The sequence below is a fragment of the Corythoichthys intestinalis genome, chromosome 4 (genome assembly GCF_030265065.1).
Source record: "Corythoichthys intestinalis isolate RoL2023-P3 chromosome 4, ASM3026506v1, whole genome shotgun sequence".
Taxonomy (NCBI): domain Eukaryota; kingdom Metazoa; phylum Chordata; class Actinopteri; order Syngnathiformes; family Syngnathidae; genus Corythoichthys; species Corythoichthys intestinalis.
Window position 1 is genome coordinate 58,969,453 of NC_080398.1, and position 206,341 is coordinate 59,175,793.

The 206,341-nt window shown below is 40.2% G+C and overlaps 2 protein-coding genes across 2 annotated transcripts; one reads left to right on the top strand and one right to left on the bottom strand.

Annotated features, from left to right (window-relative positions):
* Positions 1–14,319: 14,319 nt before the first annotated feature.
* Positions 14,320–83,475, bottom strand: LOC130914578 (glycerol-3-phosphate dehydrogenase 1-like protein). The gene is made up of 8 exons (XM_057833899.1): positions 82,931–83,475; positions 72,800–72,977; positions 72,562–72,702; positions 54,962–55,100; positions 50,550–50,662; positions 28,436–28,672; positions 28,245–28,351; positions 14,320–21,384 (listed from the first exon to the last, which is right to left on the bottom strand). Exons 1-8 carry the CDS (start codon positions 82,972–82,974, stop codon positions 21,288–21,290), a joined length of 1,056 nt encoding a protein of 351 aa, XP_057689882.1. The 5' UTR covers positions 82,975–83,475; the 3' UTR covers positions 14,320–21,287.
* Positions 83,476–83,664: 189 nt separating this feature from the next.
* On the top strand, positions 83,665–205,914 carry LOC130914576 (oxysterol-binding protein-related protein 11-like). Its single transcript, XM_057833898.1, has 12 exons — positions 83,665–84,265; positions 94,627–94,805; positions 99,520–99,599; positions 132,826–132,918; positions 152,266–152,509; positions 161,163–161,257; positions 173,302–173,463; positions 193,052–193,574; positions 196,303–196,489; positions 200,118–200,300; positions 201,203–201,356; positions 205,153–205,914. Exons 1-12 carry the CDS (start codon positions 84,072–84,074, stop codon positions 205,195–205,197), a joined length of 2,139 nt encoding a protein of 712 aa, XP_057689881.1. The 5' UTR covers positions 83,665–84,071; the 3' UTR covers positions 205,198–205,914.
* Positions 205,915–206,341: the final 427 nt, after the last annotated feature.

Consider the following 206,341-nt stretch of genomic DNA (forward strand, 5'->3'; position numbering starts at 1 on the left):
CCCCTTGGTATGGGCTGTTCGGTCCCTGTATGACCGGTGCCAGGGTTTGGTCCGCATTGCCGGCAGTAAGTTGAATTTGTTCCCAGTGAGGGTTGGACTTGACCAAGGTTGTCCTTTGTTACCGATTCTGTTCTTAATTTTTATGGACAGAATTTCTAGGTGCAGCCGAAGCGTTGAGGGGGTCCGGTTTGGTGGCGTTAGCATTGCATCTCTGCTTTTTGCAGATGATGTGGTGCTGTTTGTTTCATCAAGCCATGACCTTCAACTCTCACTGGAACGGTTCACAGCTGAGTGTGAAGCGGTCGGGATGAAGATCAGCACCTCCAAATCTAAGACCATGGTCCTTAGTCAGAAAAGGGTGGCGTGTCCTCTCTGGGTCTGTGATGAAATAATGCCCCAAGTGGAGGAGTTCAAGTATCTTGGGCTGTTGTTCACAGGCATGAAAATCTCTCACCTTTCGGCGAAATTCGCCGTTTTGAAGTCAAAAAGGATGACCTACGTGAATCGTGTAGATCCGAGGAGAAAATTTTTTAAGGGGGGGGGGTCGTTTGTAGGCATGTGCCAGTTACCTTCACGGATTACCATGCTATGAAAACGTCGCGGTTACAAAACCACTAAAATTTTCCGTCATACAGTAGTACGTATTCGTTATTTTTCATGTGTCGAAAATGCAGCCAGAATTAGCTTGGCGCGGCAGCGCTTACCCCTTCCCCTGTTTGATGCTGCGTGTGTCAGTGACGCTATTCCAGCAAACCCAAAAACAAGCACTCCAAACGCAAGGCGTAAATTCTTCAATTTATTGATCTCTCAAATCGTGGTAACTGAAATATACCAAATGAATACATTTAAAACGTTGTACACTCGTATTTTTCCACATGTGAGTAGCTTCAACAGTTTAGCTTCATGAAAAAGTTCGTCAGAAACAAAACACACATTTTCCTTTCAAATTCAATACACAAAGTTACTAAAAACTTACAAAGACGAATGATAGGCAAGGCTTAGCTAGGACAGCAACTTCATTGAGGTTAATCACAGCCGCTGAGAGAGAAACAAGTTTGTATGCGGGGAGGAAAAAAAAAAAAAAAAAAAAAGAGCGTCAAAGATCGCTAATTGCGACAGATGATCTTGTACTAAGCACAAATTCACATTCGCTGGAGGAGGTAAAGTATCACTCCCAATTGTTTTTAGATGAATGCATTTGCCAGCATATTGAATTTAGTGAGTAATGGTTTCCGTTTTCATATTTTGTGGTATGACAAAGTTACTGCCGTTCGTTGCAGCTTGCGTTGAACACTGCCGGAGCGTCCGGTGAAAAAATAGCTCCCGTTAAGGTAGCGTCAAGCTTGTGTATTTAACGGTAATATAAAAGCAGTGTTGTCAATAACGCGGTATCGTAATGCGTAACTAATCTGATTACTTTCTTTCAGTAAAGAACAATCTAACGCGTTCATTTTTCTAAATCAGTAATCTGAGTAAAATTACTTTCCTTCAGTTTCAGTTTATTCGCACATCATCAAATACAGTACATAATCATACGCTAGCAGTTCACATGTTAAGATGGGCAAATAGGACACTCCAAAGAAGCTATTCAAAGCTTTTAGCCTTGATGCCTGTGCGTTACTATTTTGTTATTGCCCCATAATGTGTGTAGAATGAAGAATACTGTAGTCATGGGAGTGACATCACATGTCACATTTTTTAATCGGGGATGGAACAAAAAGGGTCACGTGTATTACCATGATGCGTGAGCGCTGGGAGTTTGCCGCCAAAACAACATAGGCTTGCTACCTCGCCAGGATGCAATGAAATAGGCAGGAGATATACTACAAACGGCTGCATTTGCACACTGGAAACACAGCCATTACTTCACATTTTTGTCCAGTAAAGATAACAAAAATATCTCCGTGCGCTGCAAACTTTGCGCTGGCTCAAAAAGACTGTCCACCGCTATAAGCATCCAATTCAAGCACCACAACAGGTAACACGACAGCCAGGACTTTTTGATACTGCTCGTGCTCAATCCTCGGTTCAAGCTCAGTTGTTGTTGAGGGTTTTGAAAGCTTAGGTTTAAAGAAATTCTAAATATCCATCTTGCCTCCTCAGCTGTAGTTTTGGCTAAGCAATGCAAACGGCTGTCTCTAAGGTTCTATAGTCACATGATCTGTTCGAAAAATAATTTGGACCCATTATGAAATACTTTGAATGATTCCTGTTCATTTTATTCATTTGTGTTGTTTGTTTTATTGCTCTAAAACTTTTATAGACAACATTTTAAGGGCCATATTCAATGGTCTTTATTTTAAAGGGGAAGTTCAGAATTTTTTACATTAGGCTTAATCTTTGAGTTAGCCGGGGTTTAATTAGTCGTTGGAAATGATTTGAACAAATTCTGTGCAGTTTGACAGTTATTTGTTAGTTTCAGGGCTCTGGAGTGGCTAAGCTAGCGCGAGTCAATGGTGGTTGAAATCAACTCCTTCAACTAATTAAACCCCCGTTAACTCGAATATTAAGCCTTATGTGAAAAATTTAAATGGTCAAATTCGCCACATGTAGGACGTTTTGCCGACGGCGGACATTTTGGCAGAACGCCGGAACATATTTCCTCCACACCTTTCTCACCTTTTTAACCCCTGACCCATTTTCATGCCTGTGTTCACGACTGAGGGTAGGAGGGAGCAGGAGATGGACAGGCGGATCGGTGCAGCATCTGAGCCAAAAGGATAAGCTCTCCATTTTACCAGTCGATTTACGTTCCTACCCTCACCTATGCTCACGAGTTGTGGGCCGTGACCAAAAGAACAAGATCCCGGATACAAGCGGCCGAAATGAGTTTCCTCCGCAGGGTGGCTGGGCTCTCCCGTAGAGATGAGGTGAGAAGCTCGGTCATCTGGGATGGACTGTGTGTCGAGCCGCTACTCCCTGTTGAGAGGAGATAGTTGAGGTGGTTCAGGCATCTGATACGGATGTCTCCTGGACGCCTCCCTGGAGTGGTGTTCCGGGTATGTTCCACCGGCGGGGGACCCCGGGGACGACCCAGGACACGCTCGAGAGAGTTTGTTTGTCGACTGGCCTGGGAACACCTTGGGTTCCCGCCGGAGGACCTGGTAAGTGGCTGGGAGAGGGAAGTTTGGGCTTCTCTGCTAAAGCTGCTTCCCCCGCGACCCGAACTCAGATTAAGCAGTAGGTAATGGATGGATGGATGGATTGAAAATACATCTTTGTCAGTAGACATCACTGTCAAAGTACAACTTTGACAATATTTTCCTTAGCCAATTTAAAGTGCATTATGAGTAAAATATTTTGATTGAGACTGGTGTCAAAAGTAATACATCTCTTGCTATGAATTAACCCGAAACAAAAATACAGTGCATCTAACGCATTTTGTGTCACGACGGGGCACACACGGCTGAACTCAAATGCACGAGAAGAGAGGATTGCAATGTCCAAAAAGTATTTAATTCACAAAAGGAAATGTAAACACAGGCTTTAAAGTTCAACACAAAACAGGCAATGGCAAAAACTTATCTTGAATGATGGTGGTGACGTGATGGCCTACTGATCTCCAAAACATTGAAAACGCACTGGCAAAGGGCAACAACCAAGAGGAGTATTTAAGGAGTACAGCTAATGGGGAACAGGTGTCGGCACTCAGGTGATTAGGGGAGGAAGACAAAGCTGACTTAAGTGAACACAAAGTAACCTACCAAAATAAAACAGGATATGGAAAGACTAAATCAATGCCGCTGACGGTGGCTTGTAACAGTACCCCCCCACTAGGTCCGGCTCCTGACTGACCATGCCGAGAAGAGGCAGCATGATCAAAATCCTTGATGAGGGTCTTGTCCACGATGTAGCTGGCCGGTACCCACGATCTCTCCTCAGGCCCATATCCCTCCCGGTCCACCAAGAACTGACGGCCCCTGCCGCGGTTGCAGGCAGCCAAGAGCTTTCTGACGGTGTAGACCGGACCGCCGTTCACCATCCTCGGCGGTGGAGGGGGTGCGACAGGCGGCACCAAGGAGCTATGACACACGGGCTTGAGTCGGCTAACGTGGAAAGTTGGGTGAACGCGGAGAGACCTGAGCAGGCGAAGGCGGACAGAGACAGGGTTAATGACCTTTGAAATGGGGAAGGGTCCCACAAACCTCGGCGCAAGCTTTTTCGAATCTACTCGCAAAGGTAGATCCTTGGTGGAGAGCCATACACGCTGCCCTGGTTTGTATCCCGGCGCCAGACGCCGCCTATGATCCGTTGCAGCCTTCATGCGGGCGACCCCCCGCATCAAGACCTTGGAAGCAGCCGCCCACACCCGCCGGCATCTCCTGACCATGGCATGCGCAGATGGCACCCGCACCTACCTCTCGCAGCTGGGGAACGTGGGAGGCTGGAAACCCAGGACGCAGTGGAAAGGGGAAAGACCAGTGGCAGCTGTAGGCAGAGAATTGTGGGCGTACTCCACCCACAACAAGTGCTCACTCCAGGAGGTGGGGTTCTGTGACACCAGGCAGCGGAGGCCGGTTTCCAGGTCCTGGTTGATACGTTCTGTCTGACCGTTCGACTCCGGGTGGTAGCCAGATGTTAGGCTGACCGAGGCCCCCAGGAGGGAACAGAACTCCTTCCAGAACTTGGATGTGAACTGGGGGCCTCTGTCCGAGACGATGTCTGTTGGTTGTTAAAACTAACAACATTATTATATAGTAAAGCAAAATACAATACCTTATGAAGTTGTTAGACAACTTAATACTTATGTACTCGACGGCGGTCAGAGCTCAGCGTTTTGTTGTCTTTCCGTGAAGGAGGACACGTATGCGGGGCTCAAGGCGCACCTTCTCAGCCTCTTGGAACCGTTGTGCGCATTAGCGACTAAAGACGCCCGAGGTTTTGCGAGAACCCTACCGCCCCGGTTCCTCGCAGTCATGCTTCCGTTTCAGTGCGCGGCAGTCACAGCTCGCGGCGCTTCCCGACGCCGACATTCCTGTCTCGCCTCCAGCGCCACTCTTGCTCGCCTCGGCTCTGGCGCTTCTCGACGACGATGCCGCCGCAGTTTCTAGCAACGCTGCTGCATCAATTCCGGGCCTTCATGACAACGCCGCCATGCCCGTTTCCGGCCTAATCGACGACACGTCTGTTTCTGGCCTGCTCGACGATGTGGCGTCTGCTCTAGGTCTTCCTGACGACTTCAATCCTGTGCCTGCACCTCTGTCCTCCACCGATGTTGCCCTTTCATCAGTGCTGCTGGACACCGCCGCGCCCATTTCTGTCCTTCTTGAAGCCGACTTGCCCGTCCCTGGCCTTCTCGTCGAGACCCCGTCTGTTCCTGGCCTTCCAGACGGCGCCCCGTCAGTTCCTGGCCTTCTCAAGGGAGCCCCGTCAGTTCCTGGCCTTCTCAAGGGTGCCCTGTCCATTCCTGGCCTTCTTGATGGTGCCCTGTCCGTTCCTGGCCTTCTCGACAGCGTCCCATTCGTTCCTGGCTTTCCCTTTGACGCCGCGTCCATTCTTTGTCTTCCTGACTACGTTGATCCTGTGCTTGCATCTCCGGCCTCCACCAATGTCGCTCCTCTGCTGGACGCCACTGCGCCCGTCCCTGGCCTTCTCGATGGCACCCCGTCCGGTCCTGGCCTTCTCGACGGCGCTTTGTCCATTCCTGGCCTTCTCGACGGCGCCCCGTCCGTTCCTGGCCTTCTCGACGGCGCCCCGCCCGTTCCTGGCCGTCTCGACGGCGTCCCGTCCGTTCTTGGCTTTCCCGTCGACGCCGCGTACGGTCTTGGTCTTCCTGACTACGTTGATCCTGTGCCTGCGTCTCTGGCCTCTGCTGATGTCGCCTCAGGGCCAGTGCCTGCTCCTCTGCCAGCGTCTGCGAACGCCACCAACGACATCTCTCTTGTTTCTTCGTTTCCAGATGACGATGACATCACTTGGACTCCGGTTTCTGCGCTTCCCTCGTTCCTGTTTCGTTTGGTCGACATGGTTCGTTCCTCCAGTCGCCCTCGTCCCCGGACTCAACTGGGTGGCACTGCATGTCGCGTTTCTCGACATCATCTCCAGCCACAGCTGGGCAACGTATGCAGCCTCTGTGGTCGCCCGCTTCTCGGGCCATGCCTGAGCGGTGCTGTACGACATGCTTCTCGTCCTGGGCGTCCGCCCTGCTCGGTCGTCCAATGCCTGGCATCGAGGACGTCATCCTGAAAATCCCGTTCGGTCATCCAGTGCCTGGCACCCCGGACATCGTCCCGGACGTCTTCCACATAGCGGCGGGGCCCCGGTGTCCGATCGTTCCGGTCAGTCGGGTTATGCCTGGCGTCCTGTGTGGGTGAATTTTTTTTGGGGGGGGGGCTGTGTAGTGACCCTACATCCTCCGTACATAATTCACCCATGGAACTAATGCGTATCAATATAATATATATATATATATATTTTTTTTTTTTTAGTAGATCTATAATTGTTGATAGGTTGACAGCAGGTCAGAGCCGGTTGTAGGCAGGCATGTATGAGGGGTCAGCCAGAAATGTGTAGGCAGGCATCATATGTTTACATCATGCTCCAGCATTTCATTTCTCTTTGTGAGCTGCAGCAAGCTGGAGTGGAAAACAAGTGAGATGGCTTACTAAAAACCGTTGTGATTTAACGAAACAAAGTAGTGCAGAACTACGGTCTAGGGTAAGGACTGACTTAACGTAGGGGTCTGTCAAACACCAGTCAACTCATTTGTCTTCACTCTGTCACGTCAAGTGGACATGGACTTATTTCTGTGCTTGTTGTGACTGAGAAAACACAGGTGCTTCTTCAAAGTCTTCAAGCTTCGTGGCTGCACTGAAACCTGACATTACATTGTCTGGCATGTGGCAACGTCTAGGCCAGTGGTTCTTAACCTTGCTAAAGGTAACGAACCCACTAGTTTCACATGTGGATTCACCGAACCCTTCAGAATTAGGTAATAAAGCAATTTTTGTCAAATGCAAAACTGATATATCTAAGTTAGCAAGCTAAAAATATAGCAAATTCCCCTTCAAAATTCTTCTAATTTTGAAAGCATGTTTTATAAACAGGTCATAATTTGAGACCACGCTTCCCATTCCATTTTACAAAGTGTGGGTCAACCTTCCACTGAGCAAACCGGTTCCTCCTCCTATCAGATGGAGGACTAGCAGTTAAAAGAAATGGATTATGGGGTTGGTGGTGCGTCCCCTCCTGCCATCCCTGAAGGCCGCGGGGATCCGGGGGGGGGGGGGGGGGGGTTGGGGGGACGATGGCTCCTGTTCTGGGCTGCGGGAGGAGGGATGGGCTGCGCTTGTCCCCCCGCCCCCCCTCCCCGGGCTGGCTGGGTGGGGGCTGTGGTCCTGGGTTGGCGCCCGTGCGGCTTCTCCGCCCGTCTGCGTGGCTGTCACGGGCCCGGTGGGGCTCGCTTGCTGCTGGATGTGGTAGGGCATGCTCGGGTTGGGGGTCCTGGTGCCGGGATTGGCGATGGGGCGGTGTAGGGTTGGTCGCCTACGGGCTTACATTCATAAGAGATTCACACGATTACTGGGTTCTAGATCACAGAACGGATTTGTGTACACTCTACCCCTTTCAATCACTTAGCTTATAGACACCCCCACCTCGGTCCCCCTCTTTCACTGGCCAATAGGCCCCCACTTGGTGTAAACCGGAAATACATCTCGCTGATGATGGCACCAGCATATTAGTAATTAGTCTAGATGTTCAATGTATTTCTTGTTGTTGTTTGTGTATGTTTTTCTTTCTTCTCTTGTGTTTTTTTTCTTCTGTCCCCACATAATCCCTTCCTGTTCGCTGCTTTGTCATAATAAAAAGGTATTTTGAATGATCACAATGGAAGTATGTCAGACTCTCAATGTGAAACATTAAAACTGTTCAGACTATCCGGGCACTTAGACTTCCATTCTCTGTGTCAAACAGCTGAACAGGACAGGTAAAAAAAAAAAAAAAAAAAAGGTTCTCCTCAGACACATCCTGCCATGTTAGCTGCACAACAACTGCACGCCGCTCTCTATTTACGTCGTCGCCGTGTAGTAAAGCATTATTTTACGCCATCGTGTTGACCATGTGGCAGCTACGCGCTCCTCTGACGTCGGCCAGTTTGTCCGGCGGTACTCTCCAGCTGCTTCCCCGGCGAGCTTTCCTGCCCATAGCAGGGGAACGAGCTGTAACTTGCTTGCCGCCGGACGGGTTGCCGATCGGCAAAGACAATCGACAACCCCGCCGCTGTGTGACATGATCCTAGGTAGTTTTGAGTGATTTTTTTGTTTCGAAAGCCAACAATAGACTTTGAAACATCATTCGGTTGGGGTTAGCATGTCGGCTAGCTGTCATGCCTCTTGGTTTATTTACATTCTCCGAAGCCAGGGCAGGGAAATGAAAAAAGCCGAACTAACTACGGTGGCATGAAATATCGTTCGGGAGGTGCGACAGTAAAGGTGAAGTCGACAGTTTTGACCATTATGGAGTCATTTTGCCATGTCTTACTGAATAAATGCATTTTTATTATTTAAAAAAAAAAAAAGAAATGGATTAAACCTTTAAATTGGGAGAAAACCAGTGCAAAACCTGGTCTAAAAAGCCAGTTTGCCTGGATTTAATCAGCGTACGAAAATAGGCCTCAGTGTTCCTATACCGTCGCTGAACCCCCTTAGACTTACTCAACGAGTCCCTGCGGTTCAATCGAACCCAGGTTAAGAACCACTGGTCTAGACTCATTTACATACTAACAGTTATTGGATGTTTACTGGGGGCTGTGCACGCTTTGCGCGTGCGCTGTCCATGTGAATATACCAAGGGCGTAGGTTTGCATAGGGACGGTAGGGACATAACCAACTTTTCAGGATGCTTAAATTGTCCCCACCAACTTTTACACAACCTTATTTGCATAATATAATGACTTCAGTTATATAGGAAATTTAAATTGTCTTCCCGTGTTGTAAGGATAGATTTAACCCTACCATTATTAAGTGAATTACAGTACTTTCAATATGTTCAGACTTACATTGACCCCTCTTCACTTGCTGATGTGCTCGTCCATTTTTTTCCCCCTCAAACACAAGTCTGATTGGCTGATGACTTGACCCCACCCTACATTCACACACGTGTTCACAGCCGGTGTTCTGTCAAATTTTTCACCCTGATACTATTTTGCTCCCAAAGCTTTTGTGGTGTTCAATAAGCACACATTTGCATTCAGTTGGACTCTCAAAGGTGCTAAATAAACAAGAGATTATTAGATTATTTTTAGCCAGCGATGCAAAGTAAAGGCTGAGTTATACTTCTGCGTCAGACCTGTGCCGTGCAGCAGCTGTAGTAGTAGCAAGTAACTACCAATTTCACCAATGAGATGTCGCAAAAATAATCAAGACTCAATTATACCAATCAGACGCAAGCTTGCCGTTCTAGCTTCACGCCAGCCTGCTCCATCATGTGGTGTCTTTAGCACCCTATAAAAATGAAGTATTTGATATTGAGCGCTACTCTCAACATTACTCGAAAGTGCAGATTTCAACCTCTATCCCAGTTTTTATTTGGCACTGATTGACCAAGGAAAACCGGATATATGCTCCTTTTAATTTCTAATTAGTAATTATAAAGGAACGCTTCACTATTCAAACTAGGAACTATTTTCTCCACTAGAGGGCACTCATGCTCTTTGGATGAATAATGCCTCATTTATGTTCTTTTTCTCTCATTGGAGTTCATTTTTTTGGTTTGTGTATTTCTTTGGCTTAATGTGGTTATGATTAGATGTTTCAAATGATCAGCACTTATTCTGGAAGTTTTCAAAATGTTTCTTTAGTAGTTTTTGAAAACAAAGGTTTGAATCGAACGGTGTAAAAACCAATACATATGCACTGCGAAACCCCACCTTCTTAAAACAGAGAAAAAAAAGTTAAATTCCCTTGTTTTCAGTGTAAATCTACAAGAAATAAGTAAAAGTACCTGCTAATGCTTCAGGTAAATTTTACTCACTTAGATTCCTTGAAATAAGAAAAATACCTAGCTGAAAACAAGATTAACATACTTATTATAAGCAAAACGTTTGTATAGTTAATGTTAAAAAAAAAAAAAAAAAAAAAAAACTTGTCAGAAATGTTCTTAATTCAAGAAGAGATCGTTTAAAACATTATTTGAAAGCATTTTTTTTTTCATGATTTAGGTGGAAAATGGCCAACTTGTAGTTCAGTATTCGTTCTTATGGCCTTAATAAAAACAAATACTGTAGTAATATTTACTTAAAATAAGTGGAAGAATATGACACATTAATCTGTTAACCAGCATTTAACACAAGATGGAGAAAATTATTCAACTAAATTTAAGAAAAAATATCAGATAAACACGTTATAAATTTGCAGTGCGGAAGTTAAGTAAATTTGTATTGATTTATTTGGCATTAATAATTTATCCTATCAATTAATTTGGTTGACATTGGTGAGAAGTGTAGCCCTGACCGCCGTTCACCCAATCTGCTTGGTCTTAATGTCCCGTCTCAAGCAAAAAGTGTACATTGAGGTTATGCTGTTATTTCGTCCCTACCAATATTGAGACCAAACCTACGCCCTTGGAACACACACACAGCTGAGGGAAAGAGATGAGAGAACTGATACTACAAACTGTTTGCAGGCTTTCTTGTGTACCGTCTTCAGAAGAGGCTTCCTCCTGGGGTGACAGCCATGCACACCAATTTGATGTAGAGTGCGGCATATGGTCTGGGCACTAACAGGCTGACCCAGCACCTCTTCAATCTCTGCAGCAATGCTGATAGCACTCCTGTAACGAGTCACATGACATTTTGGAGGGAAAACTACAGCAGTACTCAATTTGGACATTTAGGGATGTACATTTTTTCATAGGAGTGTACTCACTTTTGTTGCCAGGGGTTTAGATATTAATGGCTATATCTTGAGGGGAAAATAAATTAACTCTATTATATAAGATGCACACAGACTACTTTTCATTTTGTCAAAGTGTCATTTTGTCAGTGTTGTCCCATGAAAAGATATACTTAAATATCTGCAGAAATGCGAGGGCTGTAGTCACTTTTGTGATACACTGTATATTGTCTTCGTGTCCCCTTTTCGTTGGATTTTTTCCCACCACTGCAGATTAATCTGTCAATTTGTAATGTATTAATTTTGTGAGTATATTAAACATATGCTTTCACAACTTCTAAAATTATTTGAAGGGGCAGGACATTGATTTGAGGGACCACTGCCCCTCTCTTGCCCCTGCATAGAGCCGGCGCCAATGCTATTTGATCGATAAACCTGGCACCGACAATCTCATTTACTGTATCTGAATGTGCCTAGTTGTACCTAGTCATGCGTGCAGCCCTCCATTTATTGGAAAAACCGTGAAGGAGTTGCCAATGTGCGCGACTAGGTACCTCACTCTTCATATTATCATGTATACACAACTGCCCCCGATTTTCCTTTATATTATAAATAATCTGAAAAAATATTTAATAAAAAATTCAGACATCAGAAAATAGGAATTGTCAAATATAAAGTTTTAAAAGTGAAAAAGAATAGCACCTTTCATATAAATTTTCCACTGAAATGACTCAAAGAAACAAAGTACCGTAGACACTTTATTTGCCTTTGTTGGCCCATAAAATGATACCACCAGAGGGTTTATAATGTATTTATTTTTGTTCAAATCAACATTATATTCGAAGACACTAGTATTGTCACTAAAGTGACGAGAAAAAAACAAGTTTTACCGTTTTATGATTTACTCTACAGCATGTTTTATCCACGCCCAGAGAAATGACGGAAACAGAGAAAACATTTCTGTAATAAAGGCAAAAGCTGAATCAAGTAAAAGGAGATCCATGATTGTTTCTGTGTCATAGCTCTGATAAATTGACAGTATATACAGTGGGGAGAACAAGTATTTGATACACTCACAATGGGAAAACCCATTGGCGGTGTATCAAATACTTGTTCTCCCCACTGTATTGACAGTATTGTTTTCTGTTGTATGCAATTTTACAAGAGGCAACATTGAAATGCAGATTTCCTGAGTAGCAGTAGAATTATACAAATCATTATGAAACACAAATTGTACAAATGATTTCATCCTAAATAATACAAAAAAATTGTTATATAATCCGTAAAAACTGGTTTTGGCAGTGTTTAAACAGCTTGTATTTTTCTAGTGGTACTGACTCATAATTCAGTCAAGCAAGCTTTAAATGTCATGTGAAAGTTTGGAAAGCCTTCTTACAAAACAGCGTCATAATCAGCTCATCATTCAATGATCCTACAGGTAGTCCCCAGGTTACGAACGAGTTCCGTTCCAACGGTGGCGACGTAACGTAATTTCCGCGTGATTCAGAATTAGCCCTTTAAGTACCACTAAATCTCACAATAACTACCCAAAAAGTCCAACAGTATTGTATTTTGTTTAATGATGGAGGATACTTTGCCCTGTGGTGGCAGCGTTGGGTCTGGCTGGACTGTCGCCTTGTATGACTGAGACGCAGACTCAAACATCTATGGATAAAGGATAGCTGCGCTCTGGTTTGCTGTAAGTTGCTTCAGCTAATGTATGTTTGTGTATGCATTAGAATTGAGTTTAGAGCTACAGTTTGCGGAGTTACCGTATGTGTGAGCGATTTGCTATGACAATTGTAACTACGTTAGCATTCATAGCATTTAAGCTAGCAGACTTCTGTTCGGCAAATTAGGCTAATTTAATGTACTAAATTTACATACTGATCAGACTACATGGACGTTTGAACAACAATTGTTTAGTGTTCTACAGTGCTGGCCAAAAGTATTGGCACCCCCTACAATTCTGTCTGATAATGTTCAATTTCTCCTAGAAAATGATTGCAATTACAAATGCTTTGGTAGTAATATCTTCATTCATTTTGCTTGCAATGAAAAAACACAAAAGAGAATGGGGGGGGGGGGGGGGGGGGGGGAAATAATCATTGTCATTTTACACAAAATTCTAAAAATGGGCCAGACAAAAGTATTGGCACCCTAAGCCTAATACTTGGTAGCACAACCTTAAGACAAAGTAACTGCGAACAACCACTTCCGGTATCCATCAATGAGTTTCTTACAATGCTCTGCTGGAATTTTAGACTATTCTTCTTTGGCCAACTGCTCCAGGTCTCTGAGATCTGAAGGGTGCCTTCTCCAAACAGCCATTTCCAGATCTCTCCACAAGTGTTCTATGTGATTCAGGTCTGGACTCATTGCTGGTCACTTTACAAGTTTCCAGTGGTTTCTCGCAAACCATTTTCTAGTGCTTTTTGAAGTGTGTTTTGGGTCATTGTCCTGCTGGAAGACCCATGACCTCTGACGGAGACCCAGCTTCCTCACACTGGGCCCTACATTATGTTGCAAAATTTGTTGGAAGTCTTCAGACTTCATAATGCCATGCACACAGTCAAGTCATCTAGTGCCAAAGGGAGCTAAGCAACCACAAAAAAATCAGAGAACCTCCGCCATGTTTGACTGTGGGGACCGTGCTCTTTTCATTGAAGGCCTCGTCTTTCTCCTGTAAACTCTATGTTGATGCCTTTTCCCAACAAACTACTTTTGTCTCATCTGACAAGAGAAGTGTCTTCCAAAACGTTTTTTGGCTTTCTCAGGTATTTTTGGCAAACTCCAGCCTAGGTTTTTTTTTTAATGTGTCTGGGTCAGAAGTGGGGTCTTCCTGGGTATCCGACCATAGAGTCCCTTTTCATTCAGATGCCGACGGACGGATAGTACGGGTTGACACTGTTGTACCCTCAGACTGCAGGACTGCTTGAACTTGTTTAGATGTTAGTCGAGGTTCTTTATCCACCATCCGCTGAATCTTTTGTTGAAATCTCTCGTCAATTTTTCTTTTCCGTCCACATCTACGGAGGTTAGCCACAGTGCCGTGGGCTTTACACTTATTGATGACAATGCGCACGGTAGACACAGGAACATTCAGGTCTTTGTAGATGGACTTGTAGCCTTAAGATTGCCCATGCTTCCTCACAATTTTGCTTCTCAAGTCCTCAGACAGTTTGCTCTTCTTTCTTTTCTCCATGCTCAATGTGGTACACACAAGGACAGAGGTTGGTTTAACTTTAATCCATTTTAACTGGCTGCAAGCGTGATTTAGAAATCGCCACCACCTATTATGTGCCACAGGTAGGTAACAAGTGCTGCTAATTACACCAATTAGAGAAGCATCACATGATTTTTCAAAGAGTGCTAATACTTTTGTCTGGCCCATTTTTGGAGTTTCGTGTAAAATGATGATGATTTCATTTTTCCCCCCATTCTCTTTTGTGTTTTTTCATTGCAAGCTAAATGTATGAAGATATTACTACCAAAGCATTTGTAATTGCTATCATTTTCTAGGCGAAATTGAGCATGACAGAACTGCAGGGGGGGCCAATACTTTTGGCCAGCAGTGTATTGTTAAAATGCGTGTTGTTTTGAACAAACATTAAGTGTGTTACAGCTTTACAAATTGTCAAAAGTGAAGGAAGTAAAAAGTTTCAAAATCATTTGCCTTTTTCATGGTCTATCAAGATCAACAACTTCATGTATAGTAAGGACATAACACATCATATTAATAAAGTAAAAAATAAGATACTGTGAGTTACAATACGGTACTGTTTACGCAACAAAAACAAAAAACAAAAACCTACAACTGGAGACCAAATGACAGACGAAACTGCGGCGTCGTAAAGTCAAAATCACGTAAGTCGAGTACGTCATAACCCAGAGACTGCCTGTACTTTATTTTTCTTCTTTTAAACGGCTTTCATTCTGGGAATTGAACTGGAAGTGATATGTGAAAAAACAAAGAATTTTTTAGTTCTTGAGGAAAAAAAAAAGGTTAAGTGGATGCTCACAGAAATTCAAAAGCAAATAAACCTAATGCACAACACTGAACGCTGTTTGTGTGTTATGTTATTACTAATATCCCTTATTAAAACATACAAACAATAATGTATTAAAATGTGTAAAAAAAGTTTTTTTTTTAACATAAAAAAAGAAAATGTCTTACAAAAACAAAATACAATTGTTGCAGGCATAATTTTGTGATCTGTTAGTCAAGTTTAGCTATTGTCATTACACCTTCATGTATACATAAATTTCTTAATTTCTTTCCTTCATTGTAAAATTCCCATAGCCTGGGCAGTACACTAGAATACAGTTGTATGCAAAATTCTGGGTGCCCCTGATCATTTTTAAGATTTTACTTTGTAAATCACTGATTGTTTGGAATAGACATGAGCTGGTTACCGGTTTCAAGGTTACCGTGGTATGAAAACGTCAAGGTTTCAAAATCGCAAAAATTTTCCGTCATACCATCCCTAAGGTGTTAGCTATTTTTATGCCCCCAAAAATGCATGGAGAAATCCTTTGCTTGCAGCTGCAAGGCTCCACCCACCCCCACCGGTTGTTGCTCAGTGTCAGTGAGTTAGCTGTGCTACACGATGGCTGGAGGAGGTGAAACTCCTGAACTTTTTCCTCCATCGAAGAAAAAGAAATCGCTGGTATGGGAAGACTTCGGCTACAGAAAAGTTACAGAAGGCCGCGGCTTAGAGGAGGAGGGCAGACCGACATGTAAAACATGTTTGGGAATTGGCTGTCGTGGAGGCAATACCTCCAATATGATTTTGCATTTATACAAAATTAAAGGTTAGTAAACACTGTCATAAACGTTTCCCTCCAGCCATGAGCGTTAACTCCAGCGTGTGTTTAGTGTGTCTAGCAGTGGTAAAACGTGGTGTATTTTTCTCTCTGTCAACTGTCTGTGTTGAGAAAGAGTGTGTGTTGATGTAAACATAATATGAGTCATATGCTTTTTATGGAAAATAATTCAATTATTTTTGCTCTGACGGTAATAATGTTGAGCTGTGGCTATGTGTTTACGCTTACCAAAAGAACTGCATTTATTTTCATTTTATTTAGAATATTTGTTACTTTTTAAATTTATTTTAACTTCACATTATACAGTAATTATGTTCCAATTTCCTAATACGTTCTGAAAAATAAAAATCCTGTTCAATGGAAGTTTTTTATTTATTTATTTATTTTTTAAGCCGAATATCTCAAAAGTAACACATTCAAGAGCTTTAATTACAATACCATGATATTTTGGCTTGAGGTTATCATACCGTCAGAAAATCATACTGGCACATGCCTAGTTTGAAACATAAATTTCAATTAAATATTTCATACAGCAGATGAACACAGTAATATTTGAGAAGTAAAATTTACTAGTTACGAGGATAAACAGAAAGTGCATAATATTAATTTAAACCAAAATAGGCCAATGCATAAATTTGGGCACCGTTGTGTTTTTATTGATAAGAAAATTTTTAGTTCTAATTTTTGGAACTCAGAATTTGTTTGATAAACTGACTAATGTTGACCTACACTGCAAAAACACACCTCCTTAAAACTTGTTAAATTCCCGTTTTCAGTGTAAATCTACTCAAAATAAATGAAATTATCTGCCAGTGCTCCAGTAAAGCTTCAAGTAAATTTTACTCAGTTGAAATAAGAAAGATAGCTAGCTGAAAATAAGCTTAACAGTTCTAATATACACTTTTAGTGCAACTTTAAACACATCGTCAGTATTGCCACGGACTTATTTCAACCAATAAATTAGAATATTTAATCTTAAAAAAAAAAAAAAAAGCTTTAAAATGTCAGAATTGTTCTTAATTCAAGAATAGATATTGTCAAAACATTATTTGAAAGCATTTTTTTCTTTATTTATGGTCTTAATAAGGACAAATAGTAGTATTTACCAGTGATGGCAAACTGAAGCATCATGAAGCAATGAGGCTTTCCATCAAACTGGTTTGCTCCTGGGCTGAAGCATCATGAGGCTTCATTTGTTCTATTGCGCCATCATGTGGAAAATAAAGGTCATGACAGGCAGAGTGATTAAAATGATACCATGGATTTGACGGGGTCAAAAGGGCAGGGAGTTGTGATGTGAATGAATGTGCGTGTGTTACTTGAAAGTAGAGCCTAGATCGGGCCTAAAAAATCCAGCCCGACCCGGCCCGCGTGTATTAAAGCCCGAGCCCGAGCAATTAACTTAACTTGCATGGCCGAGCTGGTAAAAAAAGCCGAAATTTTATTTGTTTATTTATGAGGACCCAGAAGGAGAGACATACGGGGATGCAATGCATCAGTCAGACCTGGACAGAGCACTGCTTGGAAAATGGTTGTGTTTTGTGTGATCACATTTGTGACGACGCCTATGTGCATAATGATAACAAATTAAAGCCTGTCTTTTGTAACAAATTCTCCCAGTTAAACAAGACTGTAAAATGCATATTCAATAAACATTTATATCTTTTATATTTGTGTGTCTGTTCTATCAGGTGGATAGTTCATGCTTCATTTCCTTGGCAAAATGCAGCAACAGACATTAATTTTAATTTCTTTGAGTTGGCAAAAAACCCCCGCAATTTTTCATTATGTTTAAATAGTCTACATACTTTTTTGATCATTATAAATGCATGTACACAACGAAATAACGCTGGATAGGTTTGGTAAATATATTTCTGTGTGGAATATTGTGCTCTCATGGACGCACCTCTCTGACAAGGAGAGAACAGCAGCATATACAAAAATAAACTAAAGTACTTTTATATGACATTATTTTAATGACTCGGATCAGAACACACAAAAGAACAACCTGCCTTAAGGAACATTTTAAGGAACACCACGAACTTCACGATGTCCACCTTTGCACGAAGAGGTGCGGCCCTTGAAACAAATGATAATAAAGATGTTTGACTAATATCATATCCGTATCGAAATTTGAAAAGGAAAGGATGCAGAGTTGCAGACTCGCTGAGAGCCCCAGAGCGTTCGTGTGCGCAAACAATGCACTGGCTCTCCTGCGGCTCATGACAGCGCCCTTTCTCTGTTTTATACAATTAATTTATTTTATAACACGTATTCCTTAGTTTAAAATCCATATACAATAAATATACAGTATATTTATTTTTAAAAAGTTAGCGAGAGAAGTCCGGCCCGACACGACCCGAACGTAAATGATTGACATTTTGGGCCCGACCCGAGCTCAAGATCTAGGCTCGACTTGGAAGAATGATTGCTTTATTTTAGACATTGACATACAGTATAAACAAGGAACAAGACACACCTTTCATTCATTTTTATAGAGGAAAACTAGCATTTCCAAAGTTTTTGGCTGTAAACGGTTTCTTTTTTTTAGATAGGATTTCTTTTGAAAATAGTCTTTCGCAAGGGATGGATGAGGCCGGGGTACAATGCCTCAACATAGATGAAGTGTTCTCTTGGTAACCAAAGTTCTTTAGAACAAAGTTTACACTTCACCTTTTGAAAAATCAGCAAGTAGAAGAAAGACATTAAAACGAGGGATACACTGTTTTGTCCCAATAATTTACAATATATATTCACACTGCAGTGTTTCCCACAAATGAACGAGACTGTGGCGGCCCGCCACAGTCTCGTTTGGGCCCGCCACAGTCTCGTTTGCCCCCCGCCGAAAAAAAAAGAAGATAATAATCAGATGCGTCAGTCAGCCGATTACACAGCTGTAGCCCACTCCACTCTACTACCCGCGAGAGCGCGCGCGGGTAGTAGAGTAGCTTTTTAGAGTAGTATTTTATTTATTTATTTATTTATTTATTTAAGAGACGCAAGGGGAACGAGTAGGAAGAATGGGAGAACGAGCGAGATAGCGAGAGATAGCGGTCGCATGTCTTAGCAGCACGCTGTTATTTTGTTATTGTTTTTCTGTATTATTGTTACCACAATCAAGTGGGTAAGCAAATACAGACTTCTCTCCTTCTTCCCCATATCCGGGGCATTACAATAGTTTGGATCGGACTTTTCGGCGAAAGTGAGCGGTGGACGGCCGTCTTGGACGGAAAGCAAACTTTGATTGAACTTGCGCGGAGAGGCGGGGCCCAAAATAAAGCCTTGCTCTATTTTCAGAGCGTTGGTCACAGTAAAATATTTATTAGTTCAAGCAGAGTAAAATGATACATATTCACGGTACAAGAACGTCGTTTCCGTGTTCATCGATTGGTAAGAAAAGGCTGTTTGTACGAGTGACGTGTGGGCGCTCCTGTCAGGGGGGACATTTCGCGTGGAGTGGCTATTTTTCGGCACAACACCGGCGCGCCAACTTCAGACAATTACGGCTGACGAAACTTTGATAAATGCCCCCCCCCGCCCCCAATTTCGCGAGCTCTGGGACACTCGAAAAATGACTCTCATACCTCTCCTTGCTAAGTTAATGGTACCTCGATGTGCGTTTGTGTGGAAATTTAGTTCACGAACAACGGGGAAAAAACTATTCACCTTCTCACCGAATCAAGTAAAACTCGGCTTTACACGGTTATTAGAATTCCCCCAGTCCTGTAAATGGGTCAGTTGACAGAAGGACTGTTATTGTTGTGGTAATGTAGTACTTACGAGGGTCAAATAAAAAGGAAAAAGGAGGACGACGACGGCGGTCTGAAACCCGCGGCTCTCGGGCCGCATGCGGCTCTTTAACGCTGCTTTTTTTTTTTTTATGGAAAAAGATGGGGGAGGGAAATATATTTTTTGTTTTAATAGGATTTCTAGAAGGACAAACATGACACAAACATTCTTTCACTTCATTAATATTGTAATGAAGTTAAACTTGTAGTGGCATCGTACAACAGAGTAGTCACGTGGTGGGCTATAGGATCCACTGCAGGGAAAATAAACATTTAATCATGAAGGCTAATTATGTATTTCTAGCCAACTTAGTCATTTTTATAATAGGCTAATATAGCTAGTATTGATAATTATAAGGCTTGTACAAGGCTTTGAATTTTTTGCTGCTTCAGACATAAGTTTTCTTTTTTTGGGGGGGGGGGGGGGGGGGGTCAAATATGGCTCTTTCAACAGTTTGGGTTGCCAACCCTGAGTCACTACGAGATGTAAGTCGTACTATTGCTACGAGAAAAAAAGTCGCATTATTACATAGGGTAACGTAGCTGTAATCAGCTACGCATTTTACATACATGTACTGCAGCTGAGAGCTATAACATTAGCCTAGCTAATGAAATATTTCAAATATATCTTTGTTATGGTTCTTCTTGGGGGGAAAAAATAATGAAGAAAAAAAAAAAAAAAAATTCGCCGTGCCACGACATGGTGAGGCTGTCCAACTCCGATGCAGCCCACCACCACAGTTTCAAAAAATCCTATGGGAAACACTGCACTGGTTATTATAATTTGAACCTTTTTATAAATGATCCCAGACAGGGGACGTTCTCTTCTTTTTCGTTCTGGACGGTGCGTCCATTGCAAAACGAATCCGATTGAATGAGGTTTGAAGATGTGAGTTGGGTGTGTCAGTGTCACCTGTCAGCTCATTGTCGTCTCGGTGCGCCAGTTTATTTCGAATCACCCGCGAAACCATGTGTTGGCGATGACGTAGGAAGCCCGTCTTGTGAGGCTTCAGACGTAGCAATGTGCCTTCCGAGGCTTCGGGCGTGGCCACAAGCGTGATCAACACATGCTTCGATGCGCGCTTTGCAGATTTTTTTTCTGGTTTACTCGGCATCGGCTCCTCGGAACAGTAGGGCACATCACTAGTATTTACTAAAAGTAAGTGGAATAATCCGACACATTAATCTGTTAACTAGTCTTCAACACTCAAAGCAAGATGGAGAAAATTCTTGTACTAGATTTAAGAAAAATAAACCTATTTAGACGTTAAGAAATTTGCAGTGCATGCTCGCTAGCCATCAAACCTGACTGAGCTGGAGATGTTTTGTAAAGAAGAATGGTCAAAAATAACATCAAACCGAATCCAGACCTTCATTGTAAAATGGAGCAAGTGTTACAGGCTTTTATTTCTGCAAAAGAAGGCTCTACTAAATATTGATCATGTTTATCTGTAGGGAAACCTAAATTCATGCACCGGCCTATTTTTGTTTAAATGATCATTACACACTTCCTGTTTTTCCTATAAAGTTCATTTCACTTCTCAAATATTACTGTGTTCGCCTGCTATATATGTTCAACTGAAATTTTTGCTCATCCAAACAATCAGTGATTTACAAAGGTAAATTATAAAAACTATCGGGGGGCCCAAACCTTTGTATACCATTGTATATGATTCTTGATCAATGAATAAAGTCAATCAATAGTGGAAATTTAGACCAAACTGATTCATGATACTTCCCTTACAACCCAGCAGACGTAGGTCTTTGGTTTCATCATAGATTGGGAAACAAAAACAAAAAAAGATGAGCATGAAAATGTGTTGACTTGTCTGTTGGGTCGTCACATGTGCTCTGGGTGGCTCTGCAGACAAGAAATCATATCCTGGACTGGCTTTCCCTCAAAGCAAATGTGATAGACAGCTGAGAAAAGAGGAAACCTGGAGAGACAATAGGGTTGCATTGGATATCTGAAGGGATTGAAAAAAAAAAAAAAAAAAACAGCAATGGTACATAATATTGTAAATGTTTATTTACGTATATACAACTTCTAGCAAAAAGTATGGAATCACCAGTCTCGGACGAGCACACACTCAAACATTTTATTATGTATAACAAACTCGGATAAAAAGCTTGAAAAAAATAATTAGTTCAAAAGTGCAACTATTTAGCGTTCAGAAACACAAAAAGAAATGAATAAAAACATTGTGGTGGTCAGCAGTGTTGTTAATAACGGCGTTACACTATAACGGCGTTACTAGCGGCGTTATTTTTTTCAGTAGTGGGTAATCTAATTAATTACTTTTCTCATCTTGGCAACGCCGTTACCGTTACTGAGGACGGAAAGGCATGCGTTACTATGCGTTACTATATTGGTCGAAAAGTCTGAGGGAGACGGACTCACCGAGACGACAGAGCAGACCAGGAGCGGGGAGGAGGCAAGAAAGTTGTGACGCCGAGCAAACGCGATGCTAGGTAGCTCCAATAATACATGTTGTAGCCGATAACAGGAACCTACACCGGACAAACTACGCCCGCATGTTATGGTAGATATGGTAGACATGGTAGATATCCCATGTACTGTATATAGATATAACTAGATGCTAAATGACAGCCGCCATCTTAAAGCAGTAGGCTTTTTAGGACGGCTCTGTGGTAGAGAACCTTCCTCGCGAACCTAAGTAACTTTTTATCTAAAATACTTCTAAATCGGCAAAATCTTGACTTGAATCTATCTTTAAATGATGAAACAGTTTTAAAACTTTCATATGTCGAAAGTAGAGAGAAGGGAACTAATGCAATAATGAGAGCAGTTTTAACAACTTTTAACAGTTGATTCAGGGTAAAGGGTAAATTAGGGTAAAGAATTGGGCTCGGGCCAATTGTACCAAAAACCTCCACAAAAAACTTCACATAGTGTGGCCAATGTTTTTTTTTTTTTTTTTTTTTTTTTTTTGAGGAAAAAAAAAAAAAGTAATTATCACCAATTACTTTGCCAAGTAACTGATTACTCTTACATTCAGGTAATTGAATTAGTAACGCAATTACTTTTTGGGAGAAGTAATTTGTAACTATAATTAATTACTTTTTTTCAGTAAGATTAACAACACTGGTGGTCAGTAAATGTTACTTTTATAGAGCAGGTGCAGGGAAATAAATATAGAATCACTCTGTTCTGAGGAAAATATATGGAATCATGAGAAACAAACAAAGAAATAACAATCAAAACACATCTCTAGTATTTAGTTGCACCACTTCTGGCTTTTATGACATCTTGCTGTCTCTGAGGCATGGACCTGATGAGTATTCTTCATCAATTTGGTGCCAACTCTCTTTGATTGCAGATTTTATACAATTTCCACCACAGGTTTTCAATAGGGTTGAGATCTGGGCTATTTGCAGGCCATGACATTGACTGGAGTCTTTCTCCAAGGCATGATGCATTGTCATCCTGGAAAAGGATTTCATTATCCCCAAACATATTTTCAATTGAAGGGATAAGCTGTCAAAAATTTCAATGTAAACTTGTGCATTTATAACCATAGCCATCTCCCAAGTGCCTTTGCCTGGCATGCAGCCCCAGATCATCAAGGACTAAGGGAATTTTTGTTTTCTTCAGGCAGTCATCTTTTTAAATCTCACTGGAACGACACCAAACAAAAGTTCCAGTATCATCACTTTGTCCAATGCAGATTCTTGACTCATCACTGAAAATAACCTTCATCCAGTCATTCACAGTCCATGATTACCTCTCCTTACCCCATGGCAGTCTTGTTCTTTTCTGTTTAAGTGTCAATGTTGGTTTACTTTTAGCTTTCCTTTATGAAAATCCCATTTCCTTATAAGAGCATTTTTCACAGTTGACACATACCTTGACTACAGCTTCCTCCCATTTCTTCTTCATTTGTCTTGTTGTAAGTCTTCTGTTTTCAAGACATATAGCCTTTAGTTGTTTGTCATTACGTTTGGACGTCTTCCTCAGTCTACCAGTACGCTTAACTTTAACAACCTTGCCATGCTGTTTGTACTTGGTCCAGATTTTTGATACAGCTGACTGTGAACAGCCCACATCTTTGGCAACCATACGTGTACCATACCTTCTTCAAGAAGTTTGATAATCCTCTCCTTGGTCTCAAGAGACATCTCTCTTGCTGGAGCCATGATTCTTGTGAGTCCACTTGGTCCAGCAGCCCTCCAAGGTGTGATAAATGCATTGTTTTTAACAGCTGACTAACGAGCAGATCTAATCTGAGGCCGGGGCCCAATTAATGAAAGGAAATTGACTAGGTGTGTCTGTATTTTCTACTCAAAATGGAGTGATTCCATGTTTTTTCTTCAGAATGCAGGGATTCTATAATTATTCCCCTGCACTTGCTCTATAAAAGTAACATTTACTGACCATCACAATGTTTTTTATTCATTTATTTTAGTGTTTCTGAATGCTAAAGAGTTGCACTTTTGAACTAATTCACTATTTTTACAAGCTTTTTATCTTGAGTTTGTTCTACATAATAAAATGTCTGAGTGAGTGCTCATCCGAGACTGGTGATTCCATACTTTTTGCTAGGGGTTGTACTATACCAAAAAGTAAAAACCCATCTGATTACTGGTATTTAAGCCATCAAATTTGATTAATCAAATTGACCTTTCGCAAAATTTCTGCCTCCCTTAGTTACGCTTGATAAGCCGACAAGCTACGTGACTCCCACGGCACAAGCCATTTCAGGCAGACGTATGCCAGATTTATTTCGTGAGTAATACCAGTACATCATCCTCCAGACTGAGGCAAAATGCTTTACAGTATGCAGCAGAGGGTTATATTAAAAATATTTTAAAAATTGTAGCCAGTAAGGCTGAAACAACTAATCGATTAAATTGAACAATAAATTAGTTGCCAACAAATTTGATAATAGATTTTTGTCGGTAGCTATGACCAGCCCCGTTTGGGTCCTTGTTTGTGTGTAATGTGAGACTGCATGCGCGCACCACTGATTGGCGCGTGGGAGAGAGTTTTCACTGCTACACTCAGGTTGGGTTGCTGAATCAATAATATTACGTTGTGTTTAGAGTTAGATTGACTTTTGTGTTGTTAGATCCAGTGTGCTTTCATCAGAGGTGAGTAAATGAAGCTAATTGTATTGTTTGTATTCTTTGTTAATGAGACATTACTACTTAGCATGGAGCGCTAAGCTAGTTAGCGATTACCCCCAAGAACGGTCAGAGACGTAAGACAGCCAGAGAATACAATATATAAGAAAGACGGGGCATAAGGTGGTAAGGGATACATTGTTGAAACTAGAGAATGTCATTGTCAGTGGCGTAAGGCAATGCACACAAGAAAAAGGCGTCGATAAAAAAAGCTACATCTGGATCAGGTCGGCTGTTTTTTTTCTTTTTCAGCCATCAACACTCAAGCCATCTCTTTAACTGAACATTTGTATGTTCCACATCTTTACCAGAGAATATGGCACCAGGGACATCATTTTCGGACACAATTGCTAGGTTTAGCTCAGCAAACATCTCGTTCGTACACTATTTACATGCATCTAGCATGAGGGACAAATGCGAGTTTGACCCCCCCCAGCAACAGTTGCTAACGTCATGAATATTAATGAGCAAAGGTGTCACGGCGACACGGTTGCATGACAGCTACGAAAACATCAGAGGTCAATTTCTGGTTGCGTTTGCACTGCGAATGTCTGCGGCAATCAGACAGAGGAAATCACGAGGGCTCTCACGAGAAAGCACAAATTTAGGCACAACACTATGTACTGTACGTCCCAATGTACGTCAGACACGAGAATAAACAATGGGTAATAAGTGCAACATTTGTTTTTTGCTTTTTTATCACGACACAAACGATAAAATATAAATCATTTACCAAGTTTGTCTTTTTTCTGCATGAGGACATTACAAGCTCAATAAAAACGTAAATAAATATTTTATATGTTCATGATAATAAAAAATATGGAAAACAAAATAGCTTTACAGAACATTTCACCTCGCAGTGAACATGATAAGTGATCCACGTTGACAAAAGTGCTTTATTTTGAAAGGAAATTGGTAGTTTTATTTTGTATCAGTGCTAAATGTCCTTTCCAGCACAGTGGTATTGTTGTAACTCCATGCGGTCCGGCAACGTCGTCATGAAAAAATAGTCGTCTGCGTCAAGCTTCCGATTACCAGCGGCACGCCATAGACGATTCCGCTTAAGGTGGAAATTGTCATATTGATTAGTATGCTTGCTAATACCAACGACATCATGAATGCTGCCAATCTCGTCGCAGCCGCAAGCGGTGTGAACTTGGGCTACTAGCTAACTTTATTAACGTTAAAATGCCTATGACAGCAAAAAGCATGTTCATTTCATATTTCATGCGGTATTTTATGCTCCTGAATGAAATGGACCGTTTGGATGTGTGTGGAAGCGAGCAATTTATATATTCAATTTTTTGAATCCCGACCATTAAAATGAGTGACTTCCTGGATTGAGGAGGAATGCGAATGTGACGTCACCCGGGTCAGCATCTCACAATACAGCACTGCTTTATAGTATGCAAATCGACTGCGGATTCAGCTGATTTTGCGGCTTAATTCGTTTATTTTTCACACCAGCCAAATGTGCAGCAGGGTTTTGTTGCTGGACCAGGAAGAGGCGTGTGAGCCTTTTTGGGTTTCTAAAAGTAAGCTACGTGTTTTATATTATGTCAATACTGGGATAATGATACACGTTTTAATAAGGAGGTGGCTTGCATTTTGTGGCTGACAATGCTCCTTGTCCACCGAGAAGGCCACTCGGCCGACGACCGGCGGCTTGTCACACACACCCCTCGGTCCTCTTCGCGTGCCCGCCGGGAGAGAGCTATACTCAGCTTATGCTCGTGCGGTTCTCCATATTGTCCAAACTTCCAGCTCCTTCTGCCCTCTTTGTGTGCCCGGCAATAGACCACTATCTTCGGGTTGGGCTGGGGCAGCTACGCGCTCCTCCGACATCTGTCGGTTTGTCCAGCAGTCCTTCTCCAGCTGCTTCCCCGGCAAACGAGCCCTCCTGCGCGCAGCAGGGGAACAACGAGCTGTAACTTGCTCGTTGCCGGGAGGGTTGCCGATCGGCGAAGACAATCGACAACCCCGCCGCCGTGTGATATGACCCAGGGTAGTTTTGTGTGATTTTTTGCTTTGATAGGCTGGAATAAGACTTGGGAACACCGCTTGATTCGGGTTAGCATGTCAGCTAGCTGTCACGGCTCCTGGTTTGTTTACGCTCTCCAAAACCGGGGCAGGGAAATGACAAAAGCTGGACTTACTCCAGTGGCATAAAATATCTTTCAGGAGGTGCAAGAAGTCGACAGTTTTGAACATTATGGATTAATTTTGCCATGTCGTACTGAATAGATGCATTTTTAATATTTCATTCTCCATTTAGCACAAGACTGTTATTTGTCATGACCATACCATTTATTTAGCAATTGGGAAAAAATACTCAGATAAAAAAGAATATCGTGTAAAATATTGGAGTAGAGAGATCGAAACAACGACGTTTTGCTGCTCTCTTCGTCGCATTTTCCTCATTCCGAATAATTCCCCCTCAATAGGCTGAATTCTAAATCAGATGAAATCGTGACCCTGCCGACGTCATCCTCCAGCTGGGGACGCTAGAGCACTATAATGACAGGCGGGGCTAAACAGCAGATTAAAGTTATTTGCTGTCATCTGCGCTTTGCCAAATTGCTGTATAGTTGAATCATCTCAAAATATGATTCTAACTCAGATGATGATGCTATTTAAGATTTTTTAATGCTGTCACAGGCACATTAACCTTATTAGCTAACATTATAGCTAGATAGATCTTCGGCCTGCATTTTTAAGTTGCAAGTGGTAGCATTTTGCCTCGATTATAATAATGGCCTACTCTCTGTAAAGTTCATTACCATGGATATCCCACTCCACTGCATACTGCAACCCTCTCTGTCTACTTCTAGATGAAATTCATTTCAAAAAACAAACAGAAAACATGTCAGTTTTTTTTAAAAAAAAAGGTCTCTTGTCAACAGTGGTAGTGCAAATACAGAAATTTGAACTCCCGTCGTCATCCATAAATTGTTCGTTCAATCAATCACTGTCACTGAGAGAATTTGAAAGAGTTTCACCAGAGGGGCGGGACTTTGCGATAGGTCCACTGGCGATCTCAAAACCAGCAAATCAATCACATAACGGGGCATCCAGGAGTTTGTCAAATAATGCTTATTTAACAACACTCTCCAGGAAATATCTGATTGCTTTGTAACTGTTAAGGAATGGTTCTTGTATCAAAATAATGTTTTAGTATGTTGTTAAGGGTTAAACGATTACTGTATTTATTGAAAGTTGTCAAATTCACGTTAGAATTACTTGTTTGTTAATATTGGACACAGTAATTGTTTTTTGGTTACCACTAGTCTCGCGAGATTTGCGTGGCGTGAGTTTCAGCGAGACCTGCTCTCGCCCAGAAACAAAGGACTTTCATTAAGCCACACGCAGCAGCAGAGAGTTGACCAGCTGCATAGAAATAAACAGGTGCTAGCTGCACAAGCTTTGTATGCACACGAGTTCACGTTCACTCGCCCAGGACCTCCAAAGTGGCAGGCGGCCACGAGTTTTCACGGCATTTGAAGGCATTAGGCAATGGACAAAGTCAATAAAGTGCCCGTCTTTTGAGAAACCGTGCCCTGCGATGTCATTTTGGAAGGCCGTTTAGGAGGCAGAGTTTGTGAAAGGTCTATTAAATACAGGTAGTTGACACAGAAAAAGGATGCAGACTGACTTGTCCACCAGGTTCTTCTGCTTGAGTATGCGGTAAACCTCAGCTGAGGTAGCAGGACCCTGAAGCTTCTGACCATTCAACATCTCTTTCTCCAGCTCCTCAATGCTCTTAGGATTTGCGGTCAGTGCGGGAGAAACAGATTCCAGTCATTCATTGTTTTCATTCCAACAGTTATACAGTATCTAATGTACCTTCCCTGTGGTGGCAAAGGCCTCCGCTACACGTCGATTTCGGCCGCCGTAGCAGGTCGTGATAAGGTCAGCTACACCGCAGCTCTCCAAGAAGGTTGCTGTGGAAACATTGTCATCCTTCGAGAAGAGTTTGGCAAAGGCTATCATTTCCATCAGGCCCAGACGAATCACAGCCGCCTTTGTGTTGTCACCACAACGCAGCCCGTCGCAGAAACCTGCACCTACTGCCACAATGTTCTGATGTAGACAATAAGCAAAGAGTTCCTGATTAGTTCACGGTACCATGACACTGAGGAACAATTTGACAAAAAATCTGTCAGTTAGATTTGTATTCTGATTTAAATTGGCACGCTGATACGCAAATTGCAGCAAAAGTCTTTTACAAATATGTTGAATATCCAACTTGAACACAACTAGCAAAATTCTTCGTAAAAACTACGTGTGTGACAATTTGAGCTGTCTCGACAAGTCGAAGTAATCAATGATGTAAATGCGTCGACGAGCACAACATCCCGTTGACGGTTAATGAAGGGTTAAAAAAATATACATGTGGAAAGTTGAATGTCGGACATTTGGTATTCAAGCGGGGAATGTGGCATAAGCAAAAAAATAATAATAATAATAAAAAAACTGTTGTGTCCTGTCTCTTCAATGCCAAGCTTGCCTGCACGTCAGCCGTGAGTGAACACCTAAAGAGCCGTCACCCAGTTGTAATTTTGGAAGACGACAGGAGACAACTGATAAGATAATTATTAAATGATTATTAAATATTTGCTTTTACCAAATGAAGGCTCACAATAAAGTATTGATTGCTATAATAGTATGTTCCATGATGATTGCAGTAAAGAGATATTTTAGTGATTGATAACTATAGACATGTTTAGTTCTTGATAAAACTGCTTTGTCATTCTGTCCAGTTTAAGCCGGCCCAGGTTCCCCAGGTCGACTTCAAGGACAAGCCACGGACATTGAGCTCTAAACTGTCTGGGACATTTAAGAAATCATATTGTTGCAATTTATTACTTGCCCAATGCTATTGCTTCATGAAATGTATTTGATGTGATAGTTATTGAGATGTTTATTATATAATTACTCTAATCAATAGCTGCCTGCAATGAAGTAATGCTTTGCTTATTGTGCTTACAAAGAAGGAATGTTTTTCTTGAAGAAGCCTTGAAGACTCTTGCCTTCCCAAGGGCAAGAGGCAACAACAAGACAGTTTTTACTTTGCTGCAATGTGCTGACACACATGTATTAATCCCACCTTCATGCATACACATAGCCAATCAAATTCATTGAGGTGTCGCCCGCTTTGCTCCCCATCCTTTTAAGGTTGGCACCTTGGTGCTAGGGCCATCCCAGATAAAAGAAAGGTGAAGAAGTTTTTTTTTTAGAATGATAGAGGAAGCTGTATTTTGTAGTCCATTGCATAGATTCGTCCTTCTCCCTTCAAGCTTTTCAACTAAATTGAGTGCCTTCTCTCCTTATTTTGGGTAATATTATAAATGTCTACCTAAGTATTCATTTTTGAACTTGACAATAACAAGCTAGCAGATCGTAAGTCCATCTAACTAACTAAAGACATGTTTTATTGAAGTTGCTAAGCCTGTCAAGATATGCAATGAGTCCATTTATAGCACGGTAAATAAAAATGAGGGCGGTAATTTTCACGGCCGTGTTTTATCGCCGTGTGTGTGCATACATTAGTGCGTGCGTGTTGATGGCATATGAGACTCCAGTTCCTTTCACAGATGTTTATTGGTCATCAACACGCCGTAGAATTAAACTTCAGACATACAAAATAAGGAAACACATATATATTAAACACTGTAAAGGTTAGCATTATTACATTGAGGGTAATAGGGAAAAAAAGACAACCTACTTTAGCCTGCTATAAAACATTGGCGGTCTTCTCAAAGTGCTTTTTTGTGGAGTGTAAAGCTTACGGTTTGTGGATTAGCGAACGTTCGTCTGGTGAACATTTCAAAATAAAAGCACGTCATGTTCGTCATATAAATAACAATTTCTGGAGTTAATCGCGCATACTTCAGAATTCAGATGCTACAAATAGCTTTAAAATTACAGCCTTTCTGACAAATCTGATTGGCAATGAATAATTCATAGGTTTGCATAGGGACGGTAGGGACATAACAATACCAACTTTTCAGGATGCTCAAATTGCCCCCACCTAGTTATAAGCAACCTTATTTGTATTTAGGGCTGTCATACGATTAAAATTTTTAATCGAGTTAATCACAGCTTAAAATTAATTAATAGTAATTATTCGCAATTCATCCACCTCTAAAATATGCCATATTTTTCTTTAAATTATTGTTGGAATGGAAAGATAAGACACAAGACGGACGTAAACAATCAACATACTGTACATAAGTACTACTTTTCTTTATTATAACAATAAATCCACAAGATGGCATTAACATTATTAACATTCTTTCTGTTTAAGGGATCCACGGATAGAAAGACTTGTAGTTCCTAAAAGATCAATTTGAGTACAAGTTACAGTAATTTTATATTAAAACTAGGGCTGTCAAACGATTAAAATTTTTAATCGAGTTAATTACAGCTTAAAAATTAATTAATCGTAATTCAAACCATCTATAAAATATGCCATATTTTTCTGTAAATTATATATATATTCTGTAAAATAAATTGTTGGAATGGAAAGATAAGACACAAGATGGATATATATATTCAACATACGGTACATAAGGACTGTAGTGGGCATTTTACTCTACTGTCATTTAAATCTGTCTATGCCAGTGACGTGCGGTCAGGGGAGGCAGGTGAGGCAGAGCCTCACCTGTCATCATGACAAAAAAATAATTATAGCATCAAATTTATATTAATATTTGTCCATTGCTCTTTATGTATGACTCATTTCAAACATTTTTTATAGTCAAAATCGCTGAATTTGCCCATTTCCTGTTCAAATAACGAAATGAAACGAGAGGTGCGGCAGCAACGAGTAAAGCCTCACCTCTGATTGCGCAATCCATAACAAACTGGGTTGATACATGGAATTGGAGCGGGCTGGTTGCCGTACATCTGCATGTCGCCATTATAATGTTTCCAGATACGTTTATTTGACCTGATTTTCCACAGTCTGGCTAATGTCTTTAACCCTTAAAGTTTAATTTTTGTTAGCGACATATTTAGTTTTGCTGATGGGAAATAAAACAGCAGTGAAAAGGCACAGCTTGCGGCAGATAGTACTCTGCCGCACTGAAAGGGGGCGTACGTGAAACTTGGCTTTCCGTCAAAAGTGGACGCGATTAACAACACCGGAGCTAAAAGGTTTGCTTCAAACTACGGGACAGAAGATAACTCGCGCTTTTCAAACGGACTGGTACACCCGAAAAGACTGGCTATGTGGCTGTCCTTCGAAAAAATCGGCTTTGCTGCTTTCCCTGCCTTTTTTTCTCAACTTGTGCCAATGTCTGGACTAACACGAGATATTGTGACATTAAAAAACTACCACGAAGCCTCAGCAAACACAAGAGCTCGAACACTCACATTCAAAGCCTGATTGCTTTAAAAACTTTTGGAAGCTCAAGGATCGATTTGGCTTTGACGAACAGCGGAAGCTCAACGGTAGCATCCAGAATGCTAAGGTAAAGAGTTTGAAATACCTCATTAATGCAACCTGCATCCTAGCTAAACAGGAGTTAACATTTCGTGGTAACGATGAGCGTGTAAGCTCTTCTAAATGTGGCATATATGTAGAACAATTACATGGTTTTGCTAAGAAAGATGAAAGGTTAGCTAGACATTTGGACACATCCACTGTGTGTTCTGGCTTGTCAAATAGAACACAGCGATCTAATTGAAGCAAGCCTCTCCATTGAGGTGGAGAGATTTTTTTAAGGTAAAGGAAAATAAGGAGGACTTTTACAAAAAGGGCGTAGGTTTGCATAGGGACGGTAGGGACATAACACTACCAACTTTTCAGGATGCTAAAATTGTCCCCACCAACGTTTAAGCAACTTTACCTTTTTTGCATGATATAATTTTCAGTTATATAGAGAATTTAGATCTTTCAATAGTTCCATATGTTGTAAGGATAGAATTGACCATACCATTATTAAGTAAATTATTTTCATTATGTTTATGCTAATAAAAACCAGACATTTATTCAGGAAGTTTTCAAAATGTTTCTTTAGTATTTTTTGAAAACAAAGGTTTGAATCGAACAGTGTATCATCTGAACCAATGCACATAAAAGTTATTATCAGTAGATAAGGATTTATTTTGCATTGATCATTTTGCCTATTAATTAACTAGGTTCATATACATGAGAAATGTGGCCCTTTGCCCCCTTCATCCAATCTGTTTGGTCTTATTAATGTCCCGTCCCCAGCAAAAAGTGTACCTACATGCAGGTTATGCTGTTATATCGTCACTACGAATGTTGAGACCAAACCTATGCTCTTCCAAAGTAACGGCGGTTTTTGTGGTGAAGGATAGGTGCAAGACTACAAACAGTTTTCATTTCAATCTTATAAAAAAAATTTTTTTAAAAAGAGCTTAGACTAAGAAAAATACAATAGAATATTTAAAAACTAAATTTTGGCCTTAAATAAAATATTCTTTGTTTTTCTTTTCACACTTTTTGTTTAGCAATCTGTAATAAATTGATTAAAGTATCAGAATTACAAGTTTTAAAAACAACTGAATATTTCACTAAATGTCAGAATTGAATTCTGTGGTTTTGTACACCACTCTTTACTCTCATTTATGTTGCATGAATTATCGCAAATGCATGTTATTTTCTTACTTTTACGTATCGATAATATGTACCGTGTGTGCGTGTTTTGTGAAGAATGCTGACGAGATATGAAATAACCAGTAGCCAATTGAATAAGCTACCCTTTTTGGTTTATATATTTGGAAATCTGACACTAAAGGAATCAGTGCCTCACCAACCATGAACCTCACCGCACGTCACTGGTCTATGCTGTCCTCACTCCGAAGCGTCTACTTTTTCCAAAGCTAGACAGCTAGTGAACGACGCCTTAATAATTAGACTTCTTCCTTTTTCATCTGATTTATTAATAAAATGGCCTCAAACCATTGTCCTCTTTAGACCGTCGTAAAACTACAAAATAAAAGTACACAAGCATTGCATTAGCAACAACGTTAGCTTAGCACGCTATACAGGTTCACTAAACATAAACAAAAAGCGTCTCATACAAAAAATATAACATTTCGCTTACTTACATAATATGTACATTCTTTACAACAACCATACTTACGGACAAATCTTGTCCAAGGATCATATAAGCACAACATTATCAGCCCGAGATGTCGTGCAGCCATAATTAACTGGCAAGAAAACAATAAACCATGTCGCAAAGCGACCACAAGAGTTCCCTGTTGGACAGCACAAAAAGCCTTGCTGTAAAACTTACCAAAAGGCAGAATACTGTCTGAGCGGGACATGTGCGTTAATTGCGTCAAATATTTTAACGTGATTAATTTAAAAAATTAATTACCGCGCGTTAACGCGATAATTTTGACAGCCCTAATTAAAACCCATTTTAATATTTTCGTTTTAATAAAATTTGTAAAATTTTCAATCAAAAAATAAACTAATATTTCGCCATTGTTGACGTCACCGAGCAGGACGTCACATGGGCTCACTGCCGTTCTTCCACAGTGTCTTTAACTACGTAAGGTAGTGAATGAAATACACCACAAGGTGTCAATGGTGAGTTTTAAATTTATTAAGAGATCTAGCAAAGGCAAGGTCTGAGTAAGTTTTATGTGTATTTTGCATACCTATTTTGATTGGGAATGCCAGTTCTCTTTGCATTGAGCGCTTTTCTTTTTGTGATTTTTTTTTTGAGAGATAGGAATATTATTTCTGTTGTGCTTTCACTAAATGATACAGTAGCGACTTAACTGTTCCGCCCAAATGCATGATGGGAAGTTGGGCAACCATGACTGTCAGTTGTGGCTGCAAATGGTATACAGTATGTTTTGCGTTGTGTTCAATTAAGCCTGTGAAGAGAAAGAGCGTCTCCTGTCATTCTTCCCCACGTCATTCACCACAATACTTACAGTGCCTTGCAAAAGTATTCGGCCCCCTTGAATCTTGCAACCTTTTGCCACATTTCAGGCTTCAAACATAAAGGTATGAAATTTAATTTTTTTGTCAAGAATCAACAACAAGTGGGACACAATCGTGAAGTGGAACAACATTTATTGGCTAATTTAAACTTTTTTAACAAATAAAAAACTGAAAAGTGGGGCGTGCAATATTATTCGGCCCCTTTACTTTCAGTGCAGCAAACTCACTCCAGAAGTTCAGTGAGGATCTCTGAATGATCCAATGTTGTCCTAAATGACCGATGATAATAAATAGAATCCACCTGTGTGTAATCAAGTCTCCGTATAAATGCACCTGCTCTGTGATAGTCTCAGGGTTCTGTTTAAAGTGCAGAGAGCATTATGAAAACCAAGGAACACACCAGACAGGTCCGAGATACTGTTGTGGAGAAGTTTAAAGCCGGATTTGGCTACAAAAAGATTTCCAAAGCTTTAAACATCTCAAGGAGCACTGTGCAAGCCAGAATATTGAAATGGAAGGCGCATCAGACCACTGCAAATCTACCAAGACCCGGCCGTCCTTCCAAACTTTCTTAAACAAGGAGAAAACTGATCAGAGATGCAGCCAAGAGGCCCATGATCACTCTGGATGAACTGCAGAGATCTACAGCTGAGGTGGGAGAGTCTGTCCATAGGACAACAATCAGTCGTACGCTGCACAAATCTGGCCTTTATGGAAGAGTGGCAAGAAGAAAGCCATTTCTCAAAGATATCCATAAAAAGTCTTGTTTAAAGTTTGCCACAAGCCACCTGGGAGACACACCAAACATGTGGAAGAAGGTGCTCTGGTCAGATGAAACCAAAATTTGACTTTTTGGCCACAATGCAAAACGATATGTTTGGCGTAAAAGCAACACAGCTCATCACCCTGAACACACCATCCCCACTGTCAAACATGGTGGTGACAGCATCATGGTTTGGGCCTGCTTTTCTTCAGCAGGGACAGGGAAGATGGTTAAAATTGACGGGAAGATGGATGCAGCCAAATACAGGAACATTCTGGAAGAAAACCTGTTGGTATCTGCACAAGACCTGAGACTGGGTCGGAGATTTATCTTCCAACAGGACAATGATCCAAAACATAAAGCCAAATCTACAATGGAATGGTTCAAAAATAAACGTATCCAGGTGTTAGAATGGCCAAGTCAAAGTCCAGACCTGAATCCAATCGAGAATCTGTGGAAAGAGCTGAAGACTGCTGTTCACAAACACTCTCCATCCAACCTCACTGAGCTCAAGCTGTTTTGCAAGGAAGAATGGGCAAGAATGTCAGTCTCTCGATGTGCAAAACTGATAGAAACATACCCCAAGCGACTTGCAGCTGTAATTGGAGCAAAAGGTGGCGCTACAAAGTATTAACGCAAGGGGGCCGAATAATATTGCACACCCCACTTTTCAGTTTTTTATTTGTTAAAAAAGTTTAAATTATCCAATAAATTTTGTTCCACTTCACGATTGTGTCCTACTTGTTGTTGATTCTTGACAAAAAATTAAAATTTTATATCTTTATGTTTGAAGCCTGAAATGTGGCGAAAGGTTGCAAGGTTCAAGGGGGCCGAATACTTTTGCAAGGCACTGTATATTTGTTGTGAAAGAGTTGTCAAAGCTTAAGCCAATAAAAGGCACGGTCCAATGAACGCCGGTGTCCACTCGCATTTCTCTGCCTTTTCGCTCTCAATGTGCTAAAACGGTGTCATTGTAAACTGTTTGAGGCAACGCATGATGGGGTCATTCCGTGCATGCGTTAATTGCATCAAATATTTTAACGTGATTAATTTTTTAAATTAATTACCGCCCGTTAATGCGATAAATTTGACAGCACTATTATAAAATAAGTTCAGTTTGTAGGTATTTTAGTTTGTTTTCCTTTATGTCCAGGCTTACATTTACCCCCTTTTTCACTTGCTGAATGTGCCGGTCCGTTTTTTTGTTTGTTTGTTTTTTTGCCTCAAACGCACGCTTGATTAGCTGATGACGTTGTCTGTTAAGGTTATGACATTTTTTCAGTTATATTTAATTTATTAATTTAGACAATGTTGAGTCATCGAAAGACAAATGTTTTTTTTTCTTTGCATTCCTGGACAGTTAAGAGATTATTAACAAGTTTGTATTTATTGTGTATGTTAATATAATTTATGTTCAACTATTGCAATTTAAATTTGCTTATAAAATCCGCTTATAAAATCCAGACATTTATTCTGAAAGTTCTCAAAAATGTTCCTTTACTAGTTTTTGAAAACAAAGGAGTATTCTGAATCTGTTCACATTCCATTGTTTTGCACTAGTTAATGCTATCAGCATTTGACCTCATTGTTTATTTGCGATTCATTATTGTTATTTACAATTTTATTTGTACTTTAATACAGAATTTAAGTGTTCCAAAATGTTTTGTGAATGAATAAGCAACAACAAAAATTTCATTGCTAAAAATCATTGCTAAACAACAACAAAAATTATTAGATTAGTCGACTACTCGTAAAAATAGTCGGCTGACTAATCGGGAGAAAATTTGTCGTTTGGGACAGCCCTAGTGACAATACATCAAAAAGATGATATATTGCGATACTTTGTAGCACCCAAAGTTACTGATATGCTCCCACCAAGAATCGATATATCGTTTTAAAAAGATGTCACTTTAAAAAAAAAACAGAACCAACATGTTGCCACCAAAATCGGAAAAAAGTGTCTCTGTTGACTCGCTAGCTGCCACTGACGGCACTTGATGTCCAATCCATTTTGGTCAAATGGATTGGTCAATGGCACGAAAACAGCACATTCACAGCAAATCTTCCTGGTTTGAGGGGAATTTATGGGTCACTTCATGTTAATTTCCGGGCATTTACAGGTCACTTCCTGTTCATTTTGAGCCACTTCCTATTCGTTCGGGGACATTCTCAGGTCACTTCCTCTTCTGTAACCCAAAATCAACCAGAAGTGATCTGTAAATGCCCCAAAGTCCACAGGAGATGACCCAGAAATGCCCCAAAATCAACAGGAAGAGACCAAAAATCAGTATTTTGGATATTGTAGAATGAGTTCCTGACCCATGTATCGATAACTGTTGTATCGTCATGTCGTGAGATAATCGTTATTGTGAGCCTTGTATCGCAAATCGCTTAATATTGTGATGTACTCAGAGATTATATGTGGCATTTTAGCGCCTCTCAGCGGGTGGTGCTATGAACTGCATGTCATTTCTGATTGACAACATTAAATCATTTTTTTGTAGCTTTTTTTAAATTTTTTTTCCTTTTTTAGTATTGTTGTACAATGGTATGAAAAAGTATCTGAACCTTTTTGGAATTTCTCACATTTCTGCATAAAATCACCATCAAATGTGAGCTGATGTTTGTCAAAATCACACAGATGAAAAAAATCTGTCTGCTTTAACTAAAACCACCCAAACATTTAGAGGTTTTCATATCTTAATGAGGATAGTATGACAATGCATGGCATGACCTAAAGACAGTGATTCATGTCAGACATCCTTAGAATCTGACTGAACTACAGCAGTTTTGTAGAGAAGAATGGGCCAAGATTAGTCCTGATCGATGTGCCAGACTGATCTGCAGCTGCAGGAAGCGTCTAGTCGAAGTTATTGCTGCCAAAGGGGGGCAAGAAAATTTAAATGTGATGGTTCACTTACTTATTTGTCCCCCTTCTGTCATTGTTTGCATACTATCCTCATTAAAATATGAAAACCTATAAATGTTTGGGTGGTTTTAGTTAAAGCAGACACTATTTTTATCTGTGTGATTTTGACAAAGATCAGATCACATTTGATGGACATTTTATGCAGAAATGTAAGAAATTCCAAAAGGTTGAGATACTCTTTCAAACCACTGTACATCGGCAAATTGGAGGTCCTGCACTCCCGTGTGCACAGTTTTCCCCACACATAATTCGTGTAAACGCAGAATTAAAATAACGTCAAAATGCCACTTTTGTGTAATTGCGTAAGATCGTTAGTGTGTAAACGTGGCCTGAAACGAGAGGTTGTCATTTAGCCTCCTTTTTATTGAATTGGGCCGGTTTTTCTGTGTGAATGTGCTGGAAACTGTCTTTCCAATGTGAAAACCCTGCTCAGATACTGCCCTTAGTAAAGATGTTGAACTCAATCTGAGATCTGATATCCTTTAATCTTTTCCACAGTAATATGTAGGAGCTGGTTGCTGCTGAAAAGTATGCATGATGCTTCATAGGTTTGTCTTCCAGCATTTTGGCAAGCGTAAATGAATTATTTTTAAATGGAAGCGGTGATGCAATGCATCGCCCAGTGTCAGATTGGAAAGGGTCCAGATTTTAGATATAGATAATGGATGGACAAAGAGTGGGAAACACTAAGGCGGTTGGCGCATTTTTCATCTTTCACACGGATTCAGAGCCATTAGTCAGCATATACAGTGCCATGAAAAAGAATATGCCCGCTTCTCAAATTCAGATTTCTATGCAGTTTCTCCCTTTTAATATTTAAGCTCATCCAACAAATGGTGATTTTATTTATTAAGGATAAGTATATTGCCACCACAGCTAAATCCTGAATTAACTGTAGAAAATCACATTTTAGGGAAAGCTGTGGTTCATTTTCAGTGGCTAGACCTAAGCCAAATTAAGTCCAGACCTATTCAATCAAGGAATCACTTAAATAGAATCTGTCTCAGAAATTGAAGCTTATATACAGTGGGGCAAATAAGTATTTAGTCAACCACTAATTGTGCAAGTTCTCCCACTTGAAAATATTAGAGGCCTGTAATTATCAACATGGGTAAACCTCAACCATGAGAGACAGAATGGAGAAAAAAAACAGAAACTCACATTGTTTGATTTTTAAAGAATTTATTTGCAAATCATGGTGGAAAATAAGTATTTGGTCAATACCAAAAGCTCATCTCAAATTCTCAATACTTATGTACATACATACTTGTGTATGTTATGTACCCTTTGTTGGCAATAACGGAGGCCAAACGTTTTCTGTAACTCTTCACAAGCTTTCCACACACTGTTGCTGGTATTTTGGCATATTCCTCCATGCAGATCTCCTCTAGAGCAGTGATGTGTTGGGGCTGTCGTTGGGCAACACTGACTTTCAACTCCCTCCACAGATTTTCTATGGGGTTGAGATCTGGAGACAGGCTAGGCCACTCCAGGACCTTGAAATACTTCTTACGAAGCCACTCCTTTGTTGCCCTGGCTGTGTGTTTGGGATCATTGTCATGCTGAAAGACCCAGCCACGTTTCATCTTCAATGCCCTTGCTGATGGAACGAGATTTTCACTCAAAATCTCACGATACATGGCCCCATTCATTCTTTCCTTTACACAGATCAGTCATCCTGGTCACTTTGCAGAAAAACAGCCCCAAAGTATGATGTTTCCACCCCCATGCTTCACAGTGGGTATGGTGTTCTTCGGATGCAATTCAGTATTCTTTCTCCTCCAAACACGAGAACCTGTGTTTCTACCAAAAAGTTGTATTTTGGTTTCATCTTACCATAATACATTCTCTCAGTCCTCTTCTGGATCATCCAAATGCTCTCTAGCGAACCACAGACGGGCCATGACGTGTACTTTCTTCAGCAGGGGGACACGTCTGGCAGTGTAGGATTTGAGTCACAGGCAGCGCATTGTGTTACTGATAGTAGCCTTTGTTACTGTGGTGCCAGCTTTCTGTAGGTCATTCACTAGGTCCCTCAGTGTGGTTCTGGGATTTTTAATCACCGTTCTTGTTATCATTTTCACGCCACGGGGTGAGATCTTGCATGGAGCCCCAGATCGAGGGAGATTATCAGTGATCTTGTATGTCTTCCATTTTCTAATAATGGCTCCCACAGTTAATTTCTTTACACCAAGCGTTTTACCTATTGCAGATTCAGTCTTCCCAGCCTGGTGCAGGTCTACAATTTTGTCTCTGATGTCCTTCGACAGCTCTTTGGTTTTGGCCATAGTGGAGTTTCGAGTGTGACTGACTGAGGTTGTGGAAAGGTGTCTTTTGTACCGATAATGAGCTAAAACAGGTGCCATTAATACAGGTAACGAGTGGAGCCTCGTTAGACCTCGTTAGAATAAGTTAGACCTCTTTGACAGCCAGAAATCTTGCTTGTTTGTAGGTGACCAAAAACTTATTTTCCACTCTAATTTGGAAATAAATTCTTTAAAAATCAAACAATGGGATTTTCTGTTTTTTTTTCCACATTCTGTCTCTCATGGTTGAGGTTTACCCATGTTGACAATTACAGGCCTATCTAATCTTTTCAAGTAGGAGAACTTGCACAATTGGTGATTGACTAAATACTTATTTGCCCCACTGTACTTCATGACCTGGATGACGTGCAATGATTGATGGAACAATGAATTCTGCTTTTTTCCAGTCAAAGGAGAATGCTTAGCCATCAGTTTGCGACCTAAAACTGAAGCGCACTTAGGTTCAGCAGGAGGTACTATTCAAAACACACCAGCAGGTCAACTTCTGAACAGCTTTTAAAATTAAGGTTTCGGAACTCACTTGAGAAAAAAATCCAGATCTAATAACACTGTCAGTGTGGGTAATAAGGGCGCAAAGAGTAAACGACGTTAAAGGACAGTGGTTTGGCCCACAAAAGGCTGTAAGTTGTTTCAGCTGACATATGTTTGTGTATGCATTTGTAATAACTTTAAAGCTAGTTTGTGGAGTTATGTATGAGCAATTTGCTATGAGAATTGTAAATATGCTAGCATTCGTACCAGTGTTGATTTTGGCAGGCATTTTAATATTCGTCTTCGTCTTTTGGACGAAAATACTTATTATTCTTAGTCATATTTTAGTCATTTCAAAATGTATTCGTCTTAGTCTAGTTTTAGTCAACGAAAACTCAAATTTCGTCAAGTTTTAGTTGAAAATTCTCAAAAATGTTTCCGTCTATAAACTTCAGAAGTTTTAGTCCATGAATAAATAAATACATAAATAAAAGGTTTCCAACAATTTCGAATGAACACGACATACAGGCACATAACTGTAGAGTCTACAAGGAGATCACCATTTTAATGATGATAATACACACTCAGCAAGAAAACAGCACATTATTTGCAATTAATTAAACTAATTAATTTTTTAGACACCGAGTGACCGCGCAAAATGCTAATGCTCACACTGCAAGTTAGTTCAGTGTGCGATGATCACTCAGCACAGACCTTTAAAGGCTAAAGCAACATGGCATATCTAGCCACGACAAGAAAAAACAAAACTCACCAAGCAGCACCTGACACATATGTTTCACAAATGGAGCCTGGAATGGGCACAGGCCTACTCACCGCACAGCCCCCCGCCCCTCGCAGCACGTCACATGAGGGAAACGACCAAAGAGTGCAAAATGCGCGCTAACTAATACAACAAGAAAATATCCCACATTGTGAATTTATGACGCAAACAATGGTGAATTTTCATCTCGTTCTCATGTCGTCAGACGACAACCGGCATCCATCTCGTTATGTTTTAGTCTCCCAAGACACATTTTCAGCGCGTCGTCGTGACGTCATCGTCATGAAAAAATTGTTCGTTGACGAAATATTTGTTATAGTCATCGCTGACGAAAACAACACTGATTCGTAGCAATTAAGCTAGCAGACTTTTGTTATGCAATTTAGGCTGATTTAATCTACTAAATACAGTGGGGAGAACAAGTATTTGATACACTGCTGATTTTGCTGGTTTTCCCACTTGAAAAGCATGTAGAGGTCTGTAATTTGTATCAAAAGTTCTCTTCAACCATGAGGGACGGAATCTAATACAAAAAAACTCACGGTGTATGATTTTTAAATAATAAATTTAAATTTAATTGCATGAAATAAGTATTTGATACATCAGCAGGGGTGAAAGTGGATAGAAATTCTTGCCAGAACGGGGGGGTGGGATGGGGTGGGGGACCCTCCTAAAACCACCGAAATGCTAAAACTGCTTTTGGCACAGTTACAAATATAACACACAATAAAACAACAGGTTTCACAGTGGTTTGCACGTTCCCCTCACAGTTCTGAGATCAACAAGTGTTCAATCACGGGCTCCAACCTTCCAGTGTGGATTTTGCATGCTCTAACCACGCCTGCGTTGGTTTTTCCTGGTGTGCGTGAAAGCAGGGCTAAACTAAACAGGAAACAGGGCAAGCTGGAAATAGCTAAATTAAACTGAAAACAGAACGGAATTATACGTTTGGTTCGGGCCAGGGTTCTCGCTAACTTTTTAAAATAAATATATATATATATATATGTATACTAAAACGATGTATGAATGTTAACTAAGGAATACTTGTTATCAAATAAATAATTTGGAAAAAAAGAGAAGGCGCTGTATGGTCATTGCAGAGCCAGAGCGTGCCATGCGCCCTCTTTTTAATATCCACCTCTGCAAGACGGCAAAACCGCATCTCTTTATTTATATTTAGCCAATTTTTCCAGCGTTATTTCGTTGTGTAAATGTATTTATAATGATCATAAAAATATGTAGACTATTTCAACATTAAGAAAAGTTGTGTTTTTTCTCTGCCAACTGAGAATTCGTTACAAAAGACAGGCGTTTATGCATAGGCATTGTCACCAAATGTGATCACACAAAATGCAACCAGTCCGTTTTCCAAGCAGCAAGCAGTGCTTTGTCCATGTCTGACTGGCGCATCCCTTCCCTCTCCTTCTCCTCCTGAGTCCTCACAAATAATACATAGAATTTTGAGGTTTTTATCGGGCTCGGCCCCACAAATAAAATATTACATTTTTTTTTTTCCCGGTCTCAGGCCTACAAATAAAACAGAACATTTTGTGTTTTTTTTCGGGCTCGGGCCTGCAAATCCGGTTAATTGAATGGGCTGGGCCGGGTCGGGCTACAATACCCGCGGACCCGGGTCGGGTCGGGCTGGATTTTTCAGCCCCGATCTTACCTCTTGATGACCTTAAATTGGTTGCAGTTACATGTCGGGAACGCTCCCTCCTGAACAAAACACGACACGATTTGACCAACATTGTGACAACCAATGCTGACCAAAAATGACGTAATGTCCAGGTTATAAAATTGCGCCAGCAGCCCTCCACGCACAGAGAGCGCCAGTAGGCAACATTGGACAAGTCCGTGAAAGCGTCTAACCTGCTTCATTCTCGAGACATCTTTTCATGTGAGAGCAATGACGAGAGTAGATCCCGCGTCACCTGATACGGGAATTTCCCTGGATATATGTGTGAAAAGGGCTACAGGCAACGCGACTTGTCAGATCCAGATGTTGGGAAGAACTATGTAGAATAAACGAATAATAAAAATCAGTGAAAACGGACGACGTTAAACAAGCTCTTTATTAGGCTTGTTGTTAACACTTGTGGATGTAAATCTAACGTTAGTAGATTGTTCTTATTAGGCTCGAGCGTTTACGTCACAGCAGCACGGGATCATGCGAGATTTGCGACAACGCAGCCATTTCGGAAGCACGTCTGCATCACGGGACATTTAAACTTAACGGCAAATACAATTCAACTACGAGTGCCAAAGATGGAAAAAAGTAAGGAAAACTTGCCAGTTCGATACAGAGACAAACTTGTTACCACGGCGAAGGACAGATATGTGAGCAATTTTAAGGATGTGAACAATGTTGACCCTTACGAGCAAGCCGAACACAAATGGAATAAAGATGTCGACAAGCTTCCACCACTACGCGAAATGGACATCATGCTGTATTTAGTGTTTGGTGTAAGTTACTACACTCATCAGCAATTCCGAAACTACAAATCGCTACAAAGCTACGAACAGTTTTGCTGCGGATGGGTGCAGGATCTGCACATTATGACCATAGCAAACGGCAACACCATCTTTCTAGCAAAGGTAGGCAATGTGTGTTTACATTAGTCTGTGACCACGGATGTACAAATTTTTTGTTGCAGAAAATGTTGCCTGTGTACAAATTCTTTGCCACTCTCTCACGTCAAAATATTACAGCTTTTTCATTTAGCAACGACAGGAATTATGTCTTATGAAAACAATGCACATGTATGCATGCTAGTTGTTTAGCTGTAGCTATAGCTAACAACAGGCCGACTTAGGGCATAAAGTTACCGAAATTTGCGTAAACAAACTAAATTAACTTACTGGAGTGGAAGTGCATAGAGCAAACTCTGTGTGTAACTGGAGAATCAAACGTTATGCCCTTCCTTCTGATCGAGGCCACCCATGCCATTCTTCGACGTTTGGTAAGTTCAGATATGACCTTTCCCTCGCCTTTTCTCCAAGTAGGGATCCGGAAGAAACTCAATGGTGTTCCGTCGAGCTGTACATTCTCCTTTCTATTCGATCGGTTGTTGCAATTCTTTACCGCACAATAATTTCCAACCATTTTTAAAGAGCGACCTGTGTTGAAATGCCTCACTGTTTATGTTTTCCGCTTCCAAAATGGCGATAGCGGCGGAAACCTCGCGAGTGCCACGTCATATGCTCGAGCCTAATTGGTGATGTGTGTGTGGCAGCGTGGCAGTTTTTTTTTTTAAATGGGTTTTGACAGTTGCCGTCATATTTTCGGGATCAAAGCACCGTATGCCGTATTGGCATTCCGCCATCGTATTTCATGGCGGAACGCCGAGCCGGTGCGTTCCGGCTCACTTTCACCCCTGTACATCACAAATATCGAACTTAATATTTGGTACAGAAACCTTTGTTTGCTATTACAGATACCAAACGTTTCCTGTAGTCCTTGACAAGGTTTGCACACACTGCAGCAGGGATTTTGGCCCACTCCTCCATGCAGATCTTTTCCAGAGCCTTCAGGTTTCGGGGCTGCTGCCGGGCAACACGGACTTTCAGCTACCTCCATAGATTTTCTATCGGGTTCAGATCTGGTGACTGGCTAGGCCACTCCAGGACCTTAAGATGCTTCTTACAGAGCCACTCTTTAGTTGCCTTGGCTGTGTGCTTTGGTTCGTTGTCATGCTGGAAGACCCAGCCACAACTCATCTTCAGGGCTCTCACTGAAGGAAGGAGGTTGTCAGCCAAGATCTGGCGATACATAGCCCCATCCATCCTCCCCTCAATACGGTGCAGTCGTCCTGTACCCTTGGCAGAGAAGCAGCCCCAAAATATGATGTTTCCTCCTCCATGTTTCACGGTTGGGATGGTGTTCTTGGGGTTGTACTCATCCTTCTCTTTCCTCCAAACACGACGAGCCAAGTTTAGACCAAAAAGTTCAATTTTGGTCTCATCCGACCATATGACCTTCTCCCATTGCTCCTCTGGATCATCCAGATGGTCAGTGGCAAACTTCAGACATGTCTGGACATGCACTGGCTTCAGCAGCGTGACCTTGCGTGCGCTGTAGGATTTTAATCCATGACGGCGTAATGTGTTTCTGATGGTTTTCTTAGAGACTGTGGTTCCAGCTTTCTTAAGGTCATTGACCAGGTCCTGCCGTGTAGTTCTGGGCTGATCCCTCACTTTCCTCATGATCAGTGATGCCCCATGAGGTGAGATCTCGCATGGAGCCCCAGAACGAGGCAGATTGACCGTCAACTTGAACTTCTTCCATTTTCTAATAATCACCCCAACACTTGTTACCTTCTCACCAAGCTGCTTGCTTATTTTCCTGTAGCCCATCCCAGCCTTGTGCAGGTCTATTATTTTATCCCTGATGTCTTTACACAGCTCTTTGGTCTTGGCCATTGTGGAGAGGTTGGAGTTTGTTTGTTTGAGCATGTGAACAGGTGTCTTTTATACAGGTAACAAGTTCAAACAGGTGCAGTTACCTCCGGTAATGAGTGGAGAACAGGAGGGGTTCTTAAAAAAGAACTAAGTGCCGAAATATTTACTAGTTGGTAATGTATCAAATACTTATTTCATGCAGTTAAATACAAATGTATTGTTTAAAAATTATACAATGTGATTTTCTGGATTTTTGTATTAGATTCCGTCCCTGACAGTTGAAGAGAACTTATGATACAAATTACAGATCTCTACATGGCTTGCAAGTGGGAAAACCAGCAAAATCGGCAGTGTATCAAATACTTGTTCTCCCACTGTACCTAACATATTGATCAGACGAGATGGACGTTTGAACACCAATTGTTTTTTGTCAAGTGTTTTATTGTTAAAATGTGTGTCGTTTTGAACATAAGTCTCCATATGCGTGTTACAGCTCTACAAACTGTCAAAAGTGAAGGAAGTAAAAAGCTTTAAAAAAGCACAATTTCCTCGTTTGCTAACCGGCAACGTAAAGTCAAAATCACGTAAGTCGAGTACGTTGTAACCCGGGGACTACCTGTAATGACTAATCTACTTACCTTATTTTCCGCACTATAAGGCGCACCTAAGAGGCTTCCATTTTCTCAAAAGCTGACAGTGCACCAAATAATCAGATGCGACTTATATATGCATCAATATTGGTTAATCATGACATGACATTCCCTTTAGCGTAGCTTCATCTAGTGGATGCATAAAGCTACTACAACTACAACAACAACAGGGTGACCAAAAACAACTTTTTAACAATCCAATAAAACCAAGATTGATAGAAGAAAAATATTTTACCCATAGTAATTGGAACCTTAAAACATGCCATTTAAAAAAAACTATGGAATTTTAATTTAAAAATGTTTGTCCTTTTAATGGCGTCCTCATGCATGAATCCATTCTTTAAATCTGAAGTATAAATCCTACCTCTAAGATTTGACTTTCGGGAAAAAAAGTACACTCGTTGTATTTTTTAAAAGCTGGTGGTGTCAGTTGTACTTTTTTTTATTTTTTCGCATTGTTTGCAAATGCTCTATACCAGTGTTTTTCAACCAGTGTGCCGCGGCACAGTAGTGTGCCGTGAGAGATCGTCAGGTGTGCCGCGAGAAATTATCCTATATCGCTGTTTTTTTTTTTTTAATTCGACGGGCCGAGTTGCAGTAGGAAGGAATGATTAGATATAAAGTTGCAGTCATGCCTAGATGAGCAGAGTATTGCTCGTGTCGCATTCAATAACTACTCGGATTTCTAGCCATCAGCAACCTTGTTGTCCGCGACAATGTGGACCGCAGCACGTCTACTGTACATCATTTGATTAGACTCGTCAAGAGTCAATATACACGAAATTGTCCTTTCCATTTTACCCATATGTGACGACCGTCAATCCTCCCCGTGTTTTATTCCAACACATTGTCGAGGACAGCAAAATGGCTGACGGGTAGAAATCCGAGCAGTTCTTGAACGCGACATGAGCAGCTATCCTAAACTAAGCTTGAGACCGATAAACCGATACGACTGGATATCCAGTTTTACAGGTGAGAGATACAACTGTATCGATAGTAAAGTTAACATTCAACAGTAATTAGCCATTAAATATTCAAAGAACCGATAGTAGAGTTTTGCGAGAGAGAGAGAATTTGGCTATCGCGAGCACAAGAACCGGCTACTAGTGCCTAGTACAATGAATTGCTTAATATGATAATAACTTTGCTTTTACTTCACATGCTGCGCTTGTGTCAAACACCACACAGCGCACTTAGAGTGTGACCACACGCATGATATAATATGGACAAGCACCACTCACAGTTGCGGTAGCCTCAACTTCCCATCATGCATTTCGGTAGTAGTCGTCGTCAGTACCCGATCGTCACGGGCGTGTCATGACAACGCGAGAGCTAACAAAACCACTGTAACGCACGCTCCGTAGCGTTTTCTTCACAGCCCAAAACGAAACTAGTATTGGCAACGAAGCAACATGGTAAAACAATGGACATTCTGAGGATCAATGCCAGCGACGTGCAGCGATTGATTTTCAACGCACCAGGAAAACAAGAGTCGCACTTTGAAGTGATGAAGGCAGCCAGATCTGTATGGGACAGAGCTAGTGTGAAGCAGTACAGAGATCGTGAGTTTTTAACCCTGAAAAATAACCCACTACAATGGTGGAAAGGGCGGCATATTGTTTCCACGAAACTATTTAAACATGAACATGCGGATCAGTTGATCTTCCTCAAGAATAATCTGCCCTTCAAAAAAGATGGACAGTGATGAGGAATAAAAAATGTGGAAGCACAGGCAGAAGTATGGAGGCAGATTTGTGTCTTTATTATTCAATCAAAAAAAAGTTGCTTCGATCAAAATATATATTTTCAATCGAAGAAAAAGTCACTTCAAACAAAAAAAAAATGTGTTTGAATGCAAAAATAAATTTGTAACTCAAAAAAAATTATTTGAAAACTATTTTTCTTTGAATTTTTTTTATTTAAGTCAATTTTTTTTAATTGAAACAATATTTTTGATTGAAGTCATGTAATTTTGCGTTTGGACCACATTTTGGCTAGGACATATGTGTCTTTATTATTCAATCAAAAAATAAGTTGCTTCAAACAAACAAACAAAAAAAAAAAATCAAAAGAAAAATCACTTCTATCAAAAAAAAAAAATTAAAAATTCAATCGTAGAAAAAAAGGTTTGAATATGAAAAAATATTTGAGACTCAGAAACTCGCATTTGATCACTTTATTTTTCATTCAAACTGTTTTCTTTGATCCTTTTTGTGTTTGAGCCATATTAGGGGTAGGACATTTGTGTCTAAATCATTCAATCGCAATAAAAGTTGCTTTAATCAAAAAACAATTTTTACGACTTTTTATTTGATTAAAGCAACTTTTTTTGGGATTGAATAATATAGACAAAAATTTACCTCCATACATAAGTGAATGACTTTGCTGTGTATAAGGTTAAAGTAATAATTTTTGGCCTGCCTGTTTAAAATGCCATGTTTTTATTCCCCCAATTATACCAGTGGTAAAGGATAATTTATTATTTATTTATGATGATAACACTAGCAGGTCTTTTTTTCTAGAGCTACTGCATATAATTAATATTTTTTGTTAGTAAGATGTTTACGTTGAAAGTTTGCACTTAAATTACTTACCTCTTGTGTTCAAAACACCAGGAAATACAGTAATGGAATTACTGCACTTTAATGTTGTCTGTCACTGTAGTTTTATTTTATTATCAATCCCATCCAACAAAAATGACGGTCATTTAGTAAGTTTTTTTTTTCTCATAAAAAAATAAAACATAAAACATACATTGGTATGAAATTTTGTTGTTTAATTTTGCTATTAGAAATGTGGTCTTTTTATATGTTTAAAATACTGTACGAACACACACAACAAATGTTTACTATAGTATCATTGTCACTCTGTATCGAACCAAATTGTTCTTAAACTATCGAATCGCTCGGCCTTAAAAATCTATCGTTTTTTAATCGAATCGTAACCTGTGTATCTAGATACATATCGAATCGGCTTCATGCCAGAGATTTCCCCAACCCTATCCTAAACGACATCTCCAAACGAAACACGTGTCACTTCAAAACTACTTGATGGACTATTTTGTTCGCCTTTGTGAAAACACAGGGAAACAGGCAACTTTTTTGAGAAAACTACACAGGTAAATGAGAAAGTCCTCAAAGCCAGTAACCCTGTGTTGCTAAATAAAAAAAGTCCCACACTGTGGCAGAGACCTTAATAATACCTGCCTGCAAAGCTATTGTCAGCAAGATGCTTGGCCCTGATGCGGTCAAAGACATTGCTAAAGTCTCCCTGTCTGATAATTCTGAGCTTTTGAAGCCTAACTGCAATAAAAAAATAATAACAGTGAGAGACTGAGAGCTGTTGACAATGATTCCTGCTAGGATATCGGCTTTGTGTTCATCTAAACAGGCTCCAGTTTCACACTGAGTAAGTATAAATATTGAGAAATTATTTTAAAATTAAATATATTGTACAGAAAGTAATTTTGGAACATTTTTGGTTTGTGGTGTGCCGCGAGATTTTTTTGATATGTTGATGACCAATAAACATCAGTGAAAGAAACCGGAGTTTCATATGCAATCAACGGGCAAAGTTTTAACACGCACGAGAAAATTACGGAATTTGTTTTAATTTACCGTATCGGAATTATTGACTTACCGCATATGGCAACAGGCTTATGTATAACTGGACCTCAAACACTGCAACAATGTTGTGTTTACCTTCAGAGCTCCACACAGCTCCACAGTATCTGCATCATCCACCACTGTGATCCGAAAGTTTGGAGTCTGTAAGAGCTCCTTGAATAGTAGGCCATTCTCCAGAACTTTACTGCCTGTAGATATATAGCATAAACAAACCATAAATTCAACCGTCTTGGAAAAATATGCAAATTAACAAGGAAATGATCCCATTAAAACTAACAAGTGAAATAATTTCAAAGATTATATCCAATCTCTACTGATTACTAGTATATGTTTGGGTGCGATTTGAATTTCGAAATATCACGGTAGTGTTGTAAGGAATACGTCACCGCGTCGATGCAGATGTACATAAATTGTTCCTTTCTGTTGAAGGAGATGGTACCGTTTCTCGTAGGCACCGTCTAACTGTTTGCATTACTCTAACACACTTAATATACTCAATCAGGGAATAGTATTGTTTCTCGTATTTACTGTAGGACTGTTTGCATGACTCTAACACACCTAATATAAAATAAATAGCACTTCCATCGTTTAATGAAAAGAAGCAGAATACAGGGCATAAAAGATACAAAACGCCATCTTATCACAGAAGCCCAACGTGTGCGGCATGAGCACGATTGACGGACCAACTCTCGCAATCAGTTCTCCTGGGCACTTCAGGACAAAGAGCAGGGCGTTCTGTCCTAAAACAAGTAGCATCAGAGAACGCCCAATATCCAACTGATGACAGAACTGACAAGACTCCAAGAGCCCCCTTTGACGCTGAGGTGGCAGAATCCACATCGTCGTTGCCCGGACAACAGTAACTCCTGAATCCTCCTGTCCAATCCACAGAAAAACAATAATCCCAAACACACCCTTCTTCTTCCTTCTTCACACCCTTCTTCCTGCCCACTGCCCGCTCCGCGAGAGCTTTCAAAAGACAGAACATTTAGATAACAACTGTTGCTTCTCGGGGACATTTCGATGTATCCGTTGTTTTGCTGACCCTGGATGCAGTATTGCCTCTCCGTCGTCTGTTTTGCCTTGTTTTTTGATCAATGTCGACGAATAAATTGTCAACCTGTTTTCAGTGACCCTTCTTTAAACCATTCAAAATGGAGTCAATACAAAGGGTTAACACCGGAGTGGACGCGCGGGGTTTGTCCCTTCCGGCCGACTTGCTGGAGCTGCGCCAGCGGAACGCCTTCTTTGTTCGGCTGTCGCTGTTCCGGCGGCCTGGCAAGGAGGTTGAATTCCTTCAAATGAGTATTTAGTGGGGATGTACCAAAAATGTTCATCTTATGATTGTTCTCCAGTGACCGCTGAATCAGTGCAGGATTGCTAACCACGAAGCCGCATGCAAAGCTTGCAAGATGTTTCCGCGCAAGAACAATAGGGTGAAATGTCCAGATATTCTTCCTGGTGCCCCTTTAAAGCATGTGCATTGCTCGTAAGGTGTAAAGTTCTTCTGCTTAAATATCAAGGACAAAGTAAGAATTTGTATATGCTAGCTACTGATAGCAGTTTACTGTCACCTAATCTGCAGCTTACATTCTAACCCAACTGTTTACATACAGTAGTGGTGATATCCCTGATCACATCATATTCAGAAGATCGGAATCGGGTCTTAAAGATCAGGTTTTTAATGTTTTTTTTTTTAAATCGATCTATATTTGGAATTGTTAACTCATTGGCTGCCATTGACGGCGATAAGCGTAAAATCTATTTTGACTGGGAGAGCTAGCAGCAATCGTTCGAAAGCTGATTGGATATTTGCTGTCAGCCCTCCCAGTCAAAATTGATTGGACGTCCATCGCTGCCAATGGCAGTGAAATATGATCCCTCAATGGCAGCTTTGCCAGTTGAAATGGAGTTCATATCATTTAGAGCTGAAACGATTACTCAAATAATTCGAGTAACTTGATTTTAAAAATTTGATCAAGGCATTTTCTCCGCTTCGAGGAATCGTTTAATTTTGCCAGCTTTAAGCATGACATTTTGCCCGGATTACTTTTAATGCAGCACAATGCGTCACGTGCATACAGGAGGAAGAGAGAGGCGGCGGATATATTTGATTTCAACCACGCGTGAATATAGAGGTAACGACGAAGAAGCTGACGAAAGCGAAGAGAAAGGCACCAAGAAAAAGCTGAAAATGTCAAAAGTGTGGGAGCATTTCAAGCTGGAGACCAAGGCAAACACTGTTTCATACAGTGGGGCAAATAAGTATTTAGTCAACCACTAATTGTGCAAGTTCTCCCACTTGAAAATATTAGAGAGGCCTGTAACTGTCAACATGGGTAAATCTCAACCATGAGAGACAGAATGTGAAAAAAAAAACAGAAAATCACATTGGAAAATAAGTATTTGGTCAATACAAAAAGTTCATCTCAATACTATGTTATGTACCCTTTGTTGGCAATAACAGAGGCCAAACGTTTTCTGTAACTCTTCACAAACTTTTCACACACTGTCCTGGTATTTTGGCCCATTCCTCCATGCAGATCTCCTCTAGATGTTTTGGGGCTGTCTTTGGGCAACACGGACTTTCAACTCCCTCCACAGATTTTCTATGGAGTTGAGATCTGGAGACTGGCAAAACCACTCCAGGACCTTGAAATGCTTCTTACGAAGCCACTCCTTTGTTGCCCTGGCTGTGTATTTGGGATCATTGTCATGCTGAAAGACCCAGCCAGGTCTCATCTTCAATGCCCTTGTTGATGGAAGGAGATTTTCACTCAAAATCTCTCGATACATGGCCCCATTCATTCTTTCCTTTACACATCAGTCGTCCTGGTCCCTTTGCACAAAAACAGCCCCAAAGCATGATGTTTCCACCCACATGCTTCACAGTGGGTAGGTTGTTCTTCGGATGCAATTCAGTATTCTTTCTCCTCCAAACACGAGAACATGTGTTCCAAACAGTTCTATTTTGGTTCCATCTGACCATAACACATTGTCCCAGTCCTCTTCTGGATCATCCAAATGCTCTCTAGCGAGCCGCAGACGGGCCTGGACGTGTACTGGCTTCAGCAGGTGGACATGTCTGGCAGTGCAGGATTTGAGTCCCTGGCGGCGTATTGTGTTACTGATAGTAACCGTTGTTACTGTGGTCACAGCTCTCTGTAGGTCATTCACTAGGTCCCCCCGTGTTGTTCTGGGATTTTTGCTCACCGCTCTTGCTATCATTTTGACGCCACGGGGTGAGATCTTGCATGGAGCCCCAGATCGAGGCAGATTATCAGTGGTCTTGTATGTCTTCCATTTTCTAATAATTGCTCCTACAGTTGATTTCTTTGCACCAAGTGTTTTACCTACTGCAGATTCAGTCTTCCAAGCCTGGTGCAGGTCTACAATTTTGTCTCTGGTGTCCTTCGACAGCTCTTTGGTCTTGGCCATAGTGGAGTTTGGAGTGTGACTGACTGAAGTTGTGGACAGGTGTCTTTTATACCGATAATGAGTTAAAACAGGTGACATTAATACAGGTAACCAGTGGAGCCTCGTTAGATCTCGTTAGATCTCGTTAGAAGGAGTTAGACCTCTTTAACAGCCAGAAATCTTTTTTGTTTGTAGGTGGCCAAATACTGATTTTCCACTATAATTTGGAAATAAATTCTTTAAAAATCAAACAATGTGATTTTCTGTTTTTTTTCCACATTCTGTCTCTCATGGTTAAGGTTTGCCCATGTTGACAATTACAGGCCTCTCTAATCTTGTCAAGTAGGAGAACTTGCACAATTGGTGGCTGACTAAATACTTATTTGCCCCACTGTATATTCACTATAAGACAACGTTTGCATAACACTACCTCCGACCGGCCCCGGCTACCCGCAGCCCCGGCGACGTTTCCGCAACCCTGGCAGGACCCTGCGACCGATGACTGCCCCCGGAACCCGGGCCGGGCGCCACCACGCAACCCCACCCGCCTAGCCCCTGCGCAACCCGCCCTACTAGCCCCCGCTCCACCGAAGGCACCATGTTTACTCCAAGAGGAGGAGTGATACTCGGGACAAGGTCAATTTAAGTTAACGTAGCGCTAATAAGATTAAAGTTACTGTACCTTGCTAACGTAACGTTAGCCCTGCGGAGGGCTAGGTTTCTATGAATTATGACTACTGTCGATGTGTGGCTAACAGTGCATTTCAAACAGAGCACCGAATATCAGACAACTTACTGTTAATTGCTGCTGTGACATGATCACCCGCCACAGGAGTGTTTACTTCAAGTTCCGACTGAAAATGACTAGCATGTTAACCATTTGCGGTTTCAGTTTTTTTCAGAGCATTTTCTTGTCCTATCGATTTTCAGACCTTGCTGCAATACTGTAGTTGAATTTTCTTTGGAGTAGATTTTAGCTTGATCTGTTCAGATCACTTTCCTTCTATGAATAACAGGAGATTATGAAATGCTTTTTCATTTCCAATATAGATCACATTTGTTTTACTTACCAATGGTGGTTTCACAGAACTTCTCAGCTGCCACTTCATTGGCAATGTTTGCACCCATAAGAACGCTAACATCAATGCCCATCTTCTCTCGAATGATGTCAGAGATCAGCTTGAGGCCCTCAGGACCTTCATCTATCCCCTGAGAGAAGAGTACAGAGGTAGTGCCGTATCATATGTTAATGTATTTTTTCTTTTTGAAAGAAAAAAAACAAAAAAAAACTTGTACAGTGGGTGCTATGTGAGCCCAAGTGATGTTGTGTGCTAATGTTACACAGCACCTATTACAAATGCTGACACACTATAAATCTGTCTCCCCTAAATGACTGACTTTTCCCACATTTTCTAGTCTATTATTATTATTTTAATTCATTACTTCCTGCGTTTATTTTCCCAAGCTTGCAAACTGACACACATTCGCGCAAACACACCTTGTTTGGCTAAGTGTTGCTTTGGCTTTCATCTCAGTTATCAGTGCTTCAGTGAAAATGTAGATAACAGCTCAAACAAAAAATTATCGATCATAATGTAGGCAGCCTGTCACGTTGGAAAGTAATGATTTTTTTTTTTTGGGGGGGTGCAGTCGATTCATTTGCGTGTTTGAAACAATACAATCTGATGAATGGCTGTTCATAACCTAAATTAGATATTATGGAATGAATTAAATGTCCAGTGTTTCATCATTTCTTTTGAATTTTAGGGTGAATGCTGCTGCCCGACTCAAAAAACATCAGGCCTTACCATTTCAAAAATCCAGGAGAGCCACGACAGCACTCTTGTATTAATATTTAGAAAAATGATACAGTGCCTTGCAAAAGTATTCGGCCCCCTTGAATCTTGCAACCTTTCGCCACATTTCAGGCTTCAAACATAAAGATATGAAATTTAATTTTTTTGTCAAGAATCAACAACAAGTGGGACACAATCGTGAAGTGGAACAACATTTATTGGATAATTTAAACTTTTTTAACAAATAAAAAACTGAAAAGTGGGGCGTGCAATATTATTCGGCCCCTTTACTTTCAGTGCAGCAAACTCACTCCAGAAGTTCAGTGAGGATCTCTGAATGATCCAATGCTGTCCTAAATGACCGATGATGATAAATAGAATCCACCTGTGTGTAATCAAGTCTCCGTATAAATGCACCTGCTCTGTGATAGTCTCAGGGTTCTGTTTAAAGTGCAGAGAGCATTATGAAAACCAAGGAACACACCAGGCAAGTCCGAGATACTGTTGTGGAGAAGTTTAAAGCCGGATTTGGATACAAAAAGATTTCCCAAGCTTTAAACATCTCAAGGAGCACTGTGCAAGCCATCATATTGAAATGGAAGGAGCATCAGACCACTGCAAATCTACCAAGACCCGGCCGTCCTTCCAAACTTTCTTCTCAAACAAGGAGAAAACTGATCAGAGATGCAGCCAAGAGGCCCATGATCACTCTGGATGAACTGCAGAGATCTACAGCTGAGGTGGGAGAGTCTGTCCATAGGACAACAATCAATCGTTCACTGCACAAATCTGGCCTTTATGGAAGAGTGGCAAGAAGAAAGCCATTTCTCAAAGATATCCATAAAAAGTCTCGTTTAAAGTTTGCCACAAGCCACCTGGGAGACACACCAAACATGTGGAAGAAGGTGCTCTGGTCAGATGAAACCAAAATTGAACTTTTTGGCCACAATGCAAAACGATATGTTTGGCGTAAAAGCAACACAGCTCATCACCCTGAACACACCATCCCCACTGTCAAACATGGTGGTGGCAGCATCATGGTTTGGGCCTGCTTTTCTTCAGCAGGGACAGGGAAGATTGTTAAAATTGACGGGAAGATGGATGCAGCCAAATACAGGAACATTCTGGAAGAAAACCTGTTGGTATCTGCACAAGACCTGAGACTGGGACGGAGATTTAATTTCCAACAGGACAATGATCCAAAACATAAAGCCAAATCTACAATGGAATGGTTCAAAAATAAACGTATCCAGGTGTTAGAATGGCCAAGTCAAAGTCCAGACCTGAATCCAATCGAGAATCTGTGGAAAGAGCTGAAGACTGCTGTTCAAAAACACTCTCCATCCAACCTCACTGAGCTCGAGCTGTTTTGCAAGGAAGAATGGGCAAGAATGTCAGTCTCTCAATGTGCAAAACTGATAGAAACATACCCCAAGCGACTTGCAGCTGTAATTGGAGCAAAAGGTGGCGCTACAAAGTATTAACGCAAGGGGGCCGAATAATATTGCACGCCCCACTTTTCAGTTTTTTATTTGTTAAAAAAGTTTAAATTTTCCAATAAATTTTGTTCCACTTCACGATTGTGTCCCACTTGTTGTTGATTCTTGACAAAAAATTAAAATTTTATATCTTTATGTTTGAAGCCTGAAATGTGGCGAAAGGTTGCAAGGTTCAAGGGGGCCGAATACTTTTGCAAGGCACTGTATATGCTAAATCCGAAACAACACAAAAGCCAAGACACACACACACTCAAGCTATCCTCAGGCATGAAAATGGGTCAGGGGTTAAAAAGGTGAGAAGGGTGTGGAGGAAATATGTTCCAGTACACTGTACACCCCAACAAAATATTGAGCTCTGTCGACCCACACTGTGTTTCAGCAGGGCCGTGCAGAGACCGGTGGAGGGGCGGGTGTTCTTAAAACTATTATTTCATTATTATCCATACTTAACAACTCTAGCACCTAATGATTAATAAAGCAATGACATAAAAATCTTATAGAAAAACATTGTAATTGTGTTTATAATTGTATTTAATACCCGACTATCCTTGCAAACTTGTTCTTACCAGGTCTGCTATTCCCCCAGCTGATGAGGTATCCACTGCCTTTAGCAGCCTCATCTAACTCATTTTTTCATCCCTTAATCTCCCTTCCCGACGACGCATGTCTATGTAATGAAATATAAATATTTTAAAAAACAGACTCCCCGGTGGCTTTTAGTTTTAAAGCTTTCTTAATTTCTTTCTTTCTCAATAACGATTTGTGTTTGTATTATTCAATCAAAAAACAAAGTTACTTCTATCAAAAACAAAGTTGCTTCAATCAAAATACAGTATATACTTTTAATCCCCAAAAAGTCACTTCAATTAAAAAAAAATGTTTTTGATTGTAAAAATAAATTTGAGACAAAAAAAACATTTGAAAACTATTTTTCTTGTTTGAAACAAATTTTTCCATTGAAGTAATGTTGTTTTGCATTTGGGCCACATTTTGGCTAGGACATTTGTGTCTTTATTATTCAATCAAAGAAGTTGCTTCAAACAAAAAAATATATATAAAAAGAAAAACTTTGCACATGTGTCAATCACCGTTTACCAAAGCCTGAGAGGGTTTGAGTAGACTCACTATGAAGCATTTAATAAAGCCAAGCATTTTCTTACTACTTTATTCTTGTTTAAAAATAATTCGGTGGGGCAGTAACATGTTTAAAACTTATCATAATTCTTACATTTTGAAGTGCTTGAAAACCATTCATAAATGATACTTTGGTGAAAAAAGTGAAAAAACATGTCTTATATATATATGTTTCTTTTTTCCAATCTGAATAAATGCATTGAACACGCACAAAAAAAAATGGGGGGGGGGGGGGCGCTACTTCGCGGTTTTCACTTATTGCGGCGGGTTCTGGTCCCCATTAACCGCAAAAAACGAGGGATCCCTGTATTTCTGAAAAGCTTTAAGAAGCAGGACTCATTCCCACCACTCGTCGGGCCGGTGTTGTGCCGACACCGGCCGTCAGCTCAAATCCAAGCCAAAAATAACGCGTCTCCGGCGGACGACGGGAGCGATGTGAGGCGCCCCCTCCATCCGAGAGCATGCCGCTTAATTTGACTCAACAGTGTGTTTCTTCGTTTGTATTACCGCTAAATACACACGCTTGACGCCAATTTAACGGGAGCTATTTTTTTTCATTGGAGATTTAGCTAGCTCTGGCAGTGTTCAACGCAAGCTGCAACGAATGGCAGTAACTTTTTTATATCGCAAAATGTGAAAACGATTGAAACCATTACTCACCAACTTCAATCTGCTGGCAAATACAGGCAAGTGGGTCTGCCCCGGTGTGGATAAGGCCTGCTTTTTGTTTTCGCAGCTTTGCAATGCAACGAAAGGCTCTCTGAGCACTCCATGTACAGTAAGGAGTGCGCGCGTTTGGAATAATGGAACGCAGCTTGGGCCGATGATTGGTTCTCGTCAGCGAAGCATCTAGAACAGCGGTCTCAAACCGACTCCACAAAGGGCCGCAGTGGGTCCTGGTTTTTGTTCCAGCAGATCCAGCACAAACAGTTCAACCAATGAGGTTTCTACTAACATAAGCAGCACCTGATTGCAATCAACTGATTACACTTGTAAGAAACCAGATTGGTGAAAAGGTATTTGTCTCGTTTGGTTGGAATGAAATCCAGTACCCCCTGCGGCCCTTTGAGGACCGGTTTGAGACCACTGATCTAGAAGGATTTGCTGACTGTGCTCTTAAGTGCTCAGTTTACGTACTAAGTTAATCACAAGATGATAATAATAATAATAATAATTAAATAAAACCTCCCGACCCCCCCCCCCCCTCCCAAAAAGAATTTCTCCTCGGATCTACGCAATTCATGTAGGTCGCCCTTTTTGGCCTCAAAACGGCGAATTTCACCGAAAGGTGAGAGATTTTCATGCCTGTATCCTAAATAGTGCACTCAAATTTTTTCAAGTTTTACGAGCTGATCCTTAATTAATGTCCCTAAAAATATGTTGTTTCATGTGTATAATGTATCCTCTGGTGCGTGAGATGAGGTAAAAATGACGCCATATTTTTAGACATGAAAAAACTGAGCAACATTTGGACATCGCTGCAGCTTTCTCGCATAGAGCTCATTTAGTTTCTTTCTCTTCCACTCACCAGTGAAAAAGCCGTACACTGTAAAACATAACCTTTCTAAATCCACCCACAAGGTCTATTCATTCCTCCCCAAAACACCTCTTAGAACACTATTGAGTACCGAATTGCATGTAAACTATGAGGCCAACCAACTATCTAGCATATTGTTCTCCTTTTCTTCTCCATCAGACATTTTTATCATAAATATGTAAATAGTGAGGGCACCTACTACAAAGGACGAGGTAGGATACGACCATCAATGTGTGTTTTGAATAAGATGCCCAATTGAAAAAAAAAAAAAGAATGCTAAATTTCTATCAAAGCAGGAAAACACATTGTGTACAGTACACATTAAATAGTTGATAGTTCATTTTACTTTTGCTCAACTAACCAATCATACTGACTCTCTTTGCATATTTAAAGGAGCAATATCAGGGTTTCCCTTACACATTAGAGATTGTGGCGCACCGCCACACCAAAATAAAAGCCGCCACGCCTTGCAAATGAGATTTTTTTTTTTTAAGGCTGTTTCAAACTTGCGGCAGCCGAGTGTGAAGGGTTCAGCGGCAACCTATTCATTGTGTATTGTAATGTCCATAACTATGCGCGACCCCCTTAAGAGAGGATCGGACTGGGGAGCTGTGACGCAGGGAGAAGCGAGTACGAGGAATTGGGGAGAACGGGGAGATAGTGAGATATGTCGCATGTCGCGGCAGCCCGCTCTTATTTTGTGATTGTTTTTTTTTTTTTTATCATTGTTACCAAAATAAAGTAAAGGCGAAACTGAGCGGTGGACAGCCGTCTTGGACGGAAGGCCAAATTTGAATGAATTTGCTCCCAGAGGCGGGGCCCAAAATAGAGCCGTGCTCTATTTTCAGAGCGGCGCCGCGCTAACATCAACAACGAGGGGCAGGCGTACTTATATCTGTGCTATCAGGCTGTTTTGGCAGACGGATATACGCAATCATGACTGATGAAACTTTCATAAATGCACTTTTTTTTTTTTAAGTTTTGCGAGCTCTGGGACACTTGAAAAATGACTGCCATATCTCTCCTTCCTATGTTAATGGTACCTCGATGTGAGTTTGTGTGGAAATGTAGTTCACGAACAACAACAAAAAACTATTCACCTTCTCACCGAAACTAGTAAAACTCAGTACACGGCTGTTAGAATTTCCCCCCTACTCCTTATAATGGGTCACGTGTGCTTAAGCCAAAAATATGTGTACTTCCGTGTACTTACATATACTTGTACTCCAACCGCATGTACTTGTACCACAAGTGCCTGTACTAGTACTACGCATTTGCATATGGCAGAAAACACAGACAGGACTGAAAAAACAGATTCTGCTCTTGCACTCCTCTTTAAAAGAAACTGCTGTATTTTAAGCCAAAAGAACTGTTGTATTTGATAGAACAATATGTCTGTATGCTGCCATAGCACATTCAAGTCGCATTAAGCCCCCGAACTATTTTTAATTTGTCTGTTTTACCCTGGGAACCCCCGTTTACAGACGTCGCGCAACCGCTTTTTGTTTCAACTCAGCCATAAAACGAAGGTAATTAATTATATTTATTTTTCATTAATTAATTAATCATTTTTAGCTTAAAGTCATTAATTGATGTCTAATATTTTGTTAAAAAAACTTTAAAAATCATTCGCTGAAAAAAATGGTGTCTGTAAAAGTCACAGATATCTACTGTACCTCATAACTATCGCTTAATTGTATTTTTTTTTTTTTGTTACTGTCCCATTTACTCTGATATGTTGGTGATAAATAATCAATTCAAACAAAGAAAAATTGAAAAAAACATTTTAAAGGGTAAATATATGAAAAAGAAATTCTCGACCACTCCTTGATGTCTGCGATTTCTGCATCGCGACCCTTGTTATATTACCATGTTTCACCCATAAAATCCCCCCAAAATCCAGTTGTGGCCAGTCACAGCTGTGGCTTGACACTTGATACATGCTACATGGAGTTTTTGGATCGAAACAAGGTAAGTACGCGATAATATCTCGTTAAAGTCATGGCGTCTTTAATTCTGCTCCCGCGTGCTCTCACCTCCGGATATTGTTTTGCTGTTTATTTATTTTTTTCTTAAATTCCCTCCTGTGCTTAATTTTTCTGCCCCCAGAAAATTGAGATTTCAAGCTTTCCAATGATGTATCACACATGCATATCGGACAATTTTGAAAGTTAGCCAAATTGGGGTCTCAGAGCGGAACTTCAAGTCACCTGAGTGTCTTCCACCATATACGAGGGGCATTCAAAAAGTAATGCACTCAAGGGCATTGCTCGTACAGGATTTTACCAGTCTTGTTTATATTTGGCACAAACATGATAGGACACACCTTTTTGCGATTGTTATACGTGTTTTTCTTATTTTCAGATTTTTAAAGCTTAAACTAGCTTCCAAAATGCCTGCCTCTATTGAAGCTCGTCAGAACAAAGAGCTGTAATCGAATTCCTTGTTGCAGAGCGAGAAACCCCTCTGAGGATTCACAACCGGCTGGAAAATGTCAACAAGGATGATACCATAGACTACAGTACTGTAAAAAGATGGGTACAGCGATTTAAAAACTACTGAAGACCATGAAGGAGATCAATGGAATGGCGTCACCCAAATTCACCAAGGACCAAAAAGTTCAAGGCCCAAAAGTCAGTAGGCAAAATTATGGCCGTTTTTGGGGATTCTCAAGGTGCAATCCTTGCGGTTTTTTTGCCGAAGGGGGAAACCATTAACTCTGAGGTATACATTGAGACTCTTAGGAATCTCAAAGCAAGAATTTGACGTGTTCTGCCCAACGTGGTCATGGCAAATGTGCTCCTCCAGTATGACAATGCACGTCCTCACACAAGCATCAGGACCATGGACGTCATCACTTAATTTGGATGGACTGTGATACCACATCCGCCATATTCTCCTGATTTGGCACAGTCAGACTACCACCTCTTTGGTCCAATGAAAGAAGGACTCCAGGGCAACCGATATGGCAATGACGATGAAGTGAAAACTGCTGTCAAGATTTGGCTTAGAGATCAATCTGCTGAGTTCTACAACACTGGTATACATGCCCTCGTTCATAGGTGGACTGTAGCTCTTGAGAGAGGTGGAGACTATGTGAAGGAGTAAAAATGTAATCTTCACACTTGTACCTTTCTTTTGATGTATAATACATGTTGCTATTATAATTTGTACATTATAAAGTTGGGTGCTTTACTTTTTGAATACCGCTCGTACTTGTATTACAAGTACTTGCGTGTATTTGTACTACAAGTACGTGTTTTTGCATGTGCTTGAGCCATAAATATGTGTGCTTCCGAGTATTTACTTGTACTCCTAGCGCCTGTACTTGTGCCAAAACCGCATGTACTAGTACTACGCATTTGCATATACTTATATTACATGTACATGAATTTCGTGTACTTGTACTATGAGTGTAAGTACTTGCTAGTACTTGTACTACAATTATAAGTACCTGCATATACTTGTACTACAAGTAGATTACTTGTGTGTACAACCGACCAGCACAGGAAAGCTACGGATGCAATTTCTCCAGAATTTTTTTTTACTTTCTGATTGAAATGCATCATTGGTGTATAATAACACAGCTCGATTCTCCATTCCAAAGCACTAATCTACAGCCCAAATGGGAAGGGAAGTTGTATGCTTCAATATTTTCATCCTGGTTGCAGTAACATTTTTGGTCACCATTCTTACCAATTGCTAAAATGTGGCCCTACAAATGGTAAAAAAAAGAAACCGAACAGCCTGTCCACATCTTGTGTGACTGCATCAGGATTTGTCCGCCAGTGTATGAAATTAGCACTCTCTTTGAAATGTGCAATCTCTCACATCTTGCAACACTCCAGGTGTGTGAGTGTGCGTGTGTGTGTGTGTGTGTGTGGGGGGGGGGGGGGGGTGATGCAGCAATGTTTGAGAAAAGCAAATTGCCACTGTCATAGCGAAATCTGAGCTCTGCGCAATTTAGCATTAAGGAGAAATTCATCTAATTAGAGTATAAATTACCAGAATCTGTCTGGATGTCTGGCTTAATCGGCAACCATAATGAATGGTCATCAATTTTGAAAGATGGGTCAAATTCCTTGAAATCAGGCGGCACTCTGGAATTGCCTTTTTGGAAAACGATTGGCACAGAAACAGTTTGTCTGAATTTGCAAAGATATGACAGCTTGCCAAGGAAAATCAACAAAGTTCTCAATCAACCAAATTCCAAGTCCTCTTTACACGGATTTTTTTTCCCACTTTTGGGCAGACATAAACAAGCAGTTCGCAAAATGTGAGTATTTATTTAGCTTAGGCTCTTTTTCAAAACTGTGACGGATTCATTTTTCTTTTTTTAATCAAGGTTTCTACAGGTATCAGCAAATGTCCTTTAATGCTTTTTAATGCTACTTTAAACTGATTGTCTAGTGGTGCAAACCCACCCTTGAAAAATGGAACCGTCCCGTATTCAGAAACAAGACTACTCGTCCTGTATTGAGCTTTCATGGGACGCGCTTCCTCTCATATTACCATGAAACTCGAATATAGTGTCTTATTGGTAGAATGAACAAATAGTGGTATGGTGCTTTACAACTACATGCAGGGAAACACATTCCAGCACCTCTTCTGCTTTTTGACCAATGAGCTGACAGAAGAATGACAATACGAAATCTCATTGGTCGAGGTACTGTCGCTTCACAACATAAGAGTGTGAGAGATAAGAGATTTGAGTGAAGCGAGAGTAAAAAGCAAGTTCAAAATGATAATAATTAGTGCTGTAATAATAAATCGATTACCTCGAGTAATTTGATTGGAAAAAAGCCGCAAATCAAATTTTGCTGCTTCGAGGATTCGTTTACCGTAATTTTCGGACTATATTGCGCACCTGACTATAAGCTCCCACCCACTAAATTTGACACAGAAAACGCATTTGCTCATAGATGAACCGTACTGGACAATAAGCCGCAGATGTCCTGACTGTATTATGGGATATTTACACCAAGAGATATTGACCGATAATACTTTCTTTGAGAGCAGCATCAAAGACTATCATCGTTATGACATGAGCATTAATGAATGATTATGACATGTCATTTTGTGTCATCTGGCAAATTATTTCACTTTTGAATGGATGTAAAAGATCCAAGCTGGACATAAATAAGGTAAGTGACATAATTGGCCGGATGACACTTAATGACATCTTTCATAATCATTCACTAATGCCCAGTGTGTCATGCCATAATTATGACACTATTATGACGCTGCTTTCAAATAAAGTGTTACCCATTAACCCAAATAAATCAACAAATAAGCCACACTGGACTATAAGCCGCAGGATCTAAAATGAGGGGAAAAAGTAGCGGCTTATAGTCTGAAAAGTACGGTAATTAGAGCGGCATTGCAATGGTTTGTTTTGCAAGTGTTTGCATTTAGTTTTATTGATTTGGGTAGATATATTGCCCTCTAGTGGCACAACTCATCTGACATGGCTGAATCCAGCTGCTCCCTGTTAAAACCCTCTTAGGTCTTTGTTTGAGCTAATATGTTTGTTTATGCATTTGTTGAAGTTGTTGAAGTATATTTAGCAGTAGTATGTGGGAATATGTGTTCAAAAGATTTGTTAAGAGCTTTGTTGAGAAAAAAAAAACATTTTATAGCATTTAAGCTGGCGGACTTTTGCAATGCAAGTTAGTTGTTCTTTTTGGTATTTAGAACTGCATTTTTTTTCTCTTTAAATATTGTTTGAGGCTAAGCGCAGGTATTTTTTTTTAAAATAAAAAATACATTTATTGCTCTTGTTAAATGAAAGTGCAATTCTACATCGTTTGAAGAAATTCTATTTTGTATTCGCATTTAATGCTCTTTTGAAAGTGCAATCTCGGCAAGTCAAAATAAATGGTATGTCAAGCATAAACACGTTTTCCTTTGTTTTACATCTCCTAAAATGTATTCTGCAACACAATGTTTGTAATCCAATAACTTGATAATTCAAACTAACCAATCAATATATTAATCAACTACCTAAATAATCGAATAAATAATTTGTTTTCTTGTTCTCCTGTTCTTATTTTCACTAAATGTACAGTGACTTATTTCACACCAATAGAATTGTTATTGATTAATAGTGTATTTTCTTTTTCTCCACTAGAGGGCACGCTTGCTCTTTGGATGGGTAATGTTTCTTTTTTTCTAGTTTCACTTAGATGCTTTTTTTTGTAAATTTTTTGGGCCAAATATGGTCATGTAATATGTTATAATCCAGTATAATAATAACAGATCATAGAGATTATGTTGTGCTGAAAAAATATATACCATTAAAAAAAATAATAAAATAAAAAATCACACTCTACGCAGTTACTCACAAAGTTACTCATTACTTGAGTATTCTTTTCACCGGATATTTTTTTACTTGTACTTGAGTACATTTTTTGGATGACTACTTTTCGTTGAGTAAGACTGTTATGAAGTATCGCTACTTTTACTTGAGTAAAATTTTTCGCTACTCTACCCACCTCTGTGCTCTACCAATGAGGTGTCTAGGGATGGGAATTGATAGGATTTTTACGATTCCGATTCCATTATCGATATTGCTTAACGATTCGATTCTTTATCGATTCTCTTATCGATTCTAATTTGGGGAAAAAGAAGAACAAACGTTTTGACTGGCATCGAGTTTGTTTAATCAGAAGTCACAACCTTACAAACTCACAACAAGGTCAAAAGAGGCCCAAAGCCTCAATATTAACTGTGGCAATAAGTGGCAAATGCACAAGAATGTGTAACATTTTACTGAAACATTTTTCTAATAGAAATAAAAAATATTGGTATATCTTGGCATATAGGTCGTTGGTCTGCCGTTAGCAATATGTGTTAAACTTGCAGGGGTCCCCAAACTTTTTCCAGTGAGGGCCGCATAACTTTTCCCTTCTCTGATGAGGGGCCGGGGTCAGTTTGTAACAGAAAAAGTGTGACGATTGCAGGAGTGCCTAAATGTAAAAAAATATTGTTTTTCAGAAAGCCACAATCAAATAACCCTTTCTGGATTTTTCACGGAACAAAAGTAAATAAAATAAAAGTAATAATATATTAATAATTAATAATAATAACACTATTAATCAAATAGATAATAACCAAATAACCCCCTCTGAGTTCTTCACAGAAAAAGGCCAGAAAATAAATAACACTATTAGCAAAAAAAAAAAAAAAAAAAAATGCTCTCTGGTATTGTTCAGGGGGCCGGACCAAATGTCGGGGCGGGCCGTAATCGGCCCGCGGGCCGTAGTTTGGGGACCCCTGTTAAAGTGTATTATTTACCAGTATATTGAAATGCATGCCTTTTAGTTTTTATGGTGCTTTCACGCTCAAGTGGGGGCGCCTTTACGCTTCCTCACGCGCAGAAGAACGCGCTCACGTGAAGAAGAGCGCGCTTACACGCGAAGAAGAAATGCCACATCCAAGCGAGTGAGCGAGTTAGTGAGAGAGGGAAGCACTGCGACGACCCTACGTTCTTTGTTAATGCTTGTAAAATATCTACAGAGGCAACGCCTGTATGTATCATCTTTTGTGTTGTTGTTGTGTGTTTCCACTCGCGATCGGACACTTAAATCCAGTTGTGTAGTGGTTTGAACGATGTGCTAATGCTAGCGAACACATGCTAACTGTTTTATTATTACTGAATTAACAGCTAATCATCGCTGATTTACGTTGATGCAAACCTGTTTGTTATTGGGGACGAAATTGATTTGTTTCATTTCTGTTTTCAGTTTCACTCTTCAAGTGATGGTTGAATAAAGTCAGCAAATTATACCAACGTCTTCTGTATCGTCATTTCGGAGTTTAGCTAGCTGTATAGCTGTCTCGGTGAGGACAGTGCAGTCTATTCCCTCCCGATGCAGTTATCTCCACCTTGCAATGATTGCAATTCGTTTTGTTGTAATTTTTCCTCGTGAAGTGAAGACAAACTTTCAAGCGTTTGAACCTACGTGCTGTCATTGTTATGTTTACGGCTGCAATGCTCGTGCTTCGTGCTAAACCATCGTAAACCTTCATTTTCACCCTCTTTCCTGGTGAAGTGTAGCCAAACTTTGGAGCGGGTGGTTCTTGGCGCCATGCTAGTTTGATGCGTTTGGACAACAAGACAGTCACGCCGCAATATGCGTCTTCAGGACTCGTTAAAGGGATCGTTAAGGCTTTTTCATTGTGATGTCGATGCCTCGAAACACTAGGAACCGGTTCCGAATTGGAATTGGATTTCGATTCTCATCCCCAGAGGTGTCCCTTATTTTTTTTCCAGGGAGTTGGCAACCCTCCCCGTGCCCAACTGCAGATAGTTTCACACACACATATTGCAAGCATTAAATATTGAATACTTTTAATCGTTGAAAATACAAATGCAATTTAAACGCAACAAACAGCTTGATTCAACTTCTGTTCCAGTGAGAACACATGCATGGAGGAGAGCTAGAAGAGGAAAACTAGCAGGCCATCGATGGGTATTACCTTCAGCCCTAAAATTAGCAACCAGAGTAGCTACCGATACATAACAGCGATTCCTGAGCATAAAGTGCCTATGACAGCAAAAAGCATGTTTATTTCATATTTCACGCTGTATTTTATGCTCCTGAATGAAATGGACCACATGGATGTGTGTGGAAGAGTTTGATAATGACAGGCGAGGGTAAACGGCAGATTAAGACTTTTTTCTCGTCATCTGTGTTTTGCCAAATTGTTGTATGTAGTCGAATCGTCTCAAAATATGATTTTCCTTCCAACAATAATGCTATTTAAAGGGAACCACAGATAAAAAGACATGTAGTTAATAAAATTTAAATGTTAGTACGAGTAATAATAATTTGATATTAAAACCCCTCAAAATGTTTTCGTTTTGATAAATTTGGTAAAATTTTAAATAAAAAAATAAACTAGTAGCTCGCCATTGTTGTTGACGTTGCAGGGCGGTGACGTCAAAGGGCCACGCTGCCGTACTCCACAGTCACTCTAACTATGTAAGGTAGTGATATAAATACACCACAAGGTGTCAACGGCGTTTTGGAGTTTTAAATTATTAAGAGATCAAGCCAATGAGTGCGTTTTGTCCCTCGACTGACGCCGTAGCTCCCCGTTTTTTTTTTTTTTTTTCGGACCGGGTCTATTGTGATTCACGTTCATTTGAGTGCTGTCTTCACAAGACTCCTGAAAACGGCTCCCAGCACCACAGTTTGTGTATTGCGACTAAATATTGTCATCCAGTGTATTTATTGAGCTAAAGGAGTTGCTAAAATGTTTAAATACAGTTTGACCAAAGTCTGAGTAAGTTTTAGCGTGTGTATTTAGTGCATCTATTTTTTGATTGTGAATGCCAGTTCTCTTTGCATTGTTGTTTTAACTGTGTGGGAATAGGGCCTCAGTAATACAGATTGAAGCAATTTTCTTCTTGGTGACATTTTCTGAGAGATATGAGTATAAGTTTTGTAGTATTTTCACTATATCACCCCTTTCCCACTGGCCAAAAAACCCGTGTCAACCCACTAACAATCGACTTTTGGTGGCGGTGGGAAAGGTGCAGCGACCCGCCTCGACCCGTGTCAATCAACCCGCCAAGCGACCCGTGTTAAACTCACCTCGGCTCTGATCGTCATGTAGTGTGAAAGCAAAACCTGGGGTCAACAGTCAACACCCTGATCTACGTAGTGACGTAGGCTCTTAAATGATGCGTCATAACAACGTGCCAGTCGCCTCCCATTTAACACGCCCCACAACCGTAGTTACGTCGATGCTCATAAAAAAGCTAGTAGAAGAAGAAGAATTCACGTCGCCTACGTTGCCTCAGCATAAGCAGAGTGTTGATCCTTTGCTGCATTTCGATCATTTTGCGGGCAGTAAAAAGCATGAAAACGGAGAACACAAACGGAAAGGAAGCTTCCATGTTGCTCTGCATTGTTTACTTCCTTGATCTGAATGAATCGTCCACACGCATTTTAACGTGGTGACGTCACGTAACCTTACGCACGGCTGAGGAGGGGTGGGGGGTTAGATGGGTGAAGAAAAAAAAAAGACACGGCTTTTTTTTTCTAATGGGAAAGGTGCCAAATGCCAATTGCTAGTGGGTTGCATCGGCTTGGAAAAAACGCGCGTTGACCCACTAGTTTCTGTGGGAAAGGGGCATATGATACTTATGTGTGTTGTGGAAGAGTTGCCAAAACTTATGCCAATATACGGCGCGGTCCGAGCTACGAATCTGAATGCCTGTGTCCACTCTCCTTTCACTCTCCCACTGTGGATTAAAGAAACTACAGCGTCAGTCAAGGTAAAAAAACGTGCTCATTGGCTATATCCCTAATTAATGTAAAACTCACCATTGACACCTTGTAGCGTATTTAAATCACTACCTTACATAATTAAAGAGTGACACGTTTTTTTGTTTGTTTGTTTTTTAAGTGACAGTTGGCCCTGCGACGTCAACAACAATGGTGACCTACTAGTAAAAATAATTTTACAAATTGTATAAAAACGAAAACCTCCAGAGGGCTTTCAATATCAAATTATAATAACTTGTACTAACATTTATTATTTACAGTGCCTTGCAAAAGTATTCGGCCCCCTTGAACCTTGCAACCTTTCGCCACATTTCAGGCTTCAAACATAAAGATATAAAATTGTAATTTTTTGTCAAGAATCAACAACAAGTGGGACACAATCGTTGAAGTGGAACAAAATTTATTGGATAATTTAAACTTTTTTAACAAATAAAAAACTGAAAAGTGGGGCGTGCAATATTATTCGGCCCCCTTGCGTTAATACTTTGTAGCGCCACCTTTTGCTCCAATTACAGCTGCAAGTCGCTTGGGGTATGTTTCTATCAGTTTTGCACATCGAGAGACTGACATTCTTGCCCATTCTTCCTTGCAAAACAGCTCGAGCTCAGTGAGGTTGGATGGAGAGTGTTTGTGAACAGCAGTCTTCAGCTCTTTCCACAGATTCTCGATTGGATTCAGGTCTGGACTTTGACTTGGCCATTCTAACACCTGGATACGTTTATTTTTGAACCATTCCATTGTAGATTTGACTTTATGTTTTGGATCATTGTCCTGTTGGAAGATAAATCTCCGTCCCAGTCTCAGGTCTTGTGCAGATACCAACAGGTTTTCTTCCAGAATGTTCCTGTATTTGGCTGCATCCATCTTCCCGTCAATTTTAACCATCTTCCCTGTCCCCGCTGAAGAAAAGCAGGCCCAAACCATGATGCTGCCACCACCATGTTTGACAGTGGGGATGGTGCGTTCAGGGTGATGAGCTGTGTTGCTTTTACGCCAAACATATCGTTTTGCATTGTGGCCAAAAAGTTCAATTTTGGTTTCATCTGACCAGAGCACCTTCTTCCACATGTTTGGTGTGTCTCCCAGGTGGCTTGTGGCAAACTTTAAACAAGACTTTTTATGGATATCTTTGAGAAATGGCTTTCTTCTTGCCACTCTTCCATAAAAGCCAGATTTGTGCAGTGTACGACTGATTGTTGTCCTATGGACAGACTCTCCCACCTCAGCTGTAGATCTCTGCAGTTCATCCAGAGTGACCATGGGCCTCTTGGCTGCATCTCTGATCAGTTTTCTCCTTGTTTGAGAAGAAAGTTTGGAAGGACGGCCGGGTCTTGGTAGATTTGCAGTGGTCTGATGCTCCTTCCATTTTAATATGATGGCTTGCATAGTGCTCCTTGAGATGTTTAAAGCTTGGGAAATCTTTTTGTATCCAAATCCGGCTTTAAACTTCTCCACAACAGTATCTCGGACCTGCCTGGTGTGTTCCTTGATTTTCATAATGCTCTCTGCACTTTAAACAGAACCCTGAGACTATAACAGAGCAGGTGCATTTATACGGAGACTTGATTACACACATTTGGATTCCATTTATCATCATCGGTCATTTAGGACAACATTGGATCATTCAGAGATCCTCACTGAACTTCTGGAGTGAGTTTGCTGCACTGAAAGTAAAGGGACCGAATAATATTGCACGCCCCACTTTTCAGTTTTTTATTTGTTAAAAAAGTTTAAATTATCCAATAAATGTTGTTGCACTTCACGATTGTGTCCCACTTGTTGTTGATTCTTGACAAAAAAATTAAATTTCATATCTTTATGTTTGAAGCCTGAAATGTGGCGAAAGGTTGCAAGATTCAAGGGGGCCGAATACTTTTGCAAGGCACTGTATTTAAGAACTACGTCTTTCTATCCGTGGATCCCTTTAAGATTTTTTAATGCTGTTATAGGCACTTTAAAATAACGTAACTCTTTCAGGAAGCAAAACAGAGAAGCATAAACACCCAAACCCTTCAACTGTACATAATTTTTAATGGCTTGAACATTTAGTTCAATACATTTTAAGGCCTGAATTTGGATAAAATCTATTTAATGACTTTTAATGCTTTTTAATGACCCGCATAAACCCTGTTCATGTTTTTCATAATGAACTTTACTCATGCACATCAAGCACCTCTAAGTTTATTGTTTGATTGGCGCGTGAATTTGATTCAAAACTTATTGTTTGATCTGCCAAGTGGCAATTTCTGCTCACATGGATTTGTAGGACTTTGGACTGACTTAACTTGCTGTTCGCAAAATATTATCTAATATACAGCCCTCTCGGCCCTAAACAGTAATTGCGTGTGGATATAATGTTAAGGGGGCAGGATTAAGCACATATCAAAGGGTAGGTGCTCTAGTTACCTTAATTAGTGTGATTCCCCGAGCTTTGTTTGTAACACAGCCCGACATCTCGTCACAGAGTTTCCTGATGAACTGGTGGGGCACCACAAACACCAGAAGGTCTGCTCCCTCTGCAGCGTCACGTAGCTGAGGAACTGCCACCTATCACAGTAGAAAAAATACACATTAAAACAAATAATGTGATATGTTTTGGGGACTTTTAAAATAAAAGGGCAGTCGAAAAGACAATTTATCTTACCACATTATCGGGTAATTTATATCCAGGCAGGTACTTGACATTTTCATGTTCGGTGTTGATTATGTCAGTGAGTTTTCGACCATTAACATTTTCTTCAAACACCCACATCTTCACTGTGGTTGCGAAACACTGCAAAGACTTGGCATTGTTTCCAATGATCCTAGCAATGGCTGAACCCCTGGAAACAAAGCAGAGGGCAGTTTAAATTGGCGTTTTATTAGTATTTCCTAGTGCTGCGACAATTAATCAATTAACTTGAGTAATTCGATTAGAAAAAAAGCTTCGGATTAAATTTTGCTGCTTTGAGGATTCGTTTAATGAGAGTAGCGTTGTAATGGTTCGTTTTGAAAGTGTTTGCATTTAGTTTAATTGATTTGGGTGCAGTGTTGTTTTTGGCAGCCATTTTAATTTTAGTCTTTGTCTTTTGGACTAAAACACTTATTTGTCTTCATAATATCTTAGTCATTTCAAAATGTGTTCGTCTTCATTTAGTTTTAGTCGACGAAAGACAAATTTCGTTAGTTATAGTCTAAAATTCTCAAAACAATTTCCTCTATAGATTTCAAATGCTTTAGTCTATGAATAAATCAATAAATAAATATAAGATATGACATGAACAGACTAGCACATAACTGTAAACTCTATAAGGACATCACCATTTTCATGATGATTACAAACACTCAGCAGGAAAACATCACATTATTTGCAATTAATTAAAGTCACCTGGACGCCACGAACTGTAAGTAAAACATTTTCCGGGAGTTTAAGCAGACACTTCCCGCGTTAAATGCTAATGTTAACGCAAACGCTATGCTAACGCGAACGCTATACCCTGCTGGCAAAAAGTATTGGCAGCCCTGCAATTCTGTCAGATAATGCTCAATTTATCCCAGAAAATGATTGCAATTACAAACAATTTGGTAGTAATATCTTCATTTATTTTGCTTGCAATGAAAAAAACACAAAAGATAGTAGGAAAAAATTTAATCATTATCATTTTACACAAAACTCCAAAAATTGGTTGAACAAAAGTACTGGCACCCTTTGAAAAATCATGTGATGCTTCTCTAATTTGTGTAATTAACAGTACCTGTTACTTACCTGTGGCACATAACAGGTGGTGGCAATAACTAAATCACACTTGCAGCCAGTTAAAATGGATTAAAGTTGACTCAACCTCCTTTCTGTGTCCTTGAGTGTACCACATTGAGCATGGAGAAAATAAAGAAGACCAAAGAACTGTCCGGTGACTTGAGAAGCAAAATTGTGAGGAAGCATGGACAATCTCAAGGGTACAAGTCCATCTCCAAAAACCTGCATGTTCCTGTGTCTACCATGCGCAGTGGCTTCCATAAGTGTAAAGCCCATGGCACTGTGGCTAACCTCCCTAGATGTGGACGGAAATGAAAAATTGACCAGAGAGATTTCAACGAAAGATTGTGCGAATGGTGGTAAAGAACCTCGACTAACATCTAAACAAGTTCAAGCTGTCCTGCAGCCCGAGGGTCCAACAGTGTCGGCGCCTGAATGAAAAGGGACTCTAAGGTAGGATACCAAGGAAGACCCCACTTTTTTTTTTTTTTTTTTTTTTTTTAAACCTGTCCTGTTCAGCTGTTTGACACAGAGAATGGAAGTCTAAGTGCCCAGATTCTGAACAGTTTTAATGTTTCACATTGAGAGTCTGACATACTCCCATTGTGATCATTCAAAATACCTTTTTATTATGACAAAGCAGCGAACAGGAAGGGATTATGGGGGGACAGAAGAAAAGAAATACAAGAGAAGAAGGAAAAGAAACACATACACAAACAACAACTAGAAATACATTGAACATCTAAACTAGTTACTAATATGCTGGTGCTATCGTCAGCGAGATGTATTTCCGGTTTACACCATGTGGGGGCCTATTGGCCAGTGAAAGAGGAGAATGGGGGTGGGGGTGTCTATAAGCCTATAAGCTAAGTGATTGAAAGGGGTAGAGTGTACACAAATCAGTTCTGTGATCTAGAACCCAGTAATCGTGTGAATCTCTTATGAGTAAGCCCGTTGGCGACCAACCCTACGCCGCCGCATCGCCAATCCCGGCACCGGGACCCCCGACCCGAGAATGCCCTACCACATCCAGCAGCACGCAGGCCCCACCGGGCGCGCGACAGCCACGCAGACGGGCGGAGAAGCCGCGCGGGCGCCAACCCAGGGCCACGGCCCCCACCCAGCCAGCCCGGGGAGGGAGGGCGGGCGTGGGGGCGGGGGGCCATGCGCAGCCCATCCCTCCTCCCGCAGCCCAGCAAAGGAGCCATCGTCCCCCCCCCCGGGACCCAGGGTGGTCCCCCGGGCCACCCGCGCACACATCAACCGGCCTTCAGGGATGGCAGGAGGGGACGCATCACCAACCCCACGCCTACACCCACCCCCCGCCCGCCCACCCGGGCCACGAGCCACAGCCGCAGCCCCCCAACCGGCACGGCACGCCACGGGACCCCCAGCGGCCCACCAAGCCCCAGGCAAGGCAGGGTCCCCCGCCGGTGCAGGCGACACTCCGCTGATACACCGGCGCCCAGTCAGCGACCCGCGACGGAGCGCAGGGCGGATGCCCAGCCAGAGAAGAGAGGGGAAGGCGGAGGCAGGAGAACGCCCAGGAACTGCCACGGGGCGATGCAAGATCGGAGACCCGACCCCCCAACCTACTCCCGCGGCCGGCAGCCGAGGCAGAGGGGAGGCCACAACCCAGGAGCCACGCCATATAAAAAAGTGTGGGACCCACCTACCACCCTATTACTGTGGCTGCCAGGTTCCCGACTGGCAGCCATCACCCAGCACCGTGATGGGGGTGTGAGGGGAGGGTAGTGCAATGTATGCATTAAAATAGGAGAGCTTGGCTTGGGGCAGTGGGACCGCAGCATGGAGCTTCTGCCCAGCCGCCCGTCCCACCGCCCTTTGCCAGAGCTCTCCTGTGGAGTATGATGTGTGGTGCATTTAAAAAAGGTGCAGAGATGGCGGGGCCTGTGGTGAGGAAGACCCCACTTCTGACCCAGAGACATGAAAAGGCCAGGCTGGAGTTTGCCAAAACTTACCTGAGAAAGCCAAAAACGTTTAGGAAGAATGTTCTCTGGTCAGATGAGACAAACGTACAGTTGTTTGGGAAAAGGCATCAACATAGAGTTTACGGGGGAAAAAACGAGGCCGTCAACGAAAAGAACACCTTCCCCACAGTCAAACATAGCAGAGGTTCCCTGATGCTTTTGGGTTGCTTTGCTTCCTCTGGCACTGGACTGCTCGACCGTGTGCATGGCATTATTAAGTCTGAAGACTATCAAAAAATTTGCAGCATAATGTAGGGCCCAGTGTGAGAAAGCTGGGTCTCCCTCAGCAGTCATGGGTCTTCCAGCAGGACAATGACCCAAAACACACTTCAAAAGCACTAGAAATAGGTTTGAGAGAAAGCACTGGAGACTTCTTAAGTGGCCAGCAATGAGTCCAGACCTGAATCTAATAGACCACCTGTAGAGAGATCTGAAAATGGCAGTTTGGAGAGGGCAGACTTCAAATCTCATAGACCTGGAGCAGTTGGCCAAAGAAGAATCGTCTAAAGTTCCAGTAGAGCATTGTAAGTAACTCTTTGATGGATACCGGACGCGGTTGTTCGCAGTTATTTTGTCTAATGGTTGTGCTACCAAGTATTAGGCTGAGGGTGCCAATACTTTTATCTGGCCCATTTTAGGAGTTTTGTGTAAAATGATAATGATTTTTTTTTTTTTCATTCTCTTTTGTGTTTTTCATTGCAAGCAAAATAAATGACGATATTACTACCAAAGCATTTGTCATTTCAATCATTTTCTGGAAGAAATTGAGCTTTAGCGGGCAGAACTGCAGGGGTGCCAAAACTTTTGTCCAGCACTGTATGTTCGTTTAGTGTGTGATGATAACTTATCGTAGACCTTTAAAGGCTTAAGCAACATGGTAGATTTAGCCAAGATAAGAAAGCAAAACTTACCAAGAAACACCTGACAAGTTTCACAAATGAAGCCTGGAATGGGTACACGCTTACTCACCGGTGTCTGACACTGCTAAAATGCATGCTAACCACACATACCATAAGAAAAGGTCACACATTATGAGCTTATGACTGAAAATAAGGCGAATTTTTATCTCGTTCTCATCTCGTCAGATGACGACTAGCAATCCATTTCTTCATTTTATAGTCTCCCAAGAGATTTTTAGCATATCATTGTGACATGATTGGTCATGAAAAAATTGTTCATTGACGAAATATTTTCGTTATTGTCATCGTTGATAAAAACAACACTGTTTGGGTGGATACACTATTGATTTGGGTGGATACACTGTGCATAGACTTCATAATGATATTGACGGGTCAGATTCGACCTTCAGTGCGCCACACCTTCAAGTAGGGGGCCATCCCACAAGCCACTTCAGTTATTCGTAGTCGGTCGCAGCGACACATGCAGGGATCCAACGCTACCCATTTTATGTTGAAAAATTACAAAAGCTGTACCGCGTACAAACAGGAAGGATTGTACCAAGATTGATTTGTTCGAAGATTCAAAGTAATTATTATATTTTTCGTACCATGCATGCATTTTGAAACGTGAAAAAAATAAATGGGAGAAACGCTTCAGCATTGGCATTATACTTTGCAATATTTACATAAAATAAATGCTACGTGCATGTTTTTTTTTTAACCAAGAATCATGACTGTTTTACGTCCATAATCTATGAAAAATTCAGGGATTTCAGCATTTATTCACGATCATTTTTTACGGAAAAAGCTCTTCGTTTACATCTGGCGGCCGCTAATTTCCTTACTGACTAGCCTCAAAGTTCGCAATATGTATGCAAAATAAACGCTACCTGCACGTTTTTTTTTTTTTTTTTTTTTTTGCTTTTAACCAAGAATCGAGGCGGTTTTAGGTCAATATCTATAAAGAATTCAGGGATTTAAGCATTAATTCACAAGAATTTTCAACGGAAAAAGCTCTTTGTGTACATATGGCAGCCGTTGATTTTCTTACTCAATACATTAGGAAGTCTATGCACTGTGCTCTAGTGGCAACAGTGAACATGACATAACTCATTTAACATGGCTGAATCCAGCTGCTCCTTGTTTAGACCAACATAAGATAAGTTTTTGTTTAAGCTAATTTTTTATGCATTATTGATTTAGTTTATAAGAATATATAGCAGTTTTTTTGTGGGAATATGTGTCTGAACAATATGTTAGGCGCATTGTAAAAAAAAAAGTTAGCATTTAATAGCATTTAAGCAAGCAGACTTTTGCTATGCAAATTAGCCAATTGTTCTTTAGTTGTACTTAGATCCGCATCTATATTTTTTCATACCCTTTGAGGCTAAGCTCAGGTATTTAATATTGTTTTTTAATGAATTTATTGCTTTTGTGAAATAAAAGAGCAATTCTGCATCGTTTGAAGAAACACTCGGGAATTTAATTTATTCGCATTTACTGCTCTTTTTAAAGTGCAATCTCAGCCAGCCTTTGTTGTACATCTCCTAAAATTGATTCTGGAACGCATTAAATGCTCCTAATCCGATTACCGTAATTTCCCGAATATAACGCACACTTTTCCCCCCCAAAATCAACTTGTAAAATCATGGTGCGCATTATAAACGGGTACATGGATGGAGACAGGAATATATATATATATATATATATATATATATATATATACATATATATATATATATATATGTGTGTATGGATATAGATATAGATATATATATTAGGGCTGTCAAAATTATCGCGTTAACGCGCGGTAATTAATTTTTTTAATTAATCACGTTAAAATATTTGACGCAATTAACGCATATGTCCCACTCAGACAGTATTCTGCCTTTTGGTAAGTTTTACAGCAAGGCTTTTTGTGCTGTCTAACAGCGAACTCTTGTGGTCGCTTTGCGACATGGTTTATTGTGTTCTTGCCAGTTCAATATGGCTGCACGACGTCTCGGGCTGACACCTACGTTGTAATGTTGTGCTTATATGATCCTTGGACAAGATTTGTCCGTAAGTATGGTTGTTGTAAAGAATGTACATATTATGTTAGTAAGCGAAATGTTATATTTTTAGTATGAGACGCTTTTTGTTTATGTTTAGTGAACCTGTATAGTGTGCTAAGCTAACGTTGTTGCTAATGCAATGCTTGTGTACTTTTTTTTGTAGTTTTACAACGGTTTAAAGAGGACAATGGTTTGAGGCCATTTTATTAATAAATCAGATGAAAAAGGAAGAAGTCTGATTATTAAGGCGTCATTCACTAGCTGTCTAGCTTTGGAAAAAGTAGACGCTTCAGAGTGAGGACAGCATAGACAGCAGTGACAGTAGACAGTAGAGTGAAATGCCCACTACAGTCCTTATGTACCGTATGTTGAATGTATTTATCCATCTTGTGTCTTGTCTTTCCATTCCAACAATTTATTTTACAGAATATATATATATATAATTTACAGAAAAATATGGCATATTTTATAGATGGTTTGAATTGCGATTAATTGCGATTAATTACGATTAATTAATTTTTAAGCTGTAATTAACTCGATTAAAAATTTTAATCGTTTGACAGCAGTAATATATATATATATATATATATATACATATAAACCGATTTTTTTTTATTGACACGGCCATGTTGTGTTGAAGAAACGTATGCGGCGATCCGTTGCCGACCATTACGGTACGTGACGTCACCATTTTGTTTCGGGAATGATCGGCCGAATTATTTAGTCTGTGTTAAATTCTGCTGTTTTCACTCTTCATAAAGCACAGAATTTAGTTTCTTGAACTCATTTGAGTCAACGTTTATTGCAGCTCCACAACTCGGACCATAACAAACATAACAACACAGACTTCCTGTGCGTGTCCATCTACTATATCTGTCCCTCGGGAACCTCAAACCCAAATAACAATAGTTCCTATTGTTACTGTCGTGTCGACAGCGATGAGCTCTCTCGGATTTCCGACTTACGTTCTCACTTTTATTTTATCGTATTAATCCATGGAAGAAACATTGATTCATCATGATGAAACGAGCAAGTTATACAGCAGCCTTTAAAAGAAAAGTCACATCTGTTTTGTTTTCTCCTAGATTCTGGTAAGTTGGAGAAGTTGTCAAATCATATTATTACTGTAGATATTGTCAGTTGATGGTAATGTTTTAAACTACCAATATGCTATGCTTGTGCTGTGTTTCACCATTCAATAAAATGACATTTCTGTATCTGTACACGAGCTCTGTTTTCTTGTATTCTTCTATTTATTGGCGCTAAAATTATGGTGCACGTTATAAACGGGTACAATAATTTCCCCTAGATTTTACAAGTAAATTTGGGTTGTGCATTATACACGGGTGTGCCTTATATTCGGGAAATTACTGTAGTCGATTATTTGAACTAACTACTGATAGATTAATCGATTACTTTAACAATCGATAGCTCCAACCCTAGTATTTTCTGTTTTTTTTTTTTTTTTTTTTTTTTTTTGTGTGTACACACCACTATGCTTTTCTTTGTAGCTTCAGAATGTATTAACAGACATCAGCAAAAAGGTACTTAGTACTTACTGTTCTTGAGCTTCCTTCCTGCCACTCTTGTAATGATAATGCAATAAATGATACTGTAGCGGATGATGTTGTGGTGAATTCTGTTAAGAGGTAGTGGTCACTACAATATCGTAAATTGCCCAGTTATTTTTGCCATAGCTCGAATAGACAACAGACAAGCGACATTATGAGAATTCCGCGCGAGACACAGAAACTTGGACTGGACCAGTGACGTGCGGTCAGGGGAGGCAGGTGAGGCAGAGCCTCACCTGTCATCATGACAAAAAAATAATTATAGCATCAAATTTATATTAATATTTGGCCATTGCTCTTTATTTATGACTCATTTCAAACATTTTTTATAGTCAAAATCGCTGAATTTGCCTATTTCCTGTTCAAATAAAGAAATGAAACGAGAGGTGCGGCAGCAACGAGTAAAGCCTCACCTATGATTGCGCAATCCTTAACAAACTGGGTTGATACATGGAATTGGAGCGTGCTGGTTGCCGTACATCTGCATGTCGCCATTATACTGTTTCCAGATACGTTTATTTGACCTGATTTTCCTCAGTCTGGCTAATGTCTTTAACCCTTAAAGTTTAATGTTTGTTAGCGACATATTTAGTTTTGCTGATGGGAAATAAAACCGCAGTGAAAAGACACAGGCTGCGGCAGATAGTACTCTGCCGCACTGCAAGGGGGCGTACGTGAAACTGGACTTTCCGTTAAAAGTGGACGCGGTTAACACAACGCCGGAGCTAAAAGGTTTGCTTCAAACTACGGGACAGAGGATAACTCGTGCTTTTCAAACGGACTGGTACACCCGAAAATACTGTCTATGTGGCTGTCCTTTGCTCGCCTTTGCTGCCCTGCCTTTTCTTCTCAACTTGCGCCAATGTCTGGACTAACACGAGATATTGTGACATTAAAAAACTACCACGAAGCCTCAGCAAACATGAGAGCTCGACCACTCACATTCAAAGACTGTTTGCTTTAAAAACTTTTGGAAGCTCAAGGATCGATTTGGCTTTGACGAACAGCGGAAGCTCAACGGTAGCATCCTCAAAAGCTAAGGTAAAGAAAAGAGTTTGAAAGACCTCATTAATGCAACCTGCATCCTAGCTAAACAGGAGTTAACATTTCGTGGTAACGATGAGCGTGTAGCTCTTCTAAAAGTGGCATATATGTAGAACGATTACATGGTTTTGCTGAGAAAGATGAAAGGTTAGCTAGACATTTGGACACATCCACTGTGTTTTGTGGCTTGTCAAATAGAACACAGAACGATCTAATTGAAGCAATCCTCTCCATTGAGGCGGAGAGATTTTTTTTTTTTTTTAAAGTAAAGGAAAATAAGGAGGACTTTTACTAAAAGGGCGTAGGTTTGCATAGGGACGGTAGGGACTTAACACTACCAACTTTTCAGCATGCTAAAATAGGTCCCCACCAACTTTTAAGCAACCTTACCTTTTTTGCATGATATAATGTTCAGTTATATAGAGAATTTAGATCTTTCAATAGTTCCATATGTTGTAAGGATAGAATTGACCCTACCATTATTAAGTGAATTATTTTCACTACGTTTATGTTTGCTAATAAAAACCAGACATTTATTCAGGAAGTTTTCAAAATGTTTCTTTAGTATTTTCTGAAAACAAAGGTTTGAATTGAACAGTGTATCATCTAAACCAATGCACGTAAAAGTTATTATCAGTAGATAAGGATTTATTTTGCATTGATCATTTTGCCTATTAATTAATTAGGTTCATATACATTAGAAATGTGGCCCTTTGCCCCCTTCATCCAATCTGTTTGGTCTAATTAATGTCCCGTCCCCAGCAAAAAGTGTACCTACATGCAGGTTATGCTGTTATATCGTCCCTACGAATGTTGAGACAAAACCTATGCCCTTCCAAAGTAACGCCGGTTTTTGTGGTGAAGGACAGGCGCAAGACCACAAACAGTTTTCATTTCAATCTTATTAAAAAAAAAAGAGCTTGGACCAAGAAAAATACAATAGAATATTTAAAAACTAAATTTTGGCCTTAAATAACATATTATTTGTTTTTCTTTTCACACTTTTTGTTTAGCAATCTGTAATAAATTGATTAAAGTTTCAGAATTAAAAGTTTTAAAAACAACTGAATATTTCACTAAAGGTCAGAATTGAATTCTGTGGTTTTGTACACCACTCTTTACTCTCATTTATGTTGCATTAATTATAGAATGGTGACGGCCAACACATTGAGGGTGTAGAGCAAACACATTGAGGGTGTAGAGCAAATGCATGTTATTTTCTTACTTTTACGTATCGATAATATGTACCGTGTGTGCCTGTTTTGTGAAGAATGCTGATGAGATATGAAATAACCAGTATCCAATTGAGTAAGCTACCCTTTTTGGTTTATATATTTGGAAATCTGACACTAAAGGAGTCAGTGCCTCACCAACCATGAACCTCACCGCACGTCACTGGACTGGACCGAATTAGTTTATAGACACATGGTTTGAAACAGTTTATCACGCTATCGCGCAATTCTGAGCTTTTAAAACTCACCAGTTTCCGGATCCTACTATGCAGACTTTGAGCGGAGATGCCATGGGTGTCACTTCTTGTGTTTAGCTAGGCTTATGTGGTTTAGTGAGTTTTTTTTTTTAAAGAAATGTTGAAAGGCGACGACAGTTATCCAGCGTCAGCAGCGCTAGTTGGAGTAGAACGGTGCAAGGCGATGGTCACGTGACCCGGACGTCCCAGTCTGCCTCTGCTGCTAGCAATCACAGAAAGAATGCTAACACTTAGGAAGTGGTCTATACGTAGAATAAACTGGAGAAAGAAAAACTATACACGCGCAGAGAACGACTTGGCATAACCAGGACTTTTTATATACCCTGTTTATACCTGCTATTTTAATTAGAACTGAAAACGTAAAAATAAAAAAATATATATTTGGCAGGCTTGTCGACAAAATCGTTGACGTATGTAAGCTACAAAGTTTTCAGTTGGAAAACGACAATGAGAAGAACAACTAAAAGTATAGTTTAGCAAGTGAAACTAATGTTTTATTTTACTGTACGTCCTGCAGTCAAGAATGGCATACGTCATCGTCTCCTACTGATGACGTCAAATATAGGCTCTTTATTACATAACAATGGGAGGCAATAACAATGGCTATATGACAACTTTCTGCAGGGAAAAAAAAAACTACTTTGTAGTTTTTTAAAACTCAGAACAGAACTGCCAATATAGTTTTAGATGCTTTTCCCCCTCATAATGAAAGGTTAATTTTTTTTTCTCTCCACTCACCCTCCCCAGTAGAATCCAGCCTGCGATGCCGTAATGGTGATGAATAATTAATACCCAGTGACGGTAGGGGGATGTATTCCAGGCTGGGGGGAGTGACCAACCCGGGATTTCCAAATTGAAAAAAGATCATAACGTCATCACAGAAGGAGGGAAGAAGAGAACAGCTCCGCAGTAAATAAGTCAGTATCTCTTGAGTGTCAACACAGTCAGGAAGCAGTAAAGCCCCACTTGTAGAATTTGTCTCGTTATCTAATCATCACTGCATCAATTGATCAAAGCTGCAGTGAATCGCTGAGGAACATTTTCTTCTTCTTCTTGCCTGTCTCTTACAAACACTTGAATATATTGGCCGACCGCGTACGGACTGATTTAAACAGCAGCAAAAAAGGGCAGCATGAGCCGGTCCGTGCGTCAAGAGAGCCCAATCAGATATCCCGACAAGAGGCAAGAACCGCGAGTTGGACCACCTGCTTCCGAGTCCGGGGACAGTGGTGCAGGGTCATCGCCGCATAAAACAACCCGCAACAAACAGCATCTGGAGGGGGTCTTGAAAAAATACACCAATTTATTGCAGGGTTGGCAGTACAGGTAAGTAAAATGCACTATTAACAATGAAAACTTTGGATGCATGTCATTTTTTTCTCAAACTTTAAGTGCATCCCATCTTTGTTTTTGTGTCTGTTTTGTTGTGCGTGTAGCCTATTATATGGCAGTTGCACATAATGGTTTCTACAAAGAGCAAAAGCAAAACTAATTGTGGTGGTGGGTCACGTTTGATGTTTTGCTCTCCCTCCGAAGGCTGTTATGACTCTGAAAGTCATAATGTATAGCAAGGGTGTCACTAGACCTAATACAATACTGGGGCACTGGCGAGCGGGTAAAAACATTCTTCGCACTTATCCATCATAAAAAGTCTGAAATAGCACTTAAAAGTATATATAATTAAACCAAAATACAAGTTACTGTAAAAAAAGTTTAGTTTTTTTTTTTTTTTTTCAGCCATCAGTATTCAAATTCAAAATTGGGACGTCCTTTGTTGATAATCAATTCACCTCTGCTCATCAACTTCCATTTCTCCTTCACCTCATCCTAAACTCTGCTACTCTACTGGACAGAAATGGGGATACAATAGTACCTCGGGATACGATCTCTTCGATACACGATCTTTTCGACATCTGACATAAAATTTGACTCGCCATTTGTTTCTACATCCGACGACAATCGAAATACGACGATTTATGACAGCACCGCAGTTCCTTTGTTTTTCAGTAAGACGGACGGACGGCAGATTTTCTTGTCAGAGAAATCAACATGGAATCCAAGAAAGTTAGTGCAGGTGGTGAAAAAAGGGGAAAAGGTGATGCTTACAGTACCAATGAAATGAAGATGGAAATGACAGAAAAATATGAACGTGGTGTGCGCGTCCGTGCACTGGCTCGACAATACGGCCGTAGAATGTCTATGATCTCGACTGTCATCCGCCGACCTCCGTTTGCCAGTCTTTATAAGTTATGGTGACAATTATTATTGTTGTAACATCGGCAAGGATGTCGCCAGCTTCGTCAGGTTTTTAATCATTTATTTCAGAACTTGTTCAGCACAACACCTGTATACGCCAAAAACAACAGGATATTAAAAGTGAAAGTAAAATCTCTACCGCACGCACCTATCTCACTGTGAGCCAGCACGCAAAACATAAACCGCCACATTAGAACCCGATTGTTACATTTGTACAGGAATTTTTATTAATATTAAATTATTATTCCGATTTCTATTTGTAATTTATTTGTTTTGCTATGTATAATTGCCATTTGTAATGGTACCAGCAGTATTTATTATATTATTATTCCAATTTTAATTTGATTTGTTTTGCTATGTGTAATTGCCATTTGTAATGGTTGCAGCAGTATTTATAATATTATTATTCAGATTTTTATTGATAATTTATTTGTTTTGCTACATGTAGTTGCCATTTGTAATGGTACTAGCAGTATTAATTAAGGATTTAGTGTAGGTTTTTGGGGTGTGGAACGAATTAATGGAATTATATGTATTCCTATGGGAAAATCCTACTCGACATAAGAGCATTTCAACTTACAAACTAGGCCCTGGAATGAATTAACTTCATATGTAGAGATACCATTGTATATCACTGTAACTGTTATGCAATTAATCAGTGTTTCTCAACTGGAAGGTTGTGACCTAAAAGTGGTTTACCTTGCCTTGGAGGGTTACCTAGCTTACCTTGCTCATTCCCCCTTGCAGATTTATCCTTGCAGCGAGCAAATACCTTTCATATATCCATTTGCAACAATAAGGCTTTTTTAAGCAAATAGAGATAATCATTTAAAAAATCTTGTTACAAATTAAAAGTGACCGCAGTAACAATTAAAATGCTTGTAAACTAGCTGAAAATTATGATGAGCACATATACAAAATTGTTAGAGGTTGTATCCCAAACATAGGGAATTAATTCATACAGATTGATTCTATTCATTTTGGTCATTTAAAAAAATAGCAATAAATAGCCACAGTGTTGATACAGTTCAAATACCACATATCATATTCAATATGATTTGATACAAAGCTCTTGAGAGCCTCTCACTCAAATCGCAATTGTCATTATATTCATAGCAAGTTAGCTAAAAGACAGCAGCTAATCTGCTACTTCAATTTGCGACCCAAGTAATTCACTGCAGTTAACTGCCTGATACGTATAGAGTAAAGTTGAACCTTTTAAATTCAAAATTCATGAGAATAGGCGACCAAACGAACATCAACACAGAGGTAAAATACAAACAAGAAGGATAGGCAGTTCATCTGGCGCTAACTTATAAAGCAGTCATTTGCTACGTCGACTGTATGATTAGCATACGCGCAGTAATATTGATGCTGCATTCAAGTGTTGTTGGAGAAATCAAAAAACGATTCTGTATTACATGGTGTCTATAAAAAGTGGCAAACAGTCACTCAACTTGTGATGTATCGTTGGAGCATTAAAATATGCTACTCTTCTTTGTAGCAACCATCTCTTTATCCCTTATTTCGACTTTACAATACATCGACATGATTTTCCAACTTGGGAACTCATATCTCCCGATATACTGTACATGAACGTAGCATATCTCATGAAGGTGCTTCGCAGAAGTCAACTCATATCCCTATCACAGCCAAAGTTACGTGCATAAATTACCATATTAATGAGCTATGTGCAGATTCTGTATATGGAGTGAATAGAGTAAGGGCTGATTAATGCTTCTGCGTTGCCTTGACGGCGGAGCGACGGCGTAGATCCTTGCGTCGTCATTGAGCATTCGAAGTTCTGCGTCAAGGGAACGAGTTGCTCTGTAATTCACCGCCAAGTCAATAGAGGGGTGTGGCTTTGTCTTTGTACGGTTATAAGGGACTCTTGTTGAATTCCTTTAGTTTTCCTCTAGTCATAGTCATCAATGGCAAAGAAGATGGAACGCTTGTTTTTGTGCACCAAGAAGGCAACTCGGCCGACGACCGGCAGCTTGTCGCACATCCCTCTCGGTCCTCTTCACCTGCCCGCCGAGAGAACGCTATAACCGGCTAATGCTCGTGAAGCCCCCCGCTCTCGTCTGCGGTTCGCCATATCGTCCAGACATCCAGCCCCCTCTGCCCTCTTCCTGTGCCCGTCAATTGAACATTATCCTCGGGTTGGGCTTGGGCAGCCACGCGCTCCTCCGACGTCGGACGGTTTTTCCGGCGGTCATTCATTGCTTCCCCCTCAACGAGCATTCCTGCCCGCAGAAGGGGAAGGATGACCAGCAACTTGCTCGCCGCATGTTGGCGGTGAAGACAGTCAACCCCGCCGCCGTGTGATATGATCCGGGGTAGTTCAGTGTGCTTTTTCGTTTTCAAAAGGCGTAAATAAAACTTGGAAACGCTGCTTGGTTCGGTTTAGCATGTTGGCTAGGTGTCACACCTCCTTTTTTGTTTATGCTCTTCCCTCCGTCTCCGAAGCCGGGGCAGGGAAATGACAAAAGCCGGACTAATTCCAGTGGCATAAAATACCGTTTGGGAGGTGCAAGAAGTCAACAGTTTTGACCATTATGCAGTAATTTTGCCCTGTCTTAGTGAACAAATGCATTTTAAAACAATGATGACATTTTGCTGCTCTGTGTCGTATTTTCCTCGTTCTGAATCTTCCCTCTCAATGGGCTGAATTCTAAATCAGCTGAAATCGTGACCCTGCCGATGTCATCCTCCAGCTGTGGACGCTAGAGTGTTATAATGACAGGCATGGCTAAACGGCAGATTAAAATGATTCTAATTGACATCGTAATGCTATTTAAGATTTTTTATGCTTTCCCAGGCACTTTAAAAACTCTAGTTTTTTTTTTAATATGTGAAATTTATAATGGCACTGCAGATCAATACTAGGGCACGTGCAGGTGAAATATGTCCGACAATTCCCATGCTTTATTAAGTGCATCCCATCTTTGTTTGTGTGTTTATGTTTTGTTGTATGTGTAGCCTATTATATGGCAATTGCACAAAATGCAAAGAGCAAGGGTGTTAAAACTAATTTTGGTGGTGGGTCATGTTTGATGTTTTGCTTTCCCGCCAAAGGTTGTTATGACTATCGGTGTTATAATATTTAGTCACCATTTCATACTTTCACAAATGTAGAATTTCCTTGTCTTTACTCGGAGTCCTGTAGTGTAAAAAGAATGAAAAGACATGCCAAATAGCAAATTTTGTGTAAATCTGTTTTGATTTGGTGAGGGGTTAAAGTAGAAACCATAAACTTGCTATTAAAAGTTAACAAAAATGGAGACAATGAGAAGCCTCTCTGCCCAAATTGAATTAAATCGGTGTAGCAGGAATTGTGCTTGGAGTAACGAGATAATGAGTCACAGGTGGCTGACACAAGCAGCAGCAGATTGGTCAACACACAAGGAGCAGCATCGTGGTAATCACATGAACAAGACACATTAGGGACAGAACCAAACTCAAACCATGACACCATGTATGTTAATTGTATGTACATTGCTGGCCAAAAGTATTGGCACAGTAGACATAGCAACATTCAGGTCTTTGGAGATGGACTTGTAGCCTTTAGATTGCCCATGCTTCCTCACAATTTTGCTTCGCAAGTCCTCAAACAGTTCTTTGGTCTTCCTTCTTTACTCCATGCTCAATGTGGTACACACAAGGACACAGGACAGAGGTTGAGTCAACTTTAATCCATTTTAACTGGCTGCACGTGTGATTTAGTTATTGTTACCACCTGATATGTGTCACAGGTAAGTAACAGGTACTGGTAATTACACAAATTAGAGAAGCATCACATGATTTTTCAAAGGGTGCCAATACTTTTGTCCCACCCATTTTTGGAGTTTTGTGTGAAAAGATTTTTTTTTTCCCATTCTCTTTTGTGTTGTTTCATTGCAAGCAAAATAATGAAGATATTATTACCAAAGCATTTGTAATTGCAATCATTTTCTGGGAGAAGTTGAGCATTATCTGACAGAATTGTAGGGGTGCCAATACTTTTGGCCAACAGTGTAAATTATCGAGAATGCATAATGACATACTGTACAGAAGTAGTGAAACATTTTGATTTTTCTGTTGATTATTTTATCGAGCCATCTACTGTTACAGTGTTTGAATACAACAAATTGCATAGAATTATCATTATTTGGTTCTATTCCACTTATGTATTGACTTGGAGAGGGTACACGTACTGCTAGAATCAAGTTCAAATACATTTATAGTATATGCAAGCAGAACCGAACGGGCCTTCGTAGTTTGGTGCAACTCGGGTGTCATGCAACTCAGACGGCACGCATGTCAGGGTGGTAGCAGATCATCCCCCTCTCATCATCTCATGAGAACCTAACTTGCTCGAAACTCGCCTCTTTTATGGGGATTAGAAATACATTCACACACCTAGGAGAACAAACACATATTGAAGAGGGTCCTACAAAAAAGGAGGCGCTACTGAGCTGTGCAACCATGCCCTATTTCAAAACCAAAGTGAATCTTCTAATTGGGGCAATTCGACCAAGTGTGCAAATTCCGTGGCTCTATTAGCTGACTGAGTCCCTGAAGTCCTGAAGACTGAGTCCCTTTCCTCAGGGAGTGAATACCTGAAAAAATCAACTTCTTTCTAATGGCGAAACTCGGGGCATCAAGGCAACAGACAGAGATGTGGACATGGGCCTTAAAATGTAGTCTTACAAAAGGTCTTGTAACTACAATGACCAAACTGAAGAGATCTGGACATGTATATATTAAATGAATGATTTTTTGTTGCCACTATTTGGTGCTGCAGAGTTGATGCAAATGAGCCCTAAACGACCCTTCAGGGTACAACTCTTATGAAACACGGGAAGTTTGGCACATATATGTTGTATATCTGCCAAGTTATGACTGTTCAAAATGTGTGGTGAGACAAAATGGTGAAGGTCATTTTCACTTTCCTGTTTTGACCCCTCTGCTTCAACCAAACCTTAATAAATTTAATCAGGTACCTGAACACATGTCATAAGGCTCCCCTGATGCAGGTTTGAGGTCAACTGATTTTTTTTCCCTTGGAGGATGAGCCTGTCTAGTTTGCTGTCTAGTAGGCTGGGATACCTGAGGCGGCCGTGGCACAGTTGGTAGCTGGAGTTGTCCTTGGACCGGTCAGTGGTTCGATTCCTGGCTATAACTGCCCACTGTCGAAGTGCCCTTGGGCAAGGCACTGAACCTTGATTTGCCTTGCATGGCAGCAGCCCCATTGGTGTGTGAATGTGTGCGTGAATGGGTAAATATGTGCTAATGTAAAGCGCTTTGGGCATGGTAACCATGCAGAAAAATGTGCTATATAAGTACTGTGCATTTACCATGTTTACCTCATATACATGCCAGATATGAAAAAGACTCCTTGTATCAAGGAGTTATTAGTCATTTATTGAATTTGGCGTGTTGCCAAAAAAATGGTCGACTTTAACACCCCGCCCAAGTCAGGCCCATGAATGAAAACTCACCATTTTAAGATCTTAAAATCTCATATGTCTCATGAAGAGTCTCACCAATTTTGAGTAGGCTCCAACTAACTCCCTAGGTGCCAAGGTCTTAAATGTGCACCCAGTAAATCGATAAAAATTTCACATTCAATCCAAAATACCCGATTTTCGGTTGGGTTTGGAATATGGGTGCAAGAGACTTTTTGGAGCAGTTTTGCACAATATACCGACTCCCCAAATTTCATCGCTCAACGTAAAAAAAAAAACTAATACGGGAGCGCTACTGAGCCATTGTGTTACATTTTTTCGCAACGTTGCAAAATTATCCAAATTTACGCAAAGCTACATGTATGTGCAAATATTGGTGTGTTTTTGAGCATGTTCAGACCTGCAAATTGGCTATTTTCATTTGCCCTGAAAAAAGAATAATAATCCTTTGCATTACAATAGGGCTCTTACACACTTGGTGCTCGGGCCCTAATAACAAGCTCTAGTGTGCAATACAGGCTGAGACATATAGCATGCATGCCCTCTACTGTTTAACCCCTAACCTACAGGCAAATATTAGTCTACAATTAATAATTTTAAAAAAAAATCTGCATCAATGCGTATACATCCCTAAAATATGCCTCGAAAATTTCATTGTTATCACTCCACAAATAATAATAATAGAAAAAAATGAGAATGCACACACCACCAACAACAGATTTGACAAGCCTGTAATAAAAATGTAATCATAAGCTCAGTGTTTCCATCAGTTCAGTGCTCATGTCATTTTGTCTGCCTGACCTTTTGAATGCATTATTTAATGTCATTTTTGTAGCTGTTCAATTCCTCACACATGCTTTCTTTCATTCAGTTCCATCTTGTTTTCGAAACGGTTATGAGAGGAGTTATGTGGGTGGTAGTCCCAGAAACTGAGTGAGTCATCCAGGAAACCCCTGCACTTGTTCGTCTCCTGCATCTTCTATCCAGCTACGCCCTCCCTCCTTCCCTCTTCTGCACCTCTTTTATACTCTCAATTGTAAACTATCCAATGGGATCAATAGAATCATCCAGAAATGTAATGAGCTCCATAATCAACTTTGACAGTGGTGTATGATATATTTAATTTACACACCAAGAACAAATACCAAATCACAACTAAAGATGAACACGTGATCGGAAATCGGGCTTGCACATGTAATTTTTAAAGGATCGGAATCGGTTAAAAAAGTTTTCAAAATGTATATTTTTAAGTATTAACTCATTGGCTGCCATTGATGGCAATAGACATCTGTTCCATTTTGACTGGCGGGCTAACCACAGAACATACGTTCATTTGCTGCCAGCCTCCCACTTCAAATGGATTGGACGTTTAGCGCCTTCAATGGGAGACAACGAGGAACACTTGAATAGGTCTGACAAGTAGAGATTTCATTTCGTCATCCTCATTCCTCATCTCTCCATGTCAGACCTGTCCAAGATAGTGCGAGAGAATGATTATTAGATCAATCATTGAACAGATTGGCAGTCCAATTTTTTAATTTATTCACAACATTTTTTCTTCTTACCTGTCCTGTTCAGCAGTTCACAGGGGTGAAAGTGGCTAGGATGTCTTGCTGGATGTCCCTGACATAAAGGTCGCCACTGAGCCAGAATTATTCTATTTGGGGTGGGGTGGGGGTGGGGGGCAGGGGGAGTTGGTGGAAATTTTTCAAATCTCCTAAAACCACAGAAATGCAAAGAAAACAGCTTTTGGCACTTATACAATAGCGTGAAAACATATCTGAACCCTTTGGAATTTCTCCCATTTCCAGCATAAAATCACCATCAAATGTAATCTGATCTTTTTTAAAATCACACGGATGAAAAAACAGTGTCCGCTTTAACTAAAATCACCCAAACGTTTATAGGTTTTCATATTTTAATGAGGATAGTATGCAAACAATGAAAGAAAGGGGGAAAATTCCTGTTGCTGCAGATCAATCTGGCACATCGATCAGGACTAATCTTGGCCCATTCTTCTCTACAAAACTGCTGTACTTCAGTCAGATTCTAGGGATGTGTGGCATGACTCGCTGTCTTTAGGTCATGCTACAGCATCTCAATGGGGTTCAAGACTGACCTGGTCACTCAGAACGTGTATTTTGTTCTTCTGAAACCATTCTGAAGTTGATTTACTTCTGTGTTTTGGATCATTGTCTTGTTGCAGCATCCATCCTCTTTTGAGCTTCAACTTTCTGACAGACGGCCTCATGTTTTCCCTCAAAACATCCTGATAAACTTTTGAATTCATTCTTCCATTAATGATTGCAAGTTGTCCAGGCCCCGAGGCAGCAAAACAGCCCCAAATCATGATAGTCTCTCCACAATGCTTCACGGTGGGGATAAGGTGTTGTTGTTGGTGAGCTGTTCCATTTCTCCTCCACACATGATGCTGTGTGTTATTCCAAAACAATTCTTTTGTTTCATCAGTCCACAAAATATTTTGCCAAAACCTCTTTGGAGTGTCCAAGTGCCTTTTTGCAAACAGTAAAGTAGCAGTTTTTAGAAAGCAGTGGCTCCTGCTTGGAATCCTCCCATGAACATCATTCTTGGCCATAGTTTTACATACAATTGATGTGTGCACATAGATATTGGACTGTGCCAGTGATTTCTTTAAGTCTTTAGCAGACACTCTAGGGTTCTTTTTTTTTTTTTTTTTTTTTTTTTTTTTTTTACGTCTCTGAGTATTCGGCGCTGAACTCTTGGCGTCATCTTTGGTGGACGGCCATTCCATGGGAGGAAGCAACAGTGCCTAACTCTCTCCTTTTGTGGACAACTTCTCTGACTGTCTATTGATGGACATCCAGACTTTTAGAGATGGTTTTGTATCCTTTCCCAGCTTTACACAAATCAAAAATCCTTGATCGCAGGTCAAACTACAAACTACGCCCACATGATACGGTAGATATCACATATTATAGAACTGATGCAAATGACAGACACGGCTGCATTGGCAACATGTTTTAAGGACTACATGCTTTAGTAAACAGCTGCCATCTTAAAGCAGGAGACCTCTCAGGAAGGCTCTGATGTAGAGATCCTTCCTAGCAAACCTAAGTAACTTTTTTTTTTTTTTAAATATAAAATGCTCCTAAATCGGCAAAATCTTGACTAAAATCTATCTTTAAATAATGAAACAGTTTTAAAACTTACACATGTTGAAAGTAGACAGAAGGGAACTAATGCAATAACAGCAGCAATTTTAACAACTTTAACGGTTGATTCACAACTTCAAATGACTTCCACACATAGCAAAGGTTACTATCTAGTTATTGCAATACCCTTGTGTCTAGTTAAGTGGAGGGTAAAGAATTGGGCTAGGGCCAATTGTCCCCAAAACCCTTTAAACTTTACATTGTGTGACCAGTTGTTTTTTTTGTTTTTGTTTTTTGTTGTTGTTGTGAATGAATGAATGAATGTTGTTTTACATTCAGGTAACTGAGTTACTAACGCAATTACTTTTTTGGGAGCAGTAATTTGTAACTGTAATTAATTACTTTTTGAAAGTAAAATTAACAACACTGCAGTTATCACGTGACCAAACCCAGCTAGGATGCAGCCTAACAAACTAGATAGGCAATAGGCAAAAAAATGGTGTGCATTGTCAACATCTGACAAGAACTACTTAACATTTTTCTGTCATCTCATTTTGTCAGACACAAACCAGCAAATGTCTCGTTATGTTTTAATCATTATACATGAAATTGAAGAAAATTTGGTCATCAATGAAATATTTTCGTGAACATCATCGCTAACTACAGCAACCTTGGTTGTAACCTTAGTTATATCATGGTTTCAAACACAAATGTCATGTTGCAGAACATTTATAGTATTTTTTTCCAACTTAATGAAACTCCCAATACAACACATGGCATTTGGTCCTTAGAAAACATAGACATTTTCTGTTTTTCTGTCAGTTTCTGACTCCTCCTACTTTTACAGGTATTTTGTTCTTGACCCCAAGGTTGGCCGACTTGACTACTATCGAAATGAACACAGCAAAAGCCAGCATCCTCCCAGAGGGTCCCTGTCTCTACTCGGAGCATTGGTTGTCTCCTGTAGTGACTTTCCTTACATGTTTTCTATTCAGTCTTCAACTCAGCAATCCTATAAACTAAGAGGTAAGTGTGAGGTCACTTAATACTGGACCTAGCAAAGGTTTTTTTTTTGTGTGTGTGTTTTTTTTTAAAAATAAATAAATACATCAAATCCCTTATTCAAGCAACTTTTATGGGGATACAAAGGGATATGTTGGGTAGGGCAGAGGTGGGTAGAGTAGCCATAATTTTTACTCAAGTAAGAGTTGCGTTACTTCAAAACAATATTACTCAAGTAAAAGTAGTCATCCAAAAATATACTCAAGTACAAGTAAAAAAGTATTTGGTGAAAAGAGTACTCAAGTAATGAGGCACATTGTTAGTAAATGCTTACGATGTTTGATTTTTTTTTTTTTTTTCAGGACAAAGTTGTCTAAATGAAATGTTATTATTATGCTGTACTATAACTAAAGTCAGTATACATCTCGCTTAATGCAATCTTCTGATATGCTTGCAATTATGACCAGTTGTTTTTCACTGAAACTGCTGATAGTTAGTTTTGCCTCAGATAATCATGGACTTAAGCTCCCAACAATAATCATGGACTTTTAACTGCCAACCAGCAAGGCTCATGACCTATTTTGCATGATGAGTTAAACACCGAACAGACACACCTCCTTCTAAGTACAGTATATAAGCAACGCCGAGCTCACTGTTCGGTGTGCATTTGTCTACACAGCTTTTGTTCTGTCACTGAATGCACCCAGAAATTTCTAAAATTAAAACTGTGCAGTAATGATCTCTTGCCTCCAGTCAGTCTTTTGCTTTGCAATCCAGTCTAGCCGTCTCACCTGAATTGAAAACGAACACACGGAGGACCTGAAAGACTGCCTCCAACATAACCTATTACATAACCACATTAAGCTAAAGAAATACAAAAAAACCCCAAATAATTGAATTCTGGCGAGAGAAAAGAATCTACAGAAATGAAGCATTATTCATCCAAAAAGCAAGAGTGCTCTCTAGTGGAGAAAACATTTCCTAGAATCGCATCGCCGGTTTTCCGTGGTCAATCGGTGCCAAATAAAAAATGGGAAATAGAATTTAAAGTCAACGTCTCGGGCAAGTAAAATCTAATATTTAGATTAAAATGTAACGACGAGCGTAGCCCAAAGTGGCGAGTAGGACTAGCGTTTCTTTTTCACAATCTACCCAGGTAAAAGTAAAAAGTATGGCTTAGTAAAAGTACCTCTTCGAGGTATTTTTTTTCTCAAAAAGTTACTCAAGTAAATGTTGTGTTGTAAGTGTTACTACCCACCTCTGGATGGGGGCACTTAAAGGTTTCTTGTTTAGATGCGAAACTTTCTCGTTTGGATGAGAAACAAAACGCAGTATATTCTGGTAAACCTGTTACATTTGAACAAGGTCTAAGACAGTCATTGACACCCTTCACAAAGAGGTTAAGCCACAAAAGGTAATTGCTACAGAAGGTTGGTGGTTACAGAGTGCTGTATTCAAGCATATTAACAAAATGACATGTGGTTGGAAAATGTAAACCAGCAACAGGGATCCATTACACCTACGCAGAGCCAAAGGTTGATTCCAATCCATTCTGGGGCGCAATGATGCAGTAATTTATGCAAAAGGTGTTCAAACCAAATATTTAATGGATATTTGATTGGTCTTATATAATGTATATACTAATTCTCTGAGACTGAAATTTATGAGATAAAATCATCAAAATTAAACTTAAAGTGATCCTCTACCTTAAATACATGTAGGCTCTTATAAAACACAATTGTTCTCTTGTACTAAAATATGTTGTTAGAAACACATAAAATGTTGAATCAATGGCAATATTTTATAATATTTAGTCCATATTTTGACCGTTAGTTGGCGCCATGGTTTGCGGGCTCGCAGTGATGACGTAATTGGTATCTTTCCAAGTTTGTAGCGTTTTAAACAATTGCTTATTGCTGCCTAAACTCGCGAAGTAAAATGCCACGATGTGCTGCTTTTGGATGCAATTTCCAGTCAAATGGAAACAAGGGGAGTGAACTAAGTGGTCAAGGTGGAATTATTATTTTTAGTGAATAAATTTGCATAAGTGGAAGCTTCTCCCCCTTTTTGGTCCCTGTATGCACGTACCCTACCCACCACGCGTTACAACTGGTGCCCGAACATTTTTCCTGGATCCTCAGTCAAGTAAGGGATCCGTCTATTTTCTGGATCCGACGGTCCCACCGCGTCTGCATTATTGGTTTCGGATCTGTCCATTTTTTTGATTCGTCAGTCCCACAGCGGCTTTTCGGATCAGTCTATTTTGTGGAATCGACGGCAGCGACATTGCCATGGGATCGGTCTAATTCCTGGATCTTCGAGTGAGTAAAAAACGCGGATTTGGATTACTATTGCTATCTTTTATGTTGACTATTCTTCGTGGGAGTTTTCCCCAAATCATACTAAATAATTGAAGCACTATGGCACGCTACAGTGACGACAGTGACTCTGACGTGGACCTCACAACAATGTTTGAGATCGTCAGGGAACGCGTGTTTGCTTACTGCTGACCTCCCGAGTGAAGAGTGGTCAAGGTGGAAATATTAAATAAATATTTAAAAAATAAATGTGCATAGTGGAAGCTTCTCCCCTTTTTGGTACTTTTATACACGTATCCTAGCTACCACATATTACAATGTACAAGACATGGATTACACAAGGTGTGCTCTTTGGCCTGTACTGTATGTAAAGCACACGACAGTTCTGGATGCTAACAATCTACATAATTATATTGGGATAAGTTGGAAAAAGCAATATGCTTATCTTGAATATCTGCTAATAAAACCGGACAGCATACACTCTGGCTCCCAACCGGAGTTCCAAACAGCATACACTCTCGCAGCACCAGTTTTGCCCAACTTTTGTCTTATCAGGTATTTGCTGCACGCATTTTTCCCTGAAGCTCGTCTTGTGAACAACCGACAGTGCTGTCCTGCTCTTCACTTTTCAGATCTGGTTCAAATAGGAAGGGTAGAACTGACGACATGTTGGGAAAGCTAACGAGTGACACGCTGGAATTTCGGCAACGGGACCAGTGACGTCACGCACTGCGACGTAACAAGAATGGCGACCTATCACTTAAAATAATTTTACAAACTTTGTTAAAACAAAAACATTAAGAGGGGTTTTAATATCAAATTATTATAACTCATACTAACATCTATCTTTTAAGAATTACTTGTCTTAAAAACAGAGGATCCCTTTAAGTCAACTCATTTATGATAGAATTTTTTTCCAATGTTTTTTGTTGTTGTTTGTTTTCAGACTTACCTGTTGCCAACCATTCAAAATCACACAAACACACCCACTGACTGGGTGGGGTCTTAATCAATATTGTTCGTCAGCACAAGAAGTCTGGTGATTGAACCACAACATTATTAGTTACTACTGGAACAAAATGGTAGCAAGAAATTCAATGCTAGCCTAAAATTTCTGCTCAGTGCTATTTGCAGATCTCTTAGATCTCATGAGTAGGAAACTTGACAGATTCCAAATGTCATTTGTTCATTTAAAAGTTTCCATACCACATTTTATTTGACCTTTAAATTATATTTTATAATGTTGAAAAACACAATGTGCTATGTTCGTGAAGTTGGACCCCATCAGATGCAACTTCTATATGAAAATGATGTACTGTAAATCGTGTGTTATACGTTTGTGCTGCTATAGTTTTTTTTAAAATCTATATATTTACAATTCTTTTAAACAAATTAAAAGTTGAATATCTACAAAGGGGCGGCACGGTGGCTGAGTGGTTAGCACGTCTGCCTCACAGTTCTGAGATCAAGGGTTCAATCCCGGGCTTCGGCCTTCCTGTGTGGAGTTTGCATGTTCTCCCCGTGCCTGCGTGGGTTTCCTCCGGGAACTCCGGTTTCCTCCCACATCCCAAAAACATGCATAGTAGGCTGATTGAACACTCTAAATTGTCCATAGGTGTGAATGGTTGTGTGTCTCCTTGTGCCCTGCGATTGGCTGGCAACTAATTCAGGGTGTCCCCTGCCTACTGCCCGAAGTTAGCTGGGATAGGCTCCAGCACCTCCGCGACCCTCGTGAGGAATAAGCGGCATGGAAAATGAATGAATGAATGAATGAATATCTACAAAGCCGTTGCAGCACAAATTATTTTTTTACAGCACGAACGCAGCTTAAACGTATGGCACAGTTGAGTTTCCGTACCGTCGTGAATGGGGGCTGTGTCACATCGTCACTACAAATTAAAACTTGAACATCTAAAAAACCGTTGCAGTGCAAACAATTTTTTTACAGTGCAAACCAGCACAAACGAATGGCACCATTGCGGTTCCGTTCCACCGTAGATGGGGTCTGCAAGATGTCATCACTGTGAATTTAAAGCAGAATATCTTCAAAAACTTTGCAGCACAAACAAAAGGTTTTACAACACAAATAATTGCCACCATTTTTAGCTGGTTTAGATCAAAATGGGGGAATGGCTGACCTCATATTGACCTATAAAACAATTGTAAATATCTCAAAAACAATAGAACAAATGAAACCTTCTATAGCACAAACCTGCACAAACACAATTTTTGATATAAGTTGCGTCTGATGGGGGGCCAATTTCACAGAGGTCAAAACACTATGTAAACTGTAAAATATTCCGTTTATAGCAAAAAGCGTATATTTTGTAGCGTAGCTGTACTATCTACAAAAGTGAAGCCCCTAGTCTCTGTGTTGGATACGATCAGCAGTAACAGCAGTCTCTATTTGCTTCTTTCAGCATCAAATGCAGAGGAACAGGAGTTATGGATGACACAACTACAGCTATGTACTCGGTGCCACTCTGACTATGGGGCTAAGGTACACACACAGCCACACTGCCAGTCATTGAAACTAGTTTTTAAATCTGTTAAATCCACCAATCAGCCCATTACGAAATAAGTTATTTGTCTTCGTCCAGGATGCCAGAGCTCAGCAGGCGTTGTAAACTAAGGTTGCAAAAACAGGACAAGAATATGCATATACAGTGCCTTGCAAAACTATTCGGCCTCCTTGAATCTTGCAACCTTTCGCCACATTTCAGGCTTCAAACATAAAGATATGAAATTCAATTTTTTTGTCAAGAATCAACAACAAGTGGGACACAATCGTGAAGTGGAACAACATTTATTGGATAATTTAAACTTTTTTAACAAATAAAAAACTGAAAAGTGGGGCGTGCAATATTATTCGGCCCCTTTACTTTCAGTGCAGCAAACTCACTCCAGAAGTTCAGTGAGGATCTCTGAATGATCCAATGTTGTCCTAAATGACCGATGATGATAAATAGAATCCACCTGTGTGTAATCAAGTCTCCGTATAAATGCACCTGCTCTGTGATAGTCTCAGGGTTCTGTTTAAAGTGCAGAGAGCATTATGAAAACCAAGGAACACACCAGGCAGGTCCGAGATACTGTTGTGGAGAAGTTTAAAGCCGGATTTGGATACAAAAAGATTTCCCAAGCTTTAAACATCTCAAGGAGCACTGTGCAAGCCATCATATTGAAATGGAAGGAGCATCAGACCACTGCAAATCTACCAAGACCCGGCCGTCCTTCCAAACTTTCTTCTCAAACAAGGAGAAAACTGATCAGAGATGCAGCCAAGAGGCCAATGATCACTCTGGATGAACTGCAGAGATCTACAGCTGAGGTGGGAGAGTCTGTCCATAGGACAACAATCAGTCGTACACTGCACAAATCTGGCCTTTATGGAAGAGTGGCAAGAAGAAAGCCATTTCTCAAAGATATCCATAAAAAGTCTCGTTTAAAGTTTGCCACAAGCCACCTGGGAGACACACCAAACATGTGGAAGAAGGTGCTCTGGTCAGATGGAACCAAAATTGAACTTTTTGGCCACAATGCAAAATGATACGTAAAAGCAACACAGCTCATCACCCTGAACACACCATCCCCACTGTCAAACATGGTGGTGGCAGCATCATGGTTTGGGCCTGCTTTTCTTCAGCAGGGACAGGGAAGATGGTTAAAATTGACGGGAAGATGGATGCAGCCAAATACAGGAACATTCTGGAAGAAAACCTGTTGGTATTTGCACAAGACCTGAGACTGGAACGAAGATTTATCTTCCAACAGGACAATGATCCAAAACATAAAGCCAAATCTACAATGGAATGGTTCAAAATAAACGTATCCATGTGTTACAATGGCCAAGTCAAAGTCCAGACCTGAATCCAATCGAGAATCTGTGGAAAGAGCTGAAGACTGCTGTTCACAAACACTCTCCATCCAACCTCACTGAGCTCGAGCTGTTTTTCAAGGAAGAATGGGCAGGAATGTTAGTCTCTCGATGTGCAAAACTGATAGAAACATACCCCAAGCGACTTGCAGCTGTAATTGGAGCAAAAGGTGGCGCTACAAAGTATTAACGCAAGGGGGCCGAATAATATTGCACGCCCCACTTTTCAGTTTTTTATTTGTTAAAAAAGTTTAAATTATCCAATAAATTTTGTTCCACTTCACGATTGTGTCCCACTTGTTGTTGATTCTTGACAAAAAATTAAAATTTTATATCTTTATGTTTGAAGCCTGAAATGTGGCGAAAGGTTGCAAGGTTCAAGGGGGCCGAATACTTTTGCAAGGCACTGTACGTCATGCACTTGTACCACAAGTACGTTTATTTACATGCACTAAACCGCAAGTACGTTTACGTGGGTGTACTTGTCCAAAAATAAATGATTAAATAAAGGTTTCCAACAGTTTAAAATGAACATTGACAGATGAGCACATATTGTAGCGCCTACACAAGGACAACGACAACTTGACGATAATACACAGTCAGCAGGTAAACAATACATTATTTTCAATGAATTATACCCATCTGGACGCCACGAACTGCATGTAAAAATATGCTGTCCGATAGTTGGAGGAGGACGCTCACCGTTACTATTAGCCTAATGTTAACACAAACATGAATGCTATGCTAATGCTAAGAGTTATATTTAATGTGTGGTATCACTCAGCACAGATCTTTAAAGGCTAAAGCAACATTACATACTCTCTCTTGAAGATAAGAAAACTAACAATAAAAAACCGTGTGTGCTTGAAGAGGACCCTGGTTGTAGACAGCAGCACGTCACATGAGTGACACAACAAGACACTGCTACGATGCAGACTAACTACACATAAAAAAATATCACACATTCATAAGTACTCGCTGCTTTTAACTGATCTGCGCATGTGTGCGCAAGGTCGCAGGGCATTGGTTGGACGTTTCTTCGTGTAGAATATTTTGGCAGACCACTGTTTCAAAATAAGATTTGTTCTTGGGCACGTTGCAATTTGAAAACACTGTACTGTAAACTAAAAAGTTTGACCTTTAATTAGTATTTTTTACTATTGAGTTACACAAATATGATCTATAAACTGTGCAAAGCAATGCTATCATGTTTTTTAAAAATATGTCTTCCACTTTGACCTTATGGAAGTGGTCACCATAATTGCGAAGCAGTTATCTGGCAGCCCAAATGGGAAGGGGATGTTGTGCGCTTCAGCATTTTCATCCTGTTAGCAGTACCATGTTTGGCCACCAATTTTACATTTGCGCCTTTAAATTCGACATCTCTTATAATACAATAGTGTTCAATCAATTCTCTTCTCTTTCCTGCCTCTGTATTGGATAAGATCTAGTTGGATTAGATCTCTTCAAAACATTTGGTTTTTGATTCACATTGGAGACAGATTAGATTCCACCCAGATACTGTTATTGTGAAGTAGTTAGTTTTATTTAGCCTCTTACAGGGTCTACATCCCTTCCGTTCAGGCATGTGAAGCATCTCTGTAATGGTTTATCCTCCCTGACATTTTCACTTTCACAGGTGCAGTAAAAGCAATGCATGCTCAGGGTTGTGGTGGATGATGAGACCTGTTCTTTCTAAATGGACAACCAAAATAATCCACACGCTTTGATGGTGTTGCTTTTGTTTCCCTCTCAGCAAATGACTTAATGTCCTTTTTGGTTCTCACCGCTAAAAGCTCCCATCTGTTCAGTCCTCTCCACACACAGCTGTATCAGGTGGCTGATATTTTAAGCACATCTTAGTACGGTCCATTTGCGAATGTGTTAGCACACTCATGTTGTGTGCTTAACTTGATAACCATGTGACTATTATCTAATCATATTCATACATGCTCATCATGTCTTGCCATCAGAGGCTTCAATGCACTGCTCATTCCACCACTGTTGTTTCTTTCTGGAACTTCCTCCAACTGTATAGACTCAACGTTTTTATTTCTAACATATACAGTACATTTAAATTTTTGTGATATGGAGTGAATTGTTTGTAAAAACAAACCTGCGGATTCGCCAAGCAAATCAGTGAACAAATGTAACGAGGATTGTCACACCTTGGTGAGGGTTCTCTCATGTTTAAGTTGTTGAAATTCGCCTCCCCATTCAAGCTGCACGGAAACAGCGACAGCCAAAACAAGTGCTGCTCGGCCGATGCTGCCTCGCGTGCGCCAACCGGGAAGGCGGAACTTCGTGCGTTCTCTTCTTATTTTAACCCTTTGTACTGACTCCATGTTTCAAAAGTTTGAAGAAGACTCACCGAAAACAGATTGACAATTTATTCGTGCACAATGGTCAAAAACAAGGCAAAAACAGACGGCAGAGGGAACAATGCTGAATCCAAAGCTAGGCTACATAGCAAATGTTTCCGAGCAGCAAATCTGTCTTATCTAAGTGTCCAGTGTTTTTTAAGTCCCTGGGCCGGCCGAAGGTGTGTCCGGGTGTTGCTTTGGGATCATCCCTCTCTGGCCGGTTTCGGGCTGTTTAGGTTCATGCGTGGATGGGATGTGGTTGCCACAGCGACCGACGCCGGTCTTGACATCACAAGCGCCCACTATCAACTTTGTTATCCGGGCTGGCTCTACTTGTTTTAGGACAAAGAGCGCTTTGTCCTTGCAGGACTGATTTGCAAGTTTTGGTGCGTCAATCTTGCTCTTGACGCATATGTTGGGCTTCTATGATAAGATGTCGTTGTGTATCTATGCTGCTTTTCATTAAACTATGTTGTGCTATTTATTTTATATTAGGTGCAGTCCTACAGTAAATATGAGAAATGATACTATTCCCTGGTTAATTATATTACGTGTGTTCGAGTAATGCAAACAGTTAGACAGTGCCTACGAGAAATGGTACCATTTTTCCTTTTCCCCCTCAGGAGCCCCGATAAGGTGATTAACTTTACTGTGTCAAGGGCACTGAGTGAAGTCTGCCTAAACTATAGTTAGATGAATGTGTTAGACTAATGCAAACAATAATATGGTGTGTGCGAGAACGGTGCCTTTTCCCGTCAAAGTATATTGTTATGTCTCTTCCTGTTTTATTTCGAAGCCTCACCCTCCTGTTTCCACCACTCACCCTTCCTGATTCCTTACCTGCCTCTGATTGTGATTACTTATTGTTCCCACCTATGCCCCATTCCTCATGTGCCTAAATTGTTTGTTACTCCCTAGTCTCGTGCCAAAGTGACTTCACCCTTCGTTGCCACTACAGCCCAAGTCCATAGCCACAGATATTCTACGTTGTAAGTTTGTTGTTATTTTGTGCCTCATGCTTAGTCCTTTGTTGTAATGACCTACTCCAGGGCATTTTCCCTGGCTCCCTTGTTTCTCATTTGTATCATTTGTTTCTCTGTACGTTTCTTTTCCCCTCCGCCCTCAGTTGTTCCCACCTCTGAGCTATTGTTATAATAAAGACTGAATTCTGCATCTGAGTCTGCTCCATTTCGTCCAAGTGTGAAAAGGATAGTGCAAAAGTTGTAGTTAAGCGTCAATTTATCGATTTGAACTTTTCTGTTATAAATTATGACCCAGATTTTTCACTTTATTCTTTTGCTTAGTCATCATTCAGAATACCTATGTATCACAACCAACAGTGTTGTTTTTGGCAGCCCTTTTAATTTTTGTCTCAGTCTTTTGGATAATTTTTAGTCTTAGTAATTAGTCATTTCAAAATGTTTTCGTCTTCGTCTAGTTTTAGTAGTTGACAAAATCTCATCAAAATTTCACCTAGTTTTAGCCAACAGTAACTCAAATATTTTCGTCTGTAAAATTCAGTTTTAGTAAAAATAAAAAAAAAAAAGGTATACAACAATTTCGAATGAACATAAACGAGCATATATTGTTGCGTCTACAAGGACAACGCCAACTTCGTGATAATACACCCTCGTCAGAAAAAGCAGTGCATCACAGTGGTACCTCGACATGTGATCACTTCGACACACGATCTTTTCGACATCTGATGTAAAATTACACACCATTTGTTTCTACATCCGACGGCATGCTCGAAATACGACGATTTATGACAGCGCTGCAATTTTTCCCGCAAGACGGACGCACTGCTGAGTATCTTGTGGGAGAAATCAACATGGCTTCCAACAAAGTTGTTGCAGGTGGTGAAAAAATATAAAGGTGAGGCTTACCATTAAAATGAAGATGGAAATGATAAAGAAAAATATGAGCGTAGGGCGCACATCCGTGAACTGGTTCAACAATACGGCCGTAGATTGTCCTCCTCCGTTCGCCAGTCTTTATAAGTTAAAGTGCCTGTGACACGAAAAAGCAGGTTTATCTCATAATACACGCGGTATTTTATGCTCCTGAATGAAATGGACCGCTTGGATGTGTGTGGAAGCGATCGCTATGTTTATTTAGTTTTTTGAATCCCGCGCCATGAAAATGAGTGACTTCCGGCAACAGTCTCAAGTTGAGAAAAAAGGGCGCTGTGACGTGTACGGAGGAAGGAGACCTCTTCACTATACAGCCGTACTGTTGTATGAGAAGGACTAAGGATTCAGCTGATTTTGCGGATTATGACGATAATTTTTGCAAAACGGCTGCAGAAAAATCTTGCTGTACGAGGGAGAGGCGTGTGCGCCTTTTTGGGGTTTCAAAAGGTTCCCAATCACCGATGGATATTGGCCAAAACAAGCCCTACTACTATGGGACAATTGGACTTACCAGGAAGTGAGTAAACATTGTGTTTTGTATTATGTGAAATACTGGGATCATTTTAATTTGTAGGTGGCTTGCATTTTGTGGCTGACATGCTCCTTGCTCCCTCGGCCGACGACCAGCGGCTTGTCGCACATCCCCCCGCCGGGAGAGGACTATACTCGGCTTTTGCTCCTCTTCATGTGCCCGGCGTTCTGTCAAATTTTCCAACCGATCAGAAATTGCAACTTTGAGTTAAAAATAGCCGCAAATACAGCGATTACAAAGTAAACACTACAAACTTTCTTTAAATAAAGGACTACTTTCGTTAGATCATGGATGGGTACGTAAAAAGCTCTCCTCATACACATTAGCTGCACGTTAGCTGTTTACGACTTCGCCGTGTAGTAAAGCATTATTTTGCCATATTCGTGATGACCATTTGGCAGCTACACGCTCTTCCGACGTCAGCCGGTTTGTTCAGCGGTCATTGTCCAGCTGCTTCCCCGGCGAGCTCTCCTGTCCGTAGTAGCAGGGAAACGAGCTGTAAATTGCTCTCCGCCGGGCGGTTTGCCGATCGGCATAGACAATCGACAACCCAGTCGTCATGTACTCCCCAAGGTTTCTCGTTTTCTCCCGAAGACTGGAGTTTTTGGAGTTTTTCCTTGCCGACATGGAGGGTCTAAGGATGGGGGATACCCAGGACTTGAATTTATTTATTCATCTTTGTTGCTTCGTTTGCTGTTTCTGATTGTGTATCATATTGCCTCTGCAAAGCCCTTTGAGACAACATTTTTGTGATCTAGGGCTATACAAATAAAATTGAATTGAATTGAATTTGTCATGCCTGGGTGAGGGTTGTCACGTCTTTGTATATTGTCTCTTCCTGCTTTATTTTGAAGCCTCACCCTCCTGTTTCCACCACTCACCCGTCCTGCTGTCTCACCTGTCTCTGATTATGATTACCTATTGTTCCCACCTGTGCCCTATTCCTCATGTGCTTAAATTGTTTGTCACTCCCTAGTCTCGTGCCAAAGTGTCTTTGCCCTTCATTGCCACCAAAGCCAGTCCATAGCCAGAGATATTCTAAGTTGTGAGTTGTTCATAGTATTCTGCCATAGCTCTTTGTTATTTAGTGCCTCATGCGTAGCCCTTTGTTGTAATTGTAAACTCCAGGGCATTTTGCCTGCCTCTCTTGTTTCTCGTTTTTATTATTTTTGTTTCATAGGCCGTTATTTCCTCCTGCTGGAGCGCCCTCAGTTTGTACTTACCTCTGACCATTTTATATTATTAAAAGATTGAATTCTGCATCTGAGTCCGCTCATCTTGTCTAAGTGTGACAGAATTAAAATTATCCGGGCTAGTTATGTGTGATTTTCCGCTTCAAAGACTTTGAAATATCACTCGGTTTGGGTTTGCATGTCTGCTAGTTGTCACGCCTCTTGGTTTGTTTACATTCTCCGAAGCCGGGGAAGGGAAATGACATAAGCCCGATTTAGGTTGCATAAAATATCGTTCGGGAGGTGCGACAGTAAAGGTGAAGTCGACAGTTTTGAGCATTATGGAGTCATTTTGCCATGTTGTTTGAATATATGCATTTTTGTTATTTCATATTCCGTTCAGCACAAGACTGTTATTTGTCCTGACCATGCCATATATTAGGCTATTGGGGAAAAATACTGGGATAAAAATAATATCCTGTAAAAGTATTGGAGTGGAGAAACTGAAACAATGACATTTTGTGGCTCTCTTCGTCGCGTTTTCCTCGTTCTGAATAATCCCCCCTCAATGGGCTGCATACTAAATCAGATGAAATCGTGACTCCGCTGACGTCATCCACCTGTTGGGGACGCTAGAGCCCTATTTTGGTAGGCGTGGCTAACCGGCAAATTAAAAAACTAATTTCTCGTCATCTGTTCTTTGCTAAATTGTTGTATATAGTCGAATTGTCTCAAAATATGATTCTAATTCACATAATAATCCTATTTAAGACTTTTTTTTCTCCTGTCGTATGCACTTTAAGGTGACAATTATTTTTATCGTAAAATCGCCAAAGAAATCGCCAGCTTTGTCAGGTTTTTAATAATTTATTTCAGAACTTGTTTAACACAACATGCCTACTGTCCGCACAGCTGAACAAATGAAGTGAAAGTAAAAAGTCCTCCCTCAATCTGACACATCAGCCACACTACTTGTGCAGGTACACCACATAAAAATACATTGCCACATTAGAACCCGGTTTGTTACATTATATTAGTTATTATTATATTATTATTCCAATTTTTATCCATAATATATGTTTGGTCTGTGTAATTGCTATTTGCAATAGTACCAGCAGGATTTATTAAGGATTTAGTGTCGGTTTAAATGGAATTATGCTGTATTCTTACGGAAAATCCTGCTCGACATACGACCATTTCGACTTACAAACAAGGTCCTGGAACGAATTCACCTTGTATGTAGAGGTATCACTGTATTTTCAATGAAACCTACCTAGAATTTTCCTGTGCTTTCAAACAAGCCATACGGAGCGCAGCTTAGCTTGAGACACATCCTAAACTCTGGTGAGGAGGGAGAGGCGCAGCACATCTCACGTGAGTGACACGACCCACACACTGCACCATATGACAGAGATGAAGTCGCATTTTCGTCTCGTCGTCTTATCAGATGAAAACTGGCATTCGTCTCATTATGTTCTGGTCTTCAGAGCCACGTTTTTAGCCCGTTGTTATGTCATCGTCATGAAATAATTGTTCGTTGACGAAATATTTTCGTTGACATCATTGTTGACGAAAACAACACTGACATCAAACATGAATACACAATATGAAATATATTGTATAGCTATACCAAAACATAATTCAATACTACATACAAAGAAGCAATCCACATACCTTGTCCAGAATATGGCAATTAAATTGTACAAAATTATGTGTTTCACTATTTCTGATTCATTAGTTGGAACTGACTACGTAAGTTTATGAATTTATGAATCCGATCAATGCCTCTGGTAAAATATTACACACCAATCCGAAAACAGAATCATAAACGTCCTCCCACTGACTTCAAGGGCATTTTCATGTTGGTTCACTGCTCACTTATACACGTCACTGGGAAGTGGTTGGATTGACTCTGAGGTATTTATAGAAGGCTGAGGTTCCCAGCAGACCCTTGATTCGACTTGGTCTGTCTGTCTCTAAGACAGGGGTCGGGAACCTTTTAGACAGAGAGAGCCATAACCCAAAATATTTTAAAATGTGATTCCACAAGAGCCATACAGTTTGTGTCTATGTGTAAGTATGTATATAAACACACACTGTATATTCTATATTCTTCTGCCAGCGTGTCCGAGTCCGTTTTGTAAGCACTGTTTCTTTCATGAACACATTTAAATGCATTACACAGGAGGCAGATGTTCACGCTCTGCTTTTATCAGCAGTCGCCGAGTTGTGATTGGGATAAAACTTGAGAAAACGACAAAGAAAAGCTAACAACGTTACTTGGGTTGTTACAATCGTTGCGCAGTTGTGCACTGAAGGAATTCGCTCCGCTACCCCCCCCCCCCCCCCCGAGCCTCGGAAACATCGCCAGCCGAACGAAATGCTGTTCCGCTGGCACCGCTGCCGCAAGCCAACCGGTGGAGGCCAAGATTCCGCACATTCACTCCCATCTTAACCCTTTGTACTGACTCCATGTTCCAAAAGTTTGAAGAAGGCTCACCGAAAACAGGTTGACAATTTATTCGTCGACAATGGTTAAAAACAAGGCAAAAACAGACGACGGAGGGGACCTTGCTGGATCCAGGGTCGGCAAACAAGGCAACATGGAAATGTTCCCGAACAGCGACCGTGTTATCTAAATGTTCAGTTCTTTTTTAAAGCTGCGGTGGAGTGGGCCGGGCTGAAGGCGTGGCTGGGTGGTGTCTTGGGATCATCCCTCTGTGGCAGGTTTTGGGCGGTTAGGTTCGTGCGTCATCCTTCGTGGCTGGGTCGTGGTTGCCACAGCGACCGACGCTGGTCTTGACGTCCCGGGCACCCGCCATCAACTTGTTATCCTGGTTGAGCGAGGTGCTCTCCGATACTGCTTGTTTTAGGACAGAGCGCCCTGCTCTTTGTCCTGGAGTGCCCGGGAGAACTGATTGCAAGAGTTGGTGCGTCAATCTTGCTAATGGCGTTGGGTTACTGTGATAAGATGGTGTTGTGTATCCTCTATTCTGCTTCTTTTCATTAAACTATGGTGTAAGTGCTGTTTATCTTATATTAGGTGTGTTAGAGTAATATAAACAATTCTACAGTAAATATGAGAAATGATACTATTCCCTGATTGATTATATTACGCGTGTTAGAGTAATGCAAACAGTTATATGTTGTGTGCAAGAAAGGTAACTATTCCCTTCAGCACTCACTACAAGGAAAATGGCAAATAGAAACATTGTGTGGCGCCGCATATATTTCCTGTAATAGAAAACCACAATCGGGGACAACCAGGGGGTTTTGTCAAACAGTGCCCGAGACAGGCGGAGCCTTTTGGGGGTGGTCGTTTCGTGGCGACATTTTGACAGTCCAAAAAGTCACGAAAGTGAAGCGCCTGTGAGACTTGGGGTACCATGCAGTGGTTTAATTTTCCACATTTAAGATGGGTTGGCAGAGAGCCATATGCGCTCATCATCAAAAAACGGACACTTAAGACACTGATTGGCATCATCGCTAACTAGCCTGGCACTCCATGCCAAGTACTAACGTATCATGAACAAAGAATACAAACAATACAATTATCTTCATTTACTCACATTTGACAGATTCACACTGGATCTAACAACACAAAAGACAATCTAACAATTTAACTCTCGACACTTTGTAATATTATGGATTCAGCAACACAACCCGAGTGTAGCCGTTAACTCTCTTGCTCCACTCATTGGCCCGTGCGTGCAGCATCACATTACACACAAAATAGGGGCCCAAATGATCAAATTAGTTGACAACTAATTTATCAATCAATTTTAAAGGGAACCTCAGACTTAAAGACTTGTACCCTCTTATAAGCCAAAATTGTTCTTTTACTAAAATTTGTTATGAGAAACACATAAAATATTACCATTGATTTAAAAATCTATAATATTTAGTACGTTTTGACCTACGGAAGTTTTCTGCGTGCCATGGATGTTCGGGGTGATCACGTAGTATGTCACTCACGAGATGAGAACTACGGTCTTCTGCAATTCCTTCTAGTCGGCGAGACGTCCAACACATGCGCACATCGGTTAAAAGCGGCGAGTACTTACTATTTGTGTTTTTATTGAGCCTTTTAATAGCTTTCACTGTAATTGCCTCAAAAAGCTTTTTGCATGTATTGATTGATTGATTGAATTTTATTTCGAAAACATGCATCACATTATGGATATACAAGAATACAAACAAAACATAAGATTCGAAAAGGAGTAGGAAGAAGTAAAAACTTATATGAATCCTACCCCTTTGTCCGCTACCTACTCATCAGCATGAATCAGACAAAACAAATACAATTCACAACAGTTCAATAATGCCTAAAGAACAATTGTTGGCATCACTCAACATTTTCTCAACATAAATACTATAATTCATTACTATAATTACAGAAAACAAGATCTTTGTATTTTCTCTTAAACACGCTCAAATTAGCGCTTTTCTTTAGGTCCTCAGTAAGTTTGTTCCACAAGTCCACACCTAAAATTGAAGGACAAAAACTCTTTTTTGTTGTACGGTGGTATTGCTTTTTGAAATTTTACTCCCCTCTCAGATTATACCCTCCTTGTCTATTTGAAAACAAAATTTGTATATTTCCAGGTAATGCGTTTTTCCGTGCCTTGAACATGATTATGGCCGTTTTGAATTTGACTAGATCCAGGAATTTTAACTGCTTGGATTCCAAGAACAGTCTATTTGTATGTTCGAGGTATTAAGCCTTGTGCACTATTCTTATTGCCTTTTTTTGAAGTACCACAAGTGACCGTAAATTGCTGGGATATGTATTGCTCCAAACCTCCACACAGTAGCTGAGGTATGGCATTACTAATGAAGAGAACAAGATATGGCGTGCTTTATAATTTAAAAAGGGTTTCGTTTTGTTCAGTAGTCCAACACTTTTTGCCAGTTTTGTTTTTATGTACTTTATTTGTGACTTCCAATTCAACTGTTCATCCAGTATTACACCTAAAAATTTAGTCTCAGTTACTCGCTCAATTTCGCTATTGTCTATAAATATCTTTTCTGCAGTTTGTGTCTTTTTATTTCCAAACAAAATATATTTAGTTTTTTCCATATTTATTGATAATTTGTTTAGCGTGAACCAGTGATTCAGATATGTTAATTCAGTCATTACCTCATGCATCAGATTCGTTAAAAATTTTCCTGAGCATAGGATGCTAGTGTCATCTGCAAAGAGTAGAAATTTTAAATTTTTTAGATGTCATACATAGGTCATTGATAAATAGTATAAAGAGTTTTGGACCCAATACAGAGCCCTGTGGTACTCCAACTGTATTGTCCGATAATGATGATCTGTAATCACCAATCTGTACGTACTGCTTGCGATTTCCCATGTAACTTTTTAACCATTCCAGAACAATGCCTCTAAACCCGTATCTTTCCATTTTCCCAAGTAATATATCATGGTTTATTGTATCGAATGCTTTTTTTAAATCCACAAAAACACCAACTACGTGATTGCTTTTGTCAATACAACTAGATATTTCTTCAGTAAGGTCAAGCAATGCAAGTGCAGTTAGTCTTTGTTCTCTGAACCCATACTGGCTTTCCGACAAAATACTGAATTTTTCCAAGAAATTTTTAAGTCTCTTTTCGAATAGTTTCTCCAGTATTTTTGAGAACTGGCACAATAAAGACACCGGGCGATAATTGGAATATAATTTGCTGTCACCTGATTTATAAAGTGGAATGACTTTGGCCATTTTCATTTTCTGTGGAAAAACTCCAGTACTAAAAGAGATGTTGCAGATGTAGGTTAGTGGATTTACTATACTATGTATTACTGTTTTTACAATCGTCATGTCAATCTCATTGCAATCAGTTGAAGTCTTGTTTTTGAATGTATTTACTGTATCAATAACCTCCTTGTTTTCCACCTTGCTTAGAAATACTGAATTTGGATTTCTTGAGATATTTTTAAAAACAGTTGGATCAATGATCTGATTTCCCCCAATATTCGCAGCCAGCTTCTCCCCAACACTTACGAAATAGTCATTGAATCCCTCAACTATGTCTTCCGTCTTGCTAATATGTTCGTCCTCCCTAAGTATTTCCCTCATACTTATAAGCATTGTGTTTTCTTGTGGTAGCTTCAAAGCAGATTGTTGATCTGTTGACAACATTTGTATTTAAACCACCCTTATTTGATATCACAGTGATCCCTCGTTTTTCGCGGTTAATGGAGACCAAAACCCGCCGCAATAAATGAAAACCGCAAAGTAGTAAAAAGAAATTTGTGTGTGTGTGTGTGTGTTCAATGTATTTATTCAGATTTAGCATTAGTAAGAGATACATATAAGACGTGTTTTTTTTTTTAAAACTTTTCTCCCAAAGTATGATGTAAAAAAATAAAATAAAATAAAATTATGTGTATACTGTGGAGCAAATAAGTATTTAGTCAACCACTAATTGTGCAAGTTCTCCCACTTGAAAATATTAGAGAGGCCTGTAATTGTTAACATGGGTAAACCTCAACCAAGAGAGACAGAATGTGAAAAAAAAACAGAAAATCACGTTGTTTGATTTTTAAAGAATTTATGTGCAAATCATGGTGGAAAATAAGTATTTGGTCTATACCAAAAGTTCATCTCAATACTTTGTTATGTACCCTTTGTTGGCAATAACGGAGGCCAAACGTTTTCTGTAACTCTTCACAAGCTTTTCACACACTGTTGCTGGTATTTTGGCCCATTCCTCCATGCAGATCTCCTCTAGAGCAGTGATGTTTTGGGGCTGTTGTTGGGCAACACGGACTTTCAACTCCCTCCTCACCCCGTGGCGTCAAAATGATAACAAGGACGGGGAGCAAAAATCCCAGAACCACACGGGGGGACCTAGTGAATGACCTACAGAGAGCTGGGACCACAGTAACCAAGGCTACCATCAGTAACACAATGCGCCGCCAGGGGCTCAAATCCTGCACTGCCAGACGTGTCCCCCTGCTGAAGAAAGTACACGTCCGGACCCGTCTGCAGTTCGCTAGAGAGCATTTGGATGATCCAGAAGAGGACTGGGAGAATGTGTTATGGTCAGATGAAACCAAAATACAACTTTTTGGTAGAAACACAGGTTCTCTTGTTTGGAGGAAAAAGAATACTGAATTGCGCAATACCTACTGTGAAGCATGGGGGTGGAGACATCATGCTTTGGGGCTGTTTTTCTGCAAAGGGACCAGGACGACTGATCTGTGTAAAGGAAAGAATGAATGGAGCCATGTATCGAGAGATTATGAGTGAAAATCTCCTTCCATCAGCAAGGGCATTGAAGATGAGACGTGGCTGAGTCTTTCAGCATGACAATGATCCCAAACACACAGCCAGGGCAACAAAGGAGTGGCTTCATAAGAAGCATTTCAAGGTCCTGAAGTGGCCTAGCCAGTCTCCAGGTCCCAACCCCATAGAAAATCTGCGGAGGGAGTTGAAAGTCCGTGTTGCCCAACGACAGCCCCAAAACATCACTGCTCTAGAGGAGATCGGCATGGAGGAATGGGCCAAAATACCAGCAACAGTGTGTGAAAAGCTTGTGAAGAGTTACAGAAAACGTTTGGCCTCCGTTTATTGCCAACAAAGGGTACATATTCAGCGTATTCAGCGCAGTCCATCCCTCCTACCGCAGCCCAGCAAGGGAGCCATCAGCCACAGCGACTGTTTGACAAGTTAAACGATGATTGGCGCATGGGGTGCATTTGAAGTCCGCTTCTCTGGCAAAATCAAACACAACCATCTGTCAACATAAGCAACTCCATTGCAGTGCCGCAGTGCTGGAGGAACAAAGAGCAGGGAGAGGGAAGGCGATCGGCTCGGGACAGCTCATCTGTATAATTTTTTTTTTTTTTAATTGGAAAAAAAATCCGCGATGGACTGAGGGCGCGAAGTTTGAAGCACCAAGTAGCAAGGGATCACTGTACTACATTTACGTATTTTCTTAAGGCATCTTTAGTATGTTCTGTCTGTATGCATCTATACAAAACAAGCTGAAAGCGCACGGTAGTACTTTGGGTGTCAAATTCGCCTCTTGTAGTACATTTCGCCGGTGTAGCACATTTGGTTTTGTCCTCTCATCTCGTCTCATCTCATCCTGTCTTTCCTTTTCATTTTGCTTTTGCTGGTTAGGCTTGTGAAATATCGACAGCGCTGTCATGCTCATTAATGTTCCTCTCGGGTTGAAATTGAAAGGGTTGAACAGATTACATAAGGGGTGTCAAACCAATTCCACAAAGGGCCAAGAGGGTCCTGGATTTCGTTCCAACCAGTGAAGAGGTCATCTTTTCACCAATCTGATCTCCTACAAGTGTAATCAGTTGATTGCAGTCAGGTGCTGCTTGTTTCAGCAAAAAATTCATTGGTTAATCTGTTTGCGCAGTCTTGGTTGAAATGAAATCTAAGACCCTCTTGGCCCTTTGTAGAATTGGTTTGACACCCCTGGATTACATGTTTATGTCGCTTGAGTCATACTCTTGAAGTCTGGCAGCGTAACCCAGTGACGTCAATGCCCTGGCGACCTACTAGTTACACTGATTTTACAAACTGTATAAAACCGAAAACATCAAAAGGGGTTTTTAATATTAAATTATTTTAACTCATAATAACGGTTATCTTTTAAGAAGTACAACCCCGAGCACTCTCTCAGACATTGAATCATGTAGAACAAACTCAGATAAAAAGCTTGAAAAAATAATGAATTAGTTCAAAAGTGCAACTCTTTATCATTCAGAAACAATAAAAGAAACTAGAAACTGAAATTTCTGGAGAAATTACACCTGGTCTTTCCTGTGTGGCTATACAGATCGTAGCCCTGCCCAAGGCTATCAATAGAATGGACAAACATGCCTATCAATGGCATTAAACAAATTAAATCCCATTAGAAATGAATGGGAAATTTGGACGTCCATGGCCGCCAATGGCGGCACCCTTAATAAGCGTCAATGGAAGTGGGGAAGTTTGGGGGAGGATGAGATTGTGCATGTCAAGACTGTAAAAAAATAGGGCAACTGGACAAAGTGGGATGCGGATATGGGAAATGGAACACAACATAGGAAATGCACGAGATGACAGTCCAGGAGCAGCTGTCGAGTGTCGAGCAGGAGAGGAAAAAAATGAATCAATCTAACTTTATACACCTTTTTAAGTCATGAGAGACTGAATTAGAAAAAAAAGGGCAAAAAGGTCCTCGTTCCAGTAGATAAGGAAAGCAGTGGAAGCAGCTAAAACTCTCAAGAGACCCTGACGCCAGATGTTTTTTTTTTACCAGCCTCAACATATCAAACAGGTGGTCTCTCACAGGGTTAACAATACCTTAGGGAGAGAAGATGGAGGAGGCACAGGAGCAAAAGCGCTTTCGAGATTTCAAGCATTTAGCCTCAAAAGCGCGAACATTTCATAGAACATCTGAAACTACCTAATCAGGTCGAAGCAATCAATCAATTAACTGTGCGTTGAGCCGACCCAAAAAAACAAGTTTTTTCAACTGCTGGCGATCTTGAGCAATGGTCGAATGCATTTGCTTTTTAGGCAATTACTTTGGAGTACAATGAACTACTGCTAAACAAAGGTTTAGTCAGGTAGTTAGGAGGAAACTCCACCCAACAGTTGGAACAGTATCTCATTGGTTTTAGTCACAGAATGGTGCGAAGTTGGCTCCAACCAGCAGACAGGCTAAAAAAAACTACAGAAGAAATTGCAGAGCTAGGTGGGTAGTACTGTTTGTATTTAAGCATAACATTTACTTGAGTAACTTTTTTGGAAAAAAGTACTTTTAAGACGAGTTTTACCCCGCCATACTTTCACATTTACTTAAATACAATTTTTGAAGAAGAAATGCTATGCTTTCTTGGCTACATTGAGCTATACTAGAGTACATTTTTCCTCTTTATTCTACATTAAATCTTACTTTATTTTTGCCAAATATGCCCACAGTGGCTCTACCAGTTTCACCAATTAGATGTCGCAGCAATAATCAAATGACTTCCTTATACATATCAGACGTAACTATACAGTCACACAACTACACACCATTTTTTTTTTTTTTTTTTGTCAACGATGACGATGACAAAAACTTTTAATCAGCTGACACTTTTTTCATACGACAATGAGCTAAAAGCGTGTTTTGGGAGACTAGAACATAACGAGCCTCATGCGTTTTTGTCTGGTGAGACGAGAACGAGACGAAAATGCGCAATGGTTTCTGTCTCATGTTCACAATATGTGGCATTTTATGTGTACTTAGCGTGCATCGTAGCCAGTGTTGTTAATCTTACTTTAAAAATCTAATAAATTACAGTTACAAATTACTTATCCAAAAATGTAATTGAGTTAGTAACTCGGTTACCTCAAAGTAAGAGTAATTATTTACTCGGCAAAGTAACTGACGTTACCTTTCATGTTCTACACGTGATTACATGATCCATTCTATAACTTCTTTCACATCAAATATATTTATAGTAACTGTTTGAATTAAACTGTCTTTTTCATTCCAAAAAACATGGATCACCCATTTTACATTTAAAAAAACAAATTTTTCCCATGTATAAGAGTGTAATGGTATACAAACTTTAACTTTCAAATGCTATTAGAAAAAAAGCCTTTTTCCTGTTGTACTGAACCGTGACTTTTGTGTGTCACAACCCTATATAGACATATTTTTTAATATGCAGGTGAGGCTTGAATCTCTTCCCTCTTCTATATTTCCTCTAGTTCAGTGCTTCTCAATTATTTTCTGTAACGCCCCCCTCAGGAAGACTCAAACGTTTCGAAGCCCCCCCCCCCCCCCCCCAACTCTGCTGCCGTTGTAAATGGGCTATATACTGTACTTGTCCTTCTCAAAAAATTAGCATATTGTGATAAAGTTAATTATTTTCTGTAATGTACAGATAAACATTAGACTTTCATATATTTTAGATTCATTACACACAACCTAAGTAATTTAAGCCTTTTATTGTTTTAATATTATTTTGGCAAAAAAGTCAAGAAAAAACAAAAATCCCTATCTCAAAAAATTTGCATATGTCGGACTAATACAAAAAAGTGTTTTTTTAATACAAAAAAAGTCAACCTTCAATTAATTATATCAGCTATGCACTCAATACTTGTTCGGGGATCCTTTTGCAGAAATGACTGCTTCAATGCGGCGTGGCAGGGAGGCAATCAGCCTGTGGCACTGCTGAGGTGTTATGGAGGCCCAGGATGCTTCGATAGCGGCCTTAAGCTCATCTACAGTGTTGGGTCTGGTGTCTCTCAACTTCCTCTTCACAATATCCCACAGATTCTCTATGGGGTTCAGGTCAGGAGAGTTGGCAGGCTAATTGAGCACAGTAATGCCATGGTCAGTAAATCATTTACCAGTGGTTTATGGCACTGTGAGCAGGTGCCAGGTCGTGCTGAAAAGTGAAATCTTCATCTCCGTAAAGCTTTTCAGCAGATGGAAGCATGAAGTGCTCCAAAATCTCCTGATAGCTAGCTGCACTGACCCTGCGCTTCTCCACAATCTTTCTTAGGGTGCGGTCACCTCCTCTGGTTGTGCAGCGTTTCCTGCCACACTTTTTCCTTCCCACAGACTTGCCTTGATACAGCACTCTGGGAACAGCCTATTCGCTCAGAAATTTCTTTCTGTGTCTTAGCCTCTTGCTTGAGGGTGTCAATGATGGCCTTCTGGACAGCAGTCAGGTCGGCAATCTTGCCCATGATTGCGGTTTTGAGTAATGAACCAGGCTGGGAGTTTTTAAAAGCCTCAGGAATCTTTCGCAGGGGTTTTGAGTTAATTTGTTGATTCAGATGATTAGGATAGTAGCTTCTTTAGAGTACCTTTTCATATATGCAAATTTTTTTTAGATAGGGATTTTCCGTTTTCTTGACTTTTTTGCCAAAATCATCAATATTAAAACAATAAAAGGCTTGAACTACTCCAGTTGTGTGTAATGAATCTAAAATATATGAAAGTCTAATGTTTATCAGTACATTACAGAAAATAATGACCTTTATCACAATATGCTATTTTTTTGAGAAGGACTAGTATGTACTGATTAAGCCCTATTCCCAGTCAAGTACTGGATGATAGTTAGGACTTTGTGATGATGACATGCGCCCAGTGCCGTTGAAGAAGCGAACCAACACATCTAGTCCATTTCTCAGTTCCAGTGGTTTATTTTGCTGGTGTCTTGTAACTTCACTCAAAAGCACTTCTTCCAAATAAAAGTAGCAAACCAAAAGACTCAAAAACGTATTCACAACCAAACAAACAAAATGAGTACATTCATTTCCTGCACGCTACACTAAGCCACAGTCAAAAGCTGTTTGCTCTCCTTACAAGCAAAAAGCTCAATCTTGGTCTCATCTGACCAAAGCACACCGTCCCAGTTGAAGCCTGGGACCGTGTGCTTTGGTCAGATAAGACCAAGATTGAGCTTTTTGGCAACAAACACTCTAAGTGGGTCTGGCGTGCCACGAAAGATGCGCATGCTGAAAAGCACCTCATTCCCACTGTGAAGTATGGGGGTGGGTCAGTGATGCTGTGTGGCTGTTTCTCTTCCAAAGGCCCTGGGAACCTTGTTAGGGTGCATGGCATCATGAATGCTTTGAAATACCAGGACATTTTAATCAAAATCTGTTGCCCTCTGCCCGAAAGCTGAAGATGGGTCGTCACTGGGTGTTTCAGCAAGACAATGACCCGAAACATATGGCCAAATCTACACAGAAATGGTTCACCAGACACAAAATCAAGCTCCTCCCATGGCCATCTCAGTCCCCAGACCTTGTTTTGTTGGCAAAAGGGGGTTGTACAAAGTATTAACACCAGGGGTGCTAATAATTGTGACACACAATATTTGATGTTAAATAATTATTTCTTTATGTGTGATTTTTTCCCCCCACTGAATAAATGCACTTGTACTGAAGGTTGTTTTTTTCTCTTTTTTTCCATTAAGGTCCCATATTATTTGAATAAAAAAAAAAATACTAGAAGCTAAAAAACACATCTTAACCAGGGGTGCCAATAATTATGAAGGGCACTGTATATATACTATATGTATGTATATATACATAGGGTTAGGGTTTAGGGTTTTTATATATATTAGGGCTGTCAAAATTATCGCGTTAACGGGCGTTAATGATTTTTTTAAATTAATCCCGTTAAAAAATTTGACGCAATTAACGCAATTGGCAAAGCTCAGACAGATTTAAATGACAGAGGAGTGAAAGGCCCACTTGTTAATTGTGTTTTGCGGAGTTTTGCTGCCCTCTGCTGGCGCTTGGGTGCGACTGATTTTATAGTGTAAGTAATTATTGCCATCAACAATGGCGGGCTACAAGTTAATTTTTTGATTGAAAATTTTACAAATTTTATTAAAACGAAAACATTAAAGGGGATGTTTCGGCAAAGGGGGTGTGAGACATCAATAGAACCGTTATGCGCCAAGATAACAAATATTGATAAAGTTAACAAAAAAATCAATCACATTAATGAGCAATTATCGAAAATAGATCGAAAATGACGAACACTACCGAAAGTGTTCCGGAAACAGCCGAATGGGGCGGCGACGTCACGACAAGTGATTGAAAGTCGAGGCAGAGCTAGGTGCCATTGTTTTTTAACGACGAGAGAGTAGCGTTGGGGTTTGTTTGACCAAAACATCACAACAATGGTTCAAAACTGCTGTGCTATGTGGTGTACAAATAGTTGTTTATCGGAATATAGTATCCATGAGTTCCTGAACGCGAAAAAAAAAGCTGGACTACACAGAAAATGGGTAAAGTTCGTCCGTGCAAAGAGGGCTAATTTTCTAGACACAGCCTCCGGCACGCTTTTCTGTGGTGCGCATTTTCCAACTGAAAGCTTCTCGAACTATGGACAAGAGAAATCGGGTTTTGCTAAAAGATTGCTGCTCAAAGGAGATGCGGTGCCGACCATAGATGCACAGCCACCTAAATGTCCCGAGATATCAAGAGAGAGACGATGACTGCTAAAGGAGGCTAAAGCTACGCAAAGAAGGGAGCAGCCAAGCTTGAAATGGCCAGAGTGAGTACTCTTTTATAATTAATTAAAAAAAATGTCACGCCTTTGGATACAGGACTCGACACATGTATAAATGATCGTTCGTAAAATATATAGAACAAATCCTCTGATCCCGTTCATATTTGTGTCTGTTGGCAGAGCGAAAAGCTATGATAGCGCAATAAATTATAATTATTCTATGCATTCCTTTATTTTGCAGTCACGGTGTAGTCTTTCAGCTTCACAAAAAGAAATGCTAAACAAATCATTGGTGTTTCCCACACGATCTGCTGCCGATGTTTCATCAGTGTCATTGCTCCCCTCAATGACCGTTTCATTACGCTGCATTGGCGTTCGTTTGGGCTCAAATTGGTCACCTATAACACCGATTAAAGCTTTGCAACTCTCCTCGTCACCATTAGATGAACATTCGTTACGTCCTTCTACGTCGGATTCGTCGCTGAAACTAGAAACGAAATTGTCTGCCATCATCGCCGCCATTCAGTATTAAAGCACTGAGCCTTTTTCTTGTTGAAGAAACAGCCCTCACTGCCAACTCTGAATTCTCTTTTATTGACAACGAGCGGTGTTTCTTCATGAGGGAACCTGGAATATGTGCAGGACGAACACAATGCATCAGCATAAACAGCTCAAAACACCCCCAATTCTCCCCACACTAGAAGGAATTATATTGATGCAGACAGGCGCTGCCCCCCTAGTGGCCGGTGGCACTCTCTTCACTTGACGTGACGTCACGCACACAATCTGCCAGATCTCGGGCGCCGGTCGTTTTAGCTTGACAATCGAGCCAAATTTCTCTCATTTTCTTGTGTGTAATTACACGAAGTGGCATGATATGAATACAAAAGGCATGCGTTTATGGATAAATGATGGAATATCAAAATTTTCCCAGGGCGCTACATCCCCTTTAAGAGGGGTTTTAATATAAAATTTCTATAACTTGTACTAACATTTTTCATAAAGAACTACAAGTCTTTCTATCCATGGATCACTTTAACAGAATGTTAATAATGTTAATGCCATCTTGTTGATTTATTGTTATAATAAACAAATACAGTCCTTAAGTACCGCATGCTGAATATATATATAGCCATCTTGCGTCTTATCTTTCCATTCCAACAATAATTTACAGAAAAATATGGCATATTATATAGATGGTTTGAATTGCGATTAATTACGATTAATTAATTTTTAAGCTGTAATTAACTCGATTAAAATTTTTAATCGTTTGACAGCCCTAATATATATAATATATATATATATACATATATATATATATATATATATATATATATATATATATATATATATATATATATAGTGGGGAGAACAAGTATTTGATATACTGCCAATGGAAAAACCCATTGGCAGTGTATCAAATACTTCTCCCCACTGTATATACATATTTTGTGAAAAAAATTAATTTAATTAATTAAATTACATTAATAATTAATTAATAATTAAAATAATTACATTATTTTTTTTAAAATTATTAAAAGTAAAAAATAAATAAAATCATTATAAGTAAATCTATGCATAGCATTGTCCTTGTTCACATAAAAAGTAATACATATCAACTTACAATAAAGTTATTCTTTAACATTTTTTTTTTGTAACGCCACATACGCTTTGTCATATTTCATCGTCATAGCTCTTCAAATTAGCTCCTGCTGTTTGCTGTGTGCTCTTGCGTGGTTCAATAATACTGCAAAAATACTACTCATGTTAAATGAGTAATGTCATATTCACTGTTGCCACTAGAGGGGAAATGTATCCACCCAAACCAATAAAACTAAACGCAAACACTTTCGAAACAAACCAGTACAACGCTGTCCTAATTAAATGTAACCTCGAGGCAGTAAAATTTGATTTGAAGCTTTTATTCTGATCGAGTTAATTGATTAATCGTTGGAGCACTATAGTATTGTTTAAAAGAAATCTCACATTGTTAATTGATTATTCGTTGCAGCACTATAGTATTGTTTAAAAAAAATCTCACATTGTACACAGTTATTCATTACTTGAGTTTTGTTTTTGTTTTTTTGTTTTTTACCAAATGCTTTTTTTACCTCTACTGTAAGTTTTTTTCGATGAGTACTATTACTTTGTAATGTTAGGTTTGAAGTAACTCTACTCTTGTGTAAAATTTTGGGCTACTCTACCCACCTCTGTCCTATTTTTATATATTGTATTATACACACGACCTTCTAGTTTCTACTCATATAGCCCTCCTAATGGGATAATAAGTTCCAAATTTTCCACCCCTTTCTCCTGCTTTGGCAAGCAGTGAGGTCTTTTAATGGCAGCAATGTAGCCTGAAGGTGCAGTGGGTGCAAAATCAGAGAGGAATTAAGGTTACTGACTGTCGCCCATCCTACCTCCTGCACACTTCCTCTACCTCCTTTGGCTGTTGCTTTCTTTTAAGATCAAGCTCGCAAAGGAAAACTGCTGATCATTTACTTGACATTAGAGATTCCACTGGATTTTTAGCCTCAAAGATGCTGCAACAGAAAAATAAGAGTTGGGAACTTGTAAAGAAAAGAAATAACAGGAGGGAAAAAGGAGAAGAAAAGGCTGGACAAGATGAAAATGTTTTGGGGATGTTTCTATGAGGTCCTCATTGTTGGTGTGAGTAAGCGACAAGGAACTGTGGAGTGAGGAAATGAGTGCAACAACTGCTGCTACAACTAATCGATTAAATCGCTTAAAATCGATCAATAAATTAGTTTTCAACGCATTTGATTGTCGATTTTTGCCATCAGCTATGAGCAGTTCCATTTGGGTTCTTGTTTGTGTGTAATGTGAGACTGAGCGCACACGCACGCCAGTGATTACAGCAAGAGAGAGAGAATTCACTGCTACACTCAGGGTGTGTTGCTGAATCAAGAATATGAGGAAGTGACAAGAGTTAGATTATCTTTTATGTTGTCAAATCCAGTGTGCCTCCATCAGAGGTGAGTAAATAAAGCCAATTGTATTCTTTATATTCTTGGTTGATGAGACATTACTACATAGCATGAAGTGCTAAGCTGGTTAGCGATTATGCTAATTAGTGTGTTAAGGGTTTGTATTGTGTTTTGGAGAAGCATATTAGCACTTGAGTTAATGTTAGATCATACATTTGTCACATTTCTTTTTATAAAGAAACCATACACATAAACCCATTCATACAATAGCTTAGAGCAGGAGTGAGCAAATCGGTCCTCAAGGGTCGTAGTGGGTCTTTGTGGCAACTGATCCAGCGCAGGCAGTTTAACTACAGTCATGTGAAAAAATTAGGACACCCCATTAAATATTCAGTTATTTGGTAAGAAATGTTCACATATCAATGTCTGATCTTGTTTTTCTTTATCTCTGGAAAAAAAAAGTGATTTAAATGCAAGTAAACAACAAAAATTAACAGTGTTCTACTCGTTAAACCAATTATATCAACAAAAATGCATATTCTAACTGAGGAAAAAGTTCAGACACCCTACCACCTAATAGCTAGCGTTAACCCATTTGGCTGAAATAACTTCAGTGAGAAACTTTTTGTAGCCATCAACCAGTCTTTGACATCGGTTTGAAGAAAGTTTGCCCCTCTACTCAACGCAGAATACTTTCAGCTGTGAGATGTTTGAGGGGTTTCTTGCATGTACAGCCGTTTCAAGTCACCCCACAGCATCTCAGTGGAATTAAGATTTTGGCTTTGACTCGGCCATGCCAGGACTCTCCATTTCTTCTTTTTCAGCCAGACCTTTGTGGATTTACTGGTTTTGGGTCATTGTCATGTTGCAGGGTCCAGTTTCGTTTCAGCTAATTTTTTCACAGATGATCTCACATGTTCCTCAAGCATCCTCTGATACGCGAAAGAATTCATGGTGGATTCGATGATGGTGAGCTGGCCAAGTCTTGCTGAAGCAAAGCATCCCCAAACCATGACACTTCCATCTCCATTCTTCACAGTTGGTATGAGGTTCTTTTCCTGGAATGCTGTATTGGGTTTACGCCAAACAGGTCCTCTCTTCTGGTATCCAAATAATTCAACTTGAGGTTCATCTGTCCAAAAAACATTATTCCCGAAGTCCTGGTCGTTGTCTCCATTCACTCTGGCAAACGTCAGTCTGGCCTTCATGTTCTTCTTGGAGAGCCAAGGTTTACTCCTTGCACATGTTAAATTTGTGTAATCTCTTTCTGATTGCAGAGGCATGCACTTTCACGTCAACAGTAGCAAGAGCCTGCTGTAGGTTCCATGATGACATTTTAGGGATTTTGGAGACTTCTCTTAGTATCTTGCGGTCTGCTCTTGGGGTGAATTTGCTTGGACGGCCAGACCTGGGCATGTTGGCAACTGTTTTGAAGGTCCTCCACTTGTAGACTATTTTCCAGACAGTGGCATGGCTGATTTTATATTCTTTTGAGATCTTTTGAAATCCCTTACCAGACTCATAAACGTCTACAATCTTTTTTCTGAAGGCCTCAGACAGCACCTTTGATCTCACCATGGTGTTTTCTCTCACTTCAACAGTCAGGGGCTCACCAAACTAAAAGTGAGGTTTAAACAAGGCAAGCCTCCTTCAAAACACTGGGTAATGATGTTCTAATCATGTGCACAACACTATGTGATACATCTGTGTGTGATTTTATCCATTTTAAGTGAGATTGAATGTGGGGGTGTCCTAATTTATTCCTCAACAGAAATTGCATTTATTTAAAATTAAATTTTCCAGAAAGTTAAAAAAAAAAAAAAAAAAAAATCAGATCAATTGATTACAAAAATAATCGGTGCAGCTGTAGAGAAAATGATGTGTGAAAGCCGGGGATAAAAAAGAACTCATTGGCTGCCAGTGATGGCAATACAACCAACATTGGGCAGTGTGTCAGGGCCAACCAATGATTTAAAAATTGAGGGAAAAAAGCAGAGCCCTTGCAACACATTTTTTTCAATTTCCCCCACTTTTTAATATTTAGTTTTCACTCCCTTTTCTCATTTTACCAGTTCTTGGTTATTTCAGTAAGGTAGTATGATTTTCTTTAAGTTTTTCCACATATTTGCGGGAAAAAAAGCAACTCTTTTATTTGTGTGGATGTGATGAATCCAAGTCTATATTTGTCTACACCCAGGATTTTAACTGAGAAAGTGCCTTAACATCTCTCGCTCGCTTTCTTGTCAGAGCGCCGATGACTCACCCTCCCCTGAGAATGACACGTGTTGAGTGAGGCTGTGTGAGAGTGTGACAGTGTATTGAAAAAAAAACTCATTTGGCTTTTCCTCTGCCTTATCCAGCTCAAATTTTGTGTTTGACTGTTGGTTTTCTTCCTGTTTCTCACAAATTTGAACCCCACTGGCCAAAAAAACCCTCTTAATTGTTTTGCTTGACTAATCAATTATTTTGCACCATTACTGAGTATTTCCTACAGACTGAGAGAGTTTCTTTCCAAGAGCTGTCACCATACTGAACTTAAGTTTGCACTGAAAAGTCACTCTTATTGCACTGCTATTGCCATGAAGCTATCTAACCTTTCAGCAATATCGGCGTAATCACGTCAGCCGAACCGCCGGACCTGCGCTGGCGCAGCTCCAATGACCTGTGCCGGCGAGATTCCTACAACCCGGCCAAAAGGCCAAACCCCGCGCATTCACCTTTGTCTTAACCCCTTGTACTGACTCCATTTTGAAAGCTGTAAAAAGGCGAAACACGAGTTGACAATTTATTCAGGTCGACAATGATTAAACGGCAAGGCAAAAACACCAACAGACCCAGGCAAGGAGGCAGACTTGTTCCAGGGTCACCATATCACAGGTCAACAAAAGGTTCCCGAGAAAAATGACGATTAGTTAAACATTCCAACTTTATGAAGGCTCTCGCGAGCCGGACCATGGGCAGAAAGAGGGGTTGTGTTTGGGTCTTCTTCTGTTGCAGATTTGGGCGGTCAAGTTCGTGTGTCACCGTTGCTGGGTCATGGTTAATGAGGCAACTGAGGTGGGAGGCTCAGCGCACCTGACCGTCTGAGAGGCGCTGAGCTATCAAACTTGGAGTTCTTTTTGTTACCAGGTGTTGTGGTAGTACAGGACGTCCCGCCATTTGTTCTGGACTGTCCTGAAGAGCTGATTGAGGGATTTGGTGTTGCAGACGTAGGCTTGTAGATGTCTTGCCTATCACCTGGTAGTCAGTGTCAATCTTACTCAGCTGCATGACCCACACGTTGGGCTTCCGTAGTTAGAACGCGTCCTTATTTGCACGTTGTCTTGGCGCTGCAAGTTCTAATCATTCCAAGTGTAACTGTTCATAATACTACAGCAGTTTTGTAAAGAAGAATGGGCCAAGATTAGTCCTGATTAATGTGCCAGACTGATCTGCAGCTACAGAAAGCATCTGGTTGTTATTGCTGCCACAAAATGTTACGTGATGGCTCACACACTTATTTTCCCCCTTCTGTCATAGGTTGCACACTGTCCTCATTAAAAAATAAAAACCTATCGATGTTTGGATGGTTTTAGTTAAAGCTGACACTGTTTTTTCATCTGTGTGATTTTGAAAAAGATCAGATCACATTTGATGGTGGTTTTATGCAGGAATGTGACAAATTCCAAAAGGTTGAGATACTTTTACATACCACTTTATCCAAGGTTTTGGATATACTGTATATGAGTCACAGAAGCACATTCAGTATGTCTGCTAGAGAGATTTGCATGCTGAACACTGGTCAGCATTATATTTGATAGACCAAATTTGGCCCTATTGAGTTGTTGCTTTATTAGAGACCTCAACATTAACCAAGAGTATTAATAGGACCCCTCATGGTAAAATGAAAAAAGAAATAACATCATATAAACAATGGAAGACGAAATAAGGAAAGAAGCACTGCTACTGAAAGGCAGGTTTAAAAATAAAACCGTAGTACGTCACTCTCAAGTAGATCTCTAGACAGATGCCTCGTCATGAAGTGCACTATAAATAATCAAGTATTGAATTGAATTCTGAGTTTCCAGGCAAGTAGAGAAGAGTATCAGTCTTTGAGTTTACATGAAAGCACTTTGAAAAACATTCTGGTCAAGGGTGTCGCGTTTGCTTTGATAAGATATGGAAAACAAAATAGTTCTAATCGTGCACATCTAAAACTGATCCACTGTTGTTATTAATGCAGTATATATAGGCCGATAACAAATTTTAGTGGGCGACATATTGTCTCATAAATTATCAGCGATATGCGATATCATTGTCAGTTTTTACAAACCAATTCTACCACTAATGCAATGACAACACATCCACATTCTGATAAATCACCCATTCCAATGCATAACGAGTCATTAGAAAGCTAGCTAAGTGCAGAATATGAAATAGGTGAGAAACCCAACACCATTTTTGTTCTCTGCCAATTAGAGCCCATCAAAAATGTTTATTTATTTATTTATTTATTTTTTACCAAAGTGACTATCATCTTGTCCTGCAAAGTGCGCATGTCAGCAGATTGGAAGCAAAAAAATTTTTGCCAATCAAATTTTTCATAACGTGTGTCATTTTAATGTAGACTCTGACATTTGTGAGATTAACTCCAGAAATCTTTATATGCATGTTGAACATGCCATGCTTTTATTTTGAAATTTTCACCGGAAGTATGTTTGCTAAGCCGCTAACTGTAAGCTTTCCACCCAATAAAAAAAAATTGCTCTTGTCTTCTATTTTCGTCAGGCATGTGGTGTCAGTCGTATATTTTTTTTCACATCGTTTGCAAGTGCTGTAATCTAGTGAGTTTTCATGTTTGAAGTGTCACCTTTTAACCACAAGTTTGCGTTTTGGAGAAGACTACTAATGTTTTATAGCAGGCTAAAGTAGTTAGTCAATTGTCTATTTTCGATTAGTCTCAATGTAGCAGTGCTAACGATTTACAATGTTTATTATAGATGTGGTTCCTTATTTTGTATATCAGAGCTTTAATTCTATGGCGTGTTGATGACTAATAAACGTCTGTGAAAGGAACTGAAGTCTCATATAAAATCAACATGCACGTGTGCCGAGTGCGCTCAGCACGGACAAATGTATGCATACAACCACGCGCCGATAAGTCACAGCCGGGAAAATTACCTATGTCAGTTTTTATTTACCGTGTGATTAGGGCAGGCTTAAGTATATAATTCATTTCAATATTCCTGTGGGAAATAAAAACAAACACTTTGTTTATGATAGTAATTAATGACTTGATGGAGTTGATAGAGTACTACAATATTGAAGAGAGTGTTTGATACAGGGGAACTTCTGCCATCACTTCTGAAATCCCTTCATATGTGATTAATTTCTCACATATTCATTAAATAAGTCTAAATATGTCCCGGTTGCGCAAGACACTGTCACTCCTAATTACATTCAAAGGTCACAGGAAACAGTCACTGATGGCCCAGTCTCTGGTGGTACATTAATCTGACTTAATTGCAGGCAGCGTGGCTTCAGTTCCTACTCAGTGACGATTTGAAAGTGAGTGCAAATGTTGTCCATTTCGATGCATACAGTGGTTGACTGTTGATGATTGCAGGGTGTACACGGTCTGTCTTTTGCCTGAAGTCAGCTGGGATCAGTAGCGGCTGTAGGATTTTTCTGAAACAGGGGCCAAGCAGTGGTCACATGTAACCCTCAAGGGCCAAATGTTGCTGTCGTATTTGTTCAGTGTTTGTTTTGGTCAACATGGCAATACGCAGATTATCCTGCATGCAGCGGTAAAAACATCACTGTCAAGCAAAGATGGACCAGTAAAGTTTGGAACAATTTGTATTTAATCATACTGTGTGCAAGTAAGGATAGAGAGGTATGAAAAAGTATCTGAACCTTTTGAAATTTCTCACATTTCTGCATAAAATCAACGTCAAATGTGATCTGATCTTTGTCAAAATCACACAGATGAAAACACAGTGTCTGCTTTAACTAAATTTTCCACTGAGGTCGTTTGTGTGTTTTGCTTTAAGACAGTTTACAATATTATTTGCACATTTTACTGATTGAATATGCCATTTCTGTTTGTTATTTATAATATAATTGAGCTGGCAATTTGTTATCAAGAGTACTAAAACCCTTTTCAACATGAGTCTGACAACTAAGTAAGGAGGCTAAATAACTTTAAAACCTTAATACACCCTCAGATAGGCCGGTATCGGCCGGTAGCGGATCGGAAGTGCAAAACAATATCGGTATTGGACCCCTTCTGTCATTGTTTGCGTACTATCCTTATTAAAATATGAAAACCTATAAATGTTTGGGTGGTTTTAGTTAAAGCAGACACTGTTTTTTCATCTGTGTGCTTTTGACAAACTTTAGATCACATTTGATGGTGATTTAATGCAGAAATGTGGGAAATTCCAAAAGGTTCAGGAACTTTTTTTTATACCAATGTACATGGAACAATAATTTCAATCACTTTTTGAAACGTCATTTTAAACACGAAAAGCAGCATTAATATTTATTGTGAGTGTTGAAATTCGCCCCTCCGGCCAAGGCGCACGGAAACAGCGACAGCCAAAACAAGTGCCGCTCGGCCGATGCTGCCACGCGTGCGCAGACCGGGAAGGCAGAACTTCGCGCGTCCACCTCTGATATTAACCCTTTGTACTGACTCCATTTTCCAAAAGTTTGAAAAAGACTCGCCGAAAGCAGGTTGACAATTTATTCGTTGACAATGGTCAAAAACAAGGCAAAAACAGACGACAGAGGGACAATTCTGGATCAGAAACAAGGCTACATGTTTCCGAGCAGCAAAACCTGTATTATCTCAGTGTCCAGTCTTTTTAAAGTCCTTGGTGAAGCGGGCTGTGTCGAAGGTGTGTCCGAAGGTGTGTCTGGGCATTACTTTTGGGTCTTCCCCTGTGTGGCTGGTTTTGGGCGGCTTAGGTTCGTGCGCGGATGGGACGCCCGCTATCAACTTTGTTGTCCGGGCTGTTTCTACTTGTTTTAGGACAAAGCGCTTTGTCCTTGGAGTTTGCTGGGAGAGCTGATTGCAAGAGTTGGTGCGTCTATCTTGTTCGTGACGCACGCGTTGGGCTTCTGTGATAAGACGGCATTGTGTATCTCTTCTATTTCTTCTCATTAAACTATGGTGTGCTATTTATTTTATATTAGTAGTGCAGTCCTACTGTAAATATGAAAATGATACTATTTCCTGATTAATTATATTACGTGTCTTAGAGTAATGCAAACAGTTAGACGGTGCCTACGAGAAACTGTACCATTTTTCTCATCTCCCCCTCATTAGCCCGGATAAGGTGATTCACTTTACTGTGTCAAAGGGCATGTAGTGGAGTCTGCTTAAACAATAGTTAGATGAATGTGTTAGACTAATGCAAACAATTATATGGTGTGTGCGATGACGGTACCTTTTCCCTTCATGAGCAACATCAGATGGGTACGCTGTGGCCACACACCAGTATCACACATGTTCAAAACCTTGGATCATAGCAAGTTAAATGGCTTATTAAAAAATGACAGCAGCAATTGTTATTTCTTTACATTTAATATAATCGATTAGGCCCACTTAAAATGAAAAAAGACAATGAGATTTTTTGGGAAGAAACAAAGTTTGGACACCTTTGGTCTCAATACTGCTTGTGCACTTACTCTGCCCTGTCATACTCAAATCTGTGCTAAATTCTTTCTATGTTGTCCTATCAGTCATTGGGTTAATGCATCCCCTTTTCCCATAGTGCTCCCTCAATGAATGAAGTCTTAATGAGTTTGTAGCTTACTTATAGCTTGGTTAGCACGTACATGGGGAGGTAGAATCCTGCCAAAACAACAAAAAAGTGTGGTTCGCAAAAAAGAATGCATTTTATCATGCAAAAACAAAATGTACTACAAATAAATGATAATGACGATGGTTTTGCACAGAGACGTAATGTGGGTTTACTTAACTTCAACCACGTCACCGTCTGGAGTGCACTTGACATGACGTCATCTAGTCCTTGTGGCCTTTGAATAGTGAACAGCATCATCTGCTGTTATGGAAGGGAATTGATTGTACTGATTTTTGAAAGTCATTTTCCGTGTCACAGAGTTAAAAGAGAAAGCACTTTGATCTGCAAGCAAATGCACTTAAATCTGTAATCAAATCCAAATTGATCTGTACACAAATCCAGTCACCAGTCAAATTCGTTCGAGAGGACTTGTAGCCACTTTTATTTGCTTGATGGGTACGTTTTGTATTTGCCAAATAAAATGCATCCTCTTTTGAATGATAGTTTCGTTGGCAAACCACTCTTTTCTTTTTTTTAGTTTTGGCCTGATTCTACCTCCATACTGTACATACATCTTTGGGGGGACGGGGGGGTTGATTGGCCCGGGATTAATTGAAAGATTGGTCCACTTCATGGACGGTGTTGGAAGCCATCCAGCCGGCAACACAAGTACATGTTCATTGGTGAAAAAAAATCAGCATTTGATGTTGTTTTAGACAAAAATCATATAGTAAACAATAGCCCAGAGTAAAAATAATTACAACAGTGTAGTGATTTTATTGCAAACAGGTCATTGATCAAATAAATTGGTAATAATTGGTAAAAATAGTTTTCAATTGCTCTTTAAGTCTCCTTAGGCAGAGGGTTCACTTACCTATTTTTCCCCCTTCTATCAACCTATAAATGTTTGGGTGGTTTTAGATAAAGCAGACAAAGTTTTTTCCTCTGTGTGATTTTGACAAAGATCAGATCACAGTTGATGGTGATTTTATGCAGAAATGTGAGAAATTACAAAAGGTTCTGATACTTTTTCATACCACTGTAATTTGTTTTAGGCAGTATTTTAATGACCAATTAGCTACACACTTCACAAGCCGCTTGGTGTTTGCAATGATTTTTTTTTCCATTTTGTCTGTGTTTAGAGAACAAGTGAGGCACAAGTGGAACAAAAGACCCTGGTCAACTCTGTTGAATCTCTGCCCCCAAGAGCTGGACCTCTCTCCTCTTTGAATGAGGTAAAAAAAATCTTTGGATCACAGCTATAATAACCTGCTCACAGTCTGTACAGTAGTTCAACCACACACCCAAATCCGCACTTTCGAGTAATGTTGTCTCACTCAAATAAAGATGCCACGTGATCGAACACGCAGGCGTGATGATAGGACTTCTGACTGCAGGCTTGTGTGTGATCATGTGACTGTAGTGTTCAGGGGCGTCACTAGACCTAATACAATACTGGGGCACAGCGGGCCACTGGTGAGCGAACAAATCTTTTTGGGGACTTAAAAAACACAAGTTTCTTCAAAAAAGTGACATTTTTTGTTTTTTCACCCATCAGTATTCAAAATCAAAACTGGGACATCCATTATTGATAGTCAATTCACCTCTGCTCATGCTCATCAACTTCAATCCTACATTCTGCTGCTCTACTTTGTCTAGACAGAAATGGGGATATATCACTGTAACTGTTATGCAATTAATTAGCGTTTCTCAACTGGTAGGTTGTGACCTAAAAATGGTTTATGTTGCCTAGGTGGGTTACCTAGCTTACTTCTCTCATTCCTCCTTGGTGATTTTTCCTTGTTGCGAGCAAATAACTTTCTAATATCCATTTGCAAGAGTAATGTTGTTTGAGTCAAATAGACATAAAAAGTAAAAAGTAAAGTTGTCAAGCCATTTAAATTCAGATCTCATGGGAATAGGCGACCAAAAAAACATCAACGCAGAGGTAAAAATAATCAAGAATGGGCAGTTTATGTGTTACTAACCTGTAAAGCAGGTGGAAAGATGTCATTTGCACCGTCGACTGTATGATTGGCACACGCACTGTAATACTGATGCTGCATTCACATGTTGTTGGAGTAAATGAAAAAATGATTCTCTATCACATGGTGTCTATAAAATGCCCTAAACAGTCACTCAACTTAACCTTTTGTTGCAATCATGTTTTTATCTCTGGTACGGTCTGCGAATGCGGAAGACAAAAGGACCCTAGATCAGAGAACAACCGAGGGGAAGCATTCAAGGATTTATTAAACAAACAAAACAAACAAGCGATCGCGGAAAAGAGGGAATAACAAAAGGGGGCAGTGACAATAGATCAACAGGGATCAATAAAGCGAAACTAAGCTGTACACAAAGAGCATAAAAGACAACAAAAATACACCGATACCTGGACAAGGTAGAGGAGCGCAAAACAAAGACGGCTGAAGAACAAGTAAGCAAATACAAAGCTACTCGAAAGTAGTATGTGTCGAATGCAAGCTAGTATCTCAGCACTGTTGTCTTGGATCGCTGGCGTTTATATACTACTGTTGATTAGCTGGAATTAGCTGCAGGTGCGATGTTGGGAACACCTCCACAGCTGGGGTTCTGTTGATTTGCGCTCCTTCATCGAAGTAATTTCCCCGTTGTTGATAGCAGCTTGAAAAAAACAAATCAACTTTACGTTTTGACACGTCTATTTTGATATATTATAGATACATTGTTATATTAAATATCTAGATACTACCGCTATAATGTCAATATTTTATCTTGAACAATAAACACCATTAAAACCCAGGCGACCCACATGTTTACTGCTTATCAGACAACGTTAAGGTCCTAACGCTATTATCTCCAGTGTTGGGAATAACGCCGTAATAAATAACGCCGTTACATAACGGCGTTATTTTTTCAGTAACGGGGTAATCTAACTAATTATTTTTTCTGCCGTTACAACGCCGTTAGCGTAACTGACGGTCAAAAGCAGTGCATTACTTACTCTGAATAAATTGAAGAAACTACCAGCCGAAGCGAGTCTACTCTGCGCTGTTTGTCATCCAAGACTTGGGGTGCGTTCAGGTTCGAGAATAGCGCACTGTGTCCAATGTGCTTTTTCTTAGCAAAGATATACCACACAGGACGTGCTGGCACTCTGTTTCTTTAATCAGGCATGAAAATGGGTCAGGGGTTAAAAAGGTGAGAAGGGTGTGGAGGAAACATGTTCCAGTACACTGTATTGTACACCCCACCAAAATATTGAGCTCTTTCGACCCACACTGTGTTTCAGCAGGGCCATGCAGTGACCGGTGGAGGGGTGGGTGCTCGTAGATCAAAAGGGGCACATGAACAAGTAATACACCTTAAAACAACATAACTTCAATTTTAACCAGCTTTAGATAATAATTGGCTGCGACTGTAACATACTTTAATTGGGAGGGGGCAACAAATAAGTTGCTTCAAACAAAAAAATATATATAAAAAGAAAAACTTTGCACATGTGCCAATCACCGTTTACCAAAGCCTGAGAGGGTTTGAGTAGACTCACTATGAAGCTTTTAATAAAGCCAAGCATTTTCTGACTACTTTATTCTTGTTTAAAAATAATTTGGTGGGGCAGTAACAAGTTTAAAACTTATCATAATTCTTACATTTTGAAGTACTTGAAAAGCATTTATAAATGATACTTTGGTGAAGAAAGTGAAAAAACATGTCTTATAGACCCTACCCACCGACGTCACAAAATCACGTGCTCGCTGTATGGTTCCGCCCCCTTGTCCGTCATTTTGTGTCTGTATTATCAATGGTCTCAATTGATCGAGCAATTTATAATGCATTTCATGGAAGACCCGGTGCTTTCGGATGCCGTAAACTCACTTGATGCGTTGCATAAAAGGCGTTATGTGGAAAAGCTTCAGTTTATCCATTCGCCAGATCCATATTTGATGCCTAAATCGATGTTTTTCGACCCGCTGTCTCCGCCGTATTTGCCTGACATCTGCTAGCTACCCTAATATGTACAACTATCTTGTCCACACAAAATCAGCCTATTCTCACGAAAGTTTGAAAAACTTTAAGAGCTTGGAGGCTTATAAATACTTCGTTGCTGGTTGGGTGAAACAGGTCCTCATCCACGAAAATTCGGCAGGAATCTATCTTGTGCTTGGAAAGGTGAGTTACGAAATTTTCAATTCAAAATCTTTTGTTATTGCTAACATCCACTGTCAAGTCTAATGTATTTCATGTCGTTTGTCAATGGAGTTAGGGCTTTTAATGTTTATATGGTTTAGCGATACGTGTATGTTGTCGGCGATTAGCCTAGCAATGATCTTAATTGTGGTTGTCAGCCCCAAACCCTCTAAATATATATTAAATGCATCTTACCAGATATAAAATGACTACTACATAATCTGTGGTAATCGTTTGGAGCCCAGTTTTCTCGTCGAATTGCAGCAGCCCATCTCGCTCTCTTCTCTCCGGGTCTCTCGGAATCCGGTAGAACTTCAAGTCTCTCCGTCTATCTTCTCTGTTATTGCAACCGACCGCCACACACGCCTTCACCATTTTGATTATTAATGTTAACGAGCAAAAAAACACGTCGTAAATAGGAGGAATGTACGTAGCCGTAACAGGTAAACATGATGTGTTGACGGACAATTGGGCGGCACCAGTCAGGAGGAAGGCGTTGTGACGTCACGTGGGTAGGGTCTATATATATGTATCTTTTTTCCAATGTAAAATCTGAATAAATGCATTGAACACGCACAAAAAAATGAGGTGGGGGGGTGGGGTGGGGCGCTACTTCGCGGTCTTCACTTATTGCGGCGGGTTCTGGTCCCCATTAACCGCGAAAAACGAGGGATCCCTGTATTTCTGAAAAGCTTTAAGAAGCAGGACTCATTCCCACCACTCGTCGGGCCGGTGTTGTGCCGACACCGGCCGTCAGCTCAAATCCAAGCCGAAAATAACGCGTCTCCGGCGGACGACGGGAGCGATGTGAGGCGCCCCCTCCATCCGAGAGAATGCCGCTTAATTTGACTCGACAGTGTGTTTCTTCGTTTATATTACCGCTAAATACACAAGCTTGACGCCAATTTAACGGGAGCTATTTTTTTTTCATAGGAGATTTGGCTAGCTCTGGCAGTGTTTAACGCAAGCTGCAACGAATGGCAGTAATTTTTTATATCGCAAAACGTGAAAACGATTGAAAGCCTTACTCAACAAATTCAATCTGCTGGCAAATACAGGCAAGTGTGTATGCTGCGCTCTGGTCTGCCCCGATGTGGATTAGGCCTGCTTTTTGTTTTCGCAGCTTTGCAATGCAACCGAAGGCTCTCCGAGCACTCCATGTACACGCGTAAGGAGTGCGCGCGTTTGGAATAATGGAACGCAGCTTGGGCCGATGATTGGTTCTCGTCAGCGAAGCATTTAGAAGGATTTGCTGACTGTGTTCTTAAGTGCTCAGTTTACGTACTAAGTTAATCACATGATGATAATAATAATAATTAAATAAAACCTCCCGACCCCCCCCCCCCCCAAAAAGAATTTCTCCTCGGATCTACGCAATTCACGTAGGTCGCCCTTTTTGACTTCAAAACGGCGAATTTCGCCGAAAGGTGAGAGATTTTCATGCCTGTTTAATAGCACATATAACTTCAACATTAACACAAACGTACGGCTCTCGGCAAGCCGTGTCTCTAACTCACTCCCGCACCATGAGAGCAAAACAATATTGGCGCCGTGTGCACTTTCAGGTGCCTCGGATAATTCTGTACCAGAATATTACAGCATGTACTTCTTATGACTCCAGGCTGTTTGTCCCTGCTCATTCAATTAGACAATGCTTTCCAAAGCTTGCTAACATTTCTGTTTTTGCTACACCTGAATGCTAGCCTCGTTCCCATCCCTCACTGTCAGCCAGCAAGAATGTTGCTTACATCTTGAGGACAGCAGACGCTTTGAGGGTGACGGGAGTAGTATGGGGACGAGGCTACCTGAATGCACCACCTGGATAGATGCGATGGAAGTGATTGTGATTGGCTGAGGGTTAGAGTCATGTGTAATGGTAAGCCAATAAGAAACCGGTGTTTTCACACACAAACCGGAACAACGCATGCTTCAAACACACACACGCAAAACAGATGCAGAGGGATATGATGGCAGAGCATTCAGAGGAAAATTTGCCCTTTACGAGGTGGAGATATAAACACTATTTCAAGTCAAAATACTTGAAGTACAGTAGGCTATGTCTACTTGACCAGTTGTCTGAGGTTGTGAGAGTTAGATTTCATTGATTAAACTCACTTTATATTGTTTACTGCTGATTGTTATTGTATTATATTGTTTACTGTTTATTGTTGTTGCACTTCAAGTGTAAGATAAATCTGTTGCTGGTGAGGTGCAATAAATATTACAAGGTTCTAAAACACAACTACCTGTCTGTTCTTCTCTAGTCAACTGACTCGAATACTGCCCAGAAAATGTCAAATTCTTTGACATACAACAACTTCTTTTTGAAGTAATGTAAATAATTACTTTCCCTGGTAACTAGTTACTTTTACTATAGAGTAATTCAATTACTTACTCAGTTAATTTTTGGAAGAAGTAGTGAGTAACTATAACTAATTACTTTTTTAAAGTAACGTGCTCAACACTGATTATCTCGGAATATCATCAATATTCTATTGTAGTCTTTCGTGCATATATGTAATTGCTTACAGAGTTTATTGGTCAAAAGCGAGGGCGTCGTTTTGATCTCAGCTTTGGTAGGGAGATATGGCATAACCTGCATGTACCGTAATTTCTGGACTACTGGGCGCCCCTGATTACAAGCGTCACCCATTACATTTTTAAAGGAAAAAACATTTTGTACATACATAAGCCTCTCCTGCCTATAAGCCGCGTGTGCCCACTTAGTAAAATGAGACATTGACAAAGAAATACAGTTTTCAAACGTTTAATAACACACCTTAACTTTTCGTTCCAAACAGCGCCGGCAAACACGGCAGTTATATAGCAGCGGCACGGAAGTTGCATCAGCATGGTGTTGCAGCACTAATTGTGCTGGTTAATAAAAACATAAAAGTCTTTGTTAGCAATCTTCATCTTCCTGTGCATTCAAACCATGAAAGTCTTCACCCTCAGTGTCGGATATGAAGACGCTCAGATGCACTTCGCCACGCACGCACCTACTCAGTCCGTCCTTCGCGTCGCCTTCAATGTCTCCCATAATGAGGCATATTCACTCCCAGCCTGTGCCGTCCTCCTCCCAGCAGACTGGCCCCTCAAAGCCCACTTGTGATGGCGGACTCTTTCACAGCGCTTCACGATGCTAGGCTCCCCCAAAGCTGCTCTTCGCATTCGGCGAGTCTTGGCCAACGATCTCTCGCCACTCGTCATCAAAGTGTCCCATACAACTCGGATCGCCAATTTAATTTCTTCTAGCATTTTCCATGATGCAGGTCTGCCAATTCTACTCATGCTCAAAGACGAGGGTTCGCCACCTCTATTCATGCACAATGTACAAAGTTAAACTACCGGTAGTAGTGCAAACTAGTGTTGTATCGGTCGCGAACGATTCGTTCTTTTTGAACGAATTGTTTGGGTGACCGAGACCGAACTAATCACCATCTGCACTGATTCGTTCTATGAAGTTGGTGCTTGTTCACTGCGTGGGAGGGCGTTGAGCAAGCGGCAGCGTCTTCTGACATTGCACACGACCAATCAGACGCCAGCCTCATCGCGGGCAGGGGAGGGACCGGAAACAGAATCAGGGCATATGTCACTCACTTCCACGTGTGGCCAATAAGCAGCCAGCGTGCAGGCAGGGGGGCAAGGCTGAGTTTTGTCACTTCCCGTTCAGTGACTCGGTCCTCCGGCTCCTGACGTAGCTTGCTGCTAACTTGACTTTCCAGTAATGACTATGCAGTGAACGAATCAAAAAATGAAAGGAAAGGACTTTGTCACATATTTGTTAACGTGGAGCCAAATGCAGCTCAAAAAGACAAAAACACCACACAAATCTAGCGAGCATGGTTTAGTGTACTACTTTTCTCAACAGAATCGGGACTACCTATTACTACATACTATCAAATTTACAGTAATTTAAAACACGGGTAGCTACGAGGCAAGCAAAAGCTGAGCTGCGGTCGCGTGACGGCAATGAAGGGGGCAAAGAACTGTCACTATATGGAGGCTTCATGGCAGCGATATTTACCTCATATGTGCACAGAAAAAAAGAATATATAGTATGATCACCATAATACTGATTTGTAATGAAACGGTATATACATGTCCATTTTTTCCAAGTGTTTTTTTTTTTTTCGTGTCAGGTGTTGGTTGTTTTGACAAATTATGTCAATCCGTCCATCATGTGCTACTCAAGCGCCCCAAAACAACGCACATGGACACGGGAGATGTCGCAATATGTCTACATTTTTCTTATCAGACTAATGAGAGTAGAAAGGCGATATTGTAAAGAGCAAACAATTATTTCTCGTCAGCATTTGACGATCTGAGATGCGGGGACGACAGGGGAGCTGACCGGATTATTTTATTTATTAATACCAGTGCAAAAATTCAATACGATCACCATAATACTGATTTGCAATGAAACTGTATATACATCTCAATTTTTTCCGAGTGTTTTATTTTTTTTTTCGTGTCAGAGCGTGTCGGTTGGTTTGACAAATTATGTCAATCCGTCCATCATGCGCTACTCAAGCGCCCCAAAACAACGCACGCGGACACGGGAGATGTCGCAATATGTCTACATTTTTCTTAACAGTCTAATGAGGGTAGAAAGGCGACATCGTAAAGAGCAAGCAATCATTTCTCGTCAGCATTTGACGATCTGAGATGCGGGGACAACAGGGGAGTTGACCGGATTATTTTATTTATTAATACCAGTGCAAAAATTCAATACGATCATCTTAATACTGATTAAGTATTGTCTTTATTTCAGAGCAGCACATTCGACAACTAGCTATTTACACTTATAGTTTTAACAATAGTGACTAAAAATAATAGTGATGAGCATAAAAACAAAAATACAACAGAGCGAGAGGTAAATATGATGTGTTGGTCGTTCCATATTTAGAAATTAAAATTTTGATTTATTTTTATTTTCGTGACAGCAAGCATGCTGCGTTGGCTGGTAGCAGCAGCATTGTAAATGTGATCTAGAACATGCTAAAGAAAGTCCGTGCGCCCCCGACCCCAACCCCCCGCTCCCCCCACAAAAGGAAAATGTTTAACCGTGTCCTCAATCGAAATGCAAGCACGAGCCATGACTTTGAGCCCATAGAACTAGGACAGACGACGCGGAAGTTCTCCCTCGCTTTTGCAGCAGCGGGAGGGAGGGAGACGAGGCTGTCTGTGAAAGCAGAATGATATTGCCTGTCACTCATTACTGAAACTACGACGAGCGGTCAATGAGGAGCCTGTGTGCAAGAGAGAGGGAGGGACCAAGAATGTCACTTCCCGTTCAGTTATACTGCGAAGCGGTCTTTGGTGATTCGTTCGGCAACGTCACTTCCCGTTCACTAACCGAACGATTCATTTGGGCGGGGAGGGAGATGAGGGAGGCGAACGATTCGTTGAACGATTCGTTTGAACGAATCTTTTTACTGAACGATCCGGAATGGATTCGTTTACTCAAGTGAACGACAGATCCCGTCACTAGTGCAAACTAGCGTCTTCCTCGACACATATATTCCACGTGTCTCACTCCCACATTCCATGCTCGAGCGCCCCTGACGGCCGTCAGAAAAATACACAAATTGGCCGCATCATTGCACACGCCGCAGGACCCAAAATGAGAGAAAAAAGTAGCGGCTTGTGGTCCGAAAATTTTTGCTGGGGACTGGACATTCATAATGATCAATGCAAAATAAATCTTCATTGCTTACACCGTTCAATTCAAACCTTTCTTTTCAAAAACTGCCAAAGAAACATTTAAGAAACTTCCAGAAAAAATGTTCGGATTTAATGAACAAATTTAAATTGCATTATTTGAACATCTAGTATTATATTGTCATACACTATACAATTACAAGCATGTTAATCATATATGAACTATCCAAGAATTAAAAAAAAAAAAAAAAAAAAAAAAAACATTTGTCGTAAGACCACTCAACATCGTCTAAATAAAGAAATTAAATACAACTGAAATAACTTTTGTCAGGGAATAACAAAAATAAATAAAAATGGAGCTGACCTTAAGGTAAAACACTTCTGCTTTTGTCACAAGCACAGCCAAACTCACCAAAAAAATGAAATCTCCTGTGGGCCGCTTTAAGACCACATAAATAAAATATTGAGTAAAATTGGGGAGAAAGGGGTAAACCTCAGTTCACTACATCTCTCCTGGTTAATTTAACGTTAACAGTAGAAAACAAATACAGGAGGATACTTCTCTCTAAGCAGCTTCCTACTCGAGTTTTGCAGGTTAGCAAGTTGACACAGTTTAATGTTACGCTAACTCTGATGCAGGTCGGACTTACAGCAGCAAAATTAGTGGTGTGTTCCCACTTCCACAACACTGACATCTTTTTACATTTCTTACAGTGGCTGCTGCTGGCTGAAAAAAGAATATCCCTAATATCTCCAATATCCAATGTGTGTGTGTGTGTGTGTGTATGTGTATGTGGGTCAAAATATTAGCCAATCAAATGTCCATGTAGGAGTAAATAAAGCAGACAGGCACATTCGGCAAGTGAAATGGGGTAAATGTAAGTCTGACCATAATTTTAAAAAATCACCTAATAATAGTGGGGTCAATTACAACAATTAAAACATATGGGAAGACACTCTAAATGACTTTAATAACTGAAGTCATTGTATAACGCAAATAAGGTTGCTTAAAAGTTGTTGGGGACAATTTGAGCATCCTGAAAAGTTGGTAGTGTTTTGTCCCTACCGTCCCTACGCCCTTGGTCAAAAGGCACTATAAAATGGATATATTTTTAAAAGGTATTACTCGCAGCAACAACTACAGCAACGACGTCGTAGTCAAAATGTTAGATGAACTCGAAGGACATTTGACATACGATCACCGCTGGAGGGGCGTGGTTGTCATGCGCATGCTCAGTAGCGCTTTAGATATCAATTCGACCGGGATACCCATTCGTCAGAACACCGGATCTGTAACACAACAAAATCTAACCAGCAGCAGAATGTGACAATCTCACATTATGACTTTACAACACATTAGAACGATTTTCACCAGTGTCGTTAATAACAGCGTTAGAGTATAATGGCGTTACTAACGGCATTATTTTTTTTCAGTAGTGAGTAATCTAATTAATTACTTGTCTCATCTTTCCAACGCCGTTACCGTTACTGAGGATGTAAAGGCGTGCGTTACTATGCGTTACTACGTTGGTTGAATGACGCGAGAAAAGTCTGAGAGACACGGAGAGAGAAGAGTGGGAGTGGGAAGGAGGGAAGCGAGTTGTAACGCCGTTGCAAACCGATGCTTGGCTAGGTGGCTCCAATAATACCTGATTGACTGTAGCTGATAGTCTACAAACTACGCCCACATTATGCTACGCTAGATATCACATGCATAGAGAAATAGATGCGGAATGATACACTCGTCTCAGGAAGGCTTGGTTGTAGTGAACCTTCCTAGCAAACCAAAGTAACTTTATAGCTAAAATACTCCTAAATCGGCAAAAGGGAACCAATGCAATAACGGGAGCAATTTTAACAACTTTAACGTTTGATTCACAACATTAAATAACTTCCAAACATAGCAACGGTTACTATCTAGTTATCACAATATCCACAATATCCCGGTGTCTAGTTAAGTTTAGGGTAAAGAATTGGGATAGGGTGAATTGTCCCAAAACCCCTTTGAACTTCACATAGTGTAACCTATGTAACATGTAATGAAAAGTAACACCAGTTACTTTGCCAAGTAACTAATTACTCTTACATTCAGGGAACGGAGTTACTAACTCAATTACTTGTTTTATTTCTTACTTACAATTACTTACTAAAAAATAAATCAAATCTAATATGTAGATTAAAGAGGAAAAATGCAAGGACTCTTGTGTAGCTAAAAAAGTAGCGGAGTAAGAGTAGCGTTTCTTCTTCACAAATCTACTCAAATAAAAGCAGGGGTGAAAGTGGAGCAGAACGGTCAGGAACGCAGTTCCGGTATTAGATTCAGGGCTGGAATGCTGTTCCTGTATAAGATTCAGGGCAGGAATGCTGTTCCAGTACACGATGCTTTGATTCCGAACATATGACGGCAACTGTCAAAACGCTATGTAAAAAAAAAAAAATGCTAAGCTGCCACACATGCATTTCATCTCCAAGAAGAAAACAATCTACCAACATCAGTTTTACATACACAAGTGTTAACAACAAGCATAATAAAATGCTTGTGTAGCGTAGTCTGTTTCCACCAATATTTATTATTTATTTTATTCCACGGACGGCATGGAGGTTTCCTCAGCTGCTGAAATTATCTCAGTCTGACGATGAAGAGACATGTCAATGTGCAAAGCAAAACGCCTGGACTCATTTATCCGTTCAATTGGCTGACATCCTGACATGTGATCAGCAGAGATAATTAACTCTGATTGGTTGAAATGTGCATGTTTTCTGGAACAGCAAAAAAAAACAAAAAAACATAAAATGGATCAAATTTTTAAGAGCAACGAGAAAGTTGAGGAGGCTTATTTATCATATTTAGTTTTATTTGCCCTGATGGGGAGGTTCAGAACATCTTAGCTGTCAATGTAAACTTATACTTAAACACTTATATTTGTTCATATACAGTATGTTAGGCTACTTATGATTTGAAGAAAAATATATAATATAATAATATAAGTAATTTGTACTTATTTTTCTGAATGTATGTTACTTATATCTTTATTGTTAAAAAAGGGAAATGTTTACATAAACTTTTAATATAAAAATTATAATATAATAATAATAATATAAAAATTTTAATATACATCCTATGTTCTTAAGTAGTTAAAATTGAGATTTGGCATTTAGCATGTGAGGAAATGAGGGAAAGTAAAAATTAGGAGATGGAGGTTGGGGTTATTGCTGTTTTTGTTAACTTTTTTCTGGAAATCATTGAAGAAAATGCAATTTTGAATAAAAATCAGTATGAAAGAAATAACTGTGCTGAAACAGTTTTCTTTACATTTCAGTAGTTAAGAAGTTTGACCCTTTGACATGCTCATTCATTTCTCCGGGGAGAGTTGGGACGGGGCCATACAGTCCTGGCCTGGCTCCCCCCTGTTTTTAATGCATCACACACCAAGGTTGTGGGATGGTTGGGACCTGGTGGGGGGGGCTCACGGTTACCTCCCCACGGCAGGCCCTACCATCCCTGCACCTTTTTTTTAACACACCACACACATCATACGCCACAGGAGAGCTCTGGCAAAGGGCGGTGGGATGGGCAGCTGGGGTGAATTTCCATGCTGCGGTCCCACTGCCCCAAGCCAAGATCTCCTATTTTAATGCATACATTGCACTACCCTCCCCTCACAATCCCATCACGGTGCTGGGTTATGGCTGCCAGCAGGGAACCTGGCAGCCACAGTAATAGGGTGGTTGGTGGGTCCCACACGTTTTTCTATGGCATGGCTCCCGGGGCGTGGCCTCCTCTCTGCCTGGGCTGCCGGCCGCGGGAGTGGGGGGAGGTCGGGGCTCCGGTCTCGCGTCGCCCCACGACGGCTCCTCGGCGTTCTCCTGCCTCCTGACGCGGATCGCTGGCTGGGCGGCGGTGTATTAGCTGGATGTTGCCGGCTACGGCGGGGGACCCTGCCCTGCCCTGGGCTTGGTGGGCCGCTGGGGGCCCCGTGGCGTGCCGTGTCGGCTGCGGCTCGTGGCCCGGGTGAGTGGACGGGGTTGGGGACGTGCGTGGGGTTGGTGGTGCGTCCCCTCTTGCCATCCCCGAAGGCCGGTAGATGGGCGCGCGGGTGGCCTGGGGCACCGCCCTGGATTCCGGGGGTGGGACGAGGGCTCCTTTGCTGGGCTGCGGGAGGAGGGATGGGCTGCGCTGCCCCCCCCCTGGCCCGCCCTCCCTCCACGTGCTGGCTGGGTGGGGGCCGTGGCCCTGTGTCGGCGCCCGCGTGGCGTGTCCGCTCGTCTGCGTGGCTGCTGCGCGCCCGGCAGGGCATGCGTGCGGCTGGATGTTATTGGGTGCGCTCGGGCGGGGGGTCCCGGTGATTGGCGAAACCATTAGAATATCTCTCTCTTAATCAAACCACTCCCACTGGATTCACATACCTTGATAAACCCCGCACTGTTGGCAGAGGAGGTGGCATTGCTATTATTTACAGGAAAACTATCAAGACAACTGCCATCTCAATTCCGTCCGTCCCTTCATTTGAACACCTTGTCTTTAAACTCTCCGGCCCTTGCCCTCTGGTTACTGCTATTATTTACCGCCCCCCCAAACCGCACCCTTCTCTTATTTCTGACCTGACTGACATGCTAACCCAGTTATTTGCCATTTCTCCATCAATTCTCCTCCTGGGTGATTTTAATCTGCATATTGACGACTCTAGCAATAAATTGGCCACTGAATTCCTAGAACTGCTACAATGTCTAGATTTCACCCAGCATATTAACTTTCCCACACACAGTCAGGGTCACATCTTGGACCTCGTCTGCTCCTCCAACCTAAATATCCAGCAGATAAACAGCTACAACCTTCATATCTCTGATCATCTGGCAATAACCATGGACATTAACATTCCTATCCCCAGAATCAAACAAACCCGTACCATAACCTTCAGAACTCTTAAATCCATTTCTCCCACAGCCTTATCAGCCTCGCTCACCGGGTATCTGTCTACTTCACCTGCCCCGCCATCAAAGGACCCCACTGTCCTGGTAAATTACTACAACACCATACTCTCTTCCTGCTTAAATCAGCACGCACCTCTCAAAACGAAAACAGTTTCTTTTACACACTCTGCCCCATGGTACACGCCCATACTCCGCTCAATGAAAACCCGGAAAAGACAACTTGAAAGACTCCATAAGAAAACCGGCCTAACAGTTCATCTAATAGCATATAAGGAACATCTACAGCAATATAAAGAAGCAATCAACACCGCCCGGACCACCCACTATGCCAACATTATCCGCTCCGTCTCCAACAATTCCAAGGCTCTTTTTTCCACCATAAACTATTTGCTCAAACCCCATGACAACTCGTCAGCTTCATTCACTCCAGAAAAGTGTCAATTATTTCTTTCATTTTTCCAAACAAAAATAGACAACATCTACAGAAACCTAAATACCTCCAGGATCTGTCCCATTGCTTTACGTACCCCTCCATCCTTCCTTCCATCTGCCTCTATGCTCACTCCGATCAAGAAACTCACTCAACTTTCTCCAATATCAACCACTCAACTTGCCACCATAATGTCTGGAATTAAAACTACCACCTGCACCCTAGATCCCATTCCCTCTGTTCTAATAAAAGACTGTCTCCCTGTAATCTCCTCACTTATCACTGACATCATTAACACCTCCCTCCACTCTGGCTCTGTCCCCCAAACTCTCAAAATGGCTGCCATCACTCCCATCTTAAAGAAATCTGGCCTAGACCCCGATATACCAAGCAATTACCGCCCCATCTCCAATCTCCCTTTTCTGTCAAAAATCCTGGAAAGGGCCGTGGCCTCTCAACTCAAAACCCACCTCACCAATAATAACCTGTTTGAACTCTTTCAATCTGGCTTCCGATCACAGCACAGCACCGAAACAGCCCTTCTCAAAATAACCAACGATATTCTTCTCTCCTTGGATTCCGGACAACTCACCATCCTCATCCTTCTGGACCTCACTGCTGCCTTCGACACAATCAACCACACCATCCTGCTCTCCAGATTAGAATCTTTACACATCACTGGTACCGCACTTTCCTGGTTTCGCTCCTACCTCACTGACCGACAACAATTCATCGCCATCAATCATTGCACATCCCCTCCTGCTCCCCTACCACAAGGTGTCCCCCAAGGTTCAGTTCTAGGTCCCCTCCTCTTCATTCTCTACATCCTCCCCCTTGGTCAGATCATCCGCAAACATGGACTCCAATTTCACTGCTACGCTGACGACATCCAAATTTACATAACCACACAACAAATCTCGCACAGCACCCAATCCACACTTCAAAACTGCCTCAGTGAAATTAATTCCTGGATGCAAGAAAACTATCTTCAACTCAACAGTAACAAATCAGACATAATCATCTTCGACCCTGCAGCCCACATCATAGACAGTCAATTCTCCCTCACCCTCAACAACTGCACCCTGCCTTTCTCAACACATTCCCGCAACCTTGGTATCATTTTTGACAATAAACTCAGATTCGACCACCACGTCAACCATATCACCAGAACTGCCTTCTTCCACCTCAAGAACATAGCCCGTCTTCGCCCCTCCCTCACCTTCTCTACTGCTGAAACCCTCATCCATGCCTTCATAACCTCCAGACTTGACTACTGCAACAGCATTCTCTTCGGTTCTCCATCCAAACTCATCAAAAAACTACAATATATCCAAAACTCTGCTGCACGCCTTCTCACCCAGACCCCCTATAGGAACCACATTACCCCCGTCCTCCACAAACTGCACTGGCTTCCTATTTCATACAGAATTCAGTTCAAAATCATCCTTCTCACTTACAAAGCACTCAATAACTTGGCCCCGCCCTACCTCACAGACCTTCTCTGTCCCCACACCCCTTCCCGTCACCTCCGCTCTTCTAACAGAAACATCCTCGCACCGCCCAAACAAAGAACACACCGAACTAGGGGGGACAGAGCCTTCTCCGCTGCCGCCCCCTCCCTTTGGAACTCACTCCCAAAACCCATTCGTTCATGTTCAGACCTTCCCACATTCAAAAAACTGTTAAAAACTCACCTTTTTAAACTAGCTTTTAACTTGTAATTATTTTCTTGTTTTGTTCTGTCCACGTTGTTTGCTGTTTCTGTTCCTACTGTAAAGCGTCTTTGAGCATTGGTAAAAGCGCTCTACAAATAAAATGTATTATTATTATTATTATTATTGGCGATGGGGCGGCGTAGGGTCGGTCGCCAATGGGCTAACACTCACAAGGCATTCACACGATTACTGGGTTCTAGATCATAGAGATGGTTTGTGTACACTCTACCCCTTTCTATCACTTAGCTTATAGACTCCCCCACCTTCTTCCCCCTCTTTCCCTGGTCAACAGGCCCCCCACATGGTGTCAACCGGAAATACATTTAGCTGACGATAGCACCAACATATTAGTAGTTAGTGTAGCAGAGGTTGCGCTAGACTTTTTCGTTGTCTGTCATTTTGACTGACAGGGTCATAAAAATCCGGTCATAATCTATTTTTACCCGTCACTTAAATTTTTTAAATGATGATAATGACATTGTGGTGACCCTTTGTTTGGCATAATTCACCTTCCGTACTTGTGTGTCTATTTGGCCGAGCGCTTTAGCGGCTACGACACAGTCACGTGACAGAGACACTTAAGAGCCGCGCGCGTTCTGGCTTGAATAGAGAGTTCACAGTAGAGGTTAGATCTTGTGCCCGAACCCGAACCTGACCCGACCCGAATTAAGCATTCACGTTCGGGTCGGGTTGGGCCGCTGTGCCGGACTAATAAATTATATATTTTTTTTTTTAAAAAAGAGAGAGAGAGCAGGCTGTCTGTATTGCGCTTTAGCTTGTGCACGCACGCACATGAACGCTGTGGTGCCGCCCGCTTTTTCTTCTTGTCCTCTCGCTGAAGCACTTGCGCACGGCCGAGGCACCACCCTCTTTTTCATTTTCTACTGTTCTGGCGCCTTGCGCGTGTACACAGCTCCTCATCCTCGTGGTACTTCTTTTTCAATATGGAGCAGCGAGAAGTTAAAAACAAACTGAAGACGGGGGAATGGAAGAGGCAAGAATGCACCGGTAGGAGTGAGGTGTGGAAAGAATTTCAATTGATCGTGGAAGATGCAACAAAAAACTGTGTCGGCTTTGTCGAATGCTACAAATATATACCTAAAACTTTCCAAGTTGGCAAGAAAAAGTGTTGTTCATCCCTGCAAGCAGCAGCCGCAGCAGCTGCGAGAGAGTTTTCAGAGCTGCAGGCCGCACAATAGATCAGCGGAGAACGTCACTGAAACCTGCCAGTGGACGCAATCTTATTCCTTCACGACGACGACCAAAAAATATAAACACTGTAAGTAAGTCATAATATCCTGCTATTCAAATCGCCATTTTTAGTCCGAGCCGGTCTAGATATTTCCCTTATTTCACAGGAATAAAGAGCAGGACATGAGGCCGCAAGTTGCAGACTGCAGTCAAGGCCAGCCCGCAGTTTAAAAGCTTTTATTTCATTTGTTTTTTGTTTTTTTTATAATTTATATTTGGTATCGTTGTCATTACAATAAAGAATGTTATTTCAAAGCATTTGTAGTTTTTTTTTTTTTTTTTTTTTTTTTTTGCTGCTGTTCCCTCTCCTTGTCAGAGAGGCGCGTCCATGTGAGAACAATATCCCACACACTCAGAAATATATTTGACAAACTTTCCCAGTGTTATTTCGTTGTGTAAATGCTTTTATAATTCTCATAAAAATATGTAGACTATTCATTCATTCATTCATTTTCCATGCCGCTTTTTCCTCACGAGGGTCGCGGAGGTGCTGGAGCCTATCCCAGCTAACTATGGGCAGTAGGCAGGGGACACCCTGAACTGGTTGCCAGCCAATCGCAGGGCACAAGGAGACATACAACCATTCACGCACACACTCATACCTACGGACAATTTTTTTTAGAGTGTTCAATCAGCCTACCATGCATGTTTTTGGGATGTGGGAGGAAACCGGAGTTCCCGGAGGAAACCCACGCAGGCACGGGGAGAACGTGCAAACTCCACACAGGAAGGCCGAAGCCCGGGATTGAACCCTTGATCTTAGAACTGTGAGGCAGACGTGCTAACCACTCAGCCACCGTGCCGCCATATGTAGACTATTTAGATATTAAGTAAACTTGCATTTTTTTTCCTGACAACTGTGAATTCGTTACGAAAGACTCTTATTTATGCACACAAAGGCAACACAAATGTGATCCTTTTGAATCTTCTCCTCTGTGTGTCTGCAAAACCGCATTTTTTTATATTAAACTTTCCCAGCGTTATTTCGTTGTGGAAATGTTTTTATAATGATATAAAAATATGTAGACTATTTAAACATTAAGAAAACTTGCGTTTTTTCTGCCAACTCGAAGAAATGAAAATAAATTGCTGCGTTTTTTTTTCGCGTCACTCCAACAAATTAAAAAAAAAAAAAATTGGATTTTTCGGGTTCGGGCCTCTAAATCTAGTTATTTGATCGGGTTTGGGCCGGGTCGGGTCGGGCTGGATTTTTAAGGCCCAAACTAGGCTCTAGTTCACAGAGAGCAGCAGAGCTACAGCGGCTGGACACAGAAAATTCGAGCTAACAAGACTCTTAACATTGCATACCGCTTCAACATATTCAATAGTATTTAGTTTTCATTCATTTTAAATTAATATTCTGTCCGAACAAGCTTAACAGAGAATCCACACTGTGCCATCACACATCAAGCAGATGAATATGTAACTTTTTCTCCGCAGTGACAAAAACAGCTGATTGTGGCCCCAGTAGGTAGGTAGCCTACCATATGTCGCATATGGAACAATGAAATTAACAGTTCACCTGCTGTGGCCTGAACGTAGTTTCACACCTTCCTCCTGGTGCGCATGGACTTGAATTGCGTGTCCGCTTGTGCATTCCCTGTTTTTTCACCTCTTTTATCAACACCATCGTCGTTTTGGGGCTTTTTGAAGAAACTTCGGACACTCAGTTGCTCAGTTGTCATTTTTCAGAGTAAGGCCAACGGCGTCATGCATCAAGAGAGACAATAGCTAATTAATATGCTCACTTGCCACCCTGTGGTCTGGGGTGTGAATTGCAACCTGTCAAAATGACGGATGGACTTCAGTTTTTTCCGTCACTGTTTTAAAAAATCGGTCAACGACGGAAAATATTCGGTTAACGCGACCCCTGTAGTGTAGTTAGGCGTTCAGTGTATATCTTGTTGTTGTTTGTGTTTCTTCTCTTGTTTTTCTTTTCTTCTGTTCCCCCATAACCCCTTCCTGTTCGCTGTTTTGTCATAATAAATGAGGTATGTTGAATGATCACAAATGGAGTATGTCAGACTCTCAATGTGAAACATTAAAACTGTTCAGACTACCCGGGCACTTAGACTTCCCTTCTCCGTGTCAAACAGCTGAACAGGACAGGTTTTTAAAAAAAAAAAAAAAAAGAAGTTTGACCCCACCCCAAAAAAAAACAAATAGAATTTCTGGCTCCATGGCGACCTTCACTTTGGGGAGTTGTGGCAAGAAATTGTAGCCACTTTCACCCCTGAGTAAAAGTATGGCGTGCTTAGAAGTACAATTTTCTCAAAAAGCTATTGAAGTAAATATAGCGGAGTAAATGTAACGTGCTACTACTCACTTCTGGTATATGTCACTCAAAAACTCTCTAAATATGTACATTTGCATATTTCATATAACAAAAAGGAACACTTCTTTCCTCCTCCTTACTCTAGGACTTCCTCTTCTTGAAAGCGACTTCTGCAGCCACTTTGAGCTGTTTGGGAGAGTGCTTCACTTTGCTACATAATAATGTTCGGGCCCACAACCAGAACCAGAACCATTCAATGAGTTTGAGCGAGACAGCTTCTGCAGAGAAAGTCAAGTCCTGGAAGCAGCGCTGCAGCGTGAACCAGGTGGAACCCTGTAGCCTCAAGTCAAGTAGTCAAAGCTTCATTGGTGAGATCCAAAGTCCTGCAGGTAAGATGATGCAGCTGCAAGTAAGATGAATGAATGATGATCGTCAGACTCTGTGTGTCTTAAAGTGCGTATGACAGCAAAAAGCATGTTTATTTCATATTTTCCGTGGTATTTTATGCTCCTGAATGAAATGGACCACTTGGATGTTTGTGGAAGCGATCGATATATTTATTCAGTTTTTTTAAATGATAAAAATGTTAAAAATCTCAGAGTGATATTTGATAGCAGGCTCAACTTTGAAAAACAGATTTGTTCTGTTGTAAGAGCAAGTTTTTTCCAGGTCCGTCTCTTGGCCAAAGTGAAGCCTTTTCTTAGTCGCCACGACCTTGAAAAAGCAATTCACGCTTTTATAAGCTCAAGGCTGAACTACTGCAACGCATTTTATGTTGGTCTCCCCAAGTCCTCAATTTCTCGTCTCCAACTTGTTCAAAATGCTGCTGCTCGATTTTTAACAGATACATCTAGACGTGAACATATTACCCCCGTGCTATCATCGCTCCACTGGCTTCCAGTCCATTTTAGAATTGATTTCAAACTTTTACTGTTTGTTTTTTATTCTATTAATGGCCAGGCTCCTTCTTACCTATCGGAAATTTTAACCATGAGTAATTCTGAGTGGACTCTTTGTTCTACCGGTCAACTTCATTTGCACGTTGTTCCGAGGTCCAAACTCAAACAGCGGGGAGACCGATCTTTTGTGGTTGCTGCCCCCAGGTTGTGGAAGTCTTCCCCCTGAAATCCGCACCACGACGAATTTAGGCCTTTTTAAATCTCTGTTAAAGACACACCTTTTACACTTGCCTTTCCCTTCAGATTAGTGTAGCCTGGTTTTATTTCTTAAAGGTTTTTAATGTTTAATCTTTTCTTTTAATCTTATCTTTTTTATTGTTTTATTTGCTGTCTGACTTTTATCGTGATGTGTTGTTTTGTTTCTTTTCTTTTTATTGTTAATTTCATTGAATAATGAGGGCTGCACCTCTTCGTGCTAAGCAGGTCATCGTGGAATTCGTGCATGGTGTTCCTTAAAATATTATTTATTTTGTTTCAGTGCTCCTTAAGGCAGGTTGTTCTTTTGTGTGTTCTGATGCGAGTCATTAAAATAAAGAATGTTATTTGAAAGTATTTTAGTTTATTTTTGTATATGCTGCTGTTCCTCTCCTTGTCAGAGAGGCGCGTACTGAGCACAATATCCCACACAGAAATATATTTAGCAAACCTTTCCAGCGTTATTTCGTTGTGTAAATGCATTTATAATGATCATAAAAATATGTAGACTATTTAAACATTAAGAAAACTCGCGATTTTTCTGTCAACTTGAAATTAAAATAAAGGTCTATTGCATTTTGCCAAGGAAATGACGCATGAACTATCCACCTGATAGAACGGACACACAAATATAAAAGATAGAAATGTTTATTGAATATGCATCTTACAGTCTTATTTAACTGGGAGAATTTGTTACAAAAGGCAGGCTTTATTTTGTTATCATTATGCACATAATCATGGTTACAAATGTGATCACACAAAACGGAACCACGCATCGCATCCCACATTTCCTCCTCCTCCTGAGTCCTCACAAATAAAACGGGCTCGGGCCTACAGATAAAACGTACATTTTCGGGGGGGTTTCAGGCTCGGGCCTACAAATAAAACGTAAAATTTCTGGTGGTGGGGGGGGGGGGTTTGTGCTCAGGCATATAAATAAAAAATAAAGTTTTGGATTTTTTCGGGCTCGGGCCTGCAAGGTAAGTTAATTGCTCGGGCTCGGGCCGGGCTTCAATACACGTGGGCCGGGTTGGGTCGGGCTGGATTATTTAGGCCTGAACTAGGCTCTAATCAGCGGGATAGTCATTTTCAATATACAGCCATTACTGTAGTATGCAGAACGACTGTAGATTCAGTTGATTTTGCGGATTAATTCGTTTATTTTTCGCATCACGCCAGCCAAATGTGCTGGAGAAAAATTTTGCTGCACCAGGAAGAGGCGTATGAGCCTTTTTGGGTTTCTAAAAGTTCCCGTTCACCCCGAGATTGGCGTTAGCAATTCTGACAGCTGTGGGACCATTGGACTTACGCGGAAGTGAGTAAACATTGTGTTTTGTATTATGTCAAATACTTGGATCATGGCACAAGTTTTTAGAAGGAAGTGCCTTGTATTTTGAGGCCGGCGATCGGCGGCTTGTCACCCCCCGGTCCTCTTTGTGTGCCCACCAAGAATGCGCTTTCCACGACACGGCCACAAGCAGCTCTGTGCTCCGATGTCGGCCGTTTTTTTTCCAGCGAGAATGGACTATTTTCTGCGTTTATTCCCAGCGACGAGCACCGCCGGCCCGCCGTTGTTTACGCTCTTTCCTCCGTCGTGGAATCTGGGGCGGGCAGGGAAATTACAAAAGCCGGTGGCATAAAACATATGATTTAATGATCTTAGCCACTGTGCTGCAGCTCAGTTTCAGGGTGTTGGCAATCTTCTTGTGGCCTTGGCCATCTTCATGAAGCGCAACAATACAATACAACAGTCTTTTAAGATCCTCAGAGCGTTCTTTGCCATGTGGTGCCACGTTTGAACTTTCAGTGACCAGTATGAGCGAGTGTGAGAGCTGCACTACAAATTTGAACACACCTGCTCCTTATGCACACCTGGACCTAGTAACACTAACGAGTCATATGACATTTTGGAGGGAAAATGACAAGTAGTACTCAATTTGGACATTTACGGATGTAGTTTCTAAGGGGTCTACTCACTTTTGTTGCCAGGGGTTTAGATATGAATGGCTATATTTTGAGGGGAAAATAGATTAACTGTATTAAGTAAGTTGCACATATTTTTATTATTGTTGTGGCATTCCTTCACAGGCGAGAGAGAATCCTTATTCTATGTTCATCATTCTAGCAACGGTTTCCCACTATTGTTCGTAGTTGCCCATTTTATTTGTCTATTTTGCAGATATTTTCTCTCATGTTATATATTCAATGATTAGATTTAGCCATTGGTTAATGTTAATATTTTGTTTGTTTTTCCAATTCAGCAATATTTTTTTGGGGTTATCGTTAAACTTTCTAGTAGTGGACGGGCTTGATTATTTTATTTGAGATATTCACTGAATTCAGATTACCAAACAGACAAAGATTTGGAGACAATGGAATCCTACATTTCCAAAGGGAAGAGACAACAAGTCGTTTCATTCGTAAGAGTTTAGCTTTTGTATTTTTGGGGCACTGGACACATGTAAATGCAGAGATAGGAAGAACATACCTTCCACAACACAGTGGCAGCATGGCTAAATGAACGCCCGGGACCTGCGACACGAGTGTAGTCTGCAGTCTCGACATATCCCACCTCTGTTAACAGTACCCATGTTATTGCTTTGTCGTGGCACTGTTTTGGTGAACACGACACAAAATTCCCGTGTTCATGTATTTGGACACATTCAATTGCGTTTCCTTCCACTGCCATTAAATCAACAAAATACAAAAATATTTTGGTTGTGTACTACATCGGAAACTTGTTTATACATTAGCTCACAATTACCCATACATAGTGTTGCTGACAACCCACTGGGGGCAAATGAGTGTTTAGTGTCTTGCCCAAAAACACTTTAACAGTAGGCAGTTATAGCCAGGAATTAGAACCCCTGACCCTTCGGTCTCAGAGCAACTCGAGCTACCAACTGTGCCATATATGATTAATAGGCAACATCTAAAACTAGAAATAGACAATAAAACTTTTAAGTTTAAAATGAAATGAAACATACTGCAATGAAGGAACTCAGCTGTGTAAAGTTATGATTTAACCTCAGTGCTGATTGATGCGCAAAGGAAATGAATTTCACACTTCAGGTCCCAGCACCGGTATCCAAGACAATTTTGTGCACTATCAGCTTTCCGGTGATCCTGAACAGGTATATGTGATGGAAAATCACCAAACACTTGTTCTCAATGCGTTAGCTTTAATATTTCAAGTACACTAACAACAGGAATGTCATCTGGATTGTTTTGAAAGATGGCTATTGTTTGTGCTTTAAAACACTCTACTGACACCTACAGGAAAAATACGGTATTTCTCTCATTGTACAGAGTGCTGATGACTCATTTTATTCATATACTGTAAATTAAGTGACCGGGTTGCTAATCCTTGTTCGGCCATCAAATTTTCCAGTTTCTGTTTAGTCTTTGGAGACTGCAGACTGTTAATGAGATTCACACTCAAGATCCTTTAAGTGGTAGACAGCGAAGTGGGATGTGTCAAAAACCTCTAAAAATATGCTGTGATTCACGTCACATGCATGAAATTAGAGCGTTCCCATCTTTGTAATATAACAGGACTGTCAGAATTAATTGCAAAACTATTCTTGCTCGAATTTTTGAAAGTTGCACAAAATAGTGAAACGAGATTTAAGTTTAACACTTATAGTAGTCATTATTTCCAAATTTCTGTCAAATTTTTACTTTTGTTTTTATTTTATTTTTTATTTTTCCCCAAAATGTGGTTGGCCTCCGGTGGTCTTGTCTACCAACAGGCTTTACAAGTTTTCTGGGGGAAACCTTGTACTGACTTCCCACTCTGCAGCGTGTCACTGACATCCATTCGATATGTTGAACTTGACTTTCAGTTCGAAGATGGTACTAGGGTTTACTCAAAAAAAGTCTCCATCTAGTTCAGTCAAATGTGGCACAGTGATTCTTGAAACATACATCTACTAACCACTGTAACATGGTCAACGGTCACTTTGGTACCAAAACCTCAAGCTTGAAAAGCGCCACTTCAGCGCCACTTAGGCTACGTTCCGACTGCATGAATATCTCATTCAAATCGGATTCCTCCTCAAATCTGAATTTTAGGGCTGAATCATAGACTTCATAATGATATTGACGGGACACATTCCCCAGACACTGCGCCACGCCTTCAAGTAGGGGGCCGTTCCACACTTCGCTTCAGTTGGTCGAAGTCGGTCGCAGTTATTCATACACAAGCAGCGTACCAACACCGGATTTAGGTTGAAAAAGTACGAAAGCTATACCGCAAACAAACAAAAAGGATTGTCTCAGGAGTGATTTGTTCGAGGATTTAAGATAATTATTATGTTTTTTGTACCATGCATGTATTTTGAAACGTGAAAAAAAAAATCAATGGGAGAAATTAACTGCTTGGCATTGGCGTCATAATTCTCAATATTTACGTAAAATAAATGCTAACTGCCCGTTTTTTTTGCTTTTACCCAAGAATCGAGACCATTTTACGACCATATCTATAAAGAATTCAGGGATTTACGCATTTATTTGCAAAAATTTTAAACGTAAATAGCTCTTTGTGCTGATAAGGCGACGCTACAGCGGCTTAAAGACTAGCAGCACATTCGACATATTTACTTAAAATTAGGGCTGTCAAACGATTAAAATTTTTAATCGAGTTAATTACAGCTTAAAAATTAATTAATTGTAATTAATCGCAATTAATCGCAATTCAAACAATCTATAAAATATGCCATATTTTTCTGTAAATTATTGTTGGAATGGAAAGATAAGACAAGATGGATATAACCATTCAACATACGGTACATAAGGACTGTATTTGTTTATTATAACAATAAATCAACAAGATGGCATTAACATTATTAACATTTTGTTAAAGTGATCCATGGATAGAAAGACTTGTAGTTCTTAAAAGATGAATATTAGTCCAAGTTATAGAAATGTTATATTAAAACGCCTCTTAATGTTTTCGTTTTAATAAAATTTGTAAAATTTTCAATCAAAAAATAAACTAGTAGCCCTATTCTGTCCTCAATGTGTGTGAGTACACAAATTGACAGATAGACAAAAGTTCCAAAAAGAAATCAGATGGTGTGGCAAAGTTGCATGGGCTTTACTGAAGTCATCTCTTTTTGACAGGAGCACGTTTCTTGTATTTTTGTAAAACTGAAAATAACAAGGCAATGTGTCAATAACTTGCATAAATCACAAAATAACATAAAATGTACACACACGTGTCCATTTGAGCAGTAGCACTAGCCAATTAGCTCACAAGCATCTAACAATGTAACTGCATTTCACCATATATGTGAACAAATTCAAATACACATCATCAATAACTATCTAATGCTCATGAATATAAACAAAGGAGGAATATAACTTACAAGCGATGCATGTATTAGACACAAACAGTGTGATGGGGCTATGAGAACTGCCACTGAATACTGGATGCGGACGTTAGTTGGTCTGAATAGCACTGTCTATTAGTGTGAGTTCGCGTCGACATATAATCACGTCAGAAAAGCGCGCCGAAACCCAAATAATCAGCTGCACTGAATCGCCAGCAGAGGGCGACATTACGCCACATAACATATGCAAGTCACACTCAAGCGCCAGCAGAGGGCGGAAAAACTCCATAAAACACAATTAACAAGTTGGCCTTTCACTGTACTGACATTTAAATCTGTCTGAGCGGGCCTAGTGCGGTAATTGCGTCAAATATTTTAACGTGATTAATTTAAAAAATTAATTAACGCCCGTTAACGCGATCATTTTGACAGCCCTACTTAAAATAAATGCTATCTTCCCGTTTTTTGGTTTTAACCTAGAATTGAGACTGTTTTACATCTATATCTATAAGGAATTCAGGGTTTTAAGCATTTATTCTCAAGAGTTTTTAAAGTAAAAAGCTCTTTGTGGTGTTAGGCAGCGCCACATTGGCTTAAAGACTAGCAGCACATTCGACATATATACTTAAAATAAATGCTAACTGCCCGTTTTTTTTGCTTTTAACCAAGAATCGAGACTGTTTCACGTCCATATCTAAAGAATTCAAGGTTTTAAGCATTTATTCACAAGGATTTTCAACATAAAAAGCTCTTTGTGGTGATAAGGCGGCGCCACAGTGGCTTAAAGACTAGCAGCACGTTCAACATATTTACGTAAAATAAATGCTAACTGCCGTTTTTTTTTTTTTTTTTTTTTGCTTTTAACCAAGAATCGAGACGGTTTTAGGACCATATCTGTAAAGAATTCAGGGATTTAAGCATTCACTCACAAGAATTTTCAACGTAAAAAGCTCATTATAGTGGTAAGGCGGCGCCAGAGTGGCTTAAAGACTAGCAGCACATTCGACATATTTACGTAAAATAAATGCTTACTGCCTGTTTTTTTGTGTGTGTTTTGTGTTTTTGTTTTCGTGTTTGTGTTTCCACTCGGTCAGCATTAACCGAGATAGACCCCCTATTAATCGGCTCCGCGCCCTGTGTCCCGTCAATATATTAAGAAGGCTGACTGTTCACATTATTTTTAGCAAGTGTCCAAATCAGATCTAGGCCTGTTTAGACTGGGCCACATTATGGACACACCTGGCAGGTTGCTGAGGCAACAAAGGTGTCATCCAGCATTGAGTGTTGTCACAGACACTCAAAACCCATCTGAGCTGTTCAGACTGAGAAGCATCTTTTCCATATCTGATATGAAACTACTTCACGTATGTGGAGGTTGGTTGAGTAGCCAAAAATTGTACTCAAATAAGAGTAGCATTACTTCAAAATAATATTACTAAAGTAAAAGTAGTCATCCAAAAAATGTACTCAAGTAAAAAAGTATTTGGTGAAAAGAATACTCAAGTAATGGGTAACATTGTAACTGGTTACATTTTTGTTTGAAATTTTTTTTTTTTAAACGATGCTATTTTTTTTCTCAGCTCAACGTTATCTATATGAACTGTTGTTATAATGATACTGGACAATAACTCATTACATAACCACACTAAGCCGAAGAAATACAAACAAAAAAAATCTTTGAATTCCGGTGAGAGAGAAAAAAATGACGTAAATGAAGCATTATTTGTCCATAGAGCATGAGTGCCCTCTGGTGGTGAACAAAATAGTTCCTAGTTTGAATGGTCATTAGTTCCTTCACAGTTACTATCATGAAATTAAAAGGATCATATCTCGGTCTTCCGTGGTCAGTCGGTGCCAAATAAAAACTGGGAGAGAGGTTAAAATCAGCCCTTTCGAGTCATGTTGAGGGCAGCGCTATATGTCAAAAACTTCATTTTTTTATGGTGCTTTAAAGACGCCAAATGATTGAACAGGCTGGCATGATCATAGAACAAGCTATGCGAGCTTGCGTTTAATTGGTACAATGGAGTCATGTGGTTATTGTTGCGAAATCTCATTGGTGAAATTGGTAGTTATTCTTGACACCGCTGGCAAAAAAAAAAAAAAAAAAAAAAAAATCAAATATGTGGAATAAAGAGGAAAAATGTAACGACTCTTGTGTAGCCCAAAGTAGCGGAGTAAGATTAGCGTTTTTCTTCACAAATCTACTCAAGTAAAAGTAAAAAGTATGGCTTAGTAAAACTACTCTTAGGATTACATTTTTCACAAAAAAAGTTACTCAAGTAAGTGTAACGGAGTACATATAATGCGTTACTACCCACCTCTGCCCGTATGTGGTTTCAATCTGTCTGGCAAAAATCAGATTTCTGTGCTTTGTGACTGTTCAGGCTACAATGGTTTCAATATGGATGGGCTAAAAATCAGATTTTGGCTGCTAGTGTGAATAAGACCTTAGTTCCGAGGCACATTCATTGTATGTCTATGTTGCACCATTTTTTAGAGCAATTTAGTACTTTAAGTTACTAATGAGATCATGTTCTCAAATCCTTTTACAGATAGTTCAATTGGATGGGCCGGATCCCCTCAGAAGCAGACGACTAATGATGTATCAAAACCACTCATGTTCAATAACCAGTCCTGTCATATTGAGGTATTGCACTTTCTATTCCATTTTGCCATTTTAATGGAAACAACAAACTGTATTATTGTATTTTTGGGAGAGGACAATGTTTTCAAATGTGGGAATGCGTGCCTATATGTATTTGGAATACAAGCATCAAGAGGGTCATTAATGACGGTTTACATATACAGTCAGTGGTTAAAGTCAGATTTGACAGATTCAATGTTGCGGCACAGTTGGGAATATTACGTATATGTATTGTCAAAAGAGAAATATAGGCCAGATTAGCAGGAAAAACACATGGCTAACGAAAAGAAACAGCATACTAACCACGTGACTAGAACTGAAACGATTACTCGAATATTTAGAGTAACTCGATTTTGAAAATTGATCAAGGAATTTTCTCCGCCTCGAGGAATCATCTAATTTCGCCAGTTCCAAGCATGACGTTTTGCCCGGACTACTTTTAATGTGACACAACGCGCAGACGTCATGTACGAACAGGAAGAAGACCGAGGCGGCGGATATATTTGATGTCAACCATGCATGAATATAGAGGTAATGATGAAGAAGCTGACAAAAGCGAAGAGAAAGGCACCAAGAAAAAGCAGAAAATGTCAAAAGTGTGGGAGCATTTCAAGCTGGACACCAAGGCAAACACTGTTTCATGTATTCACTGTAAGACAGTGCTTGCATACCACTACAACACGTTTTCAATGCTGCAGCTCCACCGATGGCACTTGGTTTACTCTGAAAGCGGAAGAGCGATACTCGGTGCAAGGTGAAATTAAGTTAACGTAGCGCTAATAAATAAAATTAACGTTATTGTACCTTGCTAACATAACATTAGCCCTGTGGAGTGCTAGGTTTCTATATTGATTATGACTACTGTCAATGCGTGGCTAACGTGTCTTTCATACTGGCTTTATTTAATCTGTAAAAACCCAGCGCGGTAGAGTGATGAGGGTGTGAAATAAAAACATAATAACGCTAATTTGTCAATTTTAGCTCAGTAGTCATTGATGGATAAAACACCAAGTAGCACTGGTGCCTAATTTGGCTCCAATACAGCAGGCGTCCTACATATATTTTGAACAATGCAAAAACTCAAAATCTTATCAGGACTTACAGTTTAGACTAACCATAGACTTCACTATCAGTTGACGGGACATGGGGCTCAGGGCCAATCCGGAGGGGGGCTTCAAAAAATATTTTCAAAACCAAAGCCGCTAGCGACCTACCTAAAACCAAAACAGACACCTCCCTTAGACATATATGAGTCTCCATGAGAAAAATTCATCAAATTCAAAGTCGTTCCCTAATAAAATCCCGGTTATTTTTTCATACAAGTATAACAAAACTTAAAATGGCTTTAAAATTCTCAAATTTTACGTTGGATGCCCAAAAATCACCAAATGCAGAGATAATCACTAGAGATGTCCCGATCGATCGGGATGCCGGGTCCGATCACGTCATTTTCAAAGTATCGGAATCGGCAAAAAAATATCGGCCATGCCTTTTTTAAATTTTTTTTTTTTTTTAATTAAATCGTTTTTTAATTGTATTTAACGTTACAGACATAATATGTTACACTCATCCAGAGTCTTTAGTTTAGGCTTAAGGTAGGGTTATCAAATTTATCCCGATAGCGGCGGTAATTTTTTTTTTTTTAAATGTATCACGTTAAAATATTTAACACAATTAATGCATTCACTGCATGACCCAGTTGCGCATTGTGGCGCTCAATCTGTAATGACGCCGTTTTACCTATATAGAGAGATAAAAGGCAGTGTAAAATGAGTCGAGTGAATATTGGCAGCCTTTGTAGCCGTTTTTAATTGGCTCAAGCCTTACAATCCCTCTCCTTATGATTAGAATTATCATGGGAAGCAATGTGGGGAAGCAAGGTAGCAATTGACCTTTTTCTTAACACCTTATGTTATTTCCCAACGCAGAGAAGATATATAAATTGGTAGCACTACGCACAGTCATGGTTCTACTTCCCATCATGCATTTGGACATGGCTACAGTATCATTTACTGAAAGCTCAACAAATACACTAGATGGCAATATTTAGTCACAATATACAAATTCACAAGTCTCTCTCTATCCATGGATCCCTCTCACAGAAAGAATGTTAATAATGTAAATGCCATCTTGAGGATTTATTGTCATAATAAACAAATACATTACTTATGTACTGTATGTTGAATGTATATATTCGTCCAAGTTTTATTCATTTTTTTCTTAATGCATTGCCAAAATGTATATGATCGGGAAAAATTATCGGGAATGATTGGAATTGAATCGGGAGCAAAAAAAAGCAATCGGATCGGGAAATATCGGGATCGGCAGATACTCAAATTAAAACGATCGGGATCAGATCTGGAGCAAAAAAACATGATCGGAACAACCCTAATAATCACCTATATTTTCAGGATCAAAAGCAATATTTAACATATAAGTTTTTGCTCAAAATAGCAACTTAATATTTTCTTAATTTAGTGCTTTTCAACAGCTAATAAATCACTTAACTTTCACATCAGAAACTTAATACTTGAGGAATGCATGCAGAATCATCTTAATTTTACTCAACAAAGGCAAAATGATCATTTTTCTATATACAATCACAACTTGATTGGTTGTATTCTGCTATTGTGTCGAGATACAAAATCCAACCTGGCGGTTGTCACAAAACAAAGAGCTTCTTAATTAGAAAATTCTTGCAACTAAATGCTTAAATCTCGGAATTTGTATGGATATGAACGTAAAACAGTCTAGATTCTTGGTTAAAAGAAGAGAAAAAAACAGGCAGTTATCTTTCATTTTACGTAAATATTTCAAGCCAAAGTTATGGTATTGTTTAATCCAACAAAAAGCTTTTTAAGTTAAAAATTCTTGCAAATAAATGCTTAAATCGCCAAATTTCTGTTGATATGAGCGTAAAACAGTCTAGACTCTCGGTTAAAAGCAAAAAAAAACCCCAAAAAAAACGGGCAGTTATCATTGATTTTACGAAAATGTGTCAAGCTAAAGTTAGGCTAATTTCTTTCCATTCATTTCATGGTATTAACAACATTTTAAAGTGCATGCATGATGCGAAAAGTATAATAAATACCTTGAATCCTCGAACAAATCACTCTTGAGACACTCCACTCCTGCCTGCTTGTATGCAGTAAAATCTCGTCCTATTTCCACCTAAATCCAAAGTATGTGGGAGTCAATGGACTAACTTAAAACCAAATGGAAATTCAATTGAAACACATCGGAAAAATACCTAACTTTACTTTTAAGTGATGTGTGTTATCAAGCGTAATGATATTTTTAGGTAAGAAATAAGATTTTTTTTTTTTTTTTTTTTTTTTTTTTTGAGGGAAAGCGATGAATTTGTTTTTTTTTCCTAGTCACATCGGAGATGCAATTGTTGGCTGTTTTCAACAATGTACATCCATAATTAAGACATCGCATGTCTAAAAAATGGTTCAATATTAGGTGAAATGTCTTGTTTTCTCATGTGTATTTATAATTGCTCTGAAAAAAAAAATGTTTTATCCGATTACTCCATTAATCGATGGAATTTTCAGTAGAATACTCAATTACTAAAATATTCGATAGCTGTAGTCCTACACGTAACAGAGCGACATGGACAAAACATGGCAAAGTAACCCTTCGATTAGGTTTTCCAGCAGCAATATAAATTTTCATAACATTCATAACAATCCCGCCAGTCACAGCCGCAACCTCTACTTTTAAAATAACTTGAATAACCAGTAATGTTTTGCCATTACACAAGACATATACTAGTATTCTGAAGCAGTTAGCCATGATAAAATTTAACGTGATAAATTTGCAGTGTATCTGGTCTCTTACGCTTTAAAAAATATTTTCAATCATTGTTTACTCTTAGTTTTTTTTTTAGATTTGCTTTTTGATTTTGCTTCATCAGTTTACTCAGTAGCTGCATGTTTTAGTATTTTGTGTGTGAAGAATGGGGCATAGTCAAATAATTTTCGCCATGTTGTTTTGACTGTTAAAGACAAGTTAACAGATTAATGCGTCTGATTATTTCACTTACTTTAGTAAATATCGGTATTTGTTTTTATTAAGCCCATACATCTAAAAGTTGATATTTTCTTGACCTAAATCAAGAAAACTTTCCTTTCAAAAAACATTTTGAACAATATCTTTTCTTGAATGAAGAACATTTCTGACAAACAAGCTTTTTTTTGGATTGAATATTCTAATTTATTGCTTATAATAAGTCTGTTAAACTTATTTTCAACTAGCTATTTTTCTTATTTCAAGAAATCTGAGTAAAATTTACTTGAAGCAATGACAGATAATTTGACTCGTTTCTAGTTGATTTACACTGAAAACAAGGCAGTTTAACTAGTTTTTAAGAGGTGTGGTTTTTTCAGTGTGAGATACGTCTGCCTTTGTCCAAAACAGTGTTTGATACAGTGTTGTGAAAAAGTGAACCTTTTGTAATTTCTCACATTTCTGCATAAAATCACCATCAAATGTGATCTGATCTTTGCCAAAATCACACAGATGAAAAAACAGTGTCTCTTTGACTAAAACCACCCAAACATTTATAGATTTTTACATTTTAATGAGGGTAGTATGCAAACAATGACAGAAGGGGGGAAAATAAGTAAGTGAACCATCATATTTAAATATATTGCGCCCCCCCCCCCCCCCCCCCCTCCCCGTAGCTGCAGATCAGTCTGGCACATCGATCAGGACTAATCTTGACCCATTCTTGTCTACTAAACTGCTGTAGTCCAGTCAGATTATTGGGATGTCTGGCATGAATTGCTGTCTTTAGGTCATGCCACAGCATATCAATGGGGCTCAAGTATGGACTATGACTTGGCCATTCCAGAATGTATATTTTGTTCTTCTGAAACCATTCTGAAGTTGATTTTGGATCATTGTCTTGCTGCAGCATCCATCCTCTTTTTAGCTTCAAATGTCTGACAGACGGCCTCAGGTTTTCCTGCAAAACATCCTGATAAACTTTTGAATTCATTCTTCCATTAATGATTGCAAGTTGTCCAGGCCCTGAGGCAGCAAGCAGCCCCAAATCATGATGCTCCCTCCAACATTCACGGTGGGGATAAGGTGTTGATGTTGGTGAGCTGTTCCATTTTTCCTCCACACATGACGTTGTGTTTTACTCCCAAACAAACTTTGGTTTCATCAGTCCACAAAATATTTTGCCAAAACTTCTGTGGAGTGTCCAAGTGCCTTTTTGCGAACATTACACGAGCAACAATGTTTTGTTTTTTTGGACAGTAGTGGCTTCCTCCGTGGAGTCCTCCCATGAACACCATGCTTGGCCATCGTTTTACATATAGTTAATGTGTGCACAGAGATATTGTACTGTCCTAGTGATTTTTGTGAGTCTTTAGCAGACACTCTAGGGTTCCGTTTTAACTCTCTGAGTATTCTGCGCTGAACTCTTGGCGTCATCTTTAGTGGATGGCCACTCCTTGGGTGAGAAGCAACAGTGCCAAATTCTCTCTATTTGTAGACAACTTCTCTGAGTGTCAACTGATGAACATCCAGACTTTTAGAGATGGTTTTGTATCCTTTCCCAGCTTTATTCAAATCAACAATCCTTGATAGCAGGTCTTCAAACAGCTCTTTTGACCCAGCCATGATGCACATCAAACATAGGTTCTCATCAAGACATTTCATACCAGGTGTGTGTTTTATAGTGGGCAGGGCAGGTTTAAACCACTAGTCAGTGATTGGGCACACACCTGACTTAAAATGTTTGGTAAACATTGGTTTCAATTGCTCTGTAAGTCTGCTTGGGCAGAGGGTTCACTTACTTATTTTTCCCCTGTCTGTCATTGTTTGCATGCTATCCTCATCAAAATATGAAAACCTATAAATGTTTGGGTGGTTTTAGTTAAAGCAGACACTGTATTTTCCTCTTTGTGATTTTAATAAAGATCAGATCACATTTGATGGTAATTTTATGCAGAAATGTGAGAAATTCCAAAAGGTTCAGACATTTTTTCATACAACTGTAGTTAAACTTCAGCACAACTAATACATTAATCTAGCTGACTTGAATGATGTCGTGTATAATGGCTCAGATGTTAGGTTCTTGTAAGACCACTACTACTACAACTATAACTACTGCTGCATTTCAGTTACAACAAATCACACTTGGCAAGCAGTCTATTCTTGGATTTAGTGATCAGAATGTGTCCTGTCTGAAAAATCCAAAAGAAAACGAAATTAAATTATATTGTCATTAAGTGTTAAAACAGATGAGTGAAATAGGCGGAATGCCTGAGGGGAATGAAGTGAGTGGGAGCTACTAAAGTAGGACGAGTCCTGATGTAGTACATCGTCAGCGTTTAAGGGGTGGGGCTTGTGTGTAAAGCTGGATGGGAAGAGAGAAACGATCTTAAGCGTCAGTAGTAATCTGCCTCTTGCAAATACAGAAAGAGGCCAGCCTTTTTCTCTCTTCCTGCGCTACTTTAAATTTTTATTTTTTTATTTTTATTTTTTTAACTTTTTTCTTAACGTTATATTTTTATCAATCTTTTGTCTTTGCCTTTTTGTCTGGATGCTGGACATGAAATCCAACAAGACTCCTATATCTCCAGTGGTTGAATGTAAGCCTAGCAAAGTGAGTGGCTGTGGTTGTGCTATATTATTGACACATTCTATGTGTGTTAGGGTATTGCAGCTGAGTACTTTGTTTGTTGTTTTCTTTAATTGTATAACATGTTTATCTACAACTAACAATTTAACAACTTAGTGACCAAGTTTGGCTTGCAATTCTAAACAAATTTTATGAATACATATTTTACAGTTTTTTCAGAAAGTTATAAAATAGCAGTGTTGTCGCAAAGTGTATTTAGCTGTTATGTTGGGATTTTTGAACACCGTTAGATACTTTTGTGTCATTGATTGCAAGGCCCAAACCTGTGGTTATACGGCAATCTTAATCAAAATAAAGAAACTACAGAGGTACCTCCACATGCGAATTAAATGTGTTCCAGGACTTGGTTTGTAAATCCAAATCGTTGTATGTTAAGTGGGATTTTTCTATTAGAATACCGTATTTTTCAGACTATAAGCCGCGACTGTTTTCTCGCCGTTTGTACCCCGGCTTTTATAAAGAAAAGGCTTATTGATGTTTTTTTGTTTTTTGGGGGGGAGGGGGGGACGACAAACGAGTTTCATATTTTCTTGTTAAAAATAACAAGAAGGGCTTTCCAAATTTTGTAATGATATCTCTCCGCCGCTACACTTGCACCGATAAAGCTTGTCAGAAACTTGTCAGACTTACTCAAAAGCTCAGGATTTTAAAGGTGATTATAGCTCCATCTGATTCTATATACTGCTACAAAAGAAGTTTTAAATGGATGGGCATCCACCAGGGGCGTTACCAGGGGTCGGGGGGGTGGGGGGCAGTGCCCACCCACGGACAAGCTCTGCCCAGAAACTGGATGTCGTACTAACGGCAGTCTGGGCACCGCATATGGTGTCCCATTCATATAGTAATGATAGTAATGATGTGTTCTAAGTTTTAACCTTTGCGTTGTTGCCTCCTCTTTCACCTTAAAAAAAAAAACTTTTCACTTTTCACCAGTGTTCACCTTGCTGTTGAGTTTGGTGAGTTTTGAAGCATTCTGAGGGGGTCAAAGTAGGGCTTAAAGCGTCGGCAGGACAAAGAATGTCTGCTAGGGGGCGCTACATAGCGTACGTATTTGGAATTTGTCTTTCCACAGTATCAAAGATTGCACCTGTCTTGACCTGCCTGCCGATTCTGGTGCACTTTGAAGCATTCTAAGGGGGCCAAATTGAGCTCAAAGGGGCTGCGGGACAAAGAATGACTATGATAATAATAATAAAACCGAGGAACCACAATAGGTTACCAAAAAAAAAAAAATTGCCCTAAGCTGGATTTCGACCTACTTTTGTTTGTCTGGAAATTTCGGTACATTATAATTTCATTAATTCGTTCCATATCCCAAAAACCTATGCCAAATTCTTAATAAATACTGCAGGTACAGTTACAAATAGCAGTTACATATAGCAAAACAAATGAATTATGAATACAAATCAGATTTATAATAATAATAATAGTAATGTAATGATTTAGGTTCTGATATGGCGGTCTTGTTTTGCATGCTGCTCCTAAACGCACCGTGTTCGGTGGACGTAGACACACACGTCATGGACAGTTTGGGACACTCGAAAAATGGGTCTCACGCCCCCAGTTACTAAGCCTAAATGAGATCGCGATGTACCGTATTTTTCGGACTATAAGGCGCACCTAAAAGCCTTAAATTTTCTCAAAAGCCGACAGTGCGCCTTATAATCCGGCGCGCCTTATATATTTGAGCCGCAAGTTGTTGTTTTTTGACAGATTTATACAAATTTGCAAACAAAACAGGCTTACAAAATTGCACCATTATAATAAGAAAACCACAAATAACACGCTCCATCATAATATACAAAATCTTACTTGCTTGCCATGTTTTATATTTGATGATTCAACAAAAGCAGCAGGTATAGTCATAGGCGTTTTTGGCCTTTATACATGCTCTGGTCAAATACAGTGCATACATTGCAAAACAGTGGAAAAATTATAACCCATCTAACACAAAAAAAGTGACTGTGGAAAAGAAAAAAGTTCCCCTCCACTATGTGATAGACTAGTAAATGTTGTACTACATGTTTTACCTTGCTGTTGTGTTGCTGTTTTGTTGACATTACCTTTAGCGCAGCACCGTGTAATGGATGCATAAAATAACCCCAGCCTCTACTGTAGCGTTTATTCTATGCGCTTTATAATGCGCCTCATTTATGGAAAAAGTTTTAAAATATGTCATTCATTGAAGGTGCGCCTTATAAGCCGGTGTGCCTTATAGTGTGTAAAATACGGTACGTTTGTGTGGAGCTGTAGTTTACAATAACATCAACAAAAAGCTATTCCGTTTTGGCCGAAACTAGGAAAGCTCTTTACAAGGCTACTCTCCTACTTCTTAAAATAAGACTCGACATTTTCTTGTGCAATAAGTAGAATCGATTGAGAGCCAGGCGATGGGGCCGACGAAGTCGGATTAACCGGTACTGGCAGAGGGGGTGTGGAAATCGCTGAAAAAAGTGAGGAAGTGGTCATGCTATAAACGTACTGTACTAAACCACAGCAAATGCACTTATGTACATTCAAATAGGACATCAAAATATTTTGGTAGACAGTTATTTCCTTACAAAAGAGAGTAAAGGGAATTTGGTAAATTATCTTTTTTGTTTTGTCATTCATTTTAAAAGGGCCAGATAACATAACATTAATTATTTCCCTCTGCTACTTTTCATTTGGATTACCGTAATTTTCGGACTATAACCTGCTACTTTTTTCCCCTCATTTTGAATCCTGCGGCTTATAGTCCAGTGCGGCTTATTTGTTGATTTATTTGGGTTAATAGGTAACACTTTATTTGACAGCAGCGTCATAAGACTGCCATAACAGCATCATAATAATGACATGACACTATCATGGGCATTAATGAATGCTTGTGACGGATGTCATTATGTGTCATCCGGCAAATTATGTCACTAACTCAGCCCAGCTCAGATCTTTTACATCTGTTCAAAAGGGAGATAATTTGCCGGATGACACAAAATGACATCTGTCATTAGCATTCATTAACGCTCCTGGCAGTGTCATGTCATAATTATGATGGTCTTATGACAGTCTTATGGCACCACTGTCAAATAAAGTGTTACCAAATTCCATAACTAGCAATGAATGAAACAACTAGAACAGTAACTGAAGAAACAATTAGCGCAGAACATGAGTTTTGAGTTGTTATTTACAGCTATAGCGCTGCAATACATGCTGTTGGAATTCGCCCCCCTGGCCAAGGCGCACTGCCCATGCTGCCCCCGCGCGGGCCAACCGGGAAGGCGGAATTCCACGTGTTCATCTCTGATGTTAACCCTTTGTACTGACTCCATGTTCCAAAAGTTTGAAGAAGGCTCACCGAAAACAGGTTGACAATTTTGGTCAAAAAACAAAGCAAAAACAGACGACGGAGCAGCAATGCTCGATCCAAAACAAGGCTACATAGAAACGCTTCCGAGCAGCGAATAACGAATGTTATCTCAGTGTCCAGTCTTTTTGAACTCCGTGGTGGAGTGGGCCGGGCCGAAGGTGTTGCTTTGGGACCATCCCTCTATAGCCGGTTTTAGGCGGTTAGGTTCGTGCCTTGATGGGACGTGGTTGCCACAGCAACGTTGGTCTTGATGTCCCAGGCGCCCGCTATCAACTTTGTTATCCGGGCTGGCTCTACTTGTTTTAGGACAAAGCGCTTTGTCCTTGGAGTTTGCTGGGAGAACTGATTGCAAGAGTTGGTGCGTCAATCTGTCTCGTGACGCACACGTTGGGCTTCTGTGATAAGATGGCGTTGTGTATCTATAATGTTTCTTTAAACTATGGTGTGCTATTTATTTTACATTAGGTGTGTTAGAGTAGTGCAGTCCTACAGTAAATATGAGAAATGATACTTTTCCCTGATTAATTATATTACGTGTGTACGAGTAATGCAAACAGTTAGACGGTGCCTACGAGAAACGGTACCATTTTTCCTTTTCCCCCTCATGAGCGCCGATAAGGTGATTCACTTTATTGTGTTCAAGGGCACGGAGTTAAGTCTGCCTAAACTAAAGTTAGATTAATGTGTTAGACTAATGCAAACAATTATATGGTGTGTGTGAGAACGGTACCTATTCCCTTCAATCCCCCTCACGAGCCCCGACAGGGGATCGTAAAAACATGGATGTGGCCTTAGAACTTAGCTTTTGCAAGTGGTGGAAAAAATTTAGCAATTGATGAACAGTTTAAACGGGGATGGGCAAAATTTGCAAGACCCCCTCAGGACCCCTGTGAAATACTCTTTAAAACAATTTACTACCGCTTCAAAGGGTTAATCCTTGGTTGTCTCTGGTCCAGTGGCTATAGGCATTAGCTCACAGTGACCTCTTTGTACAGGTGTATTGAGAACAATTTTTTCATGCTCAATTAGACGGGCTACCAATCAAGTTAGTCCTGTCGCTAGGAAAAATGAGATATACATTCAGTTAAATTTGGCCCCATAAATAAAAAATAAAGTTAGTCTTTAGTTAGGAAAAATGAGAAACACACTAAGCTAAATTTGGTCCAGTAAATAAAAACCCTTTCATTTGGAAAAAGTGAGAACCGTACTGAGTTAAATTTGGCCCAGTAGATTAAAATTTAAGTCCCCCCTTGTCAACTTCCGTAACGTTAAGGTGAACCACCACCTGTAGTAAGAGGGAACTGTGCGCAGCCCTGAACAAAAAGGAACGCAACAGAGTACAGTGTGTCAAAAACCTCAGAATGGCTTTTAAAGGAGGAAAAAAGAACATCACTGACAAACTACTACATCTAAAAACATAGTACAGCAAAAAACATTCCCCCATTGACTAGAAAATGGTGAAAAAGCGGTACCGTACAAAAGCGGAATCTTGCAATACAGAAAAACTTGGACACAATGAACTCGAAACTTGAAATAAACATCTTCACCCCTTACAGGTTGTTGAAAATGATGGACACAGACGCCTGAGGTATGTTGGATTACAGCAGTGTTGACAGAAGGTGGCAGCAGAGGTTGACTGTCTTCCCCAAGAGAACAGTGATGCCCAAATTGAAGCTTCTTGAAGCAATGAAGCTTTGCAGCCAATTGGTTCAAAGCTTCATGGTGGTTCATTTGGTGTTATGGCAGCCTTATGATGCCACTGTCAAATAAAGTGTTACCGGTTGATATATTTTGGTGTAAATATCGCATAATACAGTGAGGACAGCTGCGGCTTATGGTCCAGTGCGGCTTATTGATGAACTAATGCCGTTTTCCTGTCAAATTTGGTGGGTGGCAGCTTTTAGTCAGGTGCGCCTTATAGTGCAAAAATTACGGTATTTATGCAAAGTATGTATGTATGATATCTTTTTAAAAAAAAAAATTGATCTGTATTCAAATAACGTAAATTGATAACTAAAGAAATATGTACATGTTCTTTAGCAGGGACAAAAGAAGACAAGCAGCCCAGACAGCCTAGATCCAAGTGAGGAGACAACAGACACGGAAGACAATGATGAGGAAGAGCTGGGAGTTCTTGATGAGCAACGAAGCATCATCCTTCACCTGCTGTCACAGCTCAAACTTGGGATGGACCTGACAAAGGTGAAATTCTCATGTTTGCCTAAAGGCCGTTTCACACAAGCGGCAGCCCGGTGAGAAAGCATACGCGCCAACTAGGCATGTGCCGGTATGACATTCTGACGGTATGCATAGACTTTATAATATACTGACACAGGGCGCGGCCCCGATTAATAGGGAGCCTATCTCCGTCAAAGCTGACCGTGTAGAAACACAGACAAAGAGCTTTTTACGTTGACAATTCGTGTGAGTAAATGCTTAAATCCCTGAATTCTTTATAGATATGGACGTAAAACTGTCTCAATTCTTGGTTAAAAGCAAAAAAAAACTGGGCAGTTAGCATTTGTTTTACATAAATATGTTGAATGTGCTGCTAGTCTTTAAGCCACTGTGGCACCGCCTTATCACCTCAAAGAGCTTTTCACGTTGAAAAATCTTGTGAGTTATGCTTAAATCCATGAATTCTTTATAGATATGGACCTAAAATGGTCTCGATTCTTTGTTGAAAGAGCAATTAACCGGGCAGTTAGCATTTATTTTACGAAAATATGTCGAATGTGCTGCTAGCCTTTAAGCCACTGTGGCTCCGCCTTATCGCTACAAAGAGCTTTTTATTTCTTGTGAATAAATGCTTAAATCCCAGAATTCTTGATAGATATGAACGTAAAACAGTCTCGATTCTTGGTTAAAAGCAAAAATCCGGGCTGTAGCTGACCGCTCGGAATGATGCGACACGCAGAGGGCTTCGACGGGTGTTCTTTAACTTTATTTTCAGTCATTTTTTGTTCTTTTGTTGACACCGTGAAAACTACAAAATTTCAGAAACGTAACAACGGTGTGGCATTAAAATACAATTCACAAAACCAACAATAAACATTTCCATTTCTCCTACCTCCATCTGCTTTCCGAGCGCGCTATCTTCAATCGAACCAATATAACCTCTCCACACTACAGTCTTTACACAAACAAATACAAGCCAAACGAATATAAACATAAATTCCCGCAGTAATAATAACTCTTGCAATTTATTTGTGGACTCACCTACGATGTGGCTGCGCTGCTTCTCAGACAGTGCAGCGTGTGGACAGGTTTACAGACAGGTGTGCTAGATTTCCTCATTAAGAAAAAGACGGGAGCATGGGGTTGTGCGCGGTGCCTTTCAAAATAAATGCAAAAACGGAAGTGCCCGCAATTCACAGACCCACACGCCATTTACACGGGCTGGTAGCATTTATTTTACGTAAATATTGCGAATTATGACGGCAATGCTGTAGCGTTTAATTTCTCCCGTTGATTTTTTTCACAACGTTTCAAAATGCATGCATCGTATAAAAAATATAATAATTACCATGAATCCTTGAACAAATCACTCCTGAGACAATCCTTCCTGTTTGTATGCGGCACAGCTTTCATACTTTTTCAACCTATATCCGGCGTTGGGTCGCTGCATTTGTTTGAGAATAACTGCGACTTCGACCGACTTAAGCAGAGTGCGGGACGGCCCCCTACTTGAAGGCGTGGCGCAGTGTCTGGGGAATATGTCTCGTCAATATCGTTATGAAGTCTATGCGGGATGATAACTTTAAGCAAAAATATCATGGTTTCACGGCATCACGTTATTGAAATTACAGCTGTAAAATGTTTTATTTTGAGAGTTCTGGGTTACAAAAAAAAAGTTTTTCCATTGAACAGGATTTACCGTAATTTCCCGAATACAACGCGCACTTTTTTTCCCCAAAATCAACTTGTAAAATCATGGTGCGCATTATACACGGGTACAGGGATGGAGACAGAAATATATATACAGTATATTATATATATATATAAAGACCGATTGGTTTTTTTTTTTTTTGACACGGCCATGTTGTGTTGAAGAAAACGTATGCAGCGATCCGTTGCCAACCATTACGGTACATGACGTCACTATTTTGTTTCGGTAATACGTCACTCTGATTGGTCGAATGATTTCGTCTGTGTTAAATTCTGCTTTTTTCACTCTTCATAAAGCACAGAATTTAGTTTCTGGAACTCATTTGAGTCAACGTTTATTACAACTCGGCAACTCGGACCATAACGAACATAACACAACACAGACTTCCTGTGTCCGTCAACTATATCTGTCCCTCGGGAAACTCAAACCCATATAACAATAGTTCCTCTTGTTACAGTAGCGATGCGCTCGTTCCGATTTCCGACTTCGGTCCTCACTTTCCTTTTACCGTATCAATCCATGGAAGAAACATTTATTCATCATGATGAAACGATCAAGTTATACAGCAGCCTTTAACAGAAAAGTCACATCTGTTTTGTTTTCTCCTGGATTTTGGTAAGTTGGAGAAGTTGTCAGATCATTTTATTACTGTGCATATTGTCAGTTTACGGTAATGTTTTGAACTACCAATGTGCCATGCTTGTACTGTGTTTCACCAGTCAGTAAAATGACATTTCTGTATCAGTACACGAGCTCTGTTTTCTTGTATTCTTCTATTTATTGGTGCTAAAATTATGGTGCGCGTTATACACGGGTACAATAATTTTCCCTAGATTTTACAAGTAAATTTGAGGTGCGCGTGAAACACGGGTGCACCTTATATTCGGGAAATTACGGTATATATTTCAAAACAACATATTAGCAAATTGGAATTTAAGTATAATGTTAATTTAAATAAATAAAAACATAAAAAATAAATGAAACATTCAAAAAAAAAATGACATGCTAATTATCCACATTATCTGCCTTGTTAACACGCTTACGTTACAGTATGTTTTACCACTGCTAGACACACTACACACACTGGAGTTAACTCTCCTAGCTCGTGGGAAATGTTCATGACAGCGTTTACTAATTAATTTTGTATGAATGAGAAATCATACTGGAGATATTGCCTTCTCTGGTAGCCACCCCCCTACAGACATGTTTTACATGTTGGTTGGACCATACCAGTGACTTCGTTTTCTTCGATGGGGGATAAAGTTCAGGTGTTTCATGTCCTCCAGCCAACGTGCAGCACAGCTGACTCACTGGTACTGAGCAACAACTTGAGCGGAGGGGTGAGCCCTGCATTTTTGGGAAATCAAAAATAGGTAATACCGTAGGGACGGTATGATGGAAAATTCTTGCGGTTTTGAAACCTTGACGTTTTCATACCACGGTATGCCTTGGAACCGGTAACCCGCACATGGCTAGCGGCAACCCATTCATTGTGTATGTGGGAGAGGGCTTCTCTTCGAAAGTGAGAGGTGGTGGCTTTTTTAGACGGACTGGCAAGTCTTGAGTGAATTTTTGCTGAGGGGCGGGGCCTAGAATAGAAACCTGGTCTATTTTCACAGAGTTTCTGGGCTGACGTCAACAACACATCCAATAGCAGAGGAGCAGGCATACTAATATCTGTGCTAGCAGCCTCTTTTGGCATATGGATACACACAAATCGCGACCGAGGAAACCTTGATAAATGCACCTTTTTTTTTGTGTTTGTTTTGTGAGCTCTGGGACACTTGAAAAATGGCTCTCATGCCTCTCCTTGTTAAGCTAATTGATATCTTGATTTGCATTTGTGTGGAAATGTACTTAACAGATAACAAAAAAAAAGATTCACCTTCTCACTGAAACTATTAAAACTCTTTACACTGCAATTAGAATCTCTGCTACTCCTGGAAATAGGAAACGTTTTTTATGTGCAACATTGAAAAATAAATGCATTGGTGCTTGGGATGACAGTAAGGCTACACTAGGACGGATAATGACCTTAAACGTCTAATTTGACTATACGGCATTTTGGCTACACTAATGTGCCTCTTATCTGTGCAACAACTTAAACGGATAAGTTAGCCGGCTAATATTACCCGCTGCTTAATATAGACAAGTGTCTCTGCACACCAATTGGATACTAAGGAAGTGACGTCATGGATTGTGCCATCGCCGTTTTTAGTGTGGCATTGTAAACAATGGAGGCTTATGATCAAGACGTGGTATTCCTGCTCTTTTCTTTTCCACAGTCATTGTTTAGTTTATCTTCTAGAGTTTAGAACAGGTGTAAGGAACCTATGTCTTCTCAAGTGATTTTTCTGGCTCTTTTGATGAGTGCATCTACTTCTCCGCCCACCCGTAACGTAGCACCGGCTGGTTCGCTGGACTTGAAGAGTGACTGAAACTCTGATGATGCATTCACACTTTTTACTTGAACATTGAAACGTACGTCACAATAATATGCTTCAATTCAGTGCCCATTTGTGGTCCTCCCATCAAGGATTATGCGGAGATGAGCGTTTTATTACAGAGCTCGTCTCCCGCGTTAAGTCTCCGATCAGCCAGCTCTGAGCTGGCGCTTTGAACATGAGTACGTATATAAATATGTGTAGAGGAAAATTAAACCCCGAAAAGAGAACTGCGTGGTACCCCCAGTCACAGAGGTGCTGTTTTTTTCATGACATTTCCGCCTGTCAAAATTGTGGCCAACTCGTTGCGGCATCCAGGAAATATGCGCAGCGCCACACCATATGTTTCTATTTGTTATTTTGATAGTGGTGAGAGCGCAACTGAGCATCGATTGTAACATCCCAATGATGTCAGACTTTCGTTGTTGTTTTCTAAACTGCTCATTTAAGTTTCCGGTTCAGAGGTAAACCACACGGGCGATGATGTAGCACATGAGGCTGCTCCTTTCTACTCATGTGTAGTATGCGCAAATGCAGGCGTACCTTGCAGAAGCGGGGTGCCTTAAACGCACCTTAAACGTAGTGCGGACAGGTATAAAAATAGCCGGCAAAATAAATACCTTGGCGAAAATTATCTGTCCTAGTCCTCTGACGTAGCCTAAATATGCTTGCTAGAGTCCACCCGCTTTTCACATCTTGACAGCTTCTACGTCAGCCTATCTGGCTCCTCCTGTTTTGTGCTTGCTTTTCACTCTGGGCTGCTTAAGACAGGGGTGTCCAACCTACATCCCGCGGGCCAGTTTTCATTGGCAGATTTTGAAAATTTCATTGAACACAAGAAGCTTGAATTCAGCCTGCTTCCTGTTGCACTTCTCAGCTTCAACACCAAATGAAGCTAGTCACTTAAACAGTGAAATAAGTGTAAGAAATTGTGGAATTTCAGTTGATTAGAGTATTCATGAGTCTTATTTTGATGTGATAATATATTAATGTTGTCAGTCAAACATGCTGACGGCGTTAACACAAATACCCTTTGATTTCTTTCTTTTTTTTTTTTTTTTTTTTTCATGCGATAAATTTGAGGCCTTCCCACCCCGTGTAGTTTGGGCTTCAAGAGGACAAAGTTGGCACAGAGAGGCAGAGTAAAATCCTGGTTGCCAGGTGAAACTTAATTTTGTGTTTTCATGCTCAAAATGGGGCGCGTTGAGGTGGAGTGACAAGCATGAACCCGCTGGTCGTTTTTGAGCTTGTTTGGATGAAAATACAGCGATGAAACTCCTGACACTTTGCACAGCTCTCGCGGCTGCCCAAGACGCACTATTTGTGGGCACACAGAGAATCATGGTGAAATCCCCGTTCTCATGCAAAACATAACTTTGTCTTTTTAGCCCAAACTGTGACTCTCTGAAGCGGATTGTGGCCTTTATTGAGCTGCAATGCACAGATAATCTGTGAGGAATGTGAGGAATGAAAATCTCGTCGTCTTCGAGCACCAAGGGAACCTCCAGCCAGGAGGCTCCAGGCACTTTGGGCTTTTCTCACGGTCCCCCGAAACTAGCTATTTTGGGGCTCAATCACACGGAGAGTGAAATCCCCGTTCTCAGGCGAGATGTAACTTTGTCTTTCTAGCCCAAAATGTCACACTCTGAAGCAGATTCACTGCCCGGTGGTTGGGGATCACTGATGTACAGTACGTTATGAGAATACATATACAGTGCAGTGTTTCCCACCAATGAAAGAGACTGTGGCGGCCCGCCACAGTCTCGTTTGCGCCCCCCCCCCCCGCCGAAAAAAAAAAAAAAAAGATACTAATCAGATGCGTCAGTCAGCCGATTACACAGCTGTAGCCCACTCCACTCTACTACCCGCGCGAGTGAGAGCAGCATTTTAGAGTAGTATTTTATTTATTTATTTATTCATTTAAGAGACGCAAGGGGAACGAGTAGGAAGAATGGGAGAACGAGCGAGATAGCGAGAGATAGCGGTCGCATGTCGTAGCAGCCCGCTGTTATTTTGTTATTGTTTTTCTTTATTATTGTTACCACAATCAAGTGGGTAAGCAAATACAGACTTCTCTCCTTCTTCCCCATATCCGGGGCATTACAATAGTTTGGATCGGACTTTTCGGCGAAAGTGAGCGGTGGACGGCCGTCTTGGACGGAAAGCAAACTTTGATTAAACTTGCGCAGAGAGGCGGGGCCCAAAATAAAGCCTTGCTCTATTTTCAGAGCGTTGGTCACAGTAAAGTATTTATTAGTTCAAGCAGAGTAAAATGATACATATTCACGGTACAAGAACGTCGTTTCCGTGTCCATCGATTGGTAAGAAAAGGCTGTTTGTACGAGTGACGTGTGGGCGCTCCCGTCGGGGGGACATTTCGCGTGGAGTGGCTATTTTTCGGCACAACACCGACGCGCCAACTTCAGACAATTACGGCTGACGAAAGTTGGATAAATGCGCCCCCCCCCCCCGCCCCCCCAATTTCGCGAGCTCTGGGACACTCGAAAAATGACTCTCATACCTCTCCTTGCTAAGTTAATGGTACCTCGATGTGCGTTTGTGTGGAAATTTAGTTCACGAACAACGGGGAAAAAACTATTCACCTTCTCACCGAATCAAGAAAAACTTTACACGGCCATTAGAATTCCCCCAGTCCTGTAAATGGGTCAGTTGACAGAAGGACTGTTATTGTTGTGGCAATGTAGTACTTATGAGGGTCAAATAAAAAGGAAAAAGGAGGGCTACGAGGGCGGTCTGAAACCCGCGGCTCTTGGGCCGCTTGCGGCTCTTTAGTGCTGCTTTGGAGCTTTTTTTTTTTTAAATGGAAAAAGATGGGGGAGGGAAATATATTTTTTGTTTTAATAGGATTTCTAGGAGGACAAACATGATACAAACATTCTTTCAATTCATTAATATTGTAATGAAGTTAAACTTGTGGTGTCATCGTACAACAAAGTAGTCACGTGGTGCGCTATAGGATCCACTGCAGGGAAAATAAACATTTAATCATGAAGGCTAATTATGTATTTCTAGCCAACTTATTCATTTTTATAGTAGGCTAATATAGCTAGTATTGATAATTATAAGGCTTGTACAAGGTTTTTAATTTTTTGCTGCTCCAGACATACTGTATCAGTTTTTTTTGGGGGGGAGGGGTCAAATATGGCTCTTTCGACAGTTTGGGTTGCCAACCCTGAGTCACTACGAGATGTAAGTCGTACTATTGCTACGAGAAAAAAAGTCGCATTATTACATAGGGTAACGTAGCTGTAATCAGCAACGCATTTTACATACATGTACCGTAGCTGAGAGCTATAACATTAGCCTAGCTCATGAAATATTTCAAATATATCTTTGTTATGGTTCTTCTTGGGGGGAAAAAATAATGAAAAAAAAAAAAAAATCGCCGTGGCACGACATGGTGTGGCTGTCCGACTCCGATGCAGCCCACCACCACAGTTTCAAAAAATCCTATGGTCAGAGACCCTCCCACCACAGTCTCCTAAAATCCTGTGGGAAACACTGCAGTGTGAGGCTTTCAAGTTGACCTTCATAAATTTTTCTCAAATCGGCCCTCGGAGAAGAGTTTGGCAACCCCTGGCCTAAGATGTGTGTTCTCACAGTGACTTTACCTTCACTTTATTAAAGTGCCTGTGACAGCATAAAAAAAATCTTAAATAACATTATTATGTGAATTACAATCATATTTCGAGACGATTCGACTGTATACAACAATTTGGCAAAGCACAAATGACGAGAAATTTGTATTTTAATCTACCATTTAGACCCGCCTGTCATTATAGCGCTCCAGCATCCCCAGCTGGATGATGACGTCGGCAGGGTCACGATTTCAGCTGTTGTACAATTCAACCTATTGTTGGGGAAGATTCAGAACGAGGAAAACAACGACAGAGAGCAGCAAAATGTCATCATTGTTTCATTCTCTCTATTCCAATATTTTTACAGCATATTCGAAGCATTTTCCCCCAATTGCTAAATAAATGATACGGTCCTGACAAATAACAGTCTTGTGCTAATGGAATATGAAATATTAAAAATGCATTTATTCAGTACGACAGGGCAAAATTACTGCATAATGGTCAAAACTGCTGACTTCCTCTCCCAAACGGAATTTTATGCCATCGGAGTTTGTCCGGCTTTTGTCATTTCTCTGTCCCGGCTTCGGAGACGAAGGAGAGGGCATAAACAAAACAGGAGGCATGACAGCTAGCCGACATGCTAACCCGAACCGAGCGGCTTATTTCATCTTTCGAAAAATGAAAAATCCCACAAAATTACCGTGACTCATGTCACACACGGTGGCAGGGTTGATTGTCTTCACCGATTGGCCAGCCGCCGGCGTTGGGCAAATTTCAGCTTGTCGTTCCCCTGCTGTGGGCAGAAGTGCTCGTTGCCGGGGACGCAGCTGGAAAATGACCGCCGGACAAATTGGCTGACGTCGGAGTGGGGGACTGCTCGTGGCCAAGCTGAGGAAAGTGCATTCTTGCGGGCACGCGAGTAGGACCGATGGGGTGGAAGTGACCATTGTGTGTGACAAGCCGCCGGTCGTCGGCCGAGTAGCCTTCTCGGTGGACAAGGAGCATTGTCACCCGCAAAATGCAAGCCACCTCCTCATTAAAACGTGTGGTATGATCCCAGTTTTTACAAAATACAAAAATACGTAGCTTACTCACTTCCTTGTCGGTCCAATGGTCCCACAGTTGTCGGACTTGTTTTGGCCATTATTCGTGGTTAACAACTTTTTGAAACCCCAAAAGGCTCACACGCCTCTCCCTGGAGCAGCAACAAAAGCCTGCAGCACATTGGGTTGGCGCGATGCGAAAAATAAACAAAATAATCCGCAAGATCAGCTGAATCTGCAGTTGTTCTGCATACTGTAGTATTGACTGTATACTGACCATGATTAACCCGCTGATGTCACATTCGCATTCTTCGTCAATCCAGGAGGTGACTCATTTTCTTGGCCCAGGATTGAAAAATTTGAATGGATATATCGATAGCTTCTACACATATTGAAGCGGTCCATTTCATTCAGGAGCATGAAATACCACGTGAAATATGAAATAACTTTTTTTTTTTTGCTGTCATAAGTACATTATAGTCAGGGGTGCACATAATTTTTTTGCCCAGGTTCTCAGAGGAGGACCTGGAGATGTGACTTGGTCCTCATTGAGCTTGAGAGCCGACCCGCCTGATGCGATAAATTTATGACAAGCTTTACTTAAAGCCAATTAACTTTAATTAATTATATTAACAACTAATGCTTGATTAACATCAACTGGCACAACAAAATTGCCATTACAGTACTTTGAAGTGAAATGTAAAGAAATAAAAAGCACCAATTCAAAATAAAGGGCATTATGCGGCTCCCACATTAACTCCAAGCCTTTTTAAAAGTGGGATGTCCTCCTCATAAGACCTCATTGAACGTGCATGCTTAGCTTTGTAAAATGCGAGCAAAAACACGCTTGTCAGTGCATGTCGCTGTTCATTACCTTTATTCTGCCACTTGTCCATAGGGCGAGTGGGGTCCTGTTTGACATCGATAGTTTGCTTAATTGTCACATGCGCTGTTTTTTTCGTGCTTTTCAAAGTTTGGATGGCTGAAATTCTTTGACCCTACATAAACTGCGCTGCTCTTATCGGCGACATTGGGATTCTAACGGCACATTTTGTACTGCATTTCCGTGCGAGCCTCATTTGCTTCTAGCCATGGTACCACCTGTAGCCACTTTTCAGCAAAAGTCCTTTTTTTCGGTAGCTCCGGTGACGTCTCTGTCGTCTGTCTGTCTTTTGACGGGGGTGGGGGAACACGGAAGTAATTACTCAGTGTGGCCTCCCTCTTCGACATTTCGAGAAGTTATTTTCTCGAGTCCGCCGCAGCCATCGGTACGCAAAAGCATATGGAAGCCGTTGAGGGCCAGCGCGTTTGTCTACGTCCAGTACGCATGCGCGCATGCGGACCACTTATGTGCACCCCTGATTATAGTGTTGAGTTCTTTGTAGACGTTCACTAGCATGTTAGCATGTTCATTTTACTAGTTTGAATGTTTCTTGTGCCACACAAAACTAATGGCACACTCTCCCATTAGATGAAACACAATCAGTTTTGTTAGATAAGCTGGCCGCATTTTAAAATGATGATTCTGTCATAAAGCTCTTTGAGGATGTTTAAATTAACTTTTTAACATTGTTCACTGTCAAAGAAACGCACAACACAGTGTATTATTCAACTGACTGATCAAGTTAATTGCATTTCACTTGTTTCATTGCCAGTCCAACTCGGTAATATTATTGACCATGTGCCCTCTTATGTGTTCCTTTCACCGCCATATCTTTCTAGTTTTGGTTGAAGTCTGCAATCACATGACTTCTGCTCAGGTGATTGTGGTGGCTCTTTCAGACGAAGGAGCAAATGTGATTACTGATGGCCCACTGCTCTGGATCACAAGAAGAATGTGCTGATAGAATCGAATCTGAGACAGACATGGATTTCGACTGTGTGCTTTTCAGGCAGCTCAAAGTCTCAACAGAAGCGGAGTCACCCACTCCCAAAATAAGCAACCACCTGTCCATCTAGTATGCATGTATCAGTGATGCTCCACTTCCCCGTGATTTATTGCTAAGTAGCATGAGCCCTATAGAAAATGGATGCACGGACGGCCTTTGGCTTGTTCATATACAGTGGTACGAAAAAGTATCTGAACCTTTTGGAATTTCTCACATTTTTGCATAAAATCACCATCAAATTTGATCTCATCTTTGTCAAAATCACACAGATGAAAAAACACCGTCTACTTTACCTAAAACACCCCAAAATTTATAGGTTTTCATATTTTAATGAGGATAGTATGCAAATAATGACAGAAGGGGGAAAAATAAGTGAGTGAACCATCACATTTAATATTGTGTGCCCCCCCCCCCTTTGGCCGCAATAACTTTGACCAAACACTTCCCGTAGCTGCAAATCAGTTTGGCACATTGATCAGAACAAATTTTGGCCCATTCTTCTCTAGAAAACTGTTGTACTTCAGTCAGATTCCTGGGATGTCTGGCATGAATCGCTGTCTTTAGGTCATGACACAGCATCTCAATGAGGTTCAAGACTGACTTGGTAACGACAGAACGTGTATTTTGTTCTTCTGAAACCATTCTGAAGTTGATTTACTTCTGTGTTTTGGATCATTGTCTTGTTGCAGCATCCATCACTCTCTTTAGCGTCAGCTGTCTGACAGACGGCCTCAGGTATTCCTGAAAAACATCCTGATAAACTTTTGAATTCATTCTTCCATCAATGAGTGCAAGTTGTCCAGGCCCTGAGTAAGCAAAGCAACCCCAAATCGTGATGCTCCCTCCACCATGCTTCACGGTGGGGATGAGGTGTTGATTTTGGTGAGCTGCTCCATTTTTCCTCCACACACGATATGTGTGTTAGTCCCAAACAATTCAACTTTGGTTTCACCAGTCCACAAAATATTTTGCCAAAACTTCTGTGGAGCTTCCTCTGTTGAGTCCTCCCATGAACACCATTCTTGGCCATAGTAATACAGTACAAATACAGTTGATGTGTGCACAGAGATGTTGGACTGTGCCAGTGTCTTTAGCAGACACTCTAGGGTTCTTTTTTTTTTTTTTTTTTTACCTTTCTAAGTATTCTGCGCTAAACTCTTGGCGTCATCTTTGGTGGACGGCCAGTCCTTGGGAGAGAAGCCTCTCTTCATTTGTCGACAACTTTTCTGACTGCCGATTGATGAACATCCAGATTTTAGAGATGGTTTTGTATCCTTTCCCAGCTTTATTCAAATCAACAATCCTTGATAGCAGGTTTTCAGACAGCTCTTACGACCAAGCCATGATGCACATCAGACAATGCTTTTTATCAAGACAATTCTCATCAGGTGTGTGTTTTATAGTGGGCAGGGCAGCTTTAAATCACTCATCAGTGATTGGGCACACACCTGACTTAAATTGTTTGGCAAAGATGGGTTTGCAATTGCTCTTTCAGTCTCCATAGGCAGAGGGTTCACTTATTTTTCCTCCTTCTGTAATTATTTGCATGCTATCCTCAATAAATTGAGATAACCTATAAATGTCTGGGTGGTTTTAGTTAAAGCAGACACTGTTTTTACATCTGTGTTATTTTGACAAGATCAGATCACATTTGATGGTGATCTTTTGCAGAAATGTGAGAAATTCTATAGGGTTCAGATACTTTTTCATACCATAGTAAGTGACTTTTTAAGCAAGGAACATTTACACTACCACTGTAAAGGTCAACATACTGTACAATTGGACATGCAAACATGCATGTCTTGTACGGTACAGGCGATACAATTGTTTCTGCTACCACACTGTGCATATTCAAAACAACTAAAATGATTGCAAACGGCAACATTGGTGAGGGCAGTAGGAAAGAGGAGAGGGAGGGGTAACCGGCAACTGCCCCGAAGCGTGATTTGATCATCCCACAGTCGATCGTCCCACATTACAAAGCGGCAGATTTAGCTTGCACTTACTGCGAACCCGTGCATCTAACAGGTTCAGCATTTATGAATTCACCTACTCTTGGTGCACTATTTTTCTTTCAACTTTCCTACCATTATTTGTTGAAAAACGCACCTCTTCATTGTTTTTGCACTAAGGCTAAAGTAATTGAAATATTATTGGTGGGCTGTCAACAGACTTGCACGGGGCCGGGGACAAGAGACTATTATAGCCCCCCCCACCCGTATTGGCGTTTGTTATAATACACAGTGGGTTGTTAACCCAAGATAAATCCAGCCGCCAGACCTGAGTCTGTTCAGCCTCGCGCACCTGCTCCCAACAGACTAACATATATCCCTGATCTCCCATCACCTTCTCTCTTCTGGGCAACACGAGCAGCATATCCTGTCATACCGCAGCTCAATAGGCTACAAACGGCGGGTGACAGACTCAAATCGGGGCTTTGGTCACAGTGATCGCGAATGTAAATGTTCCGTGTTAGCGGCTGTTGTTCCTCTACCAGCATCACAGTCCACAGCCAACTCTAGCCCTAATTCTCTGGCTTCTTGTCCCCCTTTTAAAAACTTTTTAATTTTTTTCTCATTCACCTCTATGATCTTCATCTCTTTTTCCTTTCTGCGCACCCGATTTATGACGACTCGCCATGTTTAGAGAGTTTATAACGACGAAATATTTTAATTTGCCGCTTCAGGGCACGTACGTAGTGTAGCCTTGACTGCACTAGAGCGGGGTCAAACCATTCTCTGCTAAGACGGTGGGGGTGGGGGGAGTGGGGGTGTTCTGCAAAAAAAGGAAAAAATATACAAGTATATTTGAAATATTTAATATGTTAAAGTTTTTAAGTATATATCACGTATAATATAATATTTCATCAAACAATGATTTAAATAAAAAAGAATTATGTGAATGTAAAGTAAAATAAATTAAGGGTCATTCAGGGGCCCCTATGGTCCTGAGGCCCAGGACAACATACCCGGTTGCCGCCCCCCCGTCAACGGGCTTGTATTATTGTCCTGCCGAGTGATGCTGAAGTGAGTTGAGGAGTTTCAAAGTGAATTGAGGCATTTCTTTTGGACACGTTAGTTTAATAACTGTAAACATTGACAGTTAGTTCATGGATGACATTTTTCCAGCTCAAGTTTGAAATATATAATTTTGTCGGCCACCTTTGAAAGGACCATGTGCGGCATCCCCAATGAGAGCTTTTACTTTAGGACATCAGTCTTTTGATGCCTTGTGATGGCCATTTTTAAATAGTTATCAATAATTATACGTTTGTTGCCTTTGTTCGTGGCTAATTATTTCCCAATTTAGTAGCTGTAGCGATGTGACTTCATCACCACATAAGCGATAAAAGGGATAAAGATGTGACAGAAAATGTGGCGCTGAAAACTTTTGGCCGAAAATGGCTAAAGTTGCATTTTCGGTTTTGGGTTAAAAGACCGAAAGTTTACAATCAAAAAGTGTAAAGAACCGTAGTCCTCTTGTGATGACATAATAAAAACATAGCCAGAAGGAACACTACTCACCGGCAACATGTCCGCGGTTTGGGGGTATTTGGAGATATCAAAGAAATATATAAAAGATTCATTGAAGGAAAATACAATAAATTTGCTTCTTCGCTGCTACACGCTTGCTTTGAAGTTGCTTTCCATTGATATCCCACGTCACATCGAGTGCAGTGCAATGTAGCCCGTGCGTGAGTAGTTTGGTGTTTAATCAAGCGAACACTATACAATTACTGTACAGGTAGTCTCCGGGTTATGATGCACTCGACTTACGCGATTTCGAAATTACGACGCCGGTGTCTCTTCCGCCATTTTGTCCGTACTTGTTTTTTTTGGAGGGGGTTTAAGTCGCATAAACAGTACCTTATTGTACCTCACAGTACCTTATTTTTTACTTTAATTAATATGACATGTTCTGTCCTCACTAAATGTGATGTTGTTCAGTTTTACAGACAGTAAACAAGGCAATGGTGCTTTTTGAAGCTTTTGACACCCTTCACCTTTGACATTTTGTAAAGCTGTAACACACATATGTACACTTATGTTCAGAACGCAAGCATTATAACAATAAAACACTTGAGACAAAACAATTGGTGTTCAAATGTCCATGTTGTCTGATGAATATGTAAATTTAGTAGATTAAATTAGCCTACTTTCAAAAGTATGTTAGCTTAAATGCTACGAATGCTAACGTATTTACAATTCTCATAGCAAATCGCTCACACATAACACTACAAACTGTAGCTGTAAACTTGATTACAAATGCACACACAAACATGCACAGTATTAGCTGAAACAACCTACAGCCTTATGTGGGCCAAACCAAACCTTTATCCATGTCAGACGTCTGAGTCTGCTTCTCAATCATACAAGGTGACAGTCCAGACAGACCCAACGCTGTCACCAAATGGCAGTGTATCCTCCATCATTAAACAAATTACAATACTTTTTGACTCGTGAATTCCGACTTTCGTGGAAATGCGGGTCACGTCGCTAGCGTAGGAACGGTTCGTGCAGGTCCTCAAAAAGTTTTAAAATGTGTTAAATTAAAACCTGGATAATCAAGGGCGTAAATTGTCTTACATTTAATGGAAAATTGCAGTAAATATTACATTTACTGACTGTGTGTTTAACTTCTACTGTTGTGTATTTGTTTTATTAATGGCAGGGCACTAAATAAAAGAGTTTAGGAGAATATATATTATACGGTACGTTGTCCGCAACCTCAGCGTATGTCACAGACTCGTAGCCTAAAAGGTTACCAATATGTCCCCACCAAGAATCGATATACTGTTTTAAAAAGGTGTCATTGTTTCAAAAGAAGGAAAAAACAGGTTACTACCAAAATTTTCCATTTGAATTGTGTCTCTATTAGCTCAATGGTTGCCATTGAAGGCGCTTGACATCCAATGCATTTTGACTGCACTGGACGTCTAGCGCCCTTAATGGCCCTGAAATGAGCATTCACAGCCAGTATTTTGTGGGCATTTATTTAAGCCTCTTTGTAGTAGTAGTTATTGAAAAACAAAAGAAATATCGCTTTTCTTTGCAGAAATTTGTGTTTTGGTCAAGTGACTGGTCAAAAGGAAGCGTGAGAATAAATTAAATTATATATGGTTTAGAGCGCTATTTCTGACTTTTTGTGCTAAAAAATTTTTTGCTTGCTTGGCAGTGCCCTGCTGTGCCCCAGTATTGTATTAGGTCTAGTGATGCCCCTGGACACAACTGATACGTAGCAGATAAACTGTGTAACACTGATGTTGCACCACTGTGATATACATGTATTACATGTCAAGACCAGTGTTGTTAATCTTGCTTTAAAAAAGTAATTAGGTACAGTTACAAATTACTTCTCTCAAAAAGTAATTGAGTTAGCAACTCAGTTAAACTTCAATTAATTGCACCCATCTAGAAGCCACGAACAGTATGTAAAAAAAGTTGCCTGAAAGTTTAAGATGACGCTCACCACGCAAAATGCTAATGCTAACGAGAACACAAATGCTATGCTAATGCTTCAAGTCACCTAGCACATCATCGTAGAATAGAATAGAATAGAATAGAATAGAATAGAATAGAATAGCCCTTTATTGTCATCATACCAATACAATAAAATTGTCATCATACCAGTACAATAAAATTATGGAGCATCTCCCTTTACAGTGCAGGACAAGTAAAAATCCTAGTCTAAAAGTCTAAAAGTATGAAATCTAAATAAATATAAAACATGTATGAGGTAGTCCTATGTTCAGGCAGTGTAAGGAATTGGAGTTCGGTGACAAATGTGCCGGCTGTATATAATTGACCTAATCCTCCGGTAAGAGAAGATGCAGCAACTTCTATTGGTTTGATGAAATTTATTTACAGTTGTTTGCATCCATTGTGCCTTTGATTGCATCTGGACATTAATGTGAGTGTGTGGTTTGTGTATCTGAAAGAAATATATTAAGAAAAACATCAATAAACTTATAATGGTGAAATAAACCTGTAAAGTTCACAATACAATGAATTGAATGAATTCCAGCGGAAATAAACTAGGCGTTACACCAAAATGACCACTAGATGTCCGCATTGGACAAGCAATGAACCATCGATAATAAATGACCAGTCCTACAAACAAGAGAGCTGCTATAGCTGCAGGCTATGCACTCGGTAGCTAAATCAATCGGTCACCTACGACCACAATTGACAGCGATCTCAAATATGAACATTGAATGGGATCAAACTCTGAATGCACACTTAGAGATCCAATACAGTCTAACTTTGTACATATATTACAACGCGCTGGCGCAACGTGAGAATTAGAATGCTACGTTAGCAGCGGGGTGCTACCAGCGGAGATAACGTGCAACAAGCTACAATATAAACTAGTAACACAAGTATCACATATATGACTTCAGTGTACGTGGCGAACATTACAACTTACTTATCACCGACGCACACGGTTATTTATGCGAATGCAGGCACATTAATACTCGGCCGAGGACGAACTTCTTCCCTCAACCGCGGTTCTTTTGAGAATATTATACGCATGCGCAGCAACACAATTGTCCCAAAGCGAGGCAGCTCGTTGTCCAGCCCTCACAGCAGGGAATTCACAACAGGCAGTGCAAATAATCGAAGTGAAGTAGCAGCAGTTGACAGTAAAGGCATTGGAATATTGCACGTAAATAGTTTTGCACATAGAATACGTGTGAATAGAAGTGAAGTAGCAGCAGTTGACAGTGCAGGCATTGAATATTGTTTGTTAATATTGCACGTTAGTAGTATTGCACATAGAATATTGCATGTAAATGAATATTGGACATTGGGTGATGTGGGGTTACATATGGCAGTTCAGGGTGGAGATGGCTTTAGCAAAGAAACTGTTCCTCAGTCTGTTCTTGCTTTTAAACACCTATAGCGTCTCCTAGAGAGGAACAGTTAAGCAGCTGGAAACTAGGGTTGGGAATCTCTGGCATGAAGCCGATTCGATATGTATCTAGATACACAGGTTACGATTCGATTAAAAAACGATACATTTTTAAGGCCGAGCTATTCGATATGATTCGATACAGTGTAAGAACGATACGGTTCGAAAAAGTGAAAACAATAGTAAATATTTGTTGTGTGTGTTTGTACAGTATTTTAAACAAATAAAAAGACCACATTTCTAATATAGCAAAATTAAACAACAAAATTTCATACCAATGTTATGTTTTATTTTTTTATGAAAAAAAAAATAAGGCTTACTATATGAATGTCATTTTGTTGGATGGGATTGATAATAAAATAAAACTCCAGTGACAGACAACAATAAAGTGCAGTAATTCAATTGATGTATTTCCTGGTGTTTTTAACACAAGAGGTAAGTAATTTAAGTGCAAACTTTCAACGTAAACATCTTACAAACAAAAAATATTAATTATATGCAGCAGTTCTAGAAAAGAAAATTAAACCTGCTAGTTTTATCATAAATAAATAATTATGCTTTACGACTGGTATAATTGGGGGAATAAAAACATGGCATTTTAGACAGACAGGTCAATAATCATTACTTTAACCTAATACACAGCAAATTCATTCACTTATGCCCGTGCTTCCTTATTTTTTATTCCTCATCACTGTCCACATCTTTTTTGAAAGGCAGATTTTTCTTGAGGAAGATCAATTAATCCACATGTTCATCTTTAAGTAGACTGCGTTTCGTGGAAACAATTTGCCGCCTTTTCCACCATTGAAGTGGGTTATTTTTCAGGGTTAAAAACTCATGATCTCTGTACCGCTCCACACTTCACACAAGCTCTGTCCCATGCGAACAGATCTGGCTGCCTTCATCACTTCAAAGTCCGACTTTTGTTTTCCTGGGTGCGTTGAAAATCAATCGCTGCACGTCGCTGGCGTCAGTGATCACACTGTCCATTGTTTAAGCATGTTGCTTCGTTGCCACTACTAGTTTCTTTTTGGGCTGTGAAGAAAATGCTATAGAGCGTGCGTTACAGTGGTTCTGCCGAAATGCATGGGAAGTTGAGGCAACCACGACTGTGAGTAGTGCTTGTCCATATTATATCATGTGTGCGGTCTCGATCTAAGTGCGCTGTGTGGTGAATGACACAAGCGCAGCATGTGAAGTAAAAGCTAAATTATTATCATGTTAAGCAATGCATTGAACTAGGCATTAGAAGCCGGTTCTTGTGCTCGCAATAGCCGAATTCTATCTCTACTATCGGTTCATTGAATATTTAATGGCTAATTACTGTCGAATGGTGACTTTACTATCGATACATCTGTATCTCTCACCTGTAAAACCGGATATCCGGTCGTATCGGTTTATCGTTCTCAGGCTTACTGGAAACCAGGATGTGCCAGGTCATCGCATTTGCAACGGCGTCACCACCCCCCAACCCCCATCCCGCTCTGCACTCTCCAGGGCAGGCAGATGTGTGACAAAATCAGATAACTTGCGCTTCATTCAACCAAACTGTAGTTACGCACTCCTTCACATCCTTAGTAAGGGTAACAGCGTAGCAAAAATGGAAAAAGTCATTTAGATTACTCACGACAGGGAAAAAAAGCCTTTAGAAACTCTGTTATACTCTAATGCCGTTATTAACAACACTGGTAAAGACTTTGGTTAAAATACAGCTATTAGTAGTTCTAAATTACTGTCACTAGCAGCGGTACATGAGTAAAAACTACACTAAATCTACACCCTTGCTTTCAGCCAGGGGCACCATGACAACTAAAGGAAATTAAAGATTTGTAAACACGAGCAGCAGCACCTATCCTAGAAGGATTTCCTAACCCATGTATTGATAATTGATGTATCGCCAAATCATGAGATCGTTATTGTGAGCCCTGTATCGCAAAACATATCGTGAGGTATCCAAAGGCTCCCAACCCTAATAAAAGTATGATTTTTTTTTCCCGCTTCTTTTTCCTCACAGGTAGTGCTCCCTACATTCATCCTAGAGAAGCGCTCTCTACTAGAGATGTATGCCAACTTCATGGCTCACCCTGACATCTTCCTTTCCATCACCACTGGATCTACATCAGAGGAACGTATCGTCCGCTTTGTCGAGTACTATCTTACTGCCTTCCATGAGGGCCGAAAGGGCGCAGTGGCCAAAAAGCCCTATAACCCCATCCTGGGTGAGACCTTCCACTGTTCTTGGCGCGTGCCTCGGGATCGCGTTCGATCCCTCAGATCCACTAGCTGCGCGAGTCCCAAATCCGCAGCCAGCTTCACGTCTACGAATTCAAACTCTTCACAGAGGGGGGCAGATAGTTGCAGTGGGTTAAAATCGGACTGTTACCAGGTTCGGTTTGTGGCAGAACAAGTTTCTCATCACCCGCCTGTATCAGGCTTTTACTACGAATGCAAGGAGAAGAGGATGTGTGTTAATACTCATGTCTGGACCAAGAGCAAGTTCATGGGCATGTCTGTTGGAGTTTCAATGGTTGGAGAAGGTAAGTTGTGACTTTACATTATATAATAATGTAAATATATATTTACATTATTGTAAATATATATTTTCACCATGAAGAAGCCTTTTTTATGCCTTGCAAAAAGTGAATACAACGTAATTTCTTGTATGGAATTACGTTGAACATTTAACCTTTGTTTATCAGTTCTATACAAGATTAAGTAACTAAGCTTTCTATCTAGGTCTTTGTCTCATGGTGGCACAACTAGGCGTGCATGAATGTGTGCAATCAAGAGAATGCACGTGTTTAAAATAATAGTACGAACAGATTGGCAAGCTAATTGAAGAGCTGAAGGTGTTAAACAATATATAGATTGAGTTCTGCTTCACTTACTTTGTACTGTACATGTGTGTGAGAGTGAGTGTCTCGGGGAAACAGATGTGGATGAGTTCGACCTGGACATACATAAGACAGCTGGCTGTTATGTAAGCGTCAGGGAGGAAGGGGGGAGCAAAGCATGATGGGAAACCAGCAGGGACTTGAGGCAAATATAACAGTTTGAAAACTCAAATCACAATTACTGTCATTGAGGTCAAGCTTAACTAACCTACATCCATTTAGAATGCTTGTTTCTACTTTGTTTCGTTGACTGAAAAAAAAACCAACAACAATCCATTTATGGAGTGACGGGATGGAGTGTCCTGGCTCACCACTGTGTGCCGAGAAATAACACAGTGGTACCTCGACATTCGAATTTGATTCGTTCCAGGACTTGGCTTGTTTGTTGAAATGGGCATATCTCAAGATGGAATTCCCCATAAGGGGCGTGGCTAGACCTAATACAACACTTGGGCACTGGCAAGCGAGCAAAAAATGTCTCGTCTTTTTTGGATTGAAATGTTAGTTAAAATAAAACACGTAAAAGCCACGTTTTTTTTGTTTTTGTATGGACGCAGAAACTATGTACGTATAGTTTATATATATATATATATATATATATATATATATATATATATATATATATATATATATATATATATATATATATATATATATATATATTATATTAGGGCTGTCAAACGATTAAAATTTTTAATCAAGTTAATTACAGCTTAAAAATTAATTAATAGTAATTAATTGCAATTCAAACCATCTACAAAATATGCCATATTTTTCTGTAAATTATTGTTGGAATGAAAAGGTAAGACACAAGACGGATATATACATTCAACATACGGTACATAAGTACTGTATTTGTTTATTATAAAAATAAATCAACAAGATGCCATTAACATTATTAACATTCTCTTAAAGCGATCCATGGATAGAAAAACTTGTAGTTCTTAAAAGATAAATGTTAGTACAAGTTATAGAATTTTTTATATTAAAACCCCTCTTAATGTTTTCGTTCTATTAAAATTTGTAAAATTTTCAATCAAAAAATAAACTAGTAGCTCGCCATTGTTGATGTCATTACACCATGCTCACCCCCCAAACCCATAAAATCATTTGGACCCAAGCGCCAGCAGAGGGCGCCAAACAACAAAAAACAGGTAACAAGCGGACATTACATTGCTGTCATTTTAATCTGAGCGGGTAATGTGCGTTAATTGGGTCAAATTTTTTAACGTGATTAATTTAAAAAATTAATTACCGCCCGTTAACGTGATAATTTTGACAGCCCTAATATGTATGTATGTATGTATGTATGTGTATATATATATATATATATATATGTGTGTATATATATATATATATATATGTACGTAAAACTGTAGATTCTTGGTTAAAAGCAAAAAACTGGGCAGTTATCATTCATTTTACGTAAATATTTAAAGCTAAAGTTACGCTATTGTATATAGATACAAAATCCAACCTGCCGGCCATCATAAATCAAAGATCTTTTGAAGTTGACAATTCTTATAAATAAATGTGTAAATCCCGGAATTTCTATAGATATGAACGTAAAGCAGTCTACGCTCTTGGTTAAAAGTGAAAAAACTGGCAGTTATTATCAATTTTACGTAAATATTTTAAGCAAAAGTTACGCAAATTTTTTCCACTCATTTCGTTTTTTTCCACAACGTTTCAAAGTGCATGCATGGCGCGATCTCATATAGTAATTACCTTGATTCCTCAACCAAATCACTCTTGAGACACTCCTGCCTATTTGCATGCTGTAAAACTTTCGTCCTGTTGCCACCTAAATCCGGTGCTAGAACGCAGCATGAGTTTATCACAGTGAAAGACACCACAACAATTGGGCCGGCCCCCTACAGGAAGGCGTGGCCCAATGTCTGTAGGAGGTGTCTCATCAACTGATGGTGAGGCCTTTATTCTAACATTCCTTAATTCACAGTTTATATGCAAAAATAGACAACACACCCTTTTTCGTATGGATCGACAGCGGTAGCAGTTAAAGTCAGGTAGCACTCGCCAGCTGGCAGCCTTGGTAACTGTTTTTTATTTATTTATTTATTTATTTATTATTTTTTTAATGAAAATAAGATACAACCATTTTCACCAGTGTTAACCCATGAACTGGACCACAAGAGGGGGAATTTTACTTGGCAGCTCTGTTTATCTGTTTATGACCTCGCTTCAAAGACCTTGAGAGCTGTGAATCTTATCCTATACAAAATGATATAAAAATGAATGTACCAAGTACAAAGGAAAAAAAATGTGTGAACAAATGTCTATACCATCCATACAATCAGTGATAACCAAAAGTATCCAAATTAAAGGTAATCATTTTTCTTTTCTTTCTCAGGTGTACTGCATTTGTCAGAGCATGATGAAGATTATGTGTTCACGTTGCCTTGCGCCTACGCCCGCTCCATTCTGGCCGTTCCGTGGGTAGAGCTCGGGGGAAAGGTCACCATCAATTGTGCCAAAACTGGGTACTCGGCTACTGTAACGTTTCACACCAAACCTTTCTACGGAGGAAAAGTACACAGGTAGGGGAACACCGCTGTGCTATGCTATGCTATGCTATGCTATGCTATGCTATGCTATGCTATGCTATGCTATGCTATGCTACAGTGGTTTGACTACATAACAATGGATAGGTTCCCTCGAAAAAAAATCATATGCAGGGAGTTCTCGGGTAGCAATGTCCTCGACCTACGTTTTGACTTTACAACGCCCGTGCATCGTGTTAGTTTCCAGAGCCAGTGTTTCTGCTTAGTGCTTGTCTATTTTTGGACGCTGGCTGGGAAGATCATTGCCTTTTTCACCCTTTTTTCACATTATGACCCTCAAGAAGAAAGCTGTTCCACACAAAAGTAAAGCAATTACCACGGGAGCAAAGCTTAACATCAAGTGATGTTTTTGGCAGTCCTTTTTATTTTATTTTTCGTCTTAGTCTTTTGGCTGATAATACTTATTAGTTTTAGTCATATTTTGGTCATCTCAAAATGTGTTTGTCTTTGTCTAGTTGTTGTTGACGAAAACTCAAGACTAATTCTGTCCAGTGTTAGTTGACGTTTACTAAAAAGGTTTTCGTCTGTAAAATTTAAAAAAAATTATTTCAAAAATAAATATAGTGTTTCCAACTATTTTGAATGAACATTGACAGACACGCACATGTTGTAGTGTCTACAGGGACGTTTCTCAGTCGGGCAAAGGTGGAATGACCGTTCCGGGTCAGGGATGTGGTCCTTCCCCAAGTGGAGGAGTTAAGGTATCTCGGGGTTTTGTACACGACTGACGAAAAAATGGAACGTGAGATCGACAGGTGGATAGCTGCCGCTTCTGCAGTTATGCGGACTCTGCATTGGTCCGGTTGATCTACGTTCCTACCGTCATCTATGGTCACGAGCTGTTGGTCGTGACCGAAAGAACAAGATCTCGGATACAAGCGGCTGAAATGAGTTTCCTCTGTAGGGTGTCCGGGCTCTCCCATAGAGATAAGGTGAGAAGCTCGGTCATCCGGGAGGGGCTTAGTATCGAATCGGGACTTATGAACGAACCCTTTAAATACCTCAAATCACCCTCTGAATAAAAAAATAAATAAATAAATAAAAAACCTATCCAAAAACATGTGTAATACGTCACTGTGCTGTCCTCGCCATTTGGAGCTAAGTCCTAGCTAGACAATGAACTAAGCTCCGAAATGACGGTGTCAGACGTCTGTGTGGTTTGCTGACTTTATTCATCTGCTCATGACATCAACACTTGCAGAATGAAACTAAAATAAAATGAAATTAAAGTGCTCATTACACCAAACTTTATGTTTATTTCATATTTCACGTGGTGTTTTATGCTCCTGAATGAAATGGACCACTTGGATGTGTATGGAAGCGATCGTTTTATATATTCAATTTTTTAATCTCGCGCCATGAAAATGAGTGACTTCCAGCTCCAGTCTCAAGTTGAGAAAGAGGGCGCTGTGACGTGTACGGTAGAAGAAGTCCACTTCACTATCCAGCCGTACTGTTGAATGAGAAGGACGAAGGATTCATCTGATTTTGCGGATTAATTCGTTTTATTTTTCGCATCACACCAGCCAAACGGCTGCAGAAAAATGTTGCTGCACCAGGGAGAGGCGCATGAGCCTTTTTGGGGTTTCAAAAGGTTCACATCCACCGATGAATATTGGCCAAAACAAGCCCTACTACTGTGGGACCATTGCACATACGAGGAAGTGAGTAAACATCGTGTTTTGTATTATGTCAAATACTGGGGTCATTGTAATACGTAGGTGGCTTGCATTTTGTGGCTGACATGCTCCTTGTCCACTCGGCCGACGACCCGCACCTTGTCGCACACCCCCCGCTGGGAGAGCACTACACTCTGCTTGTTGCCCGCTTCATGTGCCCAGTGTTCTGTCAAATTTTCCACCCAATCAGAAATGGCAACTCTGTGTTGAAAATAGCCGTGAATTTTGTGTTAAAAATAGCCGTGAAGCCGATTACAAAGTAAACACTACAAACTTTCTTTAAATAAAGGACTTCTTACGTTTGATCATCGATGGGCATGAAAAAGCTCTCCTCATACACATTCTGTCATGTTAGCTGCACAACAACTGCAGCCACTCTCCTATGACTCTCTCGCTGTTTATGTCTTCGCCATGTTGTAAAGCATTATTTTGCCATATTCGTGTTAACCATTTGGCAGCAACACACTCCTCTGACGTCGGCTGGTTTGTCCGGCGGTCATTGTCCAGCTGCTTACCCGCAAACGAGCCCTCAGCAGGCGAACGACGAGCTCTAACTTGCTCTCTGCCGGGTGGGTTGCCGATCGGCGAAGACAATTGACAACCCCGCCGTCGTGTGAAATGATCCGGGCTAGTTATGTGTAATTTTCCGCTTCGAAAACTTTGAAACATCACTCGGTTCGGGTTAGCATATCGGCTAGCTGTCACGCCTCTTGGTTTGTTTACATTCTCCAAAGCCGGGGAAGGGAAATGACAAAAGCCCGACATACTAAGGTGGCATAAAATATCATTCGGGAGGTGTGACAGTAAAGGTGAAGTCGACAGTTTTGACCATTATGGAGTAATTTTGCCATGTCGTACTGAATAAATAAATTTTCATTATTTCATATTCTATTTAGCACAAGACTGTTATTTGTTATGCCCATACCATTTATTTAGCAATTGGGGAAAAATACTTGGATAAAAAGACGATCCTGTAAAAAATATTAGCGTAGAGAGACTGAAACAATGACAATTTGCGGCTCTCTTCGTCGTATTTTCCTCGTTTTGAATAAATCCCCCTCAATGGGCTTAACAGTAAAACAGATGAGACCATTCTCCTGCCGACGTCATCTACCTGTTGGGTATGCTAGAGCCCTATAAAGGTAGGCGTGGCTAACCGGCAAATTAAAAGACTAATTTTTCATCTGCGCTTTGCCAAATTATTGTATATAGTCGAATTGTCTCAAAATATATTTCTAATTCACATAATAATGCTATTTAAGACTTTTTTTAATCCTGTCGTACACACTTTAAATCAGTCTCATCTTCAATAACAGCGATTCAAATTTGCTTTTACAAGTAACTGCTGATACAGCAATAACAAACGATTAGCATGTATCAGCTAGCGTCCGCACATCATCAAAAACAATCACATAAACTTGCCTCAAGTATTCGACCACAATTGAAAATGCACGATAAACAGTACAAAAGGATTATATACAGCCGTCGCCTCTGGATGCTTCACAAGCACCAAATGTGCACACAGGCTGTCACCTCTGTCACTCGGCTGCTCTGTGTGTGCGTGTGTGGGGTGGGCGTGTCTTTATGTGCTCGCTACCTGTTCTATGCTTCCTGCGCCAAAATAAAAGCATGCATCGCATTAAAAAAAAACAACAACAAAAAAACGACGAGACTCAGGCATCGTAAAGTCGAAATCACGTATGTTTGGTCAGTCGTAACCTGTGGACTACCTGTTTCGGTATTCTCAAAATTAGGTGACTCATTCTCAGGTGCAAAAATATGCCATCGAGACATCCCTAGTAGATAGAAATAGGAACTGTAGAAGCCGTGAAAGCTCTTTTGTTGCTAGAACATCACTCTGAATGTTGTCTTTGCTTGAAGTAATATACCTTTTTTTTTTTTTTTTTTTTTTTTTTTTTTTACAGAGTAACAGCTGAAGTGAAGCACAACCAGACAGGAAACATAGTGTGTAAAGTCCAAGGCGAGTGGAATGGGGTGCTGGAGTTTACTTACAGTAATGGAGAAAGTAAGGTGATTGATACCTCTAAGCTGCCTGTCTTCAAAAAGAAGATCAGACCAATAGAAAAGCAGGAACAGAATGAATCACGGTGAGTTTGTTGAATGCATTAATTAATGAAAACATAAATTTGTAGACTATTATCTCTTGAATTGTTGAATGTAAGGTTTTCAGAACCATTAGTAGTGAATGTTTGACATTATTTCTGATATTTACTTACTGTACTTTATTTACTGTTGATTACTTTAATATGTGATATTTTATGTTTCCTGTTTTTCTTATGTTTCCAGTTTGATAACTGCTCTTTGTGTATCTGTTGGGATCTATTTAATCATTTCGGGCTATAAATAAATATGACTTGACATAACTTGACTTAAAGGGGCAGACAACCTTTCTATCATGTGCATTCCAGCTGAATGAATCTTGTTTAATATCGTTTTTTATAGGGTGCCATTTGGACTTGTACATTTTACAAAAATAATTTTTTCAGTTTGAATTGTTTCGTTCTCTTACTTCAATCTCTCAAGATTGTTAAAATTGATTTTAAATATCCATATGACCAAATATGTTAGAAAACACACAGGCTTCCATAGGGTGTCCTAATTTTTTCACATGACTGTACGCAATAAAGAAGAAATCCCTAAAAGTGACCTAAATACTTTTAAATGTACTGAAATACTGTACATCAGTATTCACAGGTATACTGAAATACTCTCTAGAAGTTTCCTAAATTCTTTTAAATCTACTGAAGCACTGGGATTAATTTAAATACAACATAACTCAAATAATGATTCAAAATCCATTGCATATTACTATATGTAATTATTCAACAAAAAGTCAAAGCCATTTTAACATTGCATAACATGCCGCCAGTACTCATAGCACATTTTGGGAACCATTTCGTCTTCACTTTTTTTTGTTTGACGAAAAAAAAATGTTAAAAGGCACCTTGCTGTTCTGATTTGTTAAGAACAATCACACTACTGTGTTTAGGCATCTTTGGCAACATGTAACAGCATCTCTGAGGGCGGGAAAAATGGATGACGCCGCAGAACACAAACACCGCCTTGAGGAGAAGCAACGGAGCGACGGCAAACAGAGAGCTGCCACCAAAACACCTTGGGAACCCAAATATTTTATCAAAGAGGTGAGAAAAATTACTGCGTAATTTCAATGAATTTGTCCCAGTAAAATCAAACAGTAATTGTTTGTGTGAGAAAATTATTAATGATGTTAATAATGTTAAAGGTAAAGTTGACTTGATGTGTACCCATAGGTAGATTTATTCTGGCGTGAAAACAGTTAACACTTCACTTTAGACATGCACATGACACTCTTACAGAATGTGCTTTTACAGGGTTCTCAAATAGAATTTGAGGATAAGTGTGGGCTGCTTACAGAATTCCACAAAAAAGTCCAATCTTCTCAATCATTATGAACAGTTGAGACATGAACATCTCACCTCTCCGTCATTTTAAATATTCCTCAGCAGCAAGGGCGTAGGTTTGCATAGGGACGGTAGGGACATAACACTACCAACTTTTCAGGATGCTCAAATTGTCCCCACCAATTTTTAAGCAACCGTATTTGCATTATATAATGACCTCAGTCATTTAGATTGTCTACCCATATGTTGTAAGAATAGAAATGACCCTACGATTATTAAGTGAATTACAGTTCATTATGTTCAGACTTATATTGACCCCTTTTCACTTGCTGAATGTGCCAGTCCATTTTCCCCCCTCAAACGCATGTTAGAATGGCTGATGACTCCTCCGCCCCCTTCAAAGACGAGGGATATTAGAATTTTTTTTCCCACCAGCAGTAGCCACTGTAAGTAATGTAAAAAGTTCAACCTGCATCAGAGTTAGCATGTTATTAATCTGTGTGAATTTCTCAAACTCGGGGAGGAAGCTGCTTTGAGCGAAATATCGCCCTGTGTTTTCTACTGTTACGTTAAAGGAAGTGACCGAAAATCAAAAGGAAATGACGCAAAATGCCTCAGTAACCCAAAATTAACAGGAAGTGATCTGTAAATGACCCCCACAAAAAAGGAAATGGCTTAAAACCAATGGGAAATGACTTGAAATGCCCCAAAATTACCGCATTGGGTGCCACGGACGGCCATAGACGTCCAATCCGTTGAAGTAGGAGCCACGGCAGTGATAAACCCATTGCAATTCACAGCAAGTGTGAACGTTCGTATTAGCCTATCAATTAATTACGTTCATATTGGTGAGAAATATAGCCCTGACCCCCGTTCACCCAATTTGTTTGTTTTTATTTAATGTCCCATCCCCAGCAAAAAGTGTACACTGTTATATCGTCCCTACCAATATTGACACCAAACCTACGCCTTTGCTCAGTAGGTCTAATTGAGCCTTATGTTGCTTTTATTGAGCAATGCCACTTTCAATTTTATATATAATACACACGCAAAGAAATTCTATCCCTTACTTTTCCTGAAATTCAATGTTTTGGTCGCCAACCTTTCTTTTCACTGCTTGTTTTGAAAAAGACATGACTGGATGACGCCAAAGGGCGGACTGGCATACAGGGATCCTGGGGATTTCCCCGATAGGCCCTCGGTCAAATGAGCAGACCCTAAAATTAGCGCAGCTTCGTAATGCAAGCATTACGAACAAAATCCAGCGAGCAGTAAGGCAGGTGACTTCCGTGAGTTCGCCTTGTTCCCAACTATTAAAACGCTCTCAACAGTCTAAAATATATAATGCCACCATAGTCATCATTTAACAATGAAATAAAGTCACCTGATCTTAAAATCGCTACATCTATATGTGCGTTATGTGCGCTGTAACGTCAGGACAAAATTTTGCGATTCGTTTTAGTACATGATAGGTTTCAGTTCTCATTTTTGTTGCACTGTAAGACCACAAATGTGAATAAGTACTGGCTAAGGTTGGTGAATATTAGTAGTGGACTCTCTGACTACTCCCATACTCAAAACTATGCATTTTTACCTAACCAATATTTAGAAAATTTGAATTCAAAGTCCTAAATGTGGCCTTTGATCTGGTAATAGGTTGCAGTTCTCAGTTTTGTGGGACTGTAAATCCACAATTCCAAATAAGTTCTGGCCAAGGTTTTTGAATATTAGTAGCAGACCTCTCTGACTACTCCCATAGTCAAAACTATGCATTTTTACTGTACAAATATATAGCAAATTTGAATTAAAAATTCTACCATTCTACTTTGATCTGGTTACAGGTTACAATTCTCATTTTGTGGTACTGTAAATCCACAGATCTGAATAAGTTCTGGCCAAGGTTTGTGAATACTAGATGTGGATCTCTTTGTGTTACTGGCTGGATGGCTTCCAACACCGTTCATGAAGTCGGCCGGTCTTTCGATGACTACCAGGCCAGTCCGTCAATGACGCCAAGTATTTTCTTTCCACTTGGTGTCACTGTGGAATTGGCAAACACTGCTGTTATGAGCCCAAACTTTGGTAGTACTTGTACTGTAGGTGCTAAGTCCCAGGGGAATGACCCGCAATAACATTAAACTTATGTCAAGCAGGTGGCCACTAAATACTAAATACTGCCACTAAATACTGTGTCATGGACATGAGCCACATGTTTAAGACCCCTGTACTATTGTATACATTGTAATGTAATTTGTATACTATCCCCGTTGTCAGAGGTGGGTAGTAACATGTTGCATTTACGTTGTTACATTTATTTGAATAACTTTTTGGGAAAAATGTACTTCTAAGAGTAGTTTCTCCTCGTTATACTTTTTCTTTTACTTGAGTAGATTTTTAAAGTAGAAACGCTACTCTCACTCCGGTACTTTGGGCTACACTACAGTCGTTACATTTTTCTATTAACTTTATTTTTGCCAGAGATGCCCACAGTGGCTGTACCAGTTTCGCCGATGAGATGTTGCAAAAATAATCACCTGACTCTATTGTACCAATCAGACGTAGCAATAGTCACAGACCACACACACAAGCTAGCAATCAGAAGTGCTATGATCATGCCGGCCTGTTCAATCACGTGGTGTCTTTAGAGCGCCATAATTTTGAAACTAGAGCCAACATTACTTGAAAGCGCAGATTTCAACCTCTTTCCCAGTTTTTATTTAGCACTGATAGACCATGGAACACCGTAGATATGATCATTTTAATTACATGGTAGGAAATATATTTTCTCCACTAGAGGGGACTCATCTCTTTGGACGGGTGATGTTTTATTCCTGTAGATTTTTCTAGTTGGAATTTGATGATTTTTCTGTATTTTTTGGCCTCTAATAGCCATGTAATCAGCTGGGTCTTCTCGACATGGAGGCATTCAAGACGCTTATAGGCTCATGTAGTAAGTCATAGTACAGTATAATAAAAGAAGTTAATATATATGACATTGTTTACCATTGTTTAAAAACATGATATTGTAAGAAGTTACTCATTACAAAATTTTTGGTGCTACCCTATTCACCTCTGCTAGTCACGCAACAACCCCTGAATTTGCGACCAGTTGTACAGGGTTACACCCCCCCCCCCAAAAAAAAAAAAAAAAAAAAAAAAAGACATGCGCCAAATTTGGATAGGCATCATTTCTTGATTTTTGTTTCAGAATAAAAAGAGACTCTTGCTGTGATTTTTTTTTTTTTTTTGTCAGAACATCATATGAAAAAGAACTACTTTTAGCTGCAGTCTCTCAAAATCAAGAAACGACACCTATACTGAAAAAAATAACTGGTGGATTTACTTGATAAAATCATTTTAACAATTTGAACTTATTTTTATTAAGTAAATTTCAATGCAGTAAATGACTTTATCAAGTAAGTTCACCAGTTATTTTTTTCATTGTATTGAGATTTTGGGGCTGTCTTTTGGGTCACTTTGTATATAGAATTATAACCTAAAAAATTTGATGAATGATGAATACTAAAACAATTTATCTTTTGTGGTATGTATACAGGGTGATGGTTGGGTGTACCACAAGCCACTGTGGAAAGTTCATTGACCAGAAGCTGGGGAAGCAGTTCTTCACCCCAAGAAACAAGCTGAACTCAAAGCAGAGGGTCTGCCAGTAATGGCGGGGTGAAATGAGACACCAAAGACAATCGGTGAAAATCAGTCAAATCAGATGTGTAAGACCATCACTCTTTTTTATGGAGGAAAAAAAGAACAGATGTGTCACTATGCTGTATTATAACACTGCATATGTGAACATTTTTTCTGGTTTCATGTCGAAGTGCTTGTAAAATATTGAAAATAAGATATAATTTAGATGTGTGTTTTGGCTCCCCTCTACTTATTCTGTAGTGGATTTAATTGAAACTTGGTATTAAGGAAACACTACTATGTATTTTCTGAAGGTTGATTGAAATAAAAATTTAATCTATGAAAAAAAATATCCTTTCTCTGGGAGTGAGTGGTTATGCACACATGTTTTGCGCCTGGCGTATTTGTTAGAATCATTATTACACACGTTTTAAATTTATTTGAACATAAATTACAATCATGTTACATTACTGTACTGTTTACAGTACTCCTCCTCCTCTTTTTCAGGGAGTGTTGCGGAGGATAAAACGTATATATTTTTGTTTCATTTGGGAGTTCCCTGTTTTTCTATTGAAATGTGAACTGTTACAGCAAGACTAACGCCCATATGTGACAAATATGCAATAAAATCTTCAATAATCCAAACCTGTTTTGAAATGATACAGCGGCATAGTTGTTTTTTTGTTTTTTTTTTAGGCATTTTTTTCATCAGTCTCACGGGTCGTCAGCAGTGTAGTTAATCTTGCTTTAGAAAAGTAATTAGTTACAGTTACAAATGACCCTTGTCCCATAAAAATAATTGAGTTAGTAACTCAGTTACCTCATTGTTAGAGTAATTAGTTACTCAGCAAAGTAACTGATGTTACTTTTCATGTTCTACAGATTATTACATTATGCATTGTATGCATAAAATTCAAATCAAAGATGTTTATATTAACTAATTGAAGGATAAAATACTATATACAGTATTTTAGAACATTTGGTTTTTATTTGGATCAAATATATTAGTCTGTTAAGAAAACACAAATGTATAGCGACCATTAACCAGTGCAAATCTCAAACTGTATGTTAGGCCTAGTGCACAAACAGGAAAACTACTTGAA

Excerpts from the sequence above, each read along its gene's own strand:
- LOC130914578 (XM_057833899.1), bottom strand. The coding sequence starts at position 82,974 with ATGGCATCTCCGCTCAAAGTCTGCATAGTAGGATCCGGAAACTG. Across the intron at positions 72,978-82,930 it reads ATAGTAGGATCCGGAAACTG|GGGTTCAGCCATTGCTAGGA; the intron begins GTGAGTTTTAAA and ends CTTTGTTTCCAG. Across the intron at positions 72,703-72,799 it reads ATAAATTACCCGATAATGTG|GTGGCAGTTCCTCAGCTACG; the intron begins GTAAGATAAATT and ends CTACTGTGATAG.
- LOC130914576 (XM_057833898.1), top strand. The coding sequence starts at position 84,072 with ATGAGCCGGTCCGTGCGTCAAGAGAGCCCAATCAGATATCCCGACAAG. Across the intron at positions 94,806-99,519 it reads GCAATCCTATAAACTAAGAG|CATCAAATGCAGAGGAACAG; the intron begins GTAAGTGTGAGG and ends TGCTTCTTTCAG. Across the intron at positions 173,464-193,051 it reads TTGGGATGGACCTGACAAAG|GTAGTGCTCCCTACATTCAT; the intron begins GTGAAATTCTCA and ends TTTTCCTCACAG.